The 288,358-nt window shown below is 41.5% G+C and overlaps 2 protein-coding genes across 2 annotated transcripts in view; both read right to left on the bottom strand.

Annotated features, from left to right (window-relative positions):
* Positions 1 to 6,783, bottom strand: part of oprk1 (opioid receptor, kappa 1) — a 10,691-nt gene extending 3,908 nt beyond the window's left edge. The window contains exon 1 of the mRNA XM_072257980.1: positions 6,441 to 6,783. Coding sequence (XP_072114081.1) covers positions 6,441 to 6,783 — 343 coding nt within the window. The remainder of the gene's footprint in view (positions 1 to 6,440) is intronic.
* An 86,171-nt stretch (positions 6,784 to 92,954) lies between these two features.
* atp6v1h (ATPase H+ transporting V1 subunit H) lies at positions 92,955 to 189,148 on the bottom strand. Its single transcript, XM_072254922.1, has 14 exons — positions 189,068 to 189,148; positions 183,383 to 183,515; positions 171,054 to 171,153; positions 168,024 to 168,113; positions 161,513 to 161,626; positions 151,200 to 151,304; positions 135,469 to 135,516; positions 124,264 to 124,361; positions 120,319 to 120,511; positions 110,711 to 110,889; positions 107,320 to 107,445; positions 107,111 to 107,212; positions 106,137 to 106,250; positions 92,955 to 97,744 (listed from the first exon to the last, which is right to left on the bottom strand). The coding sequence occupies exons 2-14, from the start codon at positions 183,484 to 183,486 to the stop codon at positions 97,684 to 97,686; spliced, it is 1,434 nt and encodes a 477-aa protein (XP_072111023.1). The 5' UTR covers positions 183,487 to 183,515; positions 189,068 to 189,148; the 3' UTR covers positions 92,955 to 97,683.
* Positions 189,149 to 288,358: the final 99,210 nt, after the last annotated feature.

Raw genomic sequence — 288,358 nt, 5'->3', positions numbered from 1 at the left:
ACAGACAAATAAAAAAAATGTTTAACTCATTTATACATGTCACACCAGTTGAAATTAAGTGTATATTATTAATACTTGAAAGTAATGGATTAATTTTAAAGAAAATCAGTTTTAAAAAGTTAACTCAATCTAAAGGGATAAAAAGGTAGTTCAAAACTTTCTGGTAGGGAAAGATGCTGCTTATTGCAGAGTATCATGAGGATGAAAGCGCACGAGCTATAGCCAAATGTCTATTCCTCTGATAGTCAAGGCAAGTCACTTTTTATTGACATTTCGACCATAACTGCTGGTACAGTACACAGTAAAAATGAGACGTTTTTCAGGACCATGGTGCTACATGAGACAATACAAAAACTACACTGAACTACGTAAAACAACACTAGACTACAGACTACCCAGGACTGCATAAAGTGCACAAAACAGTGCAGGATTTACCATAACTTTGTCACATGGTGTGAGCAGAATTATCTGCAGCTAATGTGAAAAAGACTAAGGGCTGGTGGTAGATCTGAAGAGAGCTAAGGTATCAGTGACTCCTGTTTCCATCCAGGGGGTCAGTGTGGACATGGTGGAGGATTACAAATACCTGGGGATACAAATTGACAATAAACTGGACTGGCCAAAGAACACTGAGGCTGTCTACAAGAAGGGCCAGAGCCGTCTCTATTTCCTGAGGAGACTGAGGTCCTTTAACATCTGCCAGACGATGCTGAGGATGTTCTGCGAGCCTGTGGTGGCCAGTGCTATCATGTTTGCTGTTGTGTGCTGGGGCAGCAGGCTGAGGGTAGCAGACACCAACAGAATCAACAAACTTATTCGTAAGGCCAGAGATGTTGTGGGGATGGAACTGGACTCTCTCACGGTGGTGTCTGAAAAGAGGATGCTGTCTAAGTTGTATGCTATCTTGGTCAATGTCTCCCATCCACTACATAATGTATTGGGTGGGCACAGGAGTACATTCAGCCAGAGACTCATTTCTCCAAGGTGCAGCACAGAGCGTCATAGGAAGTCATTCCTGCCTGTGGCCATCAAACTTTACAACTCCTCCCTTGGAGGGTCAGACACCCTGTGCCAATAGGCTGGTCCTGGACTTATTTCATAATTTACTGGCATAATTTACATATTGCTATTTAACTATTTATAGTTCTGTTGCTATTTATTATTTATGGTGCAACTGTAACGAAAACCAATATCCCCCGGGATCAATAAAGTATGAATATGACTATGACTATGATGATGACAATAAATAATAAACAAGACAATAGGCACAGTAGAGGGCAGTAGGTTGGTGTCAGTCCAGGCTCTGGGTATTGAGGAGTCTGATGGCTTGGGGGAAGAAACTGTTACATAGGCTGGTCGTGAGAGCCCGGATGCTTCAGTGCCTTATGCCAGATGGCAGGAAGGAGAAGAGTTTGTATGAGGGGTGTGTGGGGTCCTTCATAATGCTGTTTGCTTTGCAGATGCAGTTTGTGGTGTAAGTGTCTGTAACGATGGGAAGAGAGACCCTGATGATCTTCTCAGCTGGCCTCACTATCCGCTGCAGGGTCTTGCGATCCAAGATGGTGCAATTTCCGAACCAGGCAGTGATGCAGCTGCTCAGGATGCTCTCAATACATCCTCTGTAGAATATGGTGAGGATGGGGGGTGGGAGATGGACTTTTCTCAGCCTTCGCAGAAAGTAGAGACGCTGCTGGGCTTTCTTGGCTATGGAGTTGGTGTTGAGGGATCAGGTGAAATTCTCCGCCAGGTGAACACCAAGAAACACGTCATCATGAAGAGTTTCGAGAGGCTTGTCATGAAGCACATCAGGACCCTGCTGCCCGCCTCACTGGACCGCCTGCAGTTCACGTACCGTCCCAACCGTTCAACAGACATCGCCATCACTCTCCACCTGGCCCTAACCCACCTGGACAAAAAAGACACCGACGTTCGAATGCTGTTCCTCGACTTCAGTTCAGCATTCAACACAATCATTCCTCAGAAACTGATTGGAAAGCTGAGCCTACTGGGCCTGAACACCTCCCTCTGCAACTGGATCCTAGACTTCCTGACTGGGAAACCTCAGTCAGTCTGAATTGGAAGCAGCATCTCCAATACCAAACACTGAGCACAGGAGCCCCCGAGGGCTGTGTGCTCAGTCCGCTGCTGTTCACTCTGCTGACCCACGACTGTGCTGCAACACACAGCTTGAACCACATCATCAAGTTCGCCGATGATACGACCGTGGTGGGTCTCATCAGCAAGAACGACGAGTCAGCATACAGAGGGGAGGTGCTGCGGCTAACGGACCCTGAGCTGAATTGTAAATGAACTCTTTTGATTTTGTGTTTTATATTCTGTGTTTTTTTGCTCATTCTTTCTTGTTGCTCTTTGTGCAATTTGTTTTTTGTGTGTGGGGGGGGTTGATGCTTTTCCTTGAATGGATTTCATTGTCTAGCTGTGGGGAAGGAGAATTGCAGGGTTGTATACTGCATACGTACTTTGATAATAAATCTACTTCGAATCCTTTGAATCTCTTATTGCCCTGCTTCATTCTGAAAGTTTCATTCACATTTTGTAGCCTCTGGACATCAATACTTCAAATTTTCTCTGGTTACCTTTATCTCTTAAGAAGCTTGACTCTGTGAAAAATCTGCTGCCAAAGTGTTCCTTGTAGCTGGTCCAGATACACCTTAAATTTAAAATCTTATCTTTACATTCAAATCCAAGCATGACCATGCATCTTTGCCCATATTTTGCACCCTTCTGGAGCTCTCATGAATGACTGGATAGAACTAAAGAGAAAAGGTTATAAAACAGAAAATCCTAGAAATGCACTAAGGATCAGCAGTATCTGTGGATGCTAAGACAGAGTTATTGCTTCTGGTCCATGACCTTCCACCAGAATTTGGGAAAGTTAGAGGTAAAATAAATTTAAGTGGAAAATATGCAGAGGAAAATGAAAAGTAAGATTTGACTAACGGATTTTATTTTCCAGAAGCTATTTTTACACAAAAGACGCCATCTCTTACATTCACTGTTAACCTTGATCAATAGGAGGCAGGTTAGGAGGAGGGCTTTATGCACCATTCCAGAAGTTCCAGATACCAGCCCAGAACCTCTAGAAAATCCTGACTGATGGCAGCCACTGTTTTCTCCTCCAGCAATAGGAATCCCACAGAATGGAGTAGTTCAGAAGGAAGTATCAAGGTGATCTGCACATCAGTGTCTACTCCTTCAGTGCAGAGATTGTCACTAGAAACTGATTTGTTTATGATGAGATCTGGGTTCCTTCAGTGAAGAGCCACTCATCAGAGAATAGAGCGATATTGTAGCAAGGCAGTTCAGTAATTAAAATAGGGATTCATTCACTTAGACATACACTCCATTCAAATGGAATGCAAAACAATTATGATGGACTTTATACATCACTCGCGTTTTGTTGATTGGAGTGGTTGGAATATTTAGAGTACAGGGAAAGTCACTTGTAGTCCATTGGTGATATTATGATTTTGTAGGTTTCTGGAGAGGTGTTTCTCTACTGGGGAGTCCTTTGGAGCCTGTGATATGAATGGTACCCTCCCCTGCATAGCTGCAAAATGAAGCTGTGACTGCTGAGTAGAGAAGCAAGCTCACCCATTTCCCAGTGGTCCTTGTCTTTCTCTTGATCCTGATATTTCTCTGGCTCTGTCTAATGACTCTCAGGCTCTGGGTCTTCCTGTTGTTCCTCCTCAGACGTCAGCTTCTGTCATCCATTTGCAAGACTGTACAGAATATGATGAAGCCACGCAAGCAACGAAGCTTCATCTTCGGGTGTCAATGGTGTTTGACACAGCAGTCCTGGTACAGGTATTGTACCTGATAAACCTCTGCAGTTGGGGACTTGTACGAGTACTCAAGAAATTATAGCTGAAGCCTTTTCCCCCAGGATCTATCCCTCTGGGCGATGGCAGCCATTGGCAATGATAACTAGTCTGGTCTCCCTCAGAATAAGGGAATCATTGTCACGTGTGCTTGCCAGAACCAAAGCATTCAAAATGCAGAAATTCATCTCACAATCCACAGCACATTAAAGGAGTGGAATCCAGTCCTGCTAAGAAAAAAGTCATCTAGGTATTTCTGTCTACCCCTCTAATCATGAGTTGTGTCAATGGCTGGCACTGCACTAGTGGGCTGAGATGCCATCTGTTCCTCAGAAGAGGAAATCATTTCTATGTAAATGCAATGCATCTGATGCTGGCAAATTAAACTTCATGATAGAGATGTCTTGAATGTTTTGAAAGATCCTATTGGTGAGCAAGTTGAATTTGATCTCAAAGTAGAGAGCTTGAATGCTTCAAGAGTATAGCTGACAAGAGTGTCGCCTTTCCACAGAATCCCATATATTTCCATGATGATGGAAGAATAATAAGCAGAGATTCATTCCCAGTTACAATTGAATGCAGTTTCATTAACCAGGGTTTCATCACATTATTTGTAGTTTACTGTGGAGAGGCTATGGTTACCTAGAAATTGAATCATGTAGTTCAATATGTTTTCATATGCCAAGGGTGCAAAATTAGGTTATATCTGGAGTAGATGATGCTCATGATTGTTAATGGGTGTATCCTGGACTATCTAGGCCTGTGAGTACATTATTCATCTTAGAGGTCCAAGCTGAATGTAGGGGACTGCAAATAATGTTTGTAAGTCAGATCTTCGACAATGGTCATGCTTTCACTTCCTGCATCAAGGAATCCAAACCACCTGAGAAGTCATGGCCTATCAATTCCTCTGGTAATGCAGCCGTGTTGCCACACAGGTTCCCATGTAATGAATTTCTCACCAGTTAGTCACTAGAGGAAAAATCTTCTATTGGTATAAATACATTCTAGAGATTTTGGAAGGTACTTGTCCAATCAGTCTTCTGTGTCAGATGTCCCTTTAATTACTGCGAAAAGCAACAAACCAGTTCAATAAGCTCTTCATTTTATTGCAGCAGTTCCATGTGAGGCATTGAACTCCAATTTATTTCAGTGCAAGCAGAAACATATGACCAGTGAATTCATAATACTTGACACTAGCTGGAGTCAGTTATATGAATATGGCTGAGGCACAGAAGTATTGAGTTCACCATTAACAATCATGAGCACAATCTACTCCAGATATAATCTAATTTTGTGCCTTGACACATAAAAAATAACTACATCAACACAAGAGATGCTGCAGACGCTGAAAGTACATAGCAACACACAGAAAATGTTTGAGGGACTTAGCAGGTCAGACATGGAAATGAATAAACAGTTTTCATTTCAGCTCAAGGCCCTTCATCAGGACTGGAAAGTTCAAGGCAACAATGGCCTCTCTGCAGAAAATTGCAAATAATATGATGAAACCCTAGGTAATAAAACTGCATTAAATAGTAACCGTGAATAAATCTCTGCTTATCATTCTTCAGAGCACATCTAAACAGTATAATGAAAAAAAATCTCCTCTCTTCAATTGGAGTTTAATTGCAATTCAAAGGCCTGAAACAAAAGTTCAATTACTTGAGTCTGTGCTTAAAAAAAAAACACTTTTGTAGGACCTTTCATGATCATGGTTCATCCCAAAGCATGAACTGAATCAGAAATGCCGCAGCTAATTCAAGTGAAGCCAAGTTTCCACAAAACACAATGAAATAATAATAAAATTATGCTTTTGCTATGTTAATTGAGAAATAATATTTGGTGATGACACTGGGTAGCACCGCTTCACTCTTCTTCAAAATCAGACTGTGGTTACTTTTACATCCACTTGGGGATGGGCTTTGCTTCAACATTTGCCCATTTCTGCTCAAGTTTCTGGGATTTCATAATGGTGATTTTCTCAGGTAAATTTTGAGTGATACTGGACTTAGCTCGATGACAGAGGCTGCACTGCCATGCTACAAAGTTGCAGGTGCAAGCCCCATTCTGGAGTCCTCAGCACACAATCTGGGAGAATGCTGCAGCATCAGAACTGAATGTTTATAGATAATACGCCAAGACAGATTTGTTTCTTCGTGTGGATGTAAAAGTTCCATTCAGCACTATCCAAAAAATTCATAAGGCTATAGTTTATCATTAATCAAAATAAATGCTTCTTCATTTTGCTGCTATTTGTGGAACCTGCAAATTGACTCCCTTTTTCCTAACACCACAACTGGGACCTTACTTTGAAAGTACTTTGTTGTCTGTAAAACACTCTGGAATAGTCTTCGATTCTGAATGGCATTATATAACAAGATTCTTTCATTTCATAAATTACAGTGAATGTCATTTAAGTTGATACACTTGATTTTAATTTGTTTCAAAAATCAGTGATTTACACCTCATTAAAATGCAAAGGCTCAACAGAAATCTGGAAGAACCCTGAGAAAATTAAATTTACTACAATAAATAGCTGACATAGTTAATATTTGTACAAATGAAATTTGCTCTGACTGTAGCTTTGATACTCACCATTTCCTATTTTTGTGGCCCCCAACACTATGGCAGGAATACCAATAATCGAGGCAAGAAGCCAGATGAACACATTCACTACTTTGGCATTCAAAGGAGTGCGGAAATCTAATGCCTTCACTGGATGACAGACAGCTATATAACGATCAATACTCATCATTGTCAATGTAAAGATGCTCGTGAACATATTGTAATAATCAATGGAGGCTACTATTTTACACACCACATCTCCAAATGGCCATGACCCCATTAAATAGTAGGCACTCTGGAATGGCATTGTGCTTGTTGTTAGAGCATCTGCTGCAGCAAGATTGAAAATGTAGATATTGGTAGCCGTCTTCATCTTGGTGTGCCTAAAAAGAAATACATAAAGAAAACTTAATTCATTTTTCAATCATAGCTCAGGCAAAATAACTGATGCGTATCAGTTCTGATGATACAATTAGTTAAGTACAATTCACTCTAGTTGATACAAATTAACTTATTCCTAATGTAGTTCTTCTTATCAGGCATTCTGCTAAATCAATGTAGCTGAATGTAAGCTGAAAAATGAGATGAGAAATTTTTAATTGTGCAATCTCTGATAGTGAATTGTTTGAAATATTTCCTTAATGGTGCAAGCAGTATTACCTATTTTAAATGTAATTCCATTAAAATGAATTTCTGCCTGCCAATGTAGACTTGTAGGAAATTCTTGCTCATCTGGAATATAATATCATCTGTGCAGTTGCTCAACAGAATTGTAAGTGATAAATCAAGTAGGGTGGTAATTTCTCCCCTCCAGTAATTTTTCCCTCCCCCTTCACTCCTCTTTTATTCCCCACTCTGGCCTCTTACCTCTTCTCTTTAGCTGTCTATAGCTCCCTCTGGAGCCTCTCCTTCTACCCTTTTTTCCCATGGTCCACTCTCCTCTCCTACCAGATTCATCCTTCTACAGTCCTTTACCTTTCCCACCCATCTGGCTTCACCTATCACCTTCTAGCTTGTCTTCCTTCCCCCACCTTCTTATTCCCATATCATCCCCCTTCTATTCCAGTCCTGGAGATGGGTCTCACAAAAATATCAACAGATTATTCATTTCCCTAGGTGCTGCCAGACCTGCTGAGTTCCTCCAGTGTTTTGAGTGTGTTACTAGGACAGTAATGAGATGGATTTGGATGTTCTCAGTGCACATATATAAATTAGTTCATCATCATGAGATGTATCAACAAAGGATAGAAAGTATGCTGTGAAAATATGCAGCCACGAGCAGAGAGGTGAGAAAGAGGCACACAATCATTAGAGAGACATAGTCGTCGCTCCAGAACGGTTAGGAGTGGAATCATACCATGAAGCTTGATCATAAAAGAGAAATTGAGTTATAAGTCAAGGTGGTCATATAAAGATAACACACTTTGTTCCCAGTTCAAAAGATTATTACTGGTTATTCTAGCAAGGACACCCTAAGGCTTTGGAATGGAGTGAAGAGGAATGAAAGAGAGTTTAGGGGGAAAAAAATTAATGCATGTGTGATAGAAGAGTTGAAAGAGGAGAAATAACAGCCCTTCATCAAGACTCAGACCAAATGATTGACTGTTTCTTTTCCTCTATAGATGCTGTATAACTTGCAATCATATGGTGAGTTGCAGGACTTTTGACCCAGTAAAGAAGGAAACACCAAAGCACTGGTAAGTCATGATGGCATCCAATTGGGAGAGACAGCTTTCTCATGGCCTTGCAGCTCTTCTCCATTTTGATGATATAATGGGAGTTGCTCTCAGAATGGTATGGGTAAATAAATGTAGTGCATTTTGAAAATAGCACACACTGCAGTCATGGTACACTGCTAGCTGAGGGATGGATGGATTGGATGCCAATCAAGCTTGTTGCCTTGTTTTGAATGTTGTGGAACTCCTTCTCACCAAGCAGGTGGAGAAATTCCAGATTGATCACACCCCTAATGTAGTTTATAGATTGTGAAAAGATTTTTGAGGCACTGGAAGATAAGTCCCTAAACTGAGGGCATACAGCCTTGCACCTACTTTTGTATCCTCAGTATACAGGAAAATTATTTGGCGAGCTTTTGGTTAAACATCACCCTGCAGATGTTGATTGTGAAGGACTTGGCAATGGTTAAGCATTTTCTTGCTTGAAAGGGTAGTGGGGTGAAGATGCATCTCTATAAAGGAGATGCTCCTTCCCTCCACTAGCCCACAGGTCACCCTTGGGCAAGGTGTAACACCTGCTTAGCATCTCTCCATCCCCCCACCCCCCCCAGATTGGGGTCATGAATGGTTGTATGAGCAGCTGGTGCATATCACAAATCCTGGTTCTACAAACACTGATGCCAGGCAGACAATCTCTCAAGAGTATGGATAATGGCTGGGGTCACCAGTCTTGTAAAGAGACTGCAGAGAAGGCAATGGCAAACCACTTCTGCAGAAAAATTTGCCAAGAATAATCATGGTCATGAAAAGACCACGATCATCTATGTCATATGATAGGGCACTTAACAATCTTCCTGTGGCATGATTTTTTTTGTCAATAATTATCCCAAGCCAAGAACATACTGCTTTACTTGTGATGAGTTTGTGCAACCATCAGAAAGTAACAGACGTAACCAATGATGGTTGAACCAGAGATAGAGACCTGAAAATGTCCTGCAAGTGTACCCTGAGATGGGAATGATTAAATTCTAGTGATGACCCCCTTGCTGTCCATTGCCTCTGGTTCTACTAGAGCTCACCGATATTATACTCATACAAATGCTGCCTTGATGCCAAGCACTCTTACTTCCTGAATTCAGCTATTAGATCAATATTTGAACCAAGCCTGTGATGAAGTCTGGAGTAGGGTAGTCCTGGCAAAATCCCAAACTCAGCAACAGTGAGCTGGTTACTGGTGAATAAGTGCTGCTGATTAAACCTTATGTCTCTTGCTGATTGAGGGTAGATTGATTGAACATTAATTAGAGAGATTGGTTTTGTGCTGCTTGCTGTGGGAAGGACAAATTGATGGGTTAGATATTAATGGTGTAAGTGTAGAGCAGCTAGTGGATATGTATCAGCAGCCAAGAACCCTGACCTTCATTGGAATGAATTTGACATTTTTGCAACAAGTTTGGCTTTAGAATTTGAGAGAGATTTTTTCTCCAGCAGAATAAAAGACTACTGAAGTACTACCCTGCACACTGTCCCATTGTAATTTTCCCATACAGCCATAGTTGTATGCTTCAAGTGAAAACAATGGTGAATGTATTCAAAAGTAACCTTTCCATTCTGTTTATTCAATTTTGTGAAAGGCGTTTTCAATTTTACAAAATCTTATTTGGACTTCAGGAATTTCCAAAACTAGGACAAAACGGCAGCCATACGTTTTCAAAAAGAATTCCATAATGTGGCTGTTTGTCCTTCCACTTTCATCAGAAGGTTTGCATGATTGGCTGCTTTCTGTAATTTATTTTTGGCCCACTCTAGCTGTTTTACCTGCTGCTGATATAAATATTACCCGCTGTCATCTCTTCCTTCGTCTATTTTACTCGGAACCAACTAACGACGTGTAATTTTCACAATGTTCATGAGGCGAGTTATAGTAAACAAGAGACAACTGCAACAGCGTCAATGCAATTATTCGTCAACATTAAAAATATCACAAGCTAAAAATATACCCTCTCATTATTGAAAACAAACGGGTAGTGCCACTGACAGCACACACCCTGGTAAACTGTTGATGCAGTATAGGGGTATAATGCTCAAATTAAACTTCGGGAAGTAATGCTGTAATCTAGCTGCACTCTGAACATTTTTGGGAGCGTGTGGAATCTTATCATCGACCCCAGAAGGGCTTGAAGTCATTAGAGAGACCATTCTGCACGTTGAGAGTTAGCCAAAAGTATCAGCTTCAGAACCTACCTGAACAAACCTACAAAGGATCAAAATTAACCACTCCGTTGGTGCTCGTCAACCGTGGAAATCAATTCGCTATGTACTGTGAAGACATTGGGATAAGGAAATGGGGAATGGAGCAAAAATATGTGTGTGTGCGTGGATGTGCGGAGCACATGATTTGCAATACTTTCATCAAGTCAAGGTGTACCATTAGGCTAGGATAATCATTTACATTCGAAATATTTGCATATATAAGCAACCTCTCTCCAGAAACGGGAGCCCAGTTACAGTCCTGCCCGGAAATTGCAACAGGCAGGCCCGTCTCTGTAAATTGGTGACCATGGTGTCTCTCTCTGTCTTACTTCGCTGCCCACTTCCCATTTTCCGGATAAGAATAAAACTGACAATAGTTGAAATTCCCTCACTCACGTTAATTGAGTGCAGTTGATTAACTTCACTTCGAATTAGTGTTGTTGGGACGTTGAGAGGCGATGAGTTTTAAAGAATTGATAACTAGATTTCGACATCATGAAGTTAGTCTTCATTGCAGTGAACTGGGTTTATGACTTGTAACACTGTCTATTCCTTCTCTCAGCAAGTGCTTGCCACAATTTTACAAGCTTAAAAACATAAAATATATTTGAATTACTTGCCAACCCTACAAGGAAATGATCACATTTTCAATTAAAACAAAAAAAAATGCTCGAGGCAATGCTGCATTGCTGAACAAATACAGATCATACCTGCGTTACAAATTCATGCGATTTCTTCAGAAACTGCCTAACCCAAGTCCTTCGAACATTTTCAGATTCAATTTTAAAAAGACCGGTGTTTCTCTTTATCTGCATCTCTCCCCGTGCAGTAATAATACTCGAGTAGTTTATACATCGACTTTTAACTAATACACGAATATCTTTTATCTTTTAAATGCACGTAAGAAAAAGAAATGCTCATTGCGTGGCAATATTTGGATTAATCCGTCCTATAAAACGAGTCATTTTTATTGGAAAATTCATCTGAGATTTACGATTTTCGATATCACAATTGTCGCTGTGATTATACTGAAAATGCATTATTTTGATGTAGACTTTAATCACTGGGCGACAAATAACACAGTCAATTTGAATATTCTTTGGTTTTATAAATAAATAAATACCAGCATGAGGTGGCAAATACGTCGTTTGATCTATCTGCCGTTACGGACCATACTTATAGTGTATGCAATCTCGCAGAAGATTTTTGACCATGAGTTTCTCCCCCACCCCCCACCGAAATGCTTTCCACGTACTATTTAATCTAAAGTTATTTAGGTTTTCCGTTAGCTCTTTACTTTTATACCGAGCTACAGAGGACGTTCCAAACTCTCCGATCTCTAATAACCGTCCCCCTAAGACCTGCGCCTATTAATGAGCGTCATCAGTTCAAGTCCTCCGTGTTGTGAGTGTTCCTCCCGAATCTTTAACTTCCAACAACCTACTTGAGAACCAGAACCAAAAAAAAAGCTAAGGGAATTCCCTTACCTGATGATCACGTACATAACTAGGCAGTTGCCCACTAACCCCACTACAAAAACCACCGAGTAGACAGCGGTAATTATGAATGGGATCAGGGTGCTCACTGTGCCGTTTCCGTAGAAATCAAGGAAGTCAGTGCTGTTTTCCCAAAAGTAAGAAATGTTTGGGAAAGCGCTGTTTTGGAAGATGGTCAGGCTACATTCTTCAGAGGACTGCAAAATGCACTTAGAATCCATGTCCTCCCTTGTAATTACAACTGAGGTGTCCATAGTCCTGTCTGTAAAAAAATAAGTAGAAACAAACTAGCAAGGGATATAGAACATTGGAATAAGATAATAGAACATTAAGTAGAACTCTACATTCAGCCAAGCCTAAACGGGCAAGAAGATTCAGAGCACAAAAATATTACTAGTCCAAGGGAAAATAAGCAAATATGTGTTTGACCGGCAATTCTTACCCAAGTGGTTGTAGAGACGAGAGTGAGAGAACTGGCGTATAACTCTTAAACCGCGCGGGGAGAAGCCTCACATTCTGTAGGCACTCTCGGGTGTGAAGAGCAAGAGATCCTTGCAGTAAGATCTGACAAGTGGAACGGTGTCCGCAGCACCCTCTCCCTGCTGCAACTCGGATACATCAGCTGAAATCCAACGTGACAGAGATTCGCTGACGCTCATTAATAGACGCGGAAGCTCGGGGGCGGTTTCTGGAGACCGGGGAGTTTAGAACATCTTCTGTTTAAAAAAAAACGACCCGCTGCTTCACCGATCGTCTTTTCTCACAGCTTGCCATAGCAACCTTATAGGAAGCACCGATGGTCTGCTGAGTCTAGCAAGCACCAACAGGAACATTTTAATTAATGCACTTGTTTCGTGATGAAAGATTAGCATTTTTTTTAATCAATCGATACATTCACTTAACCTTCACTGCCACACTCATTATGCAATAAACTTCAGCGTCATATGACTTCGCTTAACGCGTTTTTCTTCCTCTATTTTATTCCTAAATTCCAGAAGCCTGCGTTAATGAAAAACAAACAAGCATGCTGTTTTAACCAGAACACGCGCATTTAACATTGATTGATTCATTGTCTGTGTTAGTTCCAATATCTTATTATTAAATCAACTCTTGAATTCGCAATGATTTCTTTCTCCAAGGAAAACGGTTCATTGCGTCGGTTAAAAAAATTCAACTGCCGCAACACGGTAAATGAGTGCATGATGTTGTATTAATCAAAGTACAATGATCTTAAAAGAGTCATTTATAATTATCAGAAAGTTCCACCTCGGTGACTGAATACAGCTGCTCTCCAGCGACCGGATTACTCAAAACACAAACTGCGTTTACCTTTACTACAGTTTAACTAGCTGCAACTTGGAGATGTATGTGCCAAAAATCTCTGTGTTTGCAATATTAAGGAGAGGGGAGGATGATGCATTTCAACAGCTCCTGAAATATTATAGGAAGAAATTAAAGTAACATCCGCATATAACTAAAGTTACCTTTTAAATATGAGTCCAAAAATTCCCAGTGAATAGCAAAGATAGGAGCTTATGGGAACAATTGAAACAATAAAGCAAAGAAACAGGTGCCTAACAAGACAGAGGGTGTAAAAGATTATTCCCGTCTTGCACTTATGCGAAAGGCTAGCAAAGGAACATAATCATCCGGCAATGGCAGACAGTCAGTAAAGTATATTATAATGCACTGTACACAGAACCCAACGCAAAAAGAACATTGCAGTGACTGAAACAAGCAGTACGTAACCATATTGTTATATCATTATCAGGCTTGACTGTCAACCTGCTGCCCATTTACTGAAGTTTTATTTAAACTACTCTGTATATATTTTCGTTGACCACTATGCAGCTGCTTTAATGGGGCTCACATTCAAGACAATGTACAGGGTACGACAGCAAAAGCTGCTAAGTTACTGGACAGATATCCAAAGTCTTCGACCATGGATCTGGGGACATGTATTTGAAACCTACCATGGCAGCTGGGGAATTTAAATGAATTAAGTTAAGGAAATCAAGTGTGACAGTGGAAAAGTGTGTATGGAACCAGAGGAGATAGAAGAGGTACTTAATGAATTCTTTGCTTCCGTATTCACTATGGAAAAGGATCTTGGCGATTGTAGGGATGACTTACAGCGGACTGAGAAGATTGAGCATTTAGATATTAAGGAAGAGGATGTGCTGGAGCTTTTGGAAACCATCAAGTTGGATAAGTCACTGGGTCCAGATGGGATGTACCCCAAGCTACAGTGGGAAGCGAGCAGGAGATTGCTGAGCATCTGGCGATGACCTTTGCATCACTCAGTGAAGATGGGGGAGGTTCCAGAGGATTAGAGGGTTGTGGATGTTGTTCCATTATTCAAGAAAGGGAGTAGAGATAGCCCAGGAAGTTATAGGCCAGTGAGTCTTACTTCAGTGGTTGGTAAGTTGATGGAGAAGATCCTGAGAGGCAGGATTTATGAACATTTGGAGAGGTATAATATGATTAGGAATAGTCAGCATGGCTTTGTCAAAGGCAGGACATGCCGTACAAGTTTGACTGAATTTTTTGAGGATGTGACCAAACACATTGATGAAGGTAGAGCCGTGGATGCAGTGTATATGGATTTCAGCAAGGCATTTGATAAGGTAGCCAATGCAAGGCTTATTGAGAAAGTAAGGAGACATGGGATCCAAGGGGACATTACTTTGTGGATCCAGATTTGGCTCGCGCACAGAAGCCAAAGAGTGGTTGTAGACGGGTCATATTCTGCATGGAGGTCGGTGACCAGTGGTGTTCCTCAGGGATCTGTTCTGGGACCCCTACTCTTCATGATTTTTATAAATGACCTGGATGAGGAAGTGGAGGGATGGGTTAATAAATTTGCTGATGACACAAAGGTTGGAGGTGTTGTGGATAGTGTGGAGGGTTGTCAGAGGTTACAGCAGGACATTGATAGGATGCAAAACTGGGCTGAGAAGTGGCAGATGGAGTTCAACTCAGATATGTCTGAGGTGGATCATTTTGGTAGGTCAAATATGATGGCAGAATATAGCATTAATGGTAAGACTCTTGGCAGTGTGTATGATCAGAGGGATCTTGGGGTCTGAGTCCATAGGACATGCAAAGCTGCTATGCAGGTTGACTCTGTGGATAAGAAGGCATACAGTGCATTGGCCTTCATCAATCATGGGATTGAGCTTAAGAGCCGAGAGATAATGTTGCAGCTATATAGGATCCTGGTCAGACCCCACTTGGAGTACTGTGCTCAATTCTGGTCACCTCACTACAGGAAAGATGTGGAAACCATAAAAACGGTGCAGAGGAGATTTACAAGGATGTTACCTGGAATGGGGAGCATGCCTTATGAGAATAGGTTGAGTGAACTCAGCCTTTTCTCCTTGGAGCAACAGAGGATGAGAGGTGATGTGATAGAGGTGTACAAGATAATGAGAGGCATTGATCATGTGGATAATCAGAGGCTTTTTCCCAGGGCTGAAATGGCTAGCACAAGAGGACATAGTTTTAAGGTGCTTGGAAGTAGGTACAGAGGAGCTGTCAGGGGTAAGTTTTTTTTTTACGCAGGGAGTGGTGAGTGCGTGGAATGAACTGCCGATGGTGGCAGTGGAGGTTCCTGGGCCGTGTCTAGGGTTTGCCGCTTCTTGGAGCTTTTTCATGTCAATACGAAGAACAGTGTATCGTTGTGTGTTTTTTTTCTCCCTGTGTCCTCTCCTCCACTGGGTAGGTCCAGTCGTTTGCCGCTACTCTGAGGGGGGAGCAGTCTCCGTGTTTTGTGCCCTGGTCTAAGAAGAGTCCTGGCTCTATGCCCTGTGTCCAAGGAGGAGCCCTGGCTCAGTGTTCTATGTTCTGTGTCTAAGTCAAGTCTGAGCCTAGTCCAAGTTGAGAGCCAAGTTCCAAGTCCAAGTCAAGTGTCTAGTTCCAAGTCCAAGTTGAGAGTCAAGTCCGAGCCCAGTCCAAGCCCGGTCCAAGTCAAGTCCGAGCCAAGTCCGAGTCAAGTCCAAACCAAGTCCGAGTCCGAGTCCAAGCCAAGAACCAAGTCTAGACCCAGGTGCCAAGTCCCAGCCAAGACCTGAATTCCCTGTTGAGTTCAAGTTCCAAGTCCAAGTCCAGGTTTTCTGGTTTGTCACTACACGTCTACCTTCGTGTTATCATTTTGTCCTCGCTCCTTGGCTTCCCTAGCATTCTTAATAAACACAGTCCAGTTCCTAGTACTTCAGTGTCTGTGTCTTGTATTTGGGTCCGCTTCTATTGCCCCTTTATGACAGAACGGCCCAGTCAAACATGGACCTAGTGACACAGACTCTGTCGTTAAACTCTTGCCATCTAGGGTTCCCCCTCATTGAAACCCCCCACCCGCCCGGGTCGTCGATAATCCGGACAATCCTGTTGGATCACCAGGAGACTCCCATGGGGGAGGGGGGGGTGCGGTGATAATGTCATGGTCCAGTCTGTGAAGTCCACATTCCAGTTCACGGTCCAGTCCATGGATTCCGTATTCCAGCTATTCCTTTTTTCCCTTGTTCCGTTGGGCACCTTAATTGAGGCACCCGATTCTCATTTCGGGCTGGCAACATAAACAGCTCTGGGGTCCAGAGGTTCCTTGCTGGACTGTCCTCATCAGTAAACTCATCAGAATCCCTGTCAATTTAACCTGCCGGAGTGCGACTTGAGCCACTGTCTGTAGTTCCTGGGCTGCGTCTAGGGCTTGCCACTACTTGGAGCCTTTTTGTGTCAAGATGAAGAACAGTCTATCGTTGTATGGTTTTTGTCTCCCCATGTCCTCTCCTCCACTGGGTAGGTCCAGCCATTTGCTGCTACCCTGAGGGGGGAGCGGTCTCAGTGTTTTGTGTCCTGTGTCTAAGAAGAGTCCTGGCTCTATGTCCTGTGTTCAAGGAGGAGCCCCAGCTCAGTGTTCCGTGTCCTGTGTCTAAGTCAAATCTAAGCCTAGTCCAAGTCAAGAGTCAAGTTCCAAGTCCAAGTCAAGAGTCAAGTCCGAGTCAAGTCTGAGTCAAGTCCAAGCCAAGAGCCAAGTCTAGGCCCAGGTGCCAAGACCGGAGTTCCGAGTCATGACCTGAGTTCCCTGTCGAGTTCAAGTCCCAAGTCCAAGTCCAGGTTTTCCAGTTTGTCACTCTATGTCTACCTTCATGTTATCATTTTGTCCTTGTTTCTTGGCTTCCCTAGCATTCTTAATAAATATAGTCCAGTTCCTAGTACTTCAGTGTCTGTGTCTTGCGTTTGGGTCCACTTCCATCGCGCCAATGTAAAACAACTGACTCCCTAGTATAATGGTGCCTTACCTCCTGTAGATGGGGCATTAACAAATCAATGTTGCAGCATCTAATTTTCTCCTCTAAAACGACTGCTAGGAGGCTCAAATTATTACATTTTCTTCTCTGACGCTGGTCTAGACTGCATCACAGGTACATGAATTTGCAAATCCAAGCAGAGGTACATAATACAGAAAGGAAAAAGGAGGAAGCATGCAGTAGGTCAGCAGCATCTATGGAGAGGGAAAGTGAGTTAATGTTTCTGGTCAGTGTTCCTCCATCAGAACATTCATCCAAAAAGTCAATTCACTTTCTTTCTCCACAGATGCTGTTCAACTTGTTGAGTACCCCAGCATGTTCTGATGTTATTGAGGATTTTCAGTTATTGCAATTATATCTGTTTTGTTTTAAAATCACATAAAGTTGTATTCCTCTTTCAAATAGCATTGCAAGTCTTCTATCACGACAGTTCAAAAAGCAAAAGTGCCAACCTAAATATTGATTATTATATTGAATGGGACTAAAATGATGCACTATTATTAAATATTGCACTTCCAGACAGAGCACCTATCTTAAGTCAATTAGTCAGATACATTCAGTGATGTGAGGTGGTTTCCTACAGCCATACTTTGAATCTAAAGTAATTTGTGAGTCAAATTACTAATTGTTAAGTTTATTACGGAACAGTGATTTCTTTATCTACAATTTCATATTTTTATTTTTGAAATTATATGAAGTTATTTTACAATTATATCTTCTGCACAGGCTGCCTTTATCTTCCTTCCACCCACTTTGCAGAGGGAATAATTATTTTGTTGCTAGGAATCCCCCTTTATATCTGTTACTTAGAGGATGAAACTATGAAAGAGGAGAGAACTGTTATTAGGTGCCATAGATTTTTTTTCCCCACCCTCAGAGTATATTTTCACACTCACATATAAAAGTCAAGACGTTTCTACCTTTGGCTGAACATTGATTTGTGTGCTGAAGTTGTATTTCATTTCAAAGTAATAAAAAAACATGCTAGAGGTCCCCTGCATATCCAGAGATGACCTTCACCATAGTCTCTGCAGTGCCCATCCATAGAAAGGTCACAGCTCATTTAACTTATACTTAGCAGAATCATTAAAGCTAACTCTTAAGACAGGTACAACTTTAGCTATTCATGTATATATAAATGCATTAAGCAAGTGCCAAGTACCTTGTGTTTCTGGAATTGCTCAGTATATTACCTTTTCATGAAAATTCATCAACCATATAACAGGACATGGCACCTGAACTACATGACAGCATTCACCATATGGGTCTTTTTTCACAGTACCTGTAAACGCTCTGTTTTCAACTTACTGAACATGTTGTGAGATGAAGAATGCAGTCACCAAATAGTACAAACAATACATTTTGTTTCAGTAAGTTATCTCGATTCATGCACTTTAAAGTAATCCACCACTGCGCTTCATTTTGTGTAGAAAGACACGTGTCTTTCTGATATTCCTGGCAGCAGAGGATAATGATACAGGCTTAGTTCTGCATAAGACCAGCTGAGAACTGTTGCAGTGTGCTCCATGATACCACCAGAATAATAATTGAGAAAGCTTTCCAAAAGATCACTGCAGGTTCCTCAGTCAGGAAGCATTTTGCAGTGAGGCAGATTCTGCGCACATCTGGAAGGGTAATGAGTGCGGCAGGCTAGTCAAGCAGATGAGCACAATTCAGGAATGGTTTTTGTGATGGAAACCTTTCATCATCTCTGTGACTGTTAATTTGGGTCACCTTTGTGTGCTGGCCTTAAATGGAAGACTTCAAAATTCATGACGGACTTGCGAATGTCTTTTGCATTAGTTTCAATGCTCATGTGTCTCAATGCCGAGTCACATGACACAATGCCAATATAGCAAATCTTATGGAGAATTAGCACAGCTCAGACAGTAGTGTTAGGGTGTATTCTGGAGCTAAGGTATTTTATATAGCAAGTACCAGTTTCCACAGCAACCAAACTTCAGATTTGAAAATGGATTCTAGATTGAATTTAAAATGCAGCTCTGAACAATTGTCTTCCTGGAACCGTAGATTGGGGTTGTTTGCAAACCAGGAGACATCATTCACTTGCAGTCTGCATATGCATGAATGCAGCTAGAGGGAGACAATGCTGATTAACACTCATTTTGGGTGTCGAATGTGGGTGTGAGGAAGGAGATGTTTGAAGATTATATGTAATGCAAAGAAAGTATTGTAGATACATTGTAACTATAGAATTGTTTTGCTGTTACCTTTTATCATTAGTATATAACATGTCATGTAATATTGGGTCAAACAGACCTCTTCCTCCAAGTTTGCCTCGAATAGCTGCTCATTTTGCTGAATAAACACGTCCATATCCATTAGCTTCAGAGTTGCTCCAGTGACTTTGTTCACAGTCACAACATGTCTTCAGATCAAGATGGTGCCAGAAAACAATGATTCCTCAGGAGACAGCTTTCAGATAGCCGATCTCTTCACTTATTTCACTTTTTCTACATCTTCTGATTATTCTTTTTGTCTTATTTGTGTTACGGAAACTGCCGGAGCCTGTGATGTGCAGTTTCGAATTTGATCGAATGACCTACTGTGATCTGCTGTGTCCAGAGAGCTGCCTCATGGAGAAGACCAGAGTTGGGGACCTGGAAAGGATAGAGAACACGAGCTGCCTCATGGAGAAGATCACAGCCATGGCCTGGGGTCATCAGCGACTCCATTTCAAAGCATCAAAGAAGCTTGAAACATCGAGGCAAATGCAGAGGGGGTCAGCAATCACTCTCAACGGAGCCTACAATGGTAACGATAGTCGGAAGCCAAGTTGCTGGCATTCAGACCCGGCGTGGTGGTTGCTCTTCATGGAAGCATTGAGTTCGTGTGGCCACTCTCCTTGAATGCTAATGGGAAGATGTTTTCGATATTTTGAGATTTATGTGATTATTGGTCTGTTCTTTTTATTAGTCACCTTCAGTTTTTTGGTGTTTTCTATCTTGTAGCTGATTTGCGGATGGTCGATATGTTAGTTTTGTGAAAGGGAGGGGTTGGAGATTTTGCACCTGATTTGGTTGTTGGTGCTTTTCTGCGTGGACGATCTGTGTGTGATAGAGGGGTCGGAGGTTTTGATGTTATTGTCAGTGTTCTTTTTTGCGTGTGAGGGGGTTGGGGATCTGATGTTATTGTCACTATTTTTTTCTGCAGGAGAGGGAGTTGGGGATTTGATGCTATTTTTACTGGTTTTTTCCCTCTTAGCGAGGGAGGGGTGGATTTGGGGTTTGTGAGTTTTGTTTCTCTTTCTTTTTTCATGCCGGCGGTGGGGAAAGAGTTGATGTCTTTTCCTTCAACAACTCTCATGCTTTTTCAGCATTTTATGGTTATCTGGAGAAGACAAATATCAGAGTTGTATTGTACGTGCATCTTTGACAATAAAATGAACTTTTGAACCTTTGAACATTTGAGGGCTCTCATCCGGGATATATTCATAACGCATCATGTGGCCAGCAATCGCAGCAGTCTAAGTGGGCGAGTATGTTTTAAAATTAGCACTTACACTTGGATCTATTTGGGACGGTGACCACAGGATCATGAAGTATCACAGACATGGTGGGGAGCTGAACTGGTAGATATAAAAGTAGTGTGGTGTATGTGTGTTTATGTAGAAGACTAGACACCTTTGTACAAGAATAGTGAGACAGGGTCACCAATTGGAAAGGATGATTACAGACTCTTCGGGTTGCCAGTGGGGTGTGTATATACTCGTTCAGGGAACTGCATAGCAGCAGACTCGATTGCAAGTGTGTTTGCGTGTTTAAAGAATAAGTCTGCAACTTTGGTATAACAGTTAGATGCAAAGGAATACAACCGGCATTATAGTCATAGTCATACTTTATTGATCCTGGGGGAAACTGGTTTTCGTTACAGTTGCACCATAAGTAATAAATAGTAATAAAACCATAAATAGTTAAATAATAATATGTAAATTATGCCAGGAAATAAGTCCAGGACCAGCCTATTGGCTCAGGGTGTCTGACCCTCCAAGGGAGGAGTTGTAAAGTTTGATCGCCACAAGCAGGAATGACTTCCTATGACGCTCTGTGTTGCATCTTGGTGGAATGAGTCTCTGGCTGAATGTACTCCTGTGCCCAACCAGTACATTATGTAGTGGATGGGAGACGTTGACCAAGATAGCATACAACTTGGACAGCATCCTCTTTTCAGACACCACCGTGAGAGAGTCCAGTTCCATCCCCACAACATCACTGGCCTTCCGAATGAGTTTGTTGATTCTGTTGATGTCTGCTGCCCCAGCACACAACAGCAAACATGATAGCACTGGCCACCACAGACTCGCAGAACATCCTCAGCATCGTCCGGCAGATGTTAAAGGACCTCAGTCTCCTCAGGAAATAGAGACAGCTCTGACCCTTCTTGTAGACAGCCTCAGTGTTCTTTGACCAGTCCAGTTTATTGTCAATTCGTATCACCAGGTATTTTTAATCCTCCACCATGTCCACACTGACCCCTGGATGGAAACAGGGGTCACCGGTACCTTAGCTCTCCTCAGGTCTACCACCAGCTCCTTTGTCTTTTGAGCTCAGATGCACATAAGTGGCAGATTCCAGAGTATGTACTCTGTAGTTTTCAGTATGTACTGCTTAATTTTTATCCATTATTTATATTTTGCGTAGTGTGGAAATTAGTGTGGAGGTATTTGAGGGAGAAGTTATACCCAGATATATTTGTCGGGATGGCGCCTCTTGAGGTCAAGTAACATCAGGTCGAGAATCCTGATAATCTGAGAGAGCCCTTGACCTTGATTACGACCGTCCATAAGCCCTTCACTACCACTCCCCCACCCCACCCCAGAGAGAAACAAAGCATTTTGCAGAGCTGTGATCACTTAAGGTTGCCTGTGGGAATGCAGAATTCTGGTGCAAGCTCAAGGAAATAATTGAAACTTACTAAATGCACCCCAATGATGTATATGTGTTGGTAAAAGCAAAGTACCCAAGGAATATGTGGGACAGTATGGCCCAGGGGGTGTGGGATGGTACCTGGGCAACTACCGGGAACGCCTGCAATGAAGACAGATATTGCTTCTTTAAAGGAGAAGTGAAGCAGCAACAGGGGGAAAGTGGGATTAATTGGGGAACAATAATTTCTGTGATTCAGAGAGTTGATGAGCCTGCCAGGGATTATGCAGAATATAAGTATTGAGCGTATGAGAAGAGTGCAGTGTTGGATAATCCAGGGAGGGATGATCCAATCTTTCTGAAAATGCTGAAGGAAGCCCACCAGGAAGTTTTAGATTTGCAGATTGCAAAGGGATCAACCTACTCCGTGATACTGTCATGGGCCACTGAGATAGACCAGAGGAGAGGGAAGAGAAATCATAAACTGGCTGTTTTGAATGTAGCTGCTGTGACATCACAGAGAACTTGTTTTGTGTGCCAGCAACTGGGGTATGTAGCAACTGCTGGAATAGATGTGGGAGGCTAAAGGAGACGATTTGGTACAGCTATGGCTTCTTGGGCCATGGTTGGATGCAGTGTCCTGAAAAGAGAGTAAAGTGTGAGAATCACTCACCAAAGCAGGCAGAATCCAGATTTGATCAGGAACCTTGAGGTAAACGACCCATTAGGAGGTAGTGACTATAATATGATAAATTTTAATCTACTATTTGAGAGGGAGAAGGGAAACTCGGAAGTGTCAGTATTACAGTTGAACAAAGGTGCTATGAGGGAGGAGCTGGCCAAAGTTCAATGGAACAATATCCTAACAGGGATGACAGTGGAACAGCAATGGCAAGTGTTTCTGGGAATAATGCGGAAGGTGCAGAATCAGTTCCTTCCAAAGAGGAAGAAAGATCCTAAGGGGAGTAAGGGGAGGCCGTGGCTGACAAGGGAAGTAATGGACAGTATAAAAATAAAAGAGAAGAAGTATGACATAGCAAAGATGAGTGGGAAGCCGGAGGACTGGGAAACTTTTAAAGTGCAACAGAAGGTAACTAAAAAGGCAATACGCGGAGAAAAAATGAGGTACGAAGGTAAACTAGCCAAGAATATAAAGGAGGATAGTAAAAGCTTCTTTAGGTATGTGAAAAGGAAAAAAATAGTTAAGACCAAAATTAGGCCCTTGAAGACAGAAGCGGGTGAATTTATTATGGTGAACAAGGAAATGGCAGACAAGTTGAACAGGTACTTTGGATCTGTCTTCACTAGGGAAGACACAAACAATCTCCCAGATGTAATAGTGGCCAAAAGACCTAGAGTAATGGATGAATTGAAGGAAATTTATATTAGGCAGGAAATGGTGTTGGATAGGCTGTTGGGTCTGAAGGCTGATAAGTCCCTGGGACCTGATGGTCTGCATCCCAGGGTACTTAAGGAGGTGGCTTTAGAAATCGTGGACGCATTGGTATTCATTTTCCAATGTTCTATAGATTCAGGATCAGTTCCTGTGGATTGGAGGGTGGCTAATGTTGTCCCTCTCTTCAAGAAGGGAGGAAGAGAGAAAACAGGGAATTATAGACCGGTTAGCCTGACGTCGGTGGTGGGAAAGATGCTGGAGTCAATTATAAAAGATGAAATTACAACAAATCTGGATAGCAGTAACAAGAGCGGTCCGAGTCAGCATGGATTTACGAAGGGGAAATCATGCTTGACTAATCTTCTGGAATTTTTTGAGGATGTAACGATGAAAATGGACAAGGGAGATCCAGTGGATGTAGTGTACCTGGACTTTCAGAAAGCCTTTGATAAAGTCCCACATAGGAGATTAGTGGGCAAAATTAGGGCACGTGGTATTGGGGGCAGAGTACTGACATGGATTGAAAATTGGCTGGCTGACAGGAAACAAAGAGTAGCGATTAACGGGTCCCTTTCGGAATGGCAGGCGGTGACCAGTGGGGTACCGCAGGGTTCAGTGCTGGGACCGCAGCTGTTTACAATATATATTAATGATTTAGATGAGGGAATTAAAAGTAACATTAGCAAATTTGCTGATGATACAAAGCTGGGAGGCAGTGTGAAATGTGAGGAGGATGTTATGAGAATGCAGGGTGACTTGGACAGGCTGGGTGAGTGGGCAGATGCATGGCAGATGCAGTTTAATGTGGATAAATGTGAGGTTATCCACTTTGGTGGTAAGAACGGGAAGGCAGATTATTATCTAAATGGAGTCAAGTTAGGAAAAGGGGAAGCACAACGAGATCTAGGTGTTCTTGTACATCAGTCACTGAAAGCAAGCATACAAGTACAGCAGGCTGTGAAGAAAGCTAATGGCATGCTGGCCTTCAGAACAAGCAGAATTGAGTATAAGAGCAAAGAGGTCCTTCTGCAGCTGTACAGGGCCCTGATGAGACCACACCTGGAGTACTGTGTGCAGTTTTGGTCTCCAAATTTGAGGAAGGACATTCTTGCTATTGAGGGAGTGCAGCGTAGGTTCGCAAGGTTAATTCCTGGGATGGCGGGACTGTCATATGTCGAAAGATTGGAGCGACTGGGCTTGTATACTCTGGAATTTAGAAGGCTGAGAGGGGATCTTATTGAAACATATAAGATTATTAAGGGATTGGACACACTGCAGGCAGGAAGCATGTTCCTGCTGATGGGTGAGTCCAGAACCAGAGGCCACAGTTTAAGAATTAGGGGCAGGCCATTTAGAACAGAGTTGAGGAAAAACTTTTTCACCCAGAGAGTGGGGGATACATGGAATGCTCTGCCCCAGAAGGTTGTGGAGGCCAAGTCTCTGGATGCTTTCAAAAAAGAGATGGATAGAGCTCTTAAAGATAGTGGAATCAAAGGTTATGGGGATAAGGCAGGAACTGGATACTGATTGTGGTTGATCAGCCATGATCACAGTGAATGGCGGTGCTGGCTCGAAGGGCCAAATGGCCTACTCCTGCACCTATTGTCTATTGTCTATTGTCTAATCCACAGCAGTTCCACTCTTTCCAATTTGACTGCTGACCAGATTATAGAGCTGGTGAGGTCCGACAAACAGCTGGTGGCAGCCTCTATTGCCAGTAGTGGTCATCCACAGATGTATGTACGCAAGAGGTTTATTAGGGCACGAGCAACGTGAAATGTTATTGGACATGGGATCATCAGTATCGATGAATGATCTACCTTTGCCCATGACTGACAAGGTGATTTACATTACCAGTGCAGGAGGTGAAACAATGAGGGTGGAGAGAAGTCAGACCAAGGTACTTGAGATTGAGGGAGTGCAGCTTTCTGTAGGTTTTTGAGTGTGCCCAGACAATGAAGATACTATCCTAGGGACAGACACACTGAGTAAGACAACATATTGTGGATCAGAGAGAGCCAGAGGGAAAGAAGATAGTCCTCCCACAACCAGGTGACCAGGTCATGAGGTGAGAGTGCTGCCTGAAAAGGCAGAGTTTGTTTCCAGATAGACAGGACCACAGATAGTACTTTTGACAAATGACACTTGTGTTTGTGTGCAGAATTGGCAAGGTAGACAATGGAAACATAGGACTTAGTTTAAAGAGTACAACTGACCTTCTTGTTATCCCCACAGACAGAACAAGAGATCAAATGTACCTGGTAACAGTGTCATTGCGGAGAATCTAAGGCTACGTCCACACTACGCAGGATAATTTTGAAAATGAAGCCTTTTCTCTTTGTTTTGACCCTCCGTCAACACTAAAATGGCGTTTTCATCCCCCGAAAATGGAGATTTTCAGAAACGGTCTCCAGAATGAATAAATCTGAAAACGCCTAATATCCGTTGTGTGTACGGGGTAAACGGAGAGATTTAAAAACGCTGTCATGACAACACCACAACAACAATGCTTTTTCTGCTTCTGCTTGGTACTGTGCAAGCACTGCCGTACGGTTGTTATAACCCGCAGTCAGTGTGAATGGCGTGAGAGTTAAATTATAAAGTGAGCTTTTTTGACTATTTAAAAACGCTGTCATGACGTGCTGGAACAGATGGCCGCAGCGCGGCATTTCATTGTTTTCTTGAACACAACCCCCCACACAACCTAACAATTTCAGAACAGACGGCAACGACACTGAAGCCAGAAGAGTTAGAAATGTATTCACCAAATACTTTGACCCATAGCTTACTGAATAAATAAGTATACTCACTTTGCTGTTTTCTGTCCTTGCTTGTATGAAGGTGGTTTACCTATTTATTCAAGTACTTCTCTGACAATAGGTGTCTAACAGCCTAATGTAACATTGTATGGAAATACAAGATAACACTGATGCAGACATGTTTTATACATTTAACAAGGTATTTTATTAATGCAACAGAGTTAGTCAGTTTTTCAATGTTCGTCATCAGCCGGGTCATACTGTCCGTGTACTCCCTGTCGGTTGCCTCCATGTGCTCCAGTATAAGTCCTCCTGTGCAAGAGCCAAGAGGAATTCCTCTAAAGTTCTTCTGCTCTGTAACTGGACAAACGAGCACCAAGTATACCGTTTCCTCTTCGCTTGTTTTCTGTGTGTCCTGCGCATGCCCAGTAGGAGGAGATTCGCCCAAATATCCGTGTTAATGTAGACAGAGATATTTTGAAAAACGCTTAGTGTGTACACCTGCCGTTTTTACTCGAAACCGGCGTTTTCAAAATTATCCGGCATAGTGTGGACGTAGCCTTAGTCTTGGTCTGTCCTGTGTTTCTGTGATATCATACTGGAGGAACATTGTATCATTTCTTAATGCATGCATTTCTAAATGACAATAAACGAGGACTGAGTGTCCTCATAATCTAAACAATGGTCTTCCTGGAACTGTAGATTGGGGTTGTTTGCAAACCAGGAAACATCCATTCACTTGATGTCTGCATATGCATGAATGCAGCTAGAAGGAGACAATGCTGATTAACACTCATTTTGGGTGTTGAATGTGGGTGTGAAGAAGGAGGTGTTTGAAAATTATATGTATTCAAAAGATAGCATTGTAGATACATTGTAACTATAGAATTGTTTTGCTGTTACCTTTTATCTTTAGCATATAATAGGTCATGTAATATTGGGTCAAACAGACCTCTTCCTCCAAGTTTGTCTTGAATAGTTGCTGATTTTGCTGAATAAACACTTCCATATCCACTAGCTTCAGTGTCTCTTTGGTGACTTTGTTCACAGTCGCAACAGTAGATTACAAATATTTGTATTTAAATGTACAGTACATGTAAACTCACAACGAATTGCTGTCAATTCATACTTAAATAATTGTAACTGCATGAGCCTTAATGTTACTTCATAGCTTATGAGAATAAGTTGAGTGAACTTGGCCTTTTCTCCCTGGAGCAACGGAGGATGAGAGGTGACCTGATAGATGATGAGAGGTAATGATCATGTGGATAGCCAGAGGCTTTTTCCCAGGGCTGAAGTGGCTAACATGAGGAGCCATAGTTTTAAGGTGCTTGGAAATAGGTACAAGGGGGAATGTCAGAGGTACATTTTTCACGCAAAGTGGTGGGAGCATGGAATGCACTGCCGGTGCTGGAGATGAATGCAATAGGGTCTTTTAAGAGACTCTTAGATAGGTACATGGAGGGCTATCTAGAGGGCTATGTGGTAGGTAAATTCTAGGCAGCTTCTAGAGTACATGGTTAGCACAACATTGTGGGCTGAAGGGCCTGTAATGTGCTGTAAATGTTCTGTGATCTATATTCTATAAGGGATGGATCAACATATCATTGCAGTGCTCCCTCATTTTAAGACCAAAAAACGTTGTTCCTTTTCTCTTTTTCTTTGAATCTTTGGTACCTGCAATTATCCATTCTTTCATACTCTTAACTAAAACCTGAAGGAATGAGAGGATGTACTGTAGAAGTCATTAGCAAACTAATAAGGTTGGTGTAAAGGCACAGGGGTGGCGTTTGACCAAAACGAAGAATAGACAAAGCAAAAAGAAACCCTGCCTAATTGCTCAATTGCATGATCATCCTATTCTGATAGATACTCCAGTATTCTAGCTTTTAACCATAAATTACCTAATACCTATGGAAAAAGTAAGGCCTTGGGCAAAGATGAAATTGATTATTGGTTTAGCTGCATTTGAAGGTATGATCTTGGAATTCTCTCTCAAGATCTCTAAATCTTTTTTGTAACATCTCGTCTACTTGATTTTCCCTTCAGGGCAAATAATGCATTAAAACAGTGTTGGTTGTTGCTCATTTTCATTCTCCACCATCAAGTGTTAAGGAAATAATATTTCAATGTATTTTACAGATTCACTTTTTAACTACTTTCTCTTTTAAAGGATAGTACCGTTTCAACAAAACTGTTGATACATTTGTAACAGCACCTTTTAACAAAGTGTAAAGTCAGCCAAAACTGTAAAAAAAAAGTTAGACATAGATATGGTGAAAGTCCTAGAGCAATTGAGTTGGCTCATGCGAAGTAACCATGAGAGAGACAGCTGTGGGCTGCATCATGCACACATTATATTTACATTAAACAAATGCAAAACAATTTACTCTCTCATCTGTTGCCCAGCGAGCAAAAAAATGAACTGATGTAGAGAATCCTTCACATTGACAACAAATGTAGAGAATCCTTCACACTGACAATTCATCTGAATCCTGGCATTGTGTGCTTGAACTTAATTCCCATTCCAGATGACAGAGTCCAAGATAAATTCTCTATTTATTAAGTTAAGTCAAGATGACATTTTTTCTCCCTAATGTCAATGGATGAAATCCATGTGGAATTCAGTCACCATGCTGAGTGTTTTTAGTTCAGTAAGCCTCAGGCATTTTAACAGGGAAATTGACAACAATATAGCGCAGGTGCATGGGGACATAGCTCAACACCAAAATGATAAAATTTTATAGTATAAGAGTTGAGGTTGAAATTCCACTAAGACACTCAGAGTGAACTGAATTTATATGCACCAAAGCATTTTGGAGCTAATAGCTATTTAGACAATGACCTTCATGAAAAATAAACATAAAAGTTGAATGGCCACAGCCCTAAGAAAGTGTCAGCAAACAAATCTTTCATTTCATTATTGGCCTGAATGCTGGAAAGAAATGTGGATAAAAGATTTCAGAAAACTGAGAAAAATGTTTGAATGCCAACAGCCACTTGTGAAACAGATCCTTACTGTAAGCATATTGTGAATTATAAGCACATATTCATCTTTGAGCTCAACAGTAAGTCAGAACTGAAATTTACTCCCAGTTTAAACATACAGAATATGACATTGGTGACAAGGTCACAAAATATGAAATGTACAGTCGATAATCAGTAGTTCTTTGTATTTTGCAAGCAATTTTTTTCCTGTTAAATAACTGGTTGTCAAATAGGCTGCCATTTGCCATTATTTGTTTTTAGAACTCTGTCTAGGCATTTCCTTAGAACACACCTGACTTGTACCTTTCACCATTTCTGAACTAGACGGTGAGACCAATATGGGGCCCATAGGTGGATGAGATTAGGGTGGGTGAAAGGCTTCTTGGGAGGCGATGTATTCTTTTTGTCTGCTGCTGATGAATGCACTTGAGGTTTCGAAGGTTTCAAAGGTACATTTCACGTCAGAGAAATGAATACAATTATGCATCCCGAAATGCTTTTTCTTTGCAACCACAAAAACAGAGGAGTGCCCCAAAGAATGAATGACAGTTAATTGTCAGAAGCCCAAAGTGCCCCCACAGCTCCTCTCCCTCCTGCAGCGAGGGACAATCCTCCCTCCCCCCCACCGGCAAAAAAAAGCATTGGCACCCACCACTCAAGCATGCAGCAAAAGCAACAGCGATGACACAGACTTGCAGAACCAAAGACTACGCATTCACCCAGTATTCAACATGTCACAGGTTCTCTCTCTCCCTAAATAAAAGTCCAAATTCTCACTCCTCAGGATCAAGATTTTCCTAGAGCTAAAATAGCTGATACCAGAGGGCATGCACTTAAGGTTAGAGGGAGTAAGTTCAGTGTAAAGGGCAAGACTTTTTTTTAAACACAAAGGGTGGTGAGTGCCTGGAATACACTTCCAGAGGTAGTAGTTGAAGTAAATATGATACTGGTGTTTAAGAGGCTCTTGGATGGGCACATGAGTTCCATTCTGGTGTCCTCTGTAAAGAGTTTGTATGTCCACCCTGTTTTTGGTGTGGATTTCCTCTGGAGCTCCGGTTTCCACCCCCAGTCCAAAAACCGTACCAGTTATTGGGTTAATTGGTCATTGAAACTGTCCCATGATTAGGCTAGGGTTTTAATTAGGGGTTGCCGGTGGTGCAGCTTGAAGGGCTGGAAGGGCCTATTCTATGCTGTAGGTCTAAATTTAAGTTTAAAATAAATGCACAGAAAAATGGAGAAATACGGATGTTGTCTGAGCAAGAGAGATTAGCTTAGTTAGGCATTTAATTACCAGTCTAATTGGTTTGACACAACATTGTGCCACAAAGCCTGTTCCTATGCTATGTTTTCTATGTTCTGCAGAGGGTAATCTACTGTTATTCTGAACTTAACCCCAAAGAGATTTCCATTCTATACCAACAAAGTGATATTCTCAAAAATCCTGAGAAGGCTCACGATATTAATTTTGCGTCGAATGTTCAACATTAAAGTAATTACACTGTTATCTAAATAGAAATCCTTTGTTTGACCATTACAGTGTCCGCGTTCTTTTTGGCATGAATTATTAACACTTAGCTATTTAAATGTTAGAATATCCCTGCCAAATCAAATCTATTTACCCAAACAACTAGTTGGCTACAGTTAAACATCAGAAAGCAGGTCATACTCACACCTTTCTCCTTCCAAATTTGATTTCCCACTTTATTTTTAAAAATGTATTTTGCAGGTATTCAGTGTGTTTCACAACCTTTAAATGTCAATGTTCTGGGTACTTACATCTATGAATCATAGATTGAGAACAAGTTGGATACATGCAGACGTTTATCACAAAATATTGTGTTTTTGTTCGCTATGCTCTCATACCTGAAATGCAGCTGCCCAGTCCTGTGCAGCCACTCACTCATACCTCCTCTCATTGTTCAGTCCAAGTACCCATCAGTAAGACAAACTTCACAGAAAACATCTTTCTAAGAGTCTGTCAAAGCCAGAATTCATGTCCTTTAATGATGATCCCAAAGTGCAATTGAGCACCAGCAGCCAAATAGCTAACTATTAACAACTTGAAATAAATTTCAGAAGAAGGCATAGTTAATGCACATAGAAAATTGGAAGACCGAAAAAGGGATGCAAGCAGCAATCCAGCTGTGTAAAGAATACATCTTATTTTGGAAATGAAAGCAATTGTTGAAATTTCATGTGCACCTAACCTACATTAAAGCCTAAGCAGTTCCAAAGTTAACAAAGTTTTTACGAATTTGAAATTGCTAAATTTGTTTAGTGGATCTCCATAAATAGACGCAAAAATCAGCCTGGAAGATTACATTTACGAATACTGTTATCTTTGTTCAAAGTAAATTTATTATTAACATACATATATGTCACCACATACAACTCTGAGATTTGCTTTCCAACGGGCATACACAGTAAATCCAAGAAACCCAATAGAATGAATGAACAACTCCAATCAATAGTATGGACAAACAACTAATGGGTAAAGGATAATAAACTCTACAAATACAAAATAGAAAAAATGATTATAAATGAATAAGCAATCAATATTGAGAAAAAGAGATGAAAAGTCCTTAAAAGTGATTCCATAGGTTGTGGGAACGGTTCGTGAATGGAGTGTGTGAAGTTATACCCTCTGGTTAAAGAGTCTGAAGATTGAGGGGTAATAACTATTCCTGAACCTGGTGGCATGGGTCCAGAGGCTCCTGTATCTTCTTTCTGATGGCAGCAGCGAGAAAAGAGTATAACAAGGGTAGTGGCCTATTTCATGATGGGAGCTGTTTTCCTGCAACAACGCTCTGCGTAGATGTACTCAATGGGGAGGGGAGGGCTTTTCCCATTAGACCATAAGATATAAGATCAGAATTAGACCATCTGGTCTGATGGCTGACCCATTTTCCCTCTCAGCCCCAATCTCCTGCCTTCTCCCCATATCCCTTCATGCCTTGACTAATCAAGAATGTCTCAACTGCTTAAATAAATCCTGTGATCTGGCCTTCAAACCCACCTGTGGCAACGACGATGCACTGGCCCATATCCACTACTTTTTGAAGGATTTTCCATTTAAGAGCATTGGTGTTTCCATACCAGGCTGTGATGTAACCAGTCAATATACTCTCCACCACACAGCTATAGAAGTTTGTCTATGTTTTAGATGTCATGCCAAATCTTAGCAAACTTCTAAGGAAGTAGAGGCACTGCCATGTTTTCATCGTAATTACATTTATGTACAGGGCCCAGGGCAGATCCTCTGAAATGGTAGCATCAAGCAATTTAAAGCCGCTGACCCTCTCCACCTCTGATCCTCTGATGAAGAGCATGATACTTCAGTTTCCTCCTCCTGAAGTCAATAATCAGCTCTTTGGCCTTGCTGACATTGAATGAGAGATTGTTGTTGTGGGAACACTCAGCCAGATTTTCAATCTCCCTCCTATATGCTGATTCATCACCATCTTTGATTCAGTCAATGACAGTGGTGTCATCAGCAAACTTTAATATAGCATTGGAGCTGTGCCTAGCCTGACAGTCACAAGTATGAAGCGAATAGAGCAGTAGGGCTAAGCACACAGTCTGCAAGTGGGGAAATTGAGGATCAAATTGCACAAGGAGGTATTGAGGCCTAGGTCTTGAAGCTTACTGATTAGTTTTGAGGGGAGGATAGTGCTGAATGCTGAGCTGTAGTCAATAAAGAGCATCCTGATGTATGCACCTTTGCTGCCCAGATGTTCCAGGGTTGAGTGAAGAGTCAACAAGATGGCATCTGCTGTGGACCTGTTGTGCTACTAGGCAAATTGGAGTGGATCCAAGTCACCCCTCAGCCAGGAGTTGTTATGTTTCATCACCAGCCTTTCAAAGCACTGCATCACAGTGGATGTAAGTGCTACAGGACAATAGTCATTGGGGTGGGTTACCACATGTTTCTTAAGTACCAGTATAATTGAAGCCTGCTGGAAGCAGGTGGGTACCTCAGACTGCCAAAGTGAGAGGTTAAAGTTATTGGTGAACATTCCAGCCAGCTGATGAGCACAGGCCTTCAGTGCTGGGCCAGGTACCCCATCTGGGCCGGATGCTTCCTGTGGGTTCACCTTGCTGAAGGATGCTCTCACGTTAGCCTCAGAGACTGAAATCACAGAGTCATCAGGGGCTGTGAGAGTTCGTGAAGATTCGTCCATGTTTCGATGACCAAAGCAAGCACAGAAAGCATTCAGCTCATCCAGGATTGAAACCATGTCACTTGGTTCCACTTTGCAAGACGCAATAGCATTCAGGCCCTGCCACAGCAGTCAAACACTCCCCAGTGATTCAAGTTTTGTTCAGAATTGTCGCTTCACACTCAAGATGGCTTTTCAGAGATCATACTTGGACCTCTTGTATCTTACTTGGTCTCCAGAAAAGAATGCACCGATCTGGCCCTCAGCGGATTAGGATCTTTAATTTGTGTTGTTGCCAATTACTCCTTTAGTAGCTGAGGACTGCAAAAGCTCACCTTTGGTACTTAGTCCTGCAAATATCTAGGGGCATTTCAAATGGAGGAACTGTGGGCCTCAGTGCCTGGCAAGGTAACCTTTCTCTGAACTACTCTGTCTGAAAGGTCCTCTGCCATGGTTTTTCCCTTTGCAGATGCAGGAGATAAGGGTGCAAATTTGTGTCTAAAATTCCAGGGCACCAAGATTTAGAACTTTGTCAGGAATGTTGTCTTGTCATGAGGACTCGTTTCAGTGGTCATGTGACATTGTCTGTCATAAGTCACAAAGACAGATATTTTGCTGTAGGAAGGATTCAAGGTCACTTATGACAAGGTTAGAATTACAGTTGAGAAGTTCTGTGAAATGTTCTTTCCAGTGGATGCAGACTACCCTTTTCTGCACAATGAGCTTAACTTTATTCTTGGCTGTCATTTAGATGAGGCCTTGACTATCTTGGTCCTGGGTGGCTTTGACAGCGTGAAAGAATCCACACATGTGATGGTTCTCAGCTAGTGTATGCATCTGTTGTGCTCTTTCTACCCACCATCTGTTCTTTAAGTTGTACATTTTCTACTAAGCATTAGCCTATCTGTCTAGTTTGCTTAGTGTATGGTTTCCAGCTCTATTCCCAGACACTGGAATTTGGAGCAAAATAAAATAAACTGCCAGAAGAATTCAGCAGATCAGGCAGCATCTGTGGAAGGAAATGGAGACTTGACACTTAGGGTTAAGCCCCTTCACCTGGACACAAAACATTGACCATTCATTTCCCACTACAGATCCACACTGAATTCCTCCAGTAATTAGATTTTTCTTTAACACCATAGGATGTGGAGCAACAGACAACAACAACAAAACAATTGATTTGAACTGAGTGCATAGGAGAAGAGGGAAGGGAGAACTAGGCCCAACATGGGCAGAGTGGGCTTCACTGAATATCCATGACTCCGTTCAATAAATTAGGTATCACTTCTGCCCACAAGAATATAATTGGAAAGAGCAATTTAATATTTTATTCTGGCATCCTGAAGTGAGTAATGAAGGAGGGTGTGAACCTTCAACCCCAACAATTAGGCAAAGTGAATTTGACATAATAAAGCTTTGGCTTCAGCAAAAAACAATTATTTTTTCATTATTGGCAACTAATGCCTCTTTAATTTTGATTGAAGATCAAATGCTAAACTCAGAAACTTCTTTAAATGATCACACCTAAATAATTCTTATCATAATCTATCCATTAATATGATTCTGTGTACAGATCTGGAGAAAATGCATCATATGAAAATTTTCCAAGCATTTATGGGGGAAAAGAGACAGGTAAAGATTCACCTATGGAGGAGTTTCAGACACAAGCTGTTTGAGATAAATAGAGCACTTCAGTACTGCATGTTCTGTAAAATCTTTTGAAGGTTGCTCCCTGACAAAATGGAGATGATTGGATAGTCCTGCATTGGAATTGAATTGAATTACTTTATCCTTTTAGCAAAGTTATCCTGATGGTAATAGAAGTTGCTGTAATCGCATTTTGGTTTCTCTATTTTTTTATATATAGTTCGTTCTCTCAGTAATTAGGTTGTGCAGCAGACTGTTTGCATAATTATATACCCACCACACCTGCTCATCAGCTGACTTGGTATTGGCCATAATTACTGTTTTGTAAAACATCTTCCAAAAACATTCTGACAAAATGGTGCTGATTACTTTCTCATTATCCACCTCTTTGGTTGTTTTGCAAACTTATCCAGAATCAGCAAACTTTTAAATTAATCAGATATTTCAGAAGTAATCTTACCATAAAACTGTGCTTAAAAATTTTGTGCTCTATTGCTCAAGGTGAAAACAAATGATGTACTTAACTAGTTCACTGACCTAAAGAACTGTTTTATTCTTATATATTTCTATTTATATATATGAATAAATATATCTGTTTAAGAAGGTTCCTTTCTTTAAAATCTTGCATATGTGCAGGAGAAGAATTCCTTGGCAAAGACTTTACGGAAGGGGCATCCTGACCTGCCTCTCTTTTTGCTGAAATCACAGGTGAGGGGTCTGTTTGAACCAATGAATATTGTCAAGATTTCACTCTTTAAAAATTAGATAGTATTAGATATACACGCACTATTTTCCTGTGTTTCCCCATTTCTAGTTGTTGGGTGATAACTCTTCATTTCATTATTTTCAAGCCTTTAACTGATGACTGATGGTAGTGTGAAGGAGGTAGGGCTGTGTTGGGCTGGTTGGTAAATGGATGATGTTCAGTGCGGTAATGATAACTGGTGTGTGTTCCTGCCATCCTATGCAGCAAAATTACTGTCTGGTGCTGTACTCACATTGTCTCATTGCTAGTCCTCAATTTCCATCTTTTCTTCCACCTTCAGCTCATCTACAGACAGTGTTCTCTGGCATCCCTTTTTGTTATGGTTCCTTTTTTAAAAAAAAAACTTCCACTCTACTCCATGGCCTGATTTTCCATACTTCCGTCCTCCCCTAGAGTTCTGTTACAACTAGTGACAGATCTTCTGGATCGCTGAGATATCTACTATTTATAGTCACGTGTGAAATCCAGTGGCCTGGCATGTTCACACATAAACCTACTTTCATTTTCAGATCTGTTGAGTGCTTCCAATAATATCTGTTTTTCCCTTTGTCTTACTTTCAGAGAATAAGAAGCCACTGAACATTGCTTTTTGTGTCACAATGACATAGATGGGCTGAATAGCCTATTGTCAACTTGCAGGGATGGCCAGTTTTAACTTACAGGTGAAATGCTGAATGAAATGTAATGGATCTTGGCAAGACACAGATTGTTAATTTCATCATTGTAGACAAGAGAAAAATAAGGTCTATTTAGATTGAGACTGCAGTCATTTTTCACAGGTTTATTATCTGGGCAAGAAAATAAGTACAATGATTTCAGCCTGTGGTTGCCATTACAAAACTGCAAATTTCAAACGCAGTGCTCATGAACAGCTGTAGATAAAGGCTGTATCTTGTACTAAATACAATTGCATTCCTGAAATAGGATCCATTTATCATGTCACTTTTGCGATCTTTTATTGGGTTGTAAAGGATTATATATTCTTGGCCAAGTGGAGTGGAATATTGTTCTTTTAGGTATGAGTATATCTGCAGCACTGGTCAGCTTAGAGCTACGCTGCAATTGAGTAGAGATGGCTTCAGTAAGACCAGGGTGAAATATAAATGATCTCGTTGCATGCAGAACTGGTAAAGGGTAGTCCGTCTTAGAGTAGAAAGGTATTTCCTATTAGGAATAGATTGAATAGCTTGAGAGGAGGTATAAGAGTGAATACTGTTTGATGTTGCAGTCTTTGCCAAGTGTGGCAATTAGCTTGCAGACATTTCATCATATTACCTTACCTGGGAGTCGATCCCAGGAGTAGCTGATGAAACCTACTCAAAAATCAGCTCTGCTCTTCTGACTGTATTCCATTAACTTACAGAATAATTATAGAAGGAATTGAAGCAGTTGTCCATCATTGTCTATCTTTGGCCACTGAACTATTGCTCAATAATGTGTTGTTAGATCATTAGGCCAATAGATCATTATAAATCCATTGTGTAGGATGGACCCATCATTTCAATCCATTTGAGTGCACAAAGTGTACATCTTATGCATTAGATTTCACTGCCAGTCTTGGGCACAGCTTTTATAACACTGGAGATCTGGATTTAACCCTGACCTCAAGTGCTCTCCTCCTGGAGTTTGCACATGCTCACTGTCACCTCATGGGATCCCTATGGGTGCTGTAGTTTCCCACAAAGTCTAAAATGAGTGCAGGTCAGTATGTTAATTGGCCATTGTAAACTGTTCCTAGCGTGTTAAATAGTTGATAAAATCTGGGGAGAGTAGATGAGAATGTGGGGAAAATTAAAAAAATAAGATTAATGTAGCCTTATTAATATAGTGCAGTGCATGTGATCTCCATGGATTTTAGTAAGGCATTTGACAAGATTCCACACAGTAGGCTTATTCAGAAAGTCAGAAGGCATGGGATCCAGGGAAGTTTGGCCAGGTGGGTTCAGAATTGGCTTGCCTGCGGAAGGCAGAGGGTCATGGTGGAGGGAGTACACTCGGATTGGAGGTTTGTGACTAGCGGTGTTCCACAAGGATCGGTTCTGGGACCTCTACTTTTCGTGATTTTTATTAACAACCTGGATGTGGGGGTAGAGTGTGGGTTGGCAGGTTTGTAGATGACACGAAGGTTGGTGGTGTAGAGGATTGTCGAAGATTGCAGAGAGACATTGATAGGATGCAGAAGTGGGCTGAGAAGTGGCAGATGGAGTTCAACTCAGAGAAGTGTGAGGTGGTACACTTTGGAAGGACAAACTCCAAGGCAGAGTACAAAGTAAATGGCAGGATACTTGGTAGTGTGGAGGAGCAGAGGGATCTGGGGGTACATGTCCACAGGTTCCTGAAAGTTGCCTCACAAGTAGATATGGTAGTTAAGAAAGCTTATGGAGTGTTAGCTTTCATAAGTCGAGGGATAGAGTTTAAGAGTCGCAAGGTAACGATGCAGCTCTATAAAACTCTGGTTAGGCCACACTTGGAGTACTGTGTCTGGTTCTAGTCACCTCACTATAGGAAGGATGTGGAAGCATTGGAAAGGGTACAGAGGAGATTTACCAGGATGCTGCTTGGTTTAGAGAGTATGCATTATGATCAGAGATTAAGGGAGCTAGGGCTTTACTCTTTGGAAAAAAGGAGGATGAGAGGAGACATGATAGAGTTATACAAAATATTAAGAGGAATAGATAGAGTGGACAGCTAGTGCCTCTTCCCCAGGGCACCACTGCTCAATACAAGAGGACATGGCTTTAAGGTAAGGGGTGGGAAGTTCAAGGGGGATATTAGAGGAAGGTTTTTTACTCAGTGATTGGTTGGTGTGTAGAATGCACTGCCTGAGTCAGTGGTGGAGGCAGATACACTAGTGAAATTTAAGAGACTACTAGACAGGTATATGGAGGAATTTAAGGTGGGGGTTTAAGGGTCAGCACAATATTGTGGACCGAAGGGCCTGTACTGTGCTGTACTATTTTATGCTATGAAATGAATTAGTGGTTAAGATGGACTGAAAGGTTTCATTTCTGCACCGTATTGCTCTATTGACCCAGAACAACGATAGTTTGACATCACAACATGGTCCCTATCTAATATTTATTCATTCTCACTATACGGTTCCAGATCTTTAGATAAAGCCAAGCTTTCCTCAATTGCTGGACATGATTCATTTGACCTGCCATTCCACTTACAACGTAGAATCTAACAATGTAATAAAAATTGCAGCTGTATCTCATTCCCTAAGCTGGTACATCTCATTAAGCATGGTGACTCCTCCAATCATCCTGGCCAGGATATCATCATGTTTAATGGCCTAATCAATGATCTATGATGATCTGTCTCCACTGCAATTTAAGTTACCCTTGAGCTGGGGGTCCTGTGAATAATCATCTGGTACAGCCCTGTCTGTCAACAACTAATAAATAGAAACTGTCCAGCTGCAGTCCCTTTGCTCGGAACTAAACTTTGTCTGGATTATTTGATTTTCCTTTATAAGCTTATTCCCAAAACATATTTGAAGAGATAAGTGTTCTGATTAGTGCTTCTGCTTATAATTGTGTTGATTAGTTTATCAGTTAAGCATTCAGCAGATTAAAACATGGAACATTGATTAGATTTCAGTCCCCATTTCAGCAGATTGTCAGTTCAGAAGGTTAAGTGCTGATCATGTTATTGAGACTAATTATTTTTCTGACAAATCACATGCTGATCTGAATTCCATCCCCAAGCCTACATTGGAAATGTGGACAAGCTAGCATTATGGTAATTTTAACCTTAATAAGACCTGGTCAGTTGTTTTAATGTTTAATCTGCTCAGTCTTCTCCTGTTCTTTGAGCACAAGGATAAAAAAAGAGTCTGAATGAGTTTTGAGGTTTGTGCTTCTTTCATCAACTACTTTGTTTCTGTTCTAGGATCATCCTACAATGTAGATCTATGGTGAAATCAAAGTTTAAAGTAAATTTGTTATTGAAGTATATGTATGTTGCTATATATTAAACAGATTCATTTTCCTGTGGGCAGTCATGGAAAATATAGAGAAACACAATAGAATCAGTGAAAAACTGCACACAAAGATAGCCAAATGTTGTAAGACAAATTGTGCAAATAGAAAAATGTAATAAATATTGATATCATGAGTTGTAGAATCCTTGAAAGTGAATCAAAGGTTGTGGAATTATTTCAGTGCTGTGGTCAGTGAAGTTATCCACCCCTAGTTCAGGAGTATGATGGTTGATGGGTGTTCCTGAAATTGGTGGTGTGGGTCCCAAGGCTCCAGTACCTCCGTCTCAAAGGCAATAGTGAGAAGAGTGCAGAGCCTAGATAGTGAGTGTCCTGGATGATACATGCTGCTTTCTTGCGACAGTGCTCCTTGTAGATGAGGTTGCTGGTGGGGATGCCTTTACCTCTGGTGGACTAGGCAGTATCTATTACATTTTTGTCAGGTGTTCTGCATTCCAATACATCTGCCGGTGTTGAAATATTTTAAAACCCATAAACAGGAGACATGAGATACAGGTATATTTACATTAATAAGATAAAAACATGAGCTCTGTTCAAGGTTGCTGCTTGAGGTTGTAAACTTGCATTATTTATTTCCATTTACTCTGTGCATTCCCAGTAATGTGCGGGTTTAGTTCAAATTTCAACAATTATAGTTTTAATATAACAATGATTCTCCAGAGTTGCTTGTCACCATCTCGTGTTCACAATTCTTCTCTTTGCTATTATTAAGTTCCTGTTTGGAGTTATATAATTAACTTCACTACTTTGAAGCTATTGACTAGAATGTTTAACATATGTATTTTGAGTACATAAAAAAATAATCTTTTATAGTTCCTGGATCATATTCAATTATTAGGAGAGACAGAATTTGAAGATTAGGAAGTAATTTATATTTATAGAGCGGTCAAGTGATATGAAAGGCAGGAGCAGGATCTGCACGACTATGTCTAATAATATCTCATGATAGAAAGTTGAGTTAGTATTTTGGGAATAGCCTAGAAAGCAAGATGTCGTAAACACAATATACCTGGAGATGACAAAAGATGAACACAAGGAAGGTAATGAAAGTTATGGGTTAAAGATGAGGGTAGAGCGAAACCTTTGGGGAAGTTTGTCTTTATGGGTTTGAGATATTACAAGTCAGGCGGTGGTGGAATAAATCACCTCATTGTTTATGATAGTGAGGTCTCTGGACTGTAGATCCACTTTGGAGGGTTGTCTTGGAGCATTGAACAGTCTTAGTGTAATAACATTGAGCCTCTTTGTAATGAATGGTTTTACCATTTGTGTAGTTAAATGTTTAATTTGGCCCAGTCTAGATTCACACAGTACTCGAAGCAGGGAGGAATGCACAGTGAGAGCCTCTTCAAGTGGTGTACAGAGGTTTTGCTTGCTGTTAGGAACCTACTATGTCCTTGGCATTGTGTGGTACTGGGGCAGCACAATAGAGTAGTAGTTAGCACAATGTTTTACAGTTGAGGTGACCCAGGTTCAATTCTCACCACTACCTGTGAGGAATTTGTACATTCTGTCCAATGACCGCATGGGTTTCCTCCGGGTGCTCTGGTTTCCTCCAACAATCCAAAGGTGTACTGGAAAACTGAGAATCCAGGATAGTAATCTCTGGATTTCTGTCTGTGCCACATGCCAGTGGGGGTAAGAGTAGGATGATTTGGTAGAAGAATGCATGGCTGAGGAACTGGTGTAGGGGGCAGGGTTTCAGGTTTATGGATCATTGGGATCTCTTCTGGGGAAGGTATGACCGGTACAAAAGGGACAGGTTACATCTGAACCCGAGGGGCAGGTCCTTGTCCTTGTGGGCAGGTTGACTAGAGTTGTTTGGGTCAGCTTAAACTAATTTGACAGGGGTGTGGGAACCAGAGTGATAGTGCTAAAGATGAATTAGTTGGTTTACAAACAGAGGCAATATGTAGTGAGATTCCTAGCAAGGAGAAGCTGATGATGGGGTAAAATTGCAGTCAACAGGATGAGTTGCAATGTAAATGTGGACAAAATTGAAGATAAGTACAGAACTGAAGTTGTTAAATTTGAATGCACACAATATACAGAATAAGATTGATGAACTTGTAGCACAGTTACAGATTGGCATGTATAACGATTATAGGCATCACTGAATCATGATTGAAAGAAGATTATAGCAGTGCAGCAGTGAGCTAATGTCCAAAGATACACATTGTATCAAAAGGACAGGCAGGAAGGCAGAGGGGATGGCATTGCTCTGTTGGTTTATAAAATGAAATCAAATCACTAGAAAGAAGAAAGAAGGTCGGAAGGTGTTGAATCATTGTGGATAGAGCTAAGGAACTGCAAGAGCAAAAAGACCCTGATGGAAGTTGTATACAGACCCACAAACAGTAGCAAGGATGTAGTCTACAAGTTAACAGCAGGAGATAGAAAATGCATGCCAATGTTACAATAATCATGGGGTTTTCATTATGCATGTAGATTGGGAAAATCAGGTTGGTGCTGAATTCCATGAGGGGAAATTTCTAGAATGCCTACCTGATAGCTTTCAAGAACAGCTCATGGTTGAGCCCGGTAGAGGATCAGTTGTTCTGGATTGTTTGTTATACAATGAACCGGAATTATTTAGAAAGCTTAAGGTTAATGAACCCTGAGGGGGTCAGTGATCATAATATAAATTTCAGAGTGAATTCAGAGAAGCAGAAGCTAAAGTCATATGTATCAGGATTATAGTAGGTGAAGGGAATTATAGAGACATGAGAGAGGAGTTGGCCAGAACTGACTGGAAAAGGACACTGGCAGGGATGACAGCAGAGCAGGAAGGAATTGAATTTCTGAAAGCAATTTGAAAGGCACAGTTAGGAAGGGTTCTGTATTGTGACCTATTCTTTTTACATTATATGTCAATGATTTGGATGATGGTATAGGTGGCTTTGTTACAAAGTTTGTAGATGATACGAATATAGATGGAGGGGCAGGTAGTTTTGAAGAGGTAGAAAGGCTACCGAAGGACTAAGATTAAAAGAGAATGGGAAAAGTGTCAGATGGAATACAGTGTCGGGAAGAAATGAAAGGCTATACTTTTATATATGAGGAGAAAATACACAAATCTGAGAAGCAAAGGGTCTTGGGAGTCCTTGTGCAGGATTCCCTACATGTTAATTTGTAGGGTTGAGGAAGGAAAGTGCGATGCTAGCATTCATTATATAATAGCGAGGATGTAATGTTGAAACTTTATAAAGCTCTGGTGAGCCCTCACTTGGAGCAGTTTTGGGTTGCTTATATTAGAAATTTATGTGCTGAAACTGGAGAGGGTTCAAAGGAGGTTCATGAAAATGTTTCCAAGATTAAACATCTTGTCACATGAAGAGCATTTGACGGCTTTGGGTCTGTGTTCACTGGGATTCAGAAGAATGAGGGGTGACCTAATTGAAACTTATCAAATGGTGAAAAGCCTTGATAGAGTGGATTTGGAGAGGACGTTTCCAATGGTGGGAGTAGCTAAGACCAAAGGGCACTGCCTCAGAGGGATGTCCTTTTAGAATGGAGATGAAGAAGAATTTTCGCCAGAGAGTGGTGAAGCTGTGGAATTCTTTGCCATAGGCAACTGTGGAGGTCAAGTCTATATGTATATTTAAGGCAGATGTTGATAGATTCTTGATTCGTCAGGGCATGAAGGGATATGCGGGGAAGGCAGGAGACTGGAGTTGAGAGGAAATATGGATCAGCCATAATTAAATGGTGGATCAGACTTGATGGACCAAATGGCCTAGTTCTGCTGCTATAATCTATGATCTTATGGTTTATGGAGAACTTGAGGTGAAACATCTTCACTCAGAGGATGGTGAGTGTGGGATGAGCCTCTGGTGGATGTGATGGATGAATTCAACATTTCAGAGAAATGTGCATAAGTGCATGGATGGAAGGGTATGGAGAGCTAATGTTTGGCTGCAAGTCAATTGAACTAGGCAGATTAATGGTTTGGTATGGGGTAGATGGGCCAAAGGGCTTGCTTGTGTTGTGGTGTTCTATGACTCTATTATGTGGTCTGAATTGGAGAGTATTAACCTGTCAGAGAGATTTTACAGACCTGGATTGTTTTCTCTGTACTGGTAGGTGCCTAGAATACATTGCCTTTGGAAGTTGATAGAACAGGAATGTTTAGGAGGCATTCAAGCAGGCATGTCAATGTGCAGAGGATGGAAGGACATAGACTTCAGGTATACAAATATGCATTTTAAATTGGCATCATGGTTGGAACAAACATCATGGGCTTAAGAGCCTGTTCCTGGGCAGTATTCTTCTGTTTTAAATTTAACTTCAGCTGGTGGGCCTCCATTTTTCAGATTTATTGTTCTTTAACACCACAGAAGCCTAAACACTGTGTTGATGAAGAGATTCACACTCTTCACCCCAGGCATTCAGCCTTTTACTTTAAGATTTGGAATCCAGTCATCCTGATAGAATTAACCTGGTATCAGTGAACAGGTTATTGGTGAATAAGTGCTAGCTGAAATCATTTTCAACTACATCTTCTAACTCTTGCTGATGACCAAGAGAAGACTGATGGACTTAAATTAGATTCAATCTGCTGTGTGTTTAATAAGCTGAATATACCTGGGGAATTTTCCATATTGATGGGGTTAATATAAGTATTGTACTTGTAACTTGAACAAATTGCCAATGGCACAGTTAATTCTAGACTCTAGAGTACTAGTCTTCAACACTGATGACTGAATTTCCCTGGCTCTATTTTCTTTTCTGTATCCAGTGTTCAAAGCTATTGCTTGGTATTGTGCGGAATGAATCAAGTTGACTAAACACTAATTTGAGAGATCCACTGAGTACTTCAGATTGATATTGAAATCATTCAGTGATGATCTAGGCCGGCACAGAGCTTGGGACATACAAGCTAGAACTGAAGAGTTCAGCTTTTGATCTCTCATCAGTGCCATCACTGAGGCCACATTTTCTTCCCTCTGCCCTACTTCAACTTGTTTGCTCACCAGCAAGTCCCTTTCCCACCCCTACCACCAGTCTCTATGAGCTGTCCCATCTCTGCCTCTACAATCTTCGACAGGACACACTTCCTCTGAAGTATCTGTGCTTCTCAAATTGTGATCTCTAGCTCTGTTGACTGTTGGTGGCCAAGCTTTGAACTGGTAAGGGCCAACTCCTGGGAATTTGCTCCACAGACCCTAGAATAGTACAGCACAGGGCAGACCCTTTGGCCCACAGTGATGTGCTGAACTCAAAAATAATTTCTAGCTGAATGGTCAACTAAACTAATCCTTTAGCCCACACAATGTCCATAACCCTCCATTTTCTTCACATTCATATGCCTATCTAAATATTTGTTAAAAGTTCCTACTGTATCTTTCTCTACCACCACCCCAGGCAGTGCATTCCATGCACCCACGACTCTCTACTTTAAAAAAAAAACTTAGAACATCTTCAAAATTACCCCCTCTCACTTTAAATGCATGCATTCTGGTATTAGACATTTCAACCCTGGGAAAAGGAGACCGTCTGCTCTATCTATACCTCCCATAAACTTATAATTCTCTGTCAGATCTCGCCCTCCCCCCCCCCCCCCTTCCTCATCTGCTCCAGAGGAAGTCACTTAAGTTTGTCGAACCTCTCGTTATAGCAAATGCCCTCAAATCCAGGCACCGTCCTAGTAAACTTCTGCACCCTCTCCAAAGCCTCAACATCCTCACATAGTAAGGGAATTAAGGGTTGTGGGGAAAAGGCAGGTAGATGAAGCTGAGTTTATGGACAGATCAGCCATGATCTTATTGAATGGTGGGGCAGGCTCAATGGGCCAGATGGCCTACTCCTGCTCCTATTTCTTATGTTCTTATGTAACTCATGGGGTCAAAAAAGGGTGCTACAAAGGAGAAATGAAAAATATAAAATTTGAAGAACCCATATCTTTCTATTATTCCCTTATCAGTTTCTGTTCTAAGCAATATACCTGAAAATAGAAATGAGTTAATTGTACTCATTTTCTGTTTAGATCAAAACTATTCCACCATGTACAAGAATACTGAAGGTAGAAAATTAAATATATATCAGAAACATTTCCAGTAAGCAAAAATAAAACATGTACGTTTTATTCTAAAGCAGCCAAGTAGAAAATAAGAGCTCCTTAAGGAACATAATAGGTTTGAATTAAATGGAATCATGTTTGCTATTCTGTAAGTTTTAATTTAAAAAATGTCATTACTTATTGCAGATATGCATTCAACTACAGCACATTGCAAATTAGGGGCCAATTATCTTGGACTGTTGGAGAAAAGCATGTAGTGATATTTCCCTCTTGTATTCGAAGGGTATTGATTACATGATGCAAGCTTAGAGTAAGCCTTTTAAGGATTCAATAGGTGCTTCATTTATGCTATTGAGAGACCCAGCAGATCTGAAAAATGGGAAGCCTTGCTATGAGAGCAGATGAAACTGACTCCAATTAGAATTTATGTAATGCCTTGCAACATAATCTATAATAAACAGTGCAGTGTTAGAACATACAACATAGAATAGTACAGCACAGTTCAGGCCCTTTGGCCCACAATGTTGTACTGACCCTCAAACCCTGCCTCCCATATAAGCCCCCACCTTAAATTCCTCCATATACCTGTCCAGTAGTCTCTTAAACTTCACTAGTGTATCTGCCTCCACCACTGACTCAGGCAGTGCATTCCATGCACCAACCACTCTGAGTAAAAACCTTCCTCTAATATCTCCCTTGAACTTCCCACCCCTTACCTTAAAGCCATGTCCTCTTGTATTGAGCAGTGGTGCCCTGGGGAAAAGATGCTGGCTATCCACTCTATCTATTCCTCTTATTATCTTGTACGCCTCTATCATGTCTCCTCTCATCCTCCTTCTCTCCAAAGAGTAAAGCCTTAGCTCCCTTAATCTCTGACCATAATGCATACTCTCTAAACCAGGCAGCATCCTGGTAAATCTCTTCTGTCCCCTTTCCAATGCTTCCACATCCTTCCTATCGTGAGGCAACCAGAACTGGACACAGTTCTCCAAGTGTGGCCTAACCAGAGTTTTATAGAACTGCATCATTACATCGTGACTCTTAAACTCCATCCCTCGACTTATGAAAGCTAACACCCCATAAGCTTTCTTAACTATCCTATCTACTTGTGAGGCAACTTTCAGGGATCTGTGGACATGTACCCCCAGATCCCTCTGCTCCTCCACACTACCAAGTATCCTGCCATTTACTTTGTACTCTGCTTTGGAGTTTGTCCTTCTAAAGTGTACCACTTCACACTTCTCTGGGTTGAACTCCATCTGCTACTTCTCAGCCCACTTCTGCATCCTATCAATGTCTCTCTGCAATCTTTGATAATCCTCTACACTACCTACAACACCACCAACCTTTGTGTCGTCTGTAAACTTGCCAACCCACCCTTCTACCCCCACATCCAGGTCATTAATAAAAATCCTGAAAAGTAGATGTCCCAGAACAGATCCCTGTGTGGACGCCACTAGTCACAACCCTCCAAACTGAATGTACTCCCTCCACCACTACCCTCTGCTTTCTGATGACAAGCCAATTCTGAATCCACCTGGCCAAACTTCCCTGGATCCCATGCCTTCTGACTTTCTGAATAAGCCTACCGTGTGGAACCTTGTCAAATGCCTTACTAAAATTCATATAGATCACATCCACTGCACTACCCTCATCTATATGTCTGGTCACCACCTCAAAGAACTCTATCAGGCTTGTTAAACATGATCTGCCCTTCACAAAGCCATGCTGACTGTCCCTGATCAGACCATGATTCTCTAAATGCCCAGAGATCCTATCTGTAAGAATCTTTTCCAACAGCTTTCCCACCACAGACGTAAAGCTCACTGGTCTATAATTACCCAGACTATCCCTACTACCTTTTTTGAACAAGGGGACAATATTCGCCTCCCTCCAATCCTCCGGTACCATTCCCGTGGACAAAGAGGACATAAAGATCCTGGCCACAGGCTCAGCAATCTCTTCCCTCACCTTGTGGAGCAGCCTGAGGAATATTCCATCAGGCCCCGGGGACTTATCCGTCCTAATGTATTTTAACAACTCCAACACCTCCTCTCCCTTAATATCAACATGCTCTAGAATATCAACCTCACTCATATTGTCCTCACCATCATCAAGTTCCCTCTCATTGGTGAATACCGAAGAGAAGTATTCATTGAGGACCTCGCTCACTTCCACAGCCTCCAGGCACATCTTCCCACCTTTATCTCTAATCGGTCCTACATTCACTCCTGTCATCCTTTTTTCTTCACATAATTGAAGAATGCCTTGGGGTTTTCCTTTACCCTACTCACCAAGGCCTTCTCATGCCCCCTTCTTGCTCTTCTTAGCCCCTTCTTAAGCTCCTTTCTTGCTTCCCTATATTTCTCAATAGACCCATCTGATCCTTGCTTCCTAAACCTCATGTATGCTGCCTTCTTCCACCTGACTAGATTTTCCACCTCACCTGTCACCCATGGTTCCTTCACCCTACCATTCTTTATCTTCCTCACCGGGACAAATTTATCCCTAACATTCTGCAAGAGATCTCTAAACATCGACCACATGTCCATAGTACATTTCCCTGCAAAAACATCATCCCATTTCACACCTGCAAGTTCTAGCCTTATAGCCTCATAATTTGCCCTTCCCCAATTAAAAATTTTCCTGTCCTCTCTTCTATCCTTTTCCATGATAATTCTAAAGGCCAGGGAGCAGTGGTCACTGTCCCCCAGATGCTCACCCACTGAGAGATCTGTGACCTGACCCGGTCCATTACCTAGTACTAGATCTAGTATGGTATTCCCCCTAGTCGGCCTGTCAACATACTGTGACAGGAATCCATCCTGGACACACTTAACAAACTCTGCCCCATCTAAACCCTTGGAACTAATGAACTTTTCACCCTTTATTACTCATGAAGTTTCAACCTTTATTTGCTAGATGTAATCTTGGTACCTGGAATGTTTTGAATGGTGATATTATACTTGAGTTACATAATTCAATTAAAAAAGTGTTGTAATACAGGGGACAGTTCCATCAAGATCAGTTCAAACTTGTAGTGTTTTGGGCTACCAAAACACCTTTTTGTTTACAAATATAACAATGGTGTTGTGTTTTTGCTGTTCACTACTGCTTTTGTATACGGGTCAGACTTGTGTGGAATCATCATATTTTTTTTAAACATTCTTGCTTTTGATCTCTTTTTCAAATGCTGTCATTTTCAGAGGTTGACATTCAAAGTATGAAAACACTCAGATATTGTATGAGCTTTGTGATTCCTAAATTCACCTCCATGTAAAATTAATATATTCAATACTGCAAAATCAAAATGTACTGCTGGGGGAAAATGAAAAATTAAATGATGGTTCCAGTGGTAAGATAACACAAAATTGTGGCTGATTATATAAATGTTAGGTATTTTCCTGTTTCACACTGTTGTTAACTTGATGTATTTTTAGTTTGGTGTTCCAAAAGAAATGTAGCATCAACTTGAAAATTACCCTCTGCTCATTGTTGAAACTTCATGTGTAATTAATGTAATTGTAAATATAGCACAAAGTTACAGATGTAAGTTTGCTGAGACTGTAGCAGAAAAAAATGGATCCTGACCTTAGCATTAATAGGTGGTGTCTCTGGTGTCGAGTTTCCTTTAAAGAAATCTGTTAATGTTCTTTTTAGAGTCACACTGATATATCTGTCTAATTATATTTGTTAGTTAGGTTAGCATATTCACTGATATTTTATTCTTCTGGCACAGAATGTTTAAATTCACTTAGTTTACTCTGAATATTGTTACGTGATGTAGAATTCTAAAGATGTGCAGTACAGTCATTCATAGAGCTAATTTGGGGAATGAGGAAGGGTGAAAGGTTGATAAAGGTGGTAGATAGCATCAACATCATTCCCATCTTTAGTGAGATAGAAACCAGATGTCCAAATGTTAATCTGTCCAGTTGTTGGCCATTTATTCTCTTCGTCTCTTACATGTAATCATCTCAAAACAGTATATTCTTTAGTGTTTTAGAAATTACAAAACATAATGTTGCACACACTTGTAGCAAAGCACTCTGGTACAGTACAGTTTCCATTTTGTTACAGATGCGTATTCTTATGTGTACATTTTCACACATAAGAATAGATCATTTCAAACTTGTAAGAGATTGGTTTATGAAAACCTCATTAGAACTAGGTGCTACAGGGTGTGGCATTCTCATTCAAAGTTTTCAGAATGTATATCCAGTATTGATTTGCATTGCAAAAATGGCTGGAATATTTTTGTAATGTCCTCCTTTGAAATGTGGAAACTTACTAAATATGATTTGTTTTATAGACTTATCAGTCTTGGCTTTTAAATCCAAGTTGCAATCCAAGTTGCACAATATTTTGACATGGTGTTAAAATTTTAAATTTCCATAACCTTTTATCATTATTTGCTAGATGTAATCTTGGTACCTGGAATGTGTTTAGAATGGTGTTATATACTTGAGTTGCATGAATCAATTAAAAAAATAATGGAAAGTTCAAGATTGCTACTTCTGGTAGCACAAACCCACCCATGTTCCTTCTAAGGAATTCAGAGATGGACAGTAGCACTCAATGATATAGAGACACAAGCACAAGATGCTGGAATCTAGAACAACAATCTTATGGGAGGAATTCAGTGGGTCGAGCAGCAGTGGGGTAAATTGGGAAAGATTTGTCAATATTTTGTGTTAAAACCCAGCAATGGGCTGGCTTAGGTGGTAGAGCAGTGGATACAAAAAGTGAGATCATTTGGAGTGATGGTGAATTGAAAGCATATACCTGTGATCCTGATTGGGACCAAACTGGGAGGCTTGGAAACTGAGCTGGAAGCCATTTGGATGGGTGATTGTAGTGAAAAGAAGCACTGAGAAAGGACATGCAGCTGTAGTAGTGAGTCTTGGAAACCATGTAGTCAAAGAGGCAAAGAGCAATCCCAAATGGTCTCACAGAACTCCCAGCAGAGAGAAGAGGAAAACTTCATGGAAGTCAGCATCACCTGAAGAGACTTCAGTGAAGGAGTACAATGGAACCACAAGAGACTCTAGATGCTGGAATCTGGATCAACACACTGTCTGATGCAGGGTTTGGACTTAAAATGGTAAAAAGTCCTTTCCTCCTATAGATGCTGCTTGATCCACTGAGTTCCAGCAGGTTGTTTGTCTGGAAATCACCTGCAAAGTGTTCAGTTATGTGTGCAAGACCACCAGTAAAGAGCAGGTCTTTAAGACATTTCTACAGATTGTAAAAGCATAATTGGAGGACCACTGGCTCAGCAAACTGGGACTTCACACACTGGGTCTTCCACAAAGCTTGCTGTCTTCTCCCAGCACTATATATTGGGGAATTTATATCTTGGAATTCCATGTTTAACCATTCTGGGTTCCACTCCAGAGGTTTAGTACTATTACATAGTCATAATGTCATAGAAAACCACAGCACAGAAATGGGCCTTTTGGCCCATTTAATCATATCAAACCATTCAAGCTGCTTACTCCCATCAATCTGCAATGGGATCATAGCCCTCCATACCTCTACCTTCCATGTACCTATCCAAACTTCTCAAAAGTTGAAATCGAGTTTTGATGCGTAACTTGCACTGGCAACTCATTATATACACACACACACGACCTTCTGAGTGAAGAAGTTTCTCTACCCCCCCCCCCATGTTCCCCTTAAACTTTTCACATTTCACTCTTAACCCATGACCTCTAATTGTAGTTCCACCCAGCCTCTGTGGAAAAAGCCTACTTGCATTTACCCTATCCATACTCATAATTTTGTTAACCTCTATCAAATCTCCCCTCAGTCATCTACTTTCTAAGGAATAAAGTCCTAATGTATCTAATCTTTCCTTGTATCTCTGGTTATAAGGAAATATAAATTTTGTGACATATGCCAGTGATATTAAATCTAATTCTGATTCAGGTCCTCCTGATCTGACAACATCCTTGTACATTTTCTCTGTACTCTTTCAACCTTATCTACATTTTTCCTGTAGGGAGGTGACCAAAAGTGTACACAATTCTCCAAATCAAGTGTTGTACAACTTCAACACAACATCCCATTTCCTGTACTCAGTACTTTGATTTATGAAAGCCAATGTTCCAAAAGCTTTATGACCCTATTGACCTGAGCCACCACTTCCAATGAATTATGGACCTGTATTCCCACATTGCTCATTAGGTCTTATTCGGTATAAGACCTACCCTCACTGGTCCTACCAAAGTGCAACACCTCGTGCTTGTCTGCATTAAATTCCATCTGTCATTTGTCCTTTAACGTTGTTTAACTAGTGCAGTTTGAATCTTTATAAAGTGTTCAACCTGCCACTACATCAATTTGGGGCAACTAATATTTTTGTGCATCTTTGATCTGGGACAAACTTTTCCAGAAATCGAATTTCTCTAAATTCAATTTCTCAACATCTGCTGGACATTAATGCACAATCAGATCCCTGTAAAAACTTGGTGCTCCTACATGTGCATTCAACCTCCTGCACAACTGCTTGTTCTGCTTCAGTCCTGTGTCACGACACTGCAGAGTGCAAGATGACCACAAGGAATGGATGACAGAGATGAGTACAGTGACAGAGGCTGGAGTCAGCGAGGGAACATAAGGTTTCAGTCACTCTGAGCACTGTAAACCAAGGCTGGCAGATGCTGTGTGTAAGTTATCACTTTCAAAGTAGAGACGGTTTAATTGACGACTCAGTGAACATAATGTGCTCCTATTTCATTTGTAAGCTGTCAATGAAGGTCATGATGGGTACCCAGATGTTCCAATTTATGTTACCAAGGGAGCGAATGGACACTGTATTACCTTAGTCATTTTGTACTCAATTGGCATTGGAAAATGTAAGTCATGTTAATATGAATTAAGTGCAAAACTGTGCACCAAAATTTCCGAATAAGCATAGCATCAAGCACTTGGAAGTGATCATAAACACAGTTTACATTGCTTTTATGTGTGATTTGTGCTTTAAAATGTGCACTAATTTGACCAATGTCTAGTCTGCTGTTCTTCTCATTATTTTGTGTCAATACGTGACCCTGATGAAACAGTGGAGCATTAAGTTGTGGCTGTTCTACAGAAATGCAATGCTGTCATAGACAATGAGACTTCCATCTCACAAAAAAATCTCACTCGGTCCATTAAAACCATAAGACACATGAGCAGAATTAGGCCATTTGGCCCATCGAGTCTGCTCTGCCATTTCATCACGGCTGATCCATTTTACCTCTCAGCCCCAATCTCCATTTAAGTCCATTTCAAACACCAAAAGAAAATCTCATCAGTCCTGTTTGTCCTCTTTCCCCCCCCCCGGTACTGCATCTTAATCTCTCACACATGCTACAGCTGTTTAATAGTCATAGTCGTACTTTATTGATCCTGGGGGAGATTGGCCCCTGCTACAGCTGCACCATAAATAACTAAATAGTAATAAAACCATAAATAGTTAAATAGTAATATGTAAATTATGCCAAGAAATAAGTCCAGGACCAGCCCACTGGCACAGGGTGTCCGACCCTCCAAGGGAGGAGTTGTAAACTTTGATGGCCATAGGCAGGAATGACTTCCTATGACGCTCTGTCTTGCATCTCAGTGGAATGAGTCTCTAGCTGAATGTACTCCTGTGCCCAACCAGTACATTATGTAGTGGATGGGAGACATTGTCCAAGATGGCATGCAACTTGGACAGCATCCTCTTTTCAGACACCACCATCAGAGAGCCCAGTTCCATCCCTACAACATCACTGGCCTTATGAATAAGTTTGTTGATTCTGTTGGTGTCTGCTACCCTCAGTCTGCTGCCCCAGCACACAACAGCAAACATGATAGCACTGGCCACCACAGACTCGTAGAACATCCTCAGCATCGTCCGGCAGATGTTAAAGGACCTCAGTCTCCTCAGGAAATAGAGACGGCTCTGGCCCTTCTTGTAGACAGCCTCAGTGTTCTTTGACCAGTCCAGTTTATTGTCAATTCGTATCCCCAGGTATTTGTAATCCTCCACCATGTCCACACTGACCCCCTGGATGGAAACAGGGGTCACTGGTACCTTAGCTCTCCTCAGGTCTACCACCAGCTCCTTAGTCTTTTTCACATTAAGCTGCAGATAGTTCTGCTCACACCATGTGACAAAGTTTCCTACCGTAGCCCTGTACTCAGCCTCATCTCCCTTGCTGATAAATCCAACTATGGCAGAGTCATGCGAAAACTTCTGAAGATGACAAGACTCTGTGCAGTAGTTGAAGTCTGAGGTGTAAATGGTGAAGAGAAAGGGAGACAAGACCATCCCCTGTGGAGCCCCAGTGCTGCTGATCACTCTGCACTTCTTAAATAAAAAAGGGTAGGAGAAGGCCTGTGGAAAGTAAACATGAGTAAGGTTCTCTTGTGCTTCTATAGGATAAATATTTCATAGCCATATGTAGTAGTGAGACATTATGATAAATATTAAGTGATCAAGCCTCCAGAAATAATATGTTTTGAATGTGTTTGCCTCTGCACATGGAAGTTGCTCTCCTGTTTCCTTGCAAAGGATTTTCTTTGGTGCTTCTTTTGGAGAATGTCAGAATTGCACAGCTAGATTTTTTGGCCAGGAAATGAGGGCAAGCACCATTTAAAGTTTCTAACTCATATTTTCCCACAGAATAATTTCTACTCTTGCAAATGCATATAGCAATTTGATTATTCTGCTTGACCTTTTATTTAGACCTCACTTTTTTAAAAATAAGTAAGCCAGAAGTCTGTCATTTAAGTTTAGATTTAGAAAGTGATTGTTGGTTATTGGTGAGGTACATCACTATGTTTACAACAATGCACTCTTATAATTAATCCTGAAAAATACCTGCCATTTGTCACATCACTTTGCATCTTTCTACAGAAGCTAATACAAGATCTGCACAAAATGTAGAAGACTTGGAGTTTCCTTGATATCTTACTACAAAAATAAAAGGTTGTAGTTATTTCTGGAGCTATAATGCCAGGTATATGGTACTGTGCTGAGATGTGGATGACTCATGCAGGTTAGTTCTACCTGATATTCTACTTTGATATGGATATCATGCACCTATGGATTAGTTAGGCTATTACCTTCAAATCCTAGAGGTATGAGTAACAACACCAGTATTTTGAGCAAGACACACACACAATACTGGAAGAACTCAGGTCAAGCAGCATCTACGGAAACAAATAGTTGCCTGTATCTTAACCTGTGTCTGAAACCTAGATGGCAATGTTCTTCCAAATGTGAATCCCAATAACACCAATACTGCAGCTTATGCACTAGTGAAACAAAAGACATCAGGAGAGTCACAGATGTACAGCAAAAGATTTATACACTTTACCAATGTGCATAGCAAAGGAAACAATTTTATAATAACTAAGAATGGGAGATATTGTTCACTCCAATAGGTTATACTGAGGCCTCCAGATTATGATTCTACAATCATCTCTCAAAAATATTTAGTTCCATTATTTGCATTTTACCTGCCACTACACCAGTAGGTCAAGAGAGAAAATAATTCTCTGGTATGATTACGATGGAAGTTGGGACAATCTTTTCTCCTTTGGATACTATGGAAACCAACACAATATGTCTTCAGTTTGTTACTCAGAGCAGAAGTTGTCCTTCACACCGCTCTGCAGTTCATTCTTCATGGATCTCAATTGTGCAAAATGTGTTGAAGCTTTGTTTCCATCCAGTTGCTTGCAATCCTCTGTCTGTTTTGTTACAGGCCTTAAAGCAACTGTGTAACAACAATTGTCTAATGCTAGCTGGAGAGTACTCTTTGCATGCTACCTTCAAAGCATATGAAGTACAAATGAATAGAAGCACCAATTCTGTCATCACTAGTTAACCCATACAGACACAGCTGTGTGAGAGATAATTAGCTCTAACTCACAAAGATAATAACTGGTCAGTCCAACTATTTGTGGATGCAGCACTGTACAGTTGCAACTCTATAGTGATTGTCTATGAATAAAACTTCATCTTTCATTTTCATAGAAACATAGAAAACCTACAGCACAATACAGACCCTTCAGCTCATAAAGCTGCACCGAACATGTCCTGACCCGAGAACTAACTGGGCATACCCATAGCCCTCTATTTTTCTAAGCTCCATGTACCTATCCAGGAGTCTCTTAAAAGACCCTATCGTATCCACCTCCACCGCTGCCGCCAGCCCTTTCCACGCACTCACCACTCTGTGTAGTTTTTAAAAAAAAAAAAAAAAAAAAAAATACCCCTGACATCTCCTCTGTACCTACTGCTAAGCACCTTAAAACTGTGCCCTCTTCTGCTAGCCATTTCAGCCCTGGGAAAAAGCTTCTGACTATCCACACGATCAATGCCTCTCATTATCTTGTACACCTCTATCAGGTCACCTCTCAATCTCTGTCATTCCAAGGAGAAAAGGCTGAGTTCACTCAACCTGTTCTCATAAGGCATGCTCCCCAATCCAGGCAGCATCCTTGGAAATCACCTCTGCACCCTTTCTATGGTTTCCATGTCCTTTCTGTAGTGAGGCGATCAGAATTGAGCCCAGTATGCCGTGGGGTCTGACCAGGGTCCTATAAAGCTGTAACATTACCTCTCAGCTCTTAAACTCAATCTCACGATTAATGAAGGCCAATTCACCATATGCTACCTTAACCACAAAGTCAGCCTGCTTCACGGCTTTGAGGGTCCTATGGACTCAGACCCCAAGATCCCCCTGATCCTCCACACTGCCAAGAGTCTTACTATTAATGCTATATTCTGCCATCACATTTGACCTACCAAAATGAACCACCTCACACTTATCTGGGTTGAACTCCATCTGCCACTTCTCAGCCCAGTTTTGCATCCTATCAATGTCCCATTGTAACCTCTGACAGTTTTCAACATTATCCACAACACCCCCAACCAATGTGCCATCAGCAAATTTACTAATCCATCCCTGCACTTCCTCATGCAGGTCATTTATAAAAATCACGAAGTATAGGGGTCCCAGAACAGATCCCACTGGTCTCTGACCTCCATGCAGAATATGACCCATCTACAACCAGTCTTTGCCTTCTGTGAGCAAGCCAGTTCTGGATCCACAAAGCAATGTCCCCTTGGATCCCATGCCTCCTTACTTTCTCAATAAGCCTTGCATGGGGTACCTTATCAAATACCTTGCTGAAATCCATATACACTACATCTACTGCCCTTCCTTCATCAATGTGTTCAGTCACATCCTCAAAAAAATTCAATCAAGCTCGTAAGGCACAACTTGCCTTTGACAAAGCCATGCTGACCATTCCTAATCATATTATACCTCTCCAAATATTCATAAATCCTGCCTCTCAGGATCTTCTCCATCAACTTACCAACCACTGAAGTAAGACTCACTGGCCTATAACTTCCTGGGCTATCCCTACTTCCTTTCTTGAATAAGGGGACAACATCCACAACCCTCCAATCCTCTGGAACTTCTCCTGTCCTCATTGATGATGCAAAGATCATCGCTAGAGGCTCAGCAAATGCCTCCCTCACTTCCCACAGTAGCTGGGGTACATCCTGTCTGGTCCTGGTGACTTATCCAACTTGATTCTTTCCAAAAGCTCCAGCACATACTCTTCCTTAATATCTGCATGCTCAAGCTGTTCAGTCCACTGCAGGTCATCCCTACAATTGCCAAGATCCTTTTCTGTAGTGAATACTGAAGCAAAGTATTTATTAAATACCTCTATCTCCTCTGGTTCCAGACACTCTCTTCCACTGTCACACTTGATTAGTCCTATTCTCTCACATCTTATCCTCTTGCTCTTCACATTTGTAGAATGCCTTGGGGTTTTCCTTAATCCTGTCCACCAAGGCCTTCTCATGGCCCCTTCTGGCTCTTCTAATTTTATTCTTAAGCTCCTTCCTGCTAGCCTTATAATCTTCTAGATCTCTATCATTACCTTGTTTTTTGAACATTTCGTAAGCTCTTCTTTCCTCCTGGCTAGATTTATATACCTGTACCCTACCATCCTTTCCCTGTCTCAGTGGAATGTACCTATGCAGACCCCCATGCAAATATCCCCTAACTATCTGAAACATTTCTTCTGTACGTTTCCCTGAAAACTTCTGTTTCCAATTTATGCTTCCAAGTTCCTGTCTGAGAGTCTCACATTTCCCCTTACTCCAGTTAAATGTTTCCCTAACATGTCTGTTCCTATCCCTCTGCAATGCTGTAGTAAAGGAGATAGAATTATGATCACTATCTCCAAAATGCTCTCCCACTGAGAGACACAACACCTGACCAGGCCCATTTCCCAATACCAGATCAAGTACAGCCTCTCCTCTTGTAGGCTTATCTACGTATTGTGTCAACAAACCTTCCTGAACACACCTAACAAACTCCACCCCATCTGAACCTCTCACTCTAGGGAGATGCCAATCAATACTTGGGGAAATTAAAATCTCCCACCACAACAACCCTGTTATTATTACAGCTTTTCAGAATCTGTCTCACCATTTGCTCCTTGATGTCCTGATACTATTGGGTGGTCTATAAAAAAACACCCAGTAGAGTTATTGACCCCTTCCTATTCCTAACTTCCACCCACAGAAACTCCGTAGACAACCCTTCCATGACTTTCTCCTTTTCTGCAGCCGTGACACTATCTCTGATCAACAGTGCCACGCCCCCACCTCTTTTGCCTCCCTCCCTGTACTTTCGGAACCATCTAAAGCTTGGCACTTGAAATAGCCATTCCTGCCCCTGCACCATCCAAGTCTCTGTAATGGCCACAATATCATAGCTCCAAGTACTGATCCACACTCTAAGCTCATCCGCTTTGTTCATAATACTCCTCTCATTAAGATGGACGCATCTCAAACCATCTGTCTGAGCGCGTACCTTCTCTATCACTTGCCTATCCTCCCTTTCGCACTGTCTCCAAGCTTTGTCTATTTGTGAGCCAACCTCCCTTTCCTCCATCACATCAGTTTGGTTCCCACCCCCAGCAATTCTAGTTTAAACTCTCCCCTTATTGCCTTAACAAACCTCCCCACCAGGATATTGGTCCCTCTGGGATTGAAGTGCAACCCATCCTGTTTGTACAGGTCACACCTGCCCCAAAACAAGTCCCAATGATCCAGAAATTTGAATCCTTGTCCCTTGCTCCAATCCCTCAGCCACACATTTACCCTCCACCTCATTCTATTGATATACTCACTGTCACCTAGCATAGGCAGGAATCCTTAGATTACTACCTTTGAGGTCCTGCTTCTCAACTTCCTTCCTACCTCCCTATTGTCTGTTTTCGTCCCTTTACCTACCTATGTCGTTGGTACCAATATGTGCAACGACCTCCGGCTGTTCTCCTTCCCACTTCAAGATATTCTGGACGCCATCAGAAGCATCCAGACCATGGCACCTGGGAGGCAAACTAACATCCACGTTTCTTTCCTGCATCCACAGAATCGCCTGTCTGACCCCCTAACTATAGAATCCCTATCACTACTGCCTTCCTCTTCCTTTCCCTACCCTTCTGAGCCACAGGGTAAGACTGTGCCACAGGCACAGCCACTGTTGCTTTCCCCAGGTAGGCTGTCTCCCCCAACAGTACTCGAACAGGAGTACTTATTGTCAGGGGGAATAGCCACTGGGGTGCTCTCTAGGGCCTCTTGCCCTTCCCTCTTCTGACTGTTACCCACTTTTGTCTCCCCAGGCCCAGAGTGACTACCTGCCTATAGCTCCTCTCTATCATCTCTTCACTCTGCCTGACCAGACAAAGGTCATCAAGTTACATCTTCAGTTCCCTAATGCAGTCCCCAAGGAGCAGCAGCTCGACGTACCTGGTGCAGATGTGGTTGTCCGGGAGGCTGGGACTCTCCAGGGCTTCCCACATCTGACACTGAGCACAGAAAACTGGCCTCACAGATATTCTTTCTGTCTGTATTCTACACAGATAACCTACCTTGCCTGGACCCTTTATCACCAAAGCCCCGTTGAGCCAAAGCCTTCCTACTCTGGCTCCCTCTCCTCAGACACCCGCACTATAAAGCTGTCTTCTTTTTAAACTCTTCTCGCTGTTCTCACTGGCTGACCTCCACGTGCTTGCACAGTCATGCCCTGTTCAAACTGCTGAAGAAATAACCCTCAAACTGCTGCGTAGTCTTTCTGGGTTTCATTACATCCGTTCTTTGTTCCTATCTGCTTTCCTTACAGATCCTGTGTATAACTCCCATCAGGTTTCTTAACTCTACTCACTAGGATTCAACATCTTCTGATCCTCTGTCACTCCTTGTTAAGAATTTGATGTGGATTTTCACCACCAGAGCTACCCAAAACCCTCAGCCTACCTACTTGTCTTTTTGATCTTTAGCACACCCTTTCTTAGATAAAGACACAAAAAAAGAATGGATTTTTACGGAGATTAATAGATTTTCAGGTACCATGGTGCTGAGGGACCGATTATTGACCTCCTGTATACATGTATACATTATTTTCAGGGATTCTGGTTATGCTACCAATATATTCTGATATTTAACTTTCATCATGAGTTTGGACATCCAGAACATCTCACATGCTCAACTACCATAGCTGACACATCTTGCAAAGTCAATTCATGTTTAAATAAACCAATCTCAAGAGCTTACTTTGCCTTGATGGATAGAAACAACACTTAACTAAACAGTCGTAAACAGGCCTTTTGAGTATTTTTGACTGAACAGAAACACTATTTTATATCAATTGTGACTTTAAATAAGCCAGTTGGAGCTTGGATCCTCATGTGTAACAGGCCTTTGTTTAGCACAGTAAAGACCTGTGGGGGAATCTCCTATTAGAATTTCTCTGATCACAAAGTCAATGAGTTATTACACTTTTTTTAAAAAAAAGTTAAAGTAATAGCAAGTGATTCAATATAGTTTCAATAAACAACTTTCAATAACTTTAGGTGAACATAAATTATTTCATAAAATTACATATTTCACAAGGTGAGAACATCCTAATTTTGAATATTCAAATATCTTTGGGAATCCAGAGGTTTGTCACTGATTGTCTTTTGCTTGCCCTGTCTTGCTTTTGCGTGTCTTCTCTCTTTACCTTCCATAATTTATATTCTGTATATTGTCTGCACCTATGTAACTTGTGATGTTGCTGCAAGCAAGGACCTATATTGGACTTGTACTTCGCTGTATTTGTGCATATGACGATTGACCTGACAGAACTGCCTTTGTTCAACTCTGTATTGATGAATGGCTGTCTGCATACACAAACACTACAAATATCGACTGCAATATGTATTCAGCAGCAAAATAACCAGACCAAATCTTTCCCTGTTCTCATGCTGAGGGTCTCAATATAGTCTGAGCTGCTGAGTGCTTTCCAGCAATGATGCAAAGCTTAAGATGCATTATGTCTGTGGCTGGTTTCAATTCTGTTATAGTATTGATGGATGTGTTATTATTTAAGAAATAATCTTTAAAGAAGTTTCTGTTAATAGATGGTCTTGTGTGTTTCCAAATGTTACCTCCTGAGAAGCCTGCCATGAGCCAGTTACCTGCTCTCTTCAAAGACACAGTGTTTCTTTATATAGCTTTTATGTAATTTCTTGTCCTATTTTACAACACTAGTTGAAGACTGGTTCAGTATTCTATTAATGAATGTTACCAAGTATTAACCCTATGCATGCATCCAGGTGCAGCTTTTAACGGACTGTGTAATGGGGTTGGGGTTGGAGCTGGAACTGGAGATCATTCAGGAGGCTGAGGGGTTGACAGACAGGTCATACAGGGAAGTAGTTGCACCCACGGTGCAGGATACAGGTACCTGGTGACTATCAGGAGGGGGACAGAGGACAGGCAGCCAGTGCAGAGTATCCCTATGGCTGTTCCCACAACAGGTATGCTGTTTTGGATACTGTTGGGGTGGAATAACCTATCAGAGGAAAGATCTGTGACACAGTCTGGCTCTGTGGCTCAGAAGAGAAGTAGGTAGAAGAGATGAGCTGTAGTCCTGAGGGATCTGTTGGTTAGGGGAACAGAAAGGAGGTTCTGCGGATGAAAATGAGATTCCTGGATAGCATGTTACCTCCTGAGTGTCAGGGTCAGGGATATCTTGGATGAGATCCATAGCATTCCTAAGTGGAAGGGTGAGTAGCCAGAGGTCGTGGTCCACATTGGTACAAATGACTCTGGGAGGAGGGGTGACGAGGTCCTACAAAGTTGTTGACCATTCGTCAACAGAACTATGTTAGGAAGCTCACTATGCAACTCATACCTAATCGAGGCTCACACCTTATTGTCTCTGCACATACAACAAAGGAACAATGTTGACCTCGGGCCAACAATTCAGAACATGAATTCTGCTGTTTCCTTTGTATCAGTACACTCACTCGGACAACTTGTTCAATTTATAACACTGAAATAAGGGATCTCCTTTGGCCAACCGATCAATCCTTTATTCTCCCAGACCCTGGAGTGGGGGTTCTTCCTTGTAATGGTAGGCCTCATGAGATTATCGCCGATAGCAGGCTTGAAGTGGCCATTTTTATATTCATTCCTCACCAATTCAAATATTGTATTCCAGTGTCACTGGCTACAGGTCATGTGTCTGACCTTTAACACCTTTTTATTACTTCTGCTCCAGGCTAGCATCTATTAATGCCCTCTTCCCAGCAGGTGAAAATTGGCAATTCACGGCTCTTTGTTCTCAATCAGCAAAGAGCTTGATTCATGCATAACAGATGCTGACTCCACAGTCAAAAATCTGCATATTATATCCAACTGAAGAACATCTTACAAATAACTTCTTATTCAGAAATGATCTCTAGTCAATCAGATTACCTGAAGCATCATTGTCTTCTTTAAATAACAAACAAAATGGAGGACATAAAACAGTTCCACAAAATGGCAGCCTCCATCTCCAAGCACATGACAGGAAAAAAAATCAATTGATCCATCTGCTTTCATTGTCCTTGACCCATTCGAGTTCAATGTTTTCTTCCATATTTTAAATCTGCCTTGGCCAACAAAGTGAGTTCAGGGAGTTGGGAGATAAATTAAAAGACCAGAACCTCCTGGGTTGTGATCTAAGAATTGCTACCTGTGCAATGTGTTGGTGAGGTCAGAACACAGCTGAGGAGTTGGTGCAGGAGGGACATGCAGATTTTTGGATCTTTGGCCTCTCTTCCATGGAAGGTGGGACCTGTACAGAAGGGATGGTTTGTACCTGAACTGGAGGGGTCTAATATCCTAGCGGGAAGGTTTGCTAGTGCTACAGTGTGCGATGGTTGAGGGAGGGGGCGGTAGGGAACCAGAGCACCAGAACAGATAGCGGAGTAGTTGCGGGAAAAATATGTCACTAAGCCTACATGCAATGTCAGGAATTGAGAGGTTAAGCATGATGGGACTGATATTCTGAGCTGGAAATATTTCATTGCAAGGAGCATGCACTGCCATATGTGAATTTGTTTGCTTGCTTAGTGAATTCCCAAATCTCACCAATCTCACATTTTCAACTACGGTCGCAAAACTTGGGATTGAGCACCATATTTCCACAACAGGATCATCTGTCCACACATTGGCCAGCGCAAAGACTGAGTTTGATGACATGGAAATGCTTGGCATTGTACACAGGTCAAATAACCCTTGGGCTTTGCCCTTCCATATGGGCCCTAAGCCTAATGGTGGTTGCCACCCATGTGGCGATTACTGCCACCTTATTGAGGCCACCACCCCTGATATTTAAAACTTTTCACATTTAACCTGAAAGATAATTTTTACTAAAGTGGACTTTGTTTAAGAGCTACCATAACGTGCCTGTATGAGCTGAGGATGTTCCCAAAACTGCTGTTATAACCCTATTTGGCCTATTTTAGTTTCTGCACATGCCATTTGGACTGAAAAGTGCAGGACAGACTTTCCAGTGACTAATGGATTCTGTGTTAAAAGACTTAGATTTTCTTTTTGTTCACCTGGATGACATACTTGTCACCAGCGCATCCAAAACCGAACACTTATCACATCTCCACATACATTTCAAGCACTTAAACCAACATCAGCTGATTATTAACCCTGCTAAGTGCCAGTTTGAGAGTTCTAGGCCATCACCTCTCCACAGACTTTCTCGACCATCGTATCTCCATAGAAGGTGCGACACCCCTACCATCAAATGTCACAGCTCCTGCTTTACCAAGGCAGTGCAGGAGTTTTCAGGTAAAGGTAATTTCTACATCGTTTCATTCCATGAACTACTGAACCCATGCTCCTCTTGCATAGCAACCTTGAAAGCAGTGCCCCTAATCACATGTTTGAGTGGCCAGGGGACATAACCAGAGAATTTGGTGACACCAACTGAGCTCTTTTGCACCCACTCCCCAATGCACCTATAGTCATCACTACTGACGCACAAGTTGATTGGAGACGTGTGACAGCTGCTCACCACCTTCCACTGGCAGCTCCACTCCCCCTCACCACCTCCCCCCACCACCCTGAGAGGAAGTACAGTACTTTTTTAGATTATGAAGTGACACAGTCCTCTTTTATTGTCATTTAGTAATGCATGCATTAAGAAATGATACAATATTTCCTTCGGTCTGATATCACAAAACACAGGACAGACCAAGACTGAAAAAACTAACAAAACCAATAATTATAACATATAGTTACAACAGTACAACAATACTATAACTTGATGAAGAACAGGCCCTGGCACAGTAAAAAGTTCAAAATCTCTCAAATGTCCCACAGACGGGAGAAGGAAGAAAAACTCTCCCTGCCACGCCTGACCATAGTCCGACTCTGAGCGGTCCGAAAATTTCAAGCCTACAATCAGCTCTCTGACACAGAGTACCGAGCACCATCTCTATCTGAATGATTCAACCTCAATCTCAGTCGCCAACAGCAGGCAAGGTCGGGGATTTTGGGGCTTTCCCTCGGAAGATTCTCGATCGCCCAGTAACAGAGGCAGCGAACCTGCGTTTCAGAAATTTCTTCAGATGTTCCTCTGTGTTTTCACGTCTGTCTCCATCAAATCAGAATTGTCCACGGCCCCTATTTAACGGATATGATCATTTTCACCGGAGGAATGCAAGCTTCTCAATCTCTATCTGGCTGTCCGTGATTTTCATTTTCTACTGGAGGGTTCACTTTTCACAGCATTCATTGACCACAAAATCCCCATGCATGTGATTGTCTGGATGACAGCAATGCCACCTGGCCTACATTTCAGACTTCATGACTGACATATAGCTCATTGCTGGGAAAAATAATGATCACCATTGATGAGGTACACATTGAGGTTGACTTTGCTGGCGTGGCAACTGACCAAGTTACAGACCCAGAGGTCCAGGGTTACAGGGCAGCAGTCATGGGCCTGCAATAGGCTAACGTCAAGTTCAGGGATGCAGCAGTTTCTCTCTTGTGCAGTGTCTCAACTGGTCACTCTCACCACATATTGCCTACAACCTAAAGACAAACTGTTTTTAACATATTCATGGCCTCTTGTATCCAGGCAGGAAGGCTTCAGAGAAACTGGTTGCTTTAAAGCCTCAGGAAGGACATGCGAGGCTGGATTGCAGCTTCTTGTTTGTCAGTGAGTGGAAAATTAACCATCACATTTGGCCATCACCAGTACTGTTTGTGGTCCATGAGAGATGATTTGACCATGTGGACACGTTTTGTCGTCTTCTCCTCATTCTGAGGTTTCGTGCATCTCCTTACCACCATGCGGCCAGTGGTTGTCTCTTAGCGTTGATGATGGCTTGAGTGTTCATCAGCACCTGGGTCACTCAGTTTGACACCACGGTCCCTAATTCACATCAGATCTCTGGGCCACAATGGCCCAAAACCTTGGCGTTAAATTGCTTCACAGCACAATGTATCACAGACAGTCCAATGTTCTGTGCGAGCGGTTTCACCGTTCCTTAGAGGCTGCTCTGAGGGCCTCCCTGATAGATGACAATTTGCTCAATAATATCCATTGGGTCCTACTGGAGTTCAGAACAACTCTAAAAGAGGACCTGCAGTCCTTTACAGATGAGTTGGTGTACAGGCAGCCGCTACAGGTGCCAGGTGATTTTATTCGTTACATCACAACTACCTGGTCAGTATCTCAGCAGTGTTCCACTGTTCTCAGTAAATACATTTTTTCACACTTTTTCCTACCTCCCATTGTGGCATACAGCACTTTTGGGTTCCAGTTGACCTATGTTCTACCTTGTTCATTTTTGTCTGCCATGATGCACATCAACACCCCCTTAAGACCCCTTACAATGGCCCATTATGCACTTTGGAACAGGGTGTAAGGACTTCTACTGTAGATAAGAAGGGGAAACCTAAATGTACTTCTATAGATCACCTTAAAACGGCCCCCAGATACCCCCTGTATTAGGACATGACCTTGTGCATGTCAGCACACACCAAGACAAGCCAGACACACCTGATCCTATTTCAACCAAGGCACATAGGACCTGAACCAGGTAGTTCGTATGAGCTTCAGACAGAATTCTGGAGGGTAATGTAATGGGTGACAGATGACACAAATTGTTCATGATAGAAACTGTTTTACATAATTCAAAAACACTGTCATTCAATTGTTGCGCTCACTTTAAGATGGAATCTGTGGTAGTGACACTAGTTTGGTTTGCTTGTAATGGAAGTAAGGGGCTGAAGCTTTTATTAAAGCACATAAAATTACACTCGCATATTTTTCACAAAGCCCTACTAACTACACTCCAGGATTCTGAGCAAGGTAGATGAAGTGATTGTGGAGGCATCTTTCAAAAATCATTAAATTTTGGAATAGTTCCAGAGGACTGGAAAATTACAAATATCACTCCATTCTAAGAAGGGAAGAGACAGAAGAAACACAATTATAGACCAGTTAGCCTGATTCGGTGGTTGAGAAGATGATGGTGCCCATTATTAAGGATGAAGTTTTGGGGTACTTGAAGGTACATGATAAAGCAAGTCAAAGTCAGCATGGTTTCCTTCAGGGGAAATCTTGCCTGACAGATTTGTTGGAATTCTTTGAGGAAATAATGGCAGGATTTACAAAGGAGAGTCAGTGAAGATTGTTTACCTGGATTTTCAGAATGCGTTTGACAAGGTCCTATAAATGACACCGTTTAGCAAGATAAGAGCCCGTGGTATTACAGGAAAGATACTAGCATGGATAGAAGGTTGGCTGACTCGCAGGAAGCAAAGAGTGGGAACGTATGGGGCCTCTTCTAGTTGGTTGCCGGTAACCAATGGTGTTCTGCAGGGGCCTATATAATGTGAAAAGCCGTTCCAATGTGTCAATGATTTGGATAATGGAATTTGATGGCTTTGTGGTCAAGTTTGCAGGGGATATGAAGAAAGATAGAAGGGCAGGTAGTGTTGAGGAAGCAGGTATTCTACAGAAGGACTTAGGCCGATTGGGAGAATGGGCAAAGAAGTGGCAGATGAAATATAATGTAGGGAAGTGTATGGTCATGCATTTTGCCAGAAGGAATAAAGATGTAGACTATTTTCTTAATAGGGAGAAAATGCAAAAGTCAGAAGTACAATGGGACTTGGAAGTCCTTGTGCAGGATTCCCTGAAGGTTAATTCCAAGTTGAATTGGTGCTAAAGACGGCAAATGCAACGTTAGCATTCATTTGAGAGAACTAGAATGTATGAGCAAGGATGTCATACTGAGGATTTATAAGGACACAGTCAGACCACACTTGGAGTATTGTGAGCAGCTTTGGGCCTGTTATCTAAGAAAAGATGTGCTGGCATTTGAGAGGGTCCAGAGGAGTTTCACAAGAATGATACTCAGAATTTAGGAGAATGGGAAGGGGGGAATCTCATTGAAACCTATCAAGTATTGAAAGGCTCAGGCAAAGAGGATGTTTCATCTGATGGATAAGTCTAGGACAAGAGGGTACAGCCTCAGAATCGGGGGTCATCCATTTAGAACAAAAATGTGGAGGAATTTCTTTAGCCAGAGTGTAGTGAATCTATGGAATTCATTGCTATGGACAGCTACGGAGGTCAGGTCATTGAGTATACTTAAAGCAGAGGTTGATAGGTTATTGATTGGTCAGGGTGTCAAAGGTTATGACAAGAAGCAGGAGAATGGGGTTGAGAGGGGTAAAACAGCCATGATGGAATGGTAGAACAGACTTAATGGGCCAAATGGTTTAATTCTGCTCCTATGTCTTACGGACTTGTTACATTTGCCCTTAGATCCAAGATTCAAGTATTATTGCCTTTCAACAATGCACGGGAATGTCTCAGTTTGGGTCTGAGGCCGCTATCGGTCAGAGTTGACCATGGATATTGCATCCTGGCTGTCGGGGCAGTACGATACGGAGAGCAAGCTTTGCCCATGTAGCAAGCTCCCCCTCTCCACGCATCTGATGAACCCAAACGAACGGCAGAGACCGATACAGTCTGGTACCAGCACCATCGCAGGAGTTGCCAGTCAACATTGAACTCGGTGTAGGCCTGCCTTAGGAACTCCAGCCCCGGATTTTTCCCTTGGGTTTTATACCCGAAGTCTTCCCCATGAGTGGGTATAACCACAAGGCAGCACAGCTTTGAGAACAGTGTTTTCCTTCTCCTAGATGAACTGCCAACCACAGCTGATGAGCCCCATATGCCTGAAGTGACTGGTTTTAACGCAGCAGGTACCTGTCTTTGCCCTTTCTCCTGTCAGTAGAAATGGTTCCACCAGGCTTAGTAGCTAAGCCACACATGAAGGCCAGGAGCTGGACTTGGTTGTCAGAGGCTACTTGAGGGTCATGCCATTCGGAGCATTTAATAGGTAGTGAGAGCTTGTCCCTATTACCACCCCGGCCTATAACAACCTTAAAGAACCCATACACAGGAATATAGCTAAATGAAACAGCATTCCTCTGGGGCCAAAGTACAATACACATTACCAATAGTTATACACAGTACGCAGCTCACCTAGCACACAGATTTACCGCAGCAGAAAAGCATGCAGTTACAAAAATATTAATATAATAATAATATAGCTCATCCTTGAGTGTCATGGCCTATAGATTGATGGCGCATGGATGTTGTCCTGGAACCATGTTTCTGTGGCAACAAGCTGTAGCAGTTCCTCATTTCATGCAAGTGCAGCTGCAGATAAAGGCAATCCAGCTTGGAGGCTGTTTAATGTCATTTCCAGTACTCAAGTGTAAAGGAGAATGAAATAATTGTTACTCATAGATCTGATAGAGCACCAAGTAAAGGATGAAGAACACAATAATAAAAAACACAATAGAAATACATAAGGTAACTTGTATACATAAATGAATTGTAAGCCCATAAAGTGACGCTAGGCACTAGAGTACATGAGAAATGATAAAGTAGTGATGGTTGGGGGTGTGGAGGGTGGATTAGTGGGTGGAGGTGCTGATCGGCCTTACTGTTTGGGGAAAGTAATGCAAAATGGAATAAAAATAGCTTTCCTAGCTACTTTCCACTGCCATCTCTATGCATACCCCTTATGGAGTTGAAATCCCTCCTATCTGAATTGATTAAAATATAGTTTTATCTATTGAACCATTGAAATAAAAGGTTAATACACTGTTTCTTTAAATTTAAAGTCCAGTAAGGGTCTTGGCCCAACACATTGACTGTTTATTGCTTCCCATAGATGCTGCCTAACCCGCTTGAGTTTGTCAGTACTTTGTATGTGTGTTACTCTGGATTTCTAGTATTTGAAGTATCATGTGTGTTTATATACACTCCAGACTGCTGTGAAAATCCTCAGTGAATTATTATGGACTTTCAATCAACCTTGTATGTTTATTTCATGCTAAAGACACTGAATCGTAATGTACGTGAGGAAGTCCAGTATTAGGAGCATGAGAGAAAATTTGATTATAATTAAATAGTGCAAATGAATCTAACAAAATATATTCTTTTTATTCAATCATCTGCTAAAGTCCCTGCTGTTACTATGTCATTTCTATAAAGAATGTTTATTGCACTTTTCTGCAACTGATGTATGTTGTTACCCTTTCCTCCATCAAATTGTTTCATTTCTTGTAATGCTTTAAAATCTTGGCTTTCGATCCTGATTTCTTGTCACTTTTAAATTTTATTAATGCTTTATTTCCATTTTTCTTCATTTGTTCCCAATAACGCAGCTGATAGCGAGTTATATAATCAATGAGGACCCAAAGAAACAGAACATGTTGTTCTAAATCTTTTTCATCACCATGGAAATAGTGAATCCAATTATAGAGATGTTGCATCATACAAACTTATGGCACAGAAGGAAACCATTTCACTTTGTACTGGGTGACAAAGAGCAATTTTGTCAGTTTCCTCCATGTGAACCTTGAAAGTTGCATACCTTTTGAAGTGTTTTGATTGTCTCCTCTGTTCCTGTTGTGCATTCCCGACTCCCACCACCATCTATGGGTGCAGTTGTGAAGACTCCACTCCATAGCAACCTTATTTCATTTCATTTGGAGTCTGAGGAGATATGGTACATCACAGAGGGCAGAGCTTAGGATGATGACACCTAACGGCAGTTCTTTTGCTTGCATCTTTAGAAACAGCTCTATTTCTATCTTCAAATCTCTTTTTTCCCCTTTTTTGGGGTTCTTTTGAAGACCCTGACCTGGAGTTACAAGCTGACTTCAGTTCTTTGCAGAAATGGGACCCACTTTCAGGGTCTCACAACTGGCCGCTACTCGTTATGTCAAAGACACAGGCTGGAAGACCAGCACACCCTCAGGGTGCCGATTTTCGTGGCTCTGAAAGCGGGCAGATTCGAGATCGGTGCCGCCACCTGATGTGTCATGGGAGTACACGGAAGATCAAAAGCAGTGAGCTGGCTGTGTGCCCAAGGACCCAAGTTCTTTGGGCACAGAGCTCAGAAAAAGCGACAACAGACATTTAGCTTCATAAATCGGGGAGTTGTTTTGTTATGACTCTCCTCTTGCTGTGAAATGGGAACACCTCTTTTTTCCCTTATTAAGGAGCAAGAGAACCTGTGATATGTCGAATTCCCAGGTGAACAAGTAGTCTTTGGGGTACTGCAAGTCTGTCTTTATTTATGCTTTGCTGTACACTTGAGTGCTCAGTGGAGGGTGAAGATGCTTTTTTTGCTGTTGGAAAGTAGGGGTTGTTGCTTTGCTGCTGCTTATGTGTGTGGGCACGTGGCCAAGTGGTTAAAATATTGGACTAGCGACCTGAAGGTCATGAGTTCGAGCCCCAGCCGAGGCAATGTGTTGTGTCCTTGAGCAAGGCACTTAATCACACATTGCTCTGTGAGGACACTGGTGCCAAGCTGTATGGGTCCTAGTGCCCTTCCCTTGGACAACATTGGTGTCGTGGAGAGGGGAGACTTGCAGTATGGGCAGCTGCTGGTCTTCCATACAACCTTGCCCAGGCCTGCGCCCTGGAGAGTGAAGATTTTCCAGGCGCAGATCCATGGTCTCGCAAGACTAACGGATGCCTTATGCATGGGAGGGGGGAGCTGGGGGGTGCTTTGGGGTTCTAATATTTGACTGTCATTCATTCTTTGGGGCACTCTGTTTTTGTGGATATTTGCAAAGAAAAAGAATTTCGGGATGTATAGTGTATCCATTTCTGTGACATTAAATGTACCTATTGAAATTTCTGCAGATGTACTGCGGAGAGCATACTGACTGGTTGCCTCAGCTTCTGGTATGAAGGTGCCAATGCACAGGGTTGGTAAAGGCTGCAAAGGCTTATAAAGTCAGCCTGCTCTGCCATGAGTACTAGACGCCCCACCATCAAGGACACCTTCAAAAAGGCAATACCTCAAGAAGGCAGCATCTATCATGAAACACCCTCACCATCCAGGACATGTCCTCTTCTCATTAGTACCATAAGGGAGGGAGGTACAGAAGCACACACTCAGTGTTTTAGGAACAGCTTCTTCTCTGCACTGTACTGCTGCAAAACAACAAATTTCATAAAATTATGTCATTGATACTAAATCTGATTCAGATAGGAAAGGTTATGGACCAGATGCAAAAGGGACTGGCTTGGATGTACATCTTGGCCAGCATGGAGTATGTAAACTGAAGGGCCCATTGCTGAGCTGTATGAATCTTGTGATGATTTGCTTTAGAAAGAAATTTTACATTGCTACTGTCAAACTGAAATGTCAATTTCTCTTGCACTAACATCTTGGCATTGATACAATTAATGGTGGTTTATACTTTGTACTTTATTGTCGCCAAACAATTGATACTAGAACATACAATCAACATAGCGATATTTGATTCTGCGCTTCCTTCCCACTCCCTGGATTACAAATCGATAGTAAATATTAAAAATTTAAATTATAAATCATAAATAGAAAATAGAAAAATGGAAAGTAAAAAACCGAGTTGCAGGTCCAGATATTTGGAGGGTATGGCCCAGATCCGGGTCAGGATATATGGGCCCAATACATTACCTTGAACTTTATCAAGGAACGATGAGCACAAATAGATGAGTTATTAACCAAATGAAGAATTTTACTCCACTGATTATCTGAAAATGACTCTTGAACTTCCAGTTCCTAAGCACGTTTTATTTTATCGTTAGATATCATTTGTAAATTCAATATCTGTTTATAAATTATAGCTATCAACCCTTCTTGAAGTGGTTTAAGCTGAAAAAGAGCATGTGTCATATTAGATGGATAAGCAGAAGGGTAATTTGGCAGCAAACTACATTTAAAAAAAAAAACCTAATTTGTAAATATCTAAAGAAATGTACATTAGATAAACCATATTTATCCACTAACTGAGAAAAAGACATTAAACAGTCCCGTAAAAACAAATCTGAAAAAGCTGTTGTTCCCTTGGTTTTCCAAATTAAAAAGGTATTATCCAAAATTGATGGTTTAAAAAAATAATTAAAATGGATATTACTTTTTAACTTAAAAAATCTATGAAACTGAAACCAAATTCTTAAAGTATGTTTAATAATAGGATTAAAATCTTGTCTAGTAATCTTAGAAAACAAAAAGGGAAGAGGAGTTCCCAGTAAAGATGCCAAAGAGAATCCTTTCACCGAGTTTTCCTCCAAATCCAACCATGAAGGACATTCATGTGTGTCTAAGTAATGAATCCAAAAAGAAATATATTGAATATTAATTGCCCAATTCTAAAATTTGGCAAAGCCATACCACCATCCTTTTTTAATTTCTGTAATAAAGGTTTACTCAATCTAGGATTTTTATTTTTCTAAAGATAAGACTATAGAACCTATTCTATCAAAAAATATTTTGGGGACAAAGGTAGGAACTGCCTGAAATGTGTATAAGAATTTCGGTAGAACTATCAATTTAATAGCATTAATTTGACCTATTAATGATAACGTCATAGGTGACCATATAGAAAGCATTTGTTGGGTGTAATCAATTAATGGGAGAAAATTATATTTATATAGGTCCTTCAAATTTTTAGTAATTTTAATACCAAGATAAGTAAAGTAATTTTTAGCACTACTAAAAGGTACTTGATATTGATCTGAGTAATTATTAATGTGAAATAATTCACTTTTATATAAACTTAATTTATATCCAGAAAAACTACTGAATTCAGAAAATATAGATAGCACAGAAGGAATAGATTTCTTAGGACTGAAATATAAACTAGCAGGTCATCTGCATACAGCAAAACCTTGTGTACTTTGTCCCCTCTCTTAATACCCTGAACAGTATTGGAATCTCTAAGAGCAATAGCAAGGGGTTCTAAAGCCAAGTTAAATAATATAGGGCTAAGAGGACATCCCTCCCAGAAAGTAACTGTTTTAGAGGCCAGTGTTTTTTGGTGTGAATGCTACATGGCCTCCTCCCTGATGGGAGTGGGTCAGACAGTCTATGACCTAAGTGGGTGAGATGCTTCATGATATTACTGGCCCTTTTCCACCACCTTTCTGTAACTAAGTCCCTGACGGCAAGTAGGCTAGTGTTAGTGATATGTTGAGCAGTCGTAGAGCTTCCCTGTCCACCAGAGCAGTATCTGTACCATGCAGTGATGCAGCATATTAGGATGCTCTGTACTTCAGAATAACGTGAGCACACACATGCATAATCCAGCTCTGCTCAGCCTCCTCAGAAAGTAAAGTCATTGGTGAGCTTTCCTGATTGAGTAGAATGTGTTCTGGGATGATGAGAGGTTGTGCGAGATGTGCACTCCCAGGAGCGTGAAACTGCTTGCAGTTTCCATTGCTGTGCTGTTGATGTAAAGAGGTGCGTGGTGTGAGTTCTCCTGAAGTTGATGGCGACCTCCTTTCACTTGTTGACATTGAGGAAGAGGTTATTTCCCTGGCACCAGGCCTCAAGCTCGTGCGATTCCTCTCTGTTGGCCGTTGCATCATTGCTAGTGATGAACCCCTCCACTGTCGTGTCATCAGCAAGCTTGACAATGTGATTACTTGGGTCTTTGGCCACGAAGTCATGTGTGAGCAGAGTTTACAGTAAAAGGGCTCAGCACACAGCCCTGAGTGGAGCCTGTGTTGAGGATAATGGGGAGGAAGTAGCGGTTGTGCATCCTGACTGTCTGAGGTTTGTTGGGCAGAAAGTCGAACACCCAGTGGTGAGATTTAGACTGATGATTAGGAGCTTGTTCACCGAAGTCTATGGGACAAAAGTGTTGAATGGTGATCTTTAATCCAGAAGCAGCATTCTGACATAAGTGTCCTTGTTTTCTAGGTGTGTCAGGGCCAGAAGCATGACAGATGGTGCAGGGGCAGGAATGGCTACTTCAAGTGCCAGGCTTTAGATGTTTCAGAAAGCACAGGGAGGGAGGCAAAAGAGGTGGGGGCATGGCACTGTTGATCAGAGATAGTATCACGGCTGCAGAAAAGGAGACATGGCTCCAGGGTGACCACGGATGGGAGCTCAACATTCAGGGATATTCAGTATTCGGGGGGATAAACATGAAAGAAAAGGAGGTGGGGTAGCAGAGAGGAGATTAACACAATAGAAAGGAAGGACATTAGCCGGGAGGATGTGGAATTGATATGGGTAGAGCTGCATAACACTAAGGGGCAGAAATCGCTGGTGGGAGTTGTGTACAGGCCACCTAACAGTAGTAGTGAGGTTGGGGATGGTATTAAACAGGAAATTAAAAAATGTGTGCAATAAAGGAACAGCAGTTATAATGGGTGACTTCAATCTGCATATAGATTGGGTGAACCAAATTGGTAAGGGTGCTGAGGAAGAGGATTTCTTGGAATGTATGCAGGATGGTTTTTTGAACCAACATGTCGAGGAACCAACTAGAGAGCAGGCTATTCTAGACTGGGTATTGAGCAATGAGGAAGGGTTAATTAGCAATCTTGTCGTGAGAGGCCCCTTGGGTAAGAGTGACCATAATATGGTGGAATACTTCATTAAGATGGAGAGTGACATAGTTAATTCAGAAACAAAGGTTCTGAACTTAAAGAAGGGTAACTTTGAAGGTATGAGACGTGAATTAGCTAAGATAGACTGGCAAATGACACTTAATGGATTGATGGTGGATATGCAATGGCAAGCATTTAAAGATCGCATGGATGAACTACAACAATTGTTCATCCCAGTTTGGCAAAAGAATAAATCAAGGAAGGTAGTGCACCCGTGGCTGACAAGGGAAATTAGGGATAGTCTCAATTCCAAAGAAGAAGCATACAAATTAGCCAGAAAAAGTGGCTCACCTGAGGACTGGGAGAAATTCAGAGTTCAGCAGAGGAGGACAAAGGGCTTAATTAGGAAGGGGAAAAAAGATTATGAGAGAAAACTGGCAGGGAACATAAAAACTGACTGTAAAAGCTTTTATAGATATGTGAAAAGAAAAAGATTGGTTAAGACAATTGTAGGTCCCCTACAGACAGAAACAGGTGAATTGATTATGGGGAGCAAGGACATGGCAGACCAATTGAATAACTACTTTGGTTCTGTCTTCACTAAGGAGGACATAAATAATCTTCTGGAAATAGGGGACAGAGGGTCCAGTGAGATGGAGGAACGGAGGGAAATACATGTTAGTAGGGAAGTGGTGTTAGGTAAATTGAAGGGATTAAAGTCAGATAAATCCCCAGAGCCAGATGGTCTGCATCCCAGAGTGCTTAAGGAAGTAACCCAAGAAATAGTGGATGCATTAGTGATAATTTTTCAAAACCCTTTAGATTCTGGATTAGTTCCTGAGGATTGGAGGGTGGCTAATGTAACCCCACTTTTTAAAAAAGGAGGGAGAGAGAAACCGGGGAATTATAGACTGGTTAGCCTAACATCGGTGGTGGGGAAAATGCTGGAGTCAGTTATCAAAGATGTGATAACAGGATATTTGGAAAGCGGTGAAGTCATCGGACAAAGTCAGCATGGATTAGTGAAAGGAAAATCACGTCTGATGAATCTCATAGAATTTTTTGAGGATGTAACTAGTAGAGTGGATAGGGGAGAACCAGTGGATGTGGTATATTTGGATTTTCAAAAGGCTTTTGACAAAGTCCCACACAGGAGATTAGTGTGCAAACTTAAAGCACATGGTATTGGGGGAAAGGTATTGACGTGGATAGAGAATTGGTAGGCAGACAGGAAGCAAAGAGTGGGAATAAACAGGACCTTTTCAGAACGGCAGGCAGTGACTAGTGGGGTACCGCAAGGCTCAGTGCTGGGACCCCAGTTGTTTACAATATATATTAATAACTTGGATAAGGGAATTAAATGCAGCATCTCCAAGTTTGCAGATGACATGAAGCTGGGTGGCAGTGTTAGCTGTGAGGAGGATGCTAAGAGGATGCAGGGTGACTTGGATAGGTTGGGTGAGTGGGCAAATTCATGGCAGATGCAATTTAATGTGGATAAATGTGAAGTTATCCACTTTGGTGACAAAAACAGGAAAACAGATTATTATCTGAATGGTGGCAGATTAGGAAAAGGGGAGGTGCAACGAGACCTGGGTGTCATTATACACCAGTCATTGAAAGTGGGCATGCAGGTACAGCAGGCGGTGAAAAAGGCGAATGGTATGCTGGCATTCATAGCGAGAGGATTCGAGTACAGGAGCAGGGAGGTACTACTGCAGTTGTACAAGGCCTTGGTGAGACCACTCCTGGAGAATTCTGTGCAGTTTTGGTCCCCTAATCTGAGGAAAGACATTCTTGCCATAGAGGGAGTACAAAGAAGGTTCACCAGATTGATTCCTGGGATGGCAGGACTTTCATATGAAGAAAGACTGGATGAACTAGGCTTCTACTCGTTGGAATTTTGAAGATTGAGGGGGGATCTGATTGAAACGTATAAAATCCTAAAGGGATTGGACAGGCTAGATGCAGGAAGATTGTTCCCGATGTTGGGGAAGTCCAGAACGAGGGGTCACAGTTTGAGGATAAAAGGGAAGCCTTTTAGGACCGAGATGAGGAAAAACTTCTTCACATGGAGAGTGGTGAATCTGTGGAATTCTCTGCCACAGGGAACAGTTGAGGCCAGTTCATTGGCTATATTTAAGAGGGAGTTAGATATGGCCCTTGTGGCTAAAGGGATCAGGGGGTATGGAGGGAAGGCTGGTACAGGGTTCTGAGTTGGATGATCAGCCATGATCATACTGAATGGCGGTGCAGGCTCAGGGCTGAATGGCCTGCTCCACCTATTTTCTATGTTTTAAGTCATGGAAGAGTTGTCTACGGAGTCTGAGTGGGAAGTTAGGAATAGGAAGAGGGTCAATAAATCTACTGGGTGTTTTTTAAAACATAAATTGACCACCCAGTAGTATCAGGGACATCGAGGAGCAGATAGGGAGACAGATTCTGCAAAGCAGTAATAATACTAGGGTTGTTGTGGTGGGAGATTTAATTACCCAAATATTGATTGGCATCTCCCTAGAGTGAGGGGTTTAGATGAGGTAGTGTTTGTTTTGTGTGTTCAGGACGGTTTCTTGACACAATATGTAGATAAGCCTACAAGAGGAGAGGCTGTACTTGATCTGGAATTGGGAAATGGACCTGGTCAGGTGTTGTGTGTCTCAGTGGGAAAGCATTTTGGAGATAGTGATCACAATTCTATCTCCTTTACCATAGCATTGGAGAGGGATAGGAATAGGCATGTTAGGGAAACGTTTAATTGGATTGAGGGGAAACATAAGGCTATCAGGCAGGAACTTGAAAGCATAAATTGGAAACAGATGTTCTCAGGGAAACGTACGGAAGAAATGTGCCAAATGTTCAGGGGATATTTGTGTGGGGTTCTGTGTAAGTACGTTCCAATGAGACATGGAAAGGATGGTAGGGTACAAGATCCGTGGTGCACGAAGGCTGTTGTAAATCTAGTCAGGAAGAAAAGGGCTTACAAAAGGTTCAAAAAAAACTAGGTAGTGATAGAGATCTAGAAGATTATAAGGCTAACAGGAAGGAGCTTAAGAATGAAATTAGGAGAGCCAGAAAGGGCCATGAGAAGGCCTTGGTGAGCAGCATTAAGGAAAACCCCAAGGCATTCTACAAGTATGTGAAGAGCAAGAGGATAAGACGTGAGAGAATAGGACTAATCAAGTGTGACAGTGGAAGAGAGTGTCTGGAACCAGAGGAGATAGTGGAGGTACTTAGTGAATATTGAAGCAAAGTATTCATTATGGAAAAGGATCTTGGTGATTGTAGAGATGACTTGCAGTGGACTGAAATCTTGAGGAATAGGAAGATAATGCTGCTAAATATGTGGCTAAGGAGTTGGGGCAGGAGGGAGGGCTTCATGCTTTTGGAAATTGGGCCTTGTTCCAGGGAAGGTGGGACCTGTTCTGACGGGATGGGTTGCACCTGAACTGGAGGGGGGCTAACATCCTTGCAGGAAGGTTTGCCAGTGCTGCTCTGGGGGGGTGGGTTAAATGAGATTTGCAGGGGGGGGGAGGGGAACTAGAGTGTTAGAGCAGATAGTGAGGTGGAGGAGGATAAAGGTCATGCGAGAACTGCAAGTATAGTGCATGGAGTAAAGCCAGATCTAACATATAAAGAGGCTTTGAGGAAAGAGAAGCAGAAAAAGAGAAGCTGGGTGGCAGTGTGAAATGTGAGGAGGATGTTATGAGAATGCAGGGTGACTTGGACAGGTTGGGTGAGTGGGCAGATGCATGGCAGATGCAGTTTAATGTGGATAAATGTGAGGTTATTCACTTTGTTGGTAAGAACAGGAAGGCAGATTATTACCTAAATGGAGTCAAGTTAGGAAAAGGGGAAGTACAATGAGATCTAGGTGTCCTTGTTCATCAGTCACTGAAAACAAGCATGCAAGTACAGCACGCCGTGAAGAAAGCTAATGGCATGCTGGCCTTCAAAACAAGGGGAATTGAGTATAAGAACAAATAGGTCCTTCTGCAGCTGTACAGGGCCCTGGTGAGACCACACCTGGAGTACTGTGTGCAGTTTTGGTCTCCAAATTTGAAGAAAGACATTCTTGCTATTGAGGGAGTGCAGCGTAGGTTCACAAGGTTAATTCCCAGGATGGCGGGACTGTCATATGTTGAAAGATTGAAGTGACTGGGCTTGTATACTCTGGAATTTAGAAGGCTGAGAGGGGATCCTATTGAAACATATAAGATTATTAAGGGATTGGACACGCTGGAGGCAGGAAGCATGTTCCCGCTGATGGGTGAGTCCAGAACCAGAGGCCACAGTTTAAGAATAAGGGGTAGGCCATTTAGAACGGTGTTGAGGAAAAACTTTTTCACCCAGAGAGTGGTGGATGTATGGAATGCTCTGCCCCAGGAGGCTGTGGAGGCCAAGTCTCTGGATGCTTTCAAGAAAGAGATGGATAGAGCTCTTAAAGATAGCGGAATCAAAGGTTATGGGGATAAGGCAGGAACTAGATACGGATTGTGGATGATCAGCCATGATCACAGTGAATGGCGGTGCTGGCTTAAAGGGCCAGATGGCCTACTCCTGCACCTATTGTCTATAAAAAAGAAGGGTGTAAAGGTACTAAGGTAGAAGGGCTAAAGTGCATGTACTTCAATTCAAGAAGCATCAGGAACAAAGGCGATGAACTGAGAGCTTGGATACATACATGGAATTATGATGTAGTGGCCATTACAGAGACTTGGCTGGCACCAGGGCAGGAAAGGATTCTCAATATTCCTGGATTTCAGTGCTTTAAAAGGGATAGAGGGGGGGGAAGGGGAGGAGGGGTGGCATTTCTGGTTAGGGATACTATTACAGCTACAGAAAGGGTGGGTAATAGAAACGTAGAAAAATAGAAAATAGGTGCAGGAGTAGGCCATTCGGCCCTTCGAGCCTGCACCACCATTTATTATGATCATGGCTGATCATCCAACTCAGAACCCTGCACCAGCCTTCCCTCCATACCCCCTGATCCCCGTAGCCACAAGGGCCATATCTAACTCCCTCTTAAATATAGCCAAATGAACTGGCCTCAACTGTTTCCTGTGGCAGAGAATTCCACAGCTTCACCACTCTCTGAGTGAAGAAGTTTTTCCTAATCTCGGTCCTAAAAGGCTTCCCCTTTATCCTCAAAACTGTGACCCCTCGTTTTGGACTTCCCCAACATCGGGAACAATCTTCCTGCATCTAGCCTGTCCAATCCCTTTAGGATTTTATATGTTTCAATCAGATCCCCCCTCAATCTTCAAAATTCCAACAAATATAAGCCTAGTTCATCCAGTCTTTCTTTATATGAAAGTCCTGCCATCCCAGGAATCAATCTGGTGAACTTTCTTTGTACTCCCTCTATGGCAAGGATGTCTTTCCTCAGATTAGGGGACCAAAACTGCACACAATACTCCAGGTGTGGTCTCACTAAGGCCTTGTACAACTGCAGTAGTATCTCCCTGCTCCTGTACTTGAATCCTCTCGCTATAAATGCCAGCATACCATTCGCCTTTTTCACCGCCTGCTGTACCTGCATGCCCACTTTCAATGACTGGTATATAATGACAGCCAGGTCTCGTTGCACCTCTCATTTTCCTAATCGGCCACCATTCAGATAATAATCTGTTTTCCTATTTTTGCCACCAAAGTGGATAACTTCACATTTATCCACATGTAGCAGAATCCTCTTTTGAGTCAGTATGGGTAGAAGTCAGGAACAGGAAGGGAGCAGTTACTCTATTGGGAGTATTCTATGGCCCCCTGGTAGTAGCAGAGATACCGAGGAGCAGATAGGGAGGCAGGTTTTGGAAAGGTCCAAAAATAACAGGGTTGTTATCATGGGTGACTTTAACTTCCCTAATATTGATTGGCACCTGATTAGTTCCAATGGTTTAGATGGGGCCAAGTTTGTTAAGTGTGTCCAGGACAGATTCCTGTCACAGTATGTTGACAGGCCGACTAGGGGGAATGCCATACTAGATCTAGTACTAGGTAATGAACGGAGTCAGGTCACAGATGTCTCAGTGGGTGAGCATCTGGGGGACAGTGACCACCGCTCCCTGGCCTTTAACGTTATCATGGAAAAGGATAGAATCAGAGGGGACAGGAAAATTTTTAATTAGGGAAAGGCAAATTATGAGGCTATTAAGGCTGGAACTTGCAGGTGTGAATTGGGATGATATTTTTGCAGGGAAATGTACTATGGACATGTGGTCAATGTTTAGGAATCTCTTGCATGATGTTAGGGATAAATTTGTCCCGGTGAGGAAGATAAAGAATGGTAGGGTGAAGGAAACATGGGTGACAAGTGAGGTGGAAAATCTAGTCAGGTGGAAGAAGGCAGCATTCATGAGGTTTAGGAAGCAAGGATCAGATGGGTCTATTGAGGAATATAGGGAAGCAAGAAAGGAGCTTAAGAAGGGGCTGAGAAGAGCAAGAAGGGGGCATGAGAAGGCCTTGGCGAGTAGGGTAAAAGAAAACCCCAAGGCATTCTTCAATTATGTGAAGAGCAAAAGGATGACAGGAGTGAAGGTAGGACTGATTAGAGATAAAGGTGGGAAGACGTGCCTGGAGGCTGTGGAAGTGAGCGAGGTCCTCAATGAATACTTCTCTTCGGTATTTACCAATGAGAGGGAACTTGATGATGGTGAGGACAATATGAGTGAGGTTGATGTTCTGGAGCATGTTGATATTAAGGGACAGGAGGTGTTGGAGTTGTTAAAATACATTAGGACAGATAAGTCCCCGGGGCCTGATGGAATATTCCCCAGGCTACTCCACGAGGCAAGGAAGCGATTGCTGAGCCTCTGGCTAGGATTTTTATGTCCTCGTTGTCCACGGGAATGGTACCAGTGGATTGGAGGGAGGCGAATGTTGTCCCCTTGTTCAAAAAAGGTAGTAGGGATAGTCTGAGTAATTATGGACCAGTGAACCATACATCTGTGGTGGGAAAGCTGTTGGAAAAGATTCTTAGAGAGAGGATCTCTGGGCATTTAGAGAATCATGGTCTGATCAGTGACAGTCAGCATGGTTTTGTGAAGGGCAGATCATGTTTAACGAGCCTGATAGAGCTCTTTGAGGAGGTGACCAGGCATATAGATGAGGGTAGTGCAGTGGATGTGATCTACATGGATTTTAGTAAGGCATTTGAAAAGGTTCCAGACAGTAGGCTTATTCAGAAAGTCAGAAGGCATGGGATCCAGGGAAGTTTGGCCAGGTGGATTCAGAATTGGCTTGCCTGCAGAAAGCAGAGGGTCATGGTGGAGGGAGTACATTCAGATTGGAGGGTTGTGACTAGTGGTGTCCCACAAGGATCTGTTCTGGGACCGCTACTTTTCGTGATTTTTATTAATGACCTGGATGTGGGGTTAGAAGGGTGGATTGGCAAGTTTGCAGATGACACAAAGGTTGGTGGTGTTGTAGATAGTGTAGAGGATTGTCGAAGATTGCAGCTTGACATTGATAGGATGCAGAAGTGGGCTGAGAAGTGGCAGATGGAGTTCAACCCGGAGAGTGTGAGGTGGTACACTTTGGAAGGACAAACTCCAAGGCAGAGTACAATGTAAATGGCAGGATACTTGGTAGTGTGGAGGAGCAGAAGGATCTTGGTGTACATGTCCACAGATTCCTGAAAGTTGCCTCACAGGTGGATAGGGTAGTTAAGAAAGCTTATGGGGTGTTAGCCTTCATAAATCGAGGGATAGAGTTTAAGAGTTGCGATGTAATGATGCAGCTCTATAAAACTCTGGTTAGGCCACACTTGGAATACTGTGTCCTGTTCTGGTCCCTCACTATAGGAAGGATGTGGAACCATCGGAAAGGGTACAGAGCAGATTTACCAGGATGCTGCCTGGTTTAGAGAGTATGCATTATGATCAGAGATTAAGGGAACTAGGGTTTAACTCTTTAGGGAGAAGGAGGATGAGAGGAGACCTGATAGAGGTGTACAAGATAATAAGAGGAAGAGATAGAGTGGATAGTCAGTGCCTCTTCCCCAGGGTACCACTGCTCAATACAAGAGGACATGGCTTTAAGGTAAGGGGTGGGAAGTTCAAGGGGGATATTAGAGGAAGGTTTTTCACTCAGAGAGTGGTTGGTGTGTGGAATGCACTGCCTGAGTCAGTGGTGGAGGCAGATACACGTGAAATTTCAGAGACTATCAGACGGGTATATGGAGGAATTTAAGGTGGGGGTTATATGGGTGGCATGGTTTAAGGGTCAGCACAACATTGTGGAATAAAGGGCCTGTATTGTGCTGTACTATTCTATGTCCTATATAATGTAGATATTAAGGAATAGGATGTGCTGGAGCTTTTGGAAAGCATCAAGTTGGATAAGTCACTGGGACTGGACGGGATGTACCCCAGGCTATTGCAGGAAGTGAGAGAGGATATTGCTGAGCCTCTAGCAATAATTTTTGTGACATCAGTGAGGACAGGAGGATTGGAGGGCTGCAGATGTTGTTCCCTTATTCAAGAAAGGGAGCAGGGATAGCCCAGGAAATTATAGGCCAGTGAGTCTTACTTCAGTGGTTGGTAAGTTGATGGAGAAGATCCTGAGAGGCATGATTTATGAACATTTGGAGAGACACAATATGATTAGGAATAGTCAACCTGGCTTTTTCAAAGGCGAGTCATGCTTTACGAGTCTGATTGAATTTTTTGAGGATGTGACTGAACACATTGAAGGTGGATTCATAGATTTAGTGTATATGCATTTGATAAGGGGCCCCATGCAAGGCTTATTGAGAAAGTAAGGAGGCATATGATCCAAGGGGACATTGCTTTGTGGATCCAGAACTGGCTTGCCCACAGAAGGCGAAGAGTGTTTGTAGATGGGTCATATTCTGCATGGAGGCCGGTGACAAGTGGTGTGCCTCAGGGATCTGTTCTGGGACACCTACACTTTGTGATTTTTAGTTAGTGACCTGGATGAGGAAGTGGAAGGATGGGTTAGTAAATTTGCTGATGACACAAAGGTTGGGGGTGTTGTGGATATTGTGGTTGTCAGAGGTTACAATGGGACATTGATAGGATGCAAAACTGGGCTGAGAATTGGCAGATGGAGTTCAACCCAGATAAGTGTGAGGTGGTTCAATTTGGTAGGTCAAATATGATGGCAGAATATAGCATTAATGGTAAGACTCTTGGCAGCGTGGAGGATCAGAGGGATCTTGGGGTCCGAGTCCATAGGACACTCAAAGCAGCTACGCAGGTTGACTCTGTGGTTAAGAAGGCATATGGTGCATTGGCCTTCATCAATCGTGGGATTGAGTTTAGGAGCTGAGAGGTAATGTTGCAACTATATGGGACCCTGGTCACCCCACTTGGAGTACTGTGCTCATTTCTGGTCACCTCACTACAGGAAGGACGTGGAAACCATAGAAATGGTGCAGAGGAGATTTACAAGGATGTTGCCTGGATTGGAGGGCATGCCTTATGAGAATAGGTTGAGTGAACTTGGCCTTTTCTCCTTGGAACAACGGAGGATGAGAGGTGACCTGATAGAGGTGTACAAGATAATGAGAGGGATTGATTGTGTGGATAGTTAGAGGCTTTTCCCCAGAGCTGAAATGGCTAGCATGAGAGGGCGCAGTTTTAAGGTGCTTGGAAGTAGGTACAGAGGAGATGTCAGGGGTAAGTTTTTTACTCGAGAGTGGTGAGTGCGTGGAATGGGCTGCCGGTGGCAGTGGTGGAGGCGGAAATGATAGGGTCTTTTAAGAGACTCCTGGATGGCTACATGGAGCTTAGAAAATTATAGGGCTATGGGTGAAGCCTAAGCAGTTCTAAGGTAGGGACATGTTCGGCACAGCTTTGTGGGCCGAAGGGCCTGTATTGTGCTCTGTTTTCTTTGTTTCTGTAGTGGTTCTGTTGATAAGCATATTGGTGAGTGTCCAGTGTAGCAGGAACAGAGTGTCTGATATGTGCCATTACCAAACATTCAAAGTTCTTCATGATGATTGGTGTCAGTCCCACCAGGCAATTACTTATTTTCCAGAAGTGTGGAATTCTCGGGAACCAGGATGATGGGGGCTGATTTCAAGCATGTCGGGATAGCAGCTTCTGTTTATGGAGAAAACCAGATGATTGCTTTGTTCCTTAATATTAGAAAGCAACTTCTGACAGTGTTTCCAGAATTTTCAGATTTTAGTTCAGTTTTCTGTAAGGGTTTTCAATCTCCTATCCCATTTATTGAGTGCATGGGGATGATTTCTTTAAGCAATAAATGTTATCTAAGAACTAGATTAAATTCTCATCAAGGTAATTTAAGAGAAGAAGAAGGTGATCCTCTTAACTGAAAATGGACCAGAAATATAGAACTCCGCTGTGCCGATTGAATTAATAAAAAACAAAAAAAATGAAACTAATGATTATCTCTTTTGGAAATGTGTTAAATAAATTATAGCAACACCTCAACCCTACACCTTTTAGAGATAACTGAAAGCTCCGTGTTCAGATTATAAAATCAAAGGAATTGTGAGTCAATCAGCCATAATATTGTGGTGTGGAAGAACCTTTCATTATATTGCATGTTCAGTGAATTTCTTACTAGACTGGCTCACCGTTCTGATCACCTGGTGGAATAACTCATTTCAAATTACTCTCCGTGCCTGAGATTGGATTTGAGAATGATAGCTACCCTGCTGAAATGCCAAATGTAAAAGTGCCTTGTTCATCCTAAATGAACATAGAAAAAAAAGTTTTAAAAAGTACCATAGAAATTTTTATGAATTGGGATGTGACCATTACTTGCCTTATTGAGGTCAATCTAAGTAGTTGAAAGTTAAACCCTTGGAAATTTCTGCTACAATGGAATGCTCTTTATGAACTAAGAACAATTTTTATGCATCATAATTTACCAGAGGAAATTGTCTCTGATGGACCATTTTCACTCATCAAATTTTAACAATGTCTTGAGAGAAATATTTTAACCTATCTTTATATCTCCCAGTCATTTGGTATTAATAGAGCAGCTGCATAATCCATCAGAGTTGTGAAAGACACATTAATGCAGAAAGTAGTGAGAGAACCTTCTGCCTGAAACATTAACTGGCAAATTTCCTTTAAGAGGATTGAACTAATCCACATGCCACTAAAGAGTGCACACTACTGAAACTTCTTAAGAACAAAATAATTATAAAACAGTTGTATGTAATCTTCCTGACAGTGAGGAACAGTAGAATGACACTTCAAGTCAACTTCTAAAAAAAGAACACCTTGCAATGCAATTGAGTCTCATTTTTTAGTCTTCCTAACCATTAATGCAGAAAATACAAAATTGGAACTGTTGATGTTACATATCATTCTAAGTGATCCCACTCCTGACATCTGTTTGGAGGGTTGTTGTAGGTTGCAAAGGGACATTGACATGATGCAGAGCTGGGCTGAAAAGTGGCAGGTGGAGTTCAACCCAGAAAAATGTGAAGTGATTCATTTTAGAAGATCAAATTTTAAGGCAGAATACAGCGTTAATAGCAGTTTTCTTAGCAGTGTGGAGGAACAGAGGGTTCTTGGGATCCATGCCAATATATTCCTCAAAGTTGCCACACAAGTTGATAGGGTTGTTAAGAAAGCATATGGTGTGTTGGCCTGTATAGTTGGGGAAGTGAATTCAAGTGCCATGAGGTAATGTTGCTACTCTATGAAACTCTGGTGGGATCACGTATTGAGTAGTGTGTTTAGTTCTTGTTGCTTCATTTATAGAAAGGATGTGGAAGCTTTAGAGAGAGCACAGAGGAGATTTACCAGGAAGCTGCCTGGACTGGAGGGCATGTCTTATAAAGACAGGGCTTTTCTCTTTGGCGTGAAGGAGGAAAAGAGATTATGTCATAGAAATTTACAAGATGACAAGAGGCAGAGGTTGAATGGATAACCAGAGACTTTTTCCCAGGGTAGAAGTCCCTAATATAAAGGAACAAATTTTAAGGTGACCGGAGGAAAGTATCGTTGGGGGGGGGGGGGGTTGTCAGAGGTATGTTAAGGGTACTGGATACATGGCACATCTTGACAGAGTGGTGGTAGAAGTAGATGCATTAGTGGCATTTAAGAAATTCTAGATGGGTATATGGATGATGAAAAAATGATTATGTTGGAGGGCAAGGGCTAGATTATCTTCGAGTAGTTTAAGAAGTAGGCACAGCATCTTGGGCCAAAGGGCCTGTACTGTGCTGTTATGTTCTAAATCTCATTGAACTGCAAACAAAGTTGGGTGTCTGTGCATGGACTCCAATGGGGGGGGGGGGGTTGTGCAAGAATGAAGCAAGATGGGGTTGCTTTTTAAAATTTGAATCTGCTTGTACTCCACTACCCACAGCAGTATCCTCAATCAACACAACTTCAGCAGCAACAACAGGCAGCATTCCTTTGTCCTGGGAAAGAAAACACTTCAGGTTGATGAAGTCCAGCATTCGTTTGTTCATTCACAACATGAATTTGCTCACAGAAGTTTCCTGTTACCCAGTGGGGACAGTGATATATTCATGAATGGCATCTTCCTATGCCATGAGATCAAAGAAAACCAGGGTGATATATTGTTGTTCATTTAGAAATGCTCCAGTGTGGTGGTGACCAGAGCTCCAATTTCATCAGGGTGAGAATGCACAGGAGCAGGAAGAATTACCCAATTCCATCAGAAGCTTCACAACAGCTTTTACCTCCTTCTCTAGAAAGAGCATGGTCTTCTAGAAATTTTGGAGACAGATTCCTCATATCTCTTTGATCTGAGTCATCTCTTTGTGTATTTGCATTAATATTGTGGATGAAACCATCCAAGTCATAGTCTTCATATGACTATACAGTATGAATCCATGGCCCTTCCCTCTAACACAATTTTCTGTACCAAGTAACAGACTGCTTTCCACTAGAGCCTGGTGCATTTCCTTACAATTAATGTCTCTCTACTCTAATGGTTCATTCCTTGTGATGCCCGATGTTCATTGCAATAATACATTTTGGTCATTATCCTCCTCTCGCTCCACTCTCGCCTCCTGCTCCAGAAGATGGTGCACCAAAGAGGTAATAACAGCTGATGATTACTTCCTGATGCATGTAGGCTGCCCCAAAACTCCTTTATGGTGTTTAGCTCTCCACTTAGTAATGATGATGTCTGCTTTAGATTAATGGAACATTATTACTGAACACACCTGCTATATTTCTTCTAGGCTCTGCTCATGGAGTGTTTTGGGCCGCTGTTGCCCCTTTACTCAGAAGCAGAAGGATGGTTTCTTTTGACTTAGTGAGGTATTGAGTTTATTAATTTTCCCCTTCTTTGTAGGTGCCTTCCCTTTTATTCCTTCTGTCTTACTCAAAATGAAGGAAAAGCATTGAAAGCTTGTCCTCTGCGAAAGGTTGTAGAGCATAAAATTGATAAATGCAATATACGAGAGAGACAGTGGGTGGGAGCGTGGATGTGGTTGTTGTAGAGCAAAAGAAGCACTCACACATGTCTAACCTTGAGCCAAACCAGTGTATTTATTCAACAGTTCTTTAACCTACCACAGAAAGGTTAAACACAATGATCGTTTGGGTGCAGTCCATACACTTTGCTTTGCTACAAAGCATGGTGTTTTGGAGATGATGCACACTTCTACAAAAGGATCAGTTAAAGTCTTTTAATCCTAAACAAGAAACTGCATGATCAGCTGCTTCTGGCCTTATTTTTCCCGTATGATGCACATGTACCTTAGGGACCTTAGCCTCTGATCAATATCCAATAAATCTCATTTAGTAAAAGACATCTCTTTTAATAAATTAATAAATGTCGACCACATCTCTTCAGAGGTCACTTGAGGTACTTAACAAGTCTGTTATTCCTGGACACAATTCCACAATCCGAATCAGGTGTAATGTTATTTGCATATGCCATTAAATATGTTGTTTTGCAACAGCAATACATTAAAACAACTAAATTACAATAAGAAAATCATAAATATAAATATATTTATATATACACAGACACGCAAAAGGAGAGCAAAAAAAAACAATTGAGAGTGTACATGGATTCATTGTCTTTTCGGAACTCTGATGGCAATGGGGAGGAAACTGTTCCTAAGATGTTGAGTGTGGGTCTTCAGGCTTGTGAACCTCCTCCTTGATGGTAGCAATGAGAGGAAAAACAGATCCTGGGTGATGGAGGTCCTTAATGATGGACACTGCCTTTTTGAGGCATAGCCTTTGAAGACATCCTAAATGCTGGGAATGCAGTGCCCATGATGGAGCTGGCTGAGTTTACAACTTTCTGAAGCTTTTTTCCCAATCCTGTGCAGTGACTTCTCCATACCAGACATCAATGTAGCCAGTTAGAATGATCTCCATTGTACATCTGTAGAAATTTGTGAATCTTTGGTGACACACCAAGTCCGCTCAAATTCTTAATGAAATATAGCTGCTGTTGCACCTTCTTTGTATTTGCATCGATATGTTGGGCCCAGGATGGATATTTAGAGATGTTGACTTCTAGGAAATTGAAGCTACTCATCCTTTTCATACCTTTTACGACTGTTGTGTGTTTCCTTGAATTCCCCTTCCTGAAGTCCACTATCAATTCCTTGGTCTTACTGACAGAGTGCGATGTTGTTGCTGCTACACCACTGAATCAGTTGAACTATCTCACTCCTGAATGCCTCCTCTTCACCATCTGGAATTCTGCCAACAATAGTTGTACCATCAGAAAATTTATAGATGATATTTAAGCTGTGCCTAGCCACATAGTTGTGGGTGTAGAGGGAGTAAAGCAGTGTGGCTAAGTATGCATCCTTGAGCTGTGCCAGTGTTAATTGTCAGCAAGGTAATGTTACTCCTGATCTGCATTAACTATGGTCTCCCGATGAGGAAGTCAAGTATCCAGTTGCAGAGGGAGGTACAGAGGCTAAATTTTTGTTGATTAGTACTGAGGGTGTGATGGAGTTGAATGCTGAGCTGTGATCAACATCATTCAACCAGTCTATCAGGTGACCAGATATGTTGGATAGACCTTTAGAAGTGCAGCGGATTCCAGTTAATTGGGCCATCAGTTAATCGGGGAGGCTGTCTATTTGGGACAAAGAACCAAAAGAAATCAAGAAAATAGCAAAAATCTCCTGCATTTATTTGGGACACTATATTGCTTAATTGGGATAGAAGATAGTTGCTGAACAGTTTCTAACTAACTTTCGTGCACCATACTTAGAGCAAAGTTTTTAAATGGCATCATTTGCATGTGTTTGCATTCAAAAAGTTGAGTGTTGTCACTGCTAGTTGGCGAATAATAAGCAGCAAGACAATTCAGAACTGTTTTCCACACTGCAGTTTCAAGCTTTCAGATTTGAAATGCCAGAAATGGCCAGGAGTGAGAATAAAATAATTTCATTACTTCAACAAGTTAGGAATTACAAAGAATTTGAAGATATTGACAGTCATCTTGAATGTTACAATGAAAAAGAAGAATTGGAGGATGCAATTGTCAAAAACGTTGTTTGAAGACAGTCCATTGTCTGCACTAGGTGTCTGTACTGAGTTTAATTTACAGTCAATCAGAAGAAAATGGCTACATACACAGGATTAATTTGTGAGTGGACAGCTATTAGGAACTAAAAAGTTTTTAGTACTGTAGAAGTTTTGGTACGTTCTAATTTGTTCTGTATCTCATTAAAATACATAACTTGTTACTCAGTTAAATGATAGCTTGTCTTTTTAAAAAAAAACTTTTTAACTATTGCCATGAAACTAATTGGGTCATCTGCTTAATTGGAGCAAAATGTATTGGTCCTGATGTGTCCTAATTAACCAGAATCCACTGTATTTCTGAAGACAATTTTTTGCAGCGATTGTCTTGGGAACAAGTATGTGACTTTACTCTCTATACAGGGACCAATGTATCTCCAATCCAATTTTTTTTCTATTTTTTTTGTGCCTTCTGCCCTAGAAACAGAACATCACTTCAAAAGATGCTTTTCTGAAAACATTTTTTGTTAAGTACTTTATTTTCTGGAGTTCCACCAGCCTTTTTGTGTGTTGCTGTATATGGTAACTCTTCACTATACCATCACACGTTGCTCTATATATCCTTGTGCTAAGCCAGGTCCCACATCATGAAGACCCTGGAGAGACTTGTTCTGGAGCTGCTCCGGCCTATGGTCAGGCCACACTTAGATCCCCTCCAGTTCGCCTACCAGCCCCGACTAGGAGTTGAGGATGCCATCGTCTACCTGCTGAACCGTGTCTACGCCCACCTGGACAAACCAGTGAGCACTGTTTGAGTCATGTTTTTTGACTTCTCCAGTGCGTTCAACACCATCCGCCCTGCTCTGCTGGGGGAGAAGCTGACAGCGATGCAGTTGGATGCTTTCCTGGTGTCGCGGATTCTTGATTACCTGACTGGCAGACCACAGTACGTCTGCTTGCAACACTGTGTGTCCAACAGAGTGATCAGCAGCACTGGGGCTCCACAGGGGACTGTCTTCTCTCCCTTTCTCTTCACCATTTACACCTCAGACTTCAACTACTGTACAGTCTTGTCATCTTCATAAATTTTCTGATGACTCTGCCATAGTTGGATGCATCAGCTAGGGAGATTAGGCCGAGTACAGGGCTACGGTAGGAAACTTTGTCACATGGTGTGAGCAGAATTATCTGCAGCTTAATGTGAAAAAGACTAAGGAGCTGGTGGTAGACCTGAGGAGAGCTAAGGCACCGGTGGCCCGTTTCCATCCAGGGGGGTCAGTGTGGACATGGTGGAGGATTACAAATATCTGGGGATGCGAATTGACAATAACTGAGGCTGTCTACAAGATGGGTCAGAGCCATCTCTATTTCCTGAGAAGACTGAGGTCCTTTAACATCTGCCGGACGATGCTGAGGATGTTCTACGAGTCTGTGGTGGCCAGTGCTATCATGTTTGCTGTTGTGTGCTGGGGCAGCAGGCTGAGGGTAGCAGACACCAACACAATCAACAAACTCATTCGTAAGGCCAGTGATGTTGTGGGGATGGAACTGGACTCTCTCACGGTGGTGTCTGAAAAGAGGATACTGTCCAAGTTGCACGCCATCTTGGACAATGTCTCCCATCCACTACATAATGTACTGGTTGGGCACAGGAGTACATTCAGCCAGAGACTCATTCCACCGAGATGCAACACAGAGTGTCGTAGGAAGTCATTCCTGCCTGTGGCCATCAAACTTTACAACTCCTCCCTTGGAGGGTCAGACACCCTGAGCCAATAGGCTGGTCCTGGACTTATTTCCTGGCATAAATTACATATTACTATTTAATTATTTATGGTGCAACTGTAACAAAACCCAATACCGCCCCCCCCCCCCCAATCAATAAAGTATGACTATGACTACTATGACTATTTGCCAAGGAGCATAGTAAAAAAAAAATAGTATAATGCTATGACCTCGGGTGAAGAGGACATTATCAAGAGAACATTACAGTGGTATGTTTGTGTCTCATACATAAGTACTGCTGCTGAGTCTCCTGGCAACATTACATATGGCAGGTCTGATTTTGTTGGGCAGTGATACTTTTTAAACTATTAGTCTTTCCATTATACAAACTCCACTATCATCCACAGTTTATGGATAAAGAGGCTGTATGTCTAGAAATTACAATATCGGAAGATTTCAGAAAATCCTTAAGATCCTTCTTGCTCTTAATGGGGGCCATAGTTCTGAATTGCAAGTCTCAGACTTTAAAGGGGGAAGACCATATATTATTGCTGGACAAAACATTCATTGGGAACCATTAAGAATCCACTTTTACCAATTCTTTGTGTAAATTGGCCAAACGCTCATTTGGTTATCTTTTCGAACAGGTCTTGTATTTACTTTAATCACTTTTTGCATTTGTGTTGAATGTAGTGATGTTTTAGTTCACAGAGAATAGATGAAACCCAATTTATTGATAGGCTTGCCAACAGGCTGACTTTAATTTCTGTATGCTACACTGATCTTTCTAAAGATACCACACTTCAAAGGCATTTAATAGGCATTCTTGCAACCTAATTGAGTGCTTGTTGAACACCAAAGTTTATTTTCTGTTCCTGATTATTTTTTCATGCTAGCATAGCATTTGAAAGAATTGAGACACTGCAGATCTTCCTTGTTGTTTATTCTTTCAACAGTATCTCCTCATAGCTAAGATGTCTCATAATAGCTTTGATTTGAATACAGTAAATTTTAAGCACACAAGACAGTTTCACAGTAGATTGCTTGATCAATGTTTTACAGTGAACAATGGGCAAAATTTGTATTGTTGCTATTGCTGAAGTATGGATGTCCTGGTTTAATGAACATAACAGTTTATTCTTGACTTTAGTGATTATTAAGATTTCTGAGAAATTGGTGCTCCCAGAACCTTTGAAGAAAGAAAAATCTTTTGATAATTGACATCTCACTTTTGCTATTTGATTCACTGATCATTTTCAACTTTAATTTTAGATTTATAGTATCAGCACTACTATACATCTACATTTAAAAACTAAAGTAAAACCTTTCCACTATAATTTACAAATGGGAAGGAGGAATTTTGATGTGACTTGTCTACATATACTTTATATTGTTGCCAAACCTATCTTCCAGTTAGACAGGAAACACATTCTAACCGGTTGCATCAGTGTCTGGTACAGAGGAGCCACTGAATAGTAGCAGAAACAGTTTGCAAACTCAGCCAGCTCCTTCATGAGCACTAGCCTTCCCGAGCATTGAGGACATCTTCATAAGATGATGCCTCAAAAAGGTGGCACCTGTCATTAAGGACCCTCCATCACCCAGGACATGTTCCCTTCTCATTGCTCCCATCAAGGTAGTGATACAGGAGCCTCGCTGTGAACTGATGAACACTTAGTTCTTTATACTTTATTTATCGAGAAAAATTATCTAATGTTTGTTGTGTTATTTATTTAATTGGGTTCTCTTTATCTAGTTTTAGGACAGGTGAAGATCTGATCATATTTTAGGTCATATTTATAGAAAGAGAAAATTCTACAGGGTTCACAAACTTCCTAGCACCACTCACTATTTTTCTTTTTTTTGTTCTTTGTGCACCACTAATTTAATTTTCTGTTTATATTTCTTATTGTAATTTATAGTTTTCGTATATTGCAATATATTGCTACTGCAAAACGTCAAATTTCATGACATATACTAGTGAAATTAAACCTGATTCTGTTTCTGATTAAAGTCACCACTAATTATCCAGTCACAAGGAATTCTGCAGATGCTGGAAATTCAAGCAACACACATCAAAGTTGCTGGTGAACGCAGCAGGCCAGGCAGCATCTCTAGGAAGAGGTGCAGTCGACGTTTTGGGCCCAGACCCTTCGGCAGGACTAACTGATGTGATGCCAAACCAAGTTATCAGATGATTGATGCTAATGAGAGAGATAAGGGAGACAATGGAGAAATACTTAAAATATTAATGAGAGAGGAGAGAGAGAGATAACAGAAAAGAAACACAATTCAGAATATTGACAGACTGGTTCCTTTGAACCTGAACTGTTTGAAGTTTGATGGACAGGAAATACCCCAGCACGGGGATAAAAAGAACAGGTTCGCTAAGGCACGGGACACCATGAGATCACGAGACCCTGGAAGAGCGGTGTGCCCCCACAAGTTGGTGGGAGTTTGGAGGTCCGGTTCGCGGAAACCGACCATAGACTCACAGGGTGTAAAGGTATGATCAGTGGGAACCTGGTGTGTGTGTCCGCCCTTACCTGGGTGCCGGGTTCACTATGGAAGAACGGTTGTATCCGGAACGGAGGGGTCACAGTCGGTGACCACAGTGGGATAGAAGACATAAAAGGGTTAGCCCGAAAACCAACTGTGAAGAACATCAAAGGTCTGCCTGAATCAAATTTGCATCCCCCCTCCCCAACGGCACAACAGCGAGTACTGCAAACTGTACTAAGCTGAACTGAACTCTGTGTCACTTAGGACTGATCATTTTACCCCCAGACTGTGATAGAGCTTGGTTTGATTCCTATTACCCTAGTTCTGTGTACATGTGTGTATTAACATTGCTAACCTGCTGCATTTATATCCTTACGATTAGAGTACTGTGTTACTTATTTCTTTAATAAAACTTTATTAGTTCCTAGTAATCCAGACTCCAACAAGTGGTCCATTTCTGCTGGTTTGGCAACCCAGTTACGAGGTACGTAACACTGAAAGAAGAGCTAGTAAGAGGTTTGGGAGGGGGAGATCCAAAATGATAGGAGAAGACAGGAAGGGGAGGGATGGGGCCAACAGCTGGACAGGTGATTGGCAAAAGGGATATGAGAGGATCATGGGACAGGAGGCCCAGGGAGAAGGAAAAGGGGGAGGGGGGAAAAAACCCAGAGGATGGGCAAGGGGTATAGTGAGAGGGACAGAGAGAGAAAAAGAATGTTCTCTAATTATCCAGTGTTAATTAAACATCTTGAAACACAACAGTATTTCTGGTGAAGACACTCATACAGTGTTACTGCTTGACAGGAATTTTGGAAGTTAAACCCAATTTCTAGGAAAGGACAGAGGAACGAGGAATGCCATGTTTAGTTTCACTTGTTTGGTGATGTACATACAATTACCATCCCTATTTCAAGTTAAATTAATTTAGCCCATCAATCTTAGAGCAACTCAATGAGCCAAAGGGCCTCATTCTGCTTCTATCTCTTATGGTCCAAATAGATTAATAGATGCACTAAATCATTGCTACCAAAATCTCCATTTGGCTCTTTTTGTGTAGGATGAAGAAAATAATTTATAATTATCATGTGAAGAAATTAAAATAAGGTGCACTAAGCCAGTAAAGATACCAGAGTTGGATCAGTATTGGGAAAACCCATTACCTACACTTTTATCATTTCTTAATGCATGCATTACTAAATGACAATAAAAGGGGGACTGCGTGTCCTCATAATCGTATCATATACAAGCACTGTTTTCTCTCAAGCTGCACGGGTGCTCAGCCACGCAGTGACTGAAATGCTCCCACGCACATAACCTTTGTTGCCACACAGCAGGATTTGGATGCAGATAGGAAGTGTTTGAAGCTTGAATGATTCTTTGAACTGCATTTCATTTTACCCTTCAATTAAGATCAATATATGTGATTTTTCAATTTTCATTCTAAATATTCATAGCATCCATATTACAAAAACATTTAAATTGCCACACAAGACACAAAAATGCTGGAGGAACTCAGCACAGCAGGCAGCATCTATGGAAAACAGTAAACAGTTGACCTTCAACAGGACTTCTCACCTTTTTTCCAGTCCTACTGAAGGGTCTCGGCCCAAAACGTTGACTGTACTCTTTTCCACAGATGCTGCCTGGCCTGCTGAGTTCCTCCAGCATTTTGTGAGAAAAGAATGGGGAAGGGAAAAGAGAAAGGGAGGTGGGCAGGGAGCCATTACTGGAAGTTAGAGAAATCAGTGTTACTCATTCTCTTTACAAAGCCCAATGCAATATATCTTGCAGCATTTTGACCATGGTAACTCAGAGTGCCACAGATCTCTATAGAATGCACTTGAAGATGACTCCTTTGATTTCAATTCTGGAAAACTATCCTTGCTCTAGTTTGGCAAGTAACATAATTAAAACTTTCAACTGTACAACTAATAAACCGATTTCTAATAAAGCCAAAATGGGTTCTGAATAAACACACTGGTAGCTGAAGTGGGTAAAGCCCATCTGTTATCTGGACTTTAATAAAGCATAGTGTATTTGTTTCTATGATCCTCAGCAGCCAAACAAGGAAAAATTAATCTAAATGGCTCAGATACATAATACAACAAAAATGTCACTCATTTTTAGACTTCTCCATTTCAGTTTAAAAAGAAAAACAACTTGCAAAAAAAATGACAATATGTAGGTTCTATAAGTGTTCACCAAATTATTTCAAGCAAAACATATGCAATATTCTTGCAGCATATTTTTCTATCTTTAAATAATCAATGTAAAATTATATACTAAACAACTTCCTCCACTTCTGTTCAAGATTTGTCCTTCAGATTGTTTGTAAAAAAAACATTTCCAACAACAGGTATCTTATACATGTCAATCAATGGCACTAATGCAAGTAATATTTATCATTTCCATAGATGCTGCCTAACCAGTTGAGTTCCTCCATTATTTTGTGTGTGTTGCTTTGGATTTCCAGCATCTGCAGAATTTTTCATGTTTATAATATTTAACTAGCTCATTACGTTTCTAGGATTTCAAAGATTCAGTCATAGAAATGCAAGTTTAAATGTTGTCTATCTAATGACTTCAAGTCCACAGAGAAGGAATTTTCATTAATAATTCACTGTATTGAAATCTGTGATAATCATCAAGATAGAGACAGCACCAAACGTTGATATACAGGTGATAATCTGATGCTATGAAGTGCAGTTACTTTTTACTGAAAGCATTTAGATATCATAGCAGTGAACTAACCAAACAGGTCCTTAGGTTACTCAATATATTTCTGCTAAATACAGCAAGACACTTTATTTCACCAGAATCTATTCACTATTTTTGCCAAGTACATTGAACTTTACAGAAATGCATCATGCCGACAAATAAAACAGTGACATTATATTATATCCTTAATTCAATATATCCAGAAAGAATTCCATATACCATAAACAAAGGAAGAACACTTTTAATGCAGATTGCAGAAGTTTTGGTAAAATTCAGCTTCTTGTGGTGACAGTTGGAGCTTGCTCTGACTGTAGTTGTTTTCCAAGATATTCCCTAAAAATAATGGTACAGGTTTATTATGTTTTTAATAGAACACACATTATTCATTAAAATACAAGGCCTTTATTACACAGACAAATGCATTGCTTATTTCCTTCAAAGTGAAAGCTGAAAGCAATGAAAGATAAAAAATAGGAGTTTAAGAGAAAACATCTGCATTAAATCATGCTTTGTTTACCAATTCAGGAATACATTTGTGGTATTACTAAATAATGGACAGAATTGATTGTGGACTTCAGAAAGAGCAAGATGAGAGTACACACACCAGTTCTCATTGAGGGATCAGAAGTGAAAAGGGCGAGCAATTTCAAGTTCCTTAATGTGAACATCTCTGAGGGTCCCATTTGCGACCGAGCTTTAACTTCCTGACTGATGTCTTGAGATGTTGTTTCAATACATCCACATAATTTTCCTTCCTCATGATGCCATCTATTTTGTGAAGTGCACCAGTCCCTCCTGCAGCAAAGCACCCCTACAATGTGATGCTGCCACCCCACTGCTTCACAGTTGGATGGTGTTCTTTGGCTTTCAAGCCTCACCCTTTTTCCCCCAAACATGATGATGGTCATTATGGCCAGACAGTACAATTTTTGTTTCATCAGACCAGGGGGCATTTCTCCAAAAAGTAAGATCATTGTCCCCATGTGCACTTGCAAACTGTAGTCTGGCTTTTTTTAATGGTGGTTTTGGAGCAGTGGCTTCTTCCTCGCTGAGCAGCCTTTCAGGTTATGTCGATATACCATCCCAACCGTGAAGCATAGGGGTGGCAGCATCATATTGTGGGGGTGCTTTGCTGCATTTGTAAATGGGTCTTCCAAATGGACAATGATCACAAGCATACCTCCAGATGGCTTACAAACCTAACTCAGTTACACCAGTTCTGTCTGGAGGAATGGAACAAAATTCCAGCAACTTACTGTAAGAAGCTTGTGGAAGGCTACCCAAAACATTTGACCCAAGTTAAACAGTTTAAAGGCAATGCTACCAAATACTAACAAAGTGTATGTAAACTTCTGACCCTCTGGGACAGTGATGAAAGAAATAAAAGCTGAAATAAATCATTCTCTGTACTATTATTCTGACAATTCACTTTATTAAAATAAAGTAGTGATCCTAACTGACCTAAGACAGGGAATGTTTTCTAGGATTAAATGTAAGGAATTGTGAACTGAGTTTAAATGTATTTGGCTACAGTGCATGTAAACTGCTGACTTTAACTGTATATGGCATGTTTACCTTCACTGAACACAGCATTGAGTATGAAAGTCAGAAAGTCATATTATAACTATACAAAACGTGCATTAGCCAACATTACAGGATGCATATAAAGGCTTTGGTGAGGTTGGACAAATATGGATTGTTTTACTGGAGATCAATGGCTGACAGGAGACCTGATAAGAGGTTTATAAAATTATGAGAGGCATCAATAGGTTAAGTAGCCAAAGTCTTTTTAGCAGGGTAGAAATGTCAAATACTAAAGGATGTACTGTAGCTTAAAGGTGAGCGGGAGATGTGAGGTTACTTTTTTCAAATGTCAAATACCTGATGCGATGGTATAAGCAGACATTAAATAAATTTAAAAGTTCAAGCAAATCCACTAATAGAAAGGTTGTGAGTGGTGGTAAAAATCTTCTGAGGTGTATATATTTCAATACTAGGAGTATTGCGGGGAAGGCAGACGAGTTGAGGGCGTGGATTGACACGTGGAATTATGACGTTGTAGCAATTAGTGAAACTTGGCTACAGGAGGGGACTGGCAGCTTAATATTCCAGGGTTCCGATGCTTCAGATGTGATAGAGGCAGAGGAATGAAAGGTGGGGGGGGGGGTAGCATTGCTTGTCAGGGAAAATGTTACAGCAGTGCTCAGGCAGGACAGATTAGAGGGCTCGTCTACTGAGTCCTTGTGGGTGGAGCTGAGAAACAGGAAAGGTATGGCCACATTAGTGGGGTTGTATTATAGACCACCCAATAGTCAGTGAGAATTGGAGGAGCAAATCTGCAGAGAGATAGCAGGCAACTGCAGGAAACATAAAGTTGTGGTGGTAGGGGATTTTAATTTTCCACATATTGATTGGGACACCCATACTGTTAGGGGTCCAGATGGGTTAGAGTTTGTAAAATGTGTTCAGGAAAGTTTTCTAAATCAATATATAGAGGTACCAACTAGAGGAGATGCAATATTAGATCTCCTATTAGGAAATGAGTTAGGACAAGTGACGGAAGTGTGTGTAGGGGAGCACTTTGGTTCCAGTGATCATAACACCATTAGTTTCAACTTGATCATTGATAAAGATAGATCTGGTCCTAGGGTTGAGGTTCTGAACTGGAAGAAGGCCAAATTTGAAGAAATGAGAAAGGATCTAAAGAGCATGGATTAGGACAGGTTGTTCTCTGGCAAGGATGTGATCGGTAAGTGGGAAGCCTTCAAAAGGAGAAATTTTGAGAGTACAGAGCTTGCACGTTCCTGTCAGGATTAAAGGCAAAGTGAATAGGAATAAGGAAACTTGGTTCTCAAGGGATATTGCAACTCTGATAAAGAAGAAGAGAGAGTTGTATGACATGTATAGGAAACAGGGAGTAAATAAGGTGCTTGAGGAACATAAAAAGTGCAAGAAAATACTTGAGGAAATCAGGAGGGCTAAAAGAAGACATGAGGTTGCCTTGGCAGTCAAAGTGAAGGATAATCCAAAGAGCTTTTACAGGTATATTAAGAGTAAAAGGATTGTAAGGGATAAAATTGGTCCTCTTGAAGATCAGAGTGGTCGGCTATGTGCGGAACCAAAGGAAATGGGGGAGATCTTAAATGGTTTTTTTTGTGTCTGTATTTACTAAGGAAACTGGCATGAAGTCTATGGAGTTAAGGGAAACAAGTAGTGAGATCATGGAAACTGTACAGATCGAAAAGGAGGAGGTGCTTGCTATCTTGAGGCAAACTAAAGTGGATAAATCCCCAGGACCTGACAGGGTATTCCCTCGGACCTTGAAGGAGACTAGTGTTGAAATTGCAGGGGCCCTGGCAGATATATTTAAAATGTCAGTGACTATGGGTGAAGTGCCGGAGGATTGGAGAGTGGCTCATGTTGTTCCGTGTTTAAAAAAGGATCGAAAAGTAATCCGGAAAATTATAGGCCGGTGAGTTTAACGTCATTAGTGGGTAAGTTATTGGAGGGAGTACTAAGAGACAGAATCTACAAGCATTTGGATAGACAGGGACTTAGTAGGAAGAGTCAACATGGCTTTGTGCGTGGTAAGTCATGTTTGACCAATCTATTGGAGTTTTTCGAGGAGGTAACCAGGAAAGTGGATGAAGGGAAGACAGTGGATATTGTATACATGGACTTCAGTAAGGCCTTTGACAAGGTCCCACATGGGAGGTTAGTTAGGAAAATTCATTCGCTAGGTATACATGGAGAGGTGGTAAATTGGATTAGACATTGGCTCAATGGAAGAAGCCAGAGAGTGGTGGTAGAGGATTGCTTCTCAGAGTGGAGGCCTGTGACTAGTGGTGTGCCACAGGGATCAGTGCTGGGTCCATTGTTATTTGTCATCTATATCAATGATCTGGATGATAATGTGGTAAATTGGATCAGCAAATTTGCTGATGATACAAAGATTGGAGGTGTAGTGGACAGTGAGGAAGGTTTTCAAAACTTGCAGAGGGATTTGGACCAGCTGGAAAAATGGGCTAAAAAGTGGCAGATGGAGTTTAATACAGACAAGTGTGAGGTATTGCACTTTGGAAAGACAAACCAAGATAGAACATACAGGGTTAATGGTAAGGCACTGAGGAGTGCAGTAGAACACAGGGATCTGGGAATACAGATACAAAGTTCCCTAAAAGTGGCGTCACAGGTAGATAGGGTCGTAAAGAGAGCTTTTGGTACATTGGCCTTTATTAATCAAAGTACTGAGTATAAGAGCTGCAATGTTATGGTGAGGTTGTATAAGGCATTGGTGAGGCCGAATCTGGAGTATTGTGTTCAGTTTTGGTCACCAAATTACAGGAAGGATATTAATAAGGTTGAAAAAGTACAGAGAAGGTTTACAAGGATGTTGCCGGGACTTGAGAAACTCAGTTACAGAGAAGGGTTGAATAGGTGAGGACTTTATTCCCTGGAGCGTAGAAGAATGAGGGGAGATTTGATAGAGCTATATAAAATTATGATGGTTATAGATAGAGTGAATGCAAGCAGGCTTTTTCCACTGAGGCAAGGGGAGAAAAAAACCATCACATGGGTTAAGGGTGAAGGGGGAAAAGTTTAAAGGGAACATTGGGGGGGGGGCTTCTTCACACAGAGAGTGGTGGGAGTATGGAATGAGCTGCCAGACAAGGTGGTAAATGTGGGTTCTCTTTTAACATTTAAGAATAAATTGGACAGATACATGGATGGGAGGTATATGGAGGGATATGGTCTGTCTGCAGGTCAGTGGGACTAGCCAGAAAATGGTTCGGCACAGCCAAGAAGGGCCAAAAGGCCTGTTTCTGTGCTGTAGTTCTTCTATGGTTTCTAATATATTCAGATAAACTAATGGACAAGGAGAACAGAAGGATTTGGGTTACTGTCTGTGCAGGCAGAATTTATTAGGTGATAATTAAATAATGGTACCCAAGTATGGCTCATCAAAAGTTGTACAAGGACTTCAGTAAGTTGTACAGTTGTACAAGGCCTTGGTGAGACCACACCTGGAGTATTGTGTGCAGTTTTGGTCCCCTAATCTAAGGAAAGACATCCTTGCCATAGAGGGAGTACAAAGAAGGTTCACCAGATTGATTCCTGGGATGGCAGGACTTTCATATGAAGAAAGACTGGATGAACTAGGCTTGTACTCGTTGGAATTTAGAAGATTGAGGGGGGATCTGATTGAAACGTATAAAATCCTAAAGGAATTGGACAGGCTAGATGCAGGAAGATTGTTCCCGATGTTGGGGAAGTCCAGAACGAGGGGTCACAGTTTGAGGATAAAGGCGAAGCCTTTTAGGACTGAGATTAGGAAAAACTTCTTCACACAGAGAGTGGTGAATCTGTGGAATTCTCTGCCACAGGAAACAGTTGAGGCCAGTTCATTGGCTATATTTAAGAGGGAGTTAGATATGGCCCTTGTGGCTAGGGGGATCAGAGGGTATGCAGGGAAGGCTGGTGCAGGGTTCTGAGTTGGATGATCAGCCATGATCATAATAAATGGCGGTGCAGGCTCGAAGGGCCGAATGGCCTACTCCTGCACCTATTTTCTATATTTTCTATGAAATGCATTTCAATTTGTTGCACAAAATCTGTACTCGTAAGCAACACAAAATAGCTCTCAAAGAAAATAATAATAATCATAAAGGAAACCTACACTTTGTTCTTACCTCCCCGCCATCTCTCTACAAAACACCTTCATGTACTGAAGCAGGATTAATGACCTGAAATGTTGACTGTTCCTTACTCCATAGATGCCAGCTGTTTCATTATTTTAGTTTTTAAAATTTTTATCATAATGAATTCTGTTGCTGAAATAAGTCAACTGTTTATCATTGTCAAATTATGAATCATATAATTAGGTTTTATTTATTTTTAAAGTTCTAAACCAAGACTAAAAGGTCAAGGTTGATTTATTGGTATTTTAAAAGTTTTTTGAATCACAACTACAAATCAAATATATCTGTGTTACAATAGCACAGGTACTCCTTGAAATAACACAATTATGTCTCTGGGTCCATATTCTCAATTTGTCAGGTTATTGCTCTAACAACCAAACAATGTTAGCGGGTACAAAAATATAGTCAGTTATAGTTAATTGGAACTATTAATAATAATTATTTGCCAGTCTTGCACTGTTTTCTACTGCAAGAACCACCAGTTCATCTTTAGATTTTATTTTAAAAACGAAGCAGCAACTGAAATCATAGGTGTAGCTGTGTCACAGATTGCTATTCATCTGGTAATAGCTGCACCTGTTGACTCAGATACCTTGAAATTACAGACTGCAGTTACTTGACCTAATGGACTATGAAACTACCCAGAGTACTTAGAAAGGCAGCATTTGGAAAAGACTAATAGGTGCCTTTAGATTTTGCAGAACATGGAAAGGAATCTTGTTATTCATATTATTGTATTAGAAATAGAACTCTAATGGCTGCAACAGAAAGTTACCCTGGAAATACATCATGTATTATGAAGTAAAATAGACTGGATGAAGTTCAAGTCAATCTCTGCTTGAGTAATTGCTGGATGGTAAGAGAAGAAGTGAAAGGACAAGTGCTTAATCTTCTCCAGATGCATGGGAAAGTGTCATGGGTCATGAATGATAATCTCCGAGCCGGCAGAAATTGCAAAGTACAAATCTCTGATCGAGTATAGTTCATTCTGTGTTCACAACGTGGTCCCCTCTACAGGGAAGAAATTAAACACAGACTGGACTGGGTGACCACTTTCTAGAACATTAACACTCATTCCACAGGATGAACTTCAACTTCCTGTTGTATGCCACTGCCATTCCGACCAGTCTACAGCTTTCTCCACTGGCGTGATGAGATGCAAAGCAGATTAGAAAAAAAAAGTTTATTTTCTTTCTAGGCACTTTGCAACCTTTTGGAATGAACATCCAACTTTTCAACCAGACAATTTGCTTTAACCTCTTTAATCCACCCAGAAAAACTCTTGACGTCAAACTTCAATCCCAAGTTCATCAGCATCACCATCATCTGAACACCAGTCAAAATGCTACTTTTCAGCTTCCCCACCACAACAGGCAACACAACCACTTGCAGACAAAAGAACAAAATTAGAAGATATTCAGGCAGTAAGACCTGATTTCAGAAAACCATTGAGGGAACATAGCTTGATGCTTGCATCATGGAGAGAGATAAATTGGATGGGGAGCCATTACTCAAAGCTTCAGAAAGCTCTATTCTTGCTATCCAGTCTGCACCTGGTCTCACTGGTGTTCCCTTTGTCAAGCGCCTTCGCTATATCTGCTGTGCCAGCCAAGCCTCGCTGTTTTAATTACATTTCCCATTCTCACACCAATATACCTGTCTCTAGTCTCCTCCACTGCCAAGTTAAGGCCAAATGAAAATCAGAGGAATGGCACCTCATTTCACTTGGGCACTCTCCATATTGGCAGAATGAACACTGAATTCTTAAACATACAATAATCACTGCCATCTGTCCTCCCCCCCCACCCCCGCTTTTATTTCACTCATCCTGATCTACCTGGCACCCAATGCCCTCTCTTTTTCCTTCCCCGCCCTCTCAATCTGCCTGACACACATTCCTCTCCCTTTATTCCCTAGTCCACCTTCCTCACTATCTGAGTCCATCTTCAACCCTATGTCATTTCCACCTATCATCTGCCAGCTACTAACATCATTCCCACTCTCCCTCCTTCTGCAGCTGCTTTTCATGCACTCACCTGGATCTACATATCACCTGCCAATTGTTTACTCCACCCCTTCCCTCCACCATTTCATACAGGCCATCTCCTCTCTTTCAGACCTGATACAGAAGACAAACAAACTCCTTGCTGTCATATGCACGTGTGAAGCAAGGCATTCCTGATACAAATCCTACTACGCAATGCAAGCCAACATAATAGCCCCAGGGTGGCCATGTTGCTGGATAGCTTAGCCTAGGTGTCCAATGCCTTGAAATTCAGTAACATTAACTAAAGATTGGCTTTAACATGAAGAAAACCTAAAAATAATTTAAAACAAATTAAAAATTCAAGTTGCCCTCCATGTGCCTCAGTCCTTTTCAGCAGTTCCTTCTCAATGAAATTAATCGTTATTGATTTAGTTGCAATTTGGACTGCTACTAGTTCAGGTGCCACTTTTTGTATCTCAAATATCATTCTGATATTCTGAATGATGTTCATTCTGAGCTGCTGGACTCCAGGAAGGGTCAAATAGCTGGCAAAGTCCCAGAACATACACCATTAAGAACTTTGGGACATAGATATTCACATTAGTATTCCCAACTTCTTGATGTAGACAGATACCAACAGTGCACATTTCTCAAAAAGTGAAACATTAAAAATGTATTGGTAAGGACAAGAAGGGAATAATAAGGTTGCTTTGAACAATGCAGAAACATTAGCTGTATCATAAAGAATGGTATTAATTTCTAATGTAAAATTTACTGATTATAGTTCTAATAATTATTAAAATTTCTAAAGCCCTTCGAAAACTTTTCACTCTGCTTCTTAGTCATTTAAGAAAATGCCACTGTCTCATAAGTGAGAGAGAAAAACACTTAAAAACCTTGAAAGTGATTAAATGTGTCAAGTGCATTATTGAGTATTTTATCACAAAACTATCAGGTTCCATTACAGAGGAGGGACTCTAATGTAAGGGTTTCAAATGTAAAACATCCCAAATTTCATATTAAAGAGATAAATACATACCAGTTGTGGACCATCAGTTTCTGTACTGCCAAAAGAGCATTGTAACGTACTTGCTGATCTTCATGATGCATATGGTTCATTACAAGTTGTTTGCCTCCAAGTTGCTCAATTACACTGAGAAGCAAGCATTCACAATGAATAAAGGTTTGTGATTTTCTTTTTAAATTGTGACTTAACTGTATGTTGCAATCAGGCACCCAGGGCCTTCTAAATCCAAAGAACGTAAGTTTAATGAGAAGGAGAAGATTTAAAAGGGATCTAAGGGGTAATCACACACACACACAGCATATGGAAGGTGCTGCCAGAAAAAGTGGTTGAGGCAGGTACAAAAGTGACATTTAAAAGGAAACTTAACAGCTACATGGGTAAGAAAGAATCGAAGAGATATGGGCCAATTGCCATAAATGAAAAATTGAGATATATTGTGGATAAACCCGAATGATACTGAGACTAAAAGAATTAAATATGAAGTCAGATTAAATGCATGATGGTTGTGCTCCTTTCAGAAGGGGTAATCCTAAACAAAATGGTCAGACTCTAACTGGATGGCTGTTCAGAACCACTGAATTGCTTAAGCCTGTTTTTTTTTTTTTTTTAAGAACTCAGTTGCTTTAAAATTTAGTTACAATTGTAAAGCTGAACCAGGAGATGCCAACATTATGGACAAGCAGAAACAATTTTTTCAGTCCTTTGGGTATATACCTTCATCAGTGCAGCAATAATTCAAAATGAAAATTTAATGAAATACAGGAAATAACTTGATAAGGATCATGTTATATATAAATATGTTATATGCACTAACTGCTCTGTAATGTACTAGTATTTCAATGAATTTTAGATGCAGCTGAAGAATGCATATCTGATGTTGAATTACTGACGAAAGAAACTACTTTTTCGTTTTCATAACAAATATCCACAAAACAATAATTTACAATTACACTTTATGTAAATTTTAATCAGTGACGATACTTTACCGTTTTCCCCGAGGGTAGTGACGCACATATTCACCAACGTCATGTGCAGCCACTGCCAAGACTTGCGGGTCATCAGAGACTTCCAAAAGCCTTGTTAGAATCCTTAGCAATACAAAAGTAGAGATTAGCATGCATTTCTTTCACATTGTAATCAAAAATTTAATTGTTTGAATGCTAGTGCAGTAATTGCAAATACTCGTTTAATTTACTTCAGTAATTCATAATTTTTCTCATTCAATCTTGCAGCATTTTCTCGCCAGAATTTTTCTGATTTGTGAACAGGGCTCCACTCCAGACGTCCTGACTTCAGTTCAGAGCTATATTCATCAAAGGAACTGGAAGTGTAGAATGGTATGGGTGTGTGAGGGTGGGGAAGGTGGAATGGAAGAACAGAGAAAAAAAATCAATACTGCATCCATGTGAAACAAGAAATGCTTTGAAAATTACTGTATAGAAATTTAAAGCTTTTGGCCATGTGAATCAAATGCTGGCATTTTGTTCTATTTCAGTCCTTCCTTAACTCCATATTCGTTTAGACTCCTTTTAGTTGAGTTCACCTCAATCATTCTCTGTGGTAGCAGGTATCACATTCTCACCACTCTGGATAAAGTTGTTACTTAATATTTTCCTAACTGTCTTGTATTAATGGCTCTTTATTTTAACCTTCATTCACAGCAGAAATACTAAGTCTCCTCAAAACAATTCACGGTTTTACAATATCTATTAGGTCACTCCACAGAGCTCTCATTTTGAAGGAAAGTGCAGTTGCTTTTTTTAAAATTCTTTTCTGATATGACCACAGGTTTACTTTATCATCCATTGAATGAGGTACTTTTCCTCAACCTCCAGATGTTATCACAGAAGTTCCATAGGGAACTGCCCTGCCTCCCAGACCCTGCCCTCATCATAAGGAATGCTTGCTGCAAATTGCACATTTTACAATTCCATTTCAATCCCTCAAAACAAAATAGTAGCCACCTATGCCTGTCTGTCACAGGACATGCACAGCATTTAAAAATTGCTTAATAAATGGAAAACAAAAGTGGCAGTGTCGGGTAATGACCATCTCTACATCTAATCTTTAATATTCAATGGCCATACTTGGCTGAATTCCTCTTTACCACTATCTAGAAACTTAAATGAACCATAAAGAGAAATAGTACACTTACAAGAGCAAGCTAGAAGTTGGGTATCCTGCATTTGATATTTGGAGATGTTCGCCAAGGTAGTACCTGATTTGGAATGTATTAACTACAAGCAGAGGTTGGGCACACCTGCATTGTTTTCCTAAAGCACTGAAGGCTAAGGGGTGACTTTATAGAAGAATATAAAATTATGAGAGGCAGAATAGACGACGTAGTCCTTTTACCCCAAATTGGAATTGTTAAATAGTGGAGCGCTCAGGTTTATGGAAGAGGAAGAAAGTTTAAAGGACCTTTTTTACATAAAGTGCTTCATTTCAGAGTGGTACGTGCCAGGAATGCATTACTAGAGAGGTGGAAGTGGATATGATACCAATGTTTAAGTTGTATTTAGACAGACAAAGGAAACGGCAGCTGTTCTGCCTCTAGAGATGCTGTTTGATTTATATGCAGTTCGTTTTGTACAAATGTCACTTCCTGTTCATAAGCTGTTTATTTTTTTAAACAACATTTCCTGCATGGTTTTATTTGAATTTTGAATTGGAACAAACATGATAGAAAGGCATTCATTTCCATCCACTCTTTACTTGCCCTTGAAATAGCAATATCTTTTCATAAAGTTTTCTCACTTAAAGTCCTGAAGAAAGCTTCCAGCTCGGGTGATTTTTGAGAAGGTGCTTAACTCACTGCCTAGCTCTGTGTACAACACACTGCGGAGCCAGTAAAGTGAAAAGCATCGCTGAGGACTGGAAAGGGGTCTGAACACTGTATGCTACAACGTCAATTGCCAAGCCCTGGAAGTCAGGTTAGAATATGGTGCATTACTGAAATAAAATCACAATTAGCATAACTGCAGTGCAAACCCACGCCAGAGCTGAAGCAGCAAGAACGAGAGCAGTGAATGTTAAGTGTGAAGTTGAGATGCTAATGGATTAAAAAATTGTTTAGACATGGAGTAAATTTATGTTGAAGCTACACTGAGTGTGCTCAAGAAGGAGTGTGAAGCTGAGGCTGCTTTAGCACAGGCAAAGGTGTACAAAGCAGCAAAGATAGGAACCAGCTTCCTGCCTTGCTCCACACCAAATTTTTCCCCCAATCCTCCTTCTGAATTCGCATCCTCTGCTTCAGGTTCAGACCCAAAGAAAGATAAATACTCATTTAATGTAGAAAGTGACAAGTGTCCAAGGTCACACACCTTGGTGGTTCACCACTTGATAAGAGCACACAAGTGCTGAATACTGCACCACGTGCATCAGTGGCTCACCTTTCAACAGAAGCTACCACAGAACCAACTGCACAGCCCTCACTCGCTGCACCAGGCTGTGGTGATAAATCACCACTGGACAAAAGTTTGGGTGAGATGCTGAAACTGGCCAGAGAAGCCCGGAGGCAGATTCAGACTGAATGTGGACAAGACAGTCATCCTGAGAGTGGTGGAGAATCTGGGGAGGGTAGCAAGGAGAACTGGAGAAACAATAACAAAATATTGCAGAACACGTATAGAGGACAGACACAGTGCAGCAAGCACCAGTGGACTCCAGGGAAGTGAGCTAAGAGCTTATTAACGTTTCAGAAGAATTAAACCCAGAGGTAAATTCAGGGCCAGCAACTTGGGCTACGGTTCCAGCACACCCACAGCAGAACACAGCAAGAAGCTAGCTGAGTATCCATTCCATGTAGCTACTTACCACCTACATTCTAAACACATATTCTGGAACATAAATTATCAGAAGCAGAGCCAGTGGATTTGTCGTGGAGTCAAGAGGAGAGGGCTGCTTAACCTTGCGAACTCCCACTGACTGCAACTATATTCCCAACAACAGAGATGAAAGCACAACTCCTGAAGCTGCACAGAGTCATTCACATCTCAAGGACATAGCTGAGTATTACTTGACTCTAATGCTGAGATACTCCTGTCACTTGGCAGAGACACCACCTGGGCACATAAGGTACCGTGAACAGCACAATGGTTGGCGCGATGTACCTCATGCCTAAAGACTGGACCTGGATTGGCTCATAGTGGTGAAGTTTGCATTGATGGTGCTCAACAGCCCACTGTCAGCACATTTAAGACTAATGTCCTAGAGAATGGGCGCCAAAGTCATCCAGATGCTGGCACATTTGTAAGCAACCTCTCCATGCACAGCAACTGAATCGGGCAAATGTCAGAATCCTCTTTGTTGTTCAAAGATAAGTGTATTCAGAAAATGTGCAGTGCATCACAAAGCAGGCACCTCTCCAAATCTCAGGTTACCTTAAGTGAATTCTGACTCTTTCTTGACTATGAATTGGAGGAAATACTAAGAGGGCACAGATTCATATGAGCAGATAAATGCTCCCCACATGAAGAAATAGAAGCATATAATGGCAGTTATATGTATTTGCTTTCATCACTTTTACCAATGTTAACTACATTACATCAGACCTTCAGTCACAGATAACTATGAACATAACTAACCTAAGATCTTGGACACTTTCTCCAAGCTTTTCCAGTAGAAATTTGATGTCATCAGCAATGTCTTCATCATCGTATTTCTGCTGTTCAAGATTCTCCAACTGTTTAAGAACCTTGCACTGGATCATTGCAAGTGCATATTCCTGATGTGTTTCTCTTTCCGCAGATTTTTCCAGAAGATTCTGTTGAAAATAAATTGATCAAACGTTATTTATATTTTTACATATTTGTCTCTAAAAAAATGACAACACTCATTTCTATTACTGGAGCTCCTAACATTCGCCAGCACTCATTTTAAAAAGGAGCAAATGTAAACACAAGGGACACAAACGACAAAATGCACATGCACACCCTGTGGTTACAGGGGGAATGTGTAAATTACACACAGATAGGACAGGGCTTTAGAGCTGTGAAATTCAATCCTTTCTCAACACTTTCAAGATATAAACAGCATTTGTGCTGAGCTGACAATTGGAAAATATTTTTCAGACATGCAAGTACAAGACACCCTTTCTACCACAGTACTAAAGCATCACTGTCCCATATTTCCTAACACTGAGAGTCTCTATTGAAGGTTAACTGGAACAACAGCACAAAGACTGATCAATTTTAAACTGTAACTTGACCATAGAATTTTATTTTAGCCATAATGACTTCTGTGGATTGTCTTGATCTCTAGTAGTCCACATTGGAACTTACCCAAGGATAAAAGTTTCCTTAAATTAATCCATTGTGGCAACTCCAAAAAGAATTGAATTAAAGAATCTGGTCATAACTAACTTGAAATACTAAGCATAATATAGCTCGTCATACTCGTGTCTGGGAGGCAGTGCTCCTTCCAGCCTTTACATTGGTCTGAGAGCTCCTGACAAATGACAGCGAACCCAAGGTTCTCAATATCATGCTACATGTCGCTGCTTCTTTTTGAGTGACCATGGGCCAGGTAGTCATATGAGTTGGCACTTACACCACATAACTCTAATTTAAAAAATGTGAAGAGAACATCAGTAAATCTGTAGTTATGTTTCAGATGAAGGAAAAGCCAGACTTACTAAGCTATCATTAGATTAATATGGAAGAAAACATTCCATCATACACTGAAACTTGGACCAATCTTCACATGCAAATAACATGAATTATATACACTCAAACCCTTCCACTTGTCACTGTCAAGTGATACTTGCAGAAATAACAAATTTCTGATCACTGTTCATGGATTGTGACAAGTATGTTTTGTGCATGTTAACATTAGGACAGCCATCAGAATCAATTTCGGTTTAGAAAATAATAGAGCTACAGCAGCAGGCCATGTGTTTCTGCGATTGCTCTGCTATTGATCATAGTTGATAGTTTTTGCCATAAATACACTCTACTACCGAATAACCACTCCCTTTAATTGCTTTCATAACCAGCCCTGAATATTCTCCTAAGTGTGCCCCAACAGCAGCACCATCAGCAACACCAACCCCCAGGTCAGAATCATTGACAGTATCCAAATAAAAAATGCTGATGCCACGGGAGCATAACAGTTAGCGCGACACCATTGCAGCTTGAGGTGCCAAAGTTCAAAAGTTAATCCCAGCGTCCTCTGTACATCCTTCGCATTGAATGTGTGGGTTTTCTTTGGGTGCTCCAGTCTTCTCCCAGAGTCCAATGACGCAGTGGGTAGGTTAACTGGTCATTGTAAATTGTCCCGTGATTAGGTAAGGTAAAATCAGGGTGGTTGAAGGTGCAGTTCGAAGGGCTGGAAGGGATTATTCTGCACTGTATTTTGAAATGAGTAAATTTTTTTAAAATGCCGATTAATGCAGAATCAATTTTGCTCACTGGCTATAAGGATTGGAACCAACCAACTTTTTGATTGAAGTATCAACAGTAAAATTATCCAACCCGAAGACTGGAACAATTATAAATGTACAGGAAATGTGCTTCTTCCCAGGTAAATTATTGAATTCTTTAATCTCAGTAATATATGAAAGCTAAACTGCAAATAATGGTATTGATTTTGATGTTTAAAGATTATTGAAATGGATATTGCATGATATTAACAAACCCTTTCAATTTATTTTCTTACAAAGACAAAAGCGATGGCAATAAAATACTCAACAGATCTACCCTGTAGCAGAAACATAATGTTACCTTGTGGCCCATTTTTCAATGAGCACCTTACTCTAGTGTCCATGCCAAATTAGAAGTTCAAAAATTTCATACTTGCAAGACCTTCCTTTTCCATCCCATCATTGTCCAGTAAGAGTTCAATCATTGTCTAATGTATAAACATTTCACATGCTGTCTGATCTACAGTGGCTTCGTGGATGAAGAGTGGGAGAGACACAAGAATGTAAATTTGCAGTAGATCCAAGAGTTCAGGCTTTGGACAAGCAAGAAAAGTTAGATGCATTTATTATTTTTTCTGATGTTTTATCTGAAGTTTTATTAAAGCCTGTTGTGTTAAGAAAACAGCCTACAAGAATACAAGAACTTCAGCTGAATGAAGCTTACAGTTTCAGAGGTGAACAAGATACCAAGATACCATGGGGGGATAGGGCGAGGGGAAAAGAAGAGAAAAACATTCTTTGCAATTGTCTTTACATTTTAATGGGGGAAACACTGAGTTATATATCTGGGTAGGGGGTAGGAGATAGAAGCTTTATGAAAAAGAGAGGGCAACGAAGGAGGACAAAGCAGAGTTAAGATTATAAAATACTTTGGGATTTTCCTTGATTAAGAGCATGAGGGTAACCAAAGAAAGAGCTAAACTAATGCTTACATTACAGAGCTTAATACCACTTCAATAGCAAATGCAATTTGTTAACTACTGCATATTTAACTAAGGCACAATATTGCCATAATCAGGCTAAAATGTGTTCCTATTTTAAATTTATAGTGGCCAATTAACCAATCAACCTGCACATCTCTTCAGTATCAGAAGAAACTGGCATGACAGGAAATACATGCAAACTCCACACTGAACCCAGGTATCTAGTGGTGAGGCAGATCGCGGATCCCACTCAACCGCATACATCTGTCTTCTTGCCATATTCTTTGATGCCCTGATCAATCAGGAAACTATCAACTTCCGCTTTAAATATACCCACAGATTTGGTCTCCACCACAATCTGTGGCAGAGCATTCCACAGATTCACTACTCTCCGACTAAAAAATTCCTCCTTACCTCTGTTCCAAAAAGTTGCCCCTCAATTTTGAGGCTGTGTCCTCTAGTTCTGGCTACCCCCACCAGAGGAAATATGCTCTCCACATCCACCTTATCTGGTCTTGTCAATATTCAGTTGGTTTCAATGAGATCCCCTTGCTTTCATCTGAACTCCAGTGTGTGCAGGCCCAGAGTTGCCAACGCTCCTCTTATGTTTCCTTTCTTTTGCATTCCTCCCTTCTTAAAGAGTAGAGTGACATTTGCAATTTTCCAGTTTTCCAGGACCATGCCAGAATCAAGTGATTCCTGAAAGATCATGACCAATGCATCTGTTATCTCTTCAGCAACCTCTCTCAGGACTCTGGGATGCTGTCCATCTGGTCCAGGTGACTTATCCACCTCAAGACCTTTCAGTTTGCCTAGTACTTTTTCCTTTGTAATAGCAATGGCACTCACTCCTGTTCCCTGCCCCTCATGGACCTCTAGCACATTGCTTCAACCTTCACTCTGGAAGACACTGGCAAAGTACTAAGTTCATCTGCTATTTCTTCGTTTCCTATTACTAGCTCACCAGTATGATTTTCCAGCATCAACTCTCACCTCCCTTTTTATATAACTAAAAAAACTGTTAGTAACCTGCTGTATATTATTGGCTAGTTTGCCCTCACATTTCATCTTTTCCCTTCTTATAGCTTTTTTAGTTGCCTTTTGTTGGATTTTAAAAGCTTCCCACTCACTTTTGCTACCTTATATATGTGCTTTCCTTCGCTTTTATGCAGTCCTTAACTTTCCTTGCCAGCCATGGTTGCCTACCCCTGCCTTTTGAGAACTACTAATTCTATGGGACACATCTATTCTGCATCTTGTGAACTATTCCCAGAAACTTACAGCCACCTCTGCTCTGCTGTCATCCCCGCCAGTATCCTCCTCCAATCCATCTGGGCAAGCTCCTCTCTCATGCCTCTGTAATGCCTTTTATTCCACTGCAATACTGATACATCTGACTTATGCTCCTCCCTTTCAAATTGCATATGAATTAAATCATATTATGATTACTGCCTCCTAAGGGTTCCTTTATGTTACGCTCCCTAAAAAATTTGGGTTATTACACAACACCCAATCTAAGATGGTCTTTCCTAAAGTAGGCTCAAGCACAACCACGTCACCTCTTTCTAAAGGTGTAATTCCATCTCTTACCAATACAGCCACACCACCACCTATGCTATCCTGCCTGTCTTTTCGATACGAGGTATATCCTTTGATGTTAAGCTCCCAACCTATGGCCTTCCTTCAGCCACAACTCAGTGATATCCACAATAATTGCACCACGAGTTCATCCACTTTATTTCAAATGCTATGCGCATTTAAAGACAGCACCTTCAATCCTACATTTTTCACCTTTTTGAATTTTGCCTCTGCGGTACAATTCAACTCTTTGCTCTGCCTGCATTTGTACCCCATAGCTGGCTTGTCCTTCCTTACATTCATGTTACACCCATTTACTTGTAAACCTGCTGGCTCATCCTCAGCTCTATCTTACTGGTTCCCATCCCCCTGCTACATTAGTTTAAACCATTCCAACAGCTCTAGTAAACTTGCTAACATCATCTATGTAAAACATGTTGACTTTATGAAGATGACAATGAAGGACATTAAAAAGAAGTCATGAACAGGAAACTGTCATTTTGGTTTCAAAAGTTGCAATAGTTTAAAAAGCAAATATCAAAATTAGTATATTACATCTTTACTGTTTTCCATTAACCAAAGAAATAATTTGTATTATGGTAGTAGTGGTATTATGGTTTTGGTATGGAGTGATCCTTGCCTCAGACTGCTTGACAACAACAACACTGACACTTCAGCAGTTGAGATATAGAGCCAGGACCTTACTGAAGATGACTAATGTCATGTTATTAAATATTTAATAAAAGCAAATGATTAGTCCAATTCAAAATGAACATCAAAGTAGGTTTTAGAAACTGAGAGAATAGTTAATAAACAAAAAGCAAAATGCTTTCCCTTTTCAGATGTTATTGTGTTACAATGCACCAACAAGCTAGAAGCTTCTCTGTCTGCTGGATTCATTCTCCAAACTGGAATAATTTTGTTGTAATTTGTATTCTAAATGTCCAAAGCACAAACAGCTGTTTACGTTGTTCACTACAGCTTTGAGAAATCAAATAATAACCAATTACCCTGAGGTGGTAATTTAACAGCTACTGTGAAACTCCTCCGGCCACCAGGTTTTCTACAAGAACTTCATTTCATTTTTGCAATTTCTGTGTTTCAATCAGAATATTTTTTAAAACAACATTTTCTGCACCAGTGTTTCAGACAGCTCTTCTTACTTCCCTAACTTAGGCTCTGCTGTGCCAGAACAGACACTCCATTTTCTGCACTTTTGCCTCACCTCTTTTCTCCTAACCAAAACAAGGAAACCTTTCACAATGAATGGAAAATTGTCTAGTTTCTAACAGCTTCAAAATTCTATTACATTTTGCATCTTCCTGCTCTCTTCCAACACTCTACAGAGAGATTATGCCTCTGGGACTGACTTCTACCACCATTGCCAGACCCTTCCTTGCAACTTCTTTTCATACAAATGCAAAAGGTACAGCATGCCCATTTATCTTGTTCTTTTGCACCAGTGATCCTGCTAAACCTGCCTTTCTTCCAATTCAATATTTTCTTTTGGTGTTCAGAATGTGGTCCTTGGGGAAACTAAAAGCAGACTGGTTGACCACTGCAGAATACAACCTTTCAATCCACAAGGGCAACTTGAAATTTCCAACTGCCTGCCAATTTAATTCTCCAAACACGATTTTGTTCAAACAATATAACAGGCCAACAATTAGTGCCAAAGTTTAACACAGGTTCAACAATGTAACCTTGAAAGACAGCACCTGCTCTTCTCTCTAAGCAAATTGCATCCCTTGGGACTAAATGAATTCACTTCCAGAAAACCAGCCTCTGTGCTAGAATGAGTCAATTCTGATGGAAGGTAATCCACCTGTAACTACCTCAGTCTTTCTATTCCACCTTCCCACACTCATCACCTACCTTCCCCCAGGAAAAAAAAACTTTTCCCAATCTGTTGGGCATTATCAGCATTTTTTATTTCAGTTTTCCAGGAAACTGTTGGGTGTTTCTCACATTTTTCCACATGCCCCCTTCTCTAACTATTTTTATTCACGCTTATCTTATTTTCATTCCACCTGACAGGACAAGCGTGATTAACCAGCATTCCCTTAGTTGTCATCACAACCTATTTTTCATTCAGAAAGTCTTAGATGTCTATCACATCAAAGACATTCCTTGGGTTCACTACATCCACCTGAACTGTGCATCTATGAACAATTATTCAACTGATACATTAAAATTATTCCACTTCACACAGATGTTGCTTGACACAAGATAACCACAAAAATGGTGGGGGTGTTTAGCCTTCTGAGCTTTTTGATTTTTTTGGATTGATTTGTTAACATGAATTCTACATATTTAAAAAAAATTCTACTGCAAGTACATGATTAATCAGACTTTTAAATTTGTTCTTCTGATAGGAAACAAATTGGCCAAGCTGAAAAACTGAAGCTGTACTACCCTGGGGACCAAAGTAAAGTTTTAAGACTTAATCCAATACCTACTGTAAATAAAGCTTCCAAACAGATAAGGTTATCTGAAGTATTAAAATTCAATCATGAATACACCAGGGGTTTGGTAAGTCATGAATCACCCAAAATGATCAGAAATACTAGAACCAAAATAATCTAGAGTAAACCTTAAAACATAAAATATAAAATTCTCCTAGGAATGACTGAGTGAATTCAGTCAAGGACAGAGAATTCAAAACTTAATTTTAGAATCATGTTAAGAAAATATGGATATGCAATTTGATAAACCAGTTGTTCCTTCTGCATAAAATATTATTGAAAGTGCATTTAACTCTCTTAGAAAGTAACATTTAAATACAATATTTAACATATTAAACAACCTTACTACCTGTATTAACATTAAATGACAGCCAGAGCATTCTCATTTATCTTCCATGCAGATTAAAACAATCTCAACAGGAATATTTTTATGCAATAGACTGCACAAAGTTCAAAGTAAATTTATTCACAAATTAGGTTTATATCACCATATATATCATTGAGATTAATTTTCCTGCAGGCATTCATGGTAGAACAAAGAAATACAATAGAATCAATGAAAAACTACACAGAAAAAGTGACAAGGAATTAATGTAAAAAAACAAACTGCACAAATACTAAATAAATAAATCTGAAAACGTATTGTAGAGTCCTTGAAAGTGAGACATGAGGTATAGAGTATTTGAAAGTGACTCACTACAAGGCATCCATGCATTAATGAAGACAGAATAAAGTTGCCAAAGCCTCACCTCTGGAACACTGATGAAGATATAGTAACAATACCAAGAAAATTCATTTTGTCAGTACATATTGAGCACCACTTATCCAAAAACCTCTGAAATCTAGAAGTTTTTGTTTGAGTGCTGACATGATGCCACTAATAGAAAATTCCACAGGGTTCTGGGAAGGTTCCCAGGTGATTCGCAAGTCTCTGTGCACCACAGGCAGTTCTGAGACATGATGTCACATACCGACTGGAGCCCAGGAGTCATCACAGCCAGACTTTCATGCATTACTCAGATTACCATGTAAAAATAATGCATATTCTCTGCTGTGTTGTGAAGACATTGTTGAAAATATCAAACCTCTATGGGTAATAATGAGAAGAGAAAAAAAGGAAGTGTTTATGTTTATCTTTAAGACAAAGTCAAATTCAGTAAGTGTGAAGCAACTGACAGAGTATGGTGTTAAAATGACCACCATCTACCACCTGAAGAAACAGAAGAACAAATTAATAAAATCTATGCCGTAAGTAATGAACAGAAGCTAATGAAAAATAGAAAAACACTGCATAAAGTGAAAGCTGAAGATCTCGACTTGTATTGAAAGAGTGGATTCGTCAGCTTAGAGAGAACTTATGCCGCTTAACAGTATGCTGATCTTGAAATAAGCTCTATCACGATGAACTGAAGACTGAAAGTAGTTGTGAATATACAGCAGGCTGGTTGCAGAAATTTAAGAAAAGGTAAGGAACTAATTTTTTAAAGGTTTGTGGTGATAAAGCCCTTGTTAATCATGAAGCAGCATAGAAATTGAAGGGCTACAGCAGTGTGCATTCGTAACAGAACAAGGAATCATGTCATTTATAAAATCAAAGAAAGATTGCTACAAGCAAAAACCGTCGTTAATGAGGCATATGAAACAGGAAGAAGTATTTTAAAAGGTCATCCAGCACAGTGCCTCCTCATCCTGAGAGCATCTACTTCCAGGTCCCTCATCTGCAACCATGTTCCTCCTCACAATACTGATAATGACAATGTATTCTCTCTCAAGTTTCTCACACCTTATGTAGTTTGGTGCTACATTTACCTTCTTTTGTAGGCAAAGATCTTCATTTTTTGTTGGGCAATTTAGAACATTATTTTTACATGAAATCTGAATTTCATCTCCAGCTAAAATCCCAGGATTGAGTGCAACATGACCAGCGTCATTCTGGCATTAAAAATAAAATGTTGACTTTTTCCAGTTTTCATTACACTTACCTGTATTTACCTATACTTAAATTCCATCTTTTGTTTTTATACCTTACATAAAACCTAAAAATGTGGAATACATTGTACTGTAACCTTTTAATCAAAACACAGTATCGTAGATGGAGAATTAAAGCCTGTTGTTGTTTGCTGTTGTTTAACAGCTGATTCAGATATTCTCCCGCTGCTGTTGTGCTACTTGTGTGACCCTGCACACATTATATTTTCATTATATTAATCGTATGTAATAATTGTTACATAGACATAGCTAGGGTGCCCAGTACTGCATCAACAAAATGTTTACCAATGTTAACATAAATTTAAGACTCACAGATACTGCTGCTTCTAGGGCAAATAAACAGAGAATGGAGATTGATGTCTTTCCTTCATGTGCTTTAGACTGAATCAAAATCAACACACGCAGGAAATGATATAAGAACATTGCTTACAGTACTGTGCAAGTCTTAGGTACCCTAGCTATATATATGTGCAATGAACAAGTGTAAGACAAATAGTTCTTAGTGGTAGCACATAAATTTAGAGTTGGGAATGATGGCAATACCAAACAACCAGTGACCGTCCACCTGGGCAGTGGAAGTAGTGATAGCTCACCTTCCCGATGGTTCAATGCACACACTGTTTCAGGCACAAAATTATTAAAAATAAATTATATAAAACTTCAGTGTATATCTATAAACTGTATATGTAATGCAAATGAACTTTGTGCTTTCACTTGGGTCTCATTCCCAAACTATTTCATTAAACAGATGCAAATATTCCAAAATATGGATTAGGGGTACTCTAACCTGTATCATAAGTTTATATGTATATACATACCCTAAATGTTGCCAGGATGATCCTGGTTACTTTTTCTTTCACAGACTCCTGAAGAATATCAGATAAAGCTGGGACAATATTCAGTCTGCGTAGATGTTCACATAATTGTGGACTAAAGGCCAATAACCAGAAGGAGAAGATCATCTGATACTGTAACTGGAAGCCACATTTATTGTTTATAACAGCTATAATGCTGTAAAGTGGAAAAACAGAAATTAAATAAAAAATTGCGTTTTTGATGCATAATTGTATGCTTAAATTAAAAAATTCAAAATAGTTTTCAAAAGTCTAATGTAACCTTTTCTTAAAACCTTTAATGCACAATAAGAAAAATGAATGTGCCAATGAAAACATTATTCAATATTTAATTCATACTTAGACATAGTTTATTTCCTTAAGGTATTTCAGAATCAGAAGCAGGTTGATTAACACACACACACACACACACACACACACACACACATACACAATGCTGGGGGAAGCTCAGCAGGTCAAGTAGCATCTATGGACAAAAATGAACAATTAGCTTTTTGGACCGAGAACCTTCAGCAGGATTGGTAGGAGAATCTCTTGTGTCTCAGTTTTATAATCACTGACATATTTTGTGAAATTTGTTGCTTTGTGTCAACAGTATCGTAGAAGACAAAGACAAGTTTAAAAAATAAACTTTGCAAAAGGTGAATAATGAGATGGTGTTCATGGGTACATGGACTGTTCAGAATTCTGATGGCTGTGGGGAAAAAACATTCTTAAAACATTGAGTGTGGGTCTTCAGGCACCTGTATCTTCTCCCTAATGGTAGTAATGAGAAGACTGGGATGGTAAGGAAATGTAATGATGGATGCCACCTTCTTGAGCCACTGCTTTTTGAAGATGTCTTCAATGGTGAGGAGGGTTATGTTCATGATGAAATTGTGACAGTCTACAACCCTCAGAGGTCTCTTTTGATCCTGTGCATTTGAAGTTCCATACTAGCCTGTGATGTAACCCATGACATACCAGATCTCCTAAAACTACTAATGAAATAAAGTCACTGGCCTGCCTTCTTCATGACTGCATCAATATGTAGGGCCCAGGACAGATCCTCTGAGATGCTGACACCCAGGAACTTGAATTTAAGACAAGGTTGGATAGGTTTGTGCATAGTAGGAGAATTAAGGGTTATGGGGAAAAGACGGGTGGTTGGAGATGAGTCCAGGACCAGATCTGTCATGATCTTATTGAATGGTGGAGCAGGCTCAACAGGCCAGATAGCCTACTCCTGTTCCGGTTTCTTATGTTCTTATATGTAAACTGTTTACACGTTCCACCACAGAACCCCACACTGAGGACTGGTGTGTGTTCTCCTTCCTGAAGTGCACATTCAGTACCTTGGTCCTGCTGACAATGAGTGCGAGGTTGTTGTTGCAATGACACTATCTATTTCACTGCCTTATGCCTTCTCATCACCATCTGTGATTCTGCAAACTACAGTAGTGTCATCAGTGTATCTATAGATGAAAGTGGCGCTGTGCCTAGCCATACAGACGTGAGTTTAGAGAGAGTAGAGCACTAAGCTAAACACGTATCCTTAAGGTGGACTTGTGTTGAATTGCCAGCGAGGGGATGTTATTTACTGAACTACACTAACTATAATTTTGTGACAAGAAGTCTGAGAACAAGTTGCAGAGGGAGGCACAGGGCCCCAGATTTTACAGCTTGTCGATTAGTACTGAGAGTACAATTGTGTTGAATGCTGAACTGTAATAAACTGCAGCCTGATGCAGGTAGTCGATGAGGCAGCTCAGCCTACTCTTCTTGGGAACTGGTATGACTGATATCCTTTTGAAGCAGGTTTAACCTGTCTATACTATACAATAATCAATTTATTTATTTTTTTTTAGTGTCACCTTTGTTGGAATTTTGTTCTAAGAGGGATATCTATTCTGTTTGAGCTAGACTGTTACAAATTATGAAGCAATACTTCAAACAAATGTAAATTAAAATTGACAAGGTGGGAAGTGAGAACCGATTTCGTCGATTTGGAAAATTTAAACCTAATGAGACAAACTTTAACAGAGAGGCTTTTCAGAAATACTTTGTAAATACCTCTATAGAATCTGAACAGTTCTGCAACAATAATTGCTCATTTTAATCCCAAGCTTGATTGCGTTTTAACAAAGGCATTAAAAAATATAGGAAAAAGTTTCCCAGATCAGGTCAGATTAAACTGAAGAGCAGCATGGATTACAAAGTTCATTATGGTTTACTCCTGCATTTATGAGACAAAAAACAAAGACATAGGAGCAGAATTACGCTATTTGGTCCGTGTAGTCTGCTCTGCCATTCCATCACGGCTGATTTATTATCCCTCTCAACCACGTTCTCCTTGCTTCTCCCCATAACCTCTGATGCCCTGATTATTCAAGAACCTATCAACCTCTGCTTTAAATATAACCAATGACTTGGCTTTTGTGGCACTGAATTCCACAGATTCATCAACCTCTAGCTGAAGAAATTCCATCTCATCTCTGTTCCAAATGGACGTCCCTCTATTCTGAGGCTGTGCCCTCCAGCCCTAGACTCAACCACTATAGGAAACAATCTCTCCACGTCTACTCTATGCCTTTTAATATTCAACAAGTTTCAGTGAGATCACCCCCACCAATTCTCCTCAACTCCAGTAAGTACAGGCCCAGAGCCAAAAAACACTAACCCTTTCATTCCCAGTAACATTGTCATGAACTTCCTCTGAACTCTCAACAAAGCCAACACATATTTTTATAGATAAGTGGCCTAAAACTGCTCACAATGCTCCAAGTGTGGTCTGTCTAATGCCTAATAAATTTTAGCCTCAGCAATACATCTTGCATTTTGTATTCTAGTCCTCTCAAAATGAATGCAAACATTGCTTTTGCCATCCTTACCACAGACCACTAACTTCAAGTTAGCCTTTTGGGGAATCCTGCAAAATGATTCCCAAGTCCTTTTGCATCTGATTTTTGAATTTTCTCAGTTTATAAAATAGCCTATGCCTTTATTCCTTGATATGCATGACCACATAGATCCCTGCACTATATTCTGTCTGCCACTTCTTTGCCCATTCTGCTAAAGTCTGTCCAAGTCCTTCTGCAGACTCCCTCCTTCCTCAATATTACCTGCCCCTCCACCTACCTTTGTATCACCTGCAAACTTGGCTACAAAGCCATCAATTCTGGAATCCATATAATGTGAAAAGCAGTGGTTGTAACACCAACCTCTGCAGAACACCACGAATCACCGGCAGCTGACCAGAAAAGACACCTGTTACTTCCACTCTTTGCCTCCTGCCAGTCAGCCAACCTTCTACTCATGTTAGTATCTTTCCTGTAATACCCTGGGCTCCTATCTTGTACAGCCGCCTCATATGCAGCATCTTTTCAAAGGCTTGCTGAAAATCAAATAAACAACATGCACTTCATCTATCTTGCCCGCTTCTTCTTCAAAGAATTACAGCAGATAATGTCGAAAAAAGTTTCCAATTAAGGAAACCATGCTGACTTTGGCTTGTTTTATCATGTGCCTCCAAGAATCCCAAAACCTCATTCTTAATAATGGACACCAACATGTTCCATACCACTTAGGTCAGGCTGGCAGGCCTATAATTTCCTTTCTTTTGTCTCCCACTCTTCTTAAAGAATGGAGTGACATTTGCAATTTTCCAGTCCTCTGAAACCATTCCAGAATCCAGTTATTCTTGAAAGATCACTACTAATGCCTCCAGAATCTTTTCAGTTACCTCATTCAGAAGCCTGAGGTGTAGCCCATCTGGTCCAGGTGACTATTATGTAAGACTATCAACATCCGCAAAGTAATGTACTAAGTCAAGTTCTTGAATGATTAGTAACTACAAAATACTTAAAAACCAGCAAAAACACGTCGTTTGAACAATCTGTATGGAACAAGTAATGCTTTCGCAATTCTTACCAGTTCACTCCATCAGCTTCCACCCAGGCAAAACGGTATTCGTTAACTCTTAGCATCAGCTGTAGACAACCTGCCACACATTGAACATACTGTGAACTCTGAAATGAAAAGAAATTAATATAACCATTTCTAATTATGCCATGAACAAGTTTCCTTGTTTTAAAAAAAGTTATCAGCTGGCCAACTCCCAAAGCTGCAAAAGTCAATACCAGCACATCAGTTTTAAACATTTTTGATTTGCAATTTCCTAAGGAATTATCAATATTCAAGGAGAAAAAGAGATTGAATTGGAATATGTCTTTATACCATGGATGTCAGCTATGAAAGTTGAGACATTTCTGTAACAAACTTTAAATTTGTACAGGATATAATTGTGCGCTCAGCACTACTAATTATCCTCATGAAGGTTTCTGTGCATTATGCTGAATAATATAACAACTAAGTAGAAAATTAAATTGATATTGCGATCCACAATCTGCAACAACAACTGTTGATCTGTGTAATGGATTCTGGTCTTACTTTTTGAAAAATTAATGAACACAGTCAAGACAAACTATACCCAATACTACACCAATTTAAAATATATAAAATAAACTTGAACAGGAATCTCAGTGATTTTCCCATTACTATCATTTCTGTAATAGATTAAACTAGTTTAATTTAATTATCACTGCTATTCAGTAGAATTCATGCAGTGTTTCCCTTGTTTCAATCTTAAATGCACTAGAAATCAAAGTTACAGCTAACTTAAAACTTGACCCACATTGCTCTAGTAGCTCTACTGAAGAGTGGTTCTTCATGCAGTCACTTGTTACCCTGCACAGCATGAATGAAATCAATTCAATATTATGTATCATATGCATATGCTGGAAATTTCAGAGCAGTCTCCGAATATAAAATGGAAAGTCAGTGTATGTTGTTTTGGGGATAAAGTCTTCACTGCAGCCAGGGTAAAAACTGAAATGCCCATGTGCACATCAAATGTTTTACTGGAGGCACACCCACTCTAACCTCTCCAGTTTGTTCATGCACAATTAATACAGAAATTCGTAGGTTACTGTGATTCCTTGTTAGTCCATAAGGTGTGCTGTAGCAGGTTTCATTAAGGCAATGCAAACAAAATCAGTTACTCAACCAGAATGCATTATAAACCATACACTGAAAAAAATTGTGTTTCATACCTTGTTAAATGAGGTGGGGTGTATGGGGTGTCATGGAGGGGTAGCACCTCTGGTGGGGGAACATGTCACGTTCTTTTCAAGGCGGTTAGTCCACCTTTGGTCCCCACCTGGCACTCAGCTCTCACCTGTGGCTCCCCGTAGCTGTTTGCATGCGACAGCGGCCACACCCCGGGCAACGGTTTCCACAAGCCGGCTAAACCAGGTGAGGGTAACCAACAGATCTCAAACCCTTAGTGAGATAGGGAGTTGCCTATCCCAGCATGTGAAGACAGACTCCGGTGGATTGAGTGGACGAGACCAATGGAAGGTCCAACGGTCAAGAAGGCGGTCTCTGCAAGCGTCGTGGAACGTGTAGAGCAGGACAAGACACAGAAGACGTCCTGGACATCCACTGCGCCTAGTCCCATCTCCAGCCGTCTCGACTCTGTCTAGCCCCTGGATCCAGATGGGAATTGGGAAGAGAGAGTGAGGCTGACGCTGCGCAACTCTCCCTCACTTAAATCCAAATCACGCGCTAGTCTCGACACCATCATAATGGTGTCAAGGTCCTCATCAACATTGACGATGGACGAACACAAATGAGATGGAATGATTCTGAACAGGCCTATTCGACACAGCTATTGTTCCCTGGTGCAGCAAATCCAATTTTATTTCTAGCTTTTCATTCACTCAATTATTTCAAAACTTCTGGTTTTAATAAGTTCGATATTTTACCATCTTCTTCAATCTCCATTTTGTTTTATGTTCTATAAATTTAAAATACAGTGGATTCCAGTTAAGTGGGCCAACGGTTAATCAGAGCAACTGCTTACTTGGGACAACTCTTAAAAGTACAAAAACTTATTGAAAAAATAGCTGGAATTCCTGTGTTTATTTGGGACACTATGCTAATTAATTGGGACAAGTAACATTTCCTGAATAGTTTCTAACTAGTGTCAGTTGCTGTTAGACACTACACTGTGCTTAGAGCAAACATTTTTAAATAGCGTCAGTTGTGTGTGCTTGTGTTACATTATCCGGATGGGCCAATGGATGCCGATTCAAAAAGCAATGGTTTTTGAACATATCGTTTTTTCATTTTCAGTTAAAAAGAGATAAATTCAGACCCCTGCCAAGATACTACGTAAAGATTTGACTCTAGCTTAAAAACAAAATTACTGCTGGAAAAGTAAAAAGCCATCCACCTAACACCACCCATTGTCAGCTGGAGTGACAGAATCTGCAATGACATGCTTGGTGCAACTGCAAAATAAACTATGAGAAGAATGAGCATTACGTCGTCATCGTCGTTAGGTCACAACAGTAATTTCCCGTTGGCGCACGGTTTCCTCCACGCCGCTCTGTCCCGACACTTGCCCACAATATCCCTAGTCTTATCCAGCTTGGTCCAACCCTTGATGTGATCCAGCCACATTGTTCTTTGCCTACCTCCTTTTTTTCCCTCCACCTTTTCATATAGCAAGTCTGACAAACAAAAGCACGGAGGGAAGGATGCAGATGTTGAAGAGAACCCTCAATCAATCCATTGTAAGTGGATGAAGTGTTACAAACAAGTCACAGGAGCTAGCTAAGAACTGATCATGAAGATTTTAAAGTAACAGACAGTTGGCTGTCTTGATGGATATATTGGCACCAAATTAAATTCAAGAAAGTACACGGTGAGGAAGATAGAGCTGTGCTGTAAGGGCAAGAATATGGAAATCTACAAAACTACTCAATTTGTTTGAAAAATTTTGTGCAGAAGATATCTACAATGCCAATGAAAGAGGCCTCTTTTAAAAAAAAATCACACCATGCCAAATGGTTTCCTCGACTACAAACACTCAACACCATCAGGGTTCAAAGTCCTTCACTAGGTGCTTGCACTGATTTTGTTCATTTACCAACAATTGAAAGAATGTGGAAACGTATACAGGATGAATTCCTCCATGGATAAATTTTAGGAACTAATGCACAATTATATAGTACTGTAGTAGTACTGCTGGTGTTCTAAATTTATCTGTTTTTCAGTTAAATACAAACTTGTTACTTAGTTAAACAGAAGTTTGCTCTTTTTTTTTAAATATACCTTTCTAACTATTTCCATGAAACTGTGGCTAATTGGGGCAGTTACTTGATCAGCCCAAAACATACAGGTCCCAATGTATCCCAATTAACAGGAATCCATTGTATAAGAACTATGTAGTTTCTGGAGATGTTTGCCCGAGTTCTCCCATTTAGCTAGCTGGAAGATAATTGTTGAACATCACAGATCCCTAAAGACTGCCACCAAATTGCAATGCTGCAGAGAAGAAAGAATTCTAATTTGGCATATGTACTTAAGTACAGTAAAAAACTTGGTTTTGCTTGCCATCCATTGCAAATGTTTTATCACAACAGTGTACTGAGGTAGTACATGGGAAAACCAATAAAAATGCAGAATTAAGTGCTAATGTTACAAATAACGTGCAAGGCCATAACAGAGACCAGTAAATTGCCCTGGCATCTTTCAATTCCAGTTGCAAAAAACATCACTTCAGTTTTGATTGTAAAATAACACTTACAAAATGCCTGTGCCTAAGGCATATTATATTGTCAGAGATATTGAAACTTGGCTGTACCCTAAACATCTGTTTGTGTGGTTCAGGTGTTAACGCCCCATCCTACTAATTTCCTGAAATAAAAATGTTTTCAATAGTTGCTGTTGTCAACTCACCTCTCAGAACCACACATCCCTGCTTTCTTTAAAAAGTCATATTTATCAACTTAGCAGACACTTACTTATTCAAATTAATTCATTGTACTCAAGCCATTTTGCAGCAGCTTCAGATTTAGAAAGGAATTGTGCCATAAAAGTAGTAAATTTACACAAGTTTAGAATCGGTACTATACTACCTTCAGTAGCATCATCATTCACTTGATTTACCTCAAGAATATTCTGCTCCTGTCCATTCCCTGGAATTGGTACAAAACTGAATGCAATACACATTGTGAACAGAAAGGTGGGAAAGTAGCTGGGCTACAGAAATGCATATTTCACAACACATGCCAATGATATTAAACCCAATTCTGATTTTGAAATGCAGTACACAGCTCCCATAGATTCAGTAGCTGAAGTTCACATTTTCAGTTTGGCTTAGTATGGCTTCAACCCAAGCCAAGATGCTCAGCCTATGCCTTTGGGTCATAAGATTGCCTGATTGTGTATTTCTAAGCTCTAGTAGCAGAAAATTTAAATAACTATCACGGAATAGGAGAATGGGCACTGAGTCCTGACTTAACTGAAATCCAGAGAAAGCCACATACAAAGATGGTTATTAGTCTGTGAAGCTCTGAGACTGATTTAGGGAATCAGCAGTTTGCCAAACTATAGTGGATTCATCTGGAGCAATTCAAAATCAACTGACAGCGGGATGGTGAACAGGAATTATTTATGTCATCACAACAACAATGTGGCATTGATTGTGGAACAGATGCCATGTCATCTAAGCAGCACATGTCAGGGAAATAAACACCAGAGTGATTCTTTATGCAATGGAACTGGGGGATCAGTAAGGGCTTCAAAAGAATGATGACCCATGTCTTTGTGGGCAGCACAAGAACCAAGGACAAACACTCAGAAGTAGGGAAACCAAGCCTGGTACTTACTGAATGTTGGATACCACAAGACTTCATGAAACTGATTGCCTCACATATCAACATGCAGTATATTGTGCAAAATAAGACCAAGCGCATCTTTACCAGCTATCAGTGGTGATCTCTAATCTAATTAAATGTAGGTAATTTTAAAAAGGTACTTCTGTAATGCCTTGCTTGCTTTTACACCTATCACTTCATCACTTGAATTAGTATAAAATATATTTAGCTTTACAGGATTTAACAAAAAATCTAAAAGTATTTATTTAAAATTTTAAAGCCTTGGTAGAAGATGCAGTGTCAACCCCATCCAACCTTATCTCAGTCCATCAGCCATTAAAACTCATATTTCCATTATCACTGTTCTACACCAGCCCATCTTTATAACCAGCACCCCATTGATCAATTTGCCAACAATTAAACTTCAAAATCTTTTCCTCTATCTTTCATCTCACCAAATAGCATTCACCCATGGTTACTGATCTGCTTGGGTTCCAATTGGCCATCTCTCCACTTCAATATTCTCATTCATGTTCAACTCTCTCCTTTCCTTACTCTTGGGCTCTCACAGTAATCTCACTGCTAAGTTTCTGTATTCTCCTCCAGCCTTCCAACAATCAGTGTATTCCTCGTGCATCTTGTTCCTCTTCTGCTGGTTGTGATTTTGTTCGAAAAGAATTCTGTAAAATACACTGGCATGTTTTGCTATACTGAAGAAATAGCACTAGTGACCTCAGCCTCTGAATAAGAAATAAGTGCATGTTGTTTTCTGTGCAATGGTAGACATTATGTTCATATTAACATCAATCTGGCTCTGTTATTTTTGTCCAACTAGTAGCCAAGGATGGGTATCAAACAACTCCACCAAAACCAGAGGCATACCATTTCTGATCACCAGATATGTAACACTACAGCAAAAATGACAAAATAAACCATTTAAAATTTATATGTCCATGTTATACACAGTTAAATAGTTCTGAAATAGTGATAACACTTCAAAAGTAATAATTGACTCTAAAGCATTTTGGAAATAAAAGGCAATGTCCAAGCTCATTTAAATTAAAAAAGATGAGCTAAAAGACTTCAAGGAGTTAAAAATTTTACGTGGCTACTGAATTCTCTGCTTCCATCTGATTGAATACTTGTAAAGTACAGACACAGCCCCCAATTGAATGGACTTATCCATGGTTTCCAACTGTACTTAATTGTTCCACAGGCAGAGGGCTTCTGCACCCAACAGGCATCTGATGAACATGAGATTCTGCAGACGCTAGAAATCGAGAGTAACGCACACACAGTACTGGATGAACTCAGCAAGTCAGGGAACTCTATGGAGAGGAACAAACAGTTGACATTTCGGGCCAAGACCCTTCATCTTGACTGGAAAGGAAGGGTGATGAAGCCAGAATAAGACAGTGGAAGAGGCAAAGGAGTACAAGCTGGCAGGTGACAGGTGAAGTAAGTGACTGGGGGGGGGGCTGGAGGGGTTGAAGTGAGATGCTGGGAGGTGATGAGGTAGAAAACATAAAAGGCTTCAGAAAGACTCGCATAGGAGAGAGTGGTCTATGAGAAAAAGGAAAGGAGGTCAGTGCCCATGGCCACACGTTTAGTTTGAAGTGGGAACAGCTGAAAGAGAAATAGTTGAGTGTGAGTACTAATTTGCCAGATGAAGGAGGGTGGTGGTGGAGGGGAACTGGTTAGGTCAATTGTCTAGAAAGCAACAGAGAGCTTTAAGGCCTTTCTTAAGGGGTTAGAAGTGTACTGAACATCCATTGTGAAAATAAGGCACTCAGGACCCGGAACTAAAAGTGGTTGAAGAGACTGAGAACATGTGAAATGTCACAAATGTAGGTGAGAAGGGACTGAACCAAAGGGGATAAAATGGAATCGGGCTATGCGGACACGCGTTCAGTGGGGCAGGTGTGGGCAGAAACAAATGGTTATCTGGACAGTCAGGTTTGTAGATCCTGGGCAGGAGGTTAAAAAAAGACCACTGGGGAGGGGGTAAAGAAACTTATGAGGATGATTGCAGTGGATGGGAGATCGAGTGTTGATGAGGTTAGGGATGGTGTAGGACAAAATGAGCTGAATGGGGTCCTTTGCAAGGGGTAAGAGGCAGTGTCTCAGCATTACCACTTGGCCTCAGCCAGACTAAAACAGCACACCCCTTTGACTATGGGTTTGAAGGTGAGGTTGGGATTAGTGCACTGAGTGAGACAGTAGAGGCCTGAAGTATTATATCCTAACAGGTTGCCTAGTCTGTGATATTAAAACCTTTCAAACAGATTTAATTCAAGATTCAAAATTCTTCAATGTCATTTTGCAACATACACATGCACAGTGGCATACAAAAGTTTGGGCACCCTGGTCAAAATTTTTCTTACTGTGAATAGCTAAGCGAGTAAAAGATGAACTGATTTCCAAAAGGCATAAAGTTAAAGATGACATATTCCTTTAATATTTTAAGCAAGAAAACTCTTTATTTCCATCTTTTACAGCTTCAAAATAACAAAAAAGGGCCCAAAGCAAAAGATTGGGCACCCGGCATGGCAGTATTAGTAACACTCCCTTTGGCAAGTATCACAGCTTGTAAATGCTTTTTGGAGCCAGCTAAGAGTCTTTCAATTCTTGTTTGGGGGATTTTCACCCATTCTTCCTTGCAAAAGGCTTCTACTTCTGTGAGATTCTTGGGCCGTCTTGCATGCACTGCTCTTTTGAGATCCATCCACAGATTCTCGATGATGTTTAGGTCAGGGGACTGTGAGGGCCATGGCAAAACCTTCAGCTTGCGCCTCTTGAGGTAGTCCATTGTGGATTTTGAGGTGTGTTTAGGATCATTATCCTGTTGTAGAAGCCATCCTCTTTTCATCTTCGGCGTTTTTACAGACGGTGTGACGTTTGCTTCCAGAATTTGCTGGTATTGAATTGAATTCATTCTTCCTTCTACCAGTAAATGTTCCCCGTGCCACTGGCTGCAACACAAGCCCAAAGCATGATCGATCCACCCCCGTGCTTAACAGTTAGAGAGGGGTTCTTTTCATGAAACTCTGCACCTTTTTTTCTCCAAACATACCTTTGCTCATTGCAGCCAAAAAGTTCTATTCAAAAGGTTCAAAGAAATATCTAAACAAACCTGAAGCATTTTGGAAACAAGTCCTGTGGACTGATGAAGTTAAAATAGAACTTTTTGTAAAAAAAAGTTGTAAAACAACTTGAAATTCATGAGGTACCATATCTTGGGCCTGTTAACAAAATTAAATTAAGTAGAATTAAAGAAAAGTGACAGCATTATTACAAAATTAGCTAAGAGGCTAAATGTAGAGCAGAGGAAAATGACTGTAGTTTAAGACCCGAGGGAAATATCTTACCCACTGATTTGTTTTTGAGATTATTATTCTTGTTGTTGCATAATAATGGCTTGAAATGGGCACTGAAAGCATAAATTGAAAGCCTGCAGATGATTTTAAACTGAAATGTGGTAAGCAGAAGAACTGATGGTGACAATTCAGGAGGAGATAATTGGAAAAAAATGCTGAAAAGGTGAAACAGAAAACACAGGGAATTCTGCTCCCATAGATCCTGCACGATCTGAGTATATCTGACTTCCCCTGTTTTTACTTCAGGAAAAGTTTTGGGACTCCTTTGATCAAGGGAAATAGAGATAATCTAGATAAGTAGGGGCCAGTAAGCCAGTAATCTTACTAGTGCCTTATAAAGTGTCAACATTACATCCTTGCTTTTATATTTTTATTTTCCAGTCCTCTCAAAATGAATGCTAACATCACATTTGCCTTCCTCACCACCGACTTATCCTATAAATTAACCTTTTTGATTCAGAACTGACTTGCCCATAGAAGTCTCACTGGAGATCTGTGATGAGGATTGGTGTTGGGATCTCATGAAAATGTGGATGGGAGAGTTAGAAAGTTTGATGATGACAACACAAAGGTTGGTGAAGTTGTAGACAGTGTAGGTGACTGTCAAGGGGCACAGCAGGATATAGAGAAATGACAGGTGCAGCTTAATCCAAGGAAATGTGAGGTGTTGCACTTCCGAAGGTCAAATGAGTTCATGGAAGGACCGTAACAGCACTGATGTACAGAGGAATCTTGGGGTTCAAGTACATAGCTCCCTTAATGTGACCATGCAAGAAGATATGAGTGACACACAAAATGTTGCAGGAACTCAGCAAGTTAGCAGCAACTGTGAAGGGGAATAAACAGACGATGCTTCAGGCCAAAACAATTCATTTGGCAATAGCTTTATAAAATTTGGTTAAGCCACACTTGGGAGTATTGTGCGCAGTTCTGGTCATCCCAATGGAGGCTGTAGAAAGTGTACAGGATATGCTAACCAGTATCCTGCATGGATTAGAGGTTATGAGCTATAAGGAGAAGTTGGAAACAAGGGCTGTTTTCTCTGGAGCAAAGAGGCTGAGTGGAACCCTTAAAAAATTTTATAAAATTGAAACATAGATGGTAAGGTAGGTGGCTAGAACATTTTTTTGGAGGTAGAAATGCCAAATAGTTTGGATTAAATCTTCTCTCTCTCTCTCTCACACACTTTGAAAGGAGATGTGCAGGCCAAGTGTTTTGTGTTTTTTTAAAAAGCAGTCTGTTATGTGCTTGGAATAGGCTGCCAGGGTGCTGTGAAAGCAGGTACGACAGTGATGTATAAGAGACCTTTTGGACAGACAGTTGAATATGTAAGGAATGCAGGGATATGTATCGTGAGCAGACAGAAGAGATCTAGTTAAATTTGGCATCGTGTTCAGCAGAGACATCTGGGTCAGGTGATCTTAATTTCAAGCCCCACTCAATCACTTGAGGATATTTCAATTCAGTAATGAGGGTGGCTGTATGGTTTGGGTTGTCTTCCTTTAGCTACAATATATACCTTAGCTTGGCCATTCTGTTGGTAAAAAAGATCCTCTAACTCTTCAATGAAGAGGAACATTTTCCTGGCATCTCAGCCAAGAGTTCAAAGCAGTGCACAGAAGAGATAGCACACATAAAAAAAGAACAAGTCAAAAAGATTATTAACACAGGTAACCAAAGATTTGATCAAGAGGTACAAGAGAGAAGAGATGACACAGCAGAAGACCTGCCGCTTCACAGTACCAAAGATCAGGATTCAATCCTGACTCAAGCCTCAGGACTCACACCACCAAGTTCAGGATCAGTTATCTTCCCTCAACCATCATGCTCTAGAACCAAAGGGGGCAACTTCACTCGTCCCATCACTGAAATGTTCCCACAATCTCATGGACCTACTTTCAAGGGCTTTTCATCTCATGTTCTGGATATTTATTGCTTACTTATTTATGATTATCATTTCTTCTTTTTGTATTTGCACACGGGTCGAAAGCCCAAGATGATGCAGTCTTTCACTGATTCTATTATGGATTTATTGAGCATGCCCACAAGAAAATGAATCTCAAAGTTGTATGTGACATACATGTACTTTGATAATACATTTACTTTGAACTACAAGGAGCTTACATGTAGTTGCTCAAGTTTCTTCCAGGTGTTCAGGTTTCCTAACCTGAGTTAGTAGGTTGATAAGACTATTATAAATTGCTGTTAGTGAATGGTCTAATCTTTAGTAAGATAGTCAAGAGGACAAAAATAATAAAGGATTAATGGAAGATTGATGCAAATAGGTTTTTGATGGTAGGCCTGGATTTGGTGAGCTGAAGTCCTGATTTCTTGCTTGCCCTATGAGAATAATTAGTGAGAATTAAGGAGTGTATATCATCAAATGTGTAACCACAAATAGTAGAATGAAAAATATTTATGATGTACAAATGTATCAAGCTAAACGAACATAGTTTTAAGAGTTGTGGAACTGTGAGATGTCCAGATTTCCAGGAATTAGAATTCAGACATAACGATAACAATTTTAAAGCCAACATGCTAAGCACAGGCATCTAGTATGAGCTGCAGACACAAATGAATTGGCTTTAGGATTCACCATAAAAATTACATCTCACACTTTTCAGAGGTTTACAAAACTCGAATATTATTGAAAACTCCCAATGATAGTAATTTTAAAATATAATTCCTAGAAATGGGAATTCAATCCAATTCATTTACAAATGATATCCACATTAAACAGGGAACCAGGAGTGTATATAATACTCCTGATTTAATCTCAAAACAGAAAGCTTGCCAAGTATTAGTAAGAATAGTCTTGGTTACAAAATTTCCTCATTATCCTTTTCCACCATCACTGCATCAGCTTAAAAATACTTACAAGTTTGATTTACAGGTAACACATTTAAATAGAATGTTCTGAAGTTTCTCAAAATAAATTTATAATTTACATTTCTCAGCATTTATCACGCAGGAAGCTATAAAAAAAAAGCAACTTTCCATTTTCTATTCCCAATTTTTACACTTCATCTTACCTCACTGGGAGAAACAGTTCCTGCTTCAGACCCTACAGCACGCAACTTCTAACAAGGAAATAAAAATGACATGTTTCGTATAAATTGGAATCCAAAGGAACATGCATTAAAACTTCAACTGCATGATGACAATCGCAGTTTTAAAATAAATGTATATATACTGCATTACTGCAGAGATAATCAGATGCTATTTTAAATCATAACAGCTACAAAATAAAACTTCTGCGCAAAGCAATAATTAAAGAAATTTGTTTTAAAAAAAAAATGCCAAACCGAGGCCAGGATATTTAACAGCAAGTACAATATATCCACTTGTGATCTTTTATGTTTAAGTAGAAATAATGTATGGAAGTTACATATGCAATTAGTTAACAAAGTAGAGACCTCTTCCTTGAAGTACCAGAATCACTAAAATATGGCAATACAAATTATGCAAAATATTGATTAAAATACGGAAAATTTTAAACTTAGTACAATTCTACCACTTAGTGATTATATATCATCTTACTAACCTGCTGTGTAAAAATTGGGTATAGGTAATAAACTAACAGTGATACACTTCAGAAAGGTATTAATTGACTGTGAAGACCTTCATCTAGAATAGGATATTTGGGAGAATGAAGCCATGCAGAGCAATACAAAGCTTTCCAAAAGCAGGGCAACGTTAGAGAAAGGATCTTGGCAGGAAAGCGATATCCACTAAGGGTCTTTAGAGAACACTTGAACCTCAACAAGGACCTACGGGAAAGTGCAGGAGAATGGAGTTGACAGGGATAATAAATCAACCACAATAGAATGGTAAAGCCCAATTCTGCACCCATGTCTTATGATCAATACTTTAAAAAAAAACATAAATGAAGTAATTTGTAAAGCAGAACTACCAAGAGCTACAACCACAAAGCATGACAAAAGCAGCTTTGCCCATGCAAGGTTACCTCAGTTTTTATATCATTTGTATTTTCTCCATCCAGGGGATTAAATTATACCTTGGTTTAAAGTTCCATCACTCAGCCCCTCTATACATGGTTTAATCTTGTTTTCTCACTCATCTGCAATAAGTAGTTGCGACAGCACAAGAGTGAAGCTTTCAGGCTTCTCCATGTGCCACACAGCCGAGTTCGCAAGATTCAAATAAGGCAACGTTCACACAAAATACAGCTAGTAGTGAAACTTGATACCAAGTCACACTTACTTTATCATGATAATCCTCTATCTCACCTGAAACTAGTTGAGTAGACCCTTTGATGCAGTGAGTCAAAGTACCATCTACTAAAGTCTTGGCTCTCTCTTTCACCTAGAACTGCTGCGTGCAGGATGTCTCTCATTGTGTGCTTGCCAGGACCAATACAAAGAACATCAAGGAGGACTGAATCACAACACATAGCCTATTGAGGACATCAAGCTCACTGTTTCTAGTTGGCGAGGCAGAGTAAGCCACCATTCCCGTCACCACTGTTATCTAGAGAATATGGGTCTTCCAACTCTATCTTGGTTCAACATAATAAATAACAAGCCTACTCAAGAAAGGCTGGTTAAATTTCACCCATAGATAGAGCACTTGGCAAGATTTTCAGAGCTGAAATGCTAACAAAAGCATAGACCATAAGGCATAGGAACAGAATTAAGCCATTTTCAATTCGAGTCTGCCCCACCATTGGATCATGGTGGATTTATTTTCTCTTTCACCTTCATTCTCCTACCTTCTCCTCATAACCTTATTATTAATTAAGAACCTATCAACCTCCAATTTAAATATATCCAATAACTTAGCCTCCACAAACATCTGTGATAATAAATTCCATAAATTCACTACCCTCTGGCTGAAGAAATTCTCATTTCTGTTCTAGAAGGATGTCCTGTATCAAAGATTCAAACTTAGAAGGATATTCAAAGTGAATCATTCTTTATTTCCTTTGTTTTATAAACACTACAAAACACTAAAGACTGCAGGTGCTGGAAATCTGATATAAAAACATACTGACTGACATGACAGGTTGTTGCTTCAGTTGAGAGAAAAATGAAGACCTGTAAACTAGAGAGTATTTGTATGGTGATGCAAATATAAAATTGGGAACAAAGGGAATGGAATAAAATTTCCTGGAAGGGCAAGACATGAAATCTGCACTTGCTAGAAATCTTTTAAAAAAAAGTCAGAGAAAAGAGCATTAATGTTACATATTGATAATCTTCCATGAGTATTATGCAATAAAGTAATTTCACAGGTAGCTAGCATCATAAGAGAGCTTTCGTCACATTGGCCATAAATCAGAGTTGACTGATGATAGCTGGTAGGTGATAGGTGAAGATTACACAGGACAAATTTCCAGCATCTGAAGAATTTCGCGTCCTTGGTATTATACTTCAAATTTGCCGGAGGTGGCACAAACACTACGAATGATAAGGTCAACATCTCTACTTATTTCCTCTGAACATTTTGTATGTTCTCCTGTTTTAGTTTTCTGAGCTGAAACAATTGCTTCTCCTTCTCCCTGCAATCAATCCATAAGCAAATCTCATCCCTAGGCAACTCTGATAGACTTCTGAGCTGAAACAACTGCTTCTCCGTGTCCCTAATCAATCCATAAGCAACTGATAGTCTCGCTGTTTTAATCAGTTTTCACTCTACTGAGTTTATTTCCTCCTGCCCTGACTCCTTCCCCTCATCTTACCTAATATCTTCACACCTATAACAGTTTCCTCATCCCAACCAGTTTATTTTCACCATGGATATTCAATTCTTCTTTTCTCCATCCCTCAAGGAGCTCAAGGTCTCATCACTTTATCCTGGAAAAGAGGCTCACCTCACTCTTCTCCACTACCACCAATCTCCTTAGTAACACTGAACTCATTTGCACATCAAAGAACTATTCCTTTGACTCTATGAAATATGTAGTAATGGGAACACACATGGGTACAAGCTATGTAATATCTGTTCCTTTGTATAATGGACAAAATAGCTATTTTAATCCTATTTAGGCCCCTCCATTAGTTTGTCCCCAGTACATTAGCAACCGCATCTGAGCTGCTTTCTGCACTCACACAGGATTCACAATTTCATTATCTCAGTGTACGGGGTCTTTTCTTTTGTATGTTAAATTTAAAATGGCTTCTTTCTTATGTTAATCTTTTAAATTGCTGCATATGTGGATTGAAATGGCTTCTTTGTTATGTTAAATGCGGAGAAAGTCTCTAGCTAGACATTTGCTGGAGTTATTACAGACGGCAGAGTGCTATTAGCCAATGGGTGTTCATGTATCGTTTTTTTTCGGATGATGATGCTGTCTCATATGACTGGGAACGGGGGTTTTTGGCGGGGAGTCGGAGGAGAGACGAGGAGGACGGTGGATGGGGTTTTTGGCGGGGAGTTGGAGGAGAGACGAGGAGGACGGTGGACGGGGTTTTTGGCGGGGAGTTGGAGGAGAGACGAGGAGGACGGTGGACGGGGTTTTTGGCGGGGAGTCGGAGGAGAGACAGGGAGGACGGTGGATGGGGTTTTTGGGGGGAGTCGGAGGAGAGACAGGGAGGACAGTGGACGGGGTTTTTGGGGGCAGTCGGAGGAGAGACGCAGAGGACAGCGGACATGCGAAAAGGCTCCGGTCAATCACTCCGGGTGGTGCTGAGCCGTGAGTCAATAGTCAACAGGTGCAGTAGGCCATTCGGCCCTTCGAGCCAGCACCACCATTCACTGTGATCATGGCTGATCATCCACAATCAGTACCCCGTTCCTGCCTTATCCCCATGACCTTTGATTCCACTATCTTTAAGAGATCTATCCATCTCTTTCTTGGAAGCATCCAGAGACTTGGCCTCCACAGCCTTCTGGGGCAGAGCATTCCATATATCCACCACTCTCTGGGTGAAAGGATCCAGGTGGTCGTCAGGAATTTCCGAGCTCCAACTTGTGCACGAAGAACTTGGACTTTGATAAGGCTGGCGCCTTTTTTTTCCCCCCATTACTTCCTTTTCTGTATCGAACTGATATTAGTGTCATAAACTTAGTAATACCTATAAAGTGTACTTGGTAAAACATACTGGGTATGCTGGCTGATGACTGATATTTGGGCTTGATTCAGGCAGCAACCGACCCAGCGGGAAGCTTTCAGGCCGGTGCCAGGCCGAGCGGGATTTCCCCTAGACATATACGAGCCAATATAACTGAGCGTTACAAGTGGGGGCTACCGTCCTGGATTTGGGATTTTTGGTAAAGCTGTAATAGTTGCCGCGTTAAGTAGTGCGAAGGTGGATCGAGATAAGATTGTAAGTTGGTGTGAATGGGAGGAGGTACCGGTGAATCATGCGTGCGTGCTAAGTGGGGTGGATTTCCACATTTCAGGAGATGTACTAGTGCGAGGGTTGAGTTTGATTAAAGGTATCGGGCAGGTAGAACTTATAGCTAGAAGGTGTGGGAAAGAGCTGGAGTCCAGCTGGATGCTGGTGCGGACGAGTACCAACGCCATGATGTTGGAACTACCAGCGACAGTCCACGTCCGGGGGAGGCAGGGCCGTGGGGTCTCCACACCCTCCCGGAGGACGAAAGTGAGGAGGTGCCAGAGGAGGATCTAGATGAGGCCCCAGGGGAGGTGCCAGTAGCCAGGGGTGGAGGGTTACAGTGGGAAGGCTTGGCCAGGCCCCATCCCCCAGTTAGGGTTGAGACCTCCGAGTTAGTGGCTGCCATTACCTCCCTGGTGAGAAGGGTTGAGGAGCCAGGCCCACCCTGGAAGGGGAGGATGACTATGAGGTATGGATTGAGAATACGTCCCAGTTGTTAGAAGCATGGTCAGTTTCGGATGAGGAAAGGAGACAGCGATTGGTGGAAAGTTTGAGGGGCCGGATTGGGCAGTGGATGGGTGTTGACGATGACGTGCTACCCACTGTTTACTGTAATTTGACTGCTCTGAGGAACAGGCAGCTGCCCGAGTTGAGCCCCCAGGAAGTGGGGGCCGCTCAGCGTGATGACCCTAGCATTGGCATTATCTGGTATGCGGTTAGACAGGGGGATATGGCCTAGGTGGAGAAGGCGAAGCACACCTCCGTTCCCCTACTACTGAAAGAGTGGCCTCGGTTGAAGCTGAAGAGGCAAGTCTTGTACTGGGTCACGTCGCCCCCGGACCACCCCCAGCGCTGGCAGCTGGACTGTGCTCCAGGCACTACATGATGATTCCGGGCACTTGGGGGTAGAAAAGACCTATGGATTACTTAAGGACCGGTTTTACTGGCCCCGGATGAGGGGGGAGGTGGAAGAATACTGTAAGGCCTGTAGTCGTTGCATCAGGAGGAAGACCCTGCCTGCGCAGGCAGCCCCGTTATCCCACTTGCAGAGTGCGGGACCCATGGACCTGGTGTGTATGGATTTCCTGTCTATTGAGCCAGACACCAGCAACACCGCGAATGTCTTGGTCATCACGGATCACTACACTAGATATTTGCAGGCTTTTCCTACTAAGGACCAGAAAGCAACTACAGTGGCGAAGGTGTTATGGGAGAAGTACTTTGTTCATTATGGCCTTCCCCGGCGGATCCATAGTGATCAGGGACAGGACTTCGAGAGCAGGCTTATCCATGAATTAATGGGTATGCTTGGGGTCGAGAAATCCAGAACCATCCCCTATCACCCACAGGGTGATCCTCAGCCCAAGAGGTTTAACCAGACCCTGTTGAACATGCTCAGGACTCTGGAGATCGGACAGAAGAGTAAGTGGAGTCAGCACATCGGCCAGTTGGTTCACTGTTACAATTGTACTCGCAATGACGCTACGGGGTACTCGTTCTATTATCTGATGTTCGGACAGGAAGCGAGGTTGCCCATTGATCTGTGTTTTGGGACTGAAGCGGGTGAAATACCTTCAAAGCCATATCTGAAGTACATGTCTGATATGAGGAGACAGTTGAAGAGGGCGTATGAGTTGGCTGAGGCGGCGGCCACTAAGCAGAATCAGCGGAATAAGAGGTATGATCAGAAAGTAAAGTTCGTCCGGCTATTGCCAGGAGACCGAGTCCTTATCCGGAATTTAGGACTACCTGGTAAGCACAAGTTGGCAGATCGTTGGGCAGCCACCCCCTATGTGGTGGAGAGTCAGATGCCGAATCTCCCGGGTGAGACCAGAGGACGGGAAGGGGCCTGTCAAGGTACTCCATTGGAACCACCTGTTGCCTCTGGGTCGAGAGGTGAAGGTAGACCCAGAGCCCGAATGGGAGTTGACGCCTAGTACGAGGACTCTACGAGGGCACGGGGCGAGGGAAGAGCCGCTGCAAAAGAGACGGGGCTGGTCCCCACCTCGAGAAGGGATACGTCATCGGAAGATGATGATTCGGATGTGTGGTACCTGCTTCCGTTCGCTGATTCCCCGGTGCCGGGAGAAGAGGCTCCTGGCCCTTCCCTCACTGAGTTAGGGGAGAGGAGGGGGGGTGTTGCAGAGCCACCTGTAATACAGCCGGGATTGGGGGAAGGAGAGGGTGGAGCCAGAACCTGAGGCAGAGGGCTCATGGGGCCGAGGGGTCCCCGTGAGGGTGGTGCCCCATGTGAGGGTCCGACAGGTAGACCTGGGGTGTCTGAACCGGAAGAGTCAGCATGTTAATCTTTTAAATTGCTGCATATGTGGATTAAAATGGCTTCTATGTTATGTTAAATGCTGAGAAAGTCTCCAGCTAGACATTTGCTTGGGTTAATACAGTCAGCAGGGTGCTATTAGCCAATGGGTGTTCATGTTATCGTTCTCCGGATAATAATGCTGTCTCATATGACTGTGGACGGGGATTTTTGACGAGGAGTCGGAGGAGAGACGGGGAGGACGGTGGACGGGGTTTTTGGCGGGGAGTCGGAGGAGAGACGGGGAGGACGATGGACGGGTTTTTGACGGGGAGTCGGAGGAGAGACGGGGAGGACGGCGGACGTGCGGGGGTTTTTGGCGGGGAGTCGGAGGAGAGACGGGGAGGACGGGGGAGAGACGGGGAGTCGGAGGAGAGACGGGGAGGACGGTGGACGTGCGGGGGCTTTTGACAGGGAGTCGGAGGAGAGACAGGGAGGGCGGCGGATGTGCGCGGGTTTTTGATGGGGAGTCGGAGGAGAGACGGGGAGGACCGTGGACGTGCGGGGGTTTTTGGGGGAGGGTCGGTGGAGAGATGGGGAGGACGGCGGAGAGACGGGGAGGACGGTGGACGAGGTTTTTGGCGGGGAGGACGGAGGAGAGACGGGGAGTCGGAGGAGAGAGGGGGGTTTTTGACGGGGAGTCGGAGGAGAGACGGGGAGGACCGCGGACGTGCGGGGGTTTTTGGGGGGTGGGGTCGGTGGAGAGACAGGGAGGACAGCGGAGAGACGGGGAGTTGGAGGAGAGACGGGGAGGACGGTGGACGGGGTTTTCGGCGGGGAGTCGGAGGAGAGACGGGGAGGACGGCGGACGTGCGGAAAGGCTCCGGTCGATCACTCCGGGTGGTCCCGAGCCGTGAGTCGACAGGATCCGGGTGGTCGTCAGGAATTGATTGAGCTCCAACGGTTGCGCACGAAGAACTTGGACTTTGATAAGTGTTGGCGCCTTTTTCTCCCCATTACTTTTTTGTATTGAACTGATATTAATTTCATAGACATAGTAATAGCTATAAAGTGTACTTGGTAAAACGTACTGGGTGTGCTGGCTGATGATTGATGTTTGGGCTTGATTCGGGCGGCAACTGACCCAGCGGGAAGCGTTGAGGTGGGTGCCGGGCGGGATTTCCCCCAGACATATACGAGCCAATATAACTGAGCATTACATCAGCCATATACTTCCACTCTAATTTCACTTTCACGTCATTCACCTAATTATTTTTTTAATCATCCTCTCTACTCCTATCTCAGTTTGCAATCAATTCATATAATAAGCCTAGACTCTCACAGCCATCTTGACCCTGCCATGTCCCACCAGCTTCTCATAAGAACACAATTCCTTATAATGCTATAAATGTTCTGATTACTGTATCTTCCAAACCTGTGCTTCCAAGACAGCTTTTTCCTTAATCATGGTTTTCCCTTAACCATGCTTTATGGAACTTGCAACCATGCTGGTTCCATTCTCCTCACTTCAACTCTAAACCATACTCCTCCCACTCAGACTAGGTACTGTACTCTCTAATCTTCACCACCTACACTACCAGCCTCCACATAGCATCTACATTTCAATGTTGGTTCCCATCTCCCTCCTTCCCATTCAGCATTTCAGAGATCATTCCCACTGCAAGTATCTTGCTCACTCTAACTTCCCTTTCTCAGTGCACAGTAAAAGACCACAAGGCTATAAAACACAGGAACAGAATTAGACTATTCAACCCATCAAGACTGCTCCGTCATTCCATCATGACCCCACTCCCCTGCATCCTCCCTGTAATCTTTGACACCTTTACTGATTAAGATCCTATGAACCTCTGCTTTAAGTAAACCCAATGACTTGGCCTCCACAGCCATCTGTGGCAATGAGTTGCAAAGATTCACCACTCTCTGGCTAAAGAAATTCCTCTTCATCTCTGCTGTAATGGGATATTTGTCTATTCTGAGGTTGTGCCTTCTCGTGCTAGACAATCCTACTTTAGAACACATGCTCTCCACGTCCACTCTATCTAAGCCTTTCAATATTCAATAACTTTCTGAGATCCTCTCATTTTTCTAAACTCCAGCAAGTACATGCTCAGGGCCATCAAACGCTCCTCATACATTAACCCTGTCATTCCCAGGCCATTCTCATTAATCTCCTCTGTACCCTCTCCAATGGCAACACATTCTTTTTGGGGCCCAACTTTGCTCACAATTCTCTGACTAATGCCTCATAAAGCCTCAGAAAGCCATATCAAGACTGGACAGCTCTGATGAGAGATCATCAATCTGTGACACCATTTCTCTTCCTCCCCCCACCCACCCCAAGTTCATTCAGATGTGCAGTTGCAGAGTTTTATAACTCAGATCCACCATTAGCTGCTTTCCCCAGTTTTCATTCAGTTTTATATCTCTGCAATTAGTAGGCCTTCCTTTCTGAGCCAACATTATCACTTCATGGCCAGTCTCTCTCTTCCTATCATGGGCATTTTCTTTTAACACACCACAATTCACCTTCTTTAGCACTTAAACATTTAAACTTTTTCTGCTATAATGAAAGGTCATCTACTTGACATACTAATTCTGTTTTGTTCTCTACAGATGCTGCCAACATTGAGTATTTCTTGCAGCCTTAAAGACATTCAGTGGTTACAGATACAAAGGACTTGGAAGCACATAAACAGAGGGTTATTAAAATGGCAATTGCACTAAATAGCGACAGGATGCCCAACAGCAAGAAAATAGCATAGACTATAAATATTAGGGCAGGCCTGAAGTACTTGGATATGCCGTCATTTTAAATTACCCTTGAACACAACCAAATCCACTCCAGCTCAAGCCATTTCTGGGATTTCCCAGCATAGCAGCTCCAACGAAATCAATAGGAAGAAACAGTTATCCACAAGATGAGGATTTTAAAAAAAAAGCATCCTTACTTTTTGATAGCACTTGAGTGTTTCTAAACATTTGGAATAGCAAAAGCATTCACTTTCATTCTAAACATCAGCTTTGACAGACAACGAGCATGGGGATTGGCTTCACCACCTATTAAAGGCATTCTTGGAGCTACACGCAGAGGGGACTTGCACCTCTTTGGCTGGAAGCCGGCAGAAGACGACTGCCCAGGCTCTATGCTGGACCTCAGATCATGGTTTAGAAACAAACAATGAGCAAGCTCAAGCAACCTGCTAATTAGTAGGATATTCAGCCAAACTTCTCTAAGACGGCAAGTTTCTTAAGGAAAGATAGGAAAGACATCACACAAGATCAGCATTCAGAGACAGAACTGTATATGCTAATAGAATTAATGTAAGCATATTGATAAGAGACTGAATAAAAAGAGTAAGCAGTGTTATTTTCGAAAAGCAAGAGGATAAGACAGCCAAAAATTAAAGTACAAAGAAATATATCATTTAGCTACTCAAGCTGTTCATTACTTAACCTTTGCTGATAAACTTATTCCAAAATACTTCTTGCTCTTTGTTTACACAACACACACCAAAGTTGCTGGTGAACGCAGCAGGCCAGGCAGCATCTCTAGGAAGAGGTACAGTTTACGTTTCAGGCCGAGACCCTTCGTCAGGACTAACTGAAGGAAGAGTTATTAAGAGATTTGAAAGTGGGAGGGGGAGGGGGAGATCCAAAATGATAGGAGAAGACAGGAGGGGGAGGGATGGAGCCAAGAGCTGGACAGGTGATTGGCAAAGGGGATATGAGAGGATCATGGGACAGGAGGTCCGGAGAGAAAGACGGGGGGAGGGGGGGCGCAGAGGATGGGCAAGGGGTATAGTCAGAGGGACAGAGGGAGAAAAAGGAGAGTGAGAGAAAGAATGTGTGTATAAAAATAGATAACGGATGGGGTACGAGGGGACGGTGGGGCATTAGCGGAAGTTAGAGAAGTCAGTGTTCATGCCATCAGGTTGGAGGCTACCCAGACGGAATATAAGGTGTTGTTCCTCCAACCTGAGTGTGGCTTCATAGTAGAGGAGGCCGTGGATAGACATGTCAGAATGGGAATGGGAATGGGATGTGGAATTAAAATGTGTGGCCACTGGGAGATCCTGCTTTCTCTGGTGGACAGAGCGTAGGTGTTCAGCAAAGCGGTCTCTCAGTCTGCGTCAGGTCTCACCAATATATAGAAGGCCACATCAGGAGCACCGGACACAGTATATCACCCCAGCTGACTCACAGGTGAAGTGTCGCCTCACCTGGAAGGACTGTCTGGGGCTCTGAATGGTGGTGAGGGAGGAAGTGTAAGGGCATGTGTAGCACTTGTTCTGCTTACAAGGATAAGTGCCAGGAGGGAGATCAGTGGGGAGGGATGGGGGGACGGACGAATGGACAAGGGAGTCGCGTAGGGAGTGATCCCTGCAGAAAGTGGGGGGGGGGGGGGGAGAGGGAAAGATGTGCTTAGTGGTGGGATCCCATTGGAGGTGGCGGAAGTTACGGAGAATAATATGTTGGACCTGGAGGCTGGTGGGGTGGTAGGTGAGGGCCAGGGGAACCCTATTCCTAGTGGGGTGGCGGGAGGATGGAGTGAGAGCAGATGTGTGTGAAATGGGGGAGATGCGTTTGAGAGCAGAGTTGATGGTGGAGGAAGGGAAGCCCCTTTCTTTAAAAAAGGAGGACATCTCCCTCGTCCTGGAATGAAAAGCCTCATCCTGAGAGCAGATGCGGCGGAGACGGAGGAATTGCGAGAAGGGGATGGCATTTTTGGTGCGAAGAGGAATAGTCCAGATAGCTGTGAGAGTCAGTAGGCTTATAGTAGACATCAGTGGATAAGCTGTCTCCAGGGATAGAGACAGAAAGATCTAGAAAGGGGAGGGAGGCGTCAGAAATGGACCAGGTAAACTTGAGGGCAGGGTGAAAGTTGGAGGCAAAGTTAATAAAGTCAACGAGCTCAGCATGCGTGCAGGAAGCAGCGCCAATGCAGTTGCCGATGTAGCGAAGGAAAAGTGGGGGACAGAGACCAGAATAGGCACAGAACACAGATTGTTCCACAAAGCCAACAAGAAGGCAGGCATAGCTAGGGCCCATACGAGTGCCCATAGCCACACCTTTAGTTTGGAGGAAGTGGGAGGAGCCAAAGGAGAAATTATTAAGAGTAAGGACTAATTCCGCTAGACGGAGCAGAGTGGTGGTAGAGGGGAACTGGTCTGGGTAGCCTCCAACCTGATGGCATGAACATTGACTTCTCTAACTTCCGCTAATGTCCCACCTCCCCCTCGTACCCCATCCGTTATTTATTTTTATACACACATTCTTTCTCTCAGTCTCCTTTTTCTCCCTCTGTCCCTCTGACTACACCCCTTGCCCATCCTCTGGGTCCCCCCCCCCCGCCACCGTCTTTCTCCCCAGACCTCCTGTCCCATGATACTCTCATATTCCCTTTGCCAATCACCTGTCCAGCTCTTGGCTCCATCCCTCCCCCTCCTGTTTTCTCCTATCATTTTGGATCTCTCCTCCCCCTCCCACTTTCAAATCTCTTACTAACTCTTCCTTCAGTTAGTCCTGACGAACGGTCTCGGCCTGAAACGTCAACTGTAGAGATGCTGCCTGGCCTGCTGCGTTCACCAGCAACTTTGATGTGTGTTGCTTGAATTTCGAGCATCTGCAGAATTCCTGTTGTTTGTCTTTGTTTACACTTTAGGTTAACAAAATATTCTCAAATTTGAAAACTGAACCATCATCAACTGTTGCCTGCTGGATAGTTCCAAATTTCCATTGCATTTTACAAGAATTAGCTCCCAACTTCACTCCTGAAGGTCATAGCTTGAATTTTAGCCGATGATGATTGGAAATAAACTTGACTCTTAACCACCTTACAGGTGGCCTTTAGTACCTGATCACTGAATAAAGTAAGTCTTTAATCCTTCGTTCATAGGAATAGAGCTTTAGAGTTTTCATAATCCCCCAATGCAATTAATCTATGGTATCATTCTGGTTAATTATTGCAGAGAACTTCCACAAATAGTGCATTTTTCTTAAGCTACAGTGAACTAAACTACCCTTAGCACTAAACGATATGATTAACCAAGGGTTATAAAGCTGTAGTATCATTTCTGTCCCTTCGATTCTACAAGATCTACAGTGCCTTGAATAAGTATTCAGCTCCCACAACTATTTTCACATTTAATGTCTCATTTTCTAAGTTTAAAATAAATTGAAGTAGGATTTTTTGAGCTAATCTACAAAACATTGTGCATCATGTCAAATCAAAAGAAAATTTCCAAAACCTGTCAACAATTTATGAAAAATTATAAACCACGGTTGAGGCTGAAAAAGTATTCATCCCCTTCATAATAACACTAACTTTGCTCAGATGCAATATACAGTATTAACCTTACCAACTCACCCAAATTGGAGGATCACCTGTTTTAATTAATTCAAAGGAATAAATGCCTCCTCTCTCTGTAAGGTCCAATAGTATGAGTTTCAACAGACCAAACCAAAGTGAAGACAAAGGAGCATTCAACACAAGTCAGGGAAATGATAATAGAGTAGCACAAATCTGGGGAAGGGTACAATACTGTCTCAATGATGCTGAATATATCTCAGAGCTCAGTACAGTCCATTGTGAAAATGTGGGAAAAAAATGAAACCACAGCCACACTGCCTAGGTCAAGCTGCCCCACCAAACTGAGTCACTGGAGAAGAATGGAACTTGTAAGAGAGGCTACTGTGATGCCAACAGTTATCGTGAGTGAGCTGCAGAGCTGCAGAAGTCAACAGCTGCAACTGGAGATGAAATTCATGGCTCCAGAATCTCCAAAGCCTTGCACAAAGAGTACTTATGGAAGAATGGCAAGGAAGAAGCCCTGCAAAAAAAACCAGCTTATCTTTGCTTGTCAAGACTTTGCAAAGTATCACTTAAATGATACTGTAAAAATGAGAAGAAGGTCTTGTGGTTGGATGAGACTAAAGTGAAACTTTTTGGCCTCAACACTAAGCAATATATGTGGCATAAATTTAATACTGCGCATCAGCCAGGTAACACCATCCCTACCGTAAAGTATGGTGGAGATAGCATGAGGCTATGGGAATGTTTTTCAGCGGCAGGGTCTAGAAATCTGGTCAGGTTCGATGGGAAGTGTTGCTAAATAGAGATCCTGGATAAAAACCTGCTAGCCTCTGCCAGGAAGCTTAAACTGGGGAGGAAGTTCATCTTTCAGTAGAACAAGGCCTGAAAGCACACTGCCAGAGCAACCATGCTGTGACAATAAAGAAAACCAGTTGCCCAGAGTCCTGACCTTAACCTGAACAAATATGTCTGGCAAGACCTGAAGATTGCTGTCTACCCCCGCTCACCAGCTAATCTGGCACATCTTGAGCAACTTTGCAAGGGGGAATGGGCAAATGTTGCTCCATCACATTGTGCAAAGCTAACAGAGACATCCAAAAAGACTACTGGCTGTAATAGCTGTGAGAGGTGGTTCAACTAAGTACTGAGCAAAGGGGATGAACAAATTTGAATTGGTGACATTTCAGTTTTTCATTCTTTACAATTTTTCCTGTTTTTCAGGCTCTATTCTGAAAAAAGAGCATGTGATTCACAAATAAAAATTCCCCATTAAGTTGATCAAAATCTTGGGCGTAACACTCATTTATGTGGGAAAAATAGGGTTGGAGGCTGAATACTTTTACAAGGCACATCTGCTCATCCCATATTACTTTTATTGTCTTTTCTATTAGAATGATGGTCACCCAAAATTGTTTGGACTTTTACTGCTGCAGTCTTTCATGACCATGTATTCTGTTTCATCCTTTTAAGACTGAAGTGGATGTCTTTATCAAAATACATTCACCACAAAAATTCAATCTCTGTGAGAAGCCATTCAATTAAGATATATAACTTAGATAATGGGATAGAAACTATGAATAGTAAAAAGTTAAGGCCTCAAATTGTTGCAGATAAAACTGGAATCTACGAATTAAACTACCTGTTTATCATATCATTGTCTCCTCGGGACAGTTAATTTCCCAACCAGTTTAATGACTTGCCTCCAGCTTTTGCTGATAGTACTTCATTAAATGCTTTCTACAGACTCATATAAAGGGAATCCATAAACATTTTTTCCCCACATTAACTACCATTTCAAAGAAAAATGCAAAGCATGACTTAACCTTTGCTTATCTAAGGTCTTTCTCTCATTTTATAAATTTTAATACTTCAGTAGATTAAACCACAATTTTCAAAATATCCTATTACATTATTTGTAATCAATTTTTAATCTATAAATTGGTATTTATTTAACCTGCCAGTTTAACCTGCAAGGGATGCCAGTTTTCCAGATTCAAATTCTAACAAGTCCTAGCTAAAATGTATTCGTTTTCACAAGGGTTACATCTTGCAGGATGCAAGTCATCCGGGTCAGTGGACTAATCAGCTTTCAGTCCCATTCATTTCCCAAATACCAGTTCTCATTAATATTCAGTATTAATGGAATGTTTGTAATATTATCTACAATAAATATAAATGCAGAGTATTTAACTCCTGATTTTCTTTCTGCCCATATCAATTTTCCCAGCCTCATTCTCTGAGGAATTGATTACTTAACTTATTGTTCTTTCTTTATATCCCTCATTGCTTCCCTATACTTGCTTTCTCAAGATTTATTTTTGCCTTCTTTTTTATTCTAAATTTATCCCAATCTATAGGTCTATCTATAAACGCTGCTGCATTTTTCTGGTTTATCTTGCCACTTTATACCCTTATTTTTCCTCTCCCTCTCACATATCTCTTCTTTATTGGGATATAATTTTGCTGAGTTTCTTGAATTACCTTCTTAAACAACTACCATTCCTTGCCTAGTGTTTTTCCTACTCATCTATTGGCCCACTCCACTCTAGCCAACACCATCCTGAGTCCTTTGTAACATCCTTTACATGAGTCAAAATAAGTTTAAAACTTCAAGTATAAAATGAAGATTTTGAAAGGGTCAAGCATACTGACTGTATACCATCAATAGCAGTTGACTTATGCTATTCCATTCACCAACTGCATCGGTAATATCTTGCAAAAATGGAAACAGTATTGTCATTCAGCCCACTAAGATATCCTTCAGTGTAAATGTACTCATGAGACTATCTACTGCTAGCATCAAAGACATTAAAATGCTAAAATGAAGCTTAATTGTTCAACTTAAGTTGTGCAAGTTTAAAGGAAAGTTACCTGGGAACTCAACTGAGTTTTAATCCAGTTGAAATAATAGTTCAGATCACTTCCTTCCATCAATTCACGGCCCCAAGCAGCCAACTTTGCTATGATTCTTGCTGCCTGTGGACACAAAATGCAAAACTTCTCTAACTACATTTGGAATCTCTGAAAATCTATACCAACTTAGCAACTGAAAACACATTTTAAAAACAATCAACAAGACCTCAAAATGGCAGTGTCAAAATTTGCACTGGCAACAGATAAGCTAACTTGTCTATTTACTCTTAATGACATTATTTTTATGTAGACAGGCTAATACAACTAATATCATAATTATATTGATAATTTCCTATAACTATAGCAGAGCAAAAGGCTACTAATGAAAGAAGAAATTTAAAAGCACAAAGTCATTTCCAGAAGTTGATCCGAAACGATGAATACAATGTAAACTAGCTTTTCTGCAAACTCTTTCTACTAAACTTGAAACTAAATGTGTTTTATGCAGGTATTTTAAGACTGACAATTTGTTGCAGGTGTTGAAAAATGGGTTAACGCCACTTCTCGACACCAAAAAAATGGCTGTTGAATACCTTCTTTAAAACAAGCAAAAGAATCTGCTTCCGACGTACACTTAATGAAATACCAATATTACTTTAAGTAATGCCCTACTTAACAAGGAGCTACATCTTGCTATCAAACATAAAATCCTAGGAATGATGAGAGGAATTACATGTGAGCTGACCAAAGAAAAAGAAAAGGTAAATCAGGAAAATAAATGGAGAGAACTGAAAGGAAGGGAACAGTGAGCTGCAATCAGCACGAGAGATCATTTGTTGGGGATGCAGCGCAAGGTTTAACGAGAGTTTGGGGGTTTTTGAGACTTTTCAGTGCGCTATAATCATAATGCACTCGAAAGGGGCCAATAAAAAGAAGTGAGGTGTAAGTGGAGCAGCCATTGTGGGAGAGGTCTGTATTAGAGAGGTCAGGCTCTGGCTCAACAAGCTTAGGCAAGAATAAGCTTGGGCAAGCACAGGAGGATGTTCTAACTAAATTTCTAATAAGTTTATTTTTTCTGTTAGGACATAGCTAGTATGCCAAGAATAAGTTCAGGGTTAGAGGTACGTTCCTTGTGTGAGATATGGGAACTTCAGTCTCTCTGATATCTACATCAACGTGAAGTGTGCCGTGCTGTTGCTCAGTAGATACCCTTTTAATGAACTGAAGATACAGCTCATATGGGAAAATGAGAAGGTGTTAGATAAGAGCTACAGGGAGGTAGTCACTCCTAAGTTGCAGAAGGCTGGTACCTGGGTGACTATCAGGAGAGGGAAAAGGAACAGGCAGCCAGTTCAAAGTACCCAAGTAGCCATTCTCCTCAATAATTATACTGCTTTGGATTCTGTTGTTTTTTTAGGGGGGGGGGAGGGTGGTAATGTTCTTCCAGGGGAAGCTGCAGCGACCTGATCTCTATCACCGAGAGTGTCTCTGTGGCTCAGAAGAGCAGTAGTGACACGGTGGGCTTCACAGCTCTACAGGTGAGAAGACAGCTGAAACGTCTCAACCCAAGCAAGGCTGCAGGACCGGATGGTGTCAGTACCAGGGTGCTCAAAGCCTGTGCCCCTCAGCTATGTGGAGTACTTCGCCATGTATTCAACTTGAGCCTGAGGCTCCGGAGGGTTCCTGTACTGTGGAAGATGTCCTGCCTCGTCCCTGTGCTGAAGACGCCGCGCCCCAGCAGCCTCAATGACTACAGACCGGTGGCATTGACCTCCCACGTCATGAAGACCCTGGAGAGACTTGTTCTGGAGCTGCTCCGGCCTATGGTCAGGCCACACTTAGATCCCCTCCAGTTCTCTTACCAGCCCCGACTAGGAGTTGAGGATGCCATCGTCTTCCTGCTGAACCGTGTCTACGCCCACCTGGACAAGCCAGCGAGCACTGTGAGGGTCATGTTTTTTGACTTCTCCAGTGCGTTCAACATCATCCGCCCTGCTCTGCTGGGGGAGAAGCTCACAGTGATGCAAGGTGGATGCTTCCCTGGTATCATGGATTCTTGATTACCTGACTGACAGACCACAGTACATGCGCTTGCAACACTATGTCCCCGACAGAGAGATCAGCAGTGATCAGCAGCGATCAGCAGCACTGGGGCTCCACAGGGGACTGTCTTGTCTCCCTTTCTCTTCACCATTTACACCTCGGACTTCAACTACTGCACACAGTCTTGTCATCTTCAGAAGTTTTCGGATGACTCTGCCATAGTTGGATGCGTCAGCAAGGGAGAGGAGGTTGAGTACAGGGCTACGGTAGGAAACTTTGTCACATGGTGTGAGCAGAATTATCTGCAGCTTAATGTGAAAAAGACTAAGGAGCTGATGGTAGACCTGAGGAGAGCTAAGGTACCGGTGACCCCTGTTTCCATCCAGGGGGTCAGTGTGGACATGGTGGAGGATTACAAATACCTGGGGATACGAATTGACAATAAACTGGACATGTCAAAGAACACTGAGGCTGTCTACAAGAAGGGCCAGAGCCGTCTCTATTTCCTGAGGAGACTGAGGTCCTTTAACATCTGCCGGACGATGCTGAGGAGGTTCTACGAGTCTGTGGTGGCCAGTGCGATCATGTTTGCTGTCGTGTGCTGGGGCAGCAGGCTGAGGGTTACAGACACCAACAGAATCAACAAACTCATTCGTAAGGCCAGTGATGTTGTGGGGATGGAACTGGACTCTCTGATGGTGGTGTCTGAAAAGAGGATGCTGTCCAAGTTGCATGCCATCTTGGACAATGTCTCCCATCCACTACATAATGTACTGGTTGGGCACAGGAGTACATTCAGCCAGAGACTCATTCCACCGAGATGCAGCACAGAGCGTCATAGGAAGTCATTCCTGCCTGTGGCCATCAAACTTTACAACTCCTCCCTTGGAGGGTCAGACATCCTGAGCCAATAGGCTGGTCCTGGTCTTATTTCATAATTTACTGGCATAATTTACATATTACTATTTAACTATTTATGGTTCTACTACTATTTATTATTTATGGAGCAACTGTAACGAAAACCAATTTCCCCCGGGATTAATAAAGTATGACTATGACTATGGATTCCATAACTAGAGGGGCAGACCACAGATTCTGTGGACATGAAAGATACACCCAGATGTCACGTTGCCAACATGGAACCAGGGCCAGGATCAGATCCACAGCATTCTAAAAGAGAGAGGATGAACAGCCAGAAGCCATGGCACATATTGGTACCAACAACACAAGTAGGGAAAGGGAAAAAATCCTGAAGAAAGAACATAGGGAATTAGGTAGAAAGCTGAAAAGTATGACCTCCAGGTAGTCATCTCTGGATTGAGCCTGTGGAATGAGCCAGTGAGGGTAAGAACAGAATGATTTGGTAGATGAATACAGGGCTGAGGAATTGGTGCACAGGGCAGGGTTTTAGACTCCTGGATCCCTATAATCTCTTCTAAGAAAGATATGACCTGTACAAAAAGGACAAGTTACACTTGAACCTAAGGGGCACCAATATCCTTGCGGGTATGTTTCCTGGAGCTGTTGGGGAGGGTTTGAACTAATTAGGCAGGGGGATGGGAACCAGAGTGATAGGGTAGAGAATGGGGCAGTTGGTATACAACTAGATGCAGTGTGTTGTGAGACTGTGAGGAAGGACAGGCAGGTGATAGGGCAAAATTGAAATCAGTGGGGTGAGTTAAGGTAGAGCCAAAAATCGAAAAGGGTAATGAATAAGCGACTGATGGCATTATATCTGAATGCACACAGTGTACGGAATAACTTCTATGATCTTGTAGCGCAGTTAGAGATTGGTAGGTATGATGTAGGTATCGCTGAGTCATGGCTGAAAGAAGATCATAACTGAGAGCTTAGCATCCAAGGTTACATATTGTATTAAAAGGATAGGCAGGTAGGCAGAAGTGGGTGGGGAGGCTCCATTGCTTAAGAAAAATTAAATCAAATCCTCAGAAGGAGATGACATAGCATCGAAAAATGTAGAATCCTTATTGGCAGAGTTAAGAAACAGCCAGGGTAAAAAGAGCCTGATGGAAGTTATGTACAGCCCTCCAAACAGTAGCCAGGATGTGGGCTATTAATTGCAACTCAAGATAGAAAAGACATGAAAATGGGCAATGTTGCGATGGTCAAGGGGATTTCAATATGCAGTACATTTGGAAAAATCAGATTGGTGCTGGATCCCAAGAGAGGGAATTTGTAGAATTCCCATGAGATGGCTTTTTCAGAGCAGCTTATGGTTGAGCCCACTAGGGGAAATTACAATTCTGGATTGGGTGTTGTGTAATGACCCAGGGCATGCCCTTTTCTCATGGTTACCATCACGTAGGAGATACAGAAGCCTGAAGGCACACACCCAGCGATTCAGGAACAGCTTCTTCCCCTCTGCCATCTGATTCCTAAATGGGCACTGAAGCTTTGGACACTACCTCACTTTTTTAAACATACATTATTTCTGTTTTTGCACATTTAAAAAAAATCTATTCAATTTACGTAATTGATTTACTTGTTTATTTATTATTAGGTTTTATTTTATTTATAATTTTTTCCTCTCTCTGCTAGATTATGTATTGCATTGAACTGCTGCTGCTAAATTAACAAATTTCACGTCACATACCTGTGATAATAAATCTGATTCTGATTAGGGAGCTTAAGATAAAGGAACTCTTGGGAGACAGTGATCATTGCATGATCGAAATCACCCTACAATTTGAGAGGGAGAAGATAAAGTAAAATGTATCAGTATTACAGTGGAGTCAAGGGAATTACAGAAGCATGAGAGAGGAGGTGGCCAAAGTTGATTGGAAGGGGACGCTATCAGGGATGACAGCAGAACAGCAATGGCTGGAGTTTCTGTGAGCAATTCAGAAGGTGCAGGAGAGATGCATCCCAAAGATGAAGTATTCTAAAGGGAGGATGAGGCAACTGTGGCTGACAAGGGAAGTCGAGGATTGCACAAGAGCAAAGGAGCGGGCATTTAATGTAGCAGAAATTAGTGGGAAGGTAGAAGATTGTGAAGTATTTACGAAACAAAAAAAAAATCAAGAGAGGAAAGATGAAATATTAAGGTAAATTAGCCATTATCATAAAAGAGATTACAAACTGTTTCTTCAGATATATAGTCTAGAGTTAAAAAGAGATGAGAGTGGATATCATGATGCTGCAGGGGTAATAATGGGGTAAAAGAAAAAACAGATGAACTTAAGTATTTTGAATCAGTCTTCATAGTGGGAGACACTAGCAGAATGCCAGAAGTTCGAGAGTGTCAGGAGGAGGAAATGTGCATAGTTGGAGTAGGTGCTTGGGAAGCTGAAAAGTCTGAAGGTGGATAAGTTACCTGGACCAGATGGATTCTACCTCAGGGTTCAGAAAGAGGCAGCTGAAGAGATTGTGAAGATATTAGTAATGATCCTTCACAAATCACTAGATTCCTGAATGGTTCGGAAGGACTGGAAAATGGCAAATTCACTCTACTCTTTAAGAAGGGAAGGAGGCAGAAGAAAGGAAATTATAGGGTGTTAGCCTGACTTCAGTAATTGAAAAGACAGTGGAGTCTATTATTAAAGGATGAAGTTCTGGGGTACTTGGAGGCACAAGACAAAATAGGCCAAGGTCAGCATGATTTCCTTGAGGGGAAATCTTGTCTGACAAATCTGTTGGAATTCTTTGAGGAAATAATGGCAGGATTTACAAAGGAGAGTCAAAGAAGATTGTTTACCTGGGTTTTCAGAATGCTTTTGACAAGGTGCTGTAAATGACACTGCTTAAAAGGATAAGAGCCCATGGTATTACAGTAAAGATACTAGCGTGGATAGAAGACCGGCTGACAGGCAGGAATCAAAGAGTGGGAATAAAGAAGGCCTTGCCTGGTTGGCTGCTGGTGACCAGTGGTATTCCACAAGGGTCTATGCTGGGACCGCTTCTTTTCACGTTATATGTGTAACGCCCTGGTTAAGATTTTGACTGCTATGCTGTAGGTATTTCATTTTCGCAGTAAAAACAGCATGTTCTGCTGGCTGAATATTTTGGTTTTGGCTGAAGATAAGAAGACCTGCTGTTCAACTTAGGAATGTTGTGTCAGCCAATCAGGATGGTGGGATCTGGAGAAAGTTCTAGAGAGAGCGGGCAAAGAGAGTTTTGTGACAGACAGCAGTCTGGTTTGGGGTCTGTTGGTGGGAGCTGCGAAGTGGGATAGAAGTTAAGATGCAGCAGAATGCTGTTGGAAGGACAGTCCCCGTTGCAAGAAATGCAAATGAACGGTTCAAAGGAGGAAAGGCAATACTCCTGAAAGAGAGAGCCAGTTTGCTCGAGATGGTCTTCAAGGGAAGTTTGAAAATGTGGTGGGTGCTTTCACGCAGACTGTGGGTCCAGCGTGTGATTAAGAGATACACCCCTGAATACCCAGTTTTGGAAGAGATGAGTTTCAACGGTTACGTGCACATTGGACTGGTTTAAATGTAATAGGCCCGTTTTTATTTTATTTTTCCTAGTAACTGTTTGATAAAGTTAATTAGTAAATATACTTCTTTATAATTTTATGCGGAGTACGACCTGTTATTTCTTGCCGACCGATAATTATATATGGGCAGCATTTACAAAGCATTCACTCAAATCGAGGTTTCTTTAATAATCGGAACACAATGACATTCCTGTATGGTTGAACCACAAATCATAATGACCCTAGACACCTATTCTTTATGAAATGTCTCCTTATCACTGCAGACTCATGTGGGGGTTAGCAGAGTAGTTAACGAGCCAAGTTTGCATACAAGCCCAGTGAGGGGGTTATATACATCAATGATTTTGATGAATGAATGATAGCCTTGTGGCCAAGTTTGCAGATGATACAAAGATAAGTGGAAGGGCAGGTAGTACTAAGGAGGCAGGGAGTCTGCAGAAGGACTTAAACAGAGAATGGGCAAAGAAGTGGCAGATGGAATATGGTGCAGGAAAGTGCATAGTCATGCGCTTTGATAGAAGGAATAAGGGCAAAGACTATCTTCTAAATGGGGAGAAAATTCCAAAAATCTGATGTGCAAAGGAAGTCTTGTGCAGGATTCCCTAAAGATTAACTTACAGGTTGAGTCAGTAGTAAAAAAGGCAAATACAATGTTAGCACTCAGCTCAAGAGGACTAGTATACATTAGTAAGGATGCAATGCTGAGACTTTATAAGGCATTGAGAGCAGATTTGGGCCACTTTTCAAAGAAAAGATGAACTGGTATTGAAGAAGATCCAGAGGAGGATCAAGAGAATGATCCCAAGGATGAAAGTGGGTAGCAGAGGAGTGTTTGATGACTCAGGGCTGGAGTTTAGAGGAATGATGGGGGAGCTCATTGAAACCTATCGAATATTGAAAGGCCTAGACTAAGTGGACGTGGAGAAGATGTTTCCTATAGTGGAGGAGTCTAGACACAGCCTCAGAATAGAGGGACATCTATTTAGAACAGAAATCAGGAAAAAAAATATTTAGCCCAGAGTGTGGGGAATCTGTGAAATGCACCACAACAGACAGCTGTGCAGGACAGGTCATTGGGTATATTTAAGATGGATGATGACAAGTTCTTGATTAATCAGGGTGTCAAAGGTTACAAGAAGAAGGCAGGAGAATGAGTTTGACCGGGATAATGAATCAGCCATGATGTAATGATGGAGCAAATTCAAAAGGCCAAATGGCCTAATTCTTCATCAGGACTAACTGAAAGAAGAGACACCTCTTCTTTCAGTTAGTTCTGACGAAGGGTCCCAGCCTGAAACGTCCACTGTACCTCTTCCTATAGATGCTGCCTGGCCTGCTGTGTTCACCAGCATTTTTTGTGTGTGTTGCTTGAATTTCTAGCATCTGCAGATTTCCTCGTGATGGCCTAATTCTTCTCATTTGGCTTATGGAAATACAAGCTTCCCAGAATGTATGCCAGAAACAAGACTTTCAAAAAGATAAAATTTCTATCTTTAAGAATGTGAACAATCCTCCAAGCAAATGGCGCTTGCTTTTATGATTTAAAACAGGAAGCTGCTGATGCTCTAACTTTTGCATAAGAACACTGCCAATCATTTATCCAAATATTTTTTGTTCTTCAAGCCAACACTATACAAATGGTTTAAAAATAATTATACGTATTGAAGCCTCCTCTCCTCCTGATTTTTCCTAATTATCAGAGTTCAGAATCATGTCCTTTCAATTTACCAAACAGTAAAAATAAATGTTCAATGAAACTCATTTATATTATTTAATTTGCTACTATTATGGTAGCTTTTCTATGACTTCAATGGTATACAGATTTATGGAGAGTGAAGCAGCTAGAGGAACCTGGATGTCATAGGAAGGAAGGAAGGAAATTGCCTTTTAAACGCACGAGAGAGCATAGGCCATCAACTTTTTGCTGCTGATGTTTCTGTAGCAGGCAATTTCTTTTTTTACGAGGTCGAGTTGCTAGCTCATGGACGGAAAGTGTGATTGGGGAGCCAGCTGGGTTCGAACTTGGGAGCCTTCGCTCCGAAGTCCGGCGCTGATGCCACTACGCCACCAACTGGATGTCATGGTGCAGCCAAATTTAGTAGCATAACCATTACCACCATAATGTCATTAGCATTGGGGAAGTGTTAAGGGCCACATCCAGGGATGGCTGCCAGATAACCAGGATCATTGGACAGCTAATGATCTATGGAATGGGGGTTATTTCTGAAGCACTGTTCCCTCTAAGCTGTGCGGTCGCACAGTAACAGAAATCCTCCCGCACACATAACTTTTGTTGCTGTGCGGCTGAAATTTTCTTTTACATAGTTTTATTAAAATGCAGCATAGTTTTCACACTGTTTAAAAATTCCTGCTCAGAGCAATGGTTAGTCCACATAACTAGAAACATAGAAAACCTACAGCATAATACAGGCTCTTCGGCCCACAAAGCTGTGCCGAACACGTCCTTATCTTAGAGCTACCTAGGCTTACCCATAGCCCTCTATTTTTCTAATCTCCATGTATCTATCTAGAAGTCTCTTAAAAGACTCTATTGTTTCTGTCTCCACCACCACTGCCAGCAGCCTATTCCATGTACTCACCGCTCTCTGCATAAAAAAAACTTACCCCAGACATCTCCTCTGTACCTACTTCCAAACACCTTAAAACTACGCCCTCTCATGCTAGCCACTTCAGCCCTGGGGAAAAGCCTCTGACTATCCACACGATCATTATCTTGTACACGTCTATCAGGTCACCTCTCATCCTCCGTCGCTCCAAGGAGAAAAGGCCGAGTTCACTCAACCTATTCTCATAAGGCATGCTCCCCAATCCAGGGAGAATTAAGGAGAACAAGCTTCTGTGCCCAATTTATCTTAAATGGAACAAACTTAAACATCTGAGCCAGATAACAAATCCAGCATTTCCTCAAACTGACTGCTGTAGTAAGCCACCTTCATAAATTTATTCTAATAACAGACAGCTTTTGTGGAAAAAGTAAACAGATCAACTTGACATATGGATTACAAATATAAGTTGGCTTGCCTGTCCTCTCTGAACTTGCTAGGTATCTCTATCGTTCTGCTTTCATTCTGTACTACAGACTGAATTCATCTGTTGCCAAAGTACTGAACATCGCCTGTTATTTTTAATCATTTACAGTGCAGTTGATAAAACTGAAGAGATTTCATTTATGTTTTGTTTGATTTATAGATTTACAAATTTATTACTGGTGGAGCAGCTGGATTCATCCTCCTCCTGTGGGAATCATTTTGCATTCATTGACTGGATAGTTTACTAATTCTGTTTCCACTTTCTTAGGAAAGATTGGCTTCTGGAAAACCGGCTGAAAATTAAGTGCCAAGGTGCACCAAGTTAATTTGCCTGGCTTGTCTAATGACTCAATTTGACATGTTTCAAGTCAATAATTTATTAAAAAAACATCCAAGCATTTCTCATGTCTGTCCACAGTAGAAGATATAGAAACTGCAGGTGAAGATGGCTTTCCAATTACTAACTTCAAACTAGGATAAGCTGTTTTGGGAGACCTGCTGGTTTTTCCAAACTGATCTGCACAACACTGTACAAACATCAAACATAAAAGAATTTTCAAGAAGATCAAGCCCCTACAGTTTGTGTTGATTGTTCAAGTCATACAAGTGGGTACACTGGAGTCATGCAAGTTTATCTAACACAAAGCCTTCCTATACTGGAGATAAAATAACTTCAGCAATGCAAAACTATGAACAAGAAAAAAAAAATCAACTCACAAGTTCTCTAATCTAATATTTGGGAGCAACTTCTCCACAGAAATGGTATAATTCTTCTTACTCACCATATGAACAGTAAATAGGTCCTGTCGATTTAACATCGGTAGGAAGTAGGACCAGGCAGTGTTCTTAGTTTTTTTGGCGTAATCAAAGAAAATGTTGACTCGTTGATGGTTTTCCTGTTTAAAGTGAGCACTAGACCATTAATGCCATGAAACATTTACTTTCAAAGTGAAAATGTTTTATATATTCTGTATATTTTGTTTAAACTGTTGACAAAAAACACTCAGCATACATTTCAATAAGTTAGCGACTTACACTATTTGAAATTGGTAAAAAGATATACATTATGTTACCAAAGTCCATCGCAGCAGAACCTCACATTTTCTCACAGATACCAAATATCTAAACTGACAACAGCGACACAAGTGACTATAGATGCTGGACCTACAGCAACAACCTGCTAACGGAATTTAACAGGCCAAGCAGCATCTATAGGGCAGGGGAGGAATTATTGAAGTTTTAGAGTGAAACCCAGCATCAGGACTAAGAGTGGAGATGGGAGGTAAGCAGTGTAAAAAGAGGGGAAGTGGTGAAATGGGTAAAAAGGGATGTGTACCTCTTCTTTGTCTAGTGCATTCAGTGCTCTCCTCTTGCATCAGCAGGACAAAGTGCAGACTGGACAACCAATTCACAGAGCGCCTACGCTCTGCCCACAATAGCCATCCTGAGCTCCTAGCTGTGTGCTAATTGAATTCCCCTTCCCATTTTCACACCAATCTGCTCATCTCTGGCCTTCACCACCAAAGTGCGGCCCAATACAAACTAGAGGAACAATATCTTATATTCTGCCTGGGTAGTTAACGATATGAACACTGATGTGTCTCATTTCAGCTAATCCCCCACCTCTGGTTCTACCACACCACCACCCCATCTCTCTCTTACCTCACCTCCTCCAGTCTCCCTATTTTCGTTTCTTTTTCCCCAAACTCCAGGTCAAGGACATGATCCTTTTTGTCCCCTTTTCCCTCCCAGTTCCATCCACCTATTATCCACACGTTTCACACACCAGTTCTCCCATGTTTATTCCAGCTTGCATCTGCTATCATCCCTCTCCTAATGTTTTCCATTATCATCTTCCTTTGCAGCACAAATAGCCTTTGTATTCCTGCTTATCACACTCCAGCAGCCATCTGCACCTTCAACTTTCCATCCCCTCTCCTGGTTCTATTGTCCTTTTGTTTTGCTTGCCTCCACCTATCAGCCACCTACCTGTTTGCCAACTGACCCATCATCCTACATCTGCCAGTCATTCTTCATGATCAGGATGCCAATCACCTCTGGCCTCCGTCAGACCACTCCCTCTATGCTCCATATACTTACCATCGTCCTGCTCCACTAGTCCTTATCAGAGTGGGGATGAGGAATTATCAAAATTTTGACAATCCCTCATGTTGCCCACCCACCAAAATGCTGCTCAGCCTGTTGGATTTAATCTGAATTATCTGTTGATGTAAACTGACAATGCATCTTCAGTACCATTTTTGCAGTATCAAGTTTTAAGTTTTTTTTTTTAAATGTGAAGTGACAGTGTTACAGGAGGGGAGAGAGGAGCATATGCAGTCAAATCTTGTCAGCAGAGCATCCAGAAATAAGTGACGGAGCACAAGAAAGCTGGTAGTTTAACTGCATTTACTTTACTGCAGGTAGGAGAACTGAGAGTGGGGGATTATGATATTGTGGCAGGAAACACGGCTGAGAGAATGGCAGCTCAGTGTTTTGAGTACATTTTTTCAGCAGTGACGTAGGGATGGGGTTCAAATGCAGAGTTCCTGTAGCACTGCTTGACGAGGGAGGGCATTACAGAATCAGCTATTATCACTGACGCACGATGTGAAATTAGTTGTTTTGATTACAGGAGTAAATCAGGAGGAAATCCTGGAGGGATTGGCAAATGACACTATAAAGATAAAACTTAGAAATAAGAAAGGAACAAATCATTCTAATGGAATTGTACCATAGGACTCCAAATTGTTAGCAGAATTCGGAAGAAAAAATGCATAAACAAGTAGCAGCAGGATATTAAAGTAGCAGAGATATAGTAACAGGTAACGTGAACTTCTCCAGTATTGACTCGTGATGTCTTAATGCGAGAGGCTAGATAGAGTGGAATTTGTTAAAGGCATTCTGGGAAGGTTTTAAAAGCAGAAAGTAGAGATTCCAATGCCAGGGTGGGGGAGGGGGGCACGAGTTCAACCATAATGCTGAGGATAAATTATGTTTTTCCCATATTCCAGAAGGGAAGTAGGGAAATCCAAGGAAAGGAGCTTTATTCCAGTAGTAGGGCAACTACTGTGGGGGAAAAAAAAACTGAAGGATGAGATTCACTTAGAAATGCAAGAGCCAATCTGAGAGACTCAACATGATTTTGTATGTGTGAAATCCTGCCTCAAATCCAACTGACTTTCTTTTTGAGGAAGCTACCAAGAAGATTATGAAGACAAAGCAACAGCAGTGGTATACATGAACTTTTGAATTCGTCCCACACAGTAGTCTGGTACAGAGTGTTCAGGCATATGGGATCCAAAGCTGTTTCAGCAAACAGGATCCAAAACTCCCTTCGAGTTTAGGAGGCAGAATATGACAGCAGAGTTGCTTCTCTGACTGCAAGTCTATGGCCAGTGCTGTACCACAGGAATCTGCTGGGGTTCTTGTTTGCCATGAGACTGGATGAAAATGCCTGCGTTCTGATGGACAAGTTGGCTAATGCCACGGAAATGGTGGATTTATAGATAGAGAGGACAGCTGCCCAAGAATACAGAAGCATCAGATGGAAAGTTTGCCACAAAAGTGGTAGATGGAAGCTTAATTATCATTCAACTCCTTTAATACCCTAAAACCTGCCCATCACATCAATGACCATACTCAAGGAATGAGCATCCACAAGTTACCGAAACTATAATTTATGAATATCCTCTTCTCTGATTTCCAGCTGGGTACAGGTATCGATTTTACCCGATGTTTCAATGACACCGTCTGCTATCTTCATCAGGAATGATGCCTAGTCACATCTAGTCTAGTGGTATATACCCATCATCCATCCCTCTACTGTAAAGATGAAGCCACACTCAGGTTGGAGGAACAACACCTTATATTCCGTCTGGGTAGCCTCCAACCTGATGGCATGAACATCGACTTCTCTAACTTCCGCTAAGGCCCCACCTCCCCCTCGTACCCCATCTGTTACTCATTTTTATGCACACATTCTTTCTCTCACTCTCCTTTTTCTCCCTCTGTCCCTCTGAATATACCTCTTGCCCATCCTCTGGGTCCCCCCCCCCCCTGTCTTTCTTCCCGGACCTCCTGTCCCATGATCCTCTCGTATCCCCTTTTCCCAATCACCTGTCCAGCTCTTGGCTCTATCCCTCCCCCTCCTGTCTTCTCCTATCATTTTGGATCTCCCCCTCCCCCTCTCAAATCCCTTACTCACTCTTCCTTCAGTTAGTCCTGACGAAGGGTCTCGGCCTGAAACGTCCACTGCACCTCTTTCTACAGATGCTGCCTGGCCTGCTGCGTTCACCAGCAACTTTGATGTGTGTTGCTTGAATTTCCAGCATCTGCAGAATTCCTGTTGTATCCATCCCTCTTGACTGGTTAGTTCTCATCCAATCAGGTTTCTGCTCTCCCATCTTGTTTACAATCGAATTCCAGATTTTTTCTTAGAGTGAGATCTTCGTCTTTGTTAAGATTCTTTTTCTCTAGTTTTATTTCAATGGCTTCCTTCACCAGGCAGTCCCAAAAGCCATTGGCACGGCACAGTAGTTTTGTGTCGAAGTCAATCGTTGACCACTGCAAATGCAATGTTCTGCTACCATCGATTTCTCTAGGACGGTAACCCAAACGGATACATCTCCTATGCTCCTAGATGCGGGTTTGCACTGTGCATCCCATATGGCCGATATACGTTGCTCTGCATTCACAGGGAATCCTGTAAATGTCAACCGTCCTGAGTCCCAGGTCATCTTTGACCCGCATAAGCTGTAATTTGAGCTTTCTTATCGGTTTGTGGATAGTATTGATCCAGTATTTCTTCAGGATCCCAGCAATCGTTCCAGAAACCATAGGAATATAGGGAAGACAGACCATAGTGACAGGTTCCTCCTCATTGTTCAGTTCCCTGGTTTTTCTGTTGGCCCTTTTAATTTGATTTCCTTCACCACCTAACCATTCTGCAGGAGTGCTATGCATAATCGCCTTGTTTCCTCGTGGATACTCTCCACATCCGAAATAGTATAAATTTTAGAGGCAAAAGAATTTCAACAAAGACAAAGGTCTCGCTCTAAATAAGAACTGGAATTCAATTGTAAACAAGATGGCACTGCAGAAACCTGACTGGATGAGGACTAACCAATCAGGAGGGACGGATGGATAACAGGGATATATATACCACTGAATTACACAGGCCAGGCATCATTCCTAATGAAGATGGCAGAATGTGTCATCAAAACCTCAGTTTTAATCAATACCTGTACCTGGCTGGAAGCGAGAGAAGAGTTTATTTGTCAAACACACTGGGAAAGCACTAGATCCTTAACTACAACTTCTCCCTAAGTTGATATATTTACACTCAAGTGATTCTGGCTGGAGTTTAAAAAATGGAGAAAAAGAAACTTTCCTTGCTATTTTAGTATGATCAGAAAAATCTCAGCAGAGTGGAGGGAGCTCTAAAGGTGGAAGGCACAAGCGTTCAATATCAAGGACATGGCAGTACCTGAAAAGGAAGCAGCAGTGGCAAAAGTCAAACAGAAGCAAGTATATTCCTCTACTATATTCCATTGCTGGACAAGGTCTTTACTTTCCTTTAGTAGTTGTTCAGTATAAGCCTTCTGAAAATTTATCTAAAATGGTATTTTGAACTATGAAACTGATATTGAATACAACCAGATGTTTAAGAAAGAAAGTATGAATAGGAACAGTGTCAAATCAAAGGTCCATCTTCAATTGTTTATCCATACTGATATTAAACAGGATTGAGGTCATAAAATTAATCAGTTTCAAGTTTAAAAATACAACTTCCTTAATAAAACTGACACCACATGGATATTATGACCTAACTTAGAGAAAACATATAAAGCTTATCCTTAGATTCAAAGAAATGAATGGATTATTTTTTCCAGCCTCGAAATCAGATAAGGTAGAATTAATATTACAGGTTTGAATATTGTTAACAGCAGAGGTCTAACCAAAAAAACGGTATTTTATACTGGTGCAAAACAAAAATAACAAAAAGTTGTGTAAGGAATCAATACACAATGATAGTGGCTGATTAAAGAATCATTTTATAAACAAGTGCTTACCACACACTTCAAAATTTTCAATTAATGCTAGGCATTCCTGCAGACCCAGAACAAACATATTCCTCTTTATTAAACATTTCAGCAATGGCGATGTTGACATTATACTTATCATTCATTATTCTCAAGGGAGAAAAACATACAATGATCATACCCCCCCCAAATACCGTCAGAACTGGGTCTTCTAGGTAAATATAATCAGCATTATATCTGACCTTATTCACATCTTATGCTGGGATATATCCACATCTAATATTTATGACAAAGCTATTAAATCTTTTCATGCGTTCACTAGAAAAGCTACCTTTTGCTCGAGTTCAGAAGGTACCATTCCAGAAGGGCATACTGTCGTTCATGCAATTACACTTTACATTGTCCTAAATGAGGTAATAACTGGAATTTTCATTGGCAATCAGAAAAATATTGTAATTCAACAAAGCTCCGGTCCAATAAGAAATAGTCCAAGTTCATGGAAAAATGTATACTTTAATTGCGGAAATGGAGTCTACACCTCTCTTCTATGCAATTAGTTAGAATCTTGTTATTTTAGGTGTTTTTCCTGCCAGGAGACACACACATCTTACAGTTACCTCCCAAGTGTAGAAGTAAACTAGACATTTCAGAAAGAAATTGCTTTGCATCAATTTTATTCCCATTTTTATGGAGTTGCAAGGAGTATAGTAGATTAAAACTGGTGCTGCAGCCCTAAAGAGTATAAGCAGTGAAACTGATGATGTCTTGGGAAAAGTAACAACAAAAACGGTCGCCATGTGTAAGATGGTTCTTCAAAAATCATATGGCATTACGTCTTCTCTTGGCAGTTGGCGGGGGGGGGGGGGTAACCTGTGCAGTTTAGTTCTTTAAAGAAGTTTGGGTAAAGATACATTTTTGAATACATTCAAAACCTGTGCCAAAGAGAAATGAGAATTTAAGAAGTCAGACATTTATTCTGAACAAACTATCACACAACTCTCCTGAACTAAAACATGATTATCTCAACTCAGACAACAGAATTCAATTGTTTCTGAAGTGAACATTGGACAATTGGCTTTAATTTTATCCAATGTTATATCTCTATGCTTTTTACATTCAAAGTAAATTCTCACCATTTACATTGTAATTTTTCAAAACCAGAACACAATTTTAAGAATGCTTCAGAAAACAGAGACATGGTTTAAAATATCATCACTTATACAATGTTATCTTGCAATTGTATACATACCTGCAGCATGTCATCAATCATCGTCAGAATGTACTGCACAGTTTGCTCCTTGGAAATGTGGGCCATTAAATTCAAGAAAGTTTTGGCACACTAAAAGAAATAAACAAATCCTTAAAGCAGTAAGTACAAAATAGTTCCTAAAATGATACTGAAGCAGTATATTTGTAAACATCTGAAAATATACAATACACAAATATCATGCTATCTACAAGACTAGTCCCAATGACTGATGGGCAGTATTACACAACTTAGTTCTTTTTATTCTGAACTCAGCTTTACTATAGTATCGAGTACTGAAGAACGAAGCTGATCAAATGGCCAGAGTATCCACTGATATCTTTAACCTCTCACTTCGGCAATCTGAGGTACCCACCTGCTTCAAGAAGGCTTCAATTATACTGGTATACTGGTAGAATATGGAAATCAGCCTCAATGACTATCATCTGATAGCACTTACATCCATTGTGATTAAGTGCTTTGAGAGGTTGGTGATGAAACATATCAACCACTGCTTGAGAAACAACTTGGATCTGCTCTAATTTGTCAATGGCACAACAGGTCCACAGCAGATGCCATTTCATTAGCTCTTCACTCAACCCTGGAACAGCCTTGATGCATACATCAGGATGCTCTTCATTGCTTACAGCTTGGCATTCAATATTATCACCCCTGCAAAACTAATCAGTAAGTTTCAAGACCTTGGCCTCAATACCTCCTTGTGCAATTGGATCCTCAATTTTTTCACTTGCAGGCCCCTGTTCAGATTGGCAACAACATCTCCTCCACAATCAGAAGTGTCTGCAAGGTAGTGTGCTTAGCCCCCCGCTCTACTTGCTTTTCACTTATGACTGTGAAGCTAAGCACAGCTCCTATGCCATACTTCAGTTTGCTGACGACGCCCCTGTCATTGGCCGAATCATGAGTTGCGATGAATCAGAACATAGGAGGGAGAGAGAAAATCTGGCTGAGTTGTGTCACAACAATGACCTCTCACTCAATGTCAGCAAGACCGAGGAGCTGATTATTGACTTCAGGTGGAGGAAACCGGAGGTCTATGAGCCAGTCCTCATCAGGAGATCAGAGGTGGAGAGGGTCAGCAATGTTAAATTCTTCACTGGTACCATTTCAGAGGAATTACCCTGGGCCTGGCATGCAAGTGCTGTTTCAAAGAAAGCACAGCATCACCACTACTTCCTTAGAAGTTTGCAAATATTTGGCATGACCTCTAAAACTTTGACACATTTCTGTAGATGTGTGGCAGTGAGAATATTGAGTTGTTGCATCATGGCCTGCTGTGGCAACACCAATGGCCTTGTACGGAAAAACCTACAAAAAGTAGTGGATATGAACCAGGTAAAGCCCTCCACACCATTGAGCACTATCGCTGGAAAGCAACATCCAATATCAGGGACCCCCACCAGCCAGGTCATGTTCTCTCTTGCTGCTGCCATCAGGAAGGTGGCACAGGAGTCTCAGGATTCACACCACCAGATACAGGAACAGTTATTACCCTTCAATCAACAGGCTCTTGAACCAAAGAGGAAACCACTCAGCTTCAATGCCCCATCACTGAAATGCTCGCACTGAACTGGACTCACTTTAAAAGGACTCTTTACCTAATGTTCCTGATTTTTTTTTTATTCTTTTAGTATTTACAGTTTGTTGTTTTTTCTTGCACAATGGTTGGTGTCCGCCCTGTTGTGTGTGGTCTTTCACTGATTCTATTGTGTTACTTGGACGTACTGTGATTCTACAAAAGAAATGGAATCTCAGGGTTGTATATGGTGAGATTTATGTACTTTGATACTGTTTCCACTCAATACGGAGGCCAAGAGACTGAAATCTTCTGTTAAAAAAAAGTCTGACGTTTGTCTCAGATGAAGGAATGGTCACACTGCTCTCTGGTTTCCTCTGAGAACATAATAGAAACATAGAAAACCTACAGCACAATACAGGCTCTTCAGCCCACAAAGCTGTGCTGAATATGTACTTACCTTAGAAATTACTTAGGGTTACCCATAGCCCTCTATTTTTCTGAGCTCCATGTACCTATCCAGGAGTCTCTTAAAAGACCTTATTGTATCCGCCTCCACTACCGTCACTGGAAGCCCATTCCACGCACTCACCACTCTCTGCATAAAAAACTTACCCCTGACATATCTTCTGTACCCACTTCCAAGCACCTTAAAACTACGCCCTCTCATGCTAGCCATTTCAGCCCTGGGAAAAAGCCTCTGACTATCCACACGATCAAAGCCGCTCATCATCTTATACACCTATATCAGGTCACCTCTCATCCTCCGTCGTTCCAAGAAGAAAAGGCTGAGTTCACTCAACCTATTCTCATAAGGCACGCTCCCCAATCCAGGCAACATCCTTGTAAATCTCCTCTGCATCCTTTCTACGGTTTCCACATCCTTCCTGTAGTGAGGTGATCAGAACTGAGCACAGTACTCCAAGTGGGGTCTGACCAGGGTCCTATATAGCTGCAACACTACCTCTCGGCTCTTAAACTCAATCCCACGATTGATGAAGGCCAATGCACTATATGCTTTCTTACAGCATACAGTGTATTTCTTACATAATATTGTACCCCCAAAGAACTCTTCCACTTACTCTAAATTCCTTCCACCATCACTGCACTCTGTTAATTCAACATTAGATTACTACCCTGCGACTCCCTCACATAGCAACGCCTCATCCTAACTACCAATTTAGGGTCTGTTAGTACTATTATCTACCAAGGACAGTAACGAAACTATTACTACAAAGGCAAAATAAAAATTATGCTAATAAGAAAATATTTTGCATTGAAGGCGATCAACTCACAACCAACAAAGGGAGGTACAACATGGTATATGCTGCTCTTAAATTTGTAGTTGTATCATTTAAGAACAATATATCACGTGTATTTCAATACTAAGTTAAAATCTAAAAGGATATTCTATCCATCAACATGGAGTTTCTGCCAAGATAAGCCCAAGTTACAACGATAAACTAAAAATATAATGCACGCAGTCCAGATTTTACCTGGTGACCTTCATTATCCAGGATACGCTGTTTATCTTCTGCACGAGCAGCTTCAAACTTTTTAATGAACTCACAATCTTCACTGGAGATCATCTGGCCCCTGAGGACAGCACAGTTCTTAATAATTGATAATTCAAATGTATCTGCTGTAGGAAAGGGATTATTAAGAGGTTTACACTGTTCAAATGCAAACAAAATAACTTCAATGGAGACACGCTACAGCGAATGCTGGAAATCTGGAGCAACACATAAAGGAGCTGAGGAATTTAGCAAATCAGGCATCATCCATTGAACCTAGATTAAGCAAAAAAAAAAAGACAAATTCTAACACAAGCTGATGGTAAAGATCTGTTTTGTGGATGGGTGGAAATCAGGGAAGCAAGTAGCAGTGGAAAGAAAAAAAATTGGCATTTCCAAGGAAGTCCTGACATTTTCTTGCATTATCCTCAGCAAATTTAGTGTTAGCATTTTTACCTAGAATTCATATAATCTTTGTCACACGTTAGTTTCTGTTCCCCCAAATAAGATCCAAGACAAGTCTGTTCTAGGCTCTGGTAATCTCCTGCTACTTACAAATGGGGAATACACAATGGTAACACACATAAAAGTTGCTGGTGAACGCAGTAGGCCAGGCAGCATCTCTAGGAAGAGGTACAGTCGATGTTTCGGACCGAGACCCTTCCTCTCGGCCCGAAACGGTGACTGTACCTCTTCCTAGAGATGCTGCCTGGCCTGCTGCATTCACCAGCAACTTTTATGTGTGTTGCTTGAAATTTCAGTATCTGCAGATTTCCTCGTGTTTGCGTTTTTAAATACACAAAGGTATCTTGTACCAGCACGGACCTAGCACAGACCACTTCTCATTCCTTCCAGTGATGAACAAATTGTCGATTTAAATTTTAAAATTAAGTATTCATAGCTTTCTTTTTAAATTTTCAAATGTCATACTTGCACATTGGAAGTGCCCAGTTTTTAAAAAACTTAATATTCTGGCTAGACTAATGAGCATGATGGCCAGCTATCAAAGTTTAAGCATCTTTTTTTTTAATTTGATACCTTTAATAGCTTAAAAAGTTAAAATCTAAAATTAAAACAAAGTAAAATCATTTTAAATAAACATAATTCCTTCTGCACTGATCCAGTGTTAAATCTATAGCTCCTTCTACTGATACTGCTTGACCCGTTGAGTACCTCCACTATTTTCTGGTTTCATCTCAAATTTCCTGCATCTGTATTTTTTTTTACTTTTCACTTATCTCCCTTTCCTACCTCTAAATCTTTGCTCAATCATCCATCTCAATTTGTTCTCATTCTATGTCAGAACTGAACTGGTACAAAATTCAAGAGGCAATTCGCATTCCATGTGGACTCCAACAATAACTCTTCGGACCAATCATCAGTCCCAAACTTCAGCCAATGCACTGGAAAATGCGATCTTCAGACATTAACCAGGATATACACTGATGAGTAATCTAACTTTGCTGGAATTCTTCAAACGTCTCATGTTTTGTACGAGTTCTGATTCCAATGAGCAGCAAATATGTTCCAGGATCTTATCTCCAATTACTGAAAGAATTGTTGGGAGCTTGGGTCCATAACAAGAATTCAATGGATGCCAAAGACAAAGAAGAAAGCACACAATCGTCCTTTAGTTAACCTAGTGGATTGCTATTCATTATCTACAGATTTCATTTTGCATAATAAATTTGGGGGGGGGGCTGTTTATTCCACTGTATTTTTTTCACCTTTGAAAATTTTCCCAATAAAATTATATACATTATGTGCCCTTCTGAATATTTATAAAACTTCATGAAATATTTGACCAGATACTTACATGACCATTTCATTTTAATGTTGTATTGCTATTACTTTCAACAAGTTACTTGTAAAAGACTAAAGCTAAAACGCCTATTTAGTTAGCTTCATAAGACTGCAGACAGGTATCAAATTTTATGCAGCAGTTAAATACTCAAATTAAACCTGAATGTCGCTCCATAAGATAGTGCATAGCTAATTAATCTAATCTTCGACAGTACCGAGTGAAATAGCAAATACATATCTGAACTTCTAAAAAACTTTTCACAGTTTACATGATACATAGATATGATAATTTAGACAGTTAAAATGTTAGTTATCTTTTTACAATTAAAATTAGACAGATTAATTATTGCTATTACTGTCAAAGCCCAATCTTTCCAGTTTTCTAGCTGTGACCCTGCTTGGGAAGTTTTGTTATATCTAATTTTACAGATATCGGTCCATTTTCTTTTAGTGAGGGTGCTACCATTATAAAGACTTATGCAGCACGATGAGGAGCCTTTGAGTAATTGATGGGGGGGGAAGTCAGTGGGTCAAGCAGCATCTGTGGACGCAAAGTGATTTTTTGATGTTTTGGGTTGTGACCCTACATCAACACTGAGTGCAGAGGATAGCCAATACAAACAGGTGAAAGAGAGGGGTGAGACTGTGGTTGGTAGGCATTGGTGGAATGGGAGAAGATTTGAGATCAAGATTCAAGATTGTTTAATGCCATTTCCAGTACAAAGTATAAAGGAGAATGAAATAATTGTTAGTCTGAATCTGATGCAGTGCAGAAAAAATAAAGAGCACAATTTTTTTTTATTACACATACATAAGATAGCTTATATATACAAAGATTGATTGCATATCCATAAAATGACACTAGGCACAGGAGTGTCTGTACACAAGGTGACTGACAGGAAATGGTAAAGCAGTAGTGGTGTGGGATGTGGAGGGTGGGTTAGTAAGTGAAGGTACTGGTTAGCCTTACAGCTGGAAAAAGTAGCTGTTGAAGAGCCTGGTAGTCCTGGCGTGAACGCTTGCTAAGTAGCCTTCTCCCTGATAGGAGTGGGGCAAACAGTCTATGAGCAGGACTAATTGGATCTTTTATGATGCTGGCCTTTTCTGGCACCTTTCTGTATACATGTCCTTGATGACAGGTAGGCTGCTGTTGGTGATGTACTGGGCAGCTTTGACTACCTGCTGTAGAGCCTTCTTGTCTGTCGCAGTGCAGTTTCCATACCAGACAGGGATGCAGCATATTAGGATGCGCAACTGTAGAATAAAGTAAGTATATATGTGCATAGTGCAGCTCTCTTCAGCCTCCACAGAAAGTAGAAGCTTTGGTGAACTTATCTGTGTAAAATCTGTCTGGATCATGAGAGCTTGTGTGTGATGTGCAGTCCCAGAAGTTTTGAAACTGCTTGCGGTTTCCACTACTGTGCCACCAATGTAAAGACGGGTATGAGTGGTGCAATTTCTCCTGAAATCAGTAACCATCTTCTTTGTCTTGTTGACATTAAGGAAGAGGTAATTTGCCTGGCACCAGGCCTGGACCTCTTCTACCTCCTCTCTGTAGGCCATCCCTTCATTGTTGGTGATGAGCCCCATCAGCAAACTTTTCTTCGGCAGTTGAATGGGGCACGACTGCGCAAGCGCGAGTAAGTCGGCCCATGAGGCAGCCGGAGTATTTAAAAGAGAACAGTTTGTGAAAGTCAGTCATTTTCTTCGACAGTTGAACAGGGCACGACTGCACAACCACATGTAAGTCGGACCATGAGGCAGCGGGAGACGCTGTAGCGGGCAAAGGAGTAGAGGGAGACAGAGTAAGGAGGAGGCTAAGGAAGAGCTTCACTCCAAGTGAGGTAAGGTTGGGTAAGTTCCTTTAATATATCTAATTACCTTAACAGTAGGTAATGGAGGCAGCAGTTAGGGCAGTTGAGTGCTCCGTCTGCAGGATGTGGGAAGTCAGGGCAAGCACAATCGTCCTGATAACTACACCGGCGAAAGGTGCATCCAGTTGCAGCTCCTGACAAACCGAGTTAGGAAACTGGAGCTGGAGCTGGAGCTGGAGCTGGATGAACTTCGGATCATTCAGGAGGCAGAGGAAGAAATAGACAGGAGTTACAGGGAGATAGTCAGCCCGAAGGGTCAGGAGACAGGTAGCTGGGTGACTGTCAGGAGAGGGAAGGGGAACAGACAGAAGGAGCAGAGCACCCCTGTTGCCGTTCCCATCAATAATAAGTGTATCATTTTGGATACTGTTGATGGGGACAACCTACCAGGGACAAGTTGCAGTGGCTGCATCTCTGGCATCGAGACCGGACCCTCAGCTCAGAAGGGAAGGAGGGAAAGGAGGAGAGCAGTAGTGACAGGGGATTCGATAGTTAGGGGGACAGATAAGTGGTTCTGTGGAAGAGATCGAGAATCCCAGATGGTCTGTTGCCTCCCTGGTGCCAAGGTCTGCGATATCTCAGATCGAGTTCTCAGTATTCTCAGGAAGGAGGGTGAACAGCCGGATGTCGTAGTCCATGTAGGGACCAATGACATGGGTAGGAAGAGTGAGGAGGTCCTGAAAGGTGAGTTTAGGGAGTTAGGAGCCAAGTTAAAGGACAGGTCCTCCAGGATAGCAATCTCAGGATTGCTACCAGTGTCACGTGCAGGCAGGTTTAGAAATAGTAAGATAGCGCAGATCAACATGTGGCTGAAGACATGGTGCAGGAGGGAGGGCTTCAGATTTATAGATAATTGGGCAATTTTCCAGGGAAGGTGGGGCCTCTTCCAGCAGGACGGTCTGCATCTGAACTGGAGGGGGACAAATATTCTTGCAGGTAGATTTGCTAGAGAGGCTCCAGTGGATTTAAACTAGATATGCGGGAGGAGGGGAACCAGAATGTAGGAACAGATGTAGGGAAGAAGGAAGAAAAAGAAAATAGTAAAGTTGTTTGCATCGTTAGTGATAAAATAGAGAGTAAGAGGTAGAAAATTACTTAAATGCATTTATTTTAATGCTAGGAGCATTATAAGAAAGGTGGAGGAGCTTAAAGCATGGATTGATACCTGGAAGTATGATGTGGTAGCTATCAGTGAAATGGTTACAGGAGGGGTGTGATTGACACTAAATATTCCTGGATTTAATTGCTTCAGGTGTGATAGAATCAGAGGGATAAGAGGGGGAGGTGTTGGAAAATATTACAGGGGTGCTCTGGCAGGATAGATTACAGGGCTCGTCTAGGGAAGCTATTTGGGTGGAATTGAGGAATGGGAAAGGTGTAATAACTCTTATGGGGGTATATTATAGACCAGCAAATGGGGAGCAAGAATTGGAGGAGCAAATTTGTAGTAAGCACACGTTGTGATTGTGGGAGATTTTAATTTTCCACACATAGACTGGGAAGCCCATACTGTAAATGGGCTGGATGGTTTGGAGTTTGTAAAATGTGTGCAGGATACTTTTTTTGCAGCAATACATACAGGTACCAACTAGAGAAGAGGCAGTGGTTGGATCTCCTGTTAGGGAATGAGATAGGTCAGGTGATGGAGCTTTGTGTTGGGGAGCACTTCATATCCAGTGATCACAATGCTATTAGTTTCAATATAATTATGGAGAAGGGTAGGTCTGGACCCAGGGTTGGGATTTTTGATTGGAGAAAGGCTAACTTTGAGGAGATGCGAAAGGATTTAGAAGGAGTGGACTGCGACAATTTGTTTTATAGGAAGAATGTAATAGAGAAATGGAGGTCGTTTATAGGTGAAATTTTGAGAGTACAGAATCTTTATGTTCCTGTTAGGATAAAAGGTTAAAAGTTTGAGAGAAAAAGAGAGATATCTACAATAAATATAGGCAGCATGGAGAATATGAAGTGCTTGAGAAATATAAAGAATGTAAAAAGAATCTTAAGAAAGAAATTAGAAAAGCTAAAAGGAGATAGGAGGTTGCTTTGACAAGTAAGGGGAAAATAAATCCCAAGGGTTTCTACCGTTATATTAATAGCAAAAGGATAGTGAGAGATAAACTTGGTCCCTTAGAGAACCAGAGTGGACAACTATGTGTGGAGCCAAAAGAGATGGGGGAGATTCTAAGCAATTTCTTTTCTTTGGTATTTACTAAGGAGAAGGATATTGAATTGAGTAAGATAAGAGAAACAGGTAGGGAAGTTATGGAAACTATGATGATTAAAGAAGAGGAAGTACTGGAGATTCTAAGGAATATAAAAGTGGATAAGTCTCCAGGCCCTGACAGGATATTCCCTAAGACCTTGAGGAAATTTAGTGTGCAAATAGCAGGGGCTCTGACAGAAATATTTCAAATGTCATTAGAAACGGGCATGGTGCCCGAGGATTGGAGTATTGCTCATGTTGTTCCATTGTTTAAAAAGAGTTCTAAGAGCAAACCTAGCAATTATCGGCCTGTGAGTTTGACGTCAGTGGTGGGTAAATTGATGGGAAGTATTCTTAGGGATGGTATATATAATTATCTGGATAGACAGGGTCTGATTAGGAACAGTCGACATGGATTAGTGCATGGAAGGTCATGTTTGACAAATCTTACTGAATTTTTTGAAGCAGTTACTAGGAAAGTTGACGAGGGTAAAGCAGGGGACGTTGTCTATATGGACTTCAGTAAGGCCTTTGACAAGGTCCCACACGGAAGGTTGGTTAGGAAGGTTTAATCGTTAGGTATTAATATTGAAGTAGTAAAATGGATTCAGCAGTGGCTAGATGGGAGACGCCACAGAGTGGTGGTGGATAACTGTTTGTCAGATTGGAGGTCGGTGACTGGTGGTGTGCGTCAGAGATCTGTACTGGGTCCAATGTTATTTGTCATATACATTAATGATCTGGATGATGGGGTGGTAAATTGGATTAGTAAGTATGCAGATGATAGGTGGAGTTGTGGATAATGAAGTAGGTTTTCAAAGCTTGCAGAGAGATTTAGGCCAGTTAGAAGAGCGGGCTGAAAGATGGCAGATGGAGTTTAATACCAATAAATGTGAAGTGTTACATTTTGGTAGGACTAATCAAAATAGGACATACATGGTAAATGGTCGGGCAATGAAGAATGCAATAGAGCAAAGGGATCTAGGAATAATGGTGCATAGTTCCCTGAAGGTGGAATCTCATGTGGATAGGGTGGTGAAGAAAGCTTTTGGTACGCTGGCCTTTATAGATCAGAACATTGAGTATAGGAGTTGGGATGTAATGTTGAAATTGTACAAGGCATTGGTGAGGCCAAATTTGGAGTATTGTGTACAGTTTTGGTCACCGAATTATAGGAAAGATGTCAACAAAATAGAGAGAGTACAGAGAAGATTTACCAGAATTTTACCTGGGTTTCATCATCTAAGTTACAGAGAAAGGTTGAACAAGTTGGGTCTTTATTCTTTGAAACATAGAAGGTTGAGGGGGGACTTGATAGAGGTATTTAAAATTATGAGGGGGATAGATAGAGTGGACATGGATAGGCTTTTTCCATTGAGAGTAGGGGAGATTCAAACAAGAGGACATGAGTTGAAAGTTAAAGGGCAAAAGTTTAGGAGTAACATGAGGGGGAACTTCTTTACTCAGAGAGTGGTAGCTGTGTGGAACGAGCTTCCAGCAGAAATGGTTGAGGCAGGTTTAATGTTGTCATTTAAAGTTAAATTGGATAGATATATGGACAGGAAAGAAATGGAAGGTTATGGGCTGAGTGCAGGTCAGTGGAGCTAGGTGAGAGTAAGAGTTCGGCACGGACTAGAAGGGCCGAGATGGCCTGTTTCCATGTTGTAATTGTTATATGGTTATAACATGATTACATGGGTGTTTGGCTGTGCAGTCACGTGTGAGCACAGTCTACAGTAACGAGCTCAGCACAATGCTAGGGCCATAAATGTTGATCACGATGGGAAGAGAGGAGCGGTTGTGCATCCTGACCATCTGAGATCTTTCGGCTAGGAAGTCCAACACACATCTGCACAGAGGTGTATTTAGACCAAAGGTGGGGAGTGTTGGGCAGATGGAACCAGATCTGGCATGTGTAGAAGTGGGTAGGGAGATTACTTAGAGAGAAAGGCTGGAAGGGTGACTAAATGACTTTCTGTAATATGATATAACATAAACATCAAATGAAATGTCATTAAGATCAATGGAAAACAATTTACCTTCCGGAGATATAAACTAAATGAACCATCACAGAAGATTATTACTGCAAAAATTCAAATGCAAATACTTAAAAAATGGCTAGTAAATTCAACAACACACACAAGATGCTGGAGGAACTCGGCAGGCCAGGCAGCATCTATGGAAAAGAATACAGTCAACGTTTCAGGCCATGGCCCTTCATCAAAACTGATGCCATATTTAAGTGTGGTGAAATACACCACTGCTGTTAATCGAATCAAAGTTGATAAATAGGCATAGAGGGAGATTGAAAAGATGGTTGACAACAGCAACCTCTCACTGAACACCAGCAAAACTAAAGAGCTTATTATTACCTACAGGAGGAAGAAACCGGAGGTCCACGAGCCTGTTCTCATCAGGGGATCAGAGGTGGAGAAGGTCAGTAACTTTAAATTCCTCGATATCGTCATATCAGAGAATCTGACCTGAGCCCAGCACTCAATTGCTATTATCAAAGTTCAAATTCAAAGTAAATTTATTCTCAAAGTCACCTGAGATGCATTTTCTTGTGAGCATTCACAATTAATACAAAGAAGTACAATAGAATCAATGGAAATTTGCATACAATGTAGACAAACAGCACACAGAAGACAACAAACTGTGCAAACACAAAAAGAAAACAAAAAATAATAATAATAAACAATAAATATCAAGAACATGAATGAAGAGTCCTTGGAAGCTAGTCCATAGATTGTGGGAACAGTTCAGTGTGAGGGAGAGTGAAGTTTTCCACTCTGGTTCAAGAGCCTGATGGCTGCAGTGATGATCTGGCTTCGTGCTTGTGGACCCACTTTCATGAACCAGTTCTGAATGTTATTTGCTGACTTTTATTGCTTGCATGATTTTTTTCTGCACATTGGGTTTTTTTTTAATTAAAATGGATTCTATTGGGTTTCTTTGTTTTGTGGTTGCCCGTAAGCTGACAAATCTCAAGGTTGTATACAGTATGCATATTTTGATAACAACTGTTCCTGAACTTGGTGGTGTGGGTCCAAAGGCTTCTTCTAGCACTTCCTTCCCAATGGCAGCAGTGAGAAGAGAGCATGGCCTCAATGGTGAGGGTCCTGAATGGAGGGAGATATAAAAATCTGACTGAATGTGCCACAACAATAATCTATCACTAGATATCAGCAAAACCAAAGAGCTGATTGACTACGGGAGGAAACTGGAGGTCCATGAGCTAGTCATCAACGGGGGATCAGAAGTGGAGAGGGTCAGCAACTTTAAATTCCTCGGCGTTATCGTATCAGAGGACCTGTCCCACGACCAGCATGCAAGTGCCAGTTCAAAAAAGGCACACAGCACCTTTACTTTCTTTGAAGTTTGCATACATTCGTCATATTATCGAAAGCTTTTGACAGTCCAGTCCATCATAGGTAACTCCCTCCCTTTCACTGAGCATATTTACAAGGAGCACCGCAACAGGAAAGCAGCATCTATCAAAGGCCCCCATCATCCAGGCCATGCTCTTTTCTTGCTGCTGCCATTGGGAAGGAGATTGGAAACTTGGCTGAGTGGTGTAATAACAACCACCTCTCACTCAATATCAATAAGACCAAGGAACTGAATGTAGATTTCAGAAGAGGGAAACCAGAGGTCCATAAGCCAGTAATCAAAGGATCAGAGGTAGAGAGGGTCAGTAACTTTAAATTCCTGGGTGTCACCATCTCCGAGACCTGTCCTGGACCCATCATTATTGCGAAGAAAGCACAACAGCGCCTCTACTTCATCAAGAGACTGCAAAGGTTTGGCATGTCATCAAAAAACTTGGCAAACTTTTGTAGATGTGTGGTGTAAAGTGTGCTGACTGGCTACATTACTGCCTGGTATGGGAACACCAATGTCTTTGAGTGGAAATTTCTACCAAAGGTAGTAGATTTGGCCCAGTACGTCACGGGTAAAACCCTCCCAACCACTGAGCACATCTACATGAAACATTGCCGTTGAAAAGCAGCATCCATCATCCAAGATCCTCACCACCCAGGCCATGCTCTTTTCTTGCTGCTGCCATCCAGTAGAAGGTACAGATACCTCAGGACTCGGACCACCAGGTTCGACTCTCAACCATTAGGCTCATCAACAAAAGGGGATAGCTACACACATTTAAAGACTCTGTAGTACTGTTATTTCATGTCCGTTATTTATTTATCTATATTTGCATTTGCACAGTTTGTTTGCAGTTTACAGTTACCATTCTATGGATTTGCTAAGTATGTCCACAGAAAAGGAATCTCACGGGTTGTATGTCGTGATGTGTATGTTGAACAGTTATTACCCTTCAACCATCAAGTTCCTGAATCCAATGTGGATAACTTATTCACCTCAACTCCGAACTGTTTCCACAACCTATGGACTCACTTTCAAGGGCTCTACAACTCAGGTTCTCAGTATTATTTATTTATTATTTGCAGTTTGCCTTTGTCTTTAAACATGCTGGCTGTTTGTCAGTCCTTGTGTGTAATTTTTCATTCATTCTACTGTATTTCTTTGTTCTACTGTGAATGCCTGCAAGAATAGGAACCTAAAGGTAATATATGGTGACATATACATACTTTGATAAAAAAAACTTTAAACTTTGAGTGCTGAAACCTCTGACTTAATTCAACACATTGTTTACACAAATATAATTTATAGTTTATCATTGCCAGCATCTATACTCCACAGTCCATTCGTTCCTAATTGATTAAAATGCAACTTTGCATAAACTGTCCTTCATCAAGTTGTGCTGACTCAGCACCACCATCTTCCTTGAGCTAGACTGCATCTCAATCTTCCAAATTTAATTTCCATAGCAGTAACCCCTGTAGCATCCTCAATCATTATTTTCTTACAGCACACTTTCTGAAATTTTAAAGTCTGACATTTTTGCGTTCTCTTCGCTCAACCTACCAAGATTCCAGTAGTTAGTCATATTCTCTGAAATTTACTTTTCTACCTGACATAGATTTAAAACAAAATGGATTCTGTGACCAAGATTTTATCCACCTCTACATTTTAGGGTGGGATGACTGATGAATTACTAGAGGAGCAGTATGTAATTAAATAGTTGAAGGAATGGCAAAACAAAAATAAAGGCAAAGACTTGCACTCTTTAGATGCCATGTATAGGAAAAGAACAAGCAATGCAAATGAGATTAAATGGCACCCAGCGAGGACAAGTTTTTTTTTGTTTTACAGGGAAATGAAGCAGAGCTACTTGGTGAGAAAGTGATCTGCAGAAACAGAAAACAGCAAGTCTTGACAGAGAAAAGCTGCTAATTTCCTCCAATTCTCAAATACATCCGCACAGAAGTATCCTAATTTTAAAAAGCACACTAGGTGATCAATTTATCTTTCTTAGCAATGAGTAAATTACTTTTCATTTTGAAAGCTGGTGCTCACTTGCACCACTTACAAACTGGATCTTGTCAGAAAAGCCAGTTTGAAATGATAATGCAAACAGATGAGGTGTAGCAGGAAAAAATAAAAGCAAATAAGTCTTGGATAACAATTTTTAAAATATTCATCCCCATTTATCATGCGGAGGTTTTGGAAAGGCATTTGTTTTTTCGGAAATAAAACAAAATGAAAAATGCTTCACTGAAAAAATACATTTGGAAGGAATCAAATACTTTGAGCAAATGCAATCATAGCATCAAGCTTGTAACAGGCAATTAAAAAGATTGAGATGAATAGTTATGTCTTCAAGGCTGCATTTCCAGTGCAATTTTTATTGACTCAGCTGTACTTTACCAACTAAAAGCAGTTGGTAAAGAGACAAAATAGTCACTAAGAAAACAGCTAGAGATCATAGAGAAATGGGCACATTCAACATTTTTCAGGAATTCAACATGTCCACAATACATTGTTGAGGATAATTATTGGGTCTGATATAAAAATAGAGCAGAGAGGCCTTCAACCCATCACATCCACAACAGTCATCGAATATCTGTATTCCACACTAATTGCACTTCCTAACACTTGGCCTGTCGCCTACAGTGTCATAGCATTTAAGGTACTTAACTATTGCTAGACTACTTTCTCCACATCTCCTTGGGAAGCGTATTCCAGATTTCAACCACCAAACACATCCATGTTTCCCAAATAGCCACCCACCTGCAATACAAAAACTACACTAGTTCTTCCAACCAGTGCTTGTTCCATTGACACAAATATATATTTAAGATGATTGTTTTGACATAAATGACTCATACCCAAAAAAAATTAATTAAGGGAAGGAGCAAATCAAAGTAAGACTGCCAATGTCATTAAATTGTCCTTAAAAAAACTGCCAAATTGAGTGTATTTTTAAAAAGGAAAGATGAGTGATACAAAAGGTAGCTAAGACCCTCGGAAGACAATGCTCAGATCATAATTAGAAATATACTCACTGAAGGTAAGATTGCCAGTTGACCTTATTTGCTCGAACTTCAGCCGCTTTTGCAGCAATAATATTGGTAGGAACTGCAGCATCTACAGCACCTCTGATGTCCATTTCCTTCAGCTACCTATTACCAAAATTGCCTAAAAAAAACAAAAAGATATTTACTGAGTATTAACCTTAACATCCACCAGGGAATCTAGCTGTAACTAAAATCATTCAGAATTTCCTTGTCTGTCCTCCCAGAAATGCAAAATGTACCGTTTTATTACCTGGACAAGAAACAAAAGGGGGATCAGAGGGTGGGGAGAGAGAAGCAGCAGCATTAAAAAAATCCTAACCAATTAATACATCTGCTGTTCTGCTCACTGAAGGCTCATAGCTTTACTGTTTCAGTATTTAAGATAATACAATCCAGTAACGGTACACTTCGAGGGTAAGCAAGTGTGTCCCACAGTTCCAGCTGCTTCCAAAATTAACACTGGATATCAACAATCATCCAAACAAGAACAGTATAGCAACAATCATCCAGACAGATTCACTGATCAATAATGCCAATTTGTTCTGATTTCCCAATGAACAAATAATAGTCAAGCAAAAGTTAACAGATCACACAGACTCTTTTCTACCATGGTCTATTTAATAATTTGTAACAAAGCCCATATAGAAAGTGATTGTGCATTATCAGAGCTTAAACAAGTGCCATTAAAAACATATGGGCAAATTCAATTATTAGACCAGCAATTCTCCAAAATCTATTCTATACTGTTTTACATTATCTAAAATGTAACTATTACTAGGAGTTTAATTATTAAACCACTTGGTATGAAGTTTTGGGTGCTTTCAATCCTATCCTCAATCTTCAATCCTAAAACCTGTGAAAAAAATACAATGTGAAAAACATCTTCTTTAAAATGTGTTTGTATTTTGTCCTAATTACAAAGACGAGCACTCCACGGGATACATATATATGCCTAAAGAATACACGTATACGAACAACTAATCCAGAAAAAAAACATATTATTTGCAATTAACACAAAGCCATCTTTCCATCTTTGTCAGAACAAACTGCATTCATCTTTTTCGTTAACATTTAGAACAAATATTTATACCTCTGGATCTCAAATTAAAGTTTTACATGAAGAATTAGATTTCATTTAGCACTGTCAAACATAAAATTTACTAAAGAATCAATTTCTCATGTTTTTCAAGTTCCCTTCCCAATGTGCTTTTTATTTGACATAAGTTTTAACAAAACTGAATGTTAGTTCTATAAAATGCTACATATGCAATACTGCTGCAACATACAGGACCAAACAACAAGTTGTTTCAAGTACACTAGACAAAATGAACAACTACCTTCCACAAAAAGGCAGATTCCATTTATCCTCTCTTATTTATCAAAGGGATGGAAGCTGTCATCAGCACTTCTATCAGCTAGCACTAACCATGACCTGCACACAATTTCCCATTTTAGGTTTTGCTAGGACAATAGAGTTCCAAACCTTATTACAGTTATGCTCTAAACTAGAGTCAAAGAACCAAATTTCAAAGGCAATACACCATTTGTCATCAAAACTCCCCTTGACAGAGTAGGGCATCAAGGATCCCGGAAGAACTCAGTGGGGAATCCTGAGGAAATCCAATCCGCTGTTTGGAGACAAGCTGCACAAACTAAGAGTTGTTAAAGACCAGCTATCTCAGCTCAAGTTATTGCTACAACTGCTCCTCCAAGCGACATCTTCATTACACCCAGTGAAATTGCCTTTGTTAACAATTGCACTTCATAATCCAGCGTAACTGGGCAGATAGTGGAACAAGATGGATAAGGATAGCCAAAAAATGCTAGCCTTGCCAGTAATGCTCATAAATCAAATTAATAAAAAGGCTCTACCAGTATAATTAAAGATTTTGAAATTTATAAATAGCAAAGAAGAATCTGCGCTCTCATCTAGAAAACTGAGGTGACAAACTTCTAAAGGTAAGTTGCTGGCATGGAAAACAACAATGCCCAGGAACAAAAAATAAATCCTGCAGAAAGTGGCGGATACAGCCCAGTACACGACAGGCAAAGCCTTCCCCACCATTGAGCACAACTACAAGGTGCTCTGCCACAAGAAAGCAGCACCTATCATCAAAACGTTTATTCGGATTTATGATGAACTGTGGCTGTAGCCTGCTCCAAATGCAGTGATGTCTGACTTTGTGTCAGTTCTGAAGCTATTTGCTTACATAAAGCTTCAGTTCTGAAGCTATTTGCTTACATCAATTGTTTGCACAATTTGTTTTTCTCCCCCTCTCTGTATTCTGGGTGCTTAGCGGTCTTCTTTTTTATGGGCGCTTTTGCAATGTCTTTGGTTTGTGACTGCCAGTAAGGAGCTGCATCTCAAGGCTGCACAATGTACTGTATACATACTTCAATAATAAATGTACTTTGAAGTAACCCCGCCATCCGGGCCTTGCTCGCTTCTTGCTGCTGCCATCGGAGAGGAGGGACATGAGCTTTAGGTCCCACATGTTGGGCATTAGCCTACAAAGCACCCAGGACATCTTCAGAGAGTGGTGTATCAGAAAGGCAGCGTCCATTATTAAAGACCTCCAGCACCCAGGGCATGCCCTTTTCTCACTGTTACCATCAGGTAGGAGGTACAGAAGCCTGAAGGCACACACTCAGCGAGTTAGGAACAGCTTCTTCCCCTCTGCCATCCGATTCCAAATGGACTTTGAAGCTTTGGACACTACCTCACTTTTTTGATATACAGTATTTCTGTTTTTGCACGTTTTTTTGAAATAATCTATTCAATATACATAATTGATTTACTTGTTTATGTTTTATTTTATTTATTATTATTTTTTTCTCTCTCTGATAGCTTATGTATTGCATTGAACTGCTGCTGCTAAGTTAACAAATTTCACGTCACATGCCGGTGATAATAAACCTGATTCTGATTCTGAACTTGAACGAATGGACAAAAAGGTGGCAGATGGAATATAGTGTTGGGAAATGCATGATAATGCATTTTGGTAAAAGGAACAATACTACAGGATGTTATCTAAATAGCAAATTCAAACATCAAAGGTGCAGGGAAACTTGGAAGTCCTCTTGCAAAACTTGCAGAGGTTAATTCATAGGTTGAGTCTGGTAAAGAAGATAAGTGCAATTTTGACACTTATTTAAAGGAGAATAGAATATAAAGACAAGGAGATAATGCTGACACTTCACAAGACACTTGTTAGGCCGAACTTGGAGTATTATCAACAGTTTTGGGCTCCTTTATCTCAGAAAGGATGTACTGTCATTGGAGAGTCCAGAGGAGTTTCACAAGGATGATTCCGGGAAAGAGGGGGTTAACATATGAGGAATGTTTGGCAGCTTTGAGCCTGTACTCACTGGAATTTAGAAGAATGTTTGGGCATCTCATTGAAACCTACCAAATGTTGAAAGGACTAGATAAGGTGGATTTGGAGAGAAAATTTCCTCTGGTGGAGGTATCCAGAACTAGGGGGGCACAACCTCAAAATTAAGGGATGACCTTTTAGAACAGAAGTAAGGAGGATTTTTTTTTAGCCAAAGAGTGGTGATTCTGTGGAATGCTTTGCCACAGGCTGCGGTGTAGGCCAAGTCCATGGGAAAATTAAAATCAGAAGTTGATAGATTCCTGATTGGTTGGGGCACCAAGGGAAATGGTGAGAGGGTAGGTGTATGGGGTTGAATGGGATGTGGGATCAGTCATGACAGAGACTGAGTAGCCTAATTCTGTTCCTATGTCTTATAGTCTTATGATTTAGGAGTAGTTATTATGCTTCAACCATCAGGCTCCTAAACTGGTGAGGATAACTTCATTCACCTCAAATCTGAACTGATTCCAGAAACTATGGATCCACTTTCAAGGACTCTAACTCAGTCTCAGTAACACTGACTTACTTATTGTTAGTATTTGTTTTATTTTGTATTTGCACAGTCTGTCTTTTGCACATTACATGTTTGTCAGTATTTGCTAATGTGTAGTTTTTGCAATGACTCTCGCATTTTTGTCTTACTGTGAATGCCTGCAAGAAAATGAATCTTAAGGTGACCTATGCAATTTGATAATAAATTTATTTTGATCTTGAACTTTCAGGTAACGAGTTAGAACAAATATCAATAAATAGCAGCACTGGTCTTACCAACAGAAATCTATCTAGCCAGCAGTGACTAATATGGCACTATTTTCGGGTGCTATATTTGGGGAGTGAGATCTACTTTCATTCACCTAATTCATCAGTTGCCCATCGTACATTATATCAAAGGTATTCAAAAGTATAACAAGTGCATATTTTTGACTATGTCTATAATACAGTTTTAGTACTATAATGCTATTGATAATGTTGATTTGTTTTATATTTATCATGATAATCATAATAATCATAATGTTCTGATTTGTTTTATATTTCATTTAAATACATAATTTGTTACTCAGAACTTGGTCTTGATGTGTCCCAATGAATGAAAATTGATAATTTACATATAACCGATGCCCAATTTCCAATCTACGCCTTGATTTTAATTCAAAAATACTTTCAATGCAATAGTCCACATTTATCTTTAATAAATATAATTTAGACCTTTCCACTTCCTTCACCAGAATTTGGAATTCTGGCACAACTGTTGTCATAACATTAACATAGCATGCAAAACAAAAGACTTTCCAGTGTATCTCAGAAATGGGCTAATAATAAACCAATTTATAAGGATTTACTGGATTTTTAACCACAGGTTAATGGTAGTACTTTGACTTTTGTACACACTGATTCACAGGACATACAAGGCTGCTTCCTGCCTCAGTTATTGTAATTCACCAGGTTATGCTTTTGGTTCAGTGCTACTTGCGGGAAGGAAGTTCCCAATCCCAAAACAAAGCTGAGCTATGCTTGCCTTTTACCACCAAATACAATATTCGAGAAACTCCTGTGTTGATTGTTTCCTCTGGTGGTCTGATTATATTAACGAATTTGTTTATGCCTCCCATAACATTTGATATTTCAATTATCCTAAATTCTAGCAAATAGTGAATAATCAGTAACCAAGTAAAATGTCAATACACTGAAATGAAAGGTTAAACTAAAACTTCAGATCTTTAAAGTAGTGAATGCAATTCATTGCGAAATTAGGGAAGGAAAAGTGGGTGGAAATCACAAGGACAATCAGCGAATGATTACTAATCAAAAAGCATTTGGATGTGCAATAGAACTACACCTTGAAACTAATTTGGTGCATCAACAGCCGTGGAAATAAGGTGCACCGCTATAACCTTCGGGACAACACTGTTGACAAAACACACGGGAGATGAACCAAACAGAAAGCGAGTTGGAGCAGGTTGAGGGCAGCGAGGGCTCGCAGAGAGGCCCAACTCAGGACTGCATCGGCGGTGACAGGAGGGCAGGCCGAGCACCCCTCACTGCACGCCGCCGCACCAAGAAGCGGAACCAGGTAGAGCATCCCGTGCTTGCACCGACAGAGAGACAGCGACAGCAGCCGAGGCCACAGGATGGTACGATACGGTACGGTATGGCACGGACAGCACACCGACCGCCACCAGGACCCTTGTCTCGTCCCCCCGGGAGATTGACTCGCATTGCCCGGCTCCGTAGTGGGAGAACACGCGGGGAACCCTCCGTTTTGCAAATAAAAGCCAAATCAGGGCTCAAACCTCACCTCGGAACAAGCGTAGCGTCACTCTGAAACACTCCGAACACGCTGTGTCATGTGACCAATCACATGATTAGGCGACTCTTAAAGGGGCAGGGGCAGGGTCGTGGTTGAGTCGAGCTCCATCTGGAAGAAGCTGGTTTCTACCTTGCTCTCTAAAGGTTTCTTTATCCTTAATTACAGAAACAGGTTTTCAACTCTGTCTAGATGTCTTTTAACCATTCCATAACTCACGTGGACTAGATAATTTATTAATACACGATATGCCGGGGGGGGGGGAATGATAATACCCTTTTCTGACAAGGATGCCTCAGAATACAGCTCTCCTCTGGTCTAAGGGCGGCGGGGAAATACATGGTTTTCCTGAATTCGCGTATGTAATATTCTTATTCCTTGACCAGGTACAGGGATAAGGTCACATTCCACCCCAAAATATACTTTATTCATAAAATGCACGGCTGTAAGCCATGACTTTGCATACTGCGCTATAGGTATGTTAGTATATTGACAGTATGTCAAACGGCATAGGTTCTGGCGTCTTCGCCCTTTCAAATCCTATTGAGGAGTCTCGGCTCGAAACGTCGACTGTTTAAAAGTTCAAAGTAAATTTATTATCAAAGTACTGTACATGTATGTCACCATATACAGTACAAGACAGATTCATTTCCTTGCAGGTATACTTAATAAATTCAATAACTGTAATTAAATCAATTAAAGACCTGGTATGCAAAAGATTGCAAACTATACAAATACAAAAACAATCAAAAGTAAGCAATAAATATCAAGGACATACGATGAAGAGTCTTTGAAAGTATCAGTAGGTTGTGGGAGCAGTTCAGTAATGGGATGAGTGAAGTTATCCTCTCTTGTTCAGGAGACTGATGGTTGAGGGGTAATAACTGTGCCTGAAATTTAGATGCCATTCCTAATCTTTATAAACTCCTAAGGAAGTAGAGGCACTGCAGTGCTTTCTTCATAATCGCACTTACATGCTGGGTCCAGGACAGGTCCTTTGAGATGATAACACTAAGAAATTTAAAGTTGCTGACCCTCTCCACCTCTGATCCCCTGATGAGGACTCCCCCCGAAGTGAATAATCAGCTCCTTGGTCTCGCTGACATTGAAGAAGAGGTTGTTGTCGTAACGCCACTCAGCCAAATTTTCAACCTCCTTCCTATATGCTGATTTGACACCACCTTTGATTCAGCCTATTTCAGTGGTGTTCATTTTCATAGATGCTACCTGACCTGCTGAGTTGTGTGTGTGATTTCCAGCATCTAGTATTTATAGATTTTTCCATCCCCAAACATTCCATGGGTATGCAAAATGCTGCACAACTACCAGAGTTGAAATATATTTGGTTCAACTATATATCCTTAACTGGACTTTCTTTCTGTATCCTTTCCATCCCCTTCATTCTGTCATTTGTTTTGTCATTCATAATGTCATATAGTATCCTTCTCATTGCATGAGGGACAATTACTGGTATCTAGCTGGTCTGTCCATTTTCTGTCACTCACATCAGAGTTATCATGAGTCTTTCTTTATGTTGAATTTTTTTTTCATTTTCTTCCCCTTCATGAACTGCCTTCATCTGCTTGTTTCTCTGCTGCCTTCCCTTTCATTGACTATGGAGGTGGAAGACTGCCATTTGCTGAGACCAAACTTTCCTTTTGCTGCTCAGGTTCTTGGCTAGAGTCTTGGTGAAACTAGGGGATTTATTTTCCTTTGTGGAAGAATTGGTACAACTTCCCTTTTTATTACTCTTGTGCAGGAACACTTGAGGTGAGAAATGTGGGGCTGGCTTGCCTACCCTGACAACATGTTGGCATTTGCTCTCCTTGCAATGTTTTGGCTGAGAGTCTTCCTGCTTGCAGTTTCTGCAAATGATTGCAGTTCAAACTGCTGCCCATTGCCATAGATGTGACGTACCCTAGTTTCTCCTGCATAGACCAGATAACCTCGAAGTATTATAATCACAAAGCTGGGGTAAAGATCAATGATGGTTCCTTTTCCATTTATTTTAATCATAACCTTGGCCTGATGTTTGCTTGTCAAGATTCCAAAGAGGTTGTTAACGCTGGTGGAGTTTCATGTTCCCTAAATGAAGCATTTGTTCCTTTCATTTGGTTGTGACCATTTTCCAACATGAAAACAGAATGAACGCCATCCAAAATAAATCAGGAATGTGCACCAGGTTCTTTGAGGTGGGAGACTGCATAGATTTCTGTTATTTCTCCTAGGAGACTACGGCATCTTCAGCTGCCTTGCATTGTTCCAATTATCACAATTACCTGAGTATCCTTCAGAGAAAACATATTGTGGTTTGAATACACAACAGACAAGGAGCTAGTCTTCCTTCCTGTTTTTAACCATCACTCTAAGATGTAGTAAAAGCCTTGGCCACCTCTCTGGTTTTCTATCATGGCCAAATGAAAGATCAGGCTACTGTTACTGAAGAAAGGAGTTAGATTAATGTCTGACCTGCATTGAGGTCCATCTTTATAACAGCAAATAAATTCAATCCACGACCCAGAAAAAGAATAGAAACCTGAAAAATTCTCAGATAAAGTTCCAAGGATTTCAAGGGTGCCAATGCAATTTATTGGCATTCTGTTGGGGGACCAGTTGAAGCAATTTGCTGAACGTTCAATGTCAAGGTATTTCTTCTCACTGATTGGACAATGTGGACTAACCAATGTGTAGTCCAAGATCTCTCAAAGTAGCATTAAATGTAAGTGAATATTGTAAGCTACTGAGAGATTAACAAAACCAGCACCAGTGATATGGCATCTCCCAAAACAATCCTCAATATTTTGGATGAAGTACTGGTATCTATGTAAATCTACAATAAAACTTTTAAATTATAATTTTCTCCAGAAACAACTCAAGTCAGTTGTTACCATTTTCTCAAGAGTGCTGAAGAACTTATAAATTTGGCCAATGTTGATTTTCTATACATAAAGTTAAAAATCCTGCAGAGTTAAAAACATGGGATTCTGCAGATGTTGAAAATCCAGAGAGTTAAATGCAAAATACTGGAGGAACACAACAGATCAGGCAGCATCTATGAAAAGGAATAAATAGAGGGTATTTTGATCTGAAATCCTTTATCAGGACAGGAAAGGAAGGTGGAAGAATAAGAGGTGGGGGAGGGGAATGAGAACAAGCCAGATTGAGATAGGAGAAGCTAGGTGAGGAGCAAGTTAGGTGGGTAGGGGTGGGAGGAATGAAGTGAGAATCTGAGAGGTAAAGAAGTAAAGGGCTGAAGAAGGGAAAATCTGGTAAGAGAGGAGAGTAGACCACAGGAGGAAGGGAAGGAGGAGGGGCACCAGGGGTAGGTGATAGGCAGGTGAGAAGAAGAGAAGAGGTAAGAGGCGATCCAATCACAAACAAGAAAAATCTGCAGATGCTGGAAATCCAGGCAACACATACAAAATGCTGGAGGAGCTCAGCAGCCAGGCAACATCTATGGAAAAAAGTACAGTTGACATTTCAGGGTGAGACCCTTTGGCACCAAAGGGTTTCGGCCTGAAATGTTGACTGTACTCTTTTCCATAGATGCTGCCTGGCTTGCTGAGTTCCTCCAGCATTTTGTGTGTGTTGCGAGGAAAGAGGTGAGTCAGAGTAGGTGTGGAGGAAAATTAAGCTTGAAAATTAATGGTTAACATTAAGGAATTAAGTTCTGTTGGTATTGAAGAGCTAATAACGCACGGATAAAAATGATATTGTATCCATTAAATAGGGGCCGTGGACAATTCTGATTTGATGGAGACAGACGTGAAAGCACAGAGGAACATCTGGAAAAATTTCTGAAACGCTGGTTCGCTGTCGCTGTTACTGGGCAATCGAGAATCTTCTGGAGGTTAGGCCCCAAAATCCCCAGCTTTGCCTGCTGCTGGCAACCAAGACTGAGGTCAAATTGTTCGGACAGAGATGGTGCTCGGTACTCGGAGTCAGAGGGCTGATCGGAGGCTCGAAGTTTTCAGACGACTCACAGTCGGACTGTGGTCGGGCATGGCAGGGAGAGTTTTTCTTCCTTCTCCCTTCTGCGTGAGATGTGGGACATTTGAGAGACTTTGAACTTTTTTACTGTGCTATGGCCTGTTCTTCATCAAGTTATGGTATTGTTGCACTGTTGTAACTATATGTTATAATTATTGGTTTTGTTAGTTTTTTCAGTCTTGGTCTGTCCTGTGTTTTGTGATAGCACACCGCAGGAATATTGTATCATTTCTTAATGCATGCATTACTAAATGACAATAAAAGAGGACTGCGTGTCCTCGTAATCTAATAATCCAATGTTGTGCATAAGGAGGAACCCTTAGCCTTCAAATCTACGTGACTAATGACTTTGTTTCTTCCAGTTAATGGGGAACTGATTGTAATGGGGAGGTTCCTTCAGCCTTCAAGGGTACAGGACCAACGGCTTGGTTTCTTCTAATTAATAGGGGCCTAATTGCGTATGTGGGGATGCTATATGTCTAATTTTGTGTTAGGTATGGAAGCATCCAGAACTTGTCGGTAAGATCTAAGCAGGAACTCTTGACCCCTGAAAACTGCTCAACAGCATGTACAGTATTTTAAGATATAAAAGACCATGCTTGTGTTCGCTTTAGCACATAATAAAGTAATTACCGGGGTCTGTGTCTTTGTTTTATCCTAATCAGTGATAGTAAATTTCTCTGGCAGTAGGGAATGAAAGACGAGGGAAGGGGAGGGGGGAAATTACTGGTGCTTAACAAAGAGCCCCCCTCCCCAAATCTACGTTGGGTCTCATTGATGTTGAGGAGACAACATTGAGAGCACAAGATACGTTAGACAACTCCAACAGACTTACAGGTGAAGTGTTGCCTCACCTGAGAGGACTGTTTGGGGCCCTGATGGAGGTGAGGGAGGAAGTGAATGGGCAGGGGTAGCACTTCTGTTGCTTGCAGGGATAAGTGGCAGGAGGGAGATCAATGGAGAGGAATGAATGGACAAGCAAATCATGGAGAGAGCAATCCTGCAGAAAGTGGAGAATAGAGGTAAAGATTGTTTGGTGGTAGGGTCCTGTTGAAGATGGTGGAAGTTGTGGAGAATAATGTGTCAGATGCTGAGGTTCATGAGGTGATAGGTAAGGACAAGAGGGCATCTATCCCTGTTAAAGTGGCAGGATGATTGGGTGAGGACGGATGTCCAAGAAGTGAGGGCAGCATCAATGGTGGAGGAAAGGAAACCCCATTCTTTGAAGAAGGAGGATAACTCTGATGTTCTGGAGTTAAAATCCTTTAACAGATTTTACCATTTTTAAACCTATTATCATTGCACATTGTTCTAACTCAGTCTGAACAATGAAGAGAAGGACATTCAGGAAATTCATTGTGTTCTCTGTTAAAACCATCCGTAGAACATGTTCCTTTTAGTAATTTGTAATTGATTTATTATTATCACATGTACAATTGTAGACTGTATCTCGGGTAACGATGAGTTTGAGTACAGAAAGGAAATTAAGAACCTGGTGGCATGGTGTGAAGACAATAACCTATCCCTCAACATCAGCAAGACGAAGGAATTGGTTGTTGACTTCAGAGGGAGCAGCGGACCGCACGACCCAATTTACATCGGCGGTGCTCAAGTGGAACAGGCCAAAAGCTTTAAGTTCCTCAGGGTCGATATCACAAATGACCTGACTTGGTCCAACCAAGCAGAGTCCACTGGCAAGAAGGCCCACCAGTGCCTTACTTCCTGAGAAAACTAAAAAAATTTGGTCTGTCCCCTAAAACCCTCACTAATTCTTATAGATGCACTGTAGAAAGCATTCTTCTAGGGTGCATCACAACCTGGTATGAAAGTTATCCTGTCCAAGACCGGAAGAAGCTGCAGAAGGTCGTGAACACGGCGCAGCACATCACACAAACCAATCTTCCATCCTTGGACTCACTTTACACCGCACACTGTCACAGCAGTGCTGCCAGGATAACCAAGGACACAACCCACCCAGCCAACACACTTTTCATCCCTCTTCCCTCCGGGAGAAGGCTCAGGAGCTTGAAGATTCGTATGGCCAGATTTGAGAACAGCTTCTTTTCAACTGTGATAAGACTGCTGAACGGATCCTGACCCAGATCTGGGCCGTACCCTCCAAATATCTGGACCTGCTTCTTGGTTTTTTTTTTGCACTACCTTGCTTTCCATTTTTCTATTTTCTATTTATGATTTAAAATTTAATTTTTTAATATTTACTATCGATTTGTAATCCAGGGAGTGGGAAGCGCAGAATCAAATAACACTGTGAAGATTGTACGTTCTAGCATCAATTGTTTGGCGACAATAAAGTATAAAGATAAATGAAAAACTTTGTGTTCCATGCATCCAGATGGATGATTCCAAACATTACATTGAAATAGTACAAAAGGAAAACCAATAACAGAACAAACAATATAATGTTGCAGTTATGGAGAAACTACAGAGCTGATAGACAAAATAAGGTGCAAGAGCTATGATGAAGTTGATTGAAAAATCAAGAGCTTATCTTCTCATACAAGAGGTCTTTTCAAGAATTTTAAAACAGCAGATAGAAGCTAATCTTGGAGCTACTGCCATCTTAACTTTGAGGAAACTAGAAATAAGAGAAAACAAATGATCCTGACATGGGACGACCAACAATTTGCATGACCCTTTCAGGACACTCATTCATCCAAAATACATCACCCTTCACTGTCACCAAGTCGATAAACTGGAACTGTTACCCAAGAACAATGTGGAAATTGCATCTCTGATTTTATGTGCTGTAGCCTTGGATCAGCTTATCTCAAGTTAAGGCAATTAATGCAAGCTTTAGAATATTATATAAATACTAAAAATGCTGCTAACCAAAGGTTTCCAGTTTTCCTAAAGTGGGTTGTATCGTCTGAATTGATTTTGGCGAACATAAAACATCGAACAGTACAGCACATGAACAGAAACTTTGGCCCACAATGTCTGCACTGCACACAATGTCAATTTAAACTATATCTCTTCTGCTTGTGAGTATGCTCTTCAGATTGCAAAGAAGATTACTTTGCAATCTCAAAAACCTGTAGCGCATAAAGCAAGACCTTTAATTAGTTTTGCCTGGTTCATTTGTTAAATTGTAATTTGCACATTAATGAGGTTAAAAGTTATTGTAAAGCAAGATGAGCTCTGATGATGGTTGAAGAACGGAAGGAAACATGGCAATCAACCAGAGCTTCGCCTCCACCTTCCTCTCCGAAGGAATATTTAAACTTCTTGAAATATTTGTAAATGCTGTGATTTAGCATTTGGTGTTAAAGAATAGCAAGTGATGGTTATGAGTCACAGAAGTTATGTTTCTGAAATCATTAAGTCTGCAATTGTGACATAATTAGCTAAGGTATTCTTGTCACCCCTGCCTAGGTGCACTTACAGAAATTCAAAATCTCTCTGGGACAGTCATTACGACCTTTGCAACAGAATTATTTAGGAAGCAGCTATTAAGTACTACTCTTAAGTTCCACAGACATAGTGAAATGATGAGTAGAGAACTAGGAGGAGATTAGTGCCACTGCATTCCAATTCAGACAGAATAAGGAGGAAGAAGGGGGGTAAATGCAGGCAAATTTTGAAGCTTTGTTTCATTTAATTATATCTTGTACAAATCAAGAAATTTTCTTGGTTTGGCAGATTGTCAAATGCACTTTTGTAATATGAGGAAATGGCAAAATATAGCTGAATTTCAGTGTTCTAGTTGGTCTCACAGAATGATAAACCACGTAGTTTATTCATATTGTAAAATGGACTGACATTTCAGAATGCAGAACTATTTCGCAATTGTAAGGAGCTGCCTCTGGGAATGTGAAAGTATGCAATAGTGCTAGGTCTCAGGTTTTCTGATTCAAGCCTACTGACGATCAGCTACCACCTCTGTATTTATTGCTCCTGCTGTGTTAGAAACTGCTGGTTAGATGTAGTTACACCTGGCAAAGGCATGACACCATAAAACCTGAGACAAGCAAATCTGAAGGGACTGACAAAGACACACCAAGGATGACAAAATATTATAGGTGCAATTGCAAAGGGTTGCAGCAGGATCTTAATCACAGGAGGGCAGACTGCAATGACATCATGCAATAGTCTTGTGGGTTTGCAAGAGGGAGGGGAAGAGTTGTACTGTGCCCAGAAGCTCAATCAAATTAAGAGAGAATAATGAAGTGATTGTGGGCCTGGCAGAACAGTGGCCAGCAGGACAGCATTGCTCATATACAATTCATGTCCCCATATCACAACTCTCCCTTGTTTTACTTCTACTTTGCAAAATCCTGATGGCTGAAATGTTTACCTGCCTTCTTTTCCATGGTCATAACCTTCCAACTTTCCCATTTCTGTTTACACAATACATGCCTGTTTTGAGCAGCCCTGAGGTTCAAAGAAGGAAGAAAACATGTAGTCATTGCATGTTTTGTCGTCATCCACCAGCTTGATCCTGGCAGTACATCTACAGACGAGTGGAGCTTAAAGGCAGGATGTGCATATGGTAAATCATCAAGTGTATGTATTGTTTCTCAAGATGGCAATGAGATTGTGGCTCAGACTTAGTTGATTTTTAAGTTTGTAGGGATGGTTTGGGGGACAGAGAGGGAGTTAGAATTCAGAATAGTGGTTAAGGAATGAGAGGGAGTTAGGGGTTATGTTCAAAGTACAGCGATGTAGATGAGTGGTGAAGGACATCTGCTGTCCAGTACCCGAGACCAGGATTGAACTTGGATCGCTGGAGTTGTGAGTCAGTTGCACTACTAAGAAGGATGACTTAACAGAAGCTGATCAAGCTACCAACATATTTTTGAGATGTGGAAGCAAACTGAAGCACTCTCGGTGGAAAGCTAAACGGTGCAAGCTCCACACCGTCAAGACCCAAGGTCCCTTGAGTTATAAGGCAATAGCAATGACATTTTTTTTACTATAGGCACTGATTAAACTCCTAATACTTTGTTTATTTAATGTTATTTTTACCTATAATTTTCTTAAGTTGACTTGCTCCACTTAATAGTTTGCTCAAATTTATTTTGTGAAGCAAAGTCATGAGTTGACCACTTCCTTCTACAAAAAAATTATGGTTAACTTGTGCAATAATTATTTTGAAATACTTAAAGGCTGAATCATTGCAATTGTGCTGAAGCAAGATGGTCCTACACTCATGCCCATTTAGGAAAAGACCATTATACAATCAGTGGTCACTTTATTAGGTACCTCCTGTGGTTAATAAAGTAGCCACTGAGTGTACGTTCATGGTTTTCCTCTGCTATAGCCCAATCCACTTCAAAGTTCAATGTATCATCCATTCAGAGATGCTTTTCTGCACACCACTTTTCTCACGCATGGTCATTTGAGCTACTGTGGCCTTCATGTTGCTATAGCCTATAGCCTATCAACTTCTGCACATGAAGGTTGTAATGTGTGGTTCTTTGAGTTACTGTCGTCTTCCTGTCAGCGTTAACCAGTCTGGCCATGCTCTTCTGATCTCTCTCACTAATGAGGCATTTTTGCCCACGGAAGTGCCAGTCACTGGATTTTTTTTGGGGGGGGGTGTTGAATGATTCTCTGTGAACATTAGAGGCTGTTGTGTGTGAAAATCCCAGGAGATCAGCAGTTTCTGAGATACTCAAACCATCCTGTCTGGCACCAACAATCATTTCACAGTCAAAGTCACTTAGATCACATTTCTTCCCTATTCTGATATTTGGTCTGAACAACAACTGAACCTCTTGACCATTCAGAATGTTTTTATGCATTGAGTTGCTGCTACGTGATTGGGTGATCAGAAATTTGCATCAACAAGCAGGTGTACTTAATAAAGTGGCCACTGAGTGTAAGTTATTATTTTAGATATTATTCATCTATTGATGAAATATCTATCAATATTATGTAAATTGATAACTTGATTCATGGTCGTGTTTACCATTTTAATAAATATAAGCTGCCATAACCTTTCATGTCACTTGAAGTAAATGGACTCTTTCTAGTCTTGGAGAGAAAATGAAACATTTTCATTTTGAAACTTCAGTTAGGCAGCTCTAGAGTGTTGCAATATATAGAAGCTAAATTGTAAGTTGAAAGCACTGATTTGTTGAAATTTTTCAAGAATATTAAAGTAATTTGCTACCTCATTACTGCTATTCAGAATCAGAATTAGGTTTAATATCACTGGCATATGTCATAAAATTTGTTGCTATGTGGCAGCAGTATGTTGCATTATATAATGGTAAGGACTATAAATTACAATAAGTATATATAAATTGCATAATAAATTAAATAAGCAGGGCAAAAATAGAGATACCAGGTACTGATGTAGGGTTCGTAAGTTTATTATCCATTCAGAAATATTATGCCGGAGAGGAGGAAGTTATTCCTGAAATGTTGAGCCTTTTGAAGGTGTCCTGGATGCTGGGGAGGTTAGTGCCCATAATTTGGATGGCAGAGTTAAAAGTTTTTTTTTTAACAGCTTTTTCAATCCTGTGCATTGGCCCCTCCATTCCAGACAATGATGTAGTCAATTAGAATGTTCTCCACAGTAATCTGTAGAAATTTGTGAGTGTCTTTGGTGCCATACCAATTCTCTTCCAAGTCCTAATGAAGTTAAGCCACCGCTGTGCCTTCTTTATAACTGCATCAGTATGTTGGGCTCAAGAGAGACTGTCAGTGATGTTGACATCCAAGAACTTGAAACTTCTTATCCTTTCCACTTCTGATCTCTCAATGAGGATTGGAGTGTGTTCCCTGGACTTCCCCTTCCAAAGTCCACAATTAATTCCTCGGTCTTACTGAAATTCAGTGCAAATTTGATGTTGATTTATCTCCCTCGTCACCATTGAAATTCTGCCAACAGCAGTTATGTCATCAGCAAATTGATAGATGGCATTTGAGCCAACTGTATGGCATTTTCATAAGAGAAGACATTCAACTATAGCGATAATGAATGATGCAGATTATTTACAACTCATAATTATAAATAAAAATTGTCCATATCTGTCAATTCAAAGCCAACCTTAAAGCTAGCATCACAAGTTCAGATTATAATGCTGCAGCCTGCATGTAGATGAGAAAGGAGCCAAACATTGTTATTGGATGATGTGAAGTTATTGAGGGAGTTATTGGATGAAAACCATGTTATCAATTGTGTGCCCAAGGTCAAAATGGGGTGAAGAAAATATTTATATTATGGAGACAGTGACAGAAAATTGTATTGCTGATTATAGCAATTTGGTGTCAAAGGTTAGAAACTTGACTCTAGGTGGCATCATCAGCAAGGTTTAGTAAAGATGTGTTGGCGCGTGGCCAAGTGGTTAAGGCATCGGTCTAGTGATCTGAAGGTTGCTAGTTCAAGCCTCAGCTGAGGCAGCGTGTTGTGCCCTTGAGCAAGGCACTTAACCACACATTGATCTGCGACGACACTGGTGCCAAGCTGTATCGGCCCTAGTGCCCTTCTCCTGGACAACATTGGAGGCATGGAGAGGGGAGACTTGCAGTATGGGCAACTGCCAGTCTTCCATACAACCTTGCCCAGGCCTGCGCCCTAGAAACCTTCCAAGGCGCAAATCCATGGTCTCACGAGACTAACGGATGCCTATTAGTATAGATTTTAAGAAGAGTGTTTATGAGTATTGTTTTGAACTTTAAGGCCTTCATAGACTACGTGATAAAAACTAAGGAAAATAGAAAACTAAGGTAATATGGGTGGTTAGAGCTTAATAGAAAGCGCTTGACATCCGTGGTAGTATGTGTCTTGACCTTGATGAACTTGGAGATAATGGGAGACATTAATTTAAGACCAAAAATCAAATACAGAATGGGAGTAGGTCTGAGAAGACACAGCTTAATTAGCAAAGAATAATCCCTGTTTTACAGATAAAAAAAATCAATTTTTTCAACAGTTTTTAGAAAGAAGGAAGATGGATATAAAGGGAAATACTAATGCAGAAAAGTAGTTTGCAGTTACATTTACTCAAATGACTTTGGACAAGATGATTATTTTTGTTAAGTAGAATGCAATATTTTCTGGGCATCTGTGGTAGTGGATGCCTAAACTACTTATCTGCAGTTATGAGCATATTTATTAACACTTAAGCAAAGAAGATGACTTCCATCTATAGGATTAATTAGATTGACTGAGAGTTGAGGTTTTAGCATTTATATGGATATCAAAAGATATGATTAAGTAAGTTATCAACAGTACATTAATAACTGCAATGTACAGACCATCTGGCCGTACTCCTCCTCCTGGCTTACAAGCAGAAACTGAAGCAGGAGGTCGCTATGTCAAAAGTGGTGTTGCGTTGAACGGAGGAAACGGATGAGGTCCTCCGTGACTGCTTTGAGTCGGTGGACTGGTTAGCATTCAAGGATTCGGCAGCTAACCTCGATGAGTATGCCTCAGCTGTCACGGACTTTATCTGGAAATGCACAGACAACTGAGTGTCTCGCAAGATGATCCAGGTATTCCCTAACCGGAAACCTTGGATAAATTATGAGATCAAGTCCCTTTTGAAGGCCAGAGCTGTGGCTTTTAGATCCGGGGATACCAGTTGCTACACAGAATCCAGGCGTGAACTCCAGAAAGCCATTAAGGGCGCCAACAGGCAATATCGAGTCAAGTTGGAAACCCAGGCTAACCAAAGGGATGCCAGTAGACTATGGCAGGGTCTAAATGAGATCACTGGGCGCAAAGAAAAGGCTGGGAATATCAATAACTCTGGCGCTTCTCTTCCTGACGAACTTAACGTATTCTACCCAAGATCTGAACAGAAGAGGAGCGTCCCGCTCCCTCCGGATGAACTGGACCTGATAGCATGGAGATTCATCGTCACCGAGGAGGACGTTAGAAGGGCCTTCCTGGAGATAAATCCAAGGAAGGCAACGGGCCCAGATGGCGTCTCGGGACGGGTTCTCCGGGCCTGTGCAAGCGAGCTAGCTGGAGTGTTTGCTGACATCTTCAACTGCTCCTTGCTTCAGTCTAAGATCCCCTCGTGTTTTAAGAAGGCAACGATAATCCCGTTGCCGAAGAAGAGCAAGATGGCATGCCTGAATGACTATCGACCTGTGGCTCTGACATCAATTGTTATGAAGTGCTTCGAGCGATTAGTTATGGCACACATCAACCACAGCCTACCAGTCAACCTCGACGCTTTGCAATTTGCCTATCGGAACAACAGGTCAACAGCAGATGCCATCTCTCTGGCCCTACATTCGTCCTTAGGACACCTGGAGAATAAAGGTACATATGTAAGGCTCCTTTTCATTGACTAAAGCTCTGCCTTTAATACCATCGTTCCAAATAAACTGATTCCTAAGCTCCAGAAACTGGGCCTTAGCACTCAGATCTGCAGCTGGATCTTCAACTTCCTCACAGAAAGGACCCAGGCTGTAAAAATAGGGGACAAGTTCTCCTCTACAATCAGTCTGAGCACCGGTGCCCCACAAGGCTGTGTACTCAGCCCCCTGCTGTACTTACTGTACACCCATGAGTGTGTAGCCAAGTTTCCATCGAACTCAATATATAAGTTTGCTGATGACACCACAATTGTAGGCCATATCTCAAGTAATGATGAGTTTGAGTACACAGAGGAAATTAAGAACCTGGTGGCATGGTACGAAGACAATAACCTATCCCTCAACGTCAGCAAGACAAAGGAATTGGTTGTTGACTTCAGAAGGAGTAGTGGACCACACGACCCCATTTACATCGGTGGTGTGCAAGTGGAACAGGTCAAAAGCTTTAAGTTCCTTGGGGTCAATATCACAAATGACCTGACTTGGTCCAACCCACCAGAGTCCACTGACAAGAAGGCCCACCAGTGCTTTTACTCCCTGAGAAAACTAAAGAAATTTAGCCTGTCCCCTAAAACCCTCACTAATTTTTATAGATGCACCGTAGAAAGCATTCTTCTAGGGTGCATCACAACCAGGTATGGAAGTTGTCCTGTCCAAGACCGGAAGAAGCTGCAGAAGATCATGAATACAGCCCAGCAAATCACACAAACCAATCTTCCGTCCTTGGGCTCACTTTACACTGCATGCTGTCAGAGCAGTGCTGCCAGGATAATCAAGGACACGACCCACCCAGCCAACACACCTTTTGTCCCTCTTCCGTCCAGGAGAAGGCTCAGGAGCTTGAATACTCTTATGGCCAGATTTGGGAACAGCTTCTTTCCAACTGTGATAAGGCTGCTGAATGGATCCCGACCCGGATCTGGGCCGTACCCTCCAAATATCCGGATCTGCCTCTCGGTTTTTTTGCACCACCTTACTTTCCCTTTTCTATTTTCTATTTATGATTTATAATATATATTTTTAATATTTATTATCGATTTGTACTCCAGGGAGCGCGAAGCACAGAATCAAATATCGCTGTGATGATTGTATGCTCTTGTATCAATTGTTCAGCAACAATAAAGTATAAAGTATAATAGTAGGTTTATGGTTAGGGTTAGCATGGTGAATGAAATTAAAGTCTAGTCATGGAGTATTAATGTTTGGTTATATGTGATAGGGAAGGATTTTCTCAGAAGCAAATACGGAAGAAAAAGATGAATAGCATTGACAGTGATGAAGGATTTATAAGGTCACTGGAGAGTTTGAAGAAGGATATTGTTTTGAAATGGTTTAGTGAACTTATATGAAGGGAGAAGTGCACAGTACATAAGGTAATGGGTCAAAGCATAAAGGGAGATGAGATAAAGATTGAAATCATTGAAGTTGAGAAGAAACTAAGTAACGGAACAAGTGAAGATGCTGCAGGGAAAAACATCAAGTTGTTGCTCGGGGCAACCAATTGGAAATAAGGACAGGCACAATCTGGATGAAGAGGGAGCACCAGCAGATTGGGAGGAAAGTTTGAAGTGTGCCTTGCTGAAAGATGCACTCCTTGCAATAAAAATTTTACTTATGATTTGAAGAAAAGTTAATTTCTGTAGCAGTGGTATGTTTTTAATTTGGGCAGATAGAATAATTGACGGAAAAAAGTTGCAAAAATAGCTTATGTTGATATCACTAATGTTGCTGCTGATGTCTGTATGGAGTTTGTATGTTCTCTCGTGACCACATGAGTTTCCTCGCGGTGTTATACATTCTCTCGTGCCCACGTGAGTTTCCTTGCGGTGTTGTATGTTCTCTCGTGACCACGCGAGTTCCCTCGCAGTGTTGTACGTTCTCTCGTGACCACGCGAGTTTCCTCGCGGTATTGTACGTTCTCTCGTGACCACGTGAGTTTCCTCACGGTGTTGTACGTTCTCTCGTGACCACGCGAGTTCCCTCACGGTGTTATGGTTTCCTCCCACATTCCAAAGACATACAGGACCAGATGAGCCGAAGGGCCTGTTTCTATGCTGCAGGTTTCTATGTCTGTATTCGATGGGACTAGACAATTTAAATGGTTTGGCACAGACTAGATGGACCAAAGGGACAGTTTCTGTGCTGTAGCTTTCTATAACTTTAGTATATGGACAGGCTAAGTTGGCACCAGAGGCACTGCAATACTTGTGGGCTGTCCTGAGCACACCCTGGGACTGTGTTGGTCATTGACACCAACAATGTATTTCACAGTATGCTTCAATGTTTCGATGTATATGGGGCAAATAAAGCTAATCTTTGTAAAACACTGGAATTTCACCTTTAATAAGTCAACTACGGTGGTAAACTTTGAGGTAGGTTAACATTCAGACAACTCAACTCTGATAATGGATAACAATAATTGTGTCACTGTTTAGCTTGCTGAAAGCAATAATACTTAAGCAATGATTTATTTTCAGAAGAGTAAGGAATACACAGCTAGCAGAGAACAAAGATTCAAATTTCACTCTAGCAGCTTGAGCTGTGAACTCATCAATGCTGCGTGACTGGACACACCAGACTACAAATGAGCAACTTAGTAGAAGCATAGCTGTCAGTTCGATTGTTTGCTCAGGAGCCACAGGATTAGCTGAAGTCCAGGGGGAGATAAATATGTAGTATTTATTCCTTCATTAACATCTACTTCTGAAAATCTGCAGACCATGCAATGCCCAAATTAGGGGTGCAATCTTTGCCTGCTTGACTTTGGAATTAGCTGATAAAGATACAAAAGATACTTGGTATTTGCAATTTCTTTATTTTTCATATTTCCAAAATTACTTCCTAATTTACAACAAATACAAAATAAGCCTCTGAATGTTAAATGGCTCCTTTATGAAATTAATTTATGTTTGTGTAATTTATGTAAATATTTATTTATTTATTAATTCATGTTTGACCAATCTATTGGAGTTTTTCTAGGAGGTTACCAGGAAAGTGGATGAAGGGAAAGCAGTGGATATTGTCTACATGGACTTCAGTAAGGCCTTTGACAAGGTCCCGCATGGGAGGTTAGTTAGGAAAATTCAGTCGCTAGGTATACATACAGAGGTGGTAAATTGGATTAGACATTGGCTCAACGGAAGAAACCAAAGAGTGGTAGTAGAGAATTGCTTCTCAGAGTGTAGGCCTGTGACTAGTGGTGTGCCACAGGGATCAGTGTTATTTGTCATCTATATCAATGATCTGGATGATAATGTGGTAAATTGGATCAGCAAATTTGCTGATGATACAAAGATTGGAGGTGTAGTAGACAGTGAGGAAGGTTTTCAGAGCCTGCAGAGGGACTTGGACCAGCTGGAAAAACGGGCTGAAAAATGGCAGATGGAGTTTAATACAGACAAGTGTGAGGTATTGCATGTTATGATGAGGTTGTATAAGGCATTGGTGAGGCCGAATCTGGAGTATTGTGTTCAGTTTTGGTCACCAAATTACAGGAAGGATATAAGTAAGGTTGAAAGAGTGCAGAGAAGGTTTACAAGGATGTTGCCGGGACTTGAGAAACTCGGTTTCAGAGAAAGGTTGAATAGGTTAGGACTTTATTCCCTGGAGCGTAGAAGAATGAGGGGAGATTTGATAGAGGTATATAAAATTATGATGGGTATAGATAGAGTGAATGCAAGCAGGCTTTTTCCACTGAGGCAAGGGGAGAAAAAAACCAGAGGACATGGGTTAACAGTGAGGGGGGAAAAGTTTAAAGGGAACATTAGGGGGGGCTTCTTCACACAGAGGGTGGTGGGAGTATGGAATGAGCTGCCAGATGAGGTGGTGAATGTGGGGTCTTTTTTAACATTTAAGAATAAATTGGACAGATACATGGATGGGAGGTGTATGGAGGGATATGGTCCGTGTGCAGGTCAGTGGGACTAGGCAGAAAATGGTTCAGCACAGCCAAGAAGGGCCAAAAGGCCTGTTTCTGTGCTGTAGTTTTTCTATGGTTTGACAAATATCATTTTATCGCAAAGCACTATATTTATTAATGATTAAGATTATATAAACATACTTTAATCTGTAAAAACTATATAAGGTGATGGATTGGCAATACTATCCAATCTCCTTGATGAGTGCCTCAAGGCTTAAAACCAGGCTCATTGATGGGCTTTATTTCAGTGAGCATTGTGAGCTGCAGGCACTATAAGCTCACTGCGGAGACAGGAAACATAACGACTGTGCAGGAGTGAACAGGACATAATAATATAAAATGCTGAAGCAATGTAGAAGACAGTGCCTGGACAAATAGGCAGGCATAGAAAGCATATTCATGTTTAGCATGAAACTGTAAGAATAATTTTCTTTTAAACAACCTGCAGCAGCCTTTAAGGACCACTGAATAGACTGCACTATGCCTGGTAGCAATGGATGAATCTTGGACAGAATTCAATTCTGATCATTTGTGACTTTAAATTACTTTGGATTCCTTCAATGTTTAGAGGATCCCATATGATTAATAGCAAACAAGCTTCAACTTGTAATAATTGAAGGTTTAGTTTGCCATTGTGAAGATTCTGATGAGCAAAATGGCAGGTGAAGGAATGTGATGAGGAAGTGTTACATGCTCAATCTAAACCTTTAGGAGAAAGTAATCCGATGAAACTTTGATAATTCATTACCTCATTTTTCTAAAATACTGAGGATTTAATATGTGGCTCATCAGAGCTCAATTCCCTACACTGGGGCTCTAGTTTCCATGATTTCGTTAAACCTTTTAATTCACCGAACTTACTGTACACTTTATTAAACTACTGTTTAATATTTATTGATTATACTACTCAATAACATCTTTAAAATAAACTAATGTGCATTGGGTATTGGTAGGAATCCAGTTCATTAGTCTGAAAAATCTGCCAGTTCTTAGCGGGTGTCAGATGATCAAAGATTTACTGTGAATTGGGTGTCTTTAAGAAATGTATTGTCAATGGTAACCTGACAATGGAGTTCACCAGTGAACACTCTTCAATAAAAGATGTTCTATTTTAGCTCTACTTCAGTTTGATTGCCTTGGTTTGTAGCACTTCATAAGAAACCCACAGAGAGAACTCCGGTATTAAGAATGTGATGTTTGTAGTTACAAGAGTAGGAAGACAAAAATTCAGTCTGAGAAATTTGAAGAACAGAGCTTTCTGTATTGGAGAAAATAAAATAAAAATGACAGATGCTGGAAATGGGAGATAAAAAATAGAACATGCTGAAAATACCCAGCAAGTCAGGCAACATCTGTGGACAGTGTAACAGTAACAAAATGGTGCCAAGCTCCGGTGAAGTTGCAACTCTGATTTAGATGTTTTTTTTATGTTCATAGGCATGGTTTTAGGGAGAGAGAGAGGACTTAGACTTCAGGTTAGAATTTAGGGGATGGGGTGTGGGGGAATTAGAAGTCAGACTGGAGTTGAAGTTTCTGCTCTGTGTTCGAAGGCTAAGGACACCCATGGTTGGATGTCAACTATCGAGCTGGCAGATCAGCATAGACAAGGGCTGGTGCGCCTTTCCCCCAGAGTCAGTGATTTGTTGGTGGGTTCTGGAGTCAGAGTTCCATGCGGGTAGGAGGAACGACATCTGACAACCACCTGGATTTGTGAATTGTTGGGACCAGAGTTTGCGGTCTAATGTTCAGGATCCTGTCAGCAATGCCTCCAGAGTTTGAGGCCTAGTGCTCGGTGATTGGCGGGCCCTAAGTTGATTCTGAGAATCGAGTCAGAAGTCTGGAAGTCATGGTCTGTTGGCTGGAGCCCCAAGTCTGCAAATCTATGTGAATCTACTGGGAAGTTGAAGTGCAATGTCAGTGAGCTCAAGTACAAGCCTGATCCACTGGAGGCTAGAGACCAAACTACTACTACGTCGACTCAGGCCTAGGGGGCCGGCGTCGGGCACGATGACGGACTCTCCACTTCTCCCGCTCCCTCATCAGTGTGCTCAGTTCATGTCTCAGCACGTGGACAGGCCAACTAGGGGGAATGCCTTACTAGATCTAGTACTAGGTAATGAACCGGGTCAGGTCACAGATCTCTCAGTGGGTGAGCATCTTGGGGACAGTGACCACCGCTCCCTGGCCTTTAGCATTATCATGGAAAAGGATAAAATCAGAGAGGACAGGAAAATTTTTAATTGGAGAAGGGCAAATTATGAGGCTATAAGGCTGGAACTTGCGGGTGTGAATTGGGATGATGTTTTTGCAGGGAAATATACTATGGACATGTGGTCGATGTTTAGAGATCTCTTGCAGGATGTTAGGGATAAATTTGTCCCGGTGAGGAAGATAAAGAATGGTAGGGTGAAGGAACCATGGGTGACAAGTGAGGTGGAAAATCTAGTCAAGTGGAAGAAGGCAGCATACATGAGGTTTAGGAAGCAAGGATCAGATGGGTCTATTGAGGAATATAGGGAAGCAAGAAAGGAGCTTAAGAAAGGGCTGAGAAGAGCAAGAAGGGGACATGAGAAGGCCTTGGCGAGTAGGGTAAAGGAAAACCCCAAGGCATTCTTCAATTATGTGAAGAACAAAACGATGACAGGAGTGAAGGTAGGACCGATTAGAGATAAAGGAGGAAAGACGTGCCTGGAGGCTGTGGAAGTGAGCGAGGTCCTCAATGAATACTTCTCTTCGGTGTTCACCAATGAGAGGGAACTTGATGATGGTGAGGACAATATGAGTGAGGTTGATGTTCTGGAGCATGTTGATATTAAGGGAGAGGAGGTGTTGGAGTTGTTAAAATACATTAGGACGGATAAGTCCCTGGGGCCTGATGGAATATTCCCCAGGCTGCTCCATAAGGTGAGGGAAGAGATTGCTGAGCCTCTGGCTAGGATCTGTATGTCCTCGTTGTCCACGGGAATGGTACCGGAGGATTGAAGAGAGATGAATGTTGTCCCCTTGTTCAAAAAAGATAGTGGGGATAGTCCAGGTAATTATAGACCAGTGAGCCTTATGTCTGTGGTGGGAAAGCTGTTGGAAAAGATTCTTAGAGATAGGATCACTGGGCACTTAGAGAATCATGGTCTGATCAGGGACAGTCAGCATGGCTTTGTGAAGGGCAAATCATGTCTAACAAGCCTGATAGAGTTCTTTGAGGAGGTGACCAGGCATATAGATGAGGGTAGTGCAATGGATGTGATCTATATGGATTTTAGTAAGGCATTTGACAAGGTTCCACATGGTAGGCTTATTCAGAAAGTCAGAAGGCATGGCATCCTGGGAAGTTCGGCCAGGTGGATTCAGAATTGGCTTGCCTGCAGAAGGCAGAGGGTAGTGGTGGAGGGAGTACATTCAGATTGGAGGATTGTGACTAGTGGTGTCCCACAAGGATCTGTACTGGGGCATCTACTTTTCATGATTTTTATTAATGTCCTGGATCTGCGGGTAGAGGGGTGGGTTGGCAGGTTTGCAGACGACACAAAGGTTGGTGGTGTTGTAGATAGTGTAGAGGATTGTCGAAGATTGCAGAGAGACATTGATAGGATGCAGAAGTGGGCTGAGAAGTGGCAGATGGAGTTCAACCTGGAGAAGTGTGAGGTGGTACACTTTGGAAGGACAAACTCCAAGGCAGAGTACAAAGTAAATGGCAGGATACTTGGTAGTGTGGAGGAGCAGAGGGATCTGGGGGTACGTGTCCACAGATCCCTGAAAGATGCCTCACGGGTAGATAGGGTAGTTAAGAAAGCTTAGGGGTGTTAGCTTTCATAAGTTGAGGGATAGGGTTTAAGAGTCGCATTGTAATGATGCAGCTCTATAAAACTCTGGTTCGGCCACAATTGGAGTACTGTGTCCAGTTCTGGTCGCCTCACAATAGGAAGGATGTGGAAGCATTGGAAAGGGTACAGAGGAGATTTACCAGGATGCTGCCTGGTTTAGAGAGTATGCATTATGATCAGAGATTAAGGGAGCTAGGGCTTTACTCTTTGGATAGGAGGAGGATAAGAGGAGACATGATAGAAGTGTACAAGTTAGTAAGAGGAATAGATAGAGTGGATAGCCAGCGCCTCTTCCCCAGGGCACCACTGCTCAATACAAGAGGACATGGCTTTAAGGTAAGGGGTGGGAAGTTCAAGAGGGGTATTAGAGGAAGGTTTTTTACTCAGAGAGTGGCTGGTGCGTGGAATGCACTGCCTGAGTCAGTGGTGGAAGCAGATACACTAATGAAGTATAAGAAACTACTAGACAGGTATATGGAGGAATTTAAGGTGGGGGCTTATATGGGAGGCAGGGTTTGAGGGTTGGCACAACATTGTGGGCCAAAGGGCCTGTAATGTGCTGTACTATTCTATGTTCTATGTTCTATCTACATTAGCTGTGCCGCTGTCTTCTAGGAGCGTGTTGACCATAGTCCTGGGAGGGCGTCCAGGCCCTAGAGACCATAGGAAATGGCTTGTCCTGGGGGCTAGAGGACTGTGTATGGGAGGGAGAAACAGGGCTTGTTTTGTTTCCCTGGTCCTCACCTACCACCCCACCAGCCTCCGCGTCCAACATATTATTCTCCGTAACTTCCGCCACCTCCAACGGGATCCCACCACTAAGCACATCTTTCCCTCCCTGCCTCTCTCTGCATTCTGCAGGGATCACACCCTACACAACTCCCTTGTCCATTCGTCCCCCCCATCCCTCCCCACTGATCTCCCTCCTGGCACTTATCCGTGTAAGTGGAACAAGTGCTACACATGTCCTTACACTTCCTCCCTTACCACCATTCAGGGCCCCAAACAGTCCTTCCAGGTGAGGCAAAACTTCACCTGTGAGTCGACTGGGGTGATATACTGCGTCCGGTGCTCCCGATGTGGACTTTTATATATTGGCGAGACCCGACGCAGACTGGGAGACCGCTTTGCTGAACATCTACGCTCTGTCCGCCAGAGAAAGCAGGATCTCCCAGTGGCCACACATTTTAATTCCACATCCCATTCCCATTCTGACATGTCTATCCACGGCCTCCTCTGCTGTAAAGATGAAGCCACACTCAGGTTGGAGGAACAACACCTTATATTCCGTCTGGGTAGCCTCCAACCTGATGGCATGAACATCGACTTCTCTAACTTCCGCTAGGCCCCACCTCCCCCTTGTACCCCAACTGTTACTTATTTTTATACACACATTCTTTCTCTCACTCTCCTTTTTCTCCCTCTGTCCCTCTGAATATACCTCTTGCCCATCCTCTGGGTCCCCCCCCCCCGTCTTTCTTCCCGGACCTCCTGTCCCGTGATCCTCTCGTATCCCCTTTTGCCAATCACCTGTCCAGCTCTTGGCTCCATCCATCCCCCTCCTGTCTTCTCCTATCATTTTGGATCTCCCCCTCCCCCTCCAACTTTCAAATCCCTTACTCACTCTTCCTTCAGTTAGTCCTGACGAAGGGTCTCGGCCTGAAACGTCGACTGCACCTCTTCCTAGAGATGCTGCCTGGTCTGCTGCGTTCACCAGCAACTTTGATGTGTGTTGCTTGTTTTGTTGCTGCTGTTTTGTCACTTGTGTTCTGCCAAGCATTGTGGGCATGCTATGCTGGCACTGGAATTTGTTGTGACACTTGTGGGCAGCCCCAGAATACCTCAGGTGTGTTGTTTGTTAACATAACTGACAATTTACTGAATGTTTGAAGCACATGTGATAAATAAACAAATCTTGATTCTTGAAATGTCTGACTTCAAAGACTCCATTTCAGAACTGGAAAAAGAAGAAAAATAACATCATTTTAAGTTACAGATATAGTAGTGAAGAGAAATACATAGGAGACAGCAATAGCTAGAGACCATATTGTGAACTCTGAATGCAATTCTCTAGATTGGAGGAAATTTTAGCGAAATGCTACTTTACCTGGAAAGTTCATTTGGCTCCCTGGATGGTGGGAAGGTAAGAGGTGTAAGGACAGGTGTGGCACCCCCTTGTGGTTGCAAGGAAAATATCATGATTTGTAGAGTGGTTGGTAGGGATGGAAGAATGGATCAGAGAACTAGAAAGGGAAAAATCCTTTTGAAATGCTGAAAGAGGTGGTGAGGGAAGATGCGAATAATGGTGAATTTATAGTGGAACCGCTGTATCATAAACACAAAAGGTCTTGAGCAACACTTACAAAATGCTGGAGGAACTCAGCAAGTCAAGCACAGACTATGGATATATCCCTCCATGGAAACAGAAGAGCTGGGAAAATGGGGTGTAGTTCTAACAAGTGGCATGATAGGAAGAGGTATGGTCAAGATCTTTTTGGTAGTATGTGGGGCTCTACTGGATGTTTGTGATTAGCTTATTTTCTGAAGTGATATTGGACAAATTAAGAAAAGGAAGGGAAGGGTCCGATTTGGATAATGTAAAGATGGGAACCGGGTGGAGATTATTGGCAAAAGTAAAGAAAGTTTTCAAGTTCTACAAGAATCCAGAAAGCAGCATCAATGCAATTGCTGATGTACTGAGAAAAAAGTTAAGGGCGTGGGCCAAACGGACTGTAAAGAAAAACGTTACACATGTCCTACAAAAAAAAATCAGGCATAGCTTAGCCCCATGTGAATCTCTGTTACTGCACCCTTGATGTGGAAAAAGTGAATGCAGTTGAAGGAAATCTTGTTTAGCATGAGAATGAGACCATTAAAGTGAATAAGTCTGATGATTAGGGGGATCTGGTTGGGCTGCTGTTGGACAACGAAGCAGAAGACCTTCAGACCCTCCTGATGTAGGATGAAGATGTAGCGGAACTTGTGTTGTTCTTCACCCCTTGTGGCACATTGGGCGGCTTTTATTGTCATTTCCTTAGCATTCATCTGTTTTTTTATGAGGCAGAGTTACTAGCTCAACACTCAATCCAGCACGGAATAGAAAGTGTGCAAAGGGTCAGCTGGATTCAAATGCAGACCATTTGTCTCGAAGTCCAGTGCTGATGCCACTTCACCACCGGCTGGCTAGAGGGACTTTACTTTCAAGACAACAATGAATCAGTTAGGACCATGGAATTGGAAATTGGATTGCCAGGGACTATCATGGGTTTCACAAATAACCAGATTTTTTGTGTCGGTTTTCATGGTGGAGGACACTTCTGATATGCTGAAGAGAGATTATATGAATGCAATGGGAGGTAAGGACCACGATACAATAACTAACACTAAAGATGTAGTGCTGAGCAAACTGGTGGGCCTAAAGGTAGGCAAGTCCCCTGGTCCTGAAGGAATGCATCCCAGGGTACTGAAAGAAATGGCAAATTTTATAGTTGAGGCATTGATGATAATTCACCAAAATTTTCTGGATTCTGGGCAGGTTCCAGTGGGATTGGAAGAAGGCAAATGTCACACCAGTGTTCAAAAAAGGATGTAGGCAAAAGGCATGTAACTATAGGCCAGTTAGTTTAACATCTGTAGTTGGGAAAATGCTTGAAGCTATCATCAAAGAAGAAAGAGCGAGGCATCTGGAAAGTAATGGATCCATCAGGCAGACGCAGCATGGATTCAGCAAAGGCAGACCCTATTTGACAAACTTACTGGAGTTCTTTGAGGATATAATGAGTTCAGTGGATAGAGGGGAACAGATGGATGTTATTTACTTAGATTTCAAGAAGGTGTTCGGTAAGGTGCCGCATAAAAGAGTTATCCATAAAATGAGGATGCATCGAGTTGGGGGTGATGTATTAGCAGGGATAGAGGATTGGTTAACCAATAGAAAGCAGAGAGTTGGGATTCATGGGTGTTGCTCTGGTTAGCAATCAGTGGTGAGTGATGTGCCGCAGGAGTCGGTGCTAGACCCGCAACTGTTCACAATACACATTAATGATCCAGAAGAGGGGACCAAGTGTAGTGTATCTAATTTTTCTGGTGACACTAAATTAAGTGGAAAAGCAAATTGTGCAGAGGATATGGAGAATCTGCAGAGAGATATAGATAGGTTAAGTGAGTGGGCAAGGGTCTGGCAGATGGAGTACAACGTTGGTAAATGCGAAGTCATCCACTTTGGAAGGAAAAATGGAAAAGCAGATTATTACTTAAATGGTAAAAGATTGCAGCATGCTGCTATGCGGAAGGGCTTCAGAGAGTGTCTGCATGAATCACAAAAGGTTGGTTTGCAGGTGCAGCAGGCTATCAAGAAGTCAAATGGGATATTAGCCTTCATTGCTAGAGGGATTGAATTTAAGAGCAGTGAGGTTGTGCTGCAACTGTACAGGGTACTGGTGAGGCTGCATCTGGAGTACTACATGCAGTTCTAGTCTCCTTGAGGAAGGACATACTGGCTTTGGAGGTGATGCAGAAAAGGTTCACCAGGTTGATTCCAGAGATGAGGGGGTTAGATTATGAGATTTAGTTTACCTGGGACTGTACTCACTGGAATTCAGAAGGATGAGAGGAGATCTTATGGAAACGTATAAAATTATGAAAGGGATAGATAAGCTAGAGGCAGGGAAGTTGTTTCCACTGGTAGGTGAGACCAGAACTAGGGGACATAGCCTCAGGATTCCGGGGAGTAAATTTAGGATGGAGATGAGGAGCAACTGATTTTCCCAAAGAGCGGTGAATCTGTGGAATTCTCTGTTCAATAAAGCAGTGGAGGCTACCTCAGTAAATATATTTAAGACACAGATAGATTTTTGCATAGTAGGGGAATTAAGGGTTCTGGGGAGAAAAGGCAGGTAGGTGGAGATGAGTCCATGGCCAGATCAGCCTTGATCTTATTGAATGGCGGAGCAGGCTTGAGGTGCCAGATGACCTACTCCTGCTCCTATTTCTTATGCTCTTATGAGTCGATGGCCACAAGATAACTACTTGAAATTAATGTGCAGGTAGAGAACAGTCACTCCAGAGGAAATGGCTGGAGAGATCATGAGAGTGGACAAAACCTACTGATACAGAATTCCATTGAGAAGAAATATGAAATGGGGAGCGCTTGGGGAAGTTGTAGGAAACCCAATCTATGAGAATGAGTATGGTGAAAGGAACAGCCACATGGAAGATGACAGAAGTCCAACTGTGAAAGCTCAACTGAGAAAAAGCCAAGGAGGTTGATGTGAAACTATTCCTGAGGAAGGAAAAGTTATTTGGTTGAGATTTGCACATCAACAAAACCAAAGTTTTGTGGCATAGAACTAAGGACATATTGAAACAAATGAAGCAGGATAACTGTAGATATAGGTCTTCTACTGAAAGTAGACAGCATAAAGAAAATACCTTTGGGGACATAAAGAATATATTGAGGACCTTCTTTGAGAATTGTGCATCTACTATGTTGGCTGTTCAGATGAGAGACAGAAAAAGTTGGGTCTTTGTATGTTTTGGAGCTAATATAGCAGTGAAATACCAGGACAAAGGACACTAATTACAAAAGCCTTGAGTTAAGTAAAGAAACTGCAAAGCAAAATAACAAGCTGTCAGCAAATAATGCCATGGTGAAGCATCTTGGAGTAAAAATATATTGAGTACAGGACAGTGAAAGACAGTCTATAATCAGTAGCCCAAGTTATAGATGTCACTTCCACAGAGGGTTAACAGCTTTAAAACAACAGGACTACTAACTATCTTAGAAGACAGACTGCTCGGATGTAAAGTTCTTTAATTATTTTTGAATGGAATTTGCAAGGATCTAGGACTACAACTATGCCTTTACAAGTATCTACAAAAAAAATGAGTTCAACAAGCTCAGTACAAGCTGCCACAGTGAAATGGTATTGATTGAATCTGACAAAGACAATACAAATGGACAAGATGATGTTGTTGAAGTTCTTTGGAAGAATCTGTGTCTCTTGCTATTTACATGCATAGTTCATAAATATATTGCATCAAATGCAGATTTACTTGGATGCATTCCGAGAAGATTGCATGGAACTATGAAGATGATCTCAAAGCTATGAAACTCCTCAGGAGGATTTTGCAACAGATGTGGAAGTTAATGTCAGAGTGTCCCAACAGAGGTGAGAGCCTTGTCATAGAGAGGAGTTAATAGCATAAAATATGATGGCGAGAAAGAGAAAAGGTCCAGTGTCTACTGAGACAGGGTATAGGCAAGAGCAGTGAAAAATCAGCGGGACTAAGATGGTGGGTCTTAAAGGGTAACTGGAGATTGTGCCATTCAGTTCATGGGATCCAGCTGAGTACAAAATACAGAATATAACTGTAGTTCCTACAGAGCTTAGGAGGAATGATGGCGTCTAACGGCGACTCCTTTGCTTGCATCATCAAAAACAACTCTATTTCTACCTTTAATATCTTTAGTTTTTCCTTTCAGGGTTCTTTTGAAGACCCTGACCTGGAGTTACACACAGGCTTCGGTTCTTTGTGAGGATGGGACCTGTTCTTGGGGTTCCACGATTGGTCATTATTCGACATGCCAAGGATTTGGCCTGAGAGTCTCGATTGTGTTCGGAATCCAAAGATCTCGGGGCTGTGGAGACGGGCAGATCGAGGGTCAGTGTCATGGCAGGAGACTCGTGTGTCGTTGGGGAGGTTGGAAAATCTTTCGCTGTGGGCCCGAAGACGCGAGGTCTTTGTGATCTTTGGACACAGAGCTCGAAAAAAAGTGATGAAACAGACTTTTAAGATTGTAAACCAGTGGGTTGTTGTTATGTCTCCCGCTCGCTGTGAAAATTGGGGACACCTCCCTCTCCCTTGCCAGAGAGAAAGAGAACCTGTGGGTTGTCAAATTCAGATGAAATGCGAAGCTTTTGGGGTAACTTTGGTCTGTGCCTTTGCTATTGCTTAGCACACGCTTGGGCTCAGTGATTGTACCAATGTGCTTTTATTTTTGCTAGTGGGGGGAGGGAGAATCGTTGCTCGCTGCCGGTTATGCGCGGGAGTGGGGAGCTGGTGGGGACTTTGAGGTTCTCACATTTAACTGTTGTTCATTCTTTGGGGCACTTCTCTGTTTTTGTAGATTTTTTGCGAAGGAAACGAATTTCAGGATGTATATTGTATACATTTCTCTGACATTAAACGACCTTTGAAACTTTGATTAGTGTTTTAATTCTGTGTTTGTATATTTCCTTTCTAAAATAAAACTAGAATATCTTTAAAACTATTTTGTATCGCACAGTATGCTTCTGAAATATTGTTATACTCTGTCACTGCAGTTCAATTGAGAGTTACTGCCTTCAATGTTTCTTCACAGCTTTACCTCGATCTTAGTGACTATGTTGGCAGCAATATAAATGAAGCTCAAAGGACACCACAAATAACCGCAACCCAAATACTAACTTATGGCCATAAAAAGCAGTCTCTATTATCCAGTGACAATCTCCACAGCAAGCCCAAATAGATTCAAAGTTTAGAAGTAAAGGGGCAACAGTGACCGTATCAGAAGAGATGTTCACTTGAAAATAAAGGACAGAACACCTTGAATGGCAACTGGAACAAGAAGAAAAAACATTAAAAGGGAAATGGAGGCAACTGGTAAATATCAGATCATAATGAGATTAATTTCTAGAGAGAATATAGGAAGTTCAGAAATTAATTCAAATTAATTTAGGAATCAAAGAGAAATAATGAGAGAAGATTAGTGGGTAATATTACGTAGAATTTAAAAACTTTTCAGGTTATATGCCTATATTGTGTATAGGCATTTAAAGTTAGTTCTGTATCATCTTCTATTATGAGTGCTGTGGGTGCCAAAGTTAGCACCTTTCTAGTTTATAATATATTGGCAGCTATATTGTTAAATCTCACACCTAAATGTGCATGGTGGTCAGTTTATCACATACAATATTGATTTGATGTCAGCACTGATAAGCTGATACTCTGCACTTCAGTCTTTCAGAGCAGCATTAAGAGGCCAGGTCTTCCATAATTGTCTGAATTTATCCTCCAAGACCAAATACAGTTTCCTCTGCTAAAAGTCAGTAAACTGCTACTAGACTGTAGCTGTTAGGATAGCACTGCATACAACACCCAGACAAAGAAATAGGATAATGATACAAATATCAGATTGCAAATTCCTCCTCAGTTAAATATGCTAAATGTGCAAATTTGTAGGATATTCTTACTGTGCCTTGCTTTTACCGTTTGCTTCCATTTAATACAGCACAACATCTATATACTATAATATTAAGATTTTAGTGCATATAGGAGTGGGTGAATTTCTTCAGCTGTGGATGCCCAGCCCCCTATCCCCACGTCCAAATGGAATACAATGTTGGGAAATGTATGATAATGTATTTTGGGAAAAGGAACAGTAGTGTGATCTATTATCTAAATGGGGAGAAGGTTCAAACATCAGAGGTGCAGAGGGACTTAGGGGACCTCGTGCAAGACTCTCAGAAGGTTAATTTATAAGTTGAGTCTGCGGCAAAGAAGGCAAATGAAATGTTAGCATTTATTTCAAGGAGAATAGAATATAAAAGCAAGGAGACAATGCTGAGCATTTATAAGACACTAGTCAGGCTGCGCTTAGAGTGTTGTCAACAGTTTTGGGCCCCATATTTTAGAAAGGATGTATTGTCATTGGAGAGAGTCCAGAGGAAGTTCACAAGGATGATTCCAGGAATGAAGGGTTTAACGTATGAGGAGCGTTTGGCAGCTTTGGGCCAGTACTCACTGGAATTTAGAAGAAGAATGGGGGGGGGGTGAAATCTCATTGAAACCTACCGAATGTTGAGAGGGTTAGATAGGGTGGATGTGGAGAGGATGTTTCCTATGGTGGGGTTACCCAGAACTAGAGGGCATAGCTTCAAAATAGAGAGATGACCTTTTAGAACAGAGGTAAGAAGAAATTCTTTTAGCTAGAGAGTAGTGAATATATGGAATGCTCTGCCACAGACTGCAGTGGAGGCCAGGTCCGTGAGTATATTTAAGGCGGAAGTTGATCGTTTCCCGATCACTCAGGGCATCAAAGTATATGGTGTGGAGCCAGGTGTATGGGGTTGAGTGGAATCCGGGATCTGCCATGATGGAATGGCAGAGCAGACTCGATGGGCTGAATGGCCTAATTTTGCTCCTATGTATTATGGACTTATCCCCACATTGTGCCACAGGCTAAAAGACTCAACCAGACCCGAAGGGGTCATTAATCTGCTGTACATGCTAGTAAGTGACAGAATGACTCTCGATATGCACAGTATACTCATTCATTTGGTTTCAGACTGGAGCCATGAGCCAAGAATTTGGAGGGTTGCCTGTGGTTTGTTACGAATCAAATTGACATAAGAACAGAAGAGCTGGAGTGGGTCATCTGGCACACTGAGCCTGATCTGCTATTGAATAAGATCATGGCTGTTCATGGACTCACCTCCACTAATTTGCTTTTTCCCCATCATCCTAATTCCCTACTATGAAAAATACTATCCAATTGCATGTAAAATCTATTTTATGAGGGAGCCTCTACTGAAAATGGAACACAATCAGATTAGCACAAAACAGAAGCACTGTGAACCAGAGAAAATCTGCAGATGCTGGTAATGCAAGCAACACACACAAAATGCTGGAGGAACTCTGCAGGTGAGGCAGCATCTACGGGAAAAAAGTACAGTCAAAATTTTGGGGCAATACTGAGGGTTTCTTTTTCCATAGATGTTGCCTGGCCTGCTGAGTTCTTCCAGCATTTTGTGTGTGTTGCGTAGAAGCACTGCAATACTTCTTTGATGCTGGGCAGTGACTGAGATGGTGTAATGACATAGCTACTTACTAGCTTCACATATAAGAGTGGTATCCCTTACAAATGCATTAATTCTGTATTTATACCTTGAATATGTGAATAAAAAAGCAGGTGTAGATCACTATCATTTAATGAGATCATGCTGCTTCAACTGTGATCTCAACTCTGTATTCCCATGTAACACACACAATGCCTGAACAACTTAGCAGGTCAGGCACCATCTACGGAGAGGAATAAAGAGACAACATTTCCAGTCATGACCCTACACCTTTATTCCTCTCCATAGATGCTGCCTGACCTGCTGAGTTCCTCCAGCACGTTGTGTGTATTACTCTGGATTTCTAGCATCTGCAGAGTATCTTGTGACCCCCCCCCCCACCCCTTTATCTTTCCCCTTACTGGTTTTTCACCTGGCACCTACCAGCCTTCTCCTTCCCACCCTCCCCCACCTTCCTTATGGGGCCTCTGCCCCTTCTCTCTACAGTCCTGATGAAGGTTCCGGCCCGAAACATTGACTGATCATTTCCACAGATGCTGCCCGAGCTGCTGAACTCCTCCAGTGTGTTGTCAGTGTTGCTTTGACCCCAGCATCTGCAGAGTATTTTGTTTTTATCTTGTGACTATATTCTCAGCTTCACATATATCTACAACTAGTTTTTTTTAAATATCGTGGATACTTGTTTTGCCTTTATATTTGTTAATTGCTTCCATCATACTTTAAGAAAGAAAAGTTTCAATATGCAAGATCTTTCAAGGAAATAAAATCACAACATCTCTGCCTTAACTGGAAAAACACTTTTTTTTTATTGGTACCCCTGATTCTGGGTTCTTCAGTAAGATTGTTAGTAGAGTCTTAGGTGGTGACGAGAGGGTGTACAGGAGTGAGATATGCCAGTTAGTGGAGTGGTGCCACAGCAACACTCAATGTCAGTAAGACGAAAGAGCTGATTGTGGACTTCAGGAAGGACAAGACAAAGGAACACATACCAATCCTCACAGAGGGATCAGAAGTGGAGAGAGTGAGCAGTTTCAAGTTCCTGGGTGTCAAAATCTCTGAGGATCTAACCTGGTCCCAACATATTGATGTAGTTATAAAGAAGGCAAGACAGCGGCTATACTTTATTAGGAGTTTGAAGAGATTTGGCATGTCAACAAATACACTCAAAAACTTCTATAGATTAGATTAGATTAGATTATGATGCCACGCAGTCCTCTTTTATTGTCATTTAGTAATGCATGCATTAAGAAATGATACAATGTTCCTCCAGAATGATATCACAGAAACAAGACAAACCAAGACTGAAAAACTGACAAAAACCATATAATTATAACATATAGTTACAACAGTGCAAGCAATACTGTAATTTGATATAGTTGTACCATAGAGAGCATTCTGACAGGCTGCATCACTGTCTGGAATGGAAGGGCTACTGCACAGGACCCAAAGAAGCTGCAGAATGTTGTAGATCTAGTCAGCTCCATCTTGGGCATGAGCCTACAAAGCACCCAGGACATCTTTAGCGAGCGGTGTCTCAGAAAGGCAGCATCCATTATTAAGGACCTCCAGCACCCTTTTCTCACTGTTACCATCAGGCAGGAGATACAGAAGCCTGAAGGCACACACTCAGTGATTCAGGAACAGCTTCCTCCCCTCTGCCACCCGATTCCTAAATGGACATTGAAGCTTTGGACACTACCTCACTTTTTTTTATATATAAACATACAGTATTTCTGTTTTTGCACATTTTTAAAATCTATTCAATACGTAATTGATTTACTTGTTTTTTTTAATGTTATTTATTATTATCATTTTTTTCTCTGCTAGATTATGTATTGCATTGAACTGCTGCTACTAAGTTAACAAATTTCATGTCACATGCCGGTGATAATAAACCTGATTCTGACTCTGATTCTCTCTATATACATTTGCTAAGACTCCTCAGAATGTTATACATCCAGTAGATTCAAGCCAACTTGTGCCTGCTTTCCTCATAAGAGAACCTATCCATTACACTGGACAACAAAGATTTCACTTCCTGAGTACTTTTGGGTGGTGGAGCAGACTTGATGGGGTGAATAGCCTAGTTCTGCTCCTATGTTTTATGGTCTAGCTAATGGATTTTGGGCTGCTGATCATGAAAATCACCATGAAATTTCCCTATCATGCACCACTTTTTTTTTTGGAATTGCCTATACTTGTTTCAATTCATAATTCAAGTCAATTAAAATGTTGCCCACAACGTTAGCTGAAAAGTTTTCTGCCTCGTCCGGGCATGAGTGGGCATTTTTTAGATTATCAGCATAACTCACAATAATGGCGTCTTTTTATTGATTCTTCAGTGTTAAGCTTGAAAGCTGTGCTGTTACCCAATGGCAACGTCCACCCTTCAACACCAATCGGCTATGCAGTACACATGAACCAAAACTACTGAAACATATACAGTACAGCAACTAGATCTAGAACATCTGTAGTGATCGGGAAGTAGTAGTGCTACTACTAGGAATGCAGCTTGGATAAACTAACTACTGTTGTTTCTTTTGCGTATGGGCCAGACATGCTAAAGAATCTCATTACATTAAAAAAGATTGGCTCCTCCATGTGCAGTTAGTTCCACGGAAGCAAAGTGTGGCATGTAAGCCACTTGTAGACCTAACAAATATCTTTTTGCCTCCTCTTCATATAAAAATGGGGCTTATGAAAAACTTTGTGTAAGTGATGATCAAGGAAGGTGATGGATTTTGATATTTGAGACAGATGTTTCCCAGAATAACTGATGCCAAGATTAAGGAAGGCAGTTTTGTTGGTCCACAAATCAAACAGGTCATCAATGAAAGGCAATTCAAAGAACTTCTACTGGGACCGGAGAAAATTGCATGGAAGGCATTCTAGTATGTTGTTGAAAATTTTCTTGGCAACTACAGAGCACCAAACTATGTGCAGCTGGTTGCCAACATGCTTCAAGAAAACAAAGCCATGATGTACAACATATCGCTAAAGATTCAGTTTTTGCATTCCCATTTAGACTTCTTCCCTGCAAATCTTGGCGCTGACAAGCATGGTGAAAGGTTTCACTAGGACATTGCAGTCATGGAGAAACAGTATCAGGGCAACTGGAATCATTCAATGCTGGCTGATTATGTTGGACCCTTCAGCAAGAAGCCTCAGACACTGAGTACAAATGAAAATCATCAACAAATCACTCTTAGCTTAGTTGAACTATCGCAAAGCATCAGCACCATTATGTCATTAAATGCATTATATTTAATAAAAGTTAATTTATTGTTTCTCCAAATTTCTTCGTGATACAATTAGTTTGAAATTATATTTATGTTCAGCTTCAAGCGATCTGTCATAGTCACCAAAATCTACTGAAGAAGCAAATTTGCTGTCCAATATTATGGGTAAACCTCTTTTGATGTGCTCTCAATGCATTAGCATTCTTCCTTAACTAAGGGATCAAATACAGTACCCGGAACTCAAATCTGGATTCTCCAGTGCACAATATAATTTAAGTATAATCTTCTTATTTTTGTATTGGCTTCTTCCAGAAATAAGCAATAACTTACTATTAGCTTTACTAACCACATTCGTCCTTGCCTTTGGCAAATCTTATACAAGACATTTACATCTTATTGCATCCCAGAGTTCAGTAATTTATCACCATTTAGAGAATATGCATTATTTCTATTCTCTAGTTCCTGGTAAAATGGACAATTTCATATTTTCCCATGTTATTCTCCATTTTCAGATCTTTACAGCTCATTGCACCCTTCTTGTATCTCCTACTTATCTCTAATTCATGAACAAATTTAGCAATCATGTCTTTGGTGTCTTCATCAAAATCCTTTAAATCCACTGTTAAAAGATAAGACCCAGCATCAATCCCTATGGCAATCCATCTCTGACCAAATATGAAAAGACCTTTTTTTAAACATGAGGAAGTCTGCAAATGCTGTAAATCCAAAGCAACGCACATAAAATGCCGGAGGAACTCAGCAGGTCAGGCAGCATCTACGGAAATAAATAAACAAACAATGTTTTGGGAAAAAAATGCTTCCTAGGGACTGAAAAGGAAGGGAGAAGACACCAGAATAAAAAAGGTGGGGGAGGGTAAAGGGGCTAGCTGGAAGGTGATAGGTGAAACCAGATGGGTGGGAAAGGTAAAGGGCTGGAGAAGAAGGAATCCGATAGGAGGGGAGAGAGGACCATAGAAGAAAGGAGAGGAGAGGACCAAGGAGGAAGTGATAGACAGGTGTGAAAGTGGGGACTAGAAGAAGAGGGAAGGAATTAGTTTTTACCAGAAGGAGAAATTGTCATGCCATCAGGTTGGAGGCTACCCAGATGTAAAATAAAATGTTGCTCCGGGACCGCGGCCATGGGCCAAGGACCGACATGTCGGAACTGGAATGGGACTCAGAATTAATATAGTTGGCTCCCAGGAAGTTCCACTTGTGGCAGACGGAGCAGAAGTTTTTGACAAAGTAATCTCCCAATTTATGACGGATCTCACCAACGAAGACGATGCTGCATTGGGAGCACCGGACATAATAGACGACCCCAGCAGATTTGCAGGTGAAGTGTTGCCTCATCTGGTAGGACTATTTGGGGCCTTAAATGAAAGTGAGGGAGGAGGTGAATGGGCAGGTGTAGCACTTAGGCTGCTTTCAGGGATAAGTGCCGGGAGGGATGAATGGTAAGGGGAATTGTGAGGGGGCCATTTCCTGCAGAATGTGGAGGGGCGGGGGAAATCCCATTCTTTGAAGGAGGACATTTCAGATGCTCTGGAAAGGAGAGCTGCATCCTGAGAACAGATGCGGCAGAGATGAAGGAACTGTGTAAAGGGTATAGCAGTTTTACAGTTAATAGGGTGGGAAGAGATATAGTCAAGATAACTGTGGGAAATGGTAGGTTTATAAAAGATGCCAGTTGACCGTTTGTCTCCAGAAATAGAGACAGAGAGATTGAGAAAGGGGAGGGAGGTGTCAGAAATGGACCAAGTGAATTTAAGGGCAGGGTGGAAGGAAGAGGCAAAGTTGGTGAAATTAATGAGTTCAGCATGGGTGCATTAAGCTTCACCAATGCAGTCATCAATGTAACAGTGGAAGAGTTAGGGGGTATTACAGGGGAGGGACTTGAGCATGGACTGTTCTACATAGCCAACAAAGAGGCAGGCATAAAGAGAGCCCATGTGGATGCCCATGGCTACCCCTAAAGTCTGGAGAAAGTGGGAGGAGCTGAAGAAAAAATTGTTGAGGGTCAGGACTAAAGAACCATAAGATATAGGAGCAGAATTAGGCCATTTGGCCCATCAAGTCTGCTCTGCCATTCAATTATGGCTGATCCTTCTTTTCCCTCCTCAACCCCATTCCCTGGCCTTCTCCCCATAAACTTTAATGCCATGTCCAATCAAGAACCTATCAATCTCTGCCTTACATATACGCAATATCCTGGCCTCCACAGCTGCCTGTGGTAACAAGTTCCTCACATTCACCACTCTCTGGCTAAAGAAATTTCTCCACCTCTGTTTTAAATGGATGCCCCTCTATCCTGAGGCTGTGCCCTCTTGTCCTACGCTCCCCCGCCAAGGTAAACATACATTCCACTTCTACTCTGTCTAAGCCTTTTAACATTCATAAGGTTTCAATGAGATCCCCCTCATCCTTGGAAATTCCAGCGAGTACAGACCCAGCCACATCAGACATTCCTCATATGATAACCCTTTCAACATTTGAAAGGTTTCAATGAAGTTTAGTATCATTAGCAAATTTCCTAATTATGCTTTATACATTCACATACGTATCATTTACATAAATAATGATTAACAGAGGTCCCAACAGTGACCCCTGGGGCAACCCACTCGTCACAGCCCTCCAGTTGGAGAACCAAACTTTAACCATCACCCTCTGCTTCCTGTCATCAAGCCAGTTCTGAATCCAATTCCTGCCCTCAATTTACCTGGTCTTTCACCCTGCCCACAAGTTTACCTGGTCCATTTCCGACACCTCCCTCCCCTTTCTAGATCTTTCTGTCTCTGTCTCTGGAGACAGCTTATCCACTGATGTCTACTATAAGCCTACTGACTCTCACGGCTATCTGGACTATTCCTCTTCTCACCCTGTCTCTTGCAAAAACGCCATCCCCTTCTCGCAATTCCTCCGTCTCCGCCGCATCTGCTTTCAGGATGAGGCTTTTCATTCTAGGATGAGGGAGATGTCTTCCTTTTTTAAAGAAAGGGGCTTTCCTTCCTCCACTATCAACTCTGCTCTTAAACACATCTCCCCCATTTCACGTACATCTGCTCTCACTCCATCCTCCCACCACCCCACTAGGAATAGGGTTTCCCTGGTCCTCACCTACCACCCCACCAGCCTCCGGGTCCAACATATTATTCTCCGTAACTTCCGCCACCTCCAATGGGATCCCACCACTAAGCACATCTTTCCCTCCCCCGCTCTCTCTGCATTCCACAGGGATCGCTCCCTACACAACTCCCTTGTCCATTCGTCCCCCCCATCCCTCCCCATTGATCTCCCTCCTGGCACTTATCCGTGTAAGCGGAACAAGTGCTACACATGCCCTTACACTTCCTCCCTTACCACCATTCAGGGCCCCAAACAGTTCTTCCAGGTGAGGCAACACTTCACCTGTGAGTCGACTGGGGTGATATACTGCGTCCGGTGCTCCTGATGTGGCCTTTTATATATTGGCGAGACCCGACGCAGACTGGGAGACCGCTTTGCTGAACATCTACGCTCTGTCCGCCAAAGAAAGCAGGATCTCCCAGTGGCCACACATTTTAATTCCACATCCCATTCCCATTCTGACATGTCTATCCACGGCCTCCTCTACTGTAAAGATGAAGCCACACTCAGGTTGGAGGAACAACACCTTATATTCCGTCTGGGTAGCATCCAACCTGATGGCATGAACATCGACTTCTCTAACTTCCACTAAGGCCCCACCTCCCCCTCATACCCCATCTTTTACTTATTTTTATACACACATTCTTTCTCTCACTCTCCTTTTTCTCCCTGTGTCCCTCCGAATATACCTCTTGCCCATCCTCTGGGTCCCCCCCCTTGTCTTTCTTCCCGGACCTCCTGTCCCATGATCCTCTCATATCCCCTTTTGCCTATCACCTGTCCAGCTCTTGGCTCTATCCCTCCCCCTCCTGTCTTCTCCTATCATTTTGGATCTCCCCCACCCCCTCCAACTTTCAAATCCCTTACTCACTCTTTTAGTGAGTCCTGACGAAAGGTCTCGGCCTGAAACGTCGACTGCACCTCTTCCTACAGATGCTGCCTGGCCTGCTGCGTTCACCAGCAACTTTGATGTGTGTTGCTAGATCCAATTTGCTAGTTTCCCTAAATTCCATGCAACCTAATCTTCCAGACCAGCCTGCCCTGTGGGACCTTGTCAAATGCCTTACTAAAGTCCATGTACATAACATCCACCGCCCTCCCTTCATGTATACTCTTAGTAAACTCTGACAAATTGCCAAAAGCTTCATCAGATCTCATATCAGATATATAAAACCTTGCTGACTATTCTTGATCAGGCTTTGATGGCAGATCAATATACTGGAACTAATTCATTGACCAAAAAGCCCAAAATTTGTGAGCTGCAGAATCAAATTTTACTGGAAAGGAAGAAACAACAACATCAACTTGATTTTATTAGAGTGCTCGTCTAGGGAGGCTATTTGGGTGGAATTGAGGAATTGGAAAGGTGTAGTAACACTTATGGTTGTGTATTATAGACCACCAAATGGGGAGCAAGAATTGGATGAGCAAATTTGTAAGGAGATAGCAGATATTTGGAGTAAGCACAAAGTTGTGATTGTGGGAGATTTTAATTTTCCACACATAGACTGGGAAGCCCATACTGTAAAAGAGCTGGATGGTTTGGAGTTTGTAAATGTGTGCAGGATAGTATTTTGCAGTAGTATATAGAGGTACCAACTAGAGAAGAGGCAGTGGTTGTATCTCCTGTTAGGGAATGAGATAGCTCAGGTGACAGAGGTTTGTGTTTGGGAGCACTTCGGGTCCAGTGATCACAATGCTATTAGTTTCAATATAATTATGGAGAAGGATAGGTCTGGACCCAGGGTTGAGATTTTTGATTCGAGAAAGGCTAACTTTGAGGCAATGCGAAAGGATTTAGAAGGAGTGGATTGGGACAATTTGTTTTATGGGAAGAATGTAATAGAGAAATGGAGGTCATTTAAAGGTGAAATTTTGAGGGTACAGAATCTTCATGTTCCTGTTTGGTTGAAAGGAAAGGTTAAAAGTTTGAGAGAGCCATGGTTTTCAAGGGATATTGGAAACTTGGTTTGAAAAAAGAGAGATATCTACAATAAATATAGGCAGCATGGTGTAAATGAGGTGCTCGAGGAATATAAAGAATGTAAAAAGAATCTTAAGAAAGAAATTAGAAAAGCTAAAAGATGACATGAGGTTGTTTTGGCAAGTAAGGTGAAAATGAATCCCAGGGGTATCTACCGTTATATTAATAGCAAAAGGATAGTGAGGGATAAAATTGGACCCTTAGAGAATCAGAGTGGACAGATATGTGTGGAGCCAAAAGAGATGGGGGAGATTCTGAACAATTTCTTTTCTTCAGTATTCACTAAGGAGAAGGATATTGAATTGTGTAAGATAAGGGAAACAGGAAGGGAAGCTATGGAAACTATGATGATTAAAGAAGAGGAAGTACTGGTGCTTTTAAGGAATATAAAAGAGGATAAGTCTCTGGGTCCTGACAGGATATTCCCTAGTACCTTGCAGGAAGTTAGTGTGGAAATAGCAGGGGCTCTGACAGAAATATTTCAAATGTCATTAGAAACGGGGATGGTGCCCGAGGATTGGCATATTGCTCATGTTGTTCCATTGCTTAAAAAGGGTTCTAAGAGTTATCCTGGCAATTATCGGCCTGTGAGTTTGATGTCAGTGGTGGGTAAATTGATGGAAAGTATTCTTAGAGATAGTATATATAACTATCTGGATAGACAGGGTCTGATTAGGAACAGTCAACATGGATTTGTGTGTGGAAGGTCATGTTTGACAAATATTATTGAATTTTTTGAAGAGGTTACTAGGAAAGTTGACGAGGGTAAAGCGGTGGATGTTGTCTATATGGACTTCAGAAAGGCTTTTGACAAGGTTTCACACTGAAGGTTAGTTAGGAAGGTTCAATTGTAATGTAATAATATTGAAGTAGTAAAATGGATTCAGCAGTGGCTGGATGGGAGACGCCAGAGAGTAGTGGTGGATAACTGTTTGTCAGATTGGAGGCCAGTGATTAGTGGTGTGCCTCAGGGATCTGTACTGGGCCCAATGTTGTTTGTCATATATATTAATGATCTGGATGATGGAGTGGTAAATTGGATTAGTAAGTATGCAGATGACACTAAGATAGGTGGCGTTGTGGATAATGAAGTAGGTTTTCAAAGCTTGCATAGAGATTTAGGACAGTTAGAAGAATGGCCTGAAAGATGGCAGATGGAGTTTAATGCTGATAAGTGTGAGGTGCTACATTTTGGTAGGACTAATCAAAATAGGACATACATGGTAAATGGTAGGGCAATGAAGAAAGCAGTAGAACAGATGGATCTAGGAATAATGGTGCATAATTCCCTGAAGGTGGAATCTCATGTGGATAGGGTGGTGAAGAAAACTTTTGGTATGCTGGCCTTTATAAATCAGAGCATTGAATATAGGAGTTGGGATGTAATGTTGAAATCGTACAAGACATTTGTGAGGCCAAATTTGGAGTATTGTGTACAGTTTTGGTCACCAAATTATAGGAAAGATGTCAACAAAATAGAGAGAGTACAGAGAAGATTTACTAGAATGTTGCCTGGGTTTCATCACCTAAGTTACAGAGAAAGGTTGAACAAATTGGGTCTTTATTCTTTGGAACATAGAAGGTTGAGGGGGGACTTGATAGAGGTATTTAAAATTATGAGGAGAATAGATAGAGTTGACGTGGATCGTCTTTTTCCATTGAGAGTGGGGGAGATTCAAACAAGAGGACATGAGTGGAGAGTTAAAGGGCAAAAGTTTAGGGGTAACATGAGGGGGAACTTCTTTACTCAGAGAGTGGTAGCTGTGTGGAATGAGCTTCCAGCAGAAGTGGTTGAGGCAGGTTGAATGTTGTTGTTTAAAGTTAAATTGGACAGCTATATGGACAGGAAAGAAATGGAGGGTTAGGGGCTGAGTGCAGGTCAGTGGGACTAGGTGAGAGTAAGAGTTCGGCATGGACTAGAAAGGCCGAGATGGCCTGTTTCCATGCTGTAATTGTTATATGGTTATATGGTTACAAAAGGTTTGAAAAGTTATATCATAACAAGTACATTCATACTTTTTTGTGAATTGATGTGTGTTAAATTGACTCACCACATTTGCAGAATTATAGAGATGAGCATGTCAGTGTTATATCAAGTTGCCACAAACTTGTTTTAAATATCAGATCTTTAATTGCTAATAAACTAAACAGAAAGAGATATACCAGGAAACAAATCTATTAACTAAACTCAGTTTGCACAATCGGAGAATATATAAACATTTTTCCAATTAATCTTTTAATATTAAAAGCTTAAAATAAAATCACAATATGTACAGTCATAGAATCATTGAACACTACAGCACAGAAACAGGCCTTTGGCCCATCTATTCCATGCTGACCTATTAATCTGCCTAGTCCCATTGACATGCATCTGCACCATAGCCCTCCATACCTCTCCATCCATGTACCTATCCAACTATCTCTTAATTATTGAAATTGAACCCACATAAGACCATAATATATAGGAGCAGAAGTAGGCCATTCAGCCCATTGAGTCTGCTCCACCATTCAATTGTGGCTGATCCAATTCTTCCAGTCATCCCCCTCCCCTGTCTTCTCCCCATAACCTTTGATGCCCTGGCTAATATAGAACCTATCTATCTCTGCCTTAAATGCACCCAATGACTTGGCCTCCACAGCCGCACATGGCAACAAATTTCACAGATTTACACCTGTTGACTAAAGTAATTTCTCCGCATCTCTATTCCAAATAGACATCCTTCAATCCTGAAGTCATGCCCTCTTGTCCTAAACTCCCCTACCATGGGAAATAACTTCGCCATATCTAATCTGTTCAGACATTTTAACATTTGGAATGTTTCTATGAGATCCTCCCTCATTCTCCTGAACTCCAGGGAATACAGCCCAAGAGCTGCCAGACGTTCCTCATATGGTAACCCTTTCATTCCTGGAATCATTCTCGTGACTCTTCTCTGAACCCTCTCCAATGTCAGTATATCCTTCCTAAAATAAAGAGCCCAAAACTGCACACAATACTCCAAGTGTGATCTCACAAGTGCCTTATAGAGCCTCAACATCACATCTCTGCTCTTATACTCTAGAAATAAATGACATTCACCTTCTTCAACTCCGACTCAACCTGGAGGTTAACTTTTAGGGAATCCTGCACAAGGACTCCCAAGTCCCTTTGCATCTCTGCATTTCAAATTTTCTCCCCATCTAAATAGTAGTCTGCCAATTTATTTCTTCCACCAAAGTGCACGACCATACACTTTCCAACATTGTATTTCATTTGCTGCTACTTTGCCCATTCCCCTAAACTATCTAATTCTCTCTGCAGGCTCCCTGTTTTCTCAACACTACCCGCTCCTGCAACTATCTTTGTATCATCAGCAAATTTAGCCACAAATCCATTAATCCCATAGTCCAAATCATTTACATACATTGTAAAAAGCAGCGGTCCCAACACCAACCCCTGTGGAACTCCACTGGTAACCGGCAGCCAGCCAGAATAGGATCCCTTAATTCCCACTCTCTGTTTTCTGCCGACCAGCCAATGCTCCACCCACGCTGGTAACCCTCCTGTAATTCCATGGGATCTTATCTTGCTAAGCATCCTCACGTGCTGCACCTTGTCAAAGGCCTTCTGAAAGTCAAAGTGCACCACATCCACTGCATCTCCTTGTCTACCCTGCTTGTAATTTCCTCAAAGAATTGCAGTAGGTTAGTCAGGCAGGATTTTTCTTTCAGGGAACCATGCTGGCTTTGGCCTATCTTGTCATATGCCATCAGGTACTTGGTAATCTCATCCTAAACAATCGATTCCAACAACTTCCCAACCACCGATGTCAGGCTAACAGGTCTATAGTTTCCTTTCTGCTGCCTCCCACCCTTTTTAAACAGCGTAGTAATACTTGCAATTTTCCAGTCATCCGGTACAGTACCAGAACCTATCGATTCTTGAAAGATCATTGTTAATGTCTCTGCAATCTCTCCAGCTACTTCCTTCAGAACCTGAGGGTGCATTCCATCAGGTCCAGGAGATTTATCCACCCTCAGACCATTAAGCTTCCTGAGCACCTTCTCAGTCGTAATTTTCAGTGCACAAACTTCACTTCCCTGACAGTCTTGAATGTCTGGTATACTACAGATGTTTTCCACGCATTCAGTTCCTCTGCCATCTCTGCGTCTCTCATTACAATATCTCCAGCATCATTTTCTATTGGTCCTATATTCTAGTGACAGTGAGTATAGGAATAGAATGAGGTGGAGGATAAATGCATAGCTGAGGGATTGGAGCAGGGGGAAGGGGTTCAGATTTCTGGATCATTGGGACCTCTTCTGGGGCAGGTGTGATCTGTACAAAAAGGACGGCTTGCACTTGAATCTGAGGGAGACCAATATCCTGGCAGGAAGATTTGCTAAGGCTGTTGGGGAGAATTTAACTCAGAACTGCTGGGGGGGGGGGGGGGGTGAGAACCAAACTAACGTGACGGAGGAAAGGGTAGTTGGCTCACAAATTGAGAAAGCATGGAGACAGTGTGAAAGGGTGGATAGGCAGGCGACAAAGAAGGGATGTGCTCAGTCCAATGGTTTGAGATGTGTCTATTTTAATGCGAGGAGTATCATGAATAAAGCGGATGATCTTAGCGTGTGGATCAGTACTTGGAGTTATGATGTCGTGGCCATTACAGAGACTTGGTTGGTGCAGGAGCAGGAATTGTTACTTCAAGTGCCAGGCTTTAGATGTTTCAGAAAGGATCGGGAGGGAGGCAAAAGAGGTGGGGGCATGGCACTGTTGATCAGAGATAATGTCACGGCTGCAGAAAGGGAGGAAGTTCATGGAGGGGTTGTCTACGGACTCTGTGGATGGAAGTTAGGAACAGGAAGGGGTCAATAACTCTACTGGGTGTTTTTTTATAGACCACCCAATAATAACAGGGATATCGAGGAGCAGATAGGGAGACAGAGTCTGGAAAGGAGTAATGATAACAGGGTTGTTGTTGTGGGGGATTTTAATTTCCCAGATATTGATTGGCATCTCCCTAGAGTGAGGGGTTTAGGTGGGGCAGAGTTTGTTTTGTGTGTTCGGGAAAGTTTCCTGACACAATATGTAGATAAGCCTACAAGAGGAGAGGCTATACTTGATCTGGTAGTGGGAAATGAACCTGGTCACGTGTTGTGTCTCTCAGTGGGAGAGCATTTTGGAGATAGTGATCACAATTCTATCTCCTTTACCATAGCATTGGAGAGGGATAGGAACAGACAAGTTAGGGAAACGTTTAATTGGAGTAAGGGAAAATATCAGGCAGGAACTTGGAAGCACAGATTGGAAACAGATGTTCTCAGGAAAACGAACAGAAGAAATATGGCAAATGTTCAGGGTATATTCGCGTGGGGTTCTGTGTAAGTACGTTCTAATGAGACATGGAAAGGATGGTAGGGTACAAGATCCGTGGTGCACAAATCTAGTCAAGAAGAAAAGAAGAGCTTATGAAAGGTTCAAAAAACTAGGTAATGATAGGAATCTAGAAGATTATAAGGCTTGCAGGAAGGAGCTTAAGAATGAAATTAGGAGAGCCAGAAGGGACCATGAGAAGGCATTGGTGGACAGGATCAAGGAAAATCCCAAGGCATTCTACAAGTATGTGAAGAGCAAGAGGTTAGGATGTGAGAGAATAGGACCAATCAAGTGTGACAATGGAAAAGTGTGTATGAAAGCGGAAGAAATAGCAGAGGTACTTAATGAATACGTTGCTTCAGTATTCACTGCAGAAAGGGACCTTGACGATTTTAGGGATGACTGGCAGTGGACTGAAAAGCTTGAGAATGTAGATATTAAGGAAAAGGATGTGCTGGAGCTTTTGGAAAGAATCAAGTTGGATAAGTCACCAGGACCGGATGGAATATACCCCAGGCTACTGTGGGAAGTGAGGGAAGAGATTGCTGAGACTCTGGCAATGATATTTGCATCATCAATGAGGACGAGAGAGGTTCTGGAGGATTGGAGGTCTGCGGATGTGGTTCCCTTATTCAAGAAAGGAAGTAGGAATAGTCCAGGAAATTATAGGCCAGTGAGTCTTACTTCAATGGTTGGTAAGTTGATGGAGAAGATCCTGAGAGGAAGGATTTATTATCATTTGGAGAGGCATAATCTGATTAGGAACAGTCAGCATGGCTTTGTCAAAGTCAGATCGTGCCTTGCGAGCCTGATTGAATTTGTTGAGGATGTGACTAAACACATTGATTAAGGTAGAGCCGTAGATGTAGTGTATATGGATTTCAGCAAGGCATTTGATAAGGTACCCCATGCAAGGTTTATTGAGAAAGTAAGGAGGCATGGGATCCAAGGGGACATTGCTTTATGGATCCAGAACTGGCTTGCCCACAGAAGGCAAAGGGTGGTTGTAGACCGGTCATATTCTGCATGGAGGCCAGTGACCAGTGGTGTGCCTCAGGGGTCTGTTCTGGGAACCCTACTGTTTGTGAATTTTATAAATGACCTGGATGAGGAAGTGGAGGGATGGGTTAGTAAATCAGCTGACGACACAAAGGTTGGGGGTGTTGTGGATAGTGTGGAGGGCTGTCAGAGGTTACAGTGGGACATTGATAGGATGCAAAACTTTCAGTATCTTCTTTGATATCAATCACCAGCTTCCTTTCATAATTCATCTTTTCCTTCCTAATGACTTTCTTTGTTTTCTTCTGCAAGTTTTTAAAAGCTTTCCAATCCTCTATCTTCCCACTAATTTTGGCTTCCTTGTATGCCTACTCTTTTGCTTTTCTTTCTTTTCAAATCTTTTTATTGTTATATTATACAAAAAAAATAACACGAGTACATTGAAGTAAAAACACTTACAATGTCTCAAAACAGACATTACCTTAAAGATTGAAAAAAAGATTTGTGATAACAAAAAAAACCTACTAAGCAGAAAAAGTGAGGGAAAAAACCTACTAAGTAGTAAAAATTAGGTGTACAACCTGAGCCATGCGTCATATAAAAAGCTTCTAAAACTAAACATCAAACAGCCAGCAAGAAAAAAAAATATACCAAAAAATTTACAATTAGATCGTGGAAAAAATCTATCAATTAGCTCAAATGATAATAACGAACAAATGAGCCCCATCTCTTCTCAAAATCAAATAAAGGTTCAAAGGTTTGACTTCTAATTTCCTCCAAACTAAGACATAACATCACTTGAGAGAACAATTGTGACAAAGTACTGGCCTGCTCTTTTGCTTTTATTTTGGCTCTGACTTCACTTGTCAGCCACAGTAGTGTCCTTCTTCCATTCAAAATCTGTCTTGATCTTCCCTCATTTTTTGCAGAAACTCTAGCCATTGCTACTCTGCTGTCCTTCCTGAAAATGTCCCTTTCCAGTCAACCTTGGCCAGCTCCCCTCTCATGCCATTGTAATTTCCTTTACTCCACTGAAATACCGACATACTGGAATTTAGTTTCTCCTTCTGAATTTTCAAAGTGAACTCAGTCATATTGTGATCACTGTTCCCTAAGGGTTCCTTAACCTTAAGCTCTCTTATCACCTCCTGATCATTGCACAACACCCAATCCAGCACAGCAACAGATCCCTACTGAGCTCAACAACAGCAGTTCTAAAAAAGCCATCCTTTAGACATTCTACAAATTCTCCCTCTTGAGGTCCGGTACTGGACTAATTTTCCCAATCCACTTTCATGTTAAAATCTCCAACGATTATCATGAAATTTTCCTTCTGACATGCCTTTTCTATCTCCTGCTGTAATTTGTAATCCATATCCTGGCTGCTGTTTGGAAGCCTGTATACAACTGCTGTTAGGGTCCTTTTACCCTTGTCATTTCTTAACTTAACCCATAGAGACTCTACACCTTCTGATCCTATGTCATCCCTTTCTAATGATTTAATATTATTTCCTTATACACAGGGCCACACCACTCCCTCTGCCTACTAACCTATCTTTCTGATACACTGTATATCCTTGGACATTCAGCTCCTAATTGCAGCCATTCTTTAGCCAAGTTTCAGAGGTGGCCACAACATCATAGTTGCCAATCTGTAGCTGAATTTCCAGATCATCCATTTTATTTCTTATGCTGTGTGCATTCAAATATAACACTTTTAGTCCAGTATTTGTTGCTTTCTGTTATAACTGTACCTTGCCCCTATTGCCCTTTAACTCATCCCTCTGGCAGTGATTATGCCTCATCTCCTGCCTGTCCTTTCTATCATCTCTGTTGCATGCTATCTTTGGTTTATTTCTGTTTTCCCCTTCCTCAGCCCTATCACTCTGGTTCCTATCCCCCTGCCAGATTAGTTTAAACCCTCACGAACAGCTCTATTAAACCTGCCTGCTAGGATATTGGACCCCTTTGAGTTCAGGTGTAATCTCTCCTTTTTGTACAGGTCATACCTCCCTATACCAGTCTCTCAGCCATGCATTAGTATGCCTGATCATGCTATTCTTGAGCTCATTAGCATGTGGCACAGGCAGCAATCTTGAGATTAATGCCCTGGCAGTCCTGCTTTTCAGTTTCCTACCTAGACCTCCTCCTTTTTTCTACCTATGTCATTGGTACCAACATGTACCTAGACTTCTGGCTATTCACCCTCTCCCTTCAGAATACTCCCTTCAGACATCCCGTACCCTGGCACCTGGGAGGCAACACTCTATCAGGCTGACAGAACTTTCTCTCTGTTCCCCTCACTGTGGAATCCCCTATGACTACACATTCCTCATCTTCTTCTCTCCCTCCTGTACCAAGGATCCAGGCTCACTGCCACAGACCCAATCGCTGTGGTCGTCCTCTGTCAGGTCACTCCACTCAACAGCATCCAACACAAGATAACAATTACTGAGGGAGAGACCCATAGGGGTGCTCTCCACTATCTGAGCTATTCCCTTCCTTTCCCTGACAGTTACCCTTTTATCTAACTCCTGCAGCCTTAGGGTGACTAACTCCTATCTATCTCCTGCTCACTTTCCCTAATAAGCTGTAGGTCATCAAGCCACAGCTCCAGATCCCTAACACAGTCTCTCAGGAGCTGCATCTCGGTGCACCTGGCACAGGTGTGGCCATCTGGGAGACTAGAACAATTCCAGGATTCGCACATCTGACACCCAGAGCAAAGTACTAATCGTACAGACATGCACCATGTTCCTCAAAAAAATGCAAGGAAAAAAAACAAAGTCTACTTACCCACTTACCGTGCCAAAGCCCTACCACTCTGCCTCAGACCACTCCATCGATGACCACTCTGTTAGCCAGTGTCTCCCTTTTATGCCTGAACCTTCACTGCTCTCTAGCTCACAATGGGAGCTCCTGCTATAGCCAAGTTACATCCACCAGGTTGGCCTTTGTTTGTATGTATGTATATATACATATATTTAACATTTTCATTTTGAACTTTAATGGCATGCTTTTGTGGAAGGATAAGTCCTTAATTTTGGCCAAGTGTTCTGATTCAATAGCCTGTGATTTGCACTTTTTCAATTGGCTCTGTAGTTGTCATGGTTACGATTTCAGGGAATGATTGGCTAAGTTAAAATATGCAGCAAACTGGTGGCAATGACATTGTTAAGGCAACATTTATTGTTTAGTAAAATAGTTCCCTGTTTGTCAGATGCTTTGTACAACCATATCTGTGACTCTAATATAGGGGAATATTGTGTGTGTAGAGAGAGAAGAAGTGAAATGGTATATCACAAATCCATTAATGAAGGAACTTCCCCCATCAGGGATAAAAAGTGATGTTCTGTGAATATTTGTAAAAGGGTATGATTTTATGGAACTGTATCTTATAATTTCCAAAAAAAAACATGATTCTAGATCTAATGAATTCTTCAAATAATATAAAACAGAGATAGTGGTATGCATTGCTGTTAAGTGGATCTGCAAAATCTAGTCTAAATCTAATGCCTATAAGATTTCTAGAAATTATAGTGCTGATACAGAACCTTATAGTGACTTGGACACACTAACCTTCCTAGATATGTTTCAGAATAAAAGTCATTTCACTAAATGTCATTGTTTAACTACTATTTTATCTGTATGTGTGCCCTCCAGCATCTAACGCTTTTCCATTATAATCTGTTTTCTAAATTCTACTTTAGATTGTTTTTTCAAATTCACTTAATTATGATATCAATCACCATATCAACAATTGGTTATGAATAACTGTGAATATTAAAGACTTCAGGAGAAATATCTTGAACTAGGAATGCTTAAAAATGCTTGAGTTGTCTAGTCAAAGCCAACGACGCGAAAACAATTATTACGAAACTTGGAGAATATCATCATCATATTTCTGTTGCACTGGTTTCCAATTGAGGATGAATTTTTACTTCCATTTTAAGCGCTGCAAAGGTGCAAGAGATGTAGCCTGTTGCCTGGCAATATGACAGAGAAACAGAGAGGTACATTACTAGGTATCAAAGTCCTCCGTGCTGACATTATACTGTGTTTCATTTATATATTATATCCAATTAGAGACGAGGAATTACAGCCACATTTCTAGATGTCAAGACTTTTCTCTTCATCTTGTGAAGAGTTTTGCTCAATTATAATTAACAATTTATTTGAAAGTATTGTCACCGTGCCCTTTTCATCTCCCCTAGATTTCCTAAATGGAATTTTTGCTCTGTCACAAAAGGAAATGATTCTAAACAAGCCAAAACTAATATCTCTTATAATTTTGATAAAGATGGTCGATCCTGCCCATTCCTTCTTGACTTGTTATAAGACTTTGGCATAATTCACCACATCATCCTCCTTCAAAGCCTCTCAACTATTTTCATGTTGGAAGGATGACACTTCCATTCTTAACTATCATTGATACAGCCAGGGAAAAGCTCATAAAGACTCTTCCTCCACTGCCCATACAACAACATTTGATGACTTCAAAGGGCCCTACACAGCCCCTTCACCCCTGTTTCTATTCTGCGCTTGGCCCTCAACAGCATCATCTAAAACATATTACCAGTTCTCTATGTACACAGCTGCACCTCAGCTTCCTCCTGGCTTGAGCCCTTCAAGTGTGTTAGACTGTTAGCCTACTTAAAGATAGATTAGCTTTATTTGTCACACGTACATCAAAACATGCAGTGAAATGTATCATTTGCACCAACGACCAACACAGAGGAAAAATGTCCTTGGGGGCTGCCAGCAGGTGTCACCACTTTTCATAGAACATAGAAATTTACAGCGCATTACAGGCCCTTCGGCCCATAATGTTGTGCTGACCATGTAACCTACCAGCACCAACATAGCATACCCACATCTTAGCAACCCTAACCGGTATACCTTTTAAAGTGGAAACCGGAGCACACGGAGGAAATACACGTGGTCACACAGAGAATATATAAATTCCTGACAGATAGCAATGGGAGTTGAACCCTGATTAGTGTTCACTGGTGCTGTAAACCTCCATGATAACTACTATGCTGCCATTTCTGATAATTTATCTAGTATTTAATAGGCTTATTCAGAAAGTCAGAAGGCATGGGATCCAGGGAAGTTTAGCCAGGTGGATTCAGAATTGGCTTGCCTGCAGAAGGCAGAGGGTGGTGGTGGAGGGAGTACATTCAGATTGGAGGGTTGTGACTAGTGGTGTCCCACAAGGATCTGTTCTGGGACCTCTACTTTTCGTGATTTTTATTAACGACCTGGATGTCGGGGTAGAAGGGTGGGTTGGCAAGTTTGCAGACAACACAAAGGTTGGTGGTGTTGTAGATAGTGTAGAGGATTGTCAAAGATTGCAGAGAGACATTGATAGGATGCAGAAGTGGGCTCAGAAGTGGCAGATGGATTTCAACCCGGAGAAGTGTGAGGTGGTACACTTTGGAAGGACAAACTCCAAGGCAGAGTACAAAGTAAATGGCAGGATACTTGGTAGTGTGGAGGAGCAGAGGGATCTCGGGGTACACGTCCACAGATCCCTGAAAGTTGCCTCACAGGTAGATAGGGTAGTTAAGAAAGCTTATGGGGTGTTAGCTTTCATAAGTCAAGGGATAGAGTTTAAGGGTCGCGATGGAATGATGCAGCTCTATAAAACTCGGGTTAGGCCACGCTTGGAGTACTGTGTCCAGTTCTGGTCGCCTCACTATAGGAAGGATGTGGAAGCATTGGAAAAGGTACAGAGGAGATTTACCAGGATGCTGCCTGGTTTAGAGAGTATGCATTGTGATCAGAGATTAAGGGAGCTAGGGCTTTACTCTTTGGAGAGAAGGAGGATGAGAGGAGACATGATAGAGGTGTACAAGATAATAAGAGGAATAGAGGTGTACAAGATAATAAGAGGAATAGGAATAGAGAGTGGATAGCCAGCGCCTCTTCCTCAGGGCACCACTGCTCAATACAAGAGGACATGGCTTTAAGGTAAGGGGTGGGAAGTTCAAGGGAGATATTAGAGGAAGATTTTTCACTCAGAGAGTGGTTGGTGTGTGGAATGCACTGCCTGAGTCAGTGATGGAGGCAGATACACTCATGAAGTTTAAGAGACTACTAGACAGGTATATGGAGGAATTTAAGGTGGGGCTTTATATGGGAGGCAGGGTTTGAAGGTCGGCACAACATTGGGGACCGAAGGGCCTGTAATGCGCTGTACTATTCTATGTTCTATGTTTAATACTACATGGACTGACATTTCCTCCACCTAAGGCCAAGCCATTTGTCTTCATTCCAGAAACTATACAAAACTGATTCAGATAAGAGTAACAACTCCATTAATCTAGATTACTGGAGATTTTGAGATACTAGAGAGGTGGTGTAAAGAGTGTGTAGGAAACAGGGCTCTGGTGAATCAAACAGTGTGTGGGCACTGAAGCCCAGGTGTGTTAAAGGAGGTTTAGGAATCAGGGCCCCAAAGTGCTGAAAGAAGAGAGTACATGAAGCAGCACTCGGTGAGTCTGAGGCTGAACAGTCATCAGATAGTGAATTATCGGAGCTTTACTTTATATGCAAACCTATTGTCTTTTTTTATCTTTAGATGAATATCAGACCACATATTTGTGCCATAATCATTTTATTATCTCTGTAACACCATCAAGCTTCACTCTGTCTCAGTTCAACCAAACTCTTATCCATCTGTAATAGCCCTTTACTGAATTATTCCTTCAGCCTCCTGGCAACTATTTGAGTTTTATTCCCCAGAATGTCTAAACATTTAATACTCTGTCGATTTTATCATAGTACATTGGTATATTATTGTCACTTGTTCTAAGGTAGAGTGAAGAACTTGTCTTACGTACCTTTCATACAGACCAATTCATTCCAACAGTACATTGCAATCTTTCATTGATTCTATTATGATTATTATTCTATTATGGATTTATTCAGTATACCTCAGGAAAATGAATCTCAGGCTTGAAAATTGTGACATATACGTACATTGATGATAAATTGACTTTGAACTTTGAACATTGAGGTAGTACAAGGCAAAACAATAACAAGTTGCAGAATAAAGTTTTACAGTTACAGAGAAAGTGTAGAGTGGGTAAACAATCAGGTGCAAGGTTATAACAAAATAGATGATAATGTTAGGATCCCATTCTAGGGACGATTCAATACTATGGCATAGAACCTGTCCTTCAACCTGGTGGTATAGGCTTTCAGGCTTTTGCATCTTCAGCAGAATGTCTGGGGAAGAATGAGAATGTTTAGGGTGAGGGTCTTTGATTCTGCTGATTTACAGAGGCAGTGAGAAGTGCTGATAGAGTCTCTGTGGAGGTACCTGGTTTTTGTGACATAATGAGCTGTATTCACAACTTTTCTGCAGTTTCTTGCAGTCATTGGCAGAGCAATTGGCATACCAGGTCATGATGCATCTGGATAGGATCATTTCTATTTGTGAGGCTCAGAGGGGACACGCCAAGTTTCTTTACACTCCTGAGGAAGTAGAGGCACTGGTGAATTGTCTTGGCCATAACATCGACGAAGTTGGACCAGGAAAAGCTATTGGTGATGTTCACTAAAAAGAATTTGAAGCTCTCAACCCTATCAACCTCAGCACCACTGGTATAAATAGGAGCATATGCACTATCCCCCTTCCTAAAGTCAAAGATTGTCTCTTTTGTTTTGCTGACATTGAGGTAAAAGATGTTGACACCATCTCACTTGGCTCTCTGTTTTCTTTCTGTACTTCGACTTGCTGTTTCTTGAGATATGCCCCACTACAGAGGTATCATTTCCAAACTTGTAGGTGGAATTGGAGCAGAATCTGGCCATGCAATCACGAATTTATTGACAGTACTTGTTGCTCTACAATGATTCAAATTCCAACAGTAACTTGATTTCAAAATTTTCATCTCTGATTTTAAATGATCAACAATTTCACTACTTCTTCTTCTATAATGATTTCTAGACAAATAAACCAGTGAAAAAGGCAGGACGAGCAGCCAGCTGTCTTGGTACATGTTGGTACCAATGACATAGATAGGAAAAGGGAGGAGGTCCTGAAGAGAGATTTCCTGGAGTTAGGAAGGAAACTGAGAAGCAGGACCTCCAGGGTAGTAACCTCAGGATTGCTACCTGTGCCACATGCTAGCGAGGGCAAGAATAGTAGGATCAGGCAGATGAATACGTGGCTGAGAGACTGGTGCAGGGGGCAGGGCTTCAGATTCTTGGATCAGTGGGATCTCTTCTGGGGGAAGTATGACCTGTTCAAAAAGGACAGGTTACACCTGAACCCGAAGGGGAACAATATCCTGGTGGGAAGGTTTAATAGAGCTGTTAGGGAGGGTTTAATCTAATTTGGCAGGGGGATGGGAACGGAAATGATAGAGCAGAGGAGGGGGAAAACAGAAATAAATCTAAGATAGTGAGCAGTAGAGATATCAGGCAGGACAGACAGGTGATGGGGTAAGTTTGCAGACATTGGGATGAGTTGCAGTGCAATAAGGGTGCAGTGAAAACAAAGCAAAAAGTACCAAATACCGGACTTAAGGTGTTATACTTAAATGCACGCAGCATAAGGAATAAGGTGGATGATCTTGTCGTACAGCTACAGATTGGCTGGTATGATATTGTGGCCATCACTGAGACGTGGCTAAAGGATGCATGTCTCTGGGAGCTGAACATCCAAGGATACACAGTGTATTGGAAGGATAGGAAGGTAGGCAGAGGGGGTGGTGTGGCTTTATTGGTAAGAAATGAAATTAAATCATAAGAAAGAGGTGACATAGGATCGGAAGGTGCAGAATTTTTATGGGTTGAGCTAAGAAATTGCAGGGGTAAAAGGACCCTGATGGCAGTTATATACAGGCCTCCGAACAGCTGCAGTGATGTGGACTACAAATAACAACAGGAAATAGAAAAGGCTTGGCAGAAGGACAATTATGATAATTGTGGGGGATTTTAACATGCGAGTGGATTGGGAAAATCAGGTTGGCACTGAATCTCAAGAGAGAGAATTTGTAGAATGTCTATGAGATGACTTTTTAGAATAGCTTGTTGTTGAGTCCACTCGGGGATCGGCTATACTGGATTGGGTATTGTGTAATGAACCGGAGGTGATTAGAGAGATTGGGAGGCAGTGGTCATAACATGATTGAGTTCACTGTGAAATTTGAGAAACAGAAGACGAAATCCAATGTGTCAGTATTTCAGTGGAGTAAAGGAAATTACAGTGGCATGAGAGAGGAACTGGCCAAAGTTGACTGGAAAGGGACACTGGCGGGAAAGTCGGCAGAGCAGCAGTGGTTGGAGTTTATGCGAGAAGTGAGGAAGGTGCAAGACAGATATATTGCAAAAATGAAGAAATTTTCAAATGGAAAAAGGATGCAACCGTGGCTGACAAGAGAAGTCAAAGCCAAAGTTAAAGCAAAGGAGAGGGCATATAAGGAAGCAAAAATTAGTGGGAAGACAGAGGATTGGGAAGTTTTTAAAAGCTTACAAAAGGAAACTAAGAAGGTCATTAAGAGGGAAAAGATGAACTATGAAAGGAAGCTAGCAAATAATATCAAAGAGGATACCAAAAGCTTTTTCAAGTATATAAAGAGTAAAAGACAGGTGAGAGTAGATATAGGACCGATAGAAAATGATGCTGGAGAAATTGTAATGGGAGATAAGGAGATAGCAGAGGAACTGAATGAGTATTTTGCTTCAGTCTTTACTGAGGAAGACAACAGCAGTATACCGGACACTCAAGGGTGGCAGGGAAGAGAAGTGTGCGCAGTCACAACTACGACAGAGAAAGTACTCAGGAAGCTGAATAGTCTAGGGGTAGATAAACCTCCCGGACCAGATGGAATGCACCCTCGTGTTCCGAAGGAAGTAGCTGTGGAGATTGCGGAGGCATTAGCAATGATCTTTCAAAAGTCAATAGATTCTAGCATGGTTCCGGAGGACTGGAAGATTGCAAATGTCACTCGGCTATTTAAGAAGAACGCAAGGATGCAAAAAGAAAATTATAGACCTGTTAGCTTGAGATCAGTGGTTGGGAAGTTGTTGGAGTCGATTGTCAAGGATGAGATTATGGAGTACCTGGAGGCATATGACAAGGTAGGCAGAATTCAGCATGGTTTCCTTAAAGGAAAATCCTGCCTGACAAACCTATTACAATTTTTTGAGGAAATTACAAGTAGGCTAGACAAGGGAGATGCAGTGGATGTTGTATATTTGGATTTTCAGAAGGCCTTTGACAAGGTGCCACACATGAGGCTGCTAAACAAGATAAGAGCCCATGGAATTATGGGAAAGTTATATACGCGGATAGAGCATTGGCTGATTGGCAGGAAACAGAGTGGGAATAAAGAGATCCTATTCTGGTTGGCTGCCGGTTACTAGTGGTGTTCCATAGGGGACAAGTTGGGGCCGCTTCTTTTTACGTTGTACATCAACGATTTGGATTATGGAATAGGTGACTTTGTGGCTAATTTTGCTGATGATACAAAGATAGGTGGAAGGGCTGGTAGTGCTGAAGAAACAGAGAGTCTGCAGAGAGACTTGGCTAGATTGGGAGAATGGGTAAAGAAGTGGCAAATGAAATACAATGTTGGAAAGTGTATGGTTATGCACTTTGATAGAAGAAATAAACGGGCAGACTATTCTTTAAATGGGGAGAGAATTCAAAGTTCTGAGATGCAACGGGACTTGGGAGTCCTCGTGCAGGATACCCTTAAGGTTAACCTCCAGGTTGAGTCGGTGGTGAAGAAGGCAAATGCAATGTTGCCATTCATTTCTAGAAAAATAGGGTATAGGAGCAGGGATGCAATGTTAAGGCTCTATAAAGCATTGGTAAGACCTCACTTGGAGTACTGTGGGCAGTTTTGGCTCCATGTTTAAGAAAGGATGTGCTGACATTGGACAGGGTTCAGAGAAGATTCACTAGAATGATTCCGGGAATGAGAGGGTTAATATATGAGGAACGTCTGACCACTCTTGGACTGTACTTCTTGGAGTTTAGAAGAATGAGGGGAGACCTCATAGAAACATTTCGAATGTTGAAAGGCATGGACAGAGTGGATGTGGCAAAGTTGCTTCCCATGATGGGGGAGTCTAGTACGAGAGGGCATGACTTAAAGTTTGAAGGGCACCCATTCAGAACAGAGGTGTGAAGAAATTTTTTTAGCCAGAGGGTGGTGAATCTATGGAATTTGTTGCCACGGGCAGCAGTGGAGGCCAAGTCATTGGGTGTATTTAAGGCGGAGATTGATAGGTATCTGAGTAGCCAGGGCATCAAAGGTTATGGTGAGAAGGCAGGGGAGTGGGACTAAATGGGAGAATGGATCAGCTCATGATAAAATGGCGGAGCAGACTCGATGGGCTGAATGGCCGATCCCTGCTCCTTTGTCTTATGGTTTTATGGTCGAAGATCTAGATTTTCTCCATAAATATTTTTTCCCTTTGTAACTTTATTTCTTTTTTCATGTCATTTTCGACAGCTATTTAACCACCTCTCTGGCAAACAGTTCTGAGTGAGGGCTGATGTTTTGGTTTTGTTATCTTTCTGTAAAATGTCTTGATAAAGTTTACTGCATTGAAGGCAGATTTTTTGCTGACAAACAAGCTATTAACTTTCAATAGTCAACTGCTTATCTGCAGCAGCCCCTCTCCATGTGCGTAGTTTAACGTTATCCCACACCCATTGAAACCACAACCGAACTACTCTCCAATTATAAATGGCAGGTCTCTGGCCAGTGTGTTAAGAGAGCCTGTTAAATGTCACCTCTGTGATTATCAGCTGCAAGGCTGTCAAGGAGATTGAATGCTTGTGTTCATCTTCTCTGAAAAGGCCATACCTTCAGAAGACTGTGATATGCACATTAGTTGTAGTTATTTGTGCATGGTGTATTGATAACTCAGATATGAACATAATTCCAACAAAGATTTTGAACTCAAGAAGCTAGTATATAACAATTGCATTTTAGTAGGTTCTGAATAACCCTACGAGCTATGATACGATCTTCTAGCTGTGCTCGTAGACTAAAATATCATGGACATCTGAACTGAAGCTGCTTATTTTAGGAGAAATGGGGCCACCTGGGACTAGGACTAAATGCAATGTGTGATAGGAAGGAAATGGTGGACGCTTTAGGCCCAGTTGAGTCCTGAGGTGTGATCAAGAAGGAGAAGAATAATAGGACTAGCTGGAGTTGGGCCAAGAATTGGGGAATGGACATGGAGCTGAGGAAGGGGTTGAAATCAGGGTTGGCAACGGGTGCATGGGGGCAGTGAACAGTTATTTGGCGTGGTGGACTAGCAAATGCAGGATGACTGGGTCAGAGATGAGGAGGTTTGATGGGATCCTTGGTGACATTGGGCTTTTTTATGAGGATACAAAGAGCCTTGTGGTAGGATGGAAGAGAAGGGTTGGAAAGTGGATTCGGTATAGGGAAGGTTGAGATGTGTGGTGGGATTGTAGGGGGAGCCTATGGTAGGTCATTGCCACATTCCATTCTGGAAAATAAATATAATTTTTAATTGATTAACACAGAAAACTCAGAATTATGCAATTAAATACCTAAGCAGTCAGCAAATAAAATTCAGAAAATCATTTGATCATTTGACCATGTGGATTTCTGCTAGTTACTACATCTTCATTGTACTTATTATCTGAATTAAACTGCCTGAAGCCAGTTTTGTCCCTCACATTGGGTTAACTGCTCCATTTGTTGACATCATGAGAAAAGACTGATGGATAATAATCAGGCTTCATTTATCTGTAAGAGACAAGCTGCTGAGCTAATCAAGGCACTTAGTAGTAGAACATTCTCCACGGACGGTAATCATGGGGATAAAGCTGGAAATATCAGAGAGTGAAGTGTAACAGCAGGAGGAAGTTTTAAAGGACACACAATAGCAGGAAATGAAATTATAGTAGCTTTTAGGGTCGGATGGAGAAAAAAATGAAGTAGGATTGAATGACTGACCTCCTAGTTTTCCTTATCTGCCAAAGAAAGGATCTTTTTAAACGAAATTGATGAAAAGTATAATGGGCTAGAACTTGCTGCACATTACCTTTTTCTTGGATTTTGTCCTGTAACGTTGCTTGTGAGAGACATAAAGTATGCGTGCCAGAATTATGAGCTTCACAGCAGACTGTAATCTGATTTCCCCGTGTAACACAAGGCATTTCCCTTTTGTTGTATGGTCATGCAGCATCACAATGTAACACAGCAGGTGTGACCTTTACAGGCAGTGCTTTGTGGAGAGCACACCACAATACAAGATGCACTCTTCCATCTGTTGTGGAGTTATGCTAATCTATCAATCAATATTACAATGAATAGAGCAACAAAGGCACAAAATGCCAAAAGTCAGAGGGCTTTGAATCAGTTAGAGGAAAACAGTGACAACATGAAACACATCTTTTGCATGAGGGAGCCAATGAAAGCCCCAAAGGTTACACTTTGAGTCATAGGTGATATCAGGGAGCTTGTAGAAGAAGATTGCAAACTCTGAATGTCTATACCTGGAGAAATCTGCCATGAAAGTCAAAGCTAGTATTCACTGCTGAGGATGCTGAGGATGTTCTATGAGTCTGCGGTGGCCAGTGTGATCATGTTTGCTGTTGTGTGCTGGGGCAGCAGGCTGAGGGTAGCAGACACCAACAGGATCAACAAACTCATTCGTAAGGCCAGTGATGTCGTGGGGATGGAACTGGACTCTCTGACAGTGGTGTCTGAAAAGAGGATGCTGTCCAAGTTGCATGCCATCTTGGACAATGTCTCCCATCCACTACATAATGTACTGGTTGGGCACAGGAGTACATTCAGCCAGAGACTCACTCCACCGAGATGCAACACTGAGTGTCATAGGAAGTCATTTGTGCCTGTGGCCATCAAACTTTACAACTCCTCCTTTGGAGGATCAGACACCCTGAGCCAATAAGCTGGTCCTGGACTTACTTCCTGGCATAATTTACTTATTACTATTTAATTATTTATGGTGCAACTGTAACGAAAACCAATTTCCCTCAGTATCAATAAAGTATGACTATGACTACTATGACTATACTCTATTTGCTTCAAGGAGATGAAGGAAAATTATATGAAGTCTCTTTTCTATGACAATGGGTGTTGGATGATCAAACCAAAATGGACACATTATGAGCAACTTTTGACAGGGATCAACATCAGTGGATTGATATGAAAAATAGGCATGAAAGATGAGAATGACTATGATTTTGACCTTCGTGTTCAAAGTGAAGGTTCACATGTGAGGTTGTATTTGAGGCTGCAGGAGATTATAGGAGAATTAATGCATTTTGAGTGTTTTGGCTGATGTAGCATCATTTCAGAGGAATTAGAGGTAGTAAAACTTGGTTAATGCACAGTTAAATTTAATATGATCAGTTTTTTGGAGATGTGGAATTAAAGCCTCATCGCATAAAAAAAATGTGTTGCATTCCTTTTTCTGTCATTTGCTGGACTTTTACTTCAGAGTAAGTGCTGAAGAGAAGTAACATCCCACTAAAAATGAAATATTTCCTCAAAGATATTAACATGTTCACAAATGTACACACATTAGCACACTCCAGGTAAACAGACACTTCAACCATCAGGCTCATGAACCAAAGGGAGTAATTTCAATCAACTTCACCTGTCTCATCAGTGAAATGCTCCCTCAGCCTATGGACTCACTTTCAAGGACACTTCATCTCATGCTCTTAATATTCATTGCTTATTTATTTATTATTATTATTATTTCTCTCTTTTTGTATTTGCACAGTACGTTGTTTTTTGTACACTAGTTGGACACCCAGGTTGATGTGGTCTTTCATTAATTCTATTATGGTTATTTTTCTACTATGGATTTTTTGAATAAGCCCTCAGAAAATTAAACCTCAGGGTTGTATATACTCTGATAATAATAAATTTATTTTGAACTTTGGAATGGCATGGCATCTTTTTTGTATGGAGCTGAGTGTACAAACCCCTCACCCATTATAGGTAATAACATTTCCTTCCAAAAAAGCAATTGTTATTTTCAGTGTTTCACAGTGATATGACTCAATCTGGACATGCCTGATTCCGTAATCAGACCTGAGAGCTTCTCAATACACAACATGGGCCAGACTGCTGGTTCAGAGAAGGCAGAAGGTGGGAGTTTTATGTTTCTTGATAGACTCCTTGAGGTACTCAGACGCAGCCGCCTTGTTGCACTCTTGTCCCTCTGACTTGGAACATCTAATGATCATGTGCTGATTGTTCTACTTACCAAGAGAATTCTCCTCCGTAATTCTCAGAGCAGTTTACATGCTGTCAAAGGCCACTGTTCAGAAGGCACTCCAGGTATTGAGTGATGCCATCAGCAAACTAGAAACAGCCAACCCTGACAATTTCCAAATCATCGTCAGAGACTTCAATCAGGCTTGTTTGAAGAAATCTCTGTTCAATTATCATCAGCATATCACCTGCATCTCCAGGGTCTCAACAAACTCAGTGCTGCTATACTATGATTGGGAATGCCTACAGTTCTAAGCCCAGACTGCATTTCAGGAAATCTGATTACTAGCCTGTTCTCCTCCTGCCTGTATACAGGCAGAGACTAAAGGGCAAGGCTCCAAAAGTAAGCAAAACAAAGAGGTGGGCACGGGAGCCAAGTCTGGCCTCCAAGTAAAATACAAGAGGTAGGTGATGATCTCTTGAAAGCCATCTCATGTATGAAGTGGCAATTCTGGACCAAAGTAGAATCACTGAAGGATGATCAACAACTGTGGCAGAGCTTGAATCTTATCACCTCCTACAAAGTGAAACCAGGACAACAAGGTTTCATTCCCAGATGAGGTCAATGCCTTTTATACTCACTTTGACAGCCACAACATGGATGCACCTTCACAAACTCCCACAGTCCCTGATCACCCTGTGATTTCAGTCTCTGAGGCCGACATGACAGCATCCTTCTGAAGAATGAATCCATGGAAAGCATCCAGCGCAGACAAGGTAACTGGCCGAGTACTAATGAGCTGAGCTGATCAACGGGCTGGAGTGCTCATCAATACCTTTAATCTTGCTTTGGCAGTCTAAGATACCCACCTGCTTCAAGCAAGCTTTAATTATACCTGTACCTAAGAAGAACACGGTAACCTGCCTCTATGACTATCGTGCTGAAGTGGTTTGAGATGTTGATGAGGAAATACATCAACTCCTGCCTGAGAAGCAACTTGGATTGGCTCCATTTTGCCTACTATCTCAACAGGTCAAGAGCAGATGCCATTTTGTTGGCTCTTCACTCAACCCTGGCACATCTGGATTGCAAAAGTACAGCTGGATTGCAAAAGATGCTCTTCTATGATCACAGCTCAGCATGCAATAGTATCATTCCCTCAAAACTAATCAATATATTTCAGGACCTTGGCAAAACACCTCTCGGTGCAATTGGATTCTCGATTTCCTCACTTGCAGACCCCAGTCAGTTTGGATTGTCAACAACATCTACCCCCACACCACAAGGCTGTGTATTAATATGTCATTAATATTTGAATAATATTCTAAATATGTTGTTTGATTCAGAATTCCTTTTTTTACAATTCATTACAGGTTGTATGTAATGTATGTGAATGGCATGTCATTGCACCATCACGTCATTTGTCAGTGCTCGGTAAAGTAAAAAACGAAACCGAGAAGTACACGTATTATCCTCGGTCTCTTCTTGTTTTTCTTTTGATATGCTTTTATGTTTTGGAGTTAAAAAAACAAAACAATAGCAACGAGGAAGGTCCAAAACGAACCCAAAATGACTACCTACCTATTGAAGCACAGTGAGAAACAGTCAAGTAAAATAACATGCAGCACATATTTCTTCAGGAAGGGAAGAGACAGTTGAGCTTAAAAAAAAGACAGAAAATGGACAAATTCATGGATTCAGAAATAAAGAGCACTGGGCTATAACAATAACAATAAAAAAGAGCAGAAATGGCTGGCTACATTGAAAAGATAAATTTGTTCAATTGCCTAAAAGATAACTGTATGTTCTATACTGAGTGAATTGAACAGCATTTTGAAGCAAATGAAATGGCCAATGAAAAGTAAGTGCCCGTTTTGCTGAGTGCATTGAGTGGAAGAGCATATAGTTTGCTTAAAGTTTAGCTGCTCCAATTAAATCAGCCTTTGCAGATATCATGAAAGTAAGGCAGGAACATTTAGAACTGAAACCTTTGTTGATTGCAGATCGCTTTAGGTTTCATAAGTGGAATTGAAAGGAAGGGGAGTCCATTTCAGGGAACGTGGCTGAATTGAAGAGATTGTCTGAGCATTGCCAGTTCAGTGAAGGGCTTAATGATGCACCGAGAGCTTGTTTAGTTTGTGGAATCTCACAAGAAAGCATCCAAAAACAGCTCCTAACTGAAGCACAACTCACGTTTAAAAGAGCAGCTAAAATCACCATAACAATGGAAACAGCAGCCAGAGGTGCAATTGAGTTGCAGTCAAGAATGAAAGTGAGCGTGAACAAAATGGCAGTGTCTGGATGGGAGCCTACCTGTCCAGACAAATTGTGTTACCATTTATGGTAGGGGCTCACATACACTAGACCAATGCAAATTTCAAAACACACGTGTAAAAAATGCAACAAAGCAGGACACATACAAGGAGCATATCGGGCTGACAGCACCAGAATGAACTTGCCCTTGATGGAGGTTTTCTTATGTGGGGATCGAGAGTTGTTGTACCACCCAAACAGAGAGCTAAAGTGCTGGAGGAGCTACATGCTGGTCATCTAGGTGTGGCCAAAACTAAAGCATTGGTTCAAAGCTTAGTCTGGAGCTCCGGAATAGATTTACAGATCAAGCAGCTTGCCATGCAGTGTTCCGGATGCCAACACATTCAGAAGAAAGGTATTGTAGTGATGCCAGAACTATTTCTGCAGTCTGCAGTCCCAGAGTCAACCCCTACAACCTACACAGAGGAGGCCCCAAAAGCTGAGACTATTTCGTAGCGACAAGTCTCTCCAGCCAAGCAATGTGACCATCCACTTGTCAGGAAAATATTATCCCACAAGAGATATTATCCTCCACAGCGATTAAATCTTTAGGTTGGAATGGGACAATTTAAAAATTTACTATACTGTGGATGTCTATATGGAAGTTGTATTATATCATATACTATGTGTATGTATGTATATATGAGCTGAGATGGATTCCATGTTGAGTTGGAGTTTATAGCTCTGCAGGGCTGCAGAGAGGAGTGTTGTGTATTTAATATTTCGGTAATATTGGAAAATATTCTAAATACGTTGCTTGATTAAGCATTCTTTGTGTTTAAGTTATTCATTAAGGGTTATAGTAGAAGTACAGGAGTGGCATATGCTATTAAGCCACCACATTCATATGTGACTGTCTTGCTAAAGTAAAAATATAAAACTAAGCACACACATTATCCCCAGTGTCCTGTGTTTTTCTTTTGATTGGTTTTGTGTTTTAGAGTTACAAAATATTACAAGCAGTATCAAGGAGCTGATTATTAACTTCAGGAGAAGGAAACTAAAGGTTCATGAGCCAGTCCTCACTGGGGGATCAGAGTGAGGTGGGTCAGCAACTTTAAATCCCTCAGTGTTATGATTTCAGCGGATTTGTCCTGGGTAAGTGCCATTATGTTCTTAGAAGTTTGTGAAGATACGGCATGTCATCTAAAACTTTGACAAACTTCTATAGATGTGTGATGGAGAGTATATTGACATGGTTGTGTGACAGCCTTTCCTGGAAACACCAATGTCCTTGAACAGAAAAGCCTTCAAAAAGTTGTGTATACAGCTCAGTCCATCACAGTTAAAGCCCTCCCGCCATTGAGCACTTCTCCTGGGAGTGCTGTTGAAGAAAAGCAAAATTCATCATCAAGGACCCCCACCATCCAGTTCATACTCTCCTCTCGATGCTGCCATCAGAATGAAGGTACGGGGTCTCAAGACCCACACTACCAGGTTCAGTTCAGGAATAATTATTACCCCTCCACCATCTTGCTCTTGAACCAGAGATGATGCCTTCACTCAACTTCACTCGCCCCATCACTGAGCTGCTCTCACAATCTATGCACTCACTTTCTTCATTTCATGTTCTCAATATTTATTGCTTATTTATTTATCATTATTTTTTCTTTCTTTTTGTACTTGTACAGTTTGTTGTCTTTTGTACATTGGTTGTTTGTCCATCCTGTTGGTTGTGGTCTTTCCTTGATTCAGTTGTAGTTCTTGTAGTCTCTTTGAATGTCTGCAAAAAAATTTATCTCTGATTTGTATATGGTGATATATTGTATACTGTTCTGTGCAAATGTCTTAGGCACATATATATAGCTAGGGTACCTAAGATTTTTGCACAATACTGTAGTTATTTTATGTATTGCACTGTACTGCTGCAGCAAAATAAAACAATTTTCATGACATATGTGAGTGATGATCAATCTGATTCTGATACGGGTCTCTACTGTGGACTGAGAGTGGGAAGGGGACAGGGAGAGGGGAATCATGGTTGGGAAAAGAGGAAGGGAGAGGTTATGGAGCAGGAAGCACCAGCGACTTTCTGTAATGATCAATAAAACAATTGTTTGGAATCAAATAACCTTGCCCGGTATCTCGAGGCTGAGTCTGTCTGGACCTGTGCCACCCCCTGCACCTGGCACTCCATTTCTGCCACCCCCTGCACCTGGCACTCTTTTTCTGCCAGCCCCTGCACCTGGCACTCCTTTTCTGCCACCCCCTGCACCTGGCACTCCTTTTCTGCCACCCTCTGCACCTGGCACTCCTTTTCTACCACCTGCCCCACAGCACTCCACCCTAACCATTCCCAACATCCTTTGCTACCCACAGATTTACAAATTCACTCTCCACTCCACATTGACAAGCATAGTACTGTGCAAAAGTCTTAGGCACCCTAGCTATATATATGCCCTTGAATCTTACTTTGATCTTTGAACTTCGTAATGACATGATTTGATGTGCCAAAAATGGCTTCCAAGAAAAGTGGTGGCCCCTGTTTTGAACAGCCTTCCAGTAGTAAGCAATAAACAGGGTTGGTTAACCTCAATATAAATGCTGAGCTGCAGAGAAGCACCTCATTGTGATTCAAGGCATACCGTAAAATAATTCTGAACACATTCCTTGTAATTACATTCTTTCAATGGCTTGCATGTTTCCAACTACAGTGATGAGTCAAAGGCAAAGAAGATTGTCTACCAACAACCATCTTCCTAATATACTGTATGTGACCCTGCTGGAACAATTAACTACCATGTAATAAAGGCATGAAGAGTGCCTCTCAGAATGGTGGGAATTAACACAAGTCAGACAGCAGACACTTTACCCCAGCAAAACGGAACTTGGGTTCAGCAAAGAATTAAAAGGAAACAATCTGTTTTAAATTTCCCAATATTCAGGTTTTACAGAGTCATGATGCAGGAAAAACTGGTGTCCTGAAAGGTGTAGGTAGAATGGACAGGGAGAGGATTCCTAGTTTCCTGGAGTGGGGAAGTCTAGTGGGCAGAGCTTCAGAATCATTGGACATCCCTTTAGAAAAGGATGAGGAGGACTTTCTTTAGCCAGAGGGTAGTGAATCTGTGGAATTCATCACCACAGGTGGCTATGGAGGCCAAGTCATTGGGTATATTTAAATCGGAGGTTGATAGGTTCTTAATTAGAAAGGGTATTAAAGGTTACGGGGAGAAGGCAGGAAAATGGGGTTCAAAGGGATAATAAAATAGTCATGATGGAATGGTGGAGCGGTTTCGATGGGCTGAATGCCCTATATCTGCTCCATGTCTTATGGTGCTATGGTCTAAAAACCACAAGATGGTACACTTCAGACTTAACCCTTCCTCCATGATTAACTGTGAATGAGAAGTCCAACAAGTCTCAGGATTCCCAGCAGCTTCAAGGGACGTGGGCAATGATGCACTGTCCAAGACTACCAAACTTATTTATTTTCTTATGTAGTAACCAGAGAGAGATGGCAAGGCTCTGAAAGAAGTCTAGGAAGAGATGTTCAGAACAGTGAAAGAGGGGCACAAAATGGACACTCACTTAGCATCAGCATGAGAAGAAAGCTGAAATGGCTTTGCATTCTATTGTCAACTATCCCACTATGAACCACCTGGAGAGCAAAACAAGCAATGGAGATGTTTTGGGAACACATCTTATGAAAGGGACATTCTGATAAGTTGCAAGTGCACGAACGGACACTCTGATAATCAAGGAACTGGTGGTTGAGATAGTTGCGGATTGGTACCAGCAGGAATTTGAAGGGGTTAAAGAAGCAAACACATGCTTATATAGCGAAGAGTGGACTGTAATTGTCAATAAAGAACTAAGATATAAAAAAAAATGTATAAATGGGTGTCTTAAAGCAGTGACTTCAGAGATGAGCCACCAAAGAAGGCCATGAGCCAGGGACTCAGGAAAGAACTGACCACAAATGAACCCCAGCAAGAGTGGGTAATATCTAAATACTGACACTGGGGTTTGGAAGCAGTGATAGTAAGCTAAAAAGTTGTGTCATTAAAAGCTTTGGGAAACTAATGAGTTAGTGGATCTTGTTGAAATTACGTAGTGAACCGTTGAGGTATTTGAACTAATTGTGATTAATAAAGAAGTACTTTATACTTTATACATTATTGTTGCCAAACAATTGATACTAGAGCGCACAATCATCACAGCGATGTTTGATTCTGCGCTTCGCACTCCCTGGAGTACAAATCGATAGTAAATATTAAAAATTTAAATTATAAATCATAAATAGAAAATAGAAAAGAGAAAGTAAGGTAGTGCAAAAAAAACGAGAGGCAGGTCCGGATATTTGAAGTATATTTGTTAGGCAAAGCCTAGCAACATGTTTCAACATGTGCTGCACTTAATTGCCAACACATTACTGTCTGCAGAACTGCCCATGTCACCAAAATCATCTTACACCATTGTAAGCATTGAGCACCCCTGCCCCCCTCCCCCCCCACACCACTACTACTGTAATCAGGATCCATTAGCTCAATCACCATGACTGGGAAACGTAGAGCTGAATCTTAACCCCTCTTATGATCAGTTACCACCCCACCTAGATTTTATCTCTTCTTTCTCCATGCCACCACTAACCAACTGCAGGGTATTTAGTTGTGGCCCCTTTGGGAGTGCTCCCTGCTCATCAATCAGGCTGGCTTTCAGCTCAGGAAGCTGATGAAATTAAATTATATACAATGTAACATTAAAAGAGTGGTGTGCTGTCGGGTATTAGTGCTGGGTTTGTTGTTGTTTTTCCCCTATGTTAAGAAGTTGGATGATAACGTGGTAAACTGGAAGAGCCCCATTTTGAGGATGACACCAAGACTGAGGTGAAGTGAACAGTGAGAAAGGCTTCCAAGCTTGTAGCTGGAACAATGGGCTGAAAAGCAGCAGATGGAATTTAAGGCAGTCAAGTGTGCTGTGTTGCATTTTGGTAGGACAAACCAGGGTAGGACTTAAACAGTGAAGGATAGAGCACTGAAGATTGAGGTAGACTATTGGATCTGTGAGTACAGACACATAAATCCTTGAAAGTGGTGTCACTGAAAGAAAGGGCTGTAAAGAGAGTTTTTGGCACATTGACCCTCATAAATCAAAGTATTGAGTATAGGAGATGGAATGTTAAGCTGAAGTTGTATAAGACATTGGTGAGGCCAGTTTTGAAGTATTGTGTGCAGTTCTGTTCACCTACCTGCAGGAAAGATAATCAATATGATTGAGGGAATGCAGAGAAACTTTACAAGGATTTTGCCAGGACTTGAGGATCTGAGTTAAGTAAGTCGGAACTTTAAATGAGATTTGACAGTGGTGTACTAATTTATGATGGGTTTAGATAGGGTAAATGCAAGCAGGCTTTTTCCACTGAGGTTAGGTGGACTAGAGCTTGAGGACATAGGTTAAGGGAGGAAGATGAAACACTTAAGGGAATTCTGAGGGAGAACTTCTCCATTCAAAGGGTGGTGGGAGTGTGGAATGAACTGTTAGCGAAGTGGTGAGTGTGGGTTTGATTGCAACATTTAAGAGAGGTTTGGATAGGTACATGGATGGCAGGGATATAGAGAGCTTTGGTATGGGGTAGGTCGATGGAACTAGAGAAAATAATGGTACAGCATGGTCTGGAGGAGCCAAAAGGTCTGTTTCTATGCCGTCATGCTCTATGAATCTATTGTTCTATGACATGGGACAACAGTGCTTAAAACTTGTTGCAGTGTAGATCTAGGTCTAGAAATCAAATGTGACAATGTGATGGCAGGTTTATTAGTTTACAGGTACCTTTCAAATGAGATGTCAAACTGAGACTATATCTGCTTTCACAGGCATAAATAAAAAATCAATATTTCAAAGAGGAACAATGAATGACTGAGCTAGTACTTATTTCTCACTCAAGGAAACACGTTAACTGTTCATTATCAGATTAGTACTTGCCAGAAATTCGGTGCGCCTATCTTGTCTAGTGTTATTCTACAAAAGCTAGACTTCAGTAATAATACATTGTGACTATGTTGGGAAGTTGCTATAGCTGTCCAGATCTTTCTTTAATTTCACAGGTGCTGAGGGAGCTCTGTGATCTGAGAGATTTTCAGTCTAACTTTAGTCTGCTTCACATTTAACAAACCTTCAAATGGATGTTGCCTCCTTCAAGCAATGGCTTTGAATTGTGGAGCCTGACTTAAAGTTGTAGCCTGACTTTGAGGTCACTATTATAAAAGTGATTTAACAAGAACAAAAATTGATAATGAAGCATCTGCAAAATTTCACCTGTTCTTTGCAACCGGAGCTGTGTGATGGAAATGAATATTTATAACATCATATCCACATGTAACTATAAATAGAATTGATGTTTACTCTTTGGAACATGGAAAATTAGAATTGCTAACTTGTCTGTGATGAATTATTTTCTGGGTTCAATGAGTTGAAAAATGGATGTTCTCGCCAGCATGCTAGTAGCAAGAAGTGATTTATCCATTTTCGTGACTCTTCACTGATTCACAATTTGTATTTTTCAACCATATCTCTTTCATTTCTGCTGTAAATTCATTATCTACTTTTTCTTCTATTTAAATTTCTATAGTATATGCTACTTGAAAAACTAACATCAGTAAGTTTATTTGCAGGATCATTGGTGGTGAAGGAATCCTAGATATAAACAGGAAATAAATATTGCTGCACTTGGTAAGTGATCAATATTGCATGAGCTCATGATATACTAGTTACTGAGAGACATTGATCAGGTAGCAATTTCGAATTTTGATATTGCATAGGAGCTGAATGGGTTCAAGACAAAATGAGAAGGTGGAGTGAACATTTTGACTGGCATCATTCAGGGAAATGCTAACCTATCTTTGTTTGTAAAGAATTATACAACACAGAAACAATCCCATTGACTCAACTCATTCATGCCAACCAATGTATGTAGGCTGACCAGAAGTCCAACTTCAAGTTTAATTGTCATTCAACCATACACATGGATACAGCCAAACAAAACAGTGTTCATCTGGGGCTTAGGTGCAAAGCATAGTACCAACACATGTAGCACACAAAATTATGATAGCAGAAAAACATACAGTTATATTTAAACATATAAACATATTATAGCCCAAGTCCCTCGGTGTCATGGCCTGTAGATTGATGGTGCATGGACGTTGTCCTGGAGTCATGTTTCTGCAAGAACAAGCCTGCAGTAGTTCTTATCACGCCCTGGTGCAGCCGCAGACGAATGCAATCCAGCTTGTCTTCCACTGATCAAACAGTGGAGAGCTGATCAAACACTGATGGGAGGGGCCAACCTCCAATCAGTGCAGAATCCAGCAGCTCGCAGCCAGCTCCGGCGTCTCCTTCCCAGGCAGTCGCAACAGCCTACACGGAGGCATAAGGGCCTGGTCCGGGCCACAGCCAAGGCCACACAGTTCCTCCATCCTCAGTCTCACCATGAACCAATGAACCAATGAATCAGACTTGTAGTATTCTACTGTACCAATATCCAACAGGGTCCTGCGATCATAATAAAAACATCCAAGTCAATCATTTCCACTGATTGTCGGATCGCGCCCCTACTCTGATGCCTCATTCTCAGGGTGGCTGAAGCAGGCTGCAACACGGTGCACAGCAAGTCCAGCTCCACCACTATTGAGCAACTCACTAGTGGGATAGACCTGCCATATTTGATTTTCTTTCTACCCAGCTGCATCTGGCAATCATTAAAAAAACATAAAGGTTGAACAATTGCAACAAAAAGTTTGTTGCTTTGCATTTTAACCATTCTTGTTTTTACTTCCGAGTTCTAGAAATTGTGATATTTCATTGCAAGTTTAGTCATAAATAATAATTGATCATGTTATTGGAAAAATGACCTGCATGGATCTTTATTATATCAAGGAGTAGGAATATCAGAAATCAGTATCATACCAAGTGAATTTTGAATGCAGGAGGTACCAAGTTTAATATAATGTTGAATTAGATAGCCAAATCTGTTGTCTGCAGAATTGGCAGCATAGGTTACCAAACAGTTAATAATTACTTTAAAATATTTAACTAACACATTACATTAAGTTTTTGTAGTTAAAATTAGACCGGCAGCAAGAAGGACCTCTCTTCCCACTTCTTCCACCAGTGCTAATTAAGGGGATCATCATTCACTTCAGATTCTTTCCTGAATAATTTACAATGGTTGTTAAAATCTACAGGAAATGCAGATGTCTGCAATACACACAAAATGGGGTCTCAGCCCAAAACGTCAGCTGTACTCTTCCATAGATGCTGCCTGGCCTGCAGAGTTCCTCTGGCATTTTGTGTGTGTTGCTTGGATTTCCAGCATGGCAGATTTTCTCCTGTTTGTGGTAGCAGATGACTGATTATACTGACTTCAACACTTCTATATAAGCCTGTTGGTCACAAATGTGAATGAATTGTTTGGAATTCTTGGGGAAGTATGATAAGACTGGGAGAAAGAAGATGAAGCAAAGAGAAGACTGAGACAAGGTACCAGAAGAACGAAGCAGATCACACAGCAAGTCAATCAATCAAATCAATCAAATCCAGTTTAATTATCATTCAAACCATACATAGATACAGCTGAATGATACAGCATTCTTATGGGGCCAAGGTGCAAAACATTCAAAATAGCAAGCATTCAAAAATAGCAAGTAACCTAGTTCAAAATATCAAACAAAGGAGCACATTCACTCAAAAAAAAACACTTATAGTCCAAGACCCTGAGTGACAATGTCTAGCAATCGATGGTACAGTCTCCCAGCAGTGTACAGATGCATGTAATCCAGAGTGTCATTCCACTGCCCGAACACGGGAAGGCAGCACCGACAGCAGAGGCCAGGCCCCAGCTGAGCTCAACCATGCTGTGGCGTTTCCGCGTCTCTCACCTGGTCTGCAGCAGCAGGCAAGCACAAGGCTTAAGGCCTAGTTCTCACTACAACTGAGACTGCACAGCTCCCATGTCGACTGGCCCTTCAGCAGACAAGGGCAGTGGGCCTACGGCAACTTACATTATCACCGTCCAACAGAATCTTGGGATTGCAAGTGCAACGTCCAAGACAATCTTCCTCAGGAATGAGGAGGATGTTGGCTGTCAGCAGTTTCAAGAGCTGAGAAATCACCCACATAGCTCTCAGAATGATCATTCACACCAAAATCTGCCACTGTTTTGACCAATAATTGCAACCTCATAACTGATCAAGGCACACTTTTTATAGACAATGATTCTGTCTGTTATTTATTAGCTACATTAGTACACCTGTTCATCAGTGCAAATATCTAATCACCCAATCATGTGGCAGCAACTCAGTATATAAAAGCATGCAGACATGCAGACAAGAGATTTTAACCAGGCCAGTCTGAAAACAATCACCATCAACAGATCACTTGCAATACCAGAGGAAACAACACACCGGACCATTGTTACACCACCATCAAGAATGCCTACCGTGCTATTCCACACCCTCACTTCGGGAAGTCTGATCACCTGACTGTACTTCTACTCCCTGAGTATAGGCAGAGACTGAAGACTGCAGCACCAGCAGTGAGGACCAAGAAGGTGTGGACAAGGGAAGCACAGGAGCGCCTACAGGACCCCTTTGAATTGGTGGACTGGACTGTATTCAGGGACTCATCTTCGAATCTGGATGAGTATGCTACAGTTGTTACCAACTTCATTAAAACCTGCGTGGGTGAGTGTGTGCCTACAAAGACTTACTGTACATTCCCAAACCAAAAGCCGTGGATGAACCAGGAGGTATGTCATCTGCTGAAAGCTAGATCTGTGGCATTCAAGTCTGGCAACCCAGGTCTGTACCAGAAGACCAGATATGATTTGTGAAGGGCCATTTCAAGGGTGAAGAAGCAATTTCAAATGAAGTTAGAGGTGACATTGGATGCACGGCAACTCTGGCAGGGCTAGCAAGACATTGCTTCCTACAAAGCGAATCCAATAGCATGAATGGCAGTGATGCTTCACTACCAGATGAACGCAACGTTTTCTATGCCCGCTTTGAAAGGGAGAACACAACTACAGCTGTGAAGATCCCTGCTGCACCCATTGACACTGTGATCTGTATCTCGGAGGCTGATGTTAGGCTGTCTTTAAGGCGGGTAAACCCTCGCAAGGTGGAAGGCACCAACGGTGTACCTGGTAAGGCTCTGAAAACTTACGCCAACCGACTGGCAGGAGTATTCAAGGACACTTTCAACTTCTCACTGCTATGGGTGGAAGTTCCCACATGCTTCAAAAAGCCAACAATTATACCAATGCCAAAGAAGAATAATATGATCTGCCTTAATGACTATTGCCCAGCAGCATTCACATCTACACTAATGAAATGCTTTGAGAGGTTGGTCATGACTAGACTGAACTGCTGCCTCAACAAGGACCTGGACCCACTGCAATTTGTCTATCACCACAATAGATAAACGGCAGACTCAATCTCAATGGCTCTTCACACGGCCTTAGACCACCTGGACACCTATATCAAGATGCTGTTCATCGACTATAGCTCAGCATTTAACACCATCGTTCCCACAATCCTGATTGAGAAGTTACAGAACCTAGGCCTCTGTACCTCCCTCTGCAATTGGATCCTCAACTTCCTAACCGGAAGACCACAATCTGTGCGGATTTGTGATAATAACTCCTCCTCACTGACGATCAACACCGGTGCACCTCAGGGGTGTGTGCTTAGCCCACTGCTCTACTCTCTGTATACACATGACTGTGTGGCTAGGCATAGCTCAAATACCATCTATAAATTTGCTGACGATACCACCATTGTTGGTAGAGTCTCAGATGGAGTTGAGAAGGTGTACAGGAGTGAGATATGTCAACTAGTGGAGTGGTGCTGCAGCAACAACCTGGCACTCAATGTCAGTAAGACGAAAGAGCTGATTGTGGATTCAGGAAGGGTAAGATGAAAAAACACATACCAATCCTCATAGAGGGATCCGAAGTGGAGAGAGTGGGCAGTTTCAAGTTCCTGGGTGTCAAAATATCCAAGGACCTAACCTTATCCCAACATATCGATGCAGCTATATGAGGGGTGATTGATAAGTTCGTGGCCTATGGTAGAAGGAATCAATTTTAGAAAAACCTAGCACATTTATTTTTCAACATAGTCCCCTCCTACATGTACACACTTAGTCCAGTGGTCGTGGAGCATATGGATCCCTTCCTTGTAGAAGTGGTCCACAGCAGGGGTGCTTGATAAGTTCATGGCCTAAGGTAGGCGATGAGTTATAAGCTCTCGTTACATGCACATGCAGTTCAACTCTTTGAGTGAAAATGCAAAAATTTTGAAGTTAATAACTCATCTCCTTCTACTTTAGGCCACGAACTTATCAATCACCCCTGCTGTAGACCACTTTCTGGAGGTCCAAGACGCCGACTTCTACAAAGAAGGGATTCGTATGCTCCACGACCACTGGACTAAGTGTGTAAATGTAAGAAAAATAAATGTGCTAGTTTTTCTAAAACTGACTCCTTCTACCTTAGGCCACGAACTTATCAATCGCCCCTCATAAAGATGGTAAGACAGCAACTAATCTTCATTAGGAGTTTGAAGAGATTTGGTATGTCAACAAAAACAATAAAAAAAAACTTCTATAGATGTGCTGTGGACAGCATTCTGACAGGCTGCATCACTGTCTGGTATGGGGGTGGTTTCTGCACGGGACTGAAAGAAACTGCAAAGAGCCGTAAATTTAGTCAGCTCCATCTTGGGTACTAGCCTACAAAGTACCCAGGACATCTTCAAGCAGCAGTGTCTCAGAAAGGCAGCGTGCATTATTAAGGACTTCCAGCACCCTGGGCATGCCTTTTTCTCACTGCTACCATCAAGTTGGAGGTACAGAAGCCTGAAGGCATGCACTCAGCAATTCAGGAACAGCTTCTTACCCTTTGCCATCCAATTCCTAAATGGACATTGAACCCAGGAACACCACTTCATTTTTTTAATACACATTATTTCTGTTTTTGCATGATTTTCATATTCATATACGACAATTGATTTACTTATTTATCTATTTTTACTTTTTTCTTCTACATTCTATTATGTATTGCATTGAACTGCTGCTGCTATGTCAACAAATTTCATGACACATGCCGATGATAATAAACCTGATTCTGATTCTAACATGGTCAAGAGGTTCAATTGTTGTTCAGTCCAAACATCAGAATGGGGAAGAAATATGATGTAGGTGACTTTGACCATGGAATAATCATTGTTGCCAGACAAGATTGCTTGAGTATCTCATAAACGGCTGAGCTTTTCACATTCAACAGTATACAGAGTTTACAGAGAATGGTGTGAAAAACAAAAATATTCAGTGAGTAGCAGTTCTGCGGGTGAAAATGACTTGATAATGAGAGAGGTTAGAGGAGATTGCCTGACTGGTTCAAGCTGACCTAAAGGTGATGGTAACTCAAATAATCATGTGTTACAACAGTGGTGTGCTGAAGAGAATCTCTGAATGCCCAATACTTCAAACCTTGTCACCAATTGGCTATAGCAGCAAAAGACCATGGAAACACACTCGGTGGCTAATTTAGTAGGTACAGGTGGTATCTAATAAAGTAGCCACTGAGTGTATGTGTTGTGTTTTTTGTAAGGTGGAATTTGATGTATTTGTAACATCTTAGTTAGTCATCAGTGATTAGATTTATGAAGTCACTGATGCCGTCTGTTTCAAAAGAATTGAGCACATTTCAGAGAATAACAGGCACAACGACTGTGCAACAAGTTTAGCAAGTTTAGTTTTACAGATCCTCTGTATTACAGGGTCTTTGGGTGTATGCATGTCATTCCATTGTCTCTACGATCTATGAGATGATTCCATGCTCTCAACCTGCAGAACACTGAGTGACCAAGAGGAAGCACATCGAACAGGTCAGTGTACAGCAAACAGATAGCACTAATAATCCTTCCTTTCTAAGCTGGTCCATGAGTTTGATCCTCAGAGACAAATCAAAAGCTGGCTACTGCAAGGCAGGAGCTATCTATCCTACAGTGACATATCTGAGAATATATGGTGCACCACTGTAATGAAAATATTTTAAAATTCATTCCCTGTTCTTTCAGTAGCAAGAGTTAGCTGCAAACAAATAAGGCACTGTTCACATGTAGAAGATTGTAAGAAATTAATGTACCAGTTACATAAAGAATAAAATGCAGAAAGAAAGAAAGTGATTAATAAAGCAGTAAAAGAGACAAAATAATACTTATCTACAATCACAAAACCATTCCACACAGAATATTGCCAGAGGGAACTGCTAGTATCCGACAGATTTTTCCAATTTCTCTCCCTCTTAGCACTAGTAGCAACCCAGCCTGAGAGAAGATTTCCATTTACGAAAAGAAATTGCCCTTTTTTATACCCTTCAAGATCCCTTCAAAAATCTAGGATAACTTTTACCCCGGTACTTTTCCATGCTTAGTGATATCAGCCTGTATCTTCTTATCGCTTGTGACCTTCGGCATAAACATAAACTTAGAGACAGTGACAACAGGACTGTAAGCGGAAAAATATTCTTCACCAAAATCTATTCTTGAGGATGTGCATCCATGAACATCTCTAGGCTATAGACATGGACTCACATGAAGTTTTCCGAACATCGCTGTAGACTTGTTCCCTTGTACTTCTCAAAACATTTTCACATCCCAGACTAAAAAGCGGCCAGTGCGTGAGTGGACCAGTGAAGGAGTGGAGCTTTGAGGCTTCGATGAGAAGAAGCAGAGGACAAGCTAGCTCGCAGTTAGTTTTTACAATGTCTCCTGAGACGGTGATGTGCCTCTCATGTGAGATGTGGCAGTCTTGAGGGAATGCCCCTCTCCTGCAGAGTCACATCCGCCAGAAGTGCATACGGCTGGGCGATCTGGAAGACCGTGTAAGGAATCTGAAGCAGCAGCTGGATGACCTTCCACTCATAAGGGAGAATGAGGCAGTCATAGATGAGAGCTACAGGGAGGTAGTCACACCTAGGCTGTCGGAAGCAGGTCGTTGGGTGATAGTCAGAGGGGAGAAAGCGAAGGTGAGCAGACAGGTAGTGCAGAGCACCCCTGTAGCCATTCCCCTGAATAATAAGTTTACCGTCCTGGATACTGCTGGCGGGGACGACCGACCAGCTGTGAGCCACGGTGGCAGGGCCTCCGGCACTGAGTCTGACCCTGTGGTGCAGAAGGGTGGGACGGAGAAGAGGAGAGCTGTCGTCATTGGAGACTCTATAGTCAGGGGAGCAGACAGGAGATTTTGCAAACGTGAGAAGGACACCCACATGGTTTGTTGCCTCCCGGGTGCCAGGGTCCGGGATGTCTCTGACCAGGTGCACGACATCCTGGTACGAGAGGGAAAGCAACCAGAAGTCGTGATACATGTTGGGACCAACGACGTAGGCAGGAAGAGGGATGAGGTCCTGAAGTGTGAGTTTCGGGAACTAGGCAGAAGGCTGAAGAACGGGACCTCAAGGGTGGCGTTCTCAGGATTGCTGCCAGAGCTACGTGTCAGTGATGGTAAGAATTGGAGGAGATGCCAGTTGAATGCGTGGCTGAGGAGTTGGTGCAGAGGGCAGGGTTTTAGATTTATAGATCATTGGGATCTCTTCTGGGGAAGGTGAGACCTGTACAGATTGGATGGGTTGCACCTGAACTCGAGGGGGAACAATATCCTTGCAGGTAGGTTTGCTAGCATGGTTCGGGAGGGTTTAAACTAATTTGCGAGGGGGATGGGATGCAGAATGATAGAGCAGTGAAAGAAGTGCATGGAGTAAAGCCAGATCTAACATACAGAGAGGCTTTGAGGAAAGAGAAGCAGAGTAAATGGTGTAAAGACAGTAAGGTAGAAGGGCAGAAATGTGTGTACCTCAATGCAAGAAGCATCAGGAACAAAGGTGATGAACTGAGAGCTTGGACACATACGTGGAATTATGATATAGTGGCCATTACAGAGACTTGGCTGGAACCAGGGCAGGAATGGATTCTCAATATTCCTGGATTTCAGTGCTTTAAAAGGGATAGAGAGGGCAGAAAAAGGGGAAGAGGGGTGGCTTTACTGGTCAGGGATACTATTACAGCTACAGAAAGGGTGGGTAATGTAGCAGAATCCTCTTTTGAGTCAATATGGGTGGAAGTCAGGAACAGGAAGGGAGCAGTTACTCTACTGGGGGTATTCTATAGGCCCCCTGGTAGTCGCAGAGATACAGAGGAGCAGATTGGGAGGCAGATTTTGGAAAGGTGCAAAAATAACAGGGTTGTTATCATGGGTGACTTTAAGTTCCCTAATATTGATTGGCACCTGATTAGTTCCAAGGGTTTAGATGGGGCAGAGTTTGTTAAGTGTGTCCAGGACGGATTCCTGTCACAGTATGTGGTCAGACCGACCGGGGGAATGCCATACTAGATCTTGTACTGGGTAATGAACCGGGTAAGGTCACAGACCTCTCAGTGGGTGAGCATCTGGGGGACAGTGACCACCGCTCCCTGGCCTTTAACATTATCATGGAAAAGGATAGAATCAGAGAGGACAGGAACATTTTTAGTTGGGGAAAGGCAAATTATGAGGCTATAAGGCTAGAACTTGTGGGTGTGAACTGGGATGATCTTTTTGCAAGGAAATGTACTGTGGACATGTGGTCGCTGTTTAGAGATCTCTTGCAGGATGTTAGGGATAAATTTGTCCGGGTGAGGAAGATAAAGAATGGTAGGGTGAAGGAACCATGGGTGACAAGTGAGGTAGAAAATCTAGTCAGGTGGAAGAAGGCAGCATACATGAGGTTTAGGAAGCATGGATCAGATGGTTCTATTGAGGAATATAGGGAAGCAAGAAAGGAGCTTAAGAAGGGGCTGAGAAGAGCAAGAAGGGGGCATGAGAAGGCTTTGGCGAGTAGGGTAAAGGAAAACCCCAAGGCATTCTTCAATTATGTGAAGAAAAAAAGGATGATAGGAGTAAAGGTAGGATCTATTGGAGATAAAGGTGGGAAGATGTGCCTGGAGGCTGTGGAAGTGAGCAAGGTCCTCAATGAATACTTCTCTTCGGTATTCACCAATGAGAGGGAACTTGATGATGGTGAGGGCAATATGAGTGAGGTTGATGTTCTGGAGCATGGTGATTTTAAGGGAGAGGAAATGTTGGAGTCGTTAAAATACATTAGGACAGTAAGTCCCCGGGGCCTGACGGAATATTCCCCAGGCTTCTCCACGAGGCGAGAGAAGAGATTGCTGAGCCTCTGGCTAGGATCTTTATGTCCTCGTTGTCCACAGGAATGGTACTGGAGGATTGGAGGGAGACGAATGTTGTCCCCTTGTTCAAAAAAGGTAGTAGGGATAGTCCGGTTAATTATAGGCCAGTGAGCCTTACGTCTGTGGTGGGAAAGCTGTTGGAAAAGATTCTTAGAGATAGGATCTATAGGCATTTAGAGAATCATGGTCTGATCAGGGACAGTCAACATGGCTTTGTGAAAGGCAGATCGTGTCTAACAAGCCTGATAGAGTTCTTTGAGGAGGTGACCAGGCATATAGATGAGCGTAGTGCAGTGGATGTGATCTATATGGGTTTTAGTAAGGCATTTGACAAGGTTCCACACGGTAGGCTTATTCAGAAAGTTAGAAGGCATGGGATCCAGGGAAGTTTGGCCAGGTGGATTCAGAATTGGCTTGCCTGCAGAAGGCAGAGGGTGGTGGTGTAGGGAGTACATTCAGATTGGAGGATTGTGACTAGTGGTGTCCCACAAGGATCTGTTCTGGGACCTCTACTTTTCGTGATTTTTGTTAACGACCTGGATGTAGGGGTAGAAGGGTGGGTTGGAAAGTTTGCAGATGACACAAAGGTTGGTGGTGTTGTAGATAGTGTAGAGGATTGTCAAAGATTGCAGAGAAATGTTGATAGGATGCAGAAGTGGGCTGAGAAGTAGCAGATGGAGTTCAACCCAGAGAAGTGTGAGGTGGTACACTTTGGAAGGACAAACTCCAAGGCAGAGTACAAAGTAAATGGCAGGATACTTAGTAGTGTGGAGGAGCAGAGGGATCTCAGGGTGCATGTCCACAGATCCCTGAAAGTTGCCTCACAGGTGGATGGGGTAGTTAGGAAACTTATGGGGTGTTAGCTTTCATAAGTCGAGTGATAGAGTTTAAGAGTCACGATGTAATGATGCAGCTCTATAAAACTCTGTTTATGCCACACTTGGAGTACTGGGTCCAGTTCTGGTCACCTCACTATAGGAAGGATGTGGAAGCACTGGAAAGGGTACAGAGGAGATTTACCAGGATGCTGCCTGGTTTAGAATGTATGCATTATGATCAGAGATTAGGGGAGCTAGGGCTTTACTCTTTGGAGAGAAGGAGGATGAGAGGAGACATGATAGAGGTGTACAAGATAATAAGAGGAATAGATAGAGTGGATAGCCAGTGCCTCTTCCCCAGGGCACCACTGCTCAATACAAGAGGACATGGCTTTAAGGTAAGGGGTGGGAAGTTCAAGGGGGATATTAGAGGAAGGTTTTTTACTCAGAGAGTGGTTGGTGTGTGGAATGCACTGCCTGAGTCAGTGGTGGAGGCAGATACGCTAGCGAAGTTTAAGAGACTACTAGATATATGGAGGAATCTAAGGTGGGGTCTTATATGGGAGGCAGAGTTTGAGGGTCGGCACAACATTGTGGGCCGAAGGGCCTGTACTGTGCTGTACTATTCTATGTTCTATGTTCTAACAGTGTTTTGTCTTACAAAATTCCATTTTGTGTGACACAAGAAGAAATCAAATTTAACTGTTTCCTTACAACCACCCAAGTACATATGGGCACAATGCATACAGTGAAAGCCATGCTGTTACACAATAAGTATAGAGAAGATCAGTGGAGTGCTGATACAGAGAACCCATTGGCAGCACAGCCCTGGAGGAGCCCAATATTACTCAGTGCATCAACAAGCAATCCCCACACTATCTCCTAACAGGAACAGGAGCAGCATGCTCCTTTCAGGATGAAGGATAAAATTGACAAGTTTAGGGATTCCTGACTGATAAGAGATATCAAGCCTTTGGTCAAGGAAAAGATGGAAGCATAAATTGGGTTTAGGAAGTTTGGAGAAGAGAATCCCCAATTACTCTAAAAGATTAAAAGGGAAATCAGGAAGGTAAAAAGGGGGTATGAGAGGGGATAGCAGGAAGGTTTAAGAAAATCCCCAAATATTCTATAGTTATAGTGTAAATGGGTGGCCAGAGAGCGAAAGTAAGTCTCTTTAAAGATCAGTGGGGTTGTCTATGTCTCAAGACATGAGAGATGGGTAGGATTTTTAACAAATATTTTTCTTTAGTCTTTACTGAGGAAAAAAAAACGTTTGCTCAAGAGATGGGAAAGCAAGTAGAGACATTTTGGAAGACATTCATATTACCAAGAAGGAGGTAATTGTAGCCTTTCAGCACATTAAGGTAGATAAGGTTCTAACTCAGTGCATCTTTGAACTTTGTGGGAGTTTAAAGATGAAATTGCAGAGGTTCTTCATTGTTAATAATTGGTGAAGTTTCTGAGGACCGGAACTTCACTGACGTTGATCTATGGTTTAAGAAGGGCAGCAAGGAAAAGTCAGGGAACTACAGGTTGGGTTAGCCTGACATCAGTAGTTGGGAAACTACTGGATGGTGTTCTGAAGGACTGGATCTACTCAGTATTTGGATAGACAGAGTCTGATTAGGGGGAGTCAGCATAGCTTTGTGAATGGAAAGTTGTCTTGATAACACTTTTTAGACTTTTCTGATGAGGTAGCCAAAAGATAGTTATGGGTGGGGCAATGGACATTTTCCCTTGCACTTGCTACGAGTTAAGCAGCCATGAAATCAGCTATTTGATGTGCTTCGGTAAGTCATAGTATCAGTCTGGTCTGCAAACTTTCTTTAACTAAATAACTTAGTCTTGTCTGGTTTGATGCAGGCCAAAATAACAGAACCCCATTGTCTTACCCCGCATCGCTTGAGCAGCCACCCTCATGCTGTAGGCCAGTGGTCTGTGCTCTATAGACAGCGCTGTTTATTTCAAAGCTGTCCTTTTAACATCAGATTGATTATTGCTTTCAATTTACATGAAGAACTGAAGACTGTCTCCCATTTATGACAAGTGGCTGAACAAAGAATATTGGTTGGAAGTTTAACTTACTCAAAAACAACTCTGATCTCTAGAAGTGTCAGCTGCTGTGTTAGAAAGCTGAGTTGGCAAAAAGGCCTGGACAGTAAATATTTATCACATCTTTCGCTTGCTTGTTCTAGTAATCCTTCATAATGGTGCCTCAGTTTCTGCTACTGATTAAAAGAATATTTTGATATATCTATATTATTTTGTCTTTTGTTTGGGCATTGCATCCATGTGAGTTCTTTGATATGAAGCAAGAAAATGGCAATACATATTGAACTGTGGGTGAATAGAAAATTGAGCTTGTGCTTATGGTAAACATGGCCTAATGAACTGGACATTAACAGCCTAGATGGAATCCTTTCCAGTTAGCATGTGTGTTCCTTTCAGTCTTCCCCTCTCACCTCTGCAGCTCCTGCTCTGCAGCTCCTTTCTAATTGCCAGCTGGTTGAATTCTCCGACTCGTGAGTTTGTGCAGCATACAACAAAGCCTTATGAATTGTGGGCTGTGTTCTGTGAAATTGAGGGTCTTCTTCACAGCAGTCTAGGCAGCAGAATCATACTTTCAGCATACCTATGATATGTTCTATCACAGCCTTGAAGAAAACGATACGTTGAGGTAATAACCACGGTAACCATGGTTTCTGGCAATGCAGTCCACAATCTGCTATGAGGTTGGATTTGTAATATTGATGTGACTCGGACACCGCTGTAGATTGAACAACCATGCTTATTCACCAGGCTTCCATTTTTTACTTCTTAACGTCCTGACATCGTACGCACTCTGACGCTACGAATACTTACACAATACATTACATCCCCCTTCTCAAGATTTTTTTACAAGACTGTGAATTACCAAAACAATGCCTCTAGGTACGCCCTTCTTACAGTGCATCAACCATGACATAAACTAAAATAAAACATCTTAACTTCTTGTACTGTATTCTTCATTGTATCTTACAATACTAACAGCAGTGTATTTTCTTTTACTAACATAGGCTAATAAACCTTTTATTTCACACCTTGGAACTTATAGCATGTGTGACTTTGCCTCAAACTGTGTGAGACTGTATGTATGTCTAGTCTCTGTATCTAGCTGGAAGTTTAACTTGTCTCCCAGACCGTGTGTGATACAACTGTGACTGTGCTTGACCTTTATCAGTGTCAGTCTCTCGAGTGACCTCTGTGTCTTTGGGGTCTGCATCACTCTTGGTGTCGTTTGGTTCCATGTCTGTATCTGTGGAAATGTCCTGTGCATCTGTACGTGGAAACTCCCTCTCGCCTGTCTTCAGCAGATGCTTCCTGTTCCTCCTGTAGACTCTTCCATCTGGCGTGCGAACTATGAAGGATCTTGGTTGCTGATGTCCATTCACAACCACAGCTGGTTGCCAAGTGTCTCCTCTCTGTATTTTCACCTGTATGCAGATCTGGCAACTGTCTTGTATGTCTGTCATAGTAGCTCTTTTGCTTTATTTGCTTGTACTTTTGCTTGTCATGTACTTGAGCATTACCTTCAGGAGTCAGTAGAGTTGTGGATGTTGGCAGTTTGGACTTCAGGTGACGTCCCATCAACAGCTGCGCAGGAGAGAACCCCACACCCTCAATCAGTATTCAAGCAGAGCAATGTAAGGGTCACCGTTGCTGCTATGTGCCTTCTTGAGCATGTTCTTGACAGTTTGTACAGTTCTCTCTGCTTGTCCATTAGACTGAGCGTGCCCTGGACTGGAAGTAACGTGTTGAAATTCCCAGCTTTCTGAGAACCCTCTGAACTCACCAATGGCATATTGTGGACCATTGTCACTAATGACAATATCTGGAATACCATGTCTTGCAAATGTCGACTTCATTGCGGTAATGACACCTCGACTGGACGTGTCACTTAACTTGGTGATCTCCGGATATCTTGAATAGTAGTCCACACAAAGCAGATATTCTGCACCATTGTAGTGAAAGAGATCTGTGCCAGTCTTCTCCCATGGTCTTCCTGGTAGTGGGTGGGAAGCAGAGGCTCTCTGGGATTGCTGTTTTTGTTTTCATTACAGACAGCACACTGAGACACAATGTCTTCTATCTGAGTTGACATGCCTGGCCAGTAGAGAATGCCTCTTGCTCTTTCTTTACATTTCACTATCCCCAGGTGTGACTCATGAACTCTGTTGAGCATTTCCTGTCTCATTTGGTTTGGTACGATGAGTTTTGCCATTTTGAACATTAGTCCTGATGCATAGCTGATTTCCTCTTTAAATGTCCAGTATTTCTGCATTTCCTTTGGAACATCTTTTCTTTCTGTTGGCCATCCATTCATTGTAATGTCTCTTAGCATTTGCATTTCACGATCATCTGCAGTCGCTTTCCTGAATGTGTTCAACTTCTCCTCAGAGATGGGTAGCTGAGGTGTAACCCAGTTGACCTCCAGCTCTCTTCCTAGCAACTCTTCCTTTTGCTCTTTGAGGTAAGCACGGCTCAAAGCATCAGTGATGTGCAGTTCTTTTCCTGGCTTATGGGTGACTGTGAGAGTGTACCTCTGTAGCCTGAGAAGCATCCTTTGCAGCCTCATAGGAGCTTGATGGAGTGGCTTTTTGAAGATGCTCTCAAGTGGTTTGTGATCACTCTCAACCTGGATTTCTTTGCCATATACATATTGGCGGAACTTCTCACACCCATAAACTATGGCGAGTAATTCCTTCTCGATTTGAGCATATCGGCATTGGTGTCATTTGTTTCTATGTATTTATATGTGGTAATGTCCTGTGCTTCTGTACGTGGAAACTCCCTATCGCCTGTAAGTGCTCATGATCCACACGCCACAGGCCCCCATCCTGCAGTATAACAGCTCCTATTCTCTCCGAACTGGCATCCACAGACATTGTCACTGGTTTATTGATATCATAGAACTTGAGTGCTGGTATATTGGTAATCAACTGCTTCAATGAGACAAAACTTTTCTTTTGTTCGTCTTCCCAATGCCATTCAGTGTTGCTCTGTAGTAGCTTTCGGAGTGGAGCGCTGACCTCTGATAAGTTGGGAATGAATTTGGCAAGATACTGTATCATGCCCATGAACCTCAATAGTTCTTGCTTGTCTTTGGGTGGTGATAGCTGTACCACAGCTCTGACCTTTTCATCATCTGGTTTTAGCCCATCAGCGCTGAGTACATGACCTATGTATTTGATCTCTGTAGCTCTGATCTTACATTTACTTTTGTTCAGTTTTAGGTTGTACTCACGTGCTCTCTCCAGGAGCTTCCTCAGTCTCTGATCATGTTCCTCAATTGTGTCACCCATATCAGCAAATCATCAATGATGTTGACCACCCCGTCCAGGCCTTCAATCATTTGTGCCACGGATCTCTGGAATACCTCTGATGCAGAAGAAATCCCAAAGGGTAGACGCAGGAAACGATACCTCCCTATGGGCGTGTTGAAAGTGCATAATTTGGAACTTTCTTCATCCAGCTTGATCTGCTAGAAACCTTGATTTGCTTCTAATACTGAGAAGTATTTTGCATTAGGCATGCGGGAGACAACCTCTTCAACCATGAGCAGCGGGTAGTGCTCTCTTTTGATGGCTTGGTTGAGATCTTGTGGATCCATGTAAATCTTTGTCTTCTTTTCTGTAACCACCGTCACCATACTATTCACCCAGTCAGTCGGTTCTATTTGTCTTGCTATGACTCCCATCTGTTCCATACTGTGTAGCTCCTCCACTACTTGATCCCTGAGAGCTACTGGAATCTTTCTCAGGACATGCACGACTGATGCAATAGTTGGATCAATCTGGATGTGGTGTTTCCCTGGTAAACATCCTAATCCAGAAAACAAGTCATCAAAGTTTTTGAGAAAGTCATTTTCTTTTTCAACACCATAGATTCGCTTCACCAGGCCTAGCTTTGTGCATGTTGCTTTGCCCAGTATTGCTGGAACATGTTGCTGTACTATTTCAAACTCCATCTTGTATTTTTGACCTTTGTACACACAGGTGAGTGCTATTTTGCCCAATGGCACTGTCTTGTGGCGGAAATATGCAGCAAGCTTGCAGGTGGATTTTTCCAGTCTTCCTCTGATGTCCAGTGAGTTGAATGTTTCTGCTGACATTACATTGCACTTTGCCCCAGTGTCAAGCTTAAATATCACTTTCCTCCTGTTTATTATCAGATCTTGAGTCCAATCATCTTCATCCTCCATCACTGCATTGTCAATATTCTTGATGCATACCTCCTGTTCCACTTCAACTGTGCCAATGAACATGTCACTGTTGCCCTCACTCTGTTCCACAACACGCATTTTCCTTGCGTGCTCCTTCGATTTGCACATCTTTGCAAAGTGATTTCTTTTCTGGCATAACTTGCATGTCTGACCAAATACTGGACAGTTTCTGTATCCATGTTTATAACCACACCTGTTGCAGTTAACTTCCTTTTGATCATCCTGTGGAGCTGGCTTTGTCCTACTCTTGTCATTTTTCACAGTTTTTATTTTGTGCTCTTCAATCTCTTCATTGAGCACTTTAACCTGACTTGACGTGATCTCGCTGGCACGGCAGACATCAATTGCCTTTTCTAATGTAAGATCCGCCTCTTTCAATAGCCTGCCTCTCAATTGATCATCTCGTATGCAGCATACAATCCTGTCATGTATTAAAGAATCACGCAGTTGTCCGAACTCACAGTCTTTTGCCTTGTTCTTCAAATCTGTTACATAGTCGTCTATGGTCTCTATTGGTCCTTGAGCCCTCGTGAAAAACCTGTGTCGGATGTACGGTAGGTTTCTTCTCGGTTCACAGTAATCCAGAAAATTTTTCTTCAACACTTCAATTTTATCTTGCTCATCATCTTGGAAGACAAACGTGTTGCAAACCTTTATTGCCTCTTCTCCCGCCACGTGCAGAAACGTAGCACACTGCACTTTCTCCGTCTTTTCAGCTAGGCTGCTAGTGGTGCAAAACAGCTCAAACTTCTGGATCCATATTTTCCAGTTCTCAGCAAGATGACCTTGTCGGCTTAAACTTGACGGTTGCTGTAACTGTGACATCTTTTACGTGTCTTCTCTTCCTTTTTTTTCACTATTTCTTCTGACACCATCTAATATTGATGTGACTCAGACACCGCTGTAGATTGAACAACCATGTTTATTCAAAAGACTCCCATTTTTACTTCTTTACGTCCTGACATCATACGCACTGTGACATTATGAATACTCACACAGTACATTACAGGATTTGCCACTACAATAATAAGTGCAGTGAGTATATCCTTATTGAAGCTCAGAAGTTTCAAATATTGTTTAGTCCTGAGGGTTATACAGAAGAATTCTCTTGGAAACCTTCATTAAATATAACCTTCAGATAGGAGCACATTATTTTCAAAACATCTTGTCCAGCTTTGTCTAACCTCTGTGCTGGACTCCAAGAGGAATACACATCAATAGACCCCATGTCAGTGCAGAAACTTGTATCAAAACTAAATCCTTCAACGCCTGGAGCACTTGGCAATCCATACAGATCTTATCAGCTTTAACAAACTCTAGAAAGCACTGTATTCTTGTAAAACCTTAGCAACAACCAGCAGAAATTAATCAATAACAAGCCTGCAAGTCTTTAGTGACCACTTTAGAACACAGGTAGGGATAGCACTGTTTTGTCTTGTTTTGAATCCATTTTCAGCTGTGCTGATTAAGAAATAGTGTTTGTTTGATTATTGCAACAAATTAGGCAGCACTGGTGCCAAATGAATGTTGACCACCATTTGATGATATAATATGCCTATTTTGCATACTTCCAGCTCACATTAGGGTGAATAAACACATGCTCTTACCAGTAAGGGTGATATGGCAGTGTGGTAATTAGTACAATGCTTTATAGTACCAGTGAGCCAGGTTCAAACCTTGCTGCTGTCTGTAAGGAGTTTCTACGTCCTCCTCGTTGTTAGGGCAAAGAGCAAATATTAATTTCAGCAGCAACCTATGTTCAGGTTTGAATATGATTTGTGCATTGAATTTGAAATGCTGCAGATCGGGGTTGATTACAATTCAGGAAACACCCATTCACTTAATGACTGTGTGTGTATATATATATATATATATAAGATTAGATTATGAGGACACACAGTCCTCTTTTATTATCATTTAGTAATACATGCATTAAGAAATGATACAATATTCCTCCGGTGTGATATCACAGAAACACAGGACAGACCAAGACTGAAAAACTAACAGAAACCACATAATTATAACATATAGTTACAACAGTGCAACAATACCATAACCTGATGAACAGGCCATGGCACAGTAAAAAAGTTCAAAGTCTCTCGAAAGTCCCACACCTCACGCAGACAGGAGAAGGAAGAAAACTCCCCCTGCCATACCCAACCACAGTCCGACTCTGAGTCGTCCGAATACTTTGAGCCTCCGATCAGCCCTCCGACACTGAGTACTAAGCACCATCTCTATCCGAAAGCTTTGACCTCAGCCTCGGTCGCCAGCAGCAGGCAAAGCCGGGGATTTTGGGGCCTTCCCTCCGGAAGATTCTCGATTGCGCAGTAACAGCGGCAGCGAACCGGCGTTTCAGAAATTTCTCCAGATGTTCCTCTGTGCTTTCACATCTGTCTCCATCAAATCAAATTGTCCACGGCCCCTAGTTAACGGATACGATATCATTTCACTGGAGAGCTGCACATGTTGCGTTGCGCTGTCATCTTCCCCTCCCGCCTAAGGAGCTATATATATATATATATATATAGAGAGAGAGAGAGAGAGAGAGAGAGAGAGAGAGAGAGAATGCTGATTAATATGCATTTTCAATGTCTGGAGTGTGGGTGTGAAGAAGGAGGTGTTTGAAAATTATATGTAATTCAAAGGAAGCATTGTAGATATATTTTAACTATGGAATTATCCTGCTATTACCTTTGATCTTTAGCATATAAAAATGTCATGTAACATTGGGTAAGGCGGGCCTTCTCTTATAAATGTATCTTGAATGCTGAAAACTGGCTTCTATTTCCACTAGATCCAGTGTCTCTCTGGTGACTCTGTTCACAATTATAATACCTGTGACCATATGGGTTTCCTCTGGGTGCTCCAGTTTCCTCCTATAGTTCAAAGACATCCAGGTTGGTGTTTGTAGAACAAGCAGTGTGGGTAAAAACACTAGAACTGTGTTATTTACAGAACTACAGCAGTGGTTCTTGCTCCAGTCTGGGCATGAGCAGCGAGCTCAGTGTCAATTCTGGATCCAGGTGAACAACTGTATTGCCCACAGAAACTCAGGTGAGGTGAGGGCTTCCATCGGTCTGAATTGACAATGGATATTGCACCCTAGCTGTCTAGAGACACAAGTCGGGACAGTGCAATATGGAGGCAAGCTGCTGCCCATGCAGCAAGCTCCCCCTCTCCACACATCCAATAAACCCAAAGGAACGGCAGAAACCGATACAGTTTGGTACCAGCAGCATCACAGGAGCTGTCAGTCAGCATTGAACTCAAAGTAGGACTGCCTGAGGGAGTCCAGCCCTGGATTTTTCCCTCAGAGTTTTTCTCCTGAAGCCTTTCCCATGAGTAGGTATAGCCACAAGGCAGTGGAGGTTTGAGATCAGAGCTGCCAACCACTATCTGCCTGAAGTGACGGGGTTTAAGGCACCAGTAACTGGCCTTTGCCCCTTCTGTCAGTTGAAATGGTTCCGCTGGGCTTAGTAGCTAAGCCACACATGAAGGCCAGGAGAAGGACTTGGGTTTCAGAGGCTATTTGAGGCGCACACCTATTTGAGGAGCATTTAATAGGTAGCGGGAGCTTCCCCATGAAACTCCTCTAGACTCTTTCCAATGATAATACATCCTTTCTGAGATAAGGGCCCAAAATTATTGACAATACTCTAAGTGCAGCCTGACTTGTGTCTTCAGCATTATCTCCTTGTCCTTATATTCTAGTTCCCTTTAAATAAATGTCAACATTGCCCTTGCCTTCTTTACCACAGACTCAACCTGTGAATTAGCCTTCTGGGAGACTTGCACTCTGTCCCTCTGCACCTCTGATGTTTGAATTATCTCCCCAGTTAGTTAATATTCTGCACTATAGTTCCTTCTACCAAAATACATTATCATACATTACCCAAATCTATGTTCCATCTGCCACTTTTTGCCCATTCTTCCAATTTGTCTAAATCCTGCTGCAATCACATTGCTTCCTCATGGACAAACAATGTGAAAACTAGCAGTCTCAAAACTGGCCTTTGAGGAACAACACTAGTCACTGGCAGCCAACCAGAAAAGGCCCCCTTTATTCCCACTTGCTGCCTCCTGCCTGTCAACCATTCCTCTATCCATGCCAGTATTTTTCTTGTAACACCAAGGGATTTTATCTTGTTAAGCAGCCTCATGTGTGGCACCTTATCAAATGCCTTCTGAAAACCTATGTAAATGACATCCACTGCTTCTCCTTTGTCCACCCTGCTTGTTACTTCTTCGAAGAATTCCAACAGACTTGTCAGGCAAGATTTCCCTTACAGAAACCATGCTGACTTTGACTTATTTTATCATTAATCTCCAAGTACCCTGAAACCTCGTCCTTAATAATGGACCCCAACACTTTCCCAACCACTGAGGTTAGGCTAACTGACCTATAATTTCCTCTCTTTTGTCTTTCTCCCTTCTTGAAGAGTGGTGTGACATCTGCAATCTTCCGGTCCTCTGACACATGCCAGAATTAAGTGTTTCTTGAAAGATCATGACCAATGCATCTGTTACCTCTTCAGCAACCTCTTTCAGGACTCTGGGATGTTGCCCATCTGTTCCAGGTGACTTATCCACCTTAAGACCTTTCAGTTTCCCTAGTACTTTTTCCTTTGTAATAGCAATGGCACTCACACCTACTCCCTGACACTCAATGACCTTTGGCATACAGCTAGTGTCTTTCACAATAAAGACTGAAGCAAAGCACTTATTAAGTTCATCCGCCATTTCTTTGTACCCTATTACCACCTACCAGCATTATTTTCCAGTGGTCGAATATCAACTCTGAAAAATCCTTTCGTATCCCATTTATATTATTGGCTAGCCTGCCCTCATATTTCAATTTTTCCCTTCTTATAGCTTTTTTAGTTGTTTTTTGTTGGACTTTAAAAGCTTCCAATCATCCAACTTTCCATTCACTTTTGTTATCTTATATGCCCCTTCCTTGGCTTTAATGCAGTCAATAACTTCCCTTTTCAGCCATGGTTGCCTACCCCTACCATTTGAGATCTTCTTCTGTGGCACTTATTTCCTGTGTCTTGTGATATGTTCCCAGAGACTTCAGTAAGCTCTGCTCTGTCATCATTCCTGCCAGTATTCCCCTCCAATCCACCTGGGCAAGCCCCTCTCTCATGTCTCTGTAATTCCCTTTATTCCATCACAATACTGATACATGTGACTATGCTTCTCCCTCTCAAATTGTGGTATGAACTCATTCATATTATGATCACTGCCTCCAAAGGGTTCCTTTACATAAAGCTGAGTAATAAAATCTAGGTTAATAAAACACTCTAAGATACCCTTCCCTGAGTAGGCTCAAGCACAAGTTGCTCTAAAAAGCCACCTCACAGGCATTCAACAAACTCCCTTTCTTGTGAAATAACACCAACATGATTTTCCCAGCCCCCTTGCATATTGAAGTCCCCCGTTACAATTGTGTCATTACCCTTCTTTCATGCCTTTTCCAGCTCCCTTTGCAATCTCAACCCTACATCCTGGCTGCTATTTGAAGGCCTATATATGATTCCATAATGTTTTTTTTACATTTTCTTGATTCCATCCACAAAGATTCAAGACCCTATGTTACCTCTTTCTAAAGATGTAATTCCATCTCTTACCAAAAGAGCCACACCACCACGTTTGCCTTCCTTTTGATACAAGGTATACCTTTTGATGTTAAACTTCCAAATATGAACCTTCTTTCAGCAATGACTCAGTGATGCCCTCAGTGTCATAGCAACCAATCTCTAAATGTGCCATGAATTTGTCCACCTTATTCCAAATGCTATGTGCATTTATATACAGCACCTTCATTCCTGCACTCTTCACCTTTCAGAATTTTGCCTCTGTGGTACAACTTAACTCTTTGCTCTGTCTGCATTTGTACCCAATCATTGGCTTGTCCTTCTTTACATTCATGTTACATATTACATCATCTACTTGAAAAGCTGCTGGCTCATCCTCAGCTCTATCATATGGTTCCCATCTCCCTGCCATATTCATTTAAACCACTCCCAACAGCTCTAGCCTGCAAGGATATTGGTCCCCCTTAGATTCAAGTGCAACCCTTCTGGTACGAATCTCACCTGCCCCAGAAGAGGTCCCAATGATCCAGAAATCTGAATCCTTGTCCCCTGCTCCCATTCTTCAACCACACTTTTATCCACCACCTCATTCCCTATCCTCACTGTCATATGGCACAGGCAGCAATCCCGAGATTACTACCCTTGAGATCCTGCTTCTCAGCTTCCTTCCTAACGCTCTGTATTCTGTTTTCAGGACCTCCTCCATTTTTCTACCTATGTCATTGGTACCAATATATACCTTTTAAGGATATTGTGGACACATTCAGAAACATCACGGACCCTGGCACCCGGGATGCAAAATTCCATCCATGTTTCCTTTTCGTAGAATCGCCTCTCTGTTCACTCTTCCTGGTGAACCTTCCGCATTGCACACTGTGAACTGAAGTTCTTTATTATGTATACATAATAACACATCTTCCCCCTTTAAAGAAAAACAAACGCTATACTATGTCCCCACAAACCTGCCAGAAAGAATAATCTTTTGCAACAAAGAGTTTTACATTCTTTAGCAGTCCCTTTTACTGGTTACAGTCTCTTTCTAGGTTAATTGGTCATTGTAATTGTCCCATGAGTAGACTACGGTGGAATTTGGGATTGTGGGTGGCACAATTTGAAGGGCCAGAAGAGTCTGTTCCGCATTCTATCTCAATAAATAAATAAAGATGGGTGGTGTGTCTTGACCTACAAGTGTGCTGACATGTATAAGTTTCAACTTAACTACCAGTAATTCCATGAAAAGGTCAGGAAGCCATGTTTTGCAATCACAGTTCATTGTCCTCTTCTCATTACCACCATAGGGGAGGAGGTACAGAAGCCTGAAAATTCACACTCAGCATTTTAGACACAGCTTCTTCCCTTCGCGGTCAGATTTCTGAACAGTCCATGGACTCACAAATATTACCTCACTATTCTTCTTTTGTGTTATTTATTTGTAACTTGTAGACAATTTTATGTCTTACGCTGTATTGCTGCCAAACAACAACAAATTTCACAATATATGTCAGTGATAATAAACCTGATTGTGATTTTGATTCTGATTATACCTTTTCTACACCTTTTAACATTCTCTTTTAAAACAATATTGACTTATTCCCTTTTACTTTTTAATGTTTATAATTCAACAATATTGTTAAGGTAGTCCTCATTCTACTAACTGCCAGTGTGAAACATATTCTTCTGACCTTCCCTTCAAATTATTCGTGGTTATTTGAACCTTTGTGTCTCATTTTCACTGATTTACCAACCCATGGAAAAATATTTCACAGATTGCTTTCTTCAAAGGGTTTTGTTACCTTGAATAATGCAATCAGATATGTTTTAATCTTATGTCTAGTAACATAACATTCTTTTTGTTCATACATTTCTCTATAATCTTTGATACAAGTTTGATACAAAGGAAACTTTAATGTAAACAACAGGAATTCTGCAGATGCTGGAAGTTCAAGCAACACACATCAAAGTTGCTGGTGAACGCAGCAGGCCAGGCAGCAACTTTGATGTGTAAATCTTTAATGTACTTTTCCCATTTTCCTTAATGGGGAATTCAGAACTTTATTTAACATATCATATGTCCTCTCCAAGATTACTCAGGGTTCTGTTCTTCAGAACTGCTCATGATCCAAATGGTTCATGTCAGATGTGCAACCATCTGGAAATATCTTTAAGTAAAGTTATTGGTCACCTACCTAAAGGAACAAAGTAAATAAGATTGAAAGAATACAGAGCAAATTTACAAGGATGTTGCCAGGACCGAGTTACGAGGAAAGATTGAATAGGTTAAAACTTTATTCTCTAGAACATAGAAGGTTGAGGGGAGATTAATTTTGTTAGAGGTATACAAAATTATGAGGGGTGTAGACAGGGTAAACGCAAGCTGGCATTTTCCCCGAGGTTGGGTTAGATGACAAGTAGAGGTCATGGGTTAAGGGTGAAAGGTGAAAGGTTTATGGGGAACATGAGGGGAAACTTTGTCACTCAGAAGGTGGTGAGAGTATGGAATGAACTGCCAGCACAAGTGGCAAATGCAGTTTTGGTTTCAGTGTTTCAGAGAAATCTGGATAGGTACATGGATGGGAGGTCTATAGTCTGGGTGTAAGTTGTTGGGACTAGGCAGTTTAAATTGTTCAGTACAGATTGGATGGGCTGAATGGCTTGTTTCTGTGCTGTAGTTTTCTATGACTCTAAACAGGATAACTGAGAGCCACATGTTGTAAAACCATGGCAATTAACTCAACCAGTCGGATATTGCAGTGAACTGATTTTTCACACGCAGACACATACAGACCAGCAGCAGCACTCATATCTATTCCACTTGTCTTCCAAATGCATATTCATATGTATTGGTTGAACATGAGTTAGACATTCATAACCTGCGCGGACCTGTAAATGTAGCCTAACCAATACCTTGGACAAAATGTCATATAACTTCCTTAATAACCTTTTTTCATTTTTATGAAATATCAGAATAGCATTATTTGAGATTAGATGAAATGTTAAAACTTTACAAATCTCAAACCAGACTTCAGCTCCCTCATGCTAGGTTAAATGTATGTGGTAAAGGGGGTCAAATTATGCTCAGCAAACAAATAACGGTGCTGTTTAGAAACGTTGCAAAGAGGAATTGGAAGTTTATGAATTAGTGTGAATTTTAACATGGAAGAAAGAGTGGGTTGGCTGTAGATGGAGATTAAAATGGGGGAAAATATGGATGATCAGGTAAAGGCATGTTAGCAAGCAATCTGTGGTTAAATTACAGTGACATTTACAAAGTCATTTTCTTTACAAATCAAATCCATTGTCTTCCAATGCTGTTTGAAAATTACCAGTGAATGAATATAAGGTGAAAATTGATTGTGGACTTCAGAAAGGGTAAGATGAGGGAATGCACGGCAGTCCTCCTGGAGGGATCAGAAGTGGAAAAGTGAGAAATGGGTCATGGGTTAAGGATGAAAGGTTAAATGTTTATGGGGAATCTGAGGGGAAACTTCTTCACTTAGAGGGTGGTGAGAGTGTGAAACGAGCTGCTTGCACAAGTGGTGGGTGCAGTTTTGATTTCAATGCTTACTACCTCCATTAAACCTGGGATGAGAAAGCTGAGGTCTGGTTTGAGATTTGTAAAGTTCTAACATTTCATCTAATCTCAAAGTTCTTGGTGGCAACATCTCTGAGGATCTATCCTGGGCCCAACATATCAATGCAATTATGAAGAAGGCACAACAGCGTTTATACTTCATTCGGGGTTTAGGAGATCTGTTATGTCACTAAAGACACTTTCAACTTTCTACAAATGTCATGTGGAGGACATTCTAATTGGCTGCATCACTGTCTAGTATGGGGGAGCCTCTGCACAGGATCAAAATAAGCAGAAGAATATTGTGAACCTTCATCATGGGTTCGAGCCTCCTGAACATCTAAAGCATCTTCAAGGAGTGACATCCATCTCTCAGGGCATGCTCTCTTATTGCTACCAGCAGAGAGAAAGTACGGGCACATGAAGGTACACACAGGACAGCTTCTTCCCCTCTGCTATCAGATCTCTGAATGGACATTGAACACTACCTCACTATTGTTTTTGCATTAATTTAATTTAACAAATATGTATGCTAAGTTAAATTAAATTCATCATGGGCATCAGCTGGCAGGATCGTGTCTGCAATAAAGAGGTCCTGTATTACCCTCCTCAATAACTTAGTATTGGCCCCCTGCATGAATGCCACCATTGAATAAGATTATGCTGCTAAAACTCCACAGTAACTCATATAGGTCCTGCTCTTAGCCGCCAGATTTGTTCTGAACCTGTCCTCCTTCCCATGGTTGTCATGCCTCCTAAGAGGAGTCCTCATTAAGCAGACGGTGTTTGACTCATTAGGTACGTGCAGTGGTCATTGTTGTCAATCCAGATGTGTATAATGCCATATTCAAGTGTGCTGATGACACCGCTGTTGTTAGCCGAATCAAAGGTGGTGATGAATCAGCATATAGGACGGAGATTGAGAATCTGGTTGAGTGATGCCACAGCAACAACCTCTTACTCAATGTCAGCAAGTCCAAGGAGCTGATTATTGACTTCAGGAGAAGGAAACCAGAAGTGTATGAGCCAGTCCTCATCAGAGAATCAGAAGTGGAGATGATCAGAAACTTTAAATTCCTCAGTGTTATTATTTCAGAGGACCTGTTCTGGGCCCAGCAAGTAAGTGCAATTATGAAGAAAGCACGGGAGAGCCGCTATTTCCTTAGCAACTTGCAAAGATTCAGCATGACATCTAAAACTTTGATAAACCTCTGGATGAGAGTATAATTCAAAAGCTGTATCACAGCCTTGTATGGAAACACCAATGCCATTGAACAGAAAATCCCTCGAAAGATAGTAGATATGTGTCAATCCATTATGGGTAAAGCTGTCCCACCATTGACCACATCTACCGAAACACTGTTGCAAGACCATAAGACATAGGAGCAGAATTAGGCCATCTGGTCCATCAAGTCTGTTCAGCCATTCAATCATGGCAGATCCTTTTTCTTCTCCTCCTCAACCCCAGTTCCCGGCCTCCTCCCTGTAACCTTTGATGCCATGTCCAATCAAGAACCTACCAATCTCTGCCTTAAGTACACCCAACAACTTGGCTTACACAGCGGCATGTGGCAACAAATTCCACAAATTCACCACCCTTTGGCTATTATCAGGGAAATACATCCAGGACAAGATCTTTTCTCACTGCTGCCATCAGGAAGAAGGTACAGAAGCCTTAGGGCTCACATCAGAAACAGTTATTACCCCTCAACTATCAGGCTCTTGAACCAAAGGGGATAACTTCAATCAACTTCACTTGCCCCATCATTGAAAGTTCCCACCACCTATGAACTCCCTTTCAAGGACTCTTCATCTCATGTTCTTGATACTTATTCCTTATTTATTGCTTTGTATTATTTTTTTTTCTTTTTGTGTTCGCGTAGTTTGTTGTCTTTTGAACACTGGTCGAACGTCCAGGTTGGTGTGGCCTTTCCTTGATTCTGTAGCGGCTACTCATAAAACCAACACCACTTAGAGACTAGGCACGGGGGTGGTGGTGGGTTAATCCTGGTTGATGCATCTTCCATAGAATCCAATAATAAAAATGTTCAAAGTTGAAGGAACGTATTCGATCACTTATTACTTTGAACTTTTAAGTATAGATGTGGATGCTGCAAATAGACTAGTGAAGATGAAGTCAGGTAGGTTTCTCCCTTGAGTTATTGTTTTCTCCACTGTTTGCTGACCAAATCTTTCAGGACTTGATCAATTCCTCTACTTTTTTCAATGACGATTTTACTACAACCTGATATTAATAGGTTGCGATTTACTTTGTTTTCTAAATTGGGAGGAAGCTTGCCTCATACAGACGGATCTCACACTAATTCAATTAAGATAAATTTCTTCACTAGTACTGAAGGATTATGAATGGACAGACCATCTGTTCTTAGGAGTCAAATAACTCCTAATACTAATGCTATTCCATAATCTCGTGGAGTGCAGCTCTCAAAAAGAGATTATTTCTTTTTTTACCATTTAAATGCTGTTGAACATGATTGAATGTGAAATCAGTTTACAAGCCCGTGTGTGTGGATTCAGATGAAGGAATGTAGTATAATTCTTATTTATCAGTACACTAGAGATCTAAAAAAAATTATAGCTAATCCATAGCCCAAATGCACATGGGATAAGATTTACTTTTATTGACAGTAGATTATCCTTTATTGTCACTTCAAATTCGTAAACAGACAATAGACATACAGGAACCTCTACTGAGAGCAGGGAAAGTACAGACATCTACCTACAAATGAAAACTAATGTCCATGTGCAAGATAAATAAAGTGTCTCCTCATCAATCAAAAGGAGATTATCTGGAGTCCTGACTTTCAGCTTCCTCCAATGCGAAAAAGCTTTTTCACTGAGTTCAGAGCTTGGAACTATGCTGAAGGTTGCCAAGCAACGGAAATCATCCAAATTGAAAATGAGCAAAAAAATGAAGGGCTACAAATACTTAAGGTAAATGTTCAGCAAGAACACTCTAGTAGTTAAATCTGAGATACTGTCTGTCAGAAACAACTAAATGATAAGACATGTGATAAGATATTATTTTCAATATTTGTTGTGCAGTCACTTTCATTTGAAGTCTCTAAAATTTATACCTGCTGGTCACTTTGCATACAATCAGATTGAAATATAGTTGTAAATTTATTAGTCAGAGAACACCAGACAAAGTGGTTTAGCAGTGGAGATTATTTTATATGTTTTCAGTTGCAGCTAAGAATCATGCTTTACTTTCTTCAATAATGTTAGCTAAAGTGCAAATAAAAGATGGCAATCTGGTGATAGGAGATATCATCGTAAGCAGTAAATTCAAAAAGGAACACAAGATGTGTTTTGTGGAATGGTTAAGGGGGTGGCAGAATATTGTGGGTCTGTGACCGGCCGAGTGGAAAGCAGTCTGTGAGGCAGGAGCCAGCCATCAGCATTCAGTGAGAGTGGAGGGTTCGAGAAGTGAGTACAGTGTGGGGTCTTGCCATTAGTGGCTGAGAGCATCAGTCACTGGGCATGGGATGTTGATTTCAGCAATTATGGATGGGACTCTGAGAAACTATTGGGTGTATTTTAGTGGTGGATGGTGAGAGGGAAATGAGAATCTGTACTGTGTGAGGAAAAGGGGACTGATTTCTCTCCTATTAGAGCTGCTGCCTTGTTCCAGTAACCCCAGGTTCAATCCTCATTTCCATTACTGTCAGAGTTGATTGTGATC

Source organism: Mobula birostris, chromosome 1, assembly GCF_030028105.1.
Source record: "Mobula birostris isolate sMobBir1 chromosome 1, sMobBir1.hap1, whole genome shotgun sequence".
Lineage (NCBI taxonomy): Eukaryota > Metazoa > Chordata > Chondrichthyes > Myliobatiformes > Myliobatidae > Mobula > Mobula birostris.
This window is presented reverse-complemented; position numbering and strand designations above follow the sequence as displayed.

Coding starts and splice junctions, on each gene's coding strand:
- atp6v1h (XM_072254922.1), bottom strand. CDS start 183,486: ATGGACATCAGAGGTGCTGTAGATGCTGCAGTTCCTACCAATATTATT. Junction 151,305..161,512: donor ACCTATTTACTGTTCATATG/GTGAGTAAGAAG, acceptor TTGTGTCCACAG/GCAGCAAGAATCATAGCAAA. Junction 135,517..151,199: donor AAACTCAGTTGAGTTCCCAG/GTAACTTTCCTT, acceptor TTTCCTTGTTAG/AAGTTGCGTGCTGTAGGGTC.